This window comes from Scophthalmus maximus, chromosome 2, assembly GCF_022379125.1.
Source record: "Scophthalmus maximus strain ysfricsl-2021 chromosome 2, ASM2237912v1, whole genome shotgun sequence".
NCBI lineage: Eukaryota > Metazoa > Chordata > Actinopteri > Pleuronectiformes > Scophthalmidae > Scophthalmus > Scophthalmus maximus.
Genome location: NC_061516.1, coordinates 5571564 through 5856477, shown reverse-complemented (window position 1 = coordinate 5856477; position 284914 = coordinate 5571564). Strand labels below are relative to the sequence as shown.

At 43.2% G+C, this 284914-nt stretch overlaps 18 protein-coding genes and 2 long non-coding RNA genes across 44 annotated transcripts in view; 14 read left to right on the top strand and 6 right to left on the bottom strand.

Annotated features, from left to right (window-relative positions):
• Positions 1-3082, top strand: part of mvb12ba (multivesicular body subunit 12Ba) — an 11055-nt gene extending 7973 nt beyond the window's left edge. For both annotated transcript variants that reach the window (XM_035625331.2, XM_035625332.2), the window contains exon 10: positions 1-3082. This exon is cut by the window's left edge and continues 114 nt beyond it. The gene's annotated coding sequence lies outside the window, so the exon portion shown is untranslated.
• Positions 3083-4219: 1137 nt separating this feature from the next.
• LOC118300660 (oocyte zinc finger protein XlCOF6.1) lies at positions 4220-7573 on the top strand. The gene is made up of 3 exons (XM_047337749.1): positions 4220-4621; positions 4756-4989; positions 5203-7573. Exon 3 carries the CDS (start codon positions 5313-5315, stop codon positions 6651-6653), a length of 1341 nt encoding a protein of 446 aa, XP_047193705.1. The 5' UTR covers positions 4220-4621; positions 4756-4989; positions 5203-5312; the 3' UTR covers positions 6654-7573.
• LOC118300688 (LIM homeobox transcription factor 1-beta-like) lies at positions 7168-28004 on the top strand. The gene is made up of 10 exons (XM_035625326.2): positions 7168-7296; positions 9514-9564; positions 10528-10902; positions 11429-11612; positions 21285-21508; positions 21764-21933; positions 22960-23037; positions 24009-24078; positions 26212-26331; positions 27198-28004. Exons 3-10 carry the CDS (start codon positions 10575-10577, stop codon positions 27353-27355), a joined length of 1332 nt encoding a protein of 443 aa, XP_035481219.2. The 5' UTR covers positions 7168-7296; positions 9514-9564; positions 10528-10574; the 3' UTR covers positions 27356-28004.
• A 6288-nt stretch (positions 28005-34292) lies between these two features.
• LOC118300678 (nuclear receptor subfamily 5 group A member 2-like) lies at positions 34293-39980 on the top strand. The gene is made up of 7 exons (XM_035625311.2): positions 34293-34357; positions 34459-34569; positions 35710-35851; positions 36649-37268; positions 37454-37573; positions 38722-38860; positions 39560-39980. Exons 2-7 carry the CDS (start codon positions 34468-34470, stop codon positions 39808-39810), a joined length of 1374 nt encoding a protein of 457 aa, XP_035481204.2. The 5' UTR covers positions 34293-34357; positions 34459-34467; the 3' UTR covers positions 39811-39980.
• Positions 39981-41581: 1601 nt separating this feature from the next.
• Positions 41582-47886, top strand: psmb7 (proteasome 20S subunit beta 7). Its single transcript, XM_035625334.1, has 8 exons — positions 41582-41728; positions 42891-42984; positions 43891-43988; positions 44191-44331; positions 44466-44581; positions 45599-45657; positions 45735-45886; positions 47664-47886. The coding sequence occupies exons 1-8, from the start codon at positions 41667-41669 to the stop codon at positions 47773-47775; spliced, it is 834 nt and encodes a 277-aa protein (XP_035481227.1). The 5' UTR covers positions 41582-41666; the 3' UTR covers positions 47776-47886.
• A 2019-nt stretch (positions 47887-49905) lies between these two features.
• On the top strand, positions 49906-73360 carry dennd1a (DENN/MADD domain containing 1A). 3 transcript variants are annotated; one of them, XM_035625256.2, is made up of 23 exons: positions 49906-50083; positions 53638-53702; positions 54319-54362; positions 55702-55751; positions 56612-56731; positions 57578-57647; positions 57929-58009; positions 58612-58665; positions 59436-59546; positions 60348-60448; positions 62072-62117; positions 62320-62421; positions 62538-62663; positions 63234-63335; positions 63685-63772; positions 64403-64443; positions 65150-65221; positions 65321-65377; positions 66095-66247; positions 66963-67027; positions 69210-69347; positions 70545-70791; positions 71225-73360. In XM_035625256.2, exons 1-23 carry the CDS (start codon positions 50067-50069, stop codon positions 72293-72295), a joined length of 3021 nt encoding a protein of 1006 aa, XP_035481149.2. In that variant the 5' UTR covers positions 49906-50066; the 3' UTR covers positions 72296-73360. The 3 variants fall into 3 exon arrangements, with proteins under 3 accessions (XP_035481149.2, XP_035481148.2, XP_035481150.2); XM_035625255.2 differs by having other exon boundaries at positions 56609-56731; XM_035625257.2 differs by lacking the exon at positions 69210-69347 and having other exon boundaries at positions 49908-50083; positions 56609-56731.
• A 2531-nt stretch (positions 73361-75891) lies between these two features.
• On the bottom strand, positions 75892-96594 carry crb2a (crumbs cell polarity complex component 2a). The gene is made up of 13 exons (XM_035625239.2): positions 96048-96594; positions 86316-87008; positions 84815-85010; positions 84165-84304; positions 83479-83649; positions 83265-83378; positions 81272-82225; positions 80012-80586; positions 79765-79930; positions 78658-79528; positions 78421-78537; positions 78078-78204; positions 75892-77818 (listed from the first exon to the last, which is right to left on the bottom strand). The coding sequence occupies exons 1-13, from the start codon at positions 96112-96114 to the stop codon at positions 77597-77599; spliced, it is 4413 nt and encodes a 1470-aa protein (XP_035481132.2). The 5' UTR covers positions 96115-96594; the 3' UTR covers positions 75892-77596.
• Positions 96595-101796: 5202 nt separating this feature from the next.
• On the top strand, positions 101797-113663 carry fbxw2 (F-box and WD repeat domain containing 2). Of its 2 annotated transcripts, none has more exons than XM_035625313.2 (8): positions 101797-102353; positions 103553-103845; positions 105348-105570; positions 109537-109731; positions 110827-110960; positions 111063-111149; positions 111277-111446; positions 112099-113663. In XM_035625313.2, the coding sequence occupies exons 2-8, from the start codon at positions 103579-103581 to the stop codon at positions 112385-112387; spliced, it is 1365 nt and encodes a 454-aa protein (XP_035481206.1). In that variant the 5' UTR covers positions 101797-102353; positions 103553-103578; the 3' UTR covers positions 112388-113663. The 2 variants fall into 2 exon arrangements, with proteins under 2 accessions (XP_035481206.1, XP_035481207.1); XM_035625314.2 differs by lacking the exon at positions 101797-102353 and adding an exon at positions 102398-102750.
• Positions 113664-115846: 2183 nt separating this feature from the next.
• Positions 115847-138307, bottom strand: ralgps1 (Ral GEF with PH domain and SH3 binding motif 1). Of its 5 annotated transcripts, none has more exons than XM_047337620.1 (20): positions 137998-138304; positions 136493-136562; positions 135858-135962; positions 134364-134414; positions 132994-133077; positions 130651-130740; positions 129759-129851; positions 127234-127360; positions 126523-126660; positions 125796-125889; positions 125239-125306; positions 122693-122819; positions 121685-121836; positions 121492-121540; positions 120655-120735; positions 119872-119977; positions 119672-119764; positions 118273-118378; positions 118079-118170; positions 115847-117891 (listed from the first exon to the last, which is right to left on the bottom strand). In XM_047337620.1, the coding sequence occupies exons 1-20, from the start codon at positions 138147-138149 to the stop codon at positions 117862-117864; spliced, it is 1908 nt and encodes a 635-aa protein (XP_047193576.1). In that variant the 5' UTR covers positions 138150-138304; the 3' UTR covers positions 115847-117861. The 5 variants fall into 5 exon arrangements, with proteins under 5 accessions (XP_047193576.1, XP_035481170.1, XP_035481168.2 ...); XM_035625277.2 differs by adding an exon at positions 137047-137147 and having other exon boundaries at positions 118079-118378; positions 136493-136632; positions 137998-138131; XM_035625275.2 differs by having other exon boundaries at positions 118079-118378; positions 137998-138307.
• On the top strand, positions 138305-139087 carry LOC118300705. The gene is made up of 2 exons (XR_007032224.1): positions 138305-138433; positions 138889-139087. It is a non-coding gene; the product is annotated as an uncharacterized LOC118300705 (long non-coding RNA).
• Positions 139088-140902: 1815 nt separating this feature from the next.
• On the top strand, positions 140903-152482 carry derl2 (derlin 2). Its single transcript, XM_035625336.2, has 7 exons — positions 140903-141059; positions 146248-146313; positions 147072-147145; positions 148449-148542; positions 150708-150903; positions 150987-151077; positions 151395-152482. Exons 1-7 carry the CDS (start codon positions 140967-140969, stop codon positions 151498-151500), a joined length of 720 nt encoding a protein of 239 aa, XP_035481229.1. The 5' UTR covers positions 140903-140966; the 3' UTR covers positions 151501-152482.
• A 1360-nt stretch (positions 152483-153842) lies between these two features.
• LOC118300689 (SWI/SNF-related matrix-associated actin-dependent regulator of chromatin subfamily B member 1-like) lies at positions 153843-161022 on the top strand. Of its 2 annotated transcripts, none has more exons than XM_035625327.2 (9): positions 153843-154165; positions 155927-156038; positions 156147-156255; positions 156855-156992; positions 157446-157573; positions 157691-157857; positions 159203-159393; positions 159638-159769; positions 160428-161022. In XM_035625327.2, the coding sequence occupies exons 1-9, from the start codon at positions 154076-154078 to the stop codon at positions 160465-160467; spliced, it is 1107 nt and encodes a 368-aa protein (XP_035481220.1). In that variant the 5' UTR covers positions 153843-154075; the 3' UTR covers positions 160468-161022. The 2 variants fall into 2 exon arrangements, with proteins under 2 accessions (XP_035481220.1, XP_035481221.1); XM_035625328.2 differs by lacking the exon at positions 153843-154165 and adding an exon at positions 154264-154689.
• Positions 161023-164200: 3178 nt separating this feature from the next.
• Positions 164201-191317, top strand: scai (suppressor of cancer cell invasion). Of its 4 annotated transcripts, XR_004790128.2 has the most exons (18): positions 164201-164604; positions 167747-167871; positions 169280-169375; positions 169530-169616; positions 170621-170719; positions 171653-171749; positions 173918-174016; positions 174159-174314; positions 175519-175620; positions 176858-176959; positions 177632-177710; positions 178821-178920; positions 179761-179842; positions 180617-180731; positions 181881-182054; positions 182311-182411; positions 182573-182790; positions 183627-183749. XR_004790128.2 is itself a non-coding variant. In XM_035625291.2 (17 exons), the coding sequence occupies exons 2-17, from the start codon at positions 167765-167767 to the stop codon at positions 183771-183773; spliced, it is 1701 nt and encodes a 566-aa protein (XP_035481184.1). In that variant the 5' UTR covers positions 164201-164604; positions 167747-167764; the 3' UTR covers positions 183774-191317. The 4 variants fall into 4 exon arrangements, 3 of the variants coding, with proteins under 3 accessions (XP_035481184.1, XP_035481183.1, XP_035481185.1); XM_035625291.2 differs by lacking the exon at positions 182573-182790 and having other exon boundaries at positions 180617-180689; positions 183627-191317; XM_035625290.2 differs by lacking the exon at positions 182573-182790 and having other exon boundaries at positions 183627-191317.
• A 1352-nt stretch (positions 191318-192669) lies between these two features.
• Positions 192670-206737, bottom strand: aebp1a (AE binding protein 1a). Its single transcript, XM_035625254.2, has 20 exons — positions 206134-206737; positions 201706-201951; positions 201357-201416; positions 200469-200516; positions 199932-199991; positions 199751-199810; positions 198803-198880; positions 198445-198554; positions 198223-198362; positions 198019-198103; positions 197780-197924; positions 197287-197366; positions 197082-197205; positions 196646-196842; positions 195856-196029; positions 195639-195764; positions 195298-195544; positions 195057-195196; positions 193771-193870; positions 192670-193659 (listed from the first exon to the last, which is right to left on the bottom strand). The coding sequence occupies exons 1-20, from the start codon at positions 206381-206383 to the stop codon at positions 193082-193084; spliced, it is 3048 nt and encodes a 1015-aa protein (XP_035481147.2). The 5' UTR covers positions 206384-206737; the 3' UTR covers positions 192670-193081.
• On the top strand, positions 194161-211244 carry LOC124851030. 6 transcript variants are annotated; one of them, XR_007032223.1, is made up of 5 exons: positions 206793-208827; positions 208929-208995; positions 209102-209808; positions 210128-210302; positions 210539-211244. It is a non-coding gene; the product is annotated as an uncharacterized LOC124851030 (long non-coding RNA). The 6 variants fall into 6 exon arrangements; XR_007032222.1 differs by lacking the exon at positions 206793-208827 and adding an exon at positions 194161-194381 and having other exon boundaries at positions 208929-209808; XR_007032220.1 differs by lacking the exon at positions 206793-208827 and adding an exon at positions 205390-205991 and having other exon boundaries at positions 208929-209527.
• An 802-nt stretch (positions 211245-212046) lies between these two features.
• Positions 212047-212967, bottom strand: pnx (posterior neuron-specific homeobox). Its single transcript, XM_035625346.2, has 2 exons — positions 212750-212967; positions 212047-212645 (listed from the first exon to the last, which is right to left on the bottom strand). The coding sequence occupies exons 1-2, from the start codon at positions 212868-212870 to the stop codon at positions 212194-212196; spliced, it is 573 nt and encodes a 190-aa protein (XP_035481239.1). The 5' UTR covers positions 212871-212967; the 3' UTR covers positions 212047-212193.
• Positions 212968-216434: 3467 nt separating this feature from the next.
• Positions 216435-227394, top strand: ash2l (ash2 like, histone lysine methyltransferase complex subunit). Of its 2 annotated transcripts, XM_035625285.2 has the most exons (17): positions 216435-216552; positions 217627-217693; positions 217865-218010; positions 218122-218210; positions 218297-218391; positions 219073-219168; positions 219776-219871; positions 220041-220116; positions 221918-221935; positions 223302-223401; positions 224210-224427; positions 224519-224686; positions 225397-225590; positions 225676-225768; positions 225853-225951; positions 226034-226093; positions 226828-227394. In XM_035625285.2, exons 1-17 carry the CDS (start codon positions 216494-216496, stop codon positions 226933-226935), a joined length of 1782 nt encoding a protein of 593 aa, XP_035481178.1. In that variant the 5' UTR covers positions 216435-216493; the 3' UTR covers positions 226936-227394. The 2 variants fall into 2 exon arrangements, with proteins under 2 accessions (XP_035481178.1, XP_035481179.1); XM_035625286.2 differs by lacking the exon at positions 221918-221935.
• A 1454-nt stretch (positions 227395-228848) lies between these two features.
• On the bottom strand, positions 228849-240768 carry LOC118300670 (G protein-coupled receptor kinase 6). 2 transcript variants are annotated; one of them, XM_035625288.2, is made up of 16 exons: positions 240545-240768; positions 238780-238869; positions 238488-238600; positions 238120-238197; positions 237324-237421; positions 237137-237229; positions 236879-236942; positions 235345-235485; positions 232963-233153; positions 232844-232881; positions 232170-232259; positions 230661-230869; positions 230402-230539; positions 229889-230026; positions 229677-229808; positions 228849-229579 (listed from the first exon to the last, which is right to left on the bottom strand). In XM_035625288.2, the coding sequence occupies exons 1-16, from the start codon at positions 240594-240596 to the stop codon at positions 229487-229489; spliced, it is 1758 nt and encodes a 585-aa protein (XP_035481181.2). In that variant the 5' UTR covers positions 240597-240768; the 3' UTR covers positions 228849-229486. The 2 variants fall into 2 exon arrangements, with proteins under 2 accessions (XP_035481181.2, XP_035481182.2); XM_035625289.2 differs by having other exon boundaries at positions 228849-229576; positions 240545-240765.
• A 6799-nt stretch (positions 240769-247567) lies between these two features.
• Positions 247568-272987, top strand: scarb1 (scavenger receptor class B, member 1). 5 transcript variants are annotated; one of them, XM_035625303.2, is made up of 14 exons: positions 247569-247830; positions 252227-252387; positions 254040-254181; positions 254289-254492; positions 255144-255239; positions 255325-255440; positions 255523-255689; positions 257111-257229; positions 264469-264542; positions 264710-264761; positions 266052-266198; positions 269883-269930; positions 270992-271064; positions 272117-272987. In XM_035625303.2, exons 1-14 carry the CDS (start codon positions 247711-247713, stop codon positions 272122-272124), a joined length of 1527 nt encoding a protein of 508 aa, XP_035481196.2. In that variant the 5' UTR covers positions 247569-247710; the 3' UTR covers positions 272125-272987. The 5 variants fall into 5 exon arrangements, with proteins under 5 accessions (XP_035481198.1, XP_035481196.2, XP_035481202.1 ...); XM_035625304.2 differs by lacking the exon at positions 247569-247830 and adding an exon at positions 251103-251497; XM_035625308.2 differs by lacking the exons at positions 247569-247830; positions 269883-269930 and adding an exon at positions 251104-251497.
• Positions 272988-276065: 3078 nt separating this feature from the next.
• On the bottom strand, positions 276066-283297 carry LOC118300682 (substance-P receptor-like). Of its 2 annotated transcripts, none has more exons than XM_035625318.2 (7): positions 282738-283297; positions 281007-281182; positions 279976-280170; positions 278280-278430; positions 277866-278062; positions 277546-277642; positions 276066-277141 (listed from the first exon to the last, which is right to left on the bottom strand). In XM_035625318.2, the coding sequence occupies exons 1-7, from the start codon at positions 282951-282953 to the stop codon at positions 276959-276961; spliced, it is 1215 nt and encodes a 404-aa protein (XP_035481211.2). In that variant the 5' UTR covers positions 282954-283297; the 3' UTR covers positions 276066-276958. The 2 variants fall into 2 exon arrangements, with proteins under 2 accessions (XP_035481211.2, XP_035481212.2); XM_035625319.2 differs by lacking the exon at positions 282738-283297 and adding an exon at positions 281476-281540.
• Between the last annotated feature and the right edge of the window lie 1617 nt (positions 283298-284914).

The following is a 284914-nucleotide window of genomic DNA, read 5'->3' as shown; positions in this document are numbered from 1 at the left end:
CTCCAGACTCCAGCAGGAGAGACCTGCACAAAACTACTGACCTACCTTCAGCAAGAAGTGACACCCCACCTCTCCAAGACAACAGGAAGGAAAAGACAACCATCTGGGAGACATTTAGTTTTTTTTTGTGTTAGTTTTGAAATGAAAGGCAAAACAACGACAAGCAGAACACTGAGGGCTCAGTGGGCGCGGCTGAGACAACGACCCAACACTGATGGGATGGATTTTAAAATGGCCCTTTCGACTTTTTTCGCTGAAAGAAATTGAGAATTTCGCGAGTTTTAAAATACATTTTAAAACTCACATCAACATTCTCCGAAGAATTTTGATTTGATCCCCTGTGATAGACACACCCACAGCTCCACTGAGCAGAAGAGGACTCGTTGTTGTGGACGGACCTGTCGGGAGCGTGGAAGCAGCCGACCCGTCCTGCCGGCTGCTCGAGGAGGAGACTTGTCCCGGCTCGTGTGTCGGAAATAACAAAAGGAATCTTTCTGGGATTTTTTTTTTCAAGCTTGTACTGATCCTCTTTGTGGGTAATGATCTCATTGTTCTTCAGATGTTACTGTGACACTCTGTAAACCACGTCACCATCTCTGTGCACGAGAAGCAGTTTGGGCTGGAGACAGAACCACTGCTCCGCTCCTATGATTCTGGCAATTATAACTGGTGTTGTTGCTGAGCGCCGTTTGTCCACATCAGGGATGATTCGAAACAAACTAAAGCCTGACTTTGAATTAATATTATTATGAACATGAGATTCGAGTCGAACCCTGTTTTAGCTTTAACAAACTCTGAATCTTTTTCAAACAACAACTTCCGTCAACAGTTCCAGGTGTTACCAGGGTTCTGTGAACTCTGGATTCGTTCTGTGTAGCTGATGCTACGTTAACTTCTTTGTGTGTTTTATTTGGGGTTTAATGTCCGACGGACATGGATATGAGCAGTCGAAGCCTTCGCGATCAAAGCAGTGTTGAATGATTAATTTACTGGCATACAAACAAATACAGCTTCCATTAGTCACTCTGAACTAATTGGAACATAAATATTATATGATAAATCTTGACATATTTGTAACACAACGTGCGACACATTTCAGTCAGTAGCAGAAAAAGAATTCAGTTTTTAGGGTATTTTTTTACCGTATAGGAACCACCTTCACGGGTTTAATTCACTTTTCTAAGAATAGGATTTATCCAACAGTAAGATTTTTCTGTCCAAGTGTTCCTGACTGTAAATGATTCTTCTTCACAGATGAACAAATGTGAAGTGATCGAGTTCTGTTCTGTCGTTACACTGTTAAAGAACGACTCTGACTCGGCTCCTTTTCACTTTGCCCTTTTAAACAAACTTTCTCGTTCGTTGAACGAGTGGAAATGATTTTGTGAGTGTCTCTTTTTATTATTCATTTGATATGTGAAGACCACAAACCCCCTCGGAAGCACCAGGGTTCAGTTCTACTGGGACCGGTGCTGGTTCTGAACCCTGTGAACCAGACTGGGTTCTCACTCGCTCAGTTGGTGTTCTGCTCGCCCACAACAACGAGCTCTGTAGAACTTCAAGTCTCTTCAACTTGCATATGTTTTATCGATGCAAGTATTTTATTTTCACATCACATCAGCGATGAGTATGTGTGGAGGAGGCAGTTCGGGGCGACAGACAGTGATGTTTCAAATGATTGAAGATGAGTTTCTGGAACAGGTTCCAACTCAAAATCTCAAAGTTGTCCTGAACAATGTCAGTAACGGGCTGATTTTCAAATTAACCATTTTTAGTAAGCTATTAATGAAAACTAAAACTTTCCGGTGTTTCTATTTGCTTTGAAACAACAGTCGGTGAGTCAACACGTCCTCTGCAGATGTTTCAAAGGAAGAGATCCAGTTGCTGAAAAGTCATAATCATTTTCGTTTGTTGTTTTTGTGTTTGAATATGGACTTTTGGTTTCAGACATCACATCATCTATGATAAGCTAAACGTGACTGTTACATATGAGCATTAAAAGTCTTTCTTGACTGTGAACATCATTGATGAACAAAAGAGGCTTTCAAAACCCTCTCATGCATTAATTCAGATATTAATCTTAAACTAGATGTTTCAGTTTTCTGTGTAACCTTTCCTTTATGTTAATACGGTAGCATTTTTCTTTGTTCACTCCATTTGTTCATAAGAGGGATGTTTACAAGACAATACTGTTTTACTCTGCAATATTATCAAGTCATAACTGCATGGATTAACTCTTCTATATATTTTTGTTTGATTTATGTGTAAGTCAGTTCATTATTGTTTTTTGTTGTTTTCAGAAGTGTCGTCAGTTCCGACATGTTTGATGGAATGAAACGATAAACAGCTGCCTGGTCTGTGATATGTCATTTGTCAGCTGTGGTGTTCAGCTCCTGTCAGCCCTGCAGAAACATTTGATGTCTGACAAATATGCCTGCATTGACAACAAATCACAAATTTTGCTTTTTCATTATGCCTGTGAGTTTGCATGCAGTCAGTGTCAGTTTCAATAGGACAGTTATTTTTGTAGGGTATTGAACAAAAGTCAGATTTTGCCGCATAGATTTTATTCACTAAAGAATGAACAAAACAGCATCAGATGACTTAGTATTATAAAGAAGTTTTATTAAACTGTGATGAACGTATGTCTTGATGTAAAGTTGAATTTTATTTTGGTAAAGAGTAATGTATGTCACTCCGCTTCAAGCCTGAACATAGACGGACTTATGAGGCGGACCCTGATTTAGACGTTTGCAAGTTTAAGAAACACAAAACATTTAGTTTCACGCTAGAAGTCTGTTTTAACTTTCATCCACTGAAAGGTAAAAATGGATCACAATTTTTAACATTACAGTGATTGGGGAATGACATCTCGACTATGTAGGTAATCCTTACTACGATTCCAGTCGTCGCTAAATGGGTGAAATTCTGGATTTATAAATCTCAGGATTTAGTCGTAATGGAGTGAACACATCCCATCTGAACACGTATGTGAAACTGTTGAGTGTGACTTCAACTTAATGGATATCAGTTTCTCTCATGTCCATTGTGAATGATTGTCAATAAATCCACTTTGAAATAATATAAAAGAAGTTTTCCTCGGTACTCAACTAATCCAGTGACAGTTGCCTGTGCGTGAGTCATTATTTATCTTTTTAATCCATGTCATAGTGTCGAAATGTAGACAGGCAGGTGAACAAGAAAGACTCAAAGGAGAATAGGAGTACTGTTTGTTACTACAGCTATTTTCTTATTGGTCCCCAGACAGACGGCTGTATGTCGGCAGTGGCACGTTTCCATCCATCGGATTAGCAACAACTTTTTTGACACAGTGGAATTTCACACTGAGCTAATAAGAAAAGTATGACACAGCTCGGCTTGAATTAAAGGGAAATCCATTATGGATTTATTGTCAGTAACAAGGGATACAATGATAATGAGGGGGCGTGCCCCAAGCACAGTTCGACCACATGCCGGTTTTATTTGAGATCTGATCTATTTCTGGTGTCATTTCAAATAATGTCCACAAACCGTGTGTTCTTTCTAGTACCATTAATTCAATTCTTTATAAGACCCCATATCTGCTTGTCTTGATGCTTCCTCAGAGATGACCCTTCCATCTCGGTCACTGGCTCCACTGTCTTCAACTCGTTTTGAGCCTGTGTCTCTCACCCCCTAGTTATTGGTCGTATGAAACCTTCAGGTTGTCCTTCAGATGTTGTCCCCCCCTCACTTTTTAAAAGAAATCTGAAGCAGAGAGCCAAACTATTATAAGCAGCCGTCTTGCTTCAGGTCTTGTGCCGACAACCTTCAACTGCAATAGTACAACCTCTGCTCAAAAAACCCAATCTAGACGCCTCAGTCCCCTCCAACTTTCGACCAGTCTCCAAACTCCCGTAACTGGAGGTGAAGTTAAAGTATGATATGATACAGTTTGGTACTTTGCTCAGTGGACATGTCTCATATTGAACACGTGTATTTACAGAGGTGGATTGTAACTGAGACACACTCACACATCTCAGTAAATAAATAAAAAATATTAGCACTTTGTTGATTTGTCATTTATATTTTACTTTACGTTACTTGTTGTACTATAATTGTTTTTTTTTTAGGTTAATGGTGGAACTAACTCACTTAAAAAATAAAGGATTAGGTTTGACCTGTGGAAGGCAGCAATACGCTCAGCAGCGTCTAAACTGCCGGAATACTCGAAGAAGAAGAAGAAGAAGAAGAAGAAGAAGAAGAAGAAGAAGAAGAAGAAGAAGAAGAAGAAGAAGAAGAAGAAGAAGAAGAAGAAGAACTCACTTCCGCTGGCGGAACCTCCCGGTGTGACACCCGCCGGAAGTAAACAACGTTAGCTCTGCGGATCATGCTGCGGATGAGGAGCTAGCTGGAAGACGCTGGTGGTGTCGTGCGCTGGACAGATGTTTCAGCGGTGAAGAAGAAACGATGTCCTCAATTCATCGTTTGACAGAGTTCGTCGTCGAGCGACTAACTGCTGCTGCAGAACAAATATCCAGAGACTTTGAAACAAGTGTCGTCGAGTACCAGGAAGAGATCGTCCGTCAGCGCAGACTGCTGGACATCGTCTGGAAACCCGAGAGGAAGCTCCACAGGACCGGTGAGTACAAGCAGAACGGTCTGAGTGAAACCTAACACAGGATTTAAACTGGTCACGGTTTAGACAGTTTGTATTGATTCGTTCTCCATCGTCTCATTAGTGAGGATGTATCTTGTGTCCCCTTGTTCCTCCAGAGCTCCCATAGCAACATGTCTGTAAGGAGGAGGAGGTTCTCTCCGAGCAGCAGCCCTGTGACCAGGAGAGGAACTCCAGTCTGGACCAAGAGGAGCCAGAGCAACCACCACCTGCTGCTGAAGAAAAACCCAGAGTCACCGAGAATATTATCATTGAGTTCAATGAAGACATTGAGCATCAGCGCAGACTGCTGGATATCGTCTGGAAACCCGAGATAAAGCTCCACAGGACACGTGAGTACAAGCAGAATGGTCTGAATGAGACTCAATCCGTTAGTAACGCCTCTTGGAAATGGAAAAAAGAACTAAGAGGTCCCCGACTTATTTCGCATTTTATCATTAGTTTCAATTCTCTCAGAGTGCTGATAAAGGTTCTAAGTTGTACTGATGGCTGTTTTCTTTACCATTACATTAGTGATGATATCTTGTGTCCCTTTGTTCCTCCAGAGCTCCAACGGCAACATGTCTGTAAGGAGGAGGAGGTTCTCTCTGAGCAGCAGCTCCGTGACCAGGAGAGGAACTCCAGTCTGGACCAAGAGGAGCCAGAGCCTCCACAGATGAAAGACGAACAGGAGGAACCAGTCAGCAGTCAGGGAGAGCAGCTTGTACTGAATCAGGAGACTGATACCTTTGTGTTGACTCCTACTCATGAGGAAAGTGAGAACAGTGAACCAGAACCAAACGGTGACCAGCAGCTCCTCTCTCACTACTCTCCTGTAGCTGAGAGCCAGGATCAGAGAGGAAGTGAGCAGGTGGAGCCAGGATCAACTAGAAATGAAGAGACAAAGAGAAAGAAGAGACGTCACAATAACACAAGTCACAGTGACGATGTAGACAACTCTCCCCCAACAAAGAGTCACTGTAACAGTCACAAAAGTGAGAATCTGCATTCTTGCAAGAATTGTGGGAGAGGTTTTAGGTTCCGTAGTGGCTTAAAGGTCCACATGAGTAGTCACACAGGTGAGAAGCCATTTCCTTGTGAAACATGTGGGAAAGGTTTCACACGGCGTCATGACCTGAAAACTCACATGAGAGTCCACACAGGTGAGAGGCCGTATTTGTGCAAAACATGTGGTAAAGGTTTCAAACATAATTGTCATCTCTTTTTTCACGTGAGAGTCCACACAGGTGAGAAGCCATATCCTTGTGAAACATGTGGGAATTGTTTCAAACGGCTTTATGAGCTGAATCTTCACATGAGAGTCCACACAGGTGAGAAGCCGTATTTGTGCAAAACATGTGGGAAAAGTTTCAAAAATAGTAGCCATCTGTTTCTTCACATGAGAGTCCACACAGGTGAGAGGCCATATCCTTGTGAAACATGTGGGAAATGTTTCAAACAGCGTGATGAGCTGAATATTCACATGAGAAGTCACACAGGTGAGAAGCCGTATTTGTGCAAAACATGTGGGAAATTTTTCTGCCGGCCATCCTCCTTAAGATTGCACATGAGAACTCACACAGGTGAGAAGCCATATTCTTGTCAAACATGTGGGAAACGTTACAAACGGCGTGATGAGCTGAAAAGTCACATGAGAACTCACACAGCTGAGAAGCCGTATTCTTGTGAAACATGTGGGAGCCGTTTCAAACGGCGTACTGGACTGAATGCTCACATGAGAACTCACACCGGCGAGAAGCCGTATTCTTGTGAAGCATGTGGGAAATGTTTCAAACAGGGTTCTCACCTGAATGGTCACATGAGAACTCACACAGGCGAGAAGCCGTATTTGTGCAAAACATGCGGGAAATGTTTCAAACAGAGTACTGACCTGACTGTTCACATGAGAACTCACACAGGTGAGAAGCCGCATCCTTGTGAAACATGTGGGAAACGTTTCAAACGGCGCACTGACCTGAATGTTCACATGAGAGTCCACACAGGTGAGAAGCCGTAGTCCTGTGAAACATGTGGGAAATGTTTCAGTAAGGGATCAAACTTAAACACACGAGTACAGATTAAAAGTCGAACGTACTGTCGAATTTACTAAACATGTGGGAGAACTTTCACACTTTCGTGCTGAATGGACTTTGAACAGGAGAAGAGCCACACGGGTGAGAAACCACGTGAACACAGCGCCTGAGGGAAAAGATGCTCCGTTGTGTCTCGGTGAGGAAGTCGCGTGAGATCACAGACAGTGCAGTAACATACTGTATGTAAAATACGTGGGAGAGTTTCAGTTGTAGTGGTTCATGGACAAAACACAAGAACCCACAGTAGTGAAGAGCCACAAAAGCACAGCTGATGTGCTCAAAGTTCTTCTAAATTCACACAGTTTAAAAAAACAAAACAGTTTCCACAAGAGACATCATCAAGATGAAACTTGTGTGGAGAGGAGTTCACTTGGTTCATTTGACCGTGTGACTCATATTTCTGTTTGCTGCAGCATTTCTTCAAATGTAACATTCCAAATCTTCACAGGCTGTTAAATAACTATGTCTATATTCTCCACCTCAGTTATTTGAGTGGACTGTGAACTCTCTGTTGCTGAACCTGAGAAACTCCAGTCCTGTTGCGTCACTCATCTCTTCATCCTGCCTGTAAGTCTTTGCCTCCAACATGTCCTTTCATTTTTTATTCAAGGTTTTTCTTGATTCGGACTTTAGAGGGGACACAAGTTGTAGATGGTGGTTTTGTAAATCATTATTATGATAATGAATATATTTCTTTCAGTCCTGGTGATTGTTACCTTAACTGTGAGTGTCATTACTTTAACTGGGAGTGATGAATATTACAGTCGGTGTCTAAAGGAACGTGGAATGAAATGTTTTTCCTGATCTCACGTATTTGTTTTAACAATAAAGCTTCTTACAGTGATGACCTCTCTGACTCAGTGGTGTCCTCTGGTGGAGGTGGTAGATATGAATGAGATTCTGATCCTCACACAACAGTCACTTTTTTAACGTGTTGTTGTTGATCGACAGCACTGATGCAATTATTCAAGATCACCACGTCTGCTTGAGGGTTTGATAACGTCAACCACCCACGACTCCGTTTGGTTTAATCAATGTACAGTTTGAGGCAGAGACATTTTATAGATTCATAACCAGAGTTGGATTACATGAAATCAGGATTCAGTAGTTTAAGGAATCAGATTTCAAAAGGTAAGCAACTCTAATCAGGATATATTACATTTGAAGAAAAATGTTCATAAGATGAAAGATACAATGTATTGATGTGTGTCATTATAAAGGCTTTACTGATTTGAACTGGTTCTTTGCCTGTTTGGGAGTGTGTTGAAACAACACTCCGACCTTGAACCGAGTTCCGTGCCTCTTAACTATGACTCTCTCCAGAAGGGCTATAATTCAGCTTTTTACACTATACTTCTTTTACAGTGGAAAAAAAGGTGAAAAAATGGTCCCATTAATAATCATTATCTCATGAAATGAGCACACAAACAGCATGAATGAAGCTAAACTGGTTAGAATTGAATGGATACACAGACCACCTGTCGAGATATCACAACATCGAACTTGTGTCATTGAACTCATCTTGTTGGTTGCTTTCATTGGGCAGCAGTGTGCGACTACCCAGAAGGCTTAGTGTTGGTACCGTCACGACCGCCTCGTTTTCCACAAGCGATCAACAGCAGAGACAACATCACAAAAACATGTTTACAAGTGTGTCAGCTGCCGATCGTTTCCTCAAAAGAGAAAGAGAGGTTTTACAGCTTTTTTCTTCTTCTTTTCTTTTAAAAGCTGCTTGTTAAAGTGATAGAAATCAGGACGGCGATGTGTGTGGCACGTCTCTTCAAAGAGTCCTTCTTGTGTGGCGCATTACGCTTACAGACAGTGAGCGGGATCTGATCAAACAACTGTTAGGATTCTGCCCCCATGAGCTATGGGACTGTGTGTTGCTTTGTTTGCTTTTGTGATTGTGCTTGTGTCTAGGTTTTAGTTAAGTTACCTTTGTATTTCCTGTTTTATTTGTGTTTCTGTTTGTTCACTTTACTTTCCCCGTGTCTCCTCCCCCATGTGTCTCACCTGTGTTCAATTAGCCCCGCCCACCTCTATTTAGTCTCTGTGCTTCCCTTTTGTCCTTGTCAGTTCGTCTGTCATTTTCCCCCAACCCGCTCGTCACCTGTGTTTGCTACCTCTTCCATCTGAGTTCATCTGTTTCCATTCCCACACCTGTGGACACCCTTTTTGTTTTACTTTGGAGCTCTGTAAGTTTGTGTTCTTTCCGATTTAAAAAAATGTCTGCTTTAAAATTTCACCTCTGCATTTTGGGTCCAGTTCCTGCATCCGTCTTTACAACAACCTCTGTTCTGGAGCAGCAGCTGGAGATGAGCCCAGTGTGTTCACTCAGACGTGGGGTGAGGTGGAATTGTCAAAATGGCATAGGAAGTTTCCTAAATCTCGAAGTGACCCAGAAGTATTTCCTCAGCACCATGATAAGAGCTGTTCAGATTCTCTAAATGCATGGGAAAGGTGCTTCAATGCTTTCTTTCCTATCTCCTTTAGCATTGGAGATATGGACTGGAGCTTCCTATGTGAGAGTAAGGAGTTAGAGACGCCCCACAAGTCATGACGTTTTCCACTGAGGTCAAGGAATAGTGGATAGGAAGGAGAATTCCACCGCACCCGAGCTGCTCTGGTGCATTTCAACTGTTGACCAGAGGGGGGCAGTGTTGGACTTCACATCATCAAAATAAAGAATTGAATTTGAGTTTTATATGGATATAAGCACACACTACTTTATTAAAAATTGAACATCCCAGCTTGACCTCTACTCCACCCCTCTCTTTTTTTCAGGTTTTTCTGAAGATGATGACCTAAAACTCGTTACGACATCAACACTTTACTGTAAGTCCCGGGTATTTCTAAATCATTGAATTTTTCTTTTTTAATTTTGATTGCGGGACGCGTGTACAAGACAGAATATTCCGATTGACCGCATACACCTGAACATTTCATCACGTAGGACCTTCATTAAACATTCAATATCATTTGGAATTTTCCTTTTTGTTTCTTTTTATTTAGTTTTGTGTTTCTTTTCGTTTTTTAAAAACAACAACAGAGCATTCCCTGACAAAGAACCAAAGTGGAAGCATTTGAAATGAAGCAGGTTCGATTGCATTAGGAAAAATGAATTAGAAAAAAATTAAGAATAAACATTACAATGACCTCTATAGTGGTTTTCCGTTACATATCATTTCGTTGGCAATCAAAGAATTCAGTCAGTATCTCTGCCCCGTGCTATATCTCTCTTTAGGTACAACTCCTGACAAAAATATAGAAACAAATATATAATATGGGATCAAAAGAGATATTTAATAACATAATTTCTTTTTTTTTAACACCTATCCAAAACCGTTGAATTATTGTGCAATCCTAAAAGATATGTGTGTCTGGTCCCCAATGGTACCACAATATCTCCAACATGGTGCTAAGGTCATTTTACATGGAATAAGAAATAAGAAAATATCTGAGGTTTAATTTCCAATCGAACTCTTTCCACAATTGGCTATTAGGGCACAGGTCTTCCCACACATTATCGTCGACTACAATACTTAATTCCAATTCCCATTTTTCTTTGTTCACGGAATCTTAATTTCCAAATTCATGTTTCCCCCCAGTGAAATGAAAATGTTCAGTCATCTGTTCTGTACGATGTTCTCATCCTGACGTCGTCGTGTGACCCCCGTCGGGTTTGTGACCCTTTGAATCAATACATCTTCTTGAAAAATGAAGCCGCTGGTCTAAATGTGTCAGGGAAAATAATGGCATCGGGTGTTTCCTGGTTTTGAGTCAGTGTTTGATTTTCAGAGAGTCGAACTGTCCCCAGATATGGCCTCGCTGCGCGGAGGAGGAGGATGAGGAGGAGGAGGGGGATGAGGAGGAGGAGGGGGCTGGTCCGTCGCTGTGCCAGGACCCTTCTCGTTCCACACCTCTGGAGACACGTCGGCTCATCAACACGCGTCCAACTCCTCTGCGTCGTCTCCTTTGACCGGCCCTCGGCTGTGTCCGCCTCCCCGGGCCGTGCTGGGTCTCCGAGGTGGGAGAGGTCGCGGCCCACGGACCGGCCCCGTGCGCAGCCGCCAGAGAGGCGCGTGTCGGCCGCCGCGTGCGAGCAGATGCTGGGCGACATGAAGGTGGAGGAGGGTGTGCGGGCCGACGCAGGTTCCCTGGATCTTGTCCTCAGTGAGTTTCTCTCCCTTCTTCTCCTCAACTGCGCCCATGTTTATATATGTTTGAGTTCAATTGAATTTGATATTACGGCAGGTCTACTTTATTTTTCTATGACCCATCTACGCCTTTTTTGTTTCTACTTGTATTACTTGCTCTCTGTTTCCCCTCTGAGCCTCATTCTATCCTTTTAACTTTCAACTGCACGAGACATCATGTTTTCTCCAGCGTTAAAAATATTATAATGCTTCAATAGGCTGGACACTTCTGGCGGGGTAAAGTATTTTTTTTGCTGTACATGACCAAAAAAGGCGACCTGGTGCAAACCTGTGTTCATCAGTGTAAACGGAGGATTCACATCCCGTGCTCGGTTCTTCTTAGTGAGACGCAGTCCATGGAAACACAGTCAAACGAAATGAAATGAAACCCCTGGACTTTTCACCGCTTTGACGGTGTAGATTGTAATCTTCTTCTAGTTTGGCTGACCTGATCCTTTCAGGGGACCGTGCGGCCTCTCACCGCCTCTCCTCCTCTGCGGCAGGCGGGGCCTCGGAGCGGGCCGTGTGCGCGGGCTGCACGCGGATGATCTCGGACCGCTTCGTGATGCGCGTCGCCGACGCGTCGTGGCACGAGGGGTGCCTGCGGTGCGCCGCGTGCCAGCGGCCGCTCCGCGCCACCTGCTACTCCAGAGACACCAGACTGTTCTGCAGGAGCGACTACCACCAGTAAGACCCCCCCCCCCCCCCTCCACACCTTCTGCACTCTTCATGTCCACAGTATTCTGAAATAAAAATCATAATAATACTTATAAATGCACGGCGCGTGTCAAGTTGAGCAAAGCGATAATTTCCGTTGCCACGTCAACAGACGGTTGACGTGAGGTGCAGAAAACTGCACCAAATGAACGAACATCATGATTTGTCCTTAGTTGCTGCAGCTGGAGGTCAAAGTTCATGTGTCTGTGGGCTCTGTAGATATTTTGTCACTCTACTGTTTTGACGTCACCGTATGTATTATTGTTATTAACAGACAATACAAAACGTCAATTCAAAATGATTGTTTCAATTTAACTCATAAGTGTTTTCCTGCTAAAAATATAAAACGAATTTTAATAAATTAAGTCTTATTAAATACATTCTAATAAGGCTACTGATTTAATCATCACCTTTTAAAAATGTTAATTTTATTTTTATTTTATTGGTTTTATTAGTGAAATATGATTAAATCATCTGACAAGTTAAACAATGTTGCATTCACACATTATTTTCACATGAAAACTCATCGACCTTAATGTTTTGGCTTTGTTCTTAATTGACTGAAAGTAGATTTAAAATAAAATACGCATAATGGTGTAATAACTACACGTCTGAGTAGTGGAAATAAATAACTGTAATTACCTGTACATCATATTTTAGTGATTCAACAGCATCAACAAGAAAAGTCACAAAATCCTGCATTATTTCACAAGCAAACAGTTGGTGATGTGTATTAAAGGGGCAGTACGTGATGTTGGAGAGGGCTCTTAGTTTATTTCAGGGTTTTTTTCCTCAACCTATATACACAGTAGACTCAGTCTAGACTTTGATTAAACAATAAATAAAACATTTACATTAATGCTTTTCTAGCAATTAAAAACAAAACATAAACAAGCAACAACAACAACAACAACAACAACAAGACAGCAAAAGGTGTAGGATGAAGCCTTACGCCTACCCTTTTAATCCACCGTTTATCATTAATTAATTTGTCTGCTCTTTTAATTTATACAGAGCAATGAAGGAAAGTAACAAAAATAAATAAGTATATTATACATTATAGCCTTTTGTCCTCCCAAAATCCCAAATACATTTCATATGCACTCTGGTGATCATACTTCATTTTTATATTTGTAAATCATCTTGTTTTTAAATGTTTTTTTGTTTTTTAAATCTCTCGTGTGTTTTACACACTTTCATTTCTATTTCTAAGCCATTCCACAAATTTACTCCATAAAGTGACACGCATCTTTGCTCCGCACCAACATTTTTTTTGTATTCAATTTACAGAGCCGCTAACTGACCGCGAGGAAACATTCGCTGATTTTTACAAAAGAGTGTATTGGTTTAAAATCGTGAACTGCCCCTTTAAAGGGGTCTGTGTCAGGAATATGTCATAATATATACTAATTGATGCAAATCTTATGAAAATGAAGCAAACTGCTTGCAATTTTAGTTACAGATGATTTACATAATGGCACAGAGACTGTGATTTGCTATAAATCTATATTGCAGTGGTGGGGGTGCAGCCTGCAGCTGGGTGGTCTGTGGACAGTGTGCTGACAGATCTTCTCTGCTGCGTTTCTCTTTGAGCCCGTCTTTGTTCAATGCCACGGCCTCAGGGTTACTGCTGCATGCCGGCCTTTCGGCTCATCAACAATTGGAAACATGCATTTCCAAGTGACAAACTGCAGAAACATCCTGTCGTAATCTCAGCAAAATGTGCTAAAGATCTCGTCTATTTCAAACATCCACAAGTTTCCTTCATCGTCTCCATTGAACTGGCTCACTGTGCGTCCAGTACTTCATGTCATAAAATCACCCCTCTGCTTTAATTGTGCTGAACAGCTGATGGAATGTGTGTAGGAATCATAATTGTGAGCAGATTATGTTTTTATTAAATGATGAGGATGTGTTGTTAATTCAAAATGAATAATAATGTGTAAGTTGCAAACATGTTGATACTGAACACAACAGTGAAATTTTCACAGACGTGCTTGTGTCCCTCAAATATCTGATGCAGTATTTGTATTATTAGTAGAAGTGAACGCCCCCCAAAATGTCCATTTGTCCATATGTTCTGACTTCTGCAATCTGAATTTTTCCAAAACAGCTGGACATTGTAGTTTCTTACACATTTCGTTCAGGCAAGAGGAAACGCTGCGTTTGTCAGAAGCCGATTCGTGTGGTGGTGGAGGTAAAATAAACCATGACGTGTGTTCCTAGCAACGGAGGAGCATGTCAGCCAGTGCAAAGCAGAGTGGCTCAGCGATGTGTATTTGTACTGGCACAGAGCAAGAAGAAATATCAGGCTTTTGATACTTGCACAATGCTGGTTAGTAGGGAAGCACGATAATATCGGCGAAAAAAGTCCCATATATGGTGCATCCCTAGTAGGGACTGAAACTGCTTATATTTTTTGCACTCTTTGTGATTTTGTTTGCACATCTCATTGCAGTGTAGATTGAGCCCAGACCTAATTTTAAAGATTGTACCGTTACATGATGGCCTTCTGTTTTCAGTTCATTTAGATTTGAAGCTGTAGTCTGATAAGGACACGTCGTCCACTCATTTAGGCCCAATTTACTGAGAAAGTACGCTGTTATTTTATTTTGCTTTAATGGCTGTGAAGTTGTACAATGCACGTTTCCAATGTTCCTTGTGAACAGAAGTTATGTGGGTTGATTATTGTTATGATTGTCCCAGGGAGAAGCATCGTCCAAGTCCTTTTTTAAGTAGGATGTATTACTTGTTTTGTTAAAAAGCAATTGTCATAAATAAATATGGCATGATGTTTTACATTACAGATTTTTTTTTATTAATTTCTATTTGCACAAGAAATGAATATTTCTATAATTTTAAGCTTTGTATTTTTTGTCTGCATTTGCCATTGTGCCATTGAGAAGACTATGCATTAATAATGTGTTAATGCCACGACAGAAGAGACTTGATGATCCCTGCCATTAGTTGTGGGGTAAAAAATAATATATATTAAGTATTATATTTGTTATCGGCCGAATTAGCTGTAAAATATCGGCATATTGGATATTGGCAAAAAATCCAATATTGTGCATCTCTACTTGTTAGTCGGAAACATTCGTCGTTGGATTTGTTAATAAGTAGAACAACATAGAATATCAACAGAGTTGTTCTTTATGTCAAAGTCTTCACTCACAATGTAATGTGTGGAATCTTAAAATGACTGTTTCTTTGATTTGTGATCTCATTTCCTGTCTTGTTGCTGTCAATGCACCGTGTGTGTGTCAGCGTTCTCTGTGTTTCACTCTCTGCCTTGTACTGAGAGAAACATGCTGTCTTGCAGTATTGTCTCTGCTATATGCGTTTTAATTCCTCAACAATATAATGTATTTAGATGCATGTGCAGCATCTAATGGGGCCAAGCAAATAGTAGTATAAAGAAGCCTATATTTTAAAATGTGCAGTGGTTTGAATACAAATATGACTGATGAGTACAGTGCTGTATCAATGTGCAGTAATAAATAAGTAATTTTATATATATTATCCATAAGTGAGCAGTCTGCTCCTTGCTCCATGAAACAAAACACAACAGTCAGTCAGCAAAACATCCAAGGTCAGGTTCACACAGAGTTAATTGCAGGCCAGTTCAGAAGGGAGATAAAGGCGGAACATTTAAAAGTATATTCTCCGTTCACACAAACGATGGCCGCCATTATCTCCTTTCTAAACTGGCGTGCAATGAATTCTGGGACAGATTGGCCCAGAAGGGTCCACCTGTTGGATCCTTCGGCAATGGCTCAGGAGGTAGAGTCGTTTGCGACCCGATGGTCGATCCCAGCTTCCCCCAGTCGATGTGTCCTTGGGCACGACACTAAACTGCCTGTGGCGGCTCTTCTGGCAGTGTATGAATGTGAATGAACGGTGGAATCGGAAAAAAAACAACAACAACAACGTGAATAGCAGCGCTGTGTGAATGGGTGAATGTGACTGTCCTGTAAAGCGCTTTGAGTGGTCTATATGACTAGAAAAGGCGCTATATAAATACAGTCCATTTACCATTCATCGCCCAGCACTGGATGGACGCATCTGTCGGCCGCGTCTGAAGGGGCCAAGTCGTGACGCGGTGGCACAATCGGTCTGCAAATGTTCTACTGTGAACTTGCACAAGTTTAGATTAGATTATTTAGTTTAGATTGATGAGGGAAAATACTAAATTTCACACAAGGCTGCAACATAACACAATGTCAGCGGTCTAATATTTTCTGGATGCACTGGATTATGTTATTGGTATATGATTCAACTATTGCTCTGTCTAGTCCAGAGACATGGGCGATTCATAATATTTTTTCTGCTTGCAACAATAACGTTTTTTGTGAGCGCAGTAATTCTTAGACCCAGACACAGCTACACGCCGTCCCCCTTAGAGCAGGGGGCAAAGAAAAGAGGAGGGTGGTGAACAAAGACACCCCCCCCCCCCCCCCCCCCCCCCCCCCCCCAGGAGAACCTTCAGGCCCTGTTCTGTTTTGATGCCACAGCTGATTAACAACCGAGCTCAGCACAAGCAGAAAAAAAAAAATGCCTACTTGAAAATGTTTCAGATGAGGTTTCATCACCTCTCCAGACTCCACCATCTAACTACAATGATTTATGCCGGGGGTCCTCTGACCCTATAGCTTGACTCCAAAGAGAGGCAAACAAGAAACAGTCTGTGGACATGCACGGAGCTGTGGACGGAGCGTTTTCAGGTTACCGTCCACAGAGTCAGAAAACGTTTTAGGCTTGTCATCAGATATTGGATATGCTGCACGAGGCAATCACGTGATTATCTACTCCTTTGAAATTCTAGATAAAATAAAAATGAATAATAAACAATCAATGAATGATGTACGCATGTCTGGTGCCCGTATCACCATGTACAGCTGCTGTGTAATTTATTGTTTTTGTTGAATACAAAATGTAGCCCTAACATTGCTTCTTAAATATGGCTCGGGAGGGAGAGCAAGTTTTTTCGCTCATCTCCTGTTCTGGTGTTCAACCCCCATCTCAGTGTGAACATTTTTTTGGGGAGGGTGTTTCGGCCTGTTGGATCGATTACAGGAGGTTGAGGCAGCTGTCTATCATAGAAAGGAAAAGAACAGCAAAAAAGGAATAAAGGAAAAGGCTTCCCGCCGAATCAGTCAAGTACAGGGAGACGCAGGTAATAACGACAGGACCAAGGTATGGCATGTCAAAATCTGTACCAAAACTAACTAAACTTTAGAATGTGACACAAAAACATAAGCGTTGGTTTGGACCTGGAACGTTTTTGATCAACAAATTCAAGAACGAACAAATACATCGCACAGACGGCTCATTTGTTTTTCCACCGAAACATTTGAAGTTGCAGCACAATCTCCTCCTCACGCTTTACTAGAGTGTTTTTACGGTTCTTGTTTAGACCCCCGCCGCCCTCGGTTGGTGTCAGTTTCACACGGAAACGGTTCACGGTGACTTCAGACGCAAGTTTTTTTTTTAATTGACATAAACCAAAACCACATCTTTCTCTCGGCACAACGTTTCTGTTGTCTACACCGCAGACAGAAGTGTGAATTGGAAGCCTGGTCTGTGGTGCATCATTCGCTTCATAGACACAAGTCAGAACATATTCAGAAGGAATACTCTTAATCTGCACTTAATCCTTACTATTTAATACTTTTCATGAACCGGCCCCCATTACAAACTAATTGACTGGACCTGTTGTGAGGTGTCGACCTCACCATGTCAAGTGCCCTGAGATAACGTATGTTGTGCTTTGGCGCTATAGAAATATAATTGAATTGAATTGAATTATGACTCGGTTAACGTCTGTGATTATTTTATTTTATTTTCCCTTATCGTTTGTCCTTTACTGCATCTTTTTCTTCCACTGTTTTTACTTTTCATCCCTACCTGTTTTGTTTTTCCTTTGTCACGTTGGTAAAGCCCTTTTTACACCACAGCATTTTTTCTTTGGAGATTTTTGAATCTTCAGAGTTACATGTACAAAAATGAGTTTAAAAAATATGAGGCATTCAATTCAATTTGTATAGACCTAAACCACAATATACATTATCTCAAGGCTCTTTACATGGTGAGGTTCGAGACCTCACAATATTGCAGAGAAAAACCCCACAGTCGCACCGTGTGCATGACAATCTATACATTCTTCTACAATAAATATAATCTTTTTCCAATCACCTTCACTTCACCAAATACCTTACTTTTTTGTTTTACGAGGGGTACATTCGACAAGGTTTTATCATGAGCATGAAGTTAAAAGGTTAATAAGGGCAAGACCTTGAGTTATTATTTTGTGAAGAGCACGTTGAGATAGAGATTGGGGGAAAGACCGCTGCACACCTCCTCTTTTTCTCTGTGGAGACGCCAAACATTACGGCTTTATAATTGTCAAACCAATTTTCCCCAAACATCTTTAGACCTCAACATTTTTGATGGTTTCATCTTCACTGCAGCCAACGGGGCAGGTCTTAGTCGAGACAACGTTCCCTCAGGGTGAAAAGAAACCCCAGAAGCTGAATAAATTATTAATTTCCCTGTTTACGAAAAAAATGTAGAAGTGAGTCCCTATAGAATCCTGAGGTCTTATTTTGACTTCTTGAGCTTTGGCTGAGCAAACATCACATCCCTACTCTCTGAATCCTGCTTTTATGCCCCTCTGCCTCCTTCACAGCCATCTATTAATTACCCCTACTCATTAAAACTCCAACAAGCTGCCAGCACCAAGCCACCCTCCACTCACCCAGGAGGGTCCCCAACCCTCCTCTGGGTCACGTAGCTCAACGAGGAGACCGAGCAAACAAGACAACAGTGAAGGAACACACACAGTCTGTTCTTCTCGCTTCATCCTTTCTCTCCTCCTCTTATCTACTTTAATCCTGTTCCTCTTTATGCGTAGTAAGCCACGGGAGCTGAGTGGACGCATGGGGCACAGGGCCAGGGGGTGAAGGGGGCTCCTCCAAAGAGACTGGCCCTAGCAGTGGTGGTCCGGGTCCCCGCTGAAATGAGCCGCTGAGCAGTGTTGGAACAAAAGCCGCATTAAGCACGTTTCTTTTGTGTGTTTTAAAACAGAAGAACTACACTAAGTCTACAGCCTCATCAGGAACACTTTGGTAAAGTCCACAGCCACTAGCCGCTCTTTGAAGATGCAATGTTCACTATACCACACGTGTGTGAAACAAAAGCCAACAGTAGAATCCTAATTTTGTTGTTTTTAAATCTCAGTAAATCTGCCTCTAAGATTGTTAGATATCTTTAGTGTATAAGTGATATTTGACCAATGTGGATCTTAATCAAAGGTCATTTTAAATTTACATAGATAGTCGTCAGGAGTAGAGTTAGTTTTAGTCAGTTAGTTACCTGGAATGGGATTATAGAGGAAGGCTGACAGCCCTACTTTATATCACGCATTTCTAGTTTTATCAACCGCCGAATATCTCTCTATGGGGGCTAATCCAAATGTGGCTGTAGCTCCTAGATTGAACTGCATTCCGAGCAGGATACCTCTGAGAATATCCACATTCCAGACAATAGATTAAATATGTTGCCAGTTTCTTGGGCTGGGATGAATTTAACGGGCTCGGAGAGAATCTGATTAGATACTTCCTAGTGTGAGACTACCAGGAAGCATTCATGGAGGCTCAGAAAGTCTCCAGATGTGGTGACAGACCTCTGGCAATAGGGGAAGCATTGAAGAGCTGCATATTATTTGAACTGCTGTTCGAAAAGATTAAAAAAGGTACTCAATCCCTCAGATACATTGTTTAAAACCAAGTTTACAGATTGGCAGGCCAGGGAATGGATTATGGGTTTAGGTATTTATATATATGATATATGAATATACTGTCTATATACACCTACATGGTACTTGTTCGTTGTATTTTTTATTTTGAGCTACTTTTTTTTTGCCTTATTAGATGTCTATAAATAAAACAATAAAGATCAATAGACTTTCCTTGTTTTTCCAAAAGTCCAAATAAGAAATGAAAAACAACCAAAAGTAGATCAATCAAGCAATTTGTCAAAATGGACCAGACTCTGACCATATTGGTTCAGCATTTATTTCTTCATCTAAGAGCACCCACCTCCCCGTCTGAAGATCGCACACTGACTCATGAGGTGGTTGCGGGAAGTGGTTGGAAAATCGTCAGACGTCAGTTCTTTGGGCCCGTTTCAACATCAAAAAGCCTTTCACAGGGACAGGGAGCTTGAAAGGGTTCAAATTACTTCTGGCTCATTAATCTAGCGCGAACACATCCGGCTTCTTTTTGGTTTTCTGGTGTGAAGGTGAAGTTGCAGCATACAGTAATGACACACATGTACAGAACATGCAGTATGAAGTGTTGGTACCATCATGCCCCCCCCCCCCCCCCCCCCCCCCCCCCCCCCCCCAAACTCATGACTTCCTGCCAGTGCATTCTTCTCTCACATGCGTTTTTACAGCGTGTTTGCATTTTTTGTTAAGTTCTGTGTATTTACAATGTTTTTGTATATTTCTTGGGGATTGTGTGTATTTAGAGTGTGTTTGCATATTTGGTCGGGTTGTGCATTTTCGCAGTGTTTGTATATTTGGTTGTTTAGTATATATTTGCGGGGGTGTCGATTGTGTGTGTATTTACAGCGCGTTTGTCCTTGGGGTGTTCAGATGTTCTCAGACGTTGTTCCTGGAATTGGCTGGAGCCACTCTCCCAGTTTGGGGGTTCTATTCCCGGTCAGGGCGTGGCAAAATCTTGTGTGGGCCCTTAGGCAATGTCCTTAATGCTGCCTGCCTACCTCTGACATGAGTGAAACCGGAAATAAGAGTCAGACCGGCTCACACGTCGCCTGGGTCAACAAGGTCCACGTCAGGTGTTAGGTAAGGAGAGTAACCTGAGGAGAAGTGGGCTGCTGGAACAAGACATTCATGGACTATGATGGAGAATATGGAATTGATGGAATGCTACTATATATGCAATCCTAGTAAGAGGGGATATATGCAGAGGATATTTAAATATGGGTTGCACTAGGGTTTTCAAAAGTATCTATACGTCAATTCTTTCTTGATGCCACTTGTAAAAAATCTATACAATCTTCGTCAATTTCATTTTCGACCTTTTGACTTTTACTAGTATTGTATCGACGTTTGAAATGTTGGTACCGTGACAACCCTAGGTTGCACGGTGGTGTAGTGGTCAGCGCTGTCGCCTCACAGCAAAAAAAGGTTCTGGGTTTGCATCCCGGTTCGAAGCAACCAAGGCCTTTCTGTGTGGAGTTTGTATGTTCTCCCTGTGTATGCGTGGGTTCTTTCCAGGTTCTCCGACTTCCTCCAACAGTCCAAACACATGCAGATTGGCGTTAGGTTCATTGGAGACTATAAACTGTCCACAGGTGTGAATGTGAGAGTGAATGGTTGTTTGTCTCTATACGTTGGCGACCTGTCCAGGGTGAACCTTGCCTGTCACCCAATGTCAGCTGGCATTGGCTCCAGCCACCCCCACGGCACTTAGTGGATAAACCGCTACAGATATTGGATGGAAGGATGTGCATCAACTTATAATCAGATTTTTTAAATAATGGATAACATTACCACGTTGGCCTTTTCCCACATTCTGCATTGATAACAATCTTCTCTCGCCTGTGTGTCCGCAGGTTGTTCGCTACCAAGTGCAGCAGCTGTCTGCAGAAGATAGCGCCCTCAGAGTTTGTAATGCGAGCTCTGGAGAGGGTTTACCACCTCAGCTGCTTCTACTGCTGTGTCTGTGAGCGCCAGTTGTGCCAAGGGGACAAATTTGTTCTGAAAGAAGGTCAGCTGCTGTGCAAGAGCGACTATGAGCGGGAGAAGATCCTGCTCGGCACAGTCAGTCCGAACTCAGGTAACACTGGCGCTTCTGTTTTCCTGTAGGGGAACCCAGACTGTACCTGAGAGTAGGTACAGTCTGGGTTGTGTTGTTGTGTTGTTGTTTTAATGTACACATCTCTACGTTGAAGATTGCTCTCATCGGCCTCATTCCAGCGGAACGTTGCCCGCCTTCAATGCAACCAAGAGTGTTTCACATGCGATCCTACAAATGCTGAAGTCAACTTGAATCTGCAGTCTACTGTGTCTGTGTCTCTGCGTCTGATGACAGATAAGAGTGAGGATGAGGATGTGAAGTCAGAGAAATGTCCTGCAGCAGGCAACGGCAGCAACGACAGCAAAGACCCTCGTCGGCCCAAACGGCCACGCACCATCCTCAGCACCCAGCAGAGGAGGGCCTTCAAGGCCTCCTTTGAGGTCTCCTCAAAACCCTGCAGAAAGGTGAGGGTTAAGTAGATTGACATCTTTTACTCGTTAAGCCTAACTCATAATATTTTGCAGACATGCACATGGACAGCTGGACCACGGTTTTCATTACACTTCATTTTGGTCCTAGTTCACTTGGAGGATGTATGTGCAGCTAATGCCTTGATAGCTATAGTGGACACGTAGACACAACCAATTGGTACACACATGAATTCATTCAGTTTTTGAAAAAGGGAAATCGGACAGAGAACAGTAATGGTAAATAGAAGCATTTTATTATTAGTAAGAATGCACAAGAAACTCCATAACATGCAATATAAACAGTACATGGAGAAAAAAAGGAAAGCCTCATTCAGCCCCTAAGATATTGACTGTTTAGTGTTATGACTGATTTTTAGTTATGAATAAATCAAAGGAAGAAGAAACTTTATGCACCAATTTCCAAAACACACTGAAAATAAGTTTTTTGTTTGTTTGTTTTTTTTACCTGAGCTCTGCAATGTTTACCAAAGATTTCTTCTTTTACAAATTCCACGTACATTACTTTAGCATTTATTTAGCTGACACTTTTTAACCAAAGTGATTTACATGATACCATGATACCCACTCAGCTGTACCAGCAGAGTCGTGACAATTTTATGAATAATATGCATTTGAAAAAACATTATATAAAGCATGCATTGGCTGTCCTGAGACAACAGCCACTTTAAGGTTAGTTTTAAACCCTCATTCAGTTCTGGTGGAAACTTGGAGCTCAGTTTTCTTTGGGACTTGCGCCTAATGTAACCCCAACAGGTGTCTCACCATATATTTTGCCTGAATTCAAGCAAAACCAGACTGTGCTGGGACGGATTTATTACCAACTATTACAACTTGATTACAAAAGGAAACACAAGATGTTTCTCTCATGAGCTGTGCATAACTGTCTCAGCAGTGGGTGTGTGATCACGACTATCTGACATTTGGGAAATGCGCATCGCTCTGATACACATGTCAATGTCAGTGTGCAAAGTTGACTGATGAGTGCGCTGTGACGTGCAGGTGAGAGAGACCCTGGCCGCAGAGACGGGACTAAGTGTTCGTGTGGTCCAGGTCTGGTTCCAGAACCAGCGAGCAAAGGTCAGTACAGCAGTAGTTGTAAAAACTCATTCAGTATACATGGGTAATGTACTAATATGTGTGGGAGAGACCACATACAAAGACTACAAACACACTTATGTGTAAGGTGACTGGCAACTTTCAACTAAACAGGGGTTAAGTACCACAAGGAAATTATAATTTGTGAATGATGTGAATGCTTCCAGCTTAATGACGATTAAGATGACTTCCCTAATGCACTGCACTGTACTCCAGTGAAAATATACCAGGGGCCAGTTGCTTCAAAACACATTACAATGGACAGTCATGTGAGGGTTAGAGGCATAGTGACATTCACTATGGTCCCGCCAGTGTTTTTCACCCCATATCAGTTTATACATATCTCATCTTTAAAAAAAACTCGGGCCCATACACATTTTTTCCAGATCCAGTCATCAGCCATTTTCTGTATCTGCCGCGTTTTACTGAGCCGAGATTTCTGCATGGATTTACTCTGTGTACGATGGAAACCACTTGTCCTGTTCTTCTTCTGTGACTGGCGTGACTTAATGCAGGCCCATCTGTCCGTTCCTTCTAACCCTTTTCAGATTGTCTTCTTTCAAATGCCCCCGTCGTGGCAACTTTCTCTATTATGACAACAAACAAAGGAGTATTTCATTCTCTCCTATCCTCATTTTTTGTCTGTTTTTTTGGTTTATTAGTTTTTTTATTTGTTTTATTTGTCCTCTTCCATATTGTTAACATGTATATGGAAATTATTTTGTATGCATATTTTGTCACAATGGTCGCTTGATGAAAACTGCCTGCTGATCCTTAAACCCAAAGAATATGTTTCGGTTGTACTCAGTGTGGTGACAGTAAGTTATTTAAATGTTGTAAATGTATCATATGGAGGAAGTGGACCTGAGCAGTTTCACGTGCGTCTTTCTCGTCTTTCTCCCCGTCAACGCCGGTCAGCCGCCAAGTTGTTGACTGCGTTCATTCATTCACAGATGAAGAAGATAGCGCGCAGACAGCAGCAGCAACAGCAGGAGCTGCACAACGGCCAGAGGCGAGGCCAAGGTGAGGATTTATCATCCGCGTGTGAATTTGTTGTGCTGGTCAGCTGCATCCTCTGACGTTACAACAAGGAAAAGCCCCATTGATGTCCATCTGCAACATGCAATCTGTCTGTTATTACTGTAAAGGCCGTAATTACCGAAAGGTAGGGAACAATAAACAGAAGGGGGACCCTCCCACTTTTGTGAGCTGTAGCCCACAAAAGTGGCAGCCGGAGTCACATCTTTGCTGGTAAATACCAGTTTTTAGTTTTCCGACAGCAGGGCTATAAAGTGAGGGGGCCGCGATTCTCTCGGCAGCGCAGCTCATCGCGGCGAGCAGGCTTATTGCCACTGTGGTCTCACAGCTGATAGGAACAGTCAGTTTAGATAAGTGTCCCAGTGCTTTTGGCAATCACTGCCTCTTTCTGCTCAGGGACTTCCAGTGTGTCAATATTGGCGTAGCAGCCCGGTTTATTACAGTGGAAGCTACGGCTGTAAACCAAATGAACAAAGCAAACCAACACGAACGGAGGTAGGTTGATGTTAAAGTGACAAAAAGCCTCTCGGACGACTGGTGAGACGTCTTCAAGATCAAACAGTCACGCAGTTATGACAGTGCATTTGAATTCAATGCACCGCATGCTTTTACAAGGAAGCATTCGATGTAGCGCTTTTGTAGCAATATTTAATCAGTGAGAGCTCCCAGCAAAATCAGATTTCACTAAATGCCATTCGCCATAAGTAACAAAATTACAACAATAAAAATGTGTTATTGGTGACATTTATGCAAAGGAAGAGTCTATGTGCAGATGACACACAGAGAGTCATCTCTAAGTTCAGCTGTGAACGAACCAAAGACACACTGAAGACTCGGTCCTTCAATGCGTCCTGGGCCACATTGAGGCCCCGCCTACTCAGCTGTCGTCCTCTGACCCGCGACAGTTATAATCACTTAAAATGTATTTCACCGTAAAGCTTTACGAAGCACATCAAAGCACTTAGCTTAACTTAAAATGGACACATCTGCATAGTCAGTCTGGCCAAAAGAAACATCATTTTGTCTTTGTGAACAGAAATGGTGCACATAGTGCAGGGAATTGAGATCGGATCACAAGTGGTTACAGGAAACACGTGGAAACATTCAAGGTGTGAACTGACCAATAGCACTACAGATAGAGCGTGCCGAAGTGTCCTTGGGCAAGGCGCTGTAGAAGGGCTGTTTGACTGTGTGTTAGTGTAAATGAAACTGTAAAAGCGCTTAGGGTGGTTGATAAGCAGTAGTGGTCATAAATTCTCCTGGCACTCAATCGTTAGCCACGCCTACTTTTAATATTGTCATTTGTGTACATACTTATTATAGCAATCACATGGGATAATTTCTACATTAGAGAATAGACAGTACACCAACATACCAGAATGAACATCTGGTCAATCAGGGCCAAGCTGCTTCATCAACAACTTCTCTTCCAATTTTAAGTCAATTAAATTATGTATAAATTAAAAAGAAGAAATTCTTCAGTATTAGAAACAGCGGACGCTGCGTTGCTGCAGGTCACCATTTCTGCAGGAAGTCTAAATGTGCGCAACGCGGACTAAATGAAGAAAACAGTATAGAGCTGCAGAGTAGAGCAGGAGGGCAGAACTCATTCCTGCCACAATGAGCCTCCATCTGCGCTTATCACAGTTCCTATCTTTGACCATGAGGTGATAAGATAAATCTGCCAGACATCTGCCCCAATATTGCACCACGCACTTAATTGAGACTTTCAAACATCCCAAAATGTTGATAACTTACAATATATATGACAGATAGACGAGTTAATGGATATCATATGGATGGGGCGCACCTGTTGATAACACCAGAAAAGCACCATATAAATGAAAATGTCAAAAGCAACAGAACGTTCCAAAGATTAGAAAAACAGGGATCTTATCACTTCAATTTTATTTGCAAGCTCTAAATACTTGATACACTGATAAAAAATATTCACATTACTGCGAGACGTTAATAAGGAACGCTTAATAAAAAACGAAAAATGGCTAACCCAGAGACAATCGAGATGTGTCAAGACAATGCGTGCATGTCATACAGTATGTTGTGATTACCGCTGTTGAGTCAAACACTGCTCTCACTTGTTGCCTCTGATTTTCGAAGAGGTGACACCAGGTTGTGTGGGACGCCTGCTCAGCTCCTCCTCAGGGCCTCTACCTCCAGTCCAGCGGCAGCAGCACGTGGTTGCCACTGACCCCTTCCAGCAGGGCCCGAACCCCTACGGTACGTCTGTTCTGCGTCATCTGCCTTTCCCCCCACGTTAACGTGGACTGGAGATTTTGGCTCACAGTGCGTACAAGGATAGACTGTCTGCAGCCCTGCCTGGAAAACTTACTGCCATGCGGAGATGTAATTGGCCGTGGAAAAGTTCAAAATGATTATTTGTGTCTTCACCTCTATTACACAGTTATAAAAAAACTCATCTTTAGCTAGATTCAAATTGTGGAAAATGGATTTTCATATCATACCAAAAGTGATTGTGAAAATTGCCTGGGAAAACAATCAAAATACAAAAATGTAAATGTTGTTTAGGAAATGAATGCCATTTATCTGCGACTTGATGTAAACTGACTAAAATATACTGAGATTATGTCATGCATTTGTTGCATTTTGATAATTCCTTTTTTAATGAATCCTCAAATTCATACGAGCGCTACACTAAATCCCTTTAACGTTTTGAAAACCCAATACCCTTCACAGCTGGGCTTCAATATATCAACAGTGACTGAGACAAAGTTGAATTAATCTGCTTCTCTCTCTGGTGAAATGACACTTGCCCAGTGTTCTCACCCGTCTCTCACCAAAAGGGCTTAAATCCTCAAACACTCCTCCCACTTTTATTTCAGTTTTGATTGGCAGAGATGTTGACAAATGGATGGTAGATGATTAAAACTGGATAACTCATTGAGTTGTCATCATGTCGACCTGGTGAGCCCAATACAACTAGGTGATACCCTCACTGGCCTGACCCAGGATATTTCTGGGCTGCAACCTCAATTTCTCACCTTTAAATGTAGACACGTGGGTTTGTGTTGGTAGCTTCTTAGGTCTAAAATCTGACTTCTTCATGTCGCCTCCACTTTCACCAGGTACTGACTCCTTTGTGCACAACTTTGACAGTGACACCTCTCTGGCGAGTCCAAGCGATTGCTTCCTGACCGCTACAGATGTGGGCTTGTTGCAGGCTCGGGCGGGGAACCCCATCGACCGCCTGTACTCAATGCAGACTTCCTACTTTGCCTCGTGAGATGCTGGCGTTACCGTCAGTCCAACATCACCCACCGCGCCATCTTCCTCGAAGGTCGTCCCGCCAAATATCAATCAGTAGACTAGGGAAAATTACCGCAGGACAGCATCCACCTGATATACCTGACTGACTTCCACCTGCCAGGAAAGACCAAACTTGATACTGAAATGTGATTGGTCCACGTACCCTGCCACTGTTGTTCCAGGGATTTGAGCAGAGGATCTGGTCGTATGTTGGAGGGACATCTGTCAGCATTCGGACAAATATCACAGTGGAAGTGTTTGTGTCACGAAATCATTGGGGTGCACGCCTCTCAGTACGTCCGTCATAAATGTTGTAAGTTGCTTTTTTGTTTTTGTTTGTGAATATTGTTCTTCAGAAACATCCAGCTTTGCATGTTAAGATGGACAGACATTTATTTATTTCCCACCAATGTGCTGGTATGCAATAAATCATACAGTTCTATTTAAAAAGACAGTGATCTCTTTGTAATGTACAACACACACATCCTAATCCACTGATTACTTTGATTGTGATATTTATCATAGAAATTATGTTATTTTAATGAGTGTGTAAACTAGTATCAATTTACTATTTATTTTTTGAATTGATTTTATTTTCTAACTTAACAAATGTGTTTCAGATTAAAAGGATCCATTCTCTTGAATTCTTCTTGTCTTTTGTTGAACTGCACGAGAAACATTCGACGAGCAATGGCAGGAATATCCCACATCATCACATTTAAGACACTTATATCCGAAATACTGTAGCCTATATTTCAATGACAGACACTGGCAGCTCTGCAAAGTTATACTTAAACACTGCAGCACTTTGAGTTAAATGCTAATATCAAAATGCAAATGTAATCTCAATATACATCATCTGAGATAAACCAGTGTTGTCACCATACTTCACATGTCACATGTACACAAATCCTTTCACAAATGTGCGCATACATTAGTGGGCATCACACGATCCCTGACAAAATAAAAACATTTCTCTACTACTAAACTTTTAACCCTTTTCAACTCTTTGAGTGTCACCTCTAAACATCTCTGGTGCTCAAATCTCTACTTAACAGCAAAGCATTGTGGGTGGAATGTATATAGCCGGTGCATATGGCATGTACTGTGATTGGGTGTTCGAGATGGGATGTGAGCATGGTAAACAAATGGGTGAAATTTATTGACGGTTCACCCAGTCACTCATATGTGAGGAATTGTCATGGTTTTCTGTCACGTGTGGACCCTCTAACCTCTGTCTGATTATACTCTACAGGAGGGGTCAGGGGTCGGCTTTCTGTGATCCTTTGAAAGAAAAGACATGTATTCATAATAGTCAATCATAAAGCACATCAAAACCAAAATAAGAACTATGCAAATGATTGTTTTGCTCACCTATGGCAAGTGGTTAACTGTGCAAATGTCACTGTCAGGATGTGAACAAACAGCAAATCTTTATCTCCTTTTTTATTTACCACGAAAACATTCTTTTCAGATTTGTTCTTTTCTAGTAAAAGTCCATTGTTCGCTGAAGTTTTGCGGACTCACTAAGTGTTTGAGCACAAGAAATGTGAAATTTGTACAAAGCTGATTTGGTTGTTTAAATACACTTTGTAAACCAGGGAAATACTGTATTAAAGATCCAAGCTTCTAAATGTGTACACAAATGTGATATTGTGGAAAAAGTTTGAGAGGGTCTAAATACAAATGTGAGACTGACAGCCCTGCTGTTAATGACCAAAGTTATAGATGCACACGTGCCATTTACCTGTGACATAATGTGTGTGTATTTGTAATATCAACGAGTGGCTGCCGCCACCATTTTCTTCTTTGAATCCTGAGAGGTTTTGTATAAAAGATCTCTTTCTTGCCCTGTGTCCATGTCGTCAACAGTTAACTTATGTTAATATATCTCAAATTTAATTCCAATTTCCCTCGATTTTGGAGGTTGTACATGACAAATGCACATCCTATATGTAGGTCAACAAGCAGCACGTGTAGTTCACCTATCACTCAGGTTGATTTTCAGACTCACAGACAGAAACAATATTTACTCACCACGCAACCAGCCCCTTCCTCCTCTTTGAACGAGCTGTGAGTGAACATGAGTGGAATAATGCTATTTGTTACGCTCCGTCAAGCGGCTGGGTGAAAGACAAACAGCCGCCTCTTTGCTTAACAATTGATCATAAAAAAGTGATGCACACACAGAGCAGCACACAAAGACAGCTTATGGTTTGAGTTCCGTCAGGTAGAAGAGCGAGACAGATGTCCGTGGTTTTCTGCACAATGAAACCTGCCGCCCGACAACGTACTGGCCTCAATGTTACCGCAAACATCTCCCAGGTGAATCGGAGGCCAAAGTGACAAAAAACACTTACAGCACTCCTCACCGGGCTTTCAACAGATGCATAGTAATACTACTACTACAACAAATTGGAGTAATAATAATAATAAAAGGACTGCACTTATATAGCACTTTTCTAGTCTTATCGACCAATCAGTAAAGTGCTCAAACCGCGACCAACTGAGCACCCGTCAGGGGACACTTTATGGCGACCCACTGCTAATTCCATTTCATGTGTCCCGCAGCGCTGGAAATTCAGCCGTTTTCTGCAACCTAATGCTGCGTTCCATTATACCTCGGAATTAGGACCCCGGAAGTCGGGGTGGTGATTTTTTTCCCGACCTCCCGAGTTGCGGTGGAACCGGAACACAGTGAAACACGACATAGCAAACATGGAGACTCACACGGAGGTCGGGTCCACCTCAGGTTACTATATTTAACTCATTCAAAGACATTGGTTCCTTGTTGCAGGTGATTATACATATATGAACACAGTTATGGACAATATATTCAATTTCTGTGAATAAGTTCTTCTAAATATTACACACTGTAGCTTTAACAGATCAGTACATTCATCCACACACTCATTTGGTGTTATGTATCTTGCCCTAGGTGGGACAACATTTACTTGGTTTGTGTAATTGCCTTCTTTGCAGGTGCTGGAGGTGGGAATAGCAGAGGTTAGACACAAGAAAAAAACAATAAACTGTGAAAGCTGGAAAGTTTTGGTCTCCTACAGAAACTAAGACAATCTGGCGAATGGGAGGTGACCTACCAGGGGTAAATGGACTATGGACAATATTTATATTATATATATTGTTGTTGTACATGTTTTGTTTATGTTCCGTTTCTGAAGAGTATAGCAGAAAGCCAACATTTAGTTCTCGTTCTAGTTAAGGTTGAGTCTGAGACAGATGAAAAGCTGCCAGATGGCAGGTTAATGGTTTTCGGCCCGATTCTTTGAAACCAGGGCTGGCACTCACTACATTACTTGTCCCTTTTTCCTGAATTTAGAAGTAAAAGAAATACAGGTAATCCAGTTCTTTATGTCTTAAGACAGTCCTGAAGTTTGTCTACCTGATTAGTTTCAACTGGCTTTATGGATAAATACAGCTGGGTGTCATCTGCATAACAATGGATGTGGCTTTCTGATAATATTGGGATAATATAAGGGAAGAATATAAAAAGTGAAAAGTATTGGTCCCAGAACAGAACCTTGTGGAACTCCATGACTAACTTTTGCATGTGGAAGAGTTGTTGTTGTTCTTAACATTAACAAATTGAAATCTGTTTGATAAGTAGGATTTAAGCCAACCTAGTGCTGTTCCTTTAACCCCAATAATATGTTCTAGACTCAGTAATAGAATCCATAAGTCTCTCCTGTCATATGACCACTCTGAGCTCCGTGTTGTCTTTTCTAACATCACCTATTCTCCGCCTTTGCTCCTGTCAAAATGACTACAGCTGCTTGGTGGTGCTGTCACTTGAACGGAAACAGATTCCTCAGTCTGCGCCTCCCCCTGCGGTACAGTATTAGAAGCTGTGACTTCTCATACCAGAAATTTCCTACAAGAAAAGTCATACAACAGAAATCTTAGGAAAACAGAAGAAACTATCCTTTTCTTCAGTTTAGATTACCTACATTTGGCTGAACTGCATATGGTGATGCTGTTGGAAAGCACACACTTCCAAAGAAGATACTCCTGCACAATGTGAACCTAATATTTGAGTATAAGAAGCTGCATGAGGCCCCCGTGGCCAGGTTGTGGCCTGTAATTTGAGTTGTTTCCCTGACTTGAGTTAACGCTGATTTGTTTATGTTTCCTAAAGAGCTCCTTCTCTCCTTCTTCCGAGATCATTTGAAGCTAAGGGATTATTTTAGGTCTGAACTTGCACTGAAACTCAAGCTCCAGCTGCTTAACATTATTCATTCATAACAGCAGGCACCTGATGACATCAGCAGACCACGGGGAATAAAGCTCTACTGTAAACGTTAGAGATGGCTGACACCTGTCTGCAGCTTGCCACAGTGCTAAGCGTGTATATGAGAGGCTTGTCCTTCTGTGACCTGCTGCTTCAGGTGAGTCTGAAATATGTTTGTCACCAGCTGGCACTGTAATGCAGATTGGTGGTTTACACCATGTGAGGTGAAATTGAGTTTTTTTTTTTGATGTATTCCTAAGCAACCGGGTACACTGAGCACAAACGAATGCTGAAATATGAGAGCGTCCATGATACTTAGATCAGAGCCTACACGTAATTTAAAACAGATGTTACAGATATTACAGTATAGAGTTAAAATTGTACAGTTGTGGCACCAAGATGCGTTTCCCAAGAGTTGGTGGAGACAAAAAACGGAGTGAATATGTTTTTAGATTTAGTATAATGTATATTTCCACACAGGGGTGGACTGGTGAAAAAAATAAATATAGAGGAATTCACTCCAAAATAAATGTAGGATACATTTTCACTTCCCGTTCCCTCGTCCTGAAGTTGATGTTTTTCCATCGTTTATGGCTTCATCAGCTGTGTTTTATTCTTTCAATGCCTTACAAAGTTAGCACTGTCGCATCACATGTAGCAATGTAATTATGACAAATTACAACATGAGATAGAGTAGAATTAAAACTGGCAAAGCATTCCATCGTTGAGATTTCATGAACAGTTCTTGAGCGGCCCAATGAGGCCCGACAGGTGGATAAAGGCCTCATGATGTTCTGAGAGGGCGGTGTGGCAATCTTAAATAGAAAGCAACATTTACATTTTCATAACATTTTAATGTCCCTTTGTTGCAAGATTTATGAAAAAAAAATGTACTCAAAAGATGAACAAAACATAGAATCTAACCAGGGAGCCCAAAAGTTTCCATTCACCGGTAACTTTGATATTACAATGTATATGTGGCTTAGAAAATCACCGGGTCATGAAGTGAGCTCCGGAGACCTGTCCAATCAGAGCATGATCAAAAGGGTGTCCAGAGGAAATAATATAATAGGATCAGCATTGTTCACTTCAGCACATATTACAAATGTTTCAGACAAGACTAAATATAACCAAGAGTTTCCTTGGAGCCAACAAGTGTGGAGCCAGAGGTAGGAACATGGGATAATTTTAATCAACAGAGTACATCCTCTCTCGACGATGAATCTGCTCAAATTGTTAAATGATGAGAAACGTATTTTGTGTGGAACGCAAACATTTTTCATGTTTTGTTAAAATCGTCTCCAAGGCTCTTGCGTCCTGGTTGAGTTACAATAGTCTGTCACCTTGAGTGTCACAATGACTGATTTAAATGCATTTTTTTTTAAAAACCCTGGTTTATCCATTTACCACCACATGTTTCTATTTCTACCCATGTGACTCAAAAATGGGAAAAAGCGTTTGACAAACCAACATTTATGTTGTGGAGTAACAGTGCTCTCTGGTGGACAAATTACACAATAGTAGCACTAGTAATAAAATAGCTGAAGCATCTATAAAACAGAATGGAAACAGATATTAGAAATAAATTCAAAGTAAAGGACTCCAGGCACCCAACTAACTCTCGACAACCATGTCTTTCTAACTTGTTTGAATTAGTTTCAGATCCAGATGATAAGATAAACCGGGCAACCGTTTAATGGGAAAGAGTATTGTAAATGAAAAATGGACTATTTATATGGCGCTAGGGACCGTCCATGAATTATTGTTTGATTGACACAAAAGCAGTGGTTTGTCATGCTGACTCAAAAATATTAGTGAAGATTATGTGAAAAAAAATGTGACTAAACTGATTTCATGTAGCATATTTAATTTGAATTGCTTATGTGGTATTTTGATTTTTTTTTTTTACATAAATATAGAAATACAAAATAATTGCAGTTTTTCCAATAGCTTCCATGTCATGTGACCCAATGACTCCAAACCAGTATCAAACTGTATTACTTAACTGGACAACATCAACTATACTGTAATTAGAAACTGCAGATTGTTCAATATTAGTTTAATACTATTCTACACTTAGACATTATTATACCAATTTATACTCTTTTATACCCACCATTCATGTTTGTTCTGCAGGAACTGAACTATAGAAAGTATGGTCACTTTAAAAAATTTACAGTATGTGGAAAAACGCCTATAAATACAGTATATATATTACATTTTCTGGTATCTCAGTACTGACCGACAACTCAGAACATTGCACCTTGAAAAGGAGCCGATGTCATACACTATTTCTTGGCCTAATTGGAAAAAAACAACAACACAACAACATAAACTGACTGAATTCAACACTTATTGCAATATTTATATTTATGTTTACTCTCCATGTGCATTATTGCTAATGCTCTGTATATAGTATTTATATTTTATATGTCATATTTTGTGCATACCTATTGCTTTAAAAAAAAGAAAAGGAATATTCTGCTGTCCACTGCTGTAACGCCCAAATGTCCCCGTTGTGGGAGAAATGAAGGAATATCTCATCTTATCTTATCTTATCCTATCTCATCTTTGTGGAGGTCAGTCGCGCTCCCTGTCTGTAGCTCCAGACGGGCTCAGACCTCAGGACCACGGAGAGCGCCCCTCCCCTGAGGCTTGATGAGCCCACCCAGTGACGCTCCGATCACACTCAGCACCCAGGGAGGACGAGCAGCGGCCTGACGTCTACAGGTGTTCATTTTATAGTACACTGTATGCTGTATGTGTATGTGTGTGTTAAGTTTAGTTTCATTTTTGTCACTAGTCAAATGTCGCCTCCTTTTTTATTTCAGTTTTCCAAAATGGAATTCAGACATTTAGTGGATTTGGAGGAGCCTTGCCCAGTCTGTGGAGACAAAGTCTCTGGATACCACTACGGCCTGCTGACCTGCGAGAGCTGCAAGGTAAAGCTTTTGTTTTTGACCAGGTTTCCCCGAGAACTCTATCCATATCGCTGTTGTTGTTGTTGTTTATCCATATCTTTCTAACTGTAACATTTCAGATAGTTAAACCTCTGCTGGATTCGGCACAACTGAAGGTGCCTGCCGAGTAATCTGTTCCATATTATTTCCTCTAAGGTCATTTTAACATGATATTCATGTTATACAGTATTTACATATTATAAAATAATTTCATTGAAAATATATGAAATAAAAATAGGTACCGATTCGTAGATATCAAGAAATAATCGTTCAGTGTGGTTACTTATCCCACTGGTGTTTTTGTAAGCCAGTGAAATTCACAATTATTTGTGACTATAAATGGTCTAAATGACGAGTGAGGATGATGATCAGTCTTAATCCGTGACATTATGTACTTTTCTTCAGTTCAGACGGATTAACAGTTCAGAAGCAGCAGTCAAATCATCCAAAAAAAACTCTTTTCTGTTCTGTCAAATTTGTTAATAAAGAAAAATGTCAACAGCAGTGATAGCATATTTGCAGTGATACATATTAATATCTGATAATATATTACACATGTCCTTTTGCCTCAAATATGTGCTATATTTTAAATAGTTGTGGGCAGGATCCATACCACTACCAACACTTCTAATTTCAGTGGCCACTTGACACTTACACAAAAATGAATTCATCATATTTATTTTTAACGTATTGATTGAAAAAAATCTTAATTTCCAGCAGTGCTATATGTATCACATTTTCTTATCATAAGTACATGTTGAGAAAAAATAAATACCTAAGTTCATGTTTTGTATGATTTCAAAAATTGTTTAACCAAAATTTTACAAAAAATGTGGTTATTTTAAAATCACTAAAATTACATCGACATGTAATGTCACAAAAAATAAGAATGTACTGCGTGTGTAAACGTAAAATGTTAAAGCCTATAAAATACCTATGACCAGATAAAGAGGTGTTGGCTACTTTTGGACATGAGATATTATGCATGGACGTTTGCACAATAGGTATCTGGTGTTGGAGGTATCGCAAATGACAGGCAGCACTTGGCACAGGGTTGATCAGTTAAGAGCCAGTGTAGATTGTGACAGTAGAACTTCCTTTTTCTTCGTAAACACCTTGCAGGGGTTTTTCAAAAGAACAGTTCAAAACAACAAGAAGTACGTCTGTGCAGAAAACCAGGAGTGCAGAATTGATAAAACACACAGGAAACGGTGTCCGTTCTGCAGATTTCAAAAGTGTCTTCACGTTGGCATGCAACTGGAAGGTAAGGATGACACCTTTCATACATTTGTAGTAACTATGAAGCCAATGTGCCAGTTAGGCCTAGTGAAACTGAACTCCTGTGGTTTGAAAAGCCATGCATATAAATATAGCCTGGACTCTTGACACACCTCTCTCAACAAAAAGGTGTTTTCCACAGAACTGCTGCACTGGATGTTTTTTGTTGTTGTGCGAGAAGTTCCAAGGAGACCAGCATTTTCAGAAATACCCAAAGAAACCTGTCTGACAGTCATGTCAGATCAATTTTCTTCATTCTGAAGAACTGAAATTCTTGACCTCTATCTTCATGATTTATGCATTACACTGCTCCAATATGATTGGCTGATTGGATAATTGCATGAATAATCAAGCTGTAAAGCTATACCCTAATAATGTGCTCAGTGTGTGTACAGCATAGAGGTACAGCCTTCAGCCTTAATGCCATGCTCCCAAGCAGCAAAAATAATCAACACCTTTTAATAATTACCATCACTGCATACAACTTTACAATGTACGTACTTTTTTTTTGCATTTATTTGGGTCATAGTGTGATTGCTAAAACAATATAGTACACCCATATTTAACATTTGATTTCTAAGCAATTGAAAACATTACTGCACCTAGAATTGATCTAATAGTGATACTTAAACCAGTGTGTTTCCGCTAATACCAATAACAATGGTGTAAAATGCAGTACAGATCTAGAATATAAGGGGTTACTTGCCTAATAGGACAATGTGTACATACGTGACTGTGTCAATCGGCTTAAAGTCCTGCACTAAACAAATCACATTTTCTCAGCTGTTCGTGCAGATCGTATGCGAGGTGGCAGAAACAAGTTTGGCCCCATATACAAGCAAGATCGCGCCCTCAAGCAGCAGAGAAAGGCTTTGATAGAAGCTTGTGGATTCAGAAGAGAGAGCAGATCACCTCTGACCTTCTCCCACCCCCAAAGAGTCCCCACCTTCCAACCAGAATCTGTCCTTCACAGCACCCTGCTGCCCATTGCACAGACTGACTGCATCCGCTACCAACCTCCAGCACCATGTTCACATCTGCCCTTCCGCTCACCGAGTGCCACTCAGTACCAGTGCTTCTCCTCGAACGCAACATTCAAGTCAGAGCACACCTGTGCCAGTCCACCAGGCTCTGCTGTAGGAACTTACACCAACTCAGACAAGCTTTACTCAAGCTCCCCACATGATCCGAGGATGCCTCAGCTTGTGATGGAGTTCTTGCTCTGTGATCCAGATGAGCTACAACTCCAGAGTAAGATCAGCGCATGTCTTCGGCAGGAGATGAGTAGCTGGCGGAAACACAGGATCCCCAGCACTTTCACTCTGATGTGCCTCATGGCTGACCAGATGCTGTTCTCTGTTGTGGAGTGGGCTCGCACATCTATCTTCTTCAAACAAATTAAGGTAGGTCCTGCCAAGTGATTTTGGTTTTAAATGAATATATTTGTCTATCTCGGGGAATAAGGGTAGATGATACCCATTGGTGTAACGAATGTGACTAGTGTTCCCTGTCCCTGTTCTGTTCAAAGATATGATGAGCCTGAAGGAAGCTGTGTTTTAAACTGTATTTGCTCATTTTCTGCTCCGAGGTGAATGATCAGATGAAGTTACTGCACAGCTGCTGGGGTCAACTGTTGATCCTGGACATCATTTCCAGACAGGTCCTGTACGGCAAAGAGGGCAGTCTGCTCCTGGTCACTGGGCAGGAGGTGAGATTTACCATTTTTTTTGTCACATCTTATTTGTATATTCATAAAAAAAGAGGGGGGGGGGGGGGGGGGGTGGAGCAACAAAGGATGGGAGCCAAGTCGGGTTTCCAAGGCCATCATCTCCATCCAACAAACTCAACGACTGCAATGTTTTCCCCCACTTCTTCCCCGCTAGTATTTCTGTATCAATGTTTTCATCCAGCTCACCATAGACTTGAAATGCTTTTAAAAACGTCTTCTTACACATACGTATTAGTACTTCTGTACTTAGACACACACTGTTTGTCATTCAAATGATACTTTGAGTTGTCTGCATGCAACGTCAGTACAGAATCTATGAATTTTAGGTTCTATCCGATGTGCTGTCATAAAAAAAAACAACTGGTGATGTCCGGCAATCAGTGGTGGTAGAAATGATCTGAGGTCTCATTAATAAACGTGGCGTACGAGCAAAACGGGGCTGGAAACGTGGGTACGCCCCTTCAGCATTACGGTAAAGAGTTAAGTGTTTCACAACAGTTGAAGTTCTGTGTCTTCAACATTGATAGTCTATTTGTTTTCATCACCCTGTCTTGGGCAGCCTTGCGGATGCTTGGTCATCAGTACCCTGGCGTAGACGAATCATGTGTTGTCTGTTCAGCGATGTGAAAAATGTAATCAGAGTAGAGCGTATAGAGAGGAGATGTCTGTGATGATGATTCCACCATGTCTGTGAACGAGTGTTGCCGTTTTTGTGGGAGAAATGTGAAAATATCGGGTACTTTAAGTCAAACGCTCGTTCATCAGCGGCGGCCTCGGTTGTTTTCAGAAGTCGCGTCCGTCTGCGTCATGGTGTAAACCTCGCCCATTATCAGATAATCGACTGTGATTGGACGGGCAAGTTTTCTGCCGAGGGAAATCCCTTCCCAATGGAGGCGTCCCAGGCTAGGTCACCAGTACATGCTTCTGATGTTCAGCTGCAAGCCAAACGAACATGAGTTTCTTGCGAGGATCTTAGCTGGTTGTGGCCCAAGAACCATGTCCTGTTCTAAGTCCAAACATTAATTTTATTGTGTACTGAATGTATGACACTTTACTATGGAAGTCGTCCACTACAGAGCGACATTTTATGACTGTTCCTGATGTCAAAATGTGTATTTTTGGTCCAGGTGCAGTTGTCAGATATTGCCTCTCCTACTCTAGCCAGCCTGGTCCAGAGAGTACAAGAGCTGATTGAGAAGCTCCATATCCTCAAGGTGGACCGCCAAGAGTTTGCCTGCATCAAATTCCTCATCCTCTTTAACCCGGGTAAGTGACCTTTACAGCCACATTCAATTACATTACATACAAACGTTTCCAGGGCCACGGGAACCATTTCAGGAACTGCATCTGGTCCAAAGGAACCAGGGTCAAGTTATAGTTTCTCTGCCATTGTGCATGGCTTCTAAAAGTTCCTGCTCTGGGGGTAGTACCTTCCAATGGTCCAGTAACTATCAGGCAGAATTTACAGTGTTTGTGTACAGATCATTCACAAAGACTTCTGGCACCCAGTGTTTGGTAGCCACCAAGTTAAAGACAGAGCATGCAATTTCTTCTCTGATAATGTTCTAAAGAAGAAATGTATACAGTAAATGATACACTCATCAAATGGACACTCAGCTGATCATCTAGCTTCCACCCGTCTGCATGTTTCTTTTGCATAAAATCATGGCATCACTCAAACACAAGAGTCACATGATCTCAAACACTGCCATTGTTTTCCTTACAGTTCCTCGTGTCAGAATTACGTTTTGCAGTTCCATAATTCCCGGAACATGACCTACTAGAGAGCTCAAATGTGTGACTATCAAATGATAGATGTATGGAGTGTAAAGAAATGACTAATAACCACAGGTAGTGCCTGTAAAATTCTCAAATTCTTCACTCCATGATATGTCAAGTTTTGATGTTTTGCTCTGTGTATGGTATATGCATTGGTTGTTGTTTTCTTTTCCCATCACTGACCAGATGTGAAAGAACTTGAAGAACACCAGCTCATAGAGAGTGTGCAGGAGCAGGCTGAAAGAGCCCTGCTGGAATATACACTGTGCACCTCTTGTCAGTACCTTCAACGCTTTACCAATCTGCTCCTGTGTCTCTCTGAGTTACGATCGCTCAGCACCCTTGCTGAAGACTACCTGTACTGCAGACACCTGAGTGGTGAGGTGCCCTGCAACAACCTGCTCACTGAGATGCTCAATTCACATGTGACCATATAAAAGCCTTCATTTTCCTGTCCAATACAATGAGTTATCACTAGAAATAACACTTACAATATGACTTTTTGGAACGCTTTGAAAAATCATAGTTTTACTGTTAAGCACTGGTGGGCAGAGCTGTGTGTATTTTTCTGTATGTATGTACTGTATAGAATAAATGTGAGGTAGATTCCAAAATTATTCATTCAGTCTTTTTTCTGTTTTTCCTTATTTTTTTGGGAACATTACACTATTTTTTGTTGGGCATATATTTTAATATTTAATAGAAATAAATATATATTCCTGCTGTTTCTTCAATCAGACTTGGAGTCTGTTTGTGTGCCCACATGCTTCACAGCTGTCTACATTTCTCAAGACCTAGGGATCTAGTTTTTTGGATTCCTACCTGCACCACTGAAGAGAAACTGTCCGATCAGTTGGAGAAATGAAGCAATATCTGGCCACAAAACATAGGTTCTGATGGAGCTACTGTACCGGCCAGAGATGAAGAGGGTAATGATGCTGAGGTTGACTGGTCCACTTAAGATAACTTTAAATTTTCAAAAAACTACCTCTGGCTCTTGGCAAATCTTCATGATACACTCTTTAGGAACACACATGCTGTTATACATGAAGCTTGATATTTAATCCAAGACAATGTTATGGAGCATGAAGTCAGTGGATGATGGGAAAGCGGGCACACTTACAGTAGGTTATTGTTGGAGTACATTAAACCTTTGTTATCAGTCACTGAGATCCCACCGATTACACTTTCAACCACCTGTTTTGCCCACTCTTCTTTAATACGGGGCTTAATCAACATAATGCACCCTTCTTGTGGGGGTGCTCTATCTGATTCTGTCCACCTCACTGGAGCCCATTTCCGACCCGACCTTGACATCCAGCTGGCATCAAGCTGGCATCTGTCCTGTTCAAGGACAAAACATGGCAGCATGATTAAAAACAGTGTCACAGGAGCAGTTGGGACGAGGCAGAATCTGACTTTTACCAGTTTTACTTCGTGCTTCAATGACGTTAATCAATATGGTAGAATACAATTTTGTGTCCAAGATTATGCGTATGTAACTGGTTATTATGGTTATGTTACTGAATTCCACCAAATCGGTTATGTTTTTTGTCAGTTTACCTGCATCTCCACCTATGTGTGTTTTGACCAGGATGTGTGTGTGTGTGTGTGTGTGTGTGTGTGTGTAGTGCAGGTGGTCTGCGTGGACTGGATGGCAGACAGGATGTAATTGTAATATTTATATCTATTGTTTCAATAACTTGAACACACTTCAACACTTTTCAATATATTTTACAGTAAACTGGTTGACATGGGAACAGAACAGAATATGAATTAGTGCTGATGCTGATGCTCCATAGGGGCTGGACTAACGCTAATCAGTTACATTATCTATATGAAAAATGAATTACAAAACATTAAAAAATTGTATTAAATTTTTTTTAAATTGTATTTGTTGTTTGTCAGATAAAAGTGTGATGGAGTTGTTTTCCATTTGATAGACAAAAATGTTAATTTCTCTTAAATGTTCGTATGCTTATCTTAAATGTCCCTTACAGTTTTCAAAACATTATGAATGGAAAATTAGGATAACTTTCATTAGAGGTTTCCCCAAAAATGGCATCACAGAGTAAACAGGAGAACTCCAAAAGTTCAAAGATTGAAGTCCTGCTTTTAGGTATCCAGACAGGAAATCATAATAAAAGACATATATATCTTTATTCCTTTGGGTTGTAGCAGAGTATTATGAGACTGAAGGGGGCGGGCCATTGAAAACGAAGAAGAGAAAAGCGGAGTCGGAAGACGAAGAAGAGTAAGTACTTCCCGGAAGTAGAAATATTCCTCCTCCAAGATGGCGACAATGATCATGAAACAACCACCGACCGGCGGATTTAGTTTCGAAAACTGCAAAAGGTGAGTGGTTTTCAGTCGGTGAAAATCATATCAGAATGACAACACTGCTAAACTCAAAAGGATTCACCCTTTGTACTGTTGACAACGTGTTTCAATAACGTTTTCCTAGCGATGCTATCCCATGCTAACCTGGCTCCCGTACAATGACTCAGGCGTTTCTCTGCACTCATCACCGTTAGCATCCTGCGGAACCCTAAACTGTTCGCACAGGATAATCACTTGTTCCCACACGACACGTATATCTCGTGGGAACAAATCAATATGTGCACAGCAAAGGCGTCACTGACTTGTTCTTTTGAAAACCCACGCGTTGCTGTTGTGGCTCCCTATAGTTCCTTCTTCGTTTAAACAATGTCGACACGTTGATACGTTAACTGCTGAATCTGGACAGTTTGCCATGTTGGTGCTTGATCGTGACGATACATTTTATAGTTCTCGCTCAATTGAACGGTTATGTACAAGTTATGTATCTCTTGCGCACAATATAAGAAATACCACCTCTCATATATCGCTGTTTTTAACTTAGGAACAGTTATCACATTCAGTGTCTCACATGGAAACATTAACTCTTAATGGGAAACTGTCCTATGACCACTTCACCGCTGTTCACCTGAAAACGTGTCATGCAGCCCAGGTGGTTAAACTTTTAAATCTGCAAGTAATTCAATAGCAGTATGTTTCATGTGATTTGACTCTCACGGTCTGCCTGCAGACGGTTTTGTTTTGTTTGACATTGTAGCCTTGTACACAAGCTCGGTAGAGCTGCAACAGTTAATCGACCAGTTATCGACTACTAAATGAATCGGCAACTATTCTGATAATCGATTAATCTCTTCAAGTAGTTTTTATAGGGAAATAATGAATCAATTCTCTGATTTCAGCTTCTTAAATGTGAAAATGTTCTGGTTTCTTCGCTCCTCTGTGTCAGTCAGCTGAATATCTTTGGTGTGTGGACCAAACGAAACATCACCTTGGGGTTTTTGGGAAACGGTCGTCATTTTTCACCTTTTTATGAACCAAACAATTTATGGATTAATCGGGAAAATAATCGAACAGATTAATCAACGATGAAAACCATTGTTTCTTTCAGCCCTGGAGCTTGGTAGTTTGGTTTTAAAGTCATTCTGCTAAAACAAGTGCCTGTTTTATTTTTTACTTTCAGAAATGCAGTTGTGGAAGGTTCACTGAACAACTCGGGAGGCAGTTTACCCGCTGCTCGAAAAACAGGAACTACCATCTGTGGTGTTGTCTTCAAGGTCAGTGACAGAAACCCGACCACGTCAAATCATAGACACGTGTGTAAACATGAGGTGACGTAGGTACTAGAGACGCATCTTAGCCTCTTGTTGATTGGTGAAAGACGTTGGGCTAGCTAATATCAATTGTATTGCAAAGACTCATACTAGTCATTTTCATCCCATAAAATGTCAAAATATGTGCCATGGATACAGTTACAGATGTCAGCGTGTGGTTCCTTAATCACTGTATTTAGTCATATATGTTTATAGTTTTTGATATGTCCCCTCGTGTAAACTTCTCTCAGGTTTAAATCACTGCCTGCTCAAGGGCTCAGCTAAAAATGACCTGCTTGAATAAATATGTCACATTCACAGGTTATCATTATGACAATTACTGTGCTTTGTTCTTTTATTTGTTTCTAGATTAAAACATAAATAAAGACTAGCCAATTGCTGTCAATCCGGGATGAAATAATCGATGTTGTCTTTTGCTCATAATATGTTACAAGCTGTCTTTATATTTTATTTTCTGCATTGTCAACATTTAGACTTGTCAGAGCACAGTTGTTACAAAAATGTCCCATAAATTATGACGGCTTGAACAATACTACATCAAATTTATGTGATATGATGATCAGCAGTCAGACAACAAAGAAATGTTTTACTGTGTTGCAGTTAAACAAATATATTTCTCAAACTATTTTTTAGTGTTATATATATATTTTTTTATCTGAATAGTTATTTTCTGTATGTGGACGATAATCCCTTCTATGCAACTGGAGAATAAACCTCATCTGAACAGAAACAGGAACCAATCACGCGTCATCAGAGGGGCCAGTTGTTAGAAGTTTAGTTTTACTTAGTTGAGAAGCACTAAAGTGATGAACGTTTACAGAGTCACTGACGTCTTGTTTCCCCTCGAAGGACGGCGTAGTGTTGGGAGCTGACACCAGAGCCACTGAGGGCATGATCGTGGCAGACAAGAACTGCTCCAAGATCCACTACATCTCCCCCAACATCTAGTAAGTCACTGATACTCAGGCTTCAATACACTGCAGGTAGTCTGATTTACAGAGTGTGTTGTCTACATGGGCTCTAGTCCAATTGTCTAATCGTACAAAAACAATCTGAAAGAGAATATCTAGAGAAAATCTCTTGATTGCCAAGGTGATTCTTTTCCAGCTTCATGTGATGGAGTTGCTCTGTATTTGTGTTGTTGTCCAGCTGTTGCGGAGCAGGAACCGCTGCAGATACAGAGATGACCACTCAGATCATCTCCTCCAACCTGGAGCTGCACTCCCTCTCCACTGGCAGGTCGCCACGCGTGGCCACGGCCAACCGCATGCTCAAACAGATGCTCTTCAGGTTCGCCTCTCAATCTGCATTGGTGTATACCTTCTTTTGAAAATCAGTTGAGAAACTTTTGATAGATAAAATAACCATGTTTGCCATTTTTTAAACAAAATTCAGTCTCACTTTTTAAATGTGCTCCCCTCCAGGTATCAGGGCTATATCGGGGCGGCTCTGGTTCTTGGTGGAGTGGACTGTAATGGTCCTCACCTTTACAGCATCTACCCTCACGGCTCTACTGACAAGCTGCCCTACGTCACCATGGGTCAGTCTCCACACACTGTTCTGTACACTTCTTCTACTCTAGTTACATCTCAACGATTAACGATCAACTCATTAATTCTGAGCTGCATTTAGTTATGTAAGGTCATCTGTTACAAAAATGTAATTAAAATAAGTGCAGACACTGACCGGCCCCATCTTCAACCGTTTTGTCAAATTTGGTTAAAATTCCAAAAGTCAGTTTGTATTTAGTGGTTTGGTCCTTGCCGATCAATATCTCATGATTTATGGGCTGATAGAATTTTAAAAATTTGTAATCATTATTATGAGGATCTCATTAGTTATTGAATGGGGCACTGACTAACAACTAACTGGCACCAACTGAGTTTGAAAAATTTTAAAATCTCAATTTAAAAAAAACAACTAACAATTTCCCGATTACAGTCCGAGAAACCAAAAAATTGTTAATTCTACTCCTCACTGCTTCGAGTCAGAAATCATAATAAGATTAAACACTGCTTATAATATCGTCAAAGAACATCTACCATCTACATAATGTTGTTCCCAAACCATCCTCAGGAAAAAGCACCTTTATTACTGTTTACAGACATTTACATGATTAGTTCATGTTAATATATCTATATATGGGAACTTTCGAGAAAAGGTGCAACAGGTGTATTATTGTGGCGCCAGAAGGTAAAGTGAAAAAAGATACTGACTGTTCATTGCACACAGGTTTCAAATATCCAAATATAGATGAAGAATATTGCATAAGGTTTACATAGTTAATGACGTTCTCAGCAGCAGGTTGTCTATGGCACGCACACACACACACACACACACACACACACACACACACACACACACACACACACACACACACACACACACACACACACACACACACACACACACACACACACACACACACACACACACACACACACACACACGGAGAGAATACCATGTTTCTCAGATTCAGTACTATGAGTTGTTGACCATATGCTGCCCCAGAGGAGAACTGCTACTGACACATGGATTATGTCACTGTTGATTCAAGGTTCTGGGTCCCTGGCTGCTATGGCAGTATTTGAGGACCGCTACAAGCCCGACATGGAGGTGAGTCCACAGCTCACATGTGATGGATGGTAATATGACAGACAGTAAATGATTGTCTGTAATACTTGATGTTGCAGGAGGAAGCAGCCAAGCGGCTGGTTCGTGATGCCATCGCTGCAGGAATCTTCAACGACCTGGGCTCCGGGAGCAACATCGACCTGTGCGTCATCTCCAAGGGGAAGGTGGACTACATCCGGCCCCACGATGAGGCCAACAAGAAGGGCGTCAGGTGAGGACCGACCCGAGAGATCTGTGAAGCTGAAATGTGATTGATAACAGCATTATCATCTAAAGTTTAGTTTGAATAAGCAGGTATGGTAATTAGCTCTAGCCTCCAGTGTGATCTGCTTCCACAGCAAGAGAGACACTGGGCCCTCATGGAAGAACCGTCTGTACGAACAGATTTGTTCTTAAATCGTGCGTACAATGGTTCAGGAGACGTCTCGCTTTCACCAATTATTTCGAATTTTGAGTTTTCTTTCAAGTACTGACTGAGTTCACGGCTGGTCAGGGCTAAAAGTTATACCCCGTATATACCGTGATACAGTATACACCATAACGGTATATTCGTTTTTTTCTAAAAATGTCAATATAAATGCTTCTGAAAGGGTAAAACACTGGTATGGCAGCCATTACTGTACTCTTAACTGTATTTCACATAGTATGGCGGTATTTTGAGTACATTTATTGTGTAAGAATGCAATAATACAAAAAAATATAAAACCTTTTCTCAAGTAACATCTCTGTAAAACACTTTTTCAATTCAATTCAATTCAAGAAACTTTATTTGTCCCTGAGGGGCAATTCAAAGGCACATAGAGTAGTTGTCCAAACAAAATAGAAACAAGACAAAAACAACAACAACAGAGGCAAAAACTGTTCAAATTTAAATTAAAAACAAACAAACAACTGTACCAATAAATAGATGCCAGCATCAGTGCAAATTTTCTGTGCAGATAGCTACAATAAAAATATATAAAAATATAATGTGAGGTGCATTGAAGTAACCCTGAACAATGTCCATGTAATTGAAGTTCTACCGGCCTTTTTTTACCAGCTGCTCCACCTCTTTTAGCACTTTTAGTCATTTCTAAGTTTCCAAACAAACTGTGATTTCCAGAAGATTCGCAGGTGATTCTTCTTCTTCTTCCTGGTAGTGTGAGGGCTCCCTCTAGTTGTCAGCACGGTACAGTCAAAATCCAAACTGTCGGGAAAATTCATACTTTCTATACCGTTTATACAAATTACGACTGGTCCAGACGTAAATTAGTCTGATGTTAATCAGTCCAAGGTTTTTCTACTTATGGGTCGTTTTTTCAAATAGATCAATTTCAGCTCATTATGTTGACATTCTGTTTAACTCTGCAGTTCAAATTATAATATACTCCTACACTTATCCACGTACCTTCTAAATGCTGTTGCACAATAGCCAGGGGAGCTGAATAAAAACAAAATTAGCTCATGACAACGCTGGTCAAGGAGTATTGACCAGTTGTAGAATAACTTCTAGTTGTGGGTCCGGTTGGACGGCATCTGGGCCCGGACCACGGTCCCGTCTATTACTGACCTTTGGTGTAATGTGTTGCCTTTTATTGTCATTTTGTGACATTGATTATTCTAATTTGCTAGACTCGTTCACGCTCACTCTAATAAGTCCATCACGTTAACGCAGGTCATTTACACAGTTTTCTGTCGATGAATCCGACGTGGCCTGTTGGTGCGTAATCACCAACAGGTAATCATGCGAGTGATGCGTCTTGTTTGTTCTGTAAAGAGGTAATGAAGCCGTGCAGCTGTGAGTACAGATGGAAAGTGTTTGTTGGGGTGAAGCCTTCATTTACCACTAACCACCTGTTTAGTAAACTGGCCACTGGACTTGATTAGCTTGACTTTCCATAACTCGTGTGCGAGGCGCTGTATATGTGGAACCACCAACAAGATCTCTCTAACCACGCGTGGTTTGATTGAACGTCATCATTCCACGTGTCTTCTTTCCCCTTGTATAGAACTGGTGACTACAAATACACAAGAGGAACCACTGGTGTGCTGACGAAGGCCGTGAAGCCCCTGGACCTCGAGCTGCTGGTCGAGTCCGTGCAGACCATGGACACGTCCTAAAGGACTTGACAGTACAATTTGTCTGTTGATGTAATTCACTATTCCAGTTCCTAACACAAATGGCTTGCATTTCCATGAGCATACATGAATACATTAAAAGTGTTAAATTTCTCAGTGTCTTTAAATTTGTTGTCTGTTTTGAAAAAGGACCACTCTGTGTACAACCAGCAGGCTGACCACAAAGACCCCACCAACACTTCCTGTTGACATGAAAACAAAATGAGTGAAACAAGACTGTGCAACTCAGTGGCTACAATTATGAGATTCTATTATTATGAAGTCTGATCCTCACCTCCCCGTCCCCATGCCGATGTGTCCTTGGGCAAGACACTTAACCCTAAATTGTCTCTGGCGGCTCTTCAGACAGTGTGTGAATGTGACTTGTGCTGTGAGTGGTCAATAACACTATAACAGCTTTATATGTATACAGTCAATTACCATGCTTATTACAGTGTAATATGAATATTTTGGAACGTATCCCTCCGCAACATCTCATGGAAGGATTGGGGACACGGGAATTTCATTCTAGAAACACAACTCTGAAATTTATCCATTCAACTTCATGTGTTTGTGCTGCCGAACCCTCAATTTAATGTCAGTTAAACTTTAGAAAACTGCTTCACACAAAGAGCACAAGAAGACTGCGGACGCACATTGGAAAATGATCTTTTCAGGGTCAATACGACCTGTGAGCTGGACTACAGCAGGATCTGTTATGGAGGTAACTGACATCCATTCATCAAGTTCACACAGGGGTCACATTGACTAAAAAGCGCGCACAGTTCTCACCAGACTGAACAGACAGTTCAATTCGCTACAGCCGCAGTGTTGCAAACCTCTGGTATGTTCACTGTCTATTCAAACAAGCTCAGTAAATAACACTGAATTGCAATAATCATGAGTGGAAACTCTGCTGTACTGGGTCTGCAGGATCACTTCTATCTAACCCAGGGAAGGGTGACTTTTGTCCTCACCCGGTGCGGCCCCCCGGGGCTCCTCTCAGTAGACACCACGCCCCTCAGGTGACACCATGCCCCTCTCGGTTGACAGCACGCCCATCTCAGTTGACACCACGCCCTCTTAATTGACACCACGCCCATCTCAGTAGACACCACGCCCATCTCAGTAGACACCACGCCCCTCCCAGTTGGCACCACGCCCCTCAGGTGACAGCATGCCCCTCTCGGTTGACACCACGCCCCTCAGGTGAAACCATTCCCCTCTCAGTTGACACCACGCCCATCTCAGTTGACACCACGCCCTCTTCGTTGACAACACGCCCATCTCAGTTGACACCACGCCCATCTCAGTTGGCACCACGCCCCTGCCACAGAAGTCTGAAAATGAAAAAAATCTACCTGAAAGTGAAGAAAAGTGAAATTAAAAAACATAAATCTGCAACTGAAAAAAATAAAGACTTCAAATAGACAACTGATTCAAAAGAATTCCAGAATTGAATCAAAATAATATTTGATTTGAACAAACTTCTACAGTTTTATCATTTTAAAACACAGTTTTATTTTTCAAAGTTCAAGATAGAAACCTGAGAATTCAGTTTCAAATATTGTCTTTGAATTAAAACATTTGGCCCCAATTTCCAAAACCAATCAATACATTGTTGGTTCACAGGCCTGAATGGGGTTACAGTAGCATGGTCACAATCTGTCCCTCTGGTAGTGAGGAGGACATTTCTGTGCCCCTCCCTGATCTAACCTGTATAATAATGGCAATTAGGAAAAATGGACACTCATTTAAACTGTGAGAACAATGCTATTATACATCTACGTCAACGTAATGATGGAAAAGCAAGCTGGTTCTAAAAAAGGTGAGCAGTAGCACCACCGGCCCAGCAGGAGCAGGGTGGACTGCTGTTTCACACCGCCCCCCTACAACGGCGGTCTCACACCGCCCCCCCCCCCCCTGCAGCCGTCGGCAGCTCGCGGAGACGAATCAAGTCCCTCTCTGCAGTGGGGTCTGGAGCTGCGCCTCTCGTCACGTGACCCGCTCGTCGTCGGCGCTGTGCACCGTGGACGCTGTAGTCTCTCGCTCCGCGTCTCCTCGCGTCGAGCCCGTGGTCGAGCCGCTCACACGTCCGCCGCGGCGGAACTACATGTCCCAGAGTGCAGCGCGAGGCAGAGCGTGACCCGCGCGTGTGTGGACGGGTCCGCGCTGGTGATGTGCCGTTAGATGTGACAAGCTAGGAGCGGACGAAACATCTCGGGACGGACGCGTCTGCGCATCGGTATCCGCTGCTGCTGCTGCCGCCGGCGGCGGGGACACACGGAGGAGACATGGGGTCCCGCATCAAGTAAGACTGACACCGCCGAGCACCGGGCTGTTAGCGGCTGCCAGCCGCCTGCGGCGGTGTTAGCTGCGGGGAGGGAACGGTGCAGTGCAAGGCCCTGACTTGTTGCGACATCCGCTAAAGACGCTGGTGACACTCCGCTGTCCTGGCCAGAACACACTCCGCTGTCCGGGTCAGAACAGCGCTGTGTCCAACGTGTTCCACTCGGCTCCGAGCTCCGCTGGGCGGACACGAGCGGCCCAGTAGAGACGGGGCTCCGGTACCAGACAGTTAGGAAGTAAACATGGCTCCTGAAGTGCACAACAGAGCCGCACAGACAATGTGACCGGGTTGGGTGATGGAGAGTTGTGACGTGTGTGTGTGTGTGTGTGTGTGTGGATGGTCAAACATCATGCAGGGATGCAGATTTTAGCTCAGTTTACATCGATGTTATTTGTACGGCACAACATCACAACACACATCATCACGTGGCACCTTTTTGTTTTTTTAATTTAAGGTCAAGACTTAATTTATATATTAGAGAAACTCAACAGTTCTCAGCAAACGCAAACCAGATTATATTCTGTCTTAAGTCAACACCCCGGTTTCTCAGACCTGTAACTCCTCCAGTAACAGGGGGGTTCGTGCATGTGGACACCCTGACCGGGCTGAGCTCGGGTCAGGCGTCCGTACCCTCCCCCTTAGGATACAACTGCACATCTCAGTCCTCTGCGTTGTTCATATATTTCAATCAGTTGACTTATCAACGTCAAATGGACCGATAATCAATTCATCATTGACCTTTCCCCGGATGTTGGTGGAAGCATCCGGTGATCGAAAGGTTCCTGGTTCAATTCCCGTCCATGTTCAAGTGAAGTGACCTCAAGCAGGACACCGAGCCCTCGACTGACGCAGAGTCATGAGTTTGTGCGTGACACACATTGTGAAGTTGCTCTGACTGGTCGAATGCATTCCATTTAACATTTATCTGTAACCCAAGTGTCAACGCGAGGCCTGTTACCATAACTGCTATTTGTTGGACGATTTATGGTCCCAAAAATGATTGTGATGAACAATATCGTCATCATATTGGATCGTGTGAGCTTGCAGTATGGGCCTGTTGGTCCTCGTCTCCTTCTCCTTGTGTTCTGGTGGGTCGTCAGAGAACCACTGGCAGATGGTAGCACCACGGTCAGTGAGCTGTGCCTCCGATACAGAGAGGAGACGAGTTGACTTTCTTTCTTGCGTTAACAAACACGCATGTTAATGAATGTGATCGAGTCCATGTATCATAAGATCGGTGGATAACGTATTTATCGTGACTCAGCTTGCACATGGTTGGATTATAGATCAAAGATGTCCTCAGACTTCATGTCACAATGTGCAGTTGGCCCATGCCAGGGAGGGGCAGAGTTTCCACTTATGAGGTCATGTCTTGCGTATCGTTTCTGGGAATTTGGGCTTTTGACAGCCCGAACAATATTTTACATTCTGTAATTTTTACCTATTGTGGGGTTTGATTCTGATATTTTTCACACTGAACATGTTGAAATGTTACTGTTGAAATGAGTTCATGTAAGACTGGTGAAAGATTCGAAACGGCATAACACATTATTATACATTGATGTATTTACACACTTTCTATTTCAATTAACTTTGTCCACAGCATATTCATTAGACAGGGAAATGTGTTGTTTTTTGAAATTCAAATTCCTTCAATTCCTTCTTGTTTGACACAGTTAGATAGGACCCACTAGTATTTTATGAGGACAGCTAATAATGGGGCCGTTGTCTTTACTGCACCTTGTGTCTGAGCCGAGGTGCTGAGGGACAGCAGCAGGCCATGCACGTACAAAGACCTGGAACATAATGATATAATTATTTGTGAAATAATTACAGAAATAATTAGGGGTGTGACGAGACACTCGGCTCACGAGAACGAGACGATATTTGAACACCCTTTTTCAGAAAACTTCAGTGACGAAATATATGATTGGAATAAAAGTCTTTTATTTGACTGAAATTCGCAAAATGCAAAACAATGCAGGTGCATTTTGAAATGTTTTTACTTACTAACTTGTAATGAATGTTATTGTCACTTCAGTTCTTCTTTCTGATTATGAATCGTCATATGCAGTAAAAAACAGAACAATATTCAAGCACAGGAAAAGGTTTAGCCACAAACCCAACTGAATTTATGACTGCGTGAACTGTGCACGAGGTTCTAACTTCTAAATGAAGTGCATTCGTAGTAGAGGTTGTGGAAAATGCCCGCGTGACGGAATGTTGTACTTCCGTTCGGTGTGGAGGAGTTGCCGAGATTGTCTCTGGTTGTTGCCGTGGTTCTATCGGGCTTGACTGTGGAAGTTGAGGTGCAAAGGCGTTTGTCAGCATCGTCTGGCCTCTCAGCGTTCTCTACACAGGCGCGGAGAGCTGTAGTGGTTCTGTTCGTGTCTTTGCATAGTGTTCGTTTTAGCAGCAGTGTGTGGCAACATTTTCTTACAGTGCTGACCTATCATTCGCGTCTTGTCTGTCACTCTGTTGCCGTTTATTCTTTCCACCGGGAGCCCAACATGCTGCCACACAAACGGTTTAATCGGGGCGGGGGGCAAACAGACACCCACATCATTCTGGCTGCAGCTGGACACTCGTCCGTGAGACAGCTTTTCACCTCGACGAGAAATATCATATCTAAATTACAGTAGATGGTTTCAACTCTATGTCTCACTGACACCGTTCCGACCACAGGAGGACAAAAGGGCACAAAAACTGTCAACTGTGATTATTACGACACTCAACTCAGGAATATGATCTGGTTTAATATTTCAACTTTGCTTTATATTGTTTTCCTGTTTTGCTGAAAGTCTTAATGAAGGTGTTCAACGAATATAACAAGCTGTGCCTTAGAAGTTGCTTTTGTTCATTCCATCGATTATGGTCCAGTCGTTTCAAATGCCATTGAAAGAATGAAAAATAATGTAGGTAGAATAAAAACCGTGGAATGTGCTTGCTTTAAATTATTTTAGTGATATAGGCATTTAACCAACGGTACACAGAAAAGAATAATAATGATTCAGGAGCGGCGGTTAAAATGCATGTAGGGGAAACACTGATCATGTTATGTATTTTCTGATATTATCATGTTTACTGTGCTAAGGTTGTGTTTATGTTTGTTATTTTTCCTTTTTAAGTACCAGAATAAAAGTCTATATGATTTTAAATATTTATGATAGGTGATTGCAATGTTAGGCCTGATAGTGTATCTCATCAGGCCTGATGAGTAAATCCAAAACAAAAAGTCCACTACTCGCTGGAGGGTGGCAGCTGGATTATTTATATTTACTCATGCGAGTACCACGAGTAAACACGACCTGAACATCCGCCCGTGCTGTTGGACTCTGCCATCGGTGTGGCAGGAGAATCTCAATAGGTGGAGTTGGTTGTCCATTGACCCGAAGGTCGCTGGTTCAATCATAGCTTCCCCTAGTCTGCATGCCAATGCAAGTTTTGGACATTGTAAGAGATTAACCACACCTGATGTAGTGCAGCAAGCCTTCATTCTCTTTTCTCTCTTCCAGGGAGAGCCCCGAGTCGACCTTCGAAGTGTACCTGGAGGTCGCCCATCCAGGCACGCAAGGCTCAGGTAAGTTTGTGAAGCTGGAGGTTCAGCTAACCCTGGATTACATGTATTTGATGCTTTTCACTGGCCCTAGGAAACATCACTGTCCTTATGAGTAGGATTAGGGGCGCAACGGATCACAAATCTCACGGTTCGGATCATTTTTCGGATCAGCAAAAAAGAAAAAGGAGACAAATACAACATTGCTTTGCATTTATTACTTAATCAACTTCCGGAACATATAAAGCAGGGAACCATAGTGTCCATGCGCGGCCTCTGACTCATAGGCTTTCACAGAGTGGATCCAGGTGCTGATCAGGTTGGTCTGTCGACCAGCAGCTGGGGCTTTTTCCCTCTGCTGTTGATTCCAATGTCCTTTTGACCTTTGCTGGTGTGTGAAGCGTGTAAGTATTTGGACAGTGACTGCATTTTTTTGTAGGAATTAGAACACTACACCTGATTGTTTCCCGGACAGAGGCTCAATCAGGCTCTTTAATTAATGGTTAGAAGAACTGAATTAAGCTTTTCTTGAAACTGCCTGTCTAGATATTAGTTTTGACTCATTGTCCAAATAGAAAATGAATGTGATTAGTTAGGTCCTGATCACTCCTACATAAGCCTTTCTTGTCATTTCTAACAGGGCCTGAAGTGCAACGGCAGTTCCCTGAGGTCTACGCAGACCAGGTTTGAAACCCTCTTCACTGATCCATTGGTTTCTGTTCCATACACTTCATAGTCTCAGTCTGAACCTTATTAATTGATGCATGCACCACTGTTGTGAATAGTGTTTTCTTCATGTCAGAAATGGAAAACTTCAGTTTTGTAGCGCCAAAAAATTGCAACATTCTATTCTACATTGTCTCAAGGCACCTAGTTAAGACTTTCCAATATTGTAGAGAAAAAGCCTTTACACAAAGAAACTTTTCAATCAGTGTTTCCCCTACTGGACTTTGACCGCCGCTGCTGAATCGATAAACTGCGACGTGAATGCATTCTTCTATGATAAATTTCCGCTACTCCCAATTCTGAGCAGAGATCCGTGTTTCTCTCCGTGCCGGTCAGAGCCTGTGGGCGGTGCGAGTTCTCCAACCCTGCACAAAGAGATGTTCACCTGTTTATTAAAAGTTCGGTGGAGCTCGACTCAGTACACAGAACCATGAACGGGAGAACCAACTGTTGTAGTGAACGCACCGTTGACGCGGTGGACAACGTCTTTCCGTTGAGGAGTCCCAGCTGCCGCTGCTCCACAGCGCTGATGAGCTGTATATTCAAAATGGATCGATGCTGAAAGTAACGTGTGTCCAGATTCAACACTGCACTTTCCTGGTCCCTAAACAACACACAGGTCAAGTGCGAGGCTGATGAGATGAGCGATTCTCGTCGAGAAATGACTTACAGACAGACTTCTTTAATAATTACCAGCATTAGTAAGACGATGTGTCCAGCAGTGGAGAGTAGCCTCTCTGCTGCCCTTATATATTATATATGTGTCTGAAAATTAACTTAATTTCTTTGAAGAACACAAAACATATGCATGAAAATCATAATACAGACAGAATCATCTGATTGCAATATCCTAATGAAATAATCTGTTCATAATTTATATAAATTGCCACTATCTGCCAGTGTCAATTTCCAAATTTATGTGCATTTTTACAGTTAACTGTTCTGTGCTTTTGTTGTTTTTTATGCAAAGAATGATATTTTCAAAAGAAGCTACTTTTCCCCTATTTATGTAACAGTTTGTGGGCGGGGGTCAGTGTCAAAAAAAATCTGCATGCATGCTTCACGTCAGCGGCTACAACTCCATCCAAGGGGAAACACTGCCACTGGAACTAGACTCAGGGTGGTTGAGTGGAGGGTGGCAGGTGCTTTGAGTGGTCAATTAGACTAGAAAAGTGATATATAAATATAGAACATTTACCATCTGCTCTTTGTCACCACATGGATCACTTCCTCCACACCTGTACCATTATTATATACTGATGATCGTATATTCTAACTTCTTTCATCGGTGTCACAGGAAACTCTCCAGACTGTTCCCAAGTTCTGCTTCCCCTTCAGCATGAACAGGTACACACACAAACACACACACAAACACACACACGCACACACACACACACACACACACACACACACACACACACACGCACACGCACACACACACTACAGAACCAAAGTGGTGTGGGTTAGGTATCGGCCTCAGAGCACTTTGTTGTTTTCCAAATCAAAAACCTTCCTCTGCCAAGGTGGTGAGTTGATTATGAAGCAGCAATTCATGCACATACATTTCCTTTAGTTCTGTTCATATGTGTCAGTTCCATAAAGGAATACAGTATGTCTGGGTGACAACAGCCTCAAATGACATGTTTATATTAGGGTTGTCACAGTACCAAGGTTTCGACACAATACTAGTATTAAAAAAAACGTACTTTCGATACCACGGAAAAAGGAAAGAGGTCCTAGGGCCACAATTTCCCTCGGGATAAATAAAGTATCTACTATTTAGATTTTTTTTTTCTTCTTTATTGACATTACACATAATTTAGGTACAGAAAAAGTCAAATACTGATCGCATAGCAACATTGTTAATACTCTTCTTGAATGTTTTCCCTACCTTCAATGAATAACAATAATCTAATGAAATAATACTATTACTTTAACATTTAACACGTACATTTTCCTATATGATGAGGGACCTCTGTACCGTTTACAAATAGGGTTGTTGATTTATTCCAATTGTCGTGGATCTGTCGGTGTAGAACAAGGTCATGAACACAAAACAGACTTCACGGAGAAGAGCATGTTCTCATTTATATAAATATCATATACCGTTGGAGTGTGAGGAACACCTTCTCTGGGTGAAGAATGATTTTTTTATTTTCTCCCTCTATCTTTCTCTGTCTGCCCACTGAACCTCTCTCACCCAGCAGCCCAACAGTCAACCAGGTTGGACAGAACTTCACATTTGTGTTGACTGACATTGAAAGCAAACAGAGATTTGGATTCTGTCGACTGTCCTCAGGTGCACACACATGCTACTGCATTCTCAGGTGAGTGTGTGTGTGTGTGTGTGTGTGTGTGTGTGTGTGTGTGTGTGTGTGTGTGTGTGTGTGTGTGTGTGTGTGTGTGTGTGTGTGTGTGTGTGTGTGTGTGTGTGTGTGTGTGTGTGTGTGTGTGTGTGTGTGTGGTGTGTTTGTATTTGTCTTTGTCTTTGTCTTTCTACAGCTGTGAGGACAATGTTATGTGAAGATATTTTTGCTGGTCCTCACAATTTCAAAGGGATGTTTGAGGGTTAAGTGGTAAATGAACTATAATGGTATAGGGCATTTCTAGTCATATTGACCATCCAACGCGCTTCACAGCACAACTCACATTCACCAATTCACACACATTAATACAGCACTGCTATTTACCATGCTTTTTCTGTGACATTCATAAACTGTCAAGTCAACAATTTAGGGTTGCGTCTTGCCCAAGGACACATCGGCATGCAGACTAGGTGGACAACCGCCGACCTTTCAGGGAGAGGATGACTGACTACCTCTTCAGCCACAGCCGCCCGGGTTAGAGTTAGAATTAGGTTTAGGTTAGGGTTAAGGTTGGGGATAGTCAACTGCTGAAGGTGACCAACAACCTTCTCATGGCCTCAGTGTTGGACATGTCTCTATTCTCGTCCTGTTAGATCTTCATTTGATCTTCTATTCTTAAGGAAGATAGTCATGGAGTTCCACGAGGTTCTGTGCTGGAACCGATTCTTTTCACTCACCACACAAATAAGCTGCTCAGGTGTTCATTAAAAATGTCAAATTCAAAAGAATTGAACATGTGTGATTAGCCAAGTGTTGCAGTGTAATGCTCAGCGTTGTTAAAGTACAGAACACTTTTTCTTCTCTCAGCTACTTGCCCTGGTTTGAAGTCTTCTACAAGCTACTTAATATCCTGGCAGATTACACTATCAAAGGCCAGGTAAGTGATGACATTAACACAGTGGTATTCTGATTAGCTCCAGTATTGGTACTGATATAGTCATAACATTGAACACATTATACTAGCACTAAACGCTCTTCAAATGTATTTGTGTTGACACTGTAGTGTAATGAGTCACGCTGTTTTCTTTTTTCCTTGTGTCTTTGCAGTAATGTTTCTGTTCAGCTTGTCTCTGAAATGATCCATTTGATTTTGGAGTCATGTTTGTGTGTCATGAGAATGCAACAGTGTGTGGATTTTGGATCTACTTTATGTTTCAGGAAAGCCAATGGCAAGAGCTCCTGGTGTCACTACATGTGCTCCCCATACCTGAGCCAGGGGTCCCTGTTCATCTGGGTGTGGTGAGTGTGACATGGTTTAAATCATGTATTTCATTTGATTTTCCCAAAGACAAATCATTTTACTGATAAGAAACTATACTTATAATTATTATAAAAATTATGAATAATAAAACATTACTAATTGTGGAAAAGTGGTGGGATTAACTGAGTTATACTTCTTCCCAACCCTTTTCGAATATGTCAATTCATTGAATTAATGTTCATGGTTGGTTCTTTTTGTTTAAATAATTTTTGTATGTGTATTTTGTTTATTATTTTTTGTCTGCCTGCAATGGTACGGTAATTTTTGCTTTATTATTATTAATATTTATTGTATTTGTTTTCTGTTTTATTTATTTGCATATTCGAAATAAACATTTAAATCAATGCTTCTTTCTCACATCTATCAAAGCGTCCTTGGAAATGTACTTCCATAACTTAAAACATGAGTATCCCCAAAATATAAAAACTAATAATATCAGGAGTAAGAAAAACATTGATATTTTCTCTTGTGCTATCAATAATTTTTTTTACCTGGAAAGAATTGTGTTTTGTTAGAAAGTGACGAGTTTGAACGATGAGTTTGTGACCACACAGTTATAGTTGTATTCTGTTTTCTCCAGCATTCCTTCTTCACTGTGCCTGACACGAGGGAACTCCCCAGCATACCCGAGAACGTGAGTCTTAGTGTTTACCATAAAGTTGCCTACCTCAGGCGGCTCGGTGGTGCAGTGGTTAGCACAGTCAGTGCCTTTCTGTTCTCCCTGTGTCTTCCTGACATGCAGATTGGGGTTATGTTGATCTGAGACTCAAAAGTGAGTCTGGAGTGAGAGTGAATGGTTGTTTGTCTCTGGTTGTTGCCCTGTGATTGGTTGGAAACATGTCCAGGGTGAACCCTGCCTCCCGTGGTGGATGGATCCATGGAATTTCTTTGCAGCAGGAATAAAATTGCTTTTAACGGGTGGAACCATCGCCATGTTCTGTACTTGTGGGTTGGTCCACACCCATCATTTTAATATAAACTACACAGCTGTAGTTTCAGGACTGTATCTTCACAAACACACCCACACACACAAATGACGCCAAATGATCAATTTGTGGGAGATCAAATTACATTGTCGGTAAAGTAGATTTTGAAAAAAGCCCAATAAAAGCCCATTCCCACCGTGAAAATGTATTCATCCATGAAAATATCACATTCGATTAGTTATAACTAGAGTGACTTTTTTTTTAATTATGAAATACCAAGTTTTCATTATGGAACTGGTAAATGTGAAAAATGATTTTTTTTTGCCACAATTATGAGATAAGGGAACTCTAATTTCACCAGTCATAACATGATGCATCACTGTTAAACACTGTTCATACTGAATCATGGTTCGCTGGTCGTAACCTTCACAACTAACTGTTTTATTTGTTTTTCTCTTATTGTGTTTCACCCTTGCAGAGAAACCTTACTGAGTACTTTGTAGCAGTAGATGTCAATAACATGCTTCATCTGTATGCTAGTATGCTTTACGAACGCCGAGTCCTCATCTGCTGTAGCAAACTAAGCACTGTAAGTAGAGTCCGATTCCTGTTTCTTTTCTTTTTTACATCTCTCTCCATTTTGCTCTCTTAAAGCTACAGTGTGTAATATTTATAAGAACTTATTCACAGAAATTGAATAAATTGACCATAACTATGTGTTCATTATGTATAATCAACTGTGAATGAATTAAATATAGTTACATGAGGTGGACCCGACCTCCGTGTCAGTCTCCATGTTTGCCACGTCGTGTTGAATATGGTTGTTGAACTAAACGGTCCAGAATACGTCGCATTCACGTTTAATTTTCAGACACTGCCGGAAATGGAATCAGTGGTGCGCCATCATAAAGTGTCCCCTGTCGGGTGCTCAGTTGGTTGCGGTTTGCAACTTTACCACCAGATGCCGCCAGAAAAGTACAAAAATTACACACTGTGGCTTTAAATCTTTCTTTTTTTAATACTACATCTATTAAATGGCCCATAAATGGATTTATTCTGCAGATTAGTTCATTTTTAATCTCCTATTTACTGTCAGTGTTCTCTGTCTGTTAACTACACAGCTTCAGTGTAAGTTTGCTACAGAGCCCAGAAAGTGTCATGGAGACATGGAGAAATCCCCCACTTCATTTTTATGAATTCTGGGCTTGAATTATATTAACATTGCAGAAAATTTACTGTTGACTTTTTAACATGGTTTGAGTATTTCTTTCTCTCTCTTTCTCTAATTCTGACCATTTTATTTAAACTATTACCTGTTGAAATAACTGCTTACATAGAGCAGAGATGTAACATCACACATCGTGTCCTTGATCTCTGTCCTTGGCCTCAGTTAACAGCGTGTGTCCATGGGTCTGCGGCCATGCTATATCCAATGCACTGGCAACACGTTTACATACCTGTTCTGCCTCAACATCTCCTCGACTACTGCTGGTGAGTGCTGCTCATTATCTGTGTCAAACATAGTTTACTGTCAATACAGTACTTTACACTTACCATCGATAGGGGAAGAGCAGAATAGATTATTGATATTATGTAGAAAGAGATCGGGGATGCAATTAGTAGAACAAAGAACTGTAAGTCCCATCCGAATTTTATGAGATATTTAGACAGGAATTAAGCCCCTTATTGTTAACATTATTCAGATACACTATGAAGGAGGGGAAAACTCCCCAGTCTCAGGAAGAAGCCATCATCACCATAATCCCTAAAGAAGGCAAGGATAAAGAACTGTATAGTAGCTTCTGACCAATATCCATACTTAATGTTGATTATAAGATTTATACGTCAATAATTTCAATAAGATTTGAGACATTCATGCCCGATATTATAGACGAGGACCAGACTGGCTTTATTAGAAGAAGGCAGGCACAGGATAATATAAGGAAAACAATTCATATAGTGGAGGAAGTGCAAAAAAGGCGTTTGACAGTGTGAGTTGGACCTTTTTGTATAATGTCTGGAAGTTCGGCTTTACTGAAAACTCCATCAAATGTATAAAGTCATTGTACCATGAGCCAACAGCAAGAGCGATGATCAATTAAGTTAGAGAGGTCAACTAGACAGGGGTGTTGTCTATCCCCGACACTCTTTGATTTCTTTATCGAACCATTTGCTCAAACAATTAGGCAGAATCAGAACATCAAGGGGGTGAAGGCAGGAGGTTCAGGTTCTCTGGTCTGTTGACATTTTCACGTCGCTCCACAGAAGTGACATGATTCGTCTGCCTCCGTTGGTGACGCCTCTTGGAAATCGAAAATTAACCGAGAGGTCCCAGACTAATACGCATTTGCGTATCTCCCACAAACCTTTCCCCTCCCTGTGCCCAACCACAACCAAAACACTGGGATTTACCAACAGTGTACAATTTATTTATTATACGTGAAAACCAATAACGGAGCTTCAGAGTGAAACTCAGGCCAAAACGTCAATCAACATATTCAATCTTACTCAAAAAATGAAACTACCTAATCTTAGGGGAAAACAAACCATAGAAAAAGACAGCTTCTAAAACGAACTTCCAAACTACCCAAGTAACCCATAAAGCAAAACCAACTACTCTGACACACGCTGACACAGCGAAAAAACACACAATAATCAAAAAAAAAATTGGAGGCCGAGAACCATGACATAAGCCACTGCTGTCAGGTCTGTCTCTCAGAAGACGAAGATCTTCAGTTTTTGAATGGGAGGAAATGGGTTATGGAACCAATCCGGAACTGACAGCTCCCTACTGAAAGAACATGATTCTGCCCCTTGGGAGGAGACCTAGAGATGCAGTCAAAGATCGTCACCTGCGGACAGAGGATCCACTCAAACAGAAACAGACACACAATGTCACAACAGAAACAAACTAACGGCCAGGGCCGTAACACCCATCCAAAATTGAAATCCTGGCGCTGTGCCTGAGGAGCATTTAGCAGATTTAATATCAACCATGCAAATCGTAACACACTAAGTTGAACTTTGACATTGCCTAGAGAGTAAAAGTTCTATAAACCGTCTGTTGTGTTAGTCATGCATGTTGTAACAATGGCTTTGGCTCTGTTTTTTTAGTGCCCCAATGCCCTACCTCATCGGAGTACATTCCAGCCTGATGGAGGTAGGTGCCCAGAACTAGCTCATAGGAACCAGGTCATTCAAGATTCATTTAGCAGAATTTTGATGAGCTTTTTTTCCCCGTGCTTCCCCTGTTAGTGCTAGGTTTTAAATTGCATCTATTCACTTGTCTTTCAAGGACAATGACTCGTTTTCAGTTGAGTCTGTCAATAGGACTTTGTTGGATTTGTTCTCGCTTCTCATAGAAAGTTCGAGGGTTGGCTCTGGATGACGTGGTGGTCCTGAATGTTGACACAAACACCCTGGACTCCCCCTATAATGACCTGGAGAATCTGCCCAATGATGTGGTGAGGAACTACTGTACAATACACAATGCATTTGAAAATATTTTTTTTATTTTTCAATGTTGATGTAAGCATTCTCAGGTACTGTGTTCTAATCTCTATAAGATACTGTCCCACAGGTTTCATCTTTAAAGAGTCGTTTGAAGAAGGTTTCAACAACAACGGGGGACGGTGTGGCTCGAGCCTTCCTCAAAAGTCAGGCGGCGCTGTTCGGCAGCTACAGGAACGCTCTGCAGATTGACTTGGTTGGTATATTCTTCTATAATTCCAGGAATCTCTGTCTGAAGCCATTTTTGATTGGCTGAAATAAGGTGACATCAGTACAATGACCTCAGTTTTGGGGTTAAGACAGTCCTGAAGTTGATGATACCTGATTAGTATCATCTGGCTTTATAGATAACTACACTACTGGGTGTCATCTGCATAACAATGAAAATGTATGTCGTGCTTTCTGATAATTTAACCTAAAGGAAGCATATATAAAGTGAAAAGTATCGGTCCCAGCAGAGAACCTTGTGGAACTCCATGAATAACTTATGTATGAGTGGAAGAGTAGGCTCTTTAAGCAGAGGTTCAATTGCCGTAACCTTAAAAGACTGCGATACATAATAAAAATAAATTGATAAGATCTAATATGGTAGTATTGAGGCAAACCATCCTTAAACCGTCTAGTTTGAGTCGGCATATGCTTAAATATCAACAGCAACACTTTAACGAGGTCAAAGGCTATGGCTGTTGAGCGCTAAATCAAAAATGCTTCATGTGTTGGAGCTGTAGAACACTGAGACATCACGGTGTGATTTTTGTATTTTTAGGGAGAGCCAATAACATTTAATGAAGAAACCTTTGTGAATCATCGTTCCAGTGCCATGAGACAGTTCCTTCAGAATGCAATTCAACTGCAGCTCTTCAAACAGGTATGTTCACGGCTGGTGTCAATACTGCTGCTGACCTTACTTAATCTACCAGACTTGTGCAGTATTGCGAAAGATTGTATCTCACATCTTTTATTATTATTTATTTCATTTCTGAAGATGTGCACAACATTTATCCTTGACGATGTCAGTTGTAGTAAAAATATCCTCGTAGAACAGAAATTCACCACATAAAACTGGCTTGATACCAGACGCGCGTGCGCACACACACACACACACACACACACACACACACACACACACACACACACACACACACACACACACACACCTCTATTTTTATTTCAGCATCCGTCTTGCATCCTAATACACAATGTGGTTCTCCCTGCAGTTCATTGATGGTCGTCTGGACCTGTTGAACTCAGGAGAAGGTTTCAGTGACATCTTTGAGGAGGAGATCAACATGGGCGAATACGCAGGTGAGCTACACGTGGCGTGTCGGAGTGTTGACAAGCACATTCATATAGTGCTTCTATACACAGCACTTCATTGACACACTGACGCAATGAGGGGGTTCAGTGTCTTTCCCGAACCATCAACCTTCTGGTTATTGGATGACTCACTCCATCTCCTGAGGCACAGTCAGTTAATAGTCAATTCTCAAAGTTAGTAATACTGTTCTACATGTATGAGGTGATGTGACCCGTTACCATCACATCAGCTACAGGTATCAGATTAAAAAGGCCGTGTTTTGAAGCAAAGTTATGTAAAACTCCAAAGGTATATAAAAAATGGTGGATGCTTGTCAGAGTTCTGTAGAAGAAAGTCTGATTGACTTACAACTCTGTCAGTTCTTCACACCAAGCATTAGAAAAATAAAAGTGATCAAGTATTCACCAAAATGTTGGCAGAACATATCACAGAAGGCAGATTTTAGGCGACAGAAAGTTAAAAGAAGGAATGATGTCGGATCCTGTTGCTTACACACATCCAGTCACGACTGGGACTCACTCAGTGGAACACTTCTTAAACACGGCAATGGCTTTACATCAGAATCCAGTCTAGATTCCTCGACTTTCTCAGTTGATGCTGTTGACTTTCTCCCACAGGCAGTGACAAGACTTACCACCAGTGGCTGTTCACTGTAAAGGTGAGCGAGTGTGAAAGTTGTTACCTGCACAAACAGCAAGGCAAAGTTTTGGCATTTGTAATCTGGTTCTCGCCCTTTAACAGGGAATAAGGATGTTGGTGCATGTCGTTCAGAATATGTCTTTGATCCAGAAAATGTCAACTATGACTGGTCAGATTCCCACAAATGTTGCTGTGGATATATGTGTATGCTCCCCAGGAGATGATGAGCCTCTGACCTTAACCACAGCCACCAAGTCAAACAGTTTTTCAGTATTTTTTCATGCACAGCATATTTATTTATTCACCATGAGTCTGTAATGACAACTTCTTTACTTATTTTGTCCATCTTTGTCAGCGTCGTCACTTGTTGTAGAGGTCAAACCGTCAACCTGCATCTCTAATTCTGTTGATTTGAGATCAAAAAGGTCACTTTAATTAGCCGACTCATGACACTACCACCACCCACAGGCACAAAGAAGCATCTCATTAGACGTTGACTGCCTGCAACCATAAGCACGAACAACGAGAGCTGTATGAAATTGATTCTTTGGCGCAACTTGAGATAATCTTTTCTGGATCAATTAAGTTTTAGCTAGATGTTGTATCTCAATGCTCTTATACAGTGTTTAATAGTAGACTTTTCATCATACTCAGTAACACTATTTAATCCAGTACATGTCAGTAATGTCTCCAACATTAAATGATGTGTAAATATTTTCTTACAGAGAGGGGGTGGGGCAATTTTCAACACAGTGAAGACAAAGGCGAACCCAGCCATGAAGACTGCGTACAAGTTTGTAAGCACATCCCTGGTTTCTTTGAGAAGCTGAAAAACAAAAGAATTATAGAAATGAAAATGGCTTTGTGATCTGGCTTGGTTTATGTTTGGTTGACAGGCTAAGGACCATGCAAAAATGCGTATAAAGGAAGTGAAGAGCCGACTAAAGCAGAAGGTATGTAGCTCTGGATCCCTTTTTGTTGTTGTTGTAAACACTGTTACAATGGTGTGTCAGCATAGGTAACGATAGTTCTCCCTCCCAAAAAACACCTTTAACACCTGTAACACCAGTCTGATGCCGAGTTCACACTACTCGTTTAAAAGCCCGCTTTTCTGCTCGCCGACAAATCCTGGAAGAACACAACAACACTCTTCACACATTCTCTACCCGTTTCCGTGTTTCCGTGATGATGAGCGTAACCTTGAGCTGCTTTAATACGGAACCAAATATTAACACGTCAAGTTATTTCCCTCCGTCTACACAAACACAGAGCGTCCGCTCAAACTACTTCCTGTTTCTGACCTGTCAACATAATATCCTGAAATGTATTGAACAGTTTCTTTCTGACGTCCATCGTGAAAGTGACAAACACTTCCTGTTTTCACGTGTCTATCACATATTTTCCCGTGTCACTTCTGTGTTTTCGTGACAAATGTACTCTGGAGACATTTCTCCTGGTGGACGATCATGTAGAGTGTGACCCCCCATTGCCGATGAGTCACGTAGTGTGAACAGCGTTCTTCCGACTTTGTGTAGTGTGTCCAAGGCGTAACTTCCCTTACCTGAACCCCGCCCCCCAGCCACAGCGTGCAGCCTCCCTCTCTCCTCTTACAGTGTAATCACTCCTTCCACTGATATCAACCTCCACTTCCATGTGTCCCCCCTCTTCAGGAGCAGGCAGAAAATGGCTTCTCTACAGGAGGGCCAGCGGTCATCAGTGATGACAGCACAGCAGTTGTTACCTCCTCCACCAGTGCAGTCACGAGGGAGGGGCCACTGGGAACCTGGGAAGACCACAGGCCAATCACCATGCACTTTGGACAGGTTGGCAGAAATTAAGAGGAATGGGGAGGATGGGGCGAAAAAATAGATACACAAATATGTAATGTAATACCATGAAACGATTTCTGTACCATTTATACTTTCTATAACAACTGTGGATTAATTTTACCAGAAAACCCGAAACGTGATGATTCTCAGATCAACTTCTGGAGATTTAAGATGTGTGTTTGTTCAATAATTCCCCAGTGGATTTATGAACATCAAATATAGTAATATCCTCAGAAAAGTGCAGATAATGACTGTGGGTTCACAATTGACTGAGTAATTCTCAAATAAAGTCACATTTTTTTAGCAAACTACTACAGAGTGCTTAGAGATGAAACCCATTCTTAAAGGATAATTCCAGTTAATTTGAACCAGTCATATTCTGTGGCTGACTGCAATCACCACGAACAGCTTCATAGAAACGAGGACTTACGCAAAACAGCGTATTAGGGCAAGCAGCATGAACACTTGTCTCCCCGTCTGACGGGAAGTAAACGGTGAGGAGCAAGACTCTGCTGCTGACTCACTGTCCAGTGTTGGTCCGCGGGAAAACGTCATTTTTGAAAATATCCTTCAACCAAATGTTCTTTTCTTTTCCATAAATCTCTTAAAACGTTGTTACAGTGTTAACATTCCCATGGGTCTCTCTGGTGAGGAATGCTGTTCTTAAGTTCCCTGTCTCTTTATTCATATTATTGATTTGCCTCCACAGGTACGGCCACCGATGTTGTTGAAGAGACCAAACAGCAATGCGAGCTTGGAAACCAGTGTTGACCAGTAAGCCCATCACTGTCATGTCCCACTATCCATGGTGTAGTTAAGAAAACACATTCACATATATGTTACATATAGTGCTTTTATTCAAAGGCATACTTTAATAAGTAAATAATTAAACAGATGTCTTGATTTAAATGAGAAATATTGACAAATGAAAGAAGAGACCTTTCATGTAGGCGTGTCTCAGTAAACTGTTGGACGACCTCGTCATTGTACCTTGACATTTATTCTTCAAGTCTCCAGGGCTACACCCACAAGTTTTCATTTTTAAAATGAAAAACGATCTGTCCAGTGTTTTAGCTCTGGATCAAAAATAATCTCCATCCATTCTAACACAGCTGAAAACATACTGTATCACATGACCATCTCCATACACTGGTCATGCATGTGCCGTGAGCAGAGGGTCTACTCTGAATGCACAAAGTCCGAGGAGAACGATGAACAACGTTGCCGATAAATAAGAGCAGGGATTTCTTATCTTGGACCTAAGAATTGGAACCGTCACTAACAGCTAGTGTCAGCAGTACTGCGCCTTTACCACTGGTGGTTGAGTTTGGACTGATGAGACCCAATCAGGAAGTGAATTGCGGTTGCGTACGTCTTTCTTTCCAAAACTCGTGTCTGTCCGGACTGAAACTAAAAGGTGGCCAGCCGCGTTACCAAAGTTCTCTGTTGCAGAGGCTCAGTAACTCTGAAATCGTGCGGACACCTTATTAGGTATTTACGATGATGTTGGCGATGAACACAATCTCTAACCACCAGTCCAAAGTCCCCCTCAAGTTCTGGATTGAGAACCTGGGCTATGGTCATTTGTCAAATTTGCTTAGGAAGTTTCCTAAATCTTGGAGTGACCCAGAAGTATTTGATCATCACAATGATAAGAGCTGATCGGATTCTCTAAATGCATAAGAAAGAAGCTTCAATGCTTCCTTTCCTATCTCCTTTAGCATAAGGTACACTGGAGCTTTCTATGTGAGAGTAAGGAGATATAGACGCCCAACAATTCATTGCGGCAGCGATATTTAACGTGACGTGCCATGCACAAACGTAAACGATTCAATCTGAAGTAGAAAAAGAGTATGAATAATATCCAGAAGTGACGTCATCATGTCAGTTACTGTTACATATGAATCATAACATGTGATGTCACACGGTGGTAAAACACTGAAACATGCTGATGGAGCTGCTGAGGTTTTTGTAGTTCATCTTCAGAATTTTGTAGTTACAGCCACGACAGACGCATCAATAACATCCGCCGTCGCGTGATGATGTAGTTTAGTAAAACAAAGTGGATTAGGATTCTCTCAGCAGTGCTTTCGGCTTTTCCTAATTTCTATCAGTCGTCCTTTACACCTTTCCTTGACCTCATGGCGTTTTCTACTGAGGTCAAGGAATAGTAGATAGGAACGAGAATCCGACCGCACCCCTAGTACCTGTGAACGTCATAGCTTATGATTCATGTCATTTTCATACTCATCAAATCATTCAGTGACCACTCGTTCCCTGTTGATGGGGCCATTGTTCAGAAGAAAACATTTGTGTGCCTGCACTTTTCACTGTTAGATTCCTTTGAGGTGTTTTTGTACATTCATAACGTTGGTGTAAAATGTGAATGAAGTATATATTGTAGGCAAATAGTCTGTTGAAAACTGTATGCTGTCCAACATTTTACTTACACCATATCGTGTACATTTTCATAGAAAACCATCAGTTACTTAATTAAAGTGAGTAACCTTGATTTATTGAATGCTGATTCAGTATTGACTCTATTGTGATCCAAGTCTTTTTATTATTTCACAGACATCTTCCATACATTTTTTTGACTGTAGCTACTTCTGCACTCAGAAACATTTTATCCTGACATTCAACTTTTATACTTCTTCTTCTTCTTCTTTTCCTCAGTGTTGTTGACTTAGATTTTGTTCCCTGGCAATTTCCAACATTGCTCCATCTTTTAGCTATTGTCAGAAATGAATAAAAGATTAATCCCACAAAATATCTAATCTAAGTACATACTAATCCAAATATGTTGCATGTAAATAAATATAATACTTTTAAGATTACTAATCTCTAACCCTAATTTTCCTTCTGTTCTTTCTACTCTTCTGTTTATCTTCATGTATTTGACAACATGTGTTTAATGAGCTGTGACTTCCCGTTGTCTTCCCTCTCCTCACCGTAGCTCTGTCCGTCCTACCCGTCACTACACCGTCTTTCTCTCTGAAGATTCTTCCGGAGACGAGCTCCAGTACGACAGTGACTCCGTCTCTGGGTGTCCCGACAGCTTTCTCTTCTCCGTCCCTTTCGAGTGGACGCCGCTGTACGCATCTCACTCTTTGGCTTTGCACTGTTAACACTAATTAACAAGCTTTTCCCAAATAATCTCCTTTTTCTATCGAAATGTGTTTGTATGTATGTGCATGTGTTTTTTTTCCACTAACTATGTCTCAAACATATTTGGTTTTTATTAGGTTTTTGTAAGAAAAGCAGCACAAACTTTTCATCAATACAATCCCCAATGTCCGGTTCCTCGCGTCACTGGATTAGCTTGAAGTAGATGTGCCTAACAGGTTGTTTGAACTGTAACTGATTTTTCAATTGACTTTCATGAAAATTATCATTGCTTCTGGAAAAATTATATTTGAATCAAATCAGTATAATGTGTCACCACCAGGGTATAAAATGACAACCCATATTTCCCATATTGCTCACCCCTTCCCATCAGGTTTCAAGAGTAATGCCTTTTGTGTCCTTAGACAGTCCACACGATGAAGCACAACATATCAGCGTACAGTAGCATAGAACCTGTTCACACCATAGATGTTTATTATATCATCACAGTCAACCAAACCAATGCGTTTGGCTTGTGAAGCTACTGAAAAGTTGTTAATGTCATACCAGTGCTCCAGTACTGTGACTGCATCTCTTGCCTTTCTTTAACTACAGTGAAGACACTAAGCCCCTGCCTCAGTAGTTTCCCTTCCTGTGCCAACAACAACAACAGATGCCATGCGATGGCTTTGGTGTAGATCCTACGCATTATGTACCGGCCTTTACAAAACCTATTTATAAAAAGGAAATTTCTTAGCAAATGTCAGTTTACACAAGTAACCTGGCATTTGTTGGGCAACTTATTTTTTATCCACAGATTTGGTTTGGTAAATGACAAACTACAGAGACTATGTTTATCATAATGAAGAAATGATTGTCTCTAGTCTTATTGACCACTCAAAGTTCTTTACAGAACCAGTCACATTCACCCCTTCACACACTGTCAGAGGAGCTGCCAAAGGCAACTTAGGGTTAAGTGTCTTGTCCATGACACATCGGCGTATTGACAGCCGCCCTGCAGGGATATGCACTGTATGTTAATCATAGACCCAAAATAAATAGAAAGTTGAGGCGTCCAATTTTGCCAAAATGAGGTTCATCTTTATCACTGGTATTGGTCGTCTTTATGGTGATTTTTTTTCTGTTTATTGTGTGTGTAACCACAGTTTGAACACTGTCCCTGCAGGCCACAGCCGTACCACTCCCTGAAGGAGGCCGAGTTGATGGAAGGGGATGATCCTAATGTTGGGACAGAGAGCCACACTGCCCCTCCCAGCCCCGTCAACGAGAAGTTCTCCAACGTCAACTTGCTCGGTGACATCTTCGGCTGCCAGGACGAGCCCGACAGCCAACCAATGACCTTGGCTAAAAGCCTCGAGGACCTGAGGACTACCAGAGACCCTGGGGAGCTACAAGCCAAGTTTACCTACCAGGTCAGTGGTCCATGTGTTCTGTGGCAAGAAGTTGTCAACATTTCGTTATATTTTTTATTTCTGAAAAGAAATCGAGAGGTTTAAGATTGATACAATATCTGTTTTTGACTAGAGCCAAAGACCATGTCAACAAATGCCTTTATTTGATTGTCAACAGTGATGAGGCCACAGCTGGAATCAAACCATGAACCTTAAAGTCCCCCTCCACTCAAAAAAAGTGTTTTTCTTCTGTTTCTGTCCTCTTTCCCCTTTGATTCGGCATCTCTGTCTGGTGACATTGTCCCTTGACCAAAAGAACAAAGTATGTTTTAGAAATCTGAATGAATTCTGAACTCACTGTCTTAACTCTTTCATCAGCATTAGTAAATCCCTTATACACTTTTTTTTCCATCAAGTCGAGCCATTTGAGTCTGACTCATGTCGTGTGTTTCAGCGGATGGACCTGAGTGTTGGTGATCACTCCAGAACTTTTCCAGGACTCAAACTCTCCAACCCTTATAATAAGCTGTGGAGTAAAGGGCAGGATGAAACAGCCGTGCCCGTCTGTGCGCCTCCTACCTGTGACATGTGTCCATCTGTACAACTTCCGGCGCAGACAGAAGCCCACTCCCCAAACCCTGAATGCTCTGGCCTGGGTCTGGACCCTTTGGAGCTCTCCACCCCCGGCTACATCACCATTCCACGTCCCCACGGAAGAAAGACGCCTGAGCTTGGTTCTGTCCTCGCGCCCCCGGTGGCTCAGTCCCGCTCTAAAGCTGCGGTGACTGGTGAGGGAAGGACTACATCAGGGGGTCAAGAGTTCAGGCAAGCATTGAGCATGACCGCAGATGGAGAGCTGCTGAAGCCCACCAAGGTAGCTGAGGACATTACAGACCTTCTAAGCCTTCTTGACCCCCTGAACAGCTCAGCACAGACCAGTTCCACTTCACTAAATGATGGGGTGGATATTGGCATGTTGCCATCGTCCTGCAAACCAACCCCACCACACAGGTCCTACCCACAGGGCCTGCCTCCTTTCCCAGTGCATCCTCACATGTCACTTAACCCTTTCGCCAAATCTCTGCAACACACATCCCCTCAGATGCACTACTCACTGACTGTGAGGGGGAATCCCTTCAGTGCCGTCTGTGCGCCCCCACCAGGCTCCTTCCTACACACCGCCCACCAGCCACAGTCCTTCCCCGCACTGCCGGGCCTCTACAGACAGCATTCGCCAGGAGCTTCAACTCTGCCACGCAGCTTCGGACTGCTCCAGTCAGCCTTCCCTTCCCCGGACACCTCCCTGCCTCACTCCTCCGCCAGCAATCACGCCCTTTCGAGCCTCGCAGACTCCATGTCTTGTCCCGGCTCAGCTGTGAACATGCTGGCGAAGCCGCTGTGTGCAGAGGGAGACGCTCAGAAGACTCTGGACCCTTTCGGGGACCTGCTGACTATGGCGAAGCCAGCGACACCTCAGAAAAAGAAGGTGGAGGACCTTCGGCGGAGGTGGGAAACGTTTGACTAAAACCTTTTCATTCGGTGTTGAGGTGTCCTCTCTGTCACTACGTCACCTCCCTCACATTTTATCAGGACCTTCTTTTGCAGTTACTGACATGTTGGCTATAAAACACTCTGCTTACTCATCATAATAGATCCATCATAGTTAAACCTGACATGAAACACTGCTCAGGAATACAACTCCTAATGCTCTGTTCTAATATGAATGTTTTTTGTATGCATTCTGAATGAAAACTAGTAGATGAGAATATTCGCCGATCAGCCACAACAATATGGCCGCCTGCCTAATATTGTGTAGGGCTGTTACCATCGCGGCATAGACCCCTCATGACCCCTGAAGGTGGTGCTCTGTTATCTGGCACCAACACGTTAGCAGCAGGTCCTGAGGTGGGGTCTCCATGGATCGGACTGGTTCGTCCAGCACGTCCCACAGATGCTCGGTTGGCTTGAAATCCGGGGGATTTAGATGCCAAGTCGACACGTTGGACATGTTTGCTCAAACCGTTCCGGTAGGGAGGCAACTAATGCTTTTTTCATCATCGATTAATCTGTCGATTATTTTCTAGATTAATCCATTAGTCGTTTGGTCCATAACATGATGAAAATGTCGATCGTGTTTCCCAAAACTCCAAGGTGATGTTTTGTTTTGTCCACACACCAAAGATATTTAGTTTACTGTCACAGAGGAGCAAAGAAACCAGAACATATTCACATTTCAAGAAGCTGAAATCCCTGAAAAGTACTTGAACCTTTAATCGATTATCAAAAAAGTTGCTGATTAATTTAGTGATCAATGACTAATCGATTAACTGTTTCAGCTCTACATTCCGGTCTGCGGCTGCCTGACACATCCCCCCCACCGGTCAGTGATCACAGTGTTGTGGCTGATTTCAGGTTGTCACTTGAATAATCAGAAAACATTTGGTCATGGATTGGTGAATGTCAGAGATTGTAAATACAAGATTTATTATCATCAATAGCTGAAATGAGTTAGGAAACATGAACCGATGAACTCAAGCTCACGTCAAAGGTTGTGGTTGTGTGTGTGTGTGTGTGGGTGTGGGTGGGTGGGTGGGTGGGTGGTTGGGTGTGTGTGTGCGCCCTCAAGAGGCGTCATGAGCCGCTGAGTAAATCAATATGCTGCCTGCAGCTCTACTATGGAATAAGATTTCATTCATTTGATTTTTAAACATGAGATCATTATGTGTTGGTCACTGTTGATACCGTGGCAGTGGCCACAGGTATTTCAGTGTGTAGGCTCTAAGAACTGAAGAAATACTTTACTAGTGGGTCAGAGGACACGCCCCTACTCACCTGTGATGACATCACTCAGGACCAATATGAGAACCAGGTCTGGACAGGGTCTCTGTGGCGTTGCCTGTAACTGCAGGAGTCACAAGGGATCAACTGGAAACTGTAGACGCGACAGACGACAGTGATCATCAGATGTTGTTGTAACTTATTGGTGATAAAATGGGACCAAATGAATCGTCTCAGTCAGCTCATCGCCCCGCTGTGGCTGATAAAGTCGTCATCTCATACAGAACTCTCGGTCCTATATTGTTGAAACATAATTGCCATAATAACCCTCAGTAAACAGACGCATCACCAAGTCAACCTTCACTGAATCTACTGGAATCATGAATTGCTCTTGAATTTTGATGTACGATAAACACTGCTCCTGTCGGTTCCACTGTGACTTGTTCTACACTGTATTCACACGGCGTTCTCCGACACTCGTCCGTTGTGCTTATGAAAGTGCTAATGTGCAAATCATGTGATGTTTCATTAACTGCAACAGAAGGGCCCTGCCATGGAGGTAGGAACTGTCTTGTGACGAAAGGTCGTCAGCCCCGAAACACTTTGGTTCAGCTTTACCTGCGTAAGGATTTTGGATGTCTGGTGTCGCGTCATCTCCCTGCCCCGTTGCAACTTTGCTAACAAATTGTCAACACCTGTTTGCACATCACGTTCTCTCATGTCTTCTGTCTTGATGCCACTGACGCAAAGTGCTCAGTGTAGATTTGTGATTAATAACAGAGCACCTTATCTCCTGGGAGGATGTTTGTCACACTCACAACAGCAATCGCTTGTTATTACTAGTCTGCTGATGTCACCATGACACCGCGACACAACGCGCTGCACCTCACTCATCATTTACTCACCTCCGATGTTTTATTTGCTTTATGCACAGTGCTGTCGTTTTTTGTTTAGTTGTGTTTTTTGGCCTTCATCAACTGTGAAATGTCTTTGCCTCCCTCTGTTTTAAAAAAAAAAAAAGAAGAACCATGTTAAGAAAAACCTTCGAGCCTATAATAGATCACAAATTTCCTTAAAATGATTTTCAACATTTACGTCTAATTAAATTTGTGTGGACTTTAAAAACACTGTATTGTATAATGTGCTGTTTTCACGGAGCCTTCCATCTGTTCTTTACAGTTTATATCTGCTTCTGTTTGTTTGTTTTGCCATAATCCAGCCTCACTTTGTGTCTGATGATGGTTGATGAGTTGTGATGTCCATTGTACATAGATCAGAAATAAGGCTTCTTGTTACTTTGTCCTCAGTTTCTATTTCAGCTCTTCTGACTTCAGCAACAAGAATCTGTATTCTTCAGCCGTTACTGGTTCCCAGCTGATCTTTGGACGTCCATGTTTGGTGATGGCAGAACAGTCCAGTTGATCTTGTATGCGTGCACAGGTGACATTTATTCTAAGGCTGATACGAGTGATGACTTATTGCACTTGATTAAAAAAGAAATATTTCTCATAACATGACGGCCTCACTTGATTAACATTTGACAACTCACTGTGTGGGACACATTCGTTACCTTGTCACATTTTTATCCTGTATGACGACACCCGTCTGTGTGTTGGTGCAGAGCCAGGTGTGTTGTACAGGGTTCATATCCCCGTGACATTTGATATGAATATTCATGTTCCCTGCAGGAGGATCCCCGGCCTTTCCTCTTTGCCACAACAGATTGTTCAGTTCACTCGATTCAATGTTATTTGTATAGAACCGAATCACAACATGCATTATCTCAAGTCACTTTACATAGTGAAACACAGGAGTTCCCACAATGAGCAGCTCTGAGACTGTGGAGAGAAATAAATTTCTTAATTTGTGGGCGAAGCCTCTGCCTCAGCCGGTTGGTGAGAGGAGAGAGAGAGAGAGAGAACAGTTGCTTTAAGCTCATCCGGCTTTGTAGATAAATACAGCTGGGTATCATCTGCGTAACGGTGCTCATGCGAACATTCATGTCACTTTGCTTGTGTGAGTTTGGTCGCGTGAGTTAAAAAAGGTTTGTCCAGCTCAAAGGCCCAGGCCAATCTGAGGAGGGGCTGACCAGGGGAACTGAGGGCACCAAGGGGTTTCTGAGCCGTCCGTCAGTCTCTCTCTCCTCTCTGGGTCGTTTGGTTTAGTCGGACTATGGTTGAGATGTTGTTTTGGTTTTCTTACACTTGTACATGTTCATGCATCCATACACTACAGATACTACTGATAACTGACAGCACAATTCATTTAGTTGTCTCGAATTGATTAATGTGCAATCTGCATCGTTTTCCTTCGTGTCTCATTTTCCTCCCAGAGTCCAAACACATGCAGAGGCTGTAGGTGAATTATGGTTTGAGTTGATGTTTGAAGATATGACACCTCAGGACATTTCACTTTATTGCATGTTTATAATACATTATGAATGAAACAATGAAAACAATGTGCAGCCAAAGCCTAAGGTCTTCTTAAATGAGAACATATTTTTTTGTTGTTGACCTAATACTAATATTTCTAATTACATTTCATCTTAAGATTTTTTTGACCCTCTCAAACTTGAGGATAGGTCTTTGATTGCTTTTATTTAATCTGCTGCAATATTTCAACCTTTATATTCGAAAACCCGCTGTTCATACAGACATATGCATATCTACATAGGAAGTTTGTCTTTAATTTGCCTGGGTTTCATATCTTCTTCACTGACTGTGAACACATTTGAAGGTACAACTGTAGAGGCAGAGACAAACGTGATCAGATACTCCTTTGTGAGCGTGAACCGCAAACAGTAACACTCGAAGTACAGCAAAGGTCAAAACTCGGAATAAACATAAATATACAAACTGTTCAGAGCTGACTCAAAGAGAAATAGCCTGTGTAAAAAATGTGTTACAAGGAAAACTAGACTTTGATATGTCAGTAACGCAACAACTAACTGTTAAAGTACAAAAAGCAGTAATTTAAAAAAATATGCATTTGATTTATTTTTTCTGTATTTCTGAAAGGATTTTTCAAGTTTGCCAGTTTTACACAGGATGATTCTCTTGAAAAGGAGTCCTCTGTGCGCGCACACACACACACACACACACACACACACACACACACACACACACACAGACTGAACACACTTATCCTGTGTTCCAGTGTAGCCTAGAATACCCTGGTTGGCTGTTGTCTACATCTGTAATACTTTTTGTAATGCTCCTCTCTACTCTGTGTAAACTACAGTAGGTTTCTTTTAAGTCTGAGGATGTGAGAAGCAACCACAGACGAGAAGCACTCGTCTGTGGTTGCTCCAGAGATCCCAGGGTTTCATCCTCTCTCCCCTGCTGGACAAGTCCCAGATGTGTCAACGGGACAATCGGGTCACACCCAGGGAAATGACAAAACGACGTGACTGGTGGTCGACTTAGCTTCCACATATGACATCCCCCACCACAAGTAGGCAATTGAGTACAAAAAGAATGCATAAAGGCAACATCAGATCCTGTACGGGACAGGGAGCGCAGTTCGCTCACACATCGTCTAATTGATGTCAAGCAGTGAAACACTGCTCGCCTTGCTTGGCCTGGAAACACCCGACTTGTAAATAGTCAAGTTTCCACATTTCGACCCAGATTCGGTAAAAAAGACAGCAACGGAAGATGCAACTCCATGCACTTTTCCTCCGATTGCTGTCACATGGACATTAAGAGTTGGTTTCATGGAGACAAACATCTCGGTGCCATTGAACCACTGCAGAGGAAGATGAGGTGATTAAAAGAGCTCCGGCCGAAGCTCAAAGATAGAAAACATGATGGAAATGTGTCCTTTGAGGGTTCTAGTTCCAATGTTCCAACGTTCTAACAGTCTTTGTCAGAATTACGCACAATACTAGTAGAAAAGGAAATTGTACCAGACTTCTATTCTCTGAGCTTTGACTGGAGCAGTACATGTTCTCCACCGCTAGAGGGCGTTATCCCACAATGTTTGTCCTTAACACCAGGTATCCTCTGCTCGTATCACCTATAGCAACGCTGGTGTCTCAGCCTCGGTGTCAGATGAGTCGCTCCTCTGGTGGCACCTTGAGCATACTGTCCATCTCCAGCCGAGCTCCGGCCAGCTCCTGAGCACTCGGGCTGTAGGCGCCCTCCGACTGGCGCTTCTTCCTGGCTGTGAGCGCCATGAAGGTCAAGCTGATGGCGAGGATGAGCACAGAGAGGCAGAGGACCGGGATGGCCACCACCAGCCAGGGTATGCCCTCTCTACGAGCTTGTTTCTGCGAAGGCACAGGGAGGGGGCGCATAGTGATGAATATGTAAAAAAAAAAGGCGTTGTCATTATTGCATTGGTGGTTCCACGCATCCTAAATTCAAATTTTTGAGATGGATGTCAAAGTTTGCTGAGGTCTAATCGCCAAAATTGTCACGCATTTCCAAATGTCATTATTAAATAGAACAGAGAACATTCCAAACCTTTTTTTTTTTCTAATTTTGTGACCAGTATAATAATAAAGAAGAAAAATGTAATGGACGTACGTTAGTGTCACAGACCGGACCACTGTAGTCGGGCAAGCACTCGCACACAAACATGTTGAATCGGTCCAAACAGGAGCCACCGTTTCGACAGGGGTTGGACTCACACTCGTCGATCTCAGTTTCACAACTGCGAGACACAAAATATATGTCGTCACATATAAACAGATTCCATTTGTCTCAGAGATTCATGCTTCTACCGCGTTCGGAATGTCATTCGTCTGGCTCGTACAGATGTATATTCAGCGTGTCGCCATCACTCCGGGATTTTTCAGAACGCTGCAACTCATTTTCCACTCAACACAATGCTGTAAATATCCATCCATTCATTATCTATTCCTCTTACCTGGTGCCGGTAAAGCCTGGCATGCATGTACAGTTGGCTCCCCACAGCCCGTCACTGCAGATCCCATCGTTTTCACATTGGACATCTTTCCCACACTGTATGGGAGGATAGTCCCACCTGTTGGAACATGGATCAAACCTTGCTTAAATGGACGAGAACCAGAATTCTGCATTGTATCTGTGCACTGTGTACTAAAGCAGTCCAGACAAACAGACGGATGAATGAGTGAGTGCTCACTGGCAGAGGGGGCCACTGTATTCCTTGGGGCACACACAGGTGTACATGTTGGGTCCGTCCCGACACGTGCCGCCATGTTCACAGGCGTGATGTTCACACTCGTTGAGATCCTCTTCGCAGAGGGCGCCGGCAAATCCTTGGTGGCACCGGCACTCGAAACCAGCCAAGTAGTCCCGACAGGTTCCGTGGACACAGGGCCGAGACGCACAGTCGTCGGTGTCCGTCTCACACTGTTCTCCCTCCCAGCCAGGCTCACACACGCAGTCGAACTTATTGAAGAGGTCCTCACAGGTGGCTCCGTTTAGACAAGGACCTGGATCACAAACGGGGGAACTGGTACAACCTAAGTGAATCTTTGGTTTTCCAATGACGTGGAACTGGGTTTGCTGCGGTGCTTTGTAGTTATCCATAAAAGGAAGGTAGAATCCACCCACTCTCACGACACCCAGGCAGCCGGTGAAGCTCTCTGCGATGGCCAACACAGCCCCCTTCTCATTGAGGAAGTGCAGGCTTCCCGCACCCTCCGGAGAGCTGCTGGTGTCTGTGATCCCGTCCACGGTGATCAGCCACGGAGAGGCTTTGCGCGCCTTATCGGCCATTGAGATGTTGACGCGATGCCAGCCCCCGTCAGCCACTCGGCGAACTCCCCGGAAGGTCAGCGTCTCGAGACTGTTGCCGGTGTGGATCTCGACCTGCACTGAAGAGTCCAGGAGACCCACCATGAGCAGGTCGGAGCCCCACGAGGCCTTCAGGAGCACCGCGTTCTCTGAACGAGTCCGCAGCTCAATGTAGATGTTCGAGACCGGTTCAGCCAGGGATCCTCCGGCGCTGTACTGCACAGGATTGTTCTCAAACGTGGCATTGTACACACCTAGGATACAACATATTGACACTATTATTGCACTGCTCCAAATCATGAATGCAACATTGCGGAGTCGGAGTTGTTTTTTGCAGATGTACATGGTTACTAAGTTTAGTTTTCTTATTTGATCAATGTGCAACATTGTCCAGGTTGGTCCTTTTACAATTACATTTACACCAGTAAATACTTGGCCTTAGTGTGGCCCAAACGATATGCCAGTCTCAAAATGACGCAGGTGTTCTTACATTCGTATCCATCAGGGAGGTCCACGCAGTGGCCGCCGTTGACACAAGGATCACTGACACACCATACGCGTGTTTCGCACGTCTTCCCAGTGTATTCCGCCAGACAGGAACACGTGAAATCATTGAATGTGATGGTGCATTCACCTCCGTTCTGACAAGGATTCATCTGCAGGGGGGAAGCGTTGTGGTTTTATTAGGATCAGACGAGTAGAAAAGGAACAAGGCCGATTCGGGGATTATTTCTTACCTCGCAGGTGTCATCACTGATGCAGCCCTTCTTCACGTTTTGAGCATCGCTCGGTAAATACACGCTCTCCTCATCGGGGCCGTTCCAGGGATCCAAATCTAAATGCGCCGAGTCTATGCGAAGGTCCTGCAGGCAACCTTTGTAATGCCCCCCCCACCCGTCAGAGTCCACATCTCCCGGAAGCCCTCCTACATAGGCCTGATCTCCGCTGTTAACGTCCACTTCATGGATCTCTCCGATCCCATAGCGGAGGCCGGCGTGCTCAAAGATCACCCGCCTGTGTTGGACTTCCACGCGCAGCAGCTGCTTCTCACCAGTGGTCACAAACACTGGCGCCGTCAGTGGGGCACTGCTGGGCAGAGAGCTGACCAGAACCCTCCCCATCCCGAGGTAGATTGAGAAGTAGACGTCTCCCCCGTCCTCCTCCGTAGGTCTTCTGAGCTGGAACAGCAGCCCGTCCGGCTTCAATGACCTCAGGAAAAAGGACACGTTGAAGTTGCTCCCGAGGCTCTTACCCACATTGTAGGCACGGAAACTCACCGTGTCCTCATGGCTGTATGTCCATGAAGGGAATTCTGTCAGGGGAGAATCACATGAACATATAACATGTAGCGGTTTAGGTTTAGGTGTCATTACCGAGGACACTTGGCGGACTGGAGGAAGCTAATTTGTGCATGTATCTAACTACTGTAAGTACATGTTCTCAAGTACAGTCAGGAGGAATTCTGCTTAATTATTTTCATGTGATGATAATAAAATTCAGGGTAAATTGTAGCCCGGACTCCAGTGGGTCGATGAACTGGGGCCTACATGTAATCCAAAAAAGCCGAACAAAAGGAAAGAGCGGCAAAATCTAAAAATCTGGCCACAGAGCCCGAGAGACTCGGATTCCCGCAGCGACCTGCATCTCCCAACGAGGGGGGGCGCGCTCTCGGACACGGCCAAACTCTCATCTCTCATCAACAAAAGCATTTCACAGTGCAGAAAAGAAGCAAATATTAACAGCCCGGGTGCAGTACAACACTTGCAGACCATAGCCGGAGCAGATCGATACGTGTAACGACTGCAGAGCAACCTGACCTGGGAACAGAGCCCATTTTAGCATTTCACACCTTGAGACAAAGGCCAGATGTTATTGGGGGTTAATGTGTTCCGCAAAAGCACGTCGGAACTTCAATTAAGGAAATTCTGGAAGCTCACTTTCACCTGAAAGCGGTCCTGGACTCTGCCTGCTCGCTGAAATTTGCCCGCTGTGCTTACCTTCGGAGCAGCTCTCGCTGTGGAAGGGACGGTAGCACTCGCACTGGTAGCTGGTCCACAGGTCCACACAGCGTCCGTGTCCGTGGCAGGGGTCGGGCTCACACCAGTCACTCTTACTACAGCCGAGCTCGTGCCCCTGGTCCTGTGGAAGGGTGTGTGGTAGGATGGGCTTGGAGTCTACCATCAGGTCTTCCATACATCCAATGAAACCTGCGCCACTTGCTGAGCCCTCCAGAAGCTCTTGTGGCGCCCCGCCTACATAAACGTGAGTGAAGGCTTCCGAGGGCTGGAAGGGCAACTCATCCGTACCAGCATCCACAACTCTGCACCCGTCCCTGTCGCAGCCAGGGCCCTTCAGTATCAAAACCAGACCTCCACCGCCTACCAACACATGAGCATCTCGCCAGTCCCCATCACTCACCGAGCCAGGAAACGTTACGTCCAGTTCAGTCTCCTCAGAAAAAGCTCTCGCCCGAAGACCGCCGTTCACAATCTCCAGGAGGAAGTGGCTGTCCCCGTCCCCCCTGTAGATGAGCAACATGTTGGGTAGAGTGGTCCGGAAGCGCAGCTGAAGCCCAAAGCCTCTGTGAGCGCGGTGCTCGACCTCCCTTCGGGTCCTCTCCCCCAGAGGAACCTGGATGTGAATGAATCCCGGGCTGGAGAAGGAGAACGTCGTTCTGGTGGAGCACTGCTCGTCATAGAAGCCGTGAGGGCATACGCACTCGTGGCTGTGTTCCCCGCCGTCCAGCCGCGGACGACAGGCGGCTCCGTTCTGGCACTCGTGGTCCACGCAGCCGTGGAGCCTCACGCCGCAGTGATCTCCTCCCCAAGGAAGTTCCCCCGGCTCCGCCTCGGGACAGTGGCAGGTGTAGGACGCCCTGCCGTCTTCACACCGGCCCCCGTTCTGACACGGCTGGCTCTCGCACTCATCGACGTCCACTTCGCACAGCTCGCCTGTCAGGAGATAACACTGACACTTAGACACGTATATGTGACTTTGTTTGTTTTATAATACATGTACATCTTTTTATACTGTTAAAAAAAAAAACATGGAACAAACAGAACTAACAATGTGCCGTCCCATGAGTCTGTAAAGCAAATTCTTTCTGACCTTCCGCCTCCTGGATGGAGCATTTATTTTTAAAAGCTCAGTAATTTTCTAGAACAGATGGTCACTCTGCGTCTACATTACTCAGGAGGAAAGCGCATTTCTTTGGGAACATTTGTTATCAGTGGATCAATACACACGTGGTGAGTGAGTAGGACTTTCTTGTCACTTTACAGACATCACTTTTTCTCTAAGGAATAAAGTTCATTCCTGCGTGAGCGCCACACTTTGCAGTGTGTGTGTCTGTGTGTGAATGTAAATGTGGCCTGATACTTACATTGGTAAGATGTAAACAATACTTATATGAGCACATTCAAATTATATATTTTTTTTTATCACAAACATGTAAAATTATTTTCCCCTTCTCTTCTGTGTGTGTGTGTGTGTGTGTGTGTTCCGAGCTGTGAGAACTCATCCCATCACCAGGACCAGTGATCGGCCTGAGTCCTGGTCAAGTCAAGTCAAGTCTTCGCGTCAAGACTTTTGTGAACTTTGCCGAAAAACGTCCATTTCCCTGCTCCCAGAAACCGCAAAGCATGGATCAAGTTCTTTGTCACGTCCCCCTGCCCCCCTCTGCTCACGCCAAGCCCTTTGCAGACATATATATGGTGTTAAGTAAAATATTCATACCTTTCCATCAAACAGAGATATTCTAGATGACTTTTTAAATCTTTGGTAATTACATGGTTGGCACATTTGCAATCCCACCAAACACCACAATCGTTGTCTGATGCCCAATACCCTGGTCATTCTGATGGGAGCAGGAGTGTTCAGATGTTTCTTCATGTTGAGACAACACGCTCTGCCACTCGCACAACGACCACGTGCAGCGTTACAAAATGCAACAGATCATTTTGTCCGTTCATGACAGGCTGCGAGACTCACCCAAGAATCCAAGGCCGCAGGCGCAGGCGTAGCCGTTGATCTGATCCTCACAGGTGCCTCCATTCTGACAGGGCTCCGACTCGCACTCGTCGATGTTCACTGAGCAGTTCTCTCCTGTGCCGCGAAAAGCAAACCCAATCATTGTCACATTTTTACAGAATGAGCGCGAGGGGAGTAAATTTCAGCTCGCTGTTTCCTTTTAGTTCTCACTCACCCGCGAACCCGGGCTGACACTGACAAATGTATCCGGCTGCATCGGCAAAGCTCAGCTCCCACTCCATCTCCCAGTGAGACAGATCAGAGCGCTCAAAACACTCGCCGCCGCTCTCGCACGGCTGCTCGGCGCACTCGTCCACGTCCGTCTCACAGTTCGGCCCCTCATAACCTGGGGACAGCGACAACAACACAGCGCTTTCATTTGAACCGCTTGTCCTCCACGGAGCACAATGACACGCACGGAGGTCAAGGGGACGGCTCTGACCCCGCGTTTCACCCGCGACCTCGGTCTGCTCCCTGATTATCCTCCACGCCCGGGGCCAATCTCCTCACACACTCACTGCAAATAGTCCTGGTGACCCTTGACTAATCGCCAGGTTGTCAGCTAGACCACAACGGTAGCCACGCTCTCGGCCACTCGCAGTGTTCCTCATAGCATATATTTAGTTTACGTGCTCACTGCTGCCATGCTGCAGCCGCCGGCCGTTCACTCTTCGCCGGTTCACTTCGACTGCAAACTTACAACTTTAGGTTGGACGGCTGCGTGACGATCACTTTCTCGTCGTCAGTCCTGCATGCTGCCTATCACAATCTGTCCAAACCTAGAGCTAGAGATCATAGCCCTTGTTGCTTATTGTTGTATTGGGACAGAACTGTTTGTCGCGCAGGTTTGTAATTCCGTACCTGGCCAGCAGAGGCAGGTGTATCCTTTGACTCCCTCTAAACACGTGGCCCCGTGCTGGCAGGGATCGGAGGCACACTCTGGGATGTCCACTTCACAGTGGTCGCCATGGAAACCGGTATCACTGCAGTCACATTCATAGCTGTAACAGACAGAAGTGTGTGTGTGTGTGGGGGGGGGTTATCATCAACAATAATGAACAATGACTGAACAGTAACCCTTCATGTAACTCCGCCTGTTTCCTCAAAGTAGATGGAGTTGCTCTCGGCCTCAGAATTTATTCAGCGCGAACCAAGTGGCCGAACACTAGGGCTAACAGACAAGTGGCAGAAGATGTGGTGCTACGCAGTTTTGTCTGAATTTAGAAGTAAAACATTAATCGTGAGGTTTTGTCTACCTGATTAGTTTCATCAGTCTTTATAGATAAACACAGCTGGGTGTCATCTGCATAACAATCTGGATCTGGCTGGATTTACCAGCTGATCAAGAGTTTTTAATAACAATCAGGCGTTATGTTGATGGGCAGAAAATATAGATTTTCCAAAACTGGAAGTTGACTGTACATCTACCCTCCTGTCCTCTGTCGGCACAGACATGGTGTTCACTGCTGTGGCTCCGACACATAGCGAATTCCGCTTGAGGACGGGCCTACCTGTTCACCATGTCCCGACACACAGCCTCGTTCTGACAGGGAGCACTGGCGCACTCATCGACATCCACCTCGCAGTAGACGCCATCAAACCCCGGCTGACATTCACACGAGTACATGCCGATCAGGTCATGGCAGGTGGCTGCGTTGTGGCAGGGACTGGACTCACACTCGTCGATTTCAATTTCACAGTTGACTCCTGGTCAAGGACGGAAAAATCAGGATGAGAGGAAAGCATTTGGTGATAATATGAAAGCAATTACAATTTTGTAACAGAACAGACCAACCACATCTGACAATATCTTGAGATCAGCGTTTCCATATATCTGTGATGATAAAGGCATTTCTCTTTCATTTTCCAGACAAACCGGTGGCGTGTCAGGGGAACGCAGCAATGCTGTGACCCGACCGCTCACGGATAACAGCTCCTCTGACACAGAGCAGGCTCATGGAGGAGGAACGTCGTGTAAGACATCCAAGACGGGAGTGTTTTCCTCTCACTCTGCACAGACACTTTATCTGAGCTGCAGATAAGATACCTGACTGAAAATATCCCACTGGGCACTTAAAATGCTCCTCGTGCGCAGTTTATCAGGGACCAGCCAAACAACAACAGAAGATGGCGAAATGAGAAACCTCTCGAGGAACAAACACACACGGCGTCGAAAAGCAGAGAGTCCTTGTTTCAGTGCGATGATAACATAACATCCAATATCACGGATTTGAAGAGAAGCAAACACTTGCAGGAGCTGAGCTCTCTGCGTAATATTACTGTATCACTGCTTTACCTTGATTTTTGGTGTTTTTCACGTCGAGTGATGATTAATAGTAACGCATTATTATCATCATTACCATTATTACCACTACCAGTGCTGCTGTTATCATTGACAACATTATTACATCTATTAGTGTTATTATAATACTTATTTTTCATTATAACAAGCAGCCTGACAATACAACAGTAACACAACAGTTCCTTGTTTCTCTCTTCCCCCAGAATCCATCTAACCTCATATGCAATAAAATAATTTATTTTGTCCACTAACTTGTATCTCAAACTTCCAAGTTTGAGGTACAAGCGTTTTCTGATCATTTTTAGTTTCTTTTTTCCTTTTTCCTTTTTTCTTCTTCTCTTTTTCATCGTTTATTCCTTCAGTTGCGTGGCGGCCAAATTCATCGCAGCTTTCATGTGTTTTTCATAATCACGATCTCGATAGACAGATTCCCCGCGGCGACGGGCACTATCTAAAAAAATTCAAGAAATTAACTAATTAATTAAATTAAAGAAATGGCATGAACGCAACAGTAACACGTTTTTGTGTGATGATGATGTCAAGTGATGCAAGTTCCTTCTGGGAAAAGGGACAGAAAGAACGAATGATTTGGAAGAATTAATGACGTTAGGCAGTATGTCCCATTAATTGTCCTCCTTAGGCAATCAATAACAACATAAAACCTCTCCAATGTTTGTGTTTTGTACTGTTGCAGTGCGTGCGTGACGTACCCGCAAACCCTTCCAGGCATTCGCACTCGTAGTGGTCCTTCTCGTTGATACATGTGCCATTGTTCTCGCAGGGTCTTGAGGCGCACTCGTTGATGTCGATTTCACAGTTGAAGCCCTGGAAACCAGGCACACAGAAGCAGTGGAACTCTGCCACTCCATCCACACAGATGGCTCCATTTTGACAAGGCTCCGATAAACACTCATCCACATCTTCCTCACAAGTCTTCCCCTTGAAACCCGATGCACAGTGGCATACGAAGCCCTCTGCTCGCAATACACAAGTCCCATTGTTACTGCAGGGTTCGTCGACGCAGTCAGTTATATGAGTCCTGCAGTCTTGTCCTCCGAACCCGGCCGGACACCTGCAGAAGTATCCGTTGAGCTGGTCGACACACATGGAGCGGGGTTCGGAGCAGGGGTCGCTTTGACACTCGTCCACGTCGTGTGTGCAATTATCGCCTGTGAGTCCGTCCGGGCAGATGCAGTAGTACTCTGTGGTACCAGGGGTGGTGATACAGTCTTCACACTGTGCAAAGGAGCAGGCGTTATAGAGTTCATCACAGTCTTTGCCCATGTATCGCACCTCCTCCCTGGCACAGATGCAGGCGTAGTCGTCCATGGTGTCCACACAGGTTGCTCCATTCTGGCAAGGTGCAGACAAGCATTTGTCCGATGTGGCGGTGCAGAAGATTCCTGGAACAGAAAGTAAATGTTGCGCTGACGTCAATGAATGCATGGTAAGAACATCAGATACTTAGAAGTCATTCCCATCCTAGCCAGCCAGATGAATATGTTAGGCGGGTAGCAGGAATGTTCAAATCAGACTTATTAATCAACCCTCCGCCTAAATATAGTTTTACCTAATTTGAAAACTCTTAACTTTTTTAGACTTTGTATCTGAGTTGGTGCTGAGCGCAGGTAAAGGCATTCTAGTGGGTGATTTCAACATTCATGTGGCTGTTGCCAAGGACAGTCTTAGTTCTGCTTCTAATTCACTAATAGACTCAATTAGTTTTATCCAACACTCACTGTTTTAATCACACCCTCGACCTCGTGCGGACATACGGCATAGAAGTTGAAAATCTATTTCCAAAAAAACCCTCTGACAGACCATTTTTAAGCTACTTATGGATTCTCAATTATTAACTACACTGAATTTGCGTTACTGAAGTGTTATTACAGCAGTTGTCTAACAGAAAACTCTGTAAGTAACTTAATATCCCATTGTTATTTTCTCCACTGCCATGTGTCGATACAGTGCAGGATTATTATCAAAACCTTCACACAAATTGACTGTCTTGTTGGCGCTCACACCAAAGTAGAACCTTTTCAACTAGCCTGGGAAAAAAAACCTAATAAACCCTCTGAAATGCCAGAACCACATATTATTCTTCACCTATAGAGGAAAATAAAGACAAGCCCAGGTTCCTCTTCAGCACTGTAGCCAGGCTGACAGAGAGTATCTACTGAACAGTCTATTCCTCCAACTCTTAGTAGCCGTGATTTCATGAGCTTCTTTACTAATACAATTATAACCCTTAACCTTTTGCCACAAATAGCACAGACACACTGTCCAGTACAGTAGCCTCAGAACCAACTGTATCACCTAATTTATAGCTAGACTGCTTTTCCTCCATAGATCTGTCTGACTTGTTGCTTCATCCAAGACATCAACCTGTCTTTTACAGTAGATCCTATTCCATCAAGGTTGTTTAAGGATGTATTGCCTTTAATCAACAGTTCCATATTAGATCAGATCAATTTCATCTCTATGAACAGGCTACGTACCAAAGGCCTTTGAGGTGGCAGACCTCTGCTCAAAAAACTGACTCTCGCTGACGTTATGCTCGCTGTGGCATTGTGTATAATTGCACTCTTTTCTGGTTAAAAGATTTTGGTTGCAGCTTGAAATCCGGACTTAAATTTAAAATGCTAATCCTGAAGCTAGATAATTTGTGTTTGCATTCATGTTGCGGTATTTACTTTAGAGTGGCAGCTTTTGCATCGTGTTCTGTGCCACCATAGAAGGCCCTTCCTGGGGGAGCCGGACTGAGGAATGCATGTGCGGGCTTTGGATATAGAGACCAACGTATTTTTTTTGTCAGCTTGTGACTCTGGAACAGCTCGATCCACGGGGCTGGAGAGACACCTTGGCCTCTAATAGCTTATCCTCTTTCGGCTCTCGAGCTGATTTGGTGGATGCAATGCTAGCTCTTTGCAGGGAACTTTGAGAGACTGAGCTGCTCCTAAAGATGCTCCCACTCGGGTTGAGATCCTCCAGAGAATCTGATTTGTAATCCAACGTTGTTTGCTGAGCAGCAGACAGAATGTTGTCAGCTTCATGAAGTGACAACTGTGTTGAAATGACAGAATAAAAAGAGGGAGAGAGAGAGAGAGAGAGGAGGGTGGATCTTAGAGATAGCGGGAACTGTGCTTGTGGATTAAGAGGAATCCCCTCTGCACAGGGGCCACCCGGGGATCACTGTTTGGGCCCCTTCTCTTTGCAATGCACGCTACTTCCAGAGCGACTTCTGGGTATGCACCCGTCTACTGAAGCAAATTATTGATTACTTGCTCCAGTTCCAGTTTGCATGTGTCCCAAGGCAAAACACTGAAACCCAAATTGCCCCTGATGGCTGTGCTCTGTGTGTGAAAAGGATGTATGAATGATAGAAAAGCAATACAAATGGAAGTGCTGTATGAATGTGTGTGAATGGGTGAATGTGAGATGTAATGCAATGCTCTTTCAATTGGAAAAGACTATATACATACAGTCCATTTATTGATGTGATGCAAGCGAATTTGACACTACTACTTTCAAATTCTCCCACTGTACTGAAACGTCAGTGTTTTCCCTGAGTTGTAAGTCACTTTGGATAAAAGCATGTGCCAAATGAGCAAATATAAAGCAATGTAAAAACTATAAGTAAACTGATGAATCTCAATCACTGCCGAGGCTTCTGATGGAACGGTGGGAATTTAGCTTCAACCTTTCTTGTGTTAACAGTCCAGCCTGCAGGTGGTGGTGTAATGTTTTCTTGCCACCCTTTACATCAATCAATCATTTGTTGAATGCCACAGTCTACCTGGAACAAGGAATGATTTGGAACGATTTCCTTCCTGACTCAAAACCTGCAGGTGGCTTAGAGTCCTCTAAGACCATATGCTGCACACATAATAAGATTCTGGTTCATTCCAGGTCAGTCACCTGAGTAACCATTTGCTGCTGGGACACGGGGAAGGAGTGGGCCAACCCACTCATGAAAATATATTTTCAGTTGACAATATGCAGCTCTTTCTAGCAGCAACGAAACAAGTAGATGACCTGAAATGACCAATTGTCATTTAAATGGGTCAGCTCCTTTTAAACCCGTAACACTTATTCATTCTGACAATTCCTTTAATCTGCTCTCTTTTCCGTCTCCTTTAAAAAGACAGACTGTGTGACAGAAGTGTTATATCCTTATAAATGCAGCTAAACCTTCCCACATATGTCCGTGTTTGCGTGGCTTTAAATATAAATTCTTGCCTCAGGCCATTCCAGCTTCTCCTCCAATTCCAAATAAGTTGATTATAAATTGGAAAAACTAAAACTTTTCTATTGGCCAAGACATCTTTTGAATCACCAGCTTATCTTTGCTGTTTGATTTAGGGTTCCTGTGCAAATGCTGGACGACTGAAAGGTAAGCTTCACGTCACTTGCTCTTGTTGATATTCACATGTAGATGTGTTGAGGGTGGCGGGACTCTTATCATGTCTGACAATTTTGGATCAGATCAAACCATGTACCTTTGATTAGGAGCAACTTCCTGTTTCATGGTAAAGGATCGAAAGTCGCCACATCTTCACCGCGTCGTCACAGCAAGGGTCTCTGATGAAAAAACTCAAGCTTTTAGCAAATTCTGATCCCACAGCTCCCTGGATGACACACACCAAATTTTAAGTTGCTCATGTGAAATCTGTTCGGATGAGTTCGTTAAAACAACGCGTGAAAAATGGAGAGGAAAAAAACAGGCCAAAATGCTACGTTCAAATCAAAATGGCCGACTTCCGGTTGGATATGCCATATATCCCATTGGCCAGATGGAACTGGTTCATTAAACTCTGGACTTATAGGTTTCACAGACGGGGGACTTATTGATAATAAAATATTATTGCTATGGGATAACAGCTTAATTGAATTTGGTGACTATCATATACATTTATCTATATCTATATTCTTTCGTCATTTGTGTATGATATTTGTGAACAGAAGTGTCAATGTGGGCCTACTGTGGTGGGAAGGAAACTGTTGAAGCACAGTTGAAGTTTTCGTCAAGCAACAGATCTTTGAGGGTTAACCTCCAAAATTTGGTGTAAAAAGATCCAAACTGCAAATAACTTAAGGGGATGCTGGTAGGCAGAAGTGGGGGCATTTCGCGTCAGTGCCCTGGAAACATTGTCTCAAAATTAGCGGACATTTGACAAAGGTGCAGGCAGGACAGTGGTCTGGAGAATGGCCAGAGCAACATATGCAGACATTGACGTTCTCACGTATAGCCCCTCTGGAGAAGTTCAGGAAAATGTCCAGACTTCAGTGCATGTGTGAGAGCAGCGCATGTCAGTTCAGGATGTGGATGTGACCCCTTTAAGGGGGTGGGGTAGTTTAGGGAGGTTTCACAATACAACCTCTCCTCAACAGCCAATACCATGAGGTCTCTATGGAATCAGTCTGCATTCCTGTTATTAGGCCAATCGCAACTGTGCAAAAAAAACCCGTCCGTCACTCCGAGCCTCCCAGCCCCCCAACACTTTGATCACTGTCCCATTTGAACAAAGGGGAGAATATTAACGGTGAATGGAGTTATGGAGGGGATGAAGAGGGACAGAGGGAGAAAGAATATTAAGTAAGATAAATAGCGAGAAAGACTATCACTCTTATTTGTTACAAATGGTAGTCATCATCAATGGTCTTTTCATAAGAACAAGAGACAGACCAGTCAGAAGACTTTCACAATGTCAAACACCACTGAGGCCCTCCTGTCATCACAGGGTTCAGAATGTGTGAGTAAAGACACACTCATTTGAATTCCCAACTCAAGACAACATGGTCCAAACCACCGGGTTTAAAGGCCCTGATCATAGGACTTATGTACTGCTGTTTTCTCTGTAAATAATTTGAATGGCATATACTATATTTCTGTGCACAAATCAGCTCAAACACAAGAAGGAATGAAACATAATTTCAGCAATAAAAAACTCAGCTGGAAAAATTCTAGAGGACATAAAAAACACGTTTCAAACATTTATACACATTAGACCATGAACCCGACCATAATGATATAAACAAGCGCCTTCAAAATATGAGACCAAACTGAAGCTCTAGGTTCACTACAGAAGAATTCACAAAGCACTTGTGCTAATAAAAAGTAGGATAAAAGTTGATATGATAATTGGTAATGGTAATGTGTGTGTGTGTGTTTGTTCAGAAAAGGTTTGTCGGAGAAAGTGGAAGAAAGAACGGTCAAATGTTGCCGTTATTCGTGCGAATTACGCGAATAAGCACAAATGTTCAAGCGACCAAACTCATACGAGTAAAGCGACATATCTGATACTGTAAACATGGTCTCAGACCTGCCAGTTAAGGCCACGCAGCCCTACAGTCACGGACCAACACTGCCTTTTTGCAGCAGAAGGTTCTTGTCATTTCCAATTGTGGGGAAGTGCCTCCTCCCCTCGGTCTGAACTGTAGACACTAACTGTGTTTGAACCCTACAGATTACAGCGGTCTGCAGGAGCGTGTTAGCCACCTGTAGACCAGAAGAGAACCAGATGGCTGCGGGGTTTCCAGATTATGTTCAAGTCTTCTTGATCTAAGAGGAGACCAGACATGTTGATTGAGTGAGCAGGTGATTCTTTGCTTGCTTGATAAAACGTGCTGCGCGTTGGTGGAAAAACATGTGCGATACAAGTGTACTCAGGTCTTTAGTCCGACAATAAACTATACGATTCAAGTAATTAAAAATGATTCGTCTCTGTCTGCATTTCTATGCAGTCAGTCTGCACAAACGTCTGTCTTTGTAAGGCCCCTACTTGGTCTCAAAGCTACGCTTTCAGGTCCAGAATGTGAGTGTATCACAAAGTTTACATGCCAGATTTTATTGTTATGTCCATTAGAAAGCTCTGATCATCGTATTTTACTGTCAGCAAGTTTTTTCCCCCCTCAACTCTTGGTCAACTAAATTTGTCTTTGTACATCTTGATTGTTATTGTTTTCACAATTATAAAATAATAAAAACTATGTGTCCCGAGATGGGGCATTGCCGCTCCTCTACCAGGAGACAGTTCCATAGGGTGGGGGCTACCGCACTGAACGCCCTGTCAACACAGGTTCTCAGGCTGGTATGGGGAATGGCGAACAGACCCGTATCAGAGGAGCATAGGTTTGGGGTAGCCGTGTGGGGATGGAGGAGGTCAGACCGGTACTGGGAGGGCAGGGCATGGAGGGATTTGTAGGTGAGGAGGAGGATTTTGTACTTGATGTGGAACTTGCCGGGAAGCCAGTGAAGGTGGATGAGGGTGTGGCTGACGCGCTGCCAGAGCTTAGTTTAGGTGAGAACCCTGGCAGACGAGTTCTGCACATACCCCAGGTCCTTGCCGAGTAGCTGGTTGATGGAGAACGGCCTTCTGGGATGGTGTTGCTGGTTGCCAACGCGGGTGGAATAGTACTGCCCTTTGAGTGTCTTTGTAGGACCTAGTGTGGTCTTTAAAGGCGCTCACGACGGACAGTTAGGCGAGTTCTTTTATAGAGCCTATCAAGTTGGTGGCCTTCATGGTATGGAGCTCATTGGTGAACCAGGGAGCAGGGCAATTGGAGGGAGACAGTCCAAGAGTCGAGTCTGAGGTATAAGCCAGTGTTGTAGTGAGCTAGTCCACTGAAGTGTCAGGGGGAACCGATGTGCGGCAAGCAGGTTAGTCAGGTCTGGTAGACTGAACGACTCCATATTGCTGAGACTGATGGTGCATCTGATCAGTTGCCTGAGCAGAGGGACAGGAACTGTGAAATTATAATTTTCTCTGTAATTAAATCGAACTTCTCCGTAACTTTTTATTCTCTCTCTGTCACTACATGGCGCTTGAGTGTGCTCACCCTTTCCATCTTCTTTGACCCCCATCTCTTTATCCACCCTCCACTTCTACTCTTCATTCTACTTTCCCTCCCCCTCTTTCAGATGAGCAGGTTTGATGGCCTCCCTAACCTCAGAAGCCTTTCCATGTTGTAATCCCTCTGGCCTCTTTGGGCCAATCCCCTTGCTCCTCTAATCTCCTGGTGGCAGGATACCTGCACAGATTACAGATTCAAGCTTCAACCTTTAGAATGTGTCTACCCTGTCACCTACCCTGGGGTGGCTGTGGCTCAGGAGGTAGTATAAAACAAAACAAAAAATGTTCCACTTGCCCCAGGTGGGTAGTCCTATGGTTCCTCCTTCAAGCCCGGGTCTTACCAGAGGCCTGGGTGTTTGAGGGTTCTGCGCAGTATTGTAGCTGTTTCTAGGACTGCGCTCTTCTGGACACCGTCTGCCGGAGCCACTCCCCCAGTTTGGGGGTTACAGCCCGGAGTTCTTCAGTTGTCACCGGAACCACTGTTGTGTTCACTTTTCAGATCTTTTCTAACTCCTCTTTCAGCCCCTTGGTATTTTTTGGACTTGTTCCTTCTTCTTGATGTTGCTGTCCCTGGGGATTGATGATGATGATGATGAGGATTTCCATCTCTGCTTGAGATAACATGTGCCTGAGCTTTGCAATGTTTCTCAGTTGTAGAGAATAGGAATGTGCTGGGGTAGCTGTTATACATTAAAAGGGTTAATTCTGAGAGTGTGAGTGGAATGCGAGGCAGAGCCTTCAGCCACCAGGCTCCTGTCCTCTGGAACCAGGAGCCAGACGACTTCTCTAAAACCTTCCTCTTTGATAAAGATTATAGTTCGAGCTGCTCAGGTGTTTACTGAACCATTTCTTAGTGATGCTAAGAAATCATGCATCTCTCTCTCTATCTCTCTCTCTCTCTCTCTGTCTCTCTCTCTGACTCTCTCTCTCTCTGCCCCCATGTATTTGCATTACATGTCACTAACTCTGTTTTCTTTCCCCTCTAATAACATTATTATTAATAGGGCCCGAGCGCCGACCAATGAAAGAGCCTTGAGATAATGTATGTTGTGATTCAGCAATATACAAACAAAATTGTAAAAAGATAAAATTGAACTGAACCCAATTCAATTCTATTGCGCCTAAATCATGTTGTGGTTATCAGATATGGTATTTAGAACAAAGCTTGTATAAATATGACAAATGTTCCTAAGCTATTGCTGCTAATTTTTCTTTCATTTGTCATCCCTTTAAATCCAAAATTTAAACTAAAAGCAAACAAAAACAAAACAAACGCAGAAACATGCATTGCTAACAATCGCACACAGCCATGACCATCATGACCATTCACAGTAATCCACAGAATTCACACAAGGTTAATCCTGACTGTTCACCTGCTGTGATCTGCAGGAAACAAATCAGATTATGACAGCCACATGCCACATTCCCCGTCTGCATATCCACTATCGTCAAATGTGGGCAGGTCATTAGAGGTCCACAGCTCAGCTACCACCTAACCCCCAACATGGACACCACGTTCGACGCACTTGTCTTTTTTTCCCATCCAGGGCCCAGGTTGTGTAGTAAAGGCACGCACACGCCTACCTGACCAACCCACGGGGGTGTTGGAGTCAAAATGAGGTGTGGTCAGGTGGTCAAATGGACTGTGGCCACACAAAGCAGCAGCCGGAAATCAAACCAACCAATATCCAGATTAGTGGCCTTATCTCCTGAGCACAAAATCCCCCGTTATCATGATGGTAATATGCACCTACAGTGGTGGGTGCACAGCAGGTAGCCTATACACTGTGCGTGTGACTCACATGGTCTGCAAGCTTGAATTCACTTTCACAAGTCTACAAGCAGATCCTGCGGACCGGCGAATCCACCATCACAACATCAGTTCACCAGCGTACAAGCTCCCGTGACTTTTAAAGGGAATGGCAGATGACACTGATTGGTTTATTGTATGTTACATCCAAAGAGCAACCAAGAGTTATTAAAAGATAGTTATTAATTTATGTCTGTTGCAGAGACCTAAACTTAACAAAAGTGGATCTGGGCATGTCCTAAATGCACTTGATCCATGCGATTTGTTAAACTACAGCCCAAAGTCTGCCTGACATATTCCCACTCGCAATTATTTCATCTCAATTATTTCATCCCTTAATCTGTATTCTATTCAATCTAATCTTTTATTATTTCCTAAAAATGAAATGAAATGCTCAGTGTCTCTGAACCGACTGGATTACTTTTCTTTGTGTGTGAGTATAATGTTGAAGATTCCAAAACAACCCTTTCTCTTCCTTTGGACTATCTACGTAGTAAATGATAACATGACACAGCTCATACTGCATGTTGTGTTTTGTCAGTACGCATAGAATAAGGACATGTTAGGTACAACACTTGTTGTGCATGTAATCTGTGCATCAGCGTTAAACTATCACTTATTACAACAAGCAAGTTTATCGTCACGATTTGGAGCCTGACATTTCAGTGCTTTATTCTGATACACTGAGATGATCATTCAAAAAACGGAAAACTTCAAATATATCACAAAAACAAACACAACAACGTAAATTACAGAAGGGTTACTTCATTTCCACTCACCCCACTTGAACATCATCATGGTCAGCAGCACTGTCTTGAGGTTCAGATGAACTCTTCCCAGCTCCATGGTAACGCCACTGATTCAATATGGGACGACGGGATGTTGTGTTGAGAAGGAGAAAGGAGAGGTCCTACGGTTGTGGCATGCTGCTGAGTCGCTGTTGGCCTGTGCTCAGAGGCTGCACGCTACACACTGCCCATGCTTGGCTGGTGATGAGACTCAAACTCGCAGCCCTCCCTGCTCCGAGTGTAATCAGCCATAAGAGCCGAGAGGCAACAGCAAAACACGAGCTGGACTAACCCCCTGCCAATACTGACGCTCAATCTCCCAGCTGCTGTTCGAGTACAGTTACACTGGAGATTGTAGGTGAAGTGAAGAAGAAAGTTTATTAAATGACACATGCATAAGGTCCAAGTAGACGAATTGTTAAGGCTTCATCCCATCTCACTTCTTGATTCTTTGAATAGACTGAAGGGTTGTGTTTTCAGTGACAATAAATTCAGCGTTGGTCTAACCGATACTAACCCCACGCAGGACCCCCCCCCCCCCCAAAAAAAACAACAAAAAACCTATCCATAAAAATGGAATTACACCCCCATAACATGTCTTCAGGTGACAAGGAACACTGCGTTTCAACCTGAAATAAACCAATAACCAAGACAAACCTAAAGTAAGGGTCAAATAGAAAAACAAGAATAACCATAAACAAAGTTTTTGATAAGATAACGATAATGATGAGAAGAAATGCTGATTTTTAAGTGACATAGTTGAGTTGACAGTACATTTAACGTCAGCCTTGATTTCAGCAAGTTTACTATTGAGTGTTTATTTTTGTCTGACGATGATCAAACTATGGTGAAGAGAAGCTGAAGTGGTGTCAGACTGTTTCTGCTGCTGAGGCCGAGGAGAGAAGTTAATGTGGGATGAGGTCAATCACACTGAATTGTTCATTCATGATCATGAAAAATGTTTAACATATAGTATTTACTTTTTTGGTCACTATTAATCGTCGCACAGTCTCCTTGTGTTGTGTGTCCGAGCTGCATAGAATAAGAAATTAGAACACTGCCAGGGAATCAAATCATCTTAATTGATTCAAATGACGCTTTAATATTAGTCCATTTATTGTAGTGTGATAAACTCTCCCTCTGTTTATCAGAAACTGTTGTAAAACCAGAGTGGACACATGAGAAGCCTGGAACAGCAACATGATTCCGCTCATCGATAAATATCTGCTGCCCTTTATTTATTTGTCGCTTCACTCTGACCTCTTTAGTCTTGGTGTTATTGTGTTTAGATTTGGCCTTGTCATTATTACCAGTGTCTGAAGTATTATTCTGCAGTTACCTGATAAGTGGTGTGTGTATGTGTGTGTGTGCAGTCCAGTGGATCCAGGCCAGGTTTTAGTTCCCAGCTCATTAGTGCCTCAGCAGCTTTAGTGGCTCCTTTGTAGTGTGTGGAGCTTAGTAGTCCAACATCCATCACTTGGCCTGTTGGAGACCTGTTACTCCCTTCACTCCCTCCATCCCCCACCCCCCTCCCTAAACACCAGCTGCGCCTGACACACCACGGCCTTCCGCACAGATTTGCAGCCGTGGACTCGTGTCACACACAGTAACCGACACACGGCTGCACTGTAGACAGGAGTTCAGTCTGAAGATAATACCGGATGTGTATTATTACTGGACACAGAACTAGGTCACAATCCTGTAAATCCATCATTTGAAAGTTTATCAGATGCCAGTAGTCATCAACTATTTCCCCCCCCCAAAAAAGTCGCAGATTTATAGCGTTGATGTGACTAAATAATCTACCATGAATATACACTGAAATGTAAACTCCTGTACATTAATGGACTGCATTCATATAGTAAATATGGGGTCTGCAAACAACGATTATTGTCATGATTAATTAACAATTAATCAATTAGTTGTTTGGTCCATAAAATGTCATGAAAAATGTTGATCGTGTTTCCAAAACTACCAAGATGATGTTTTGTTTTGTCCCCACACCAAAGATATGCTCGCAGAGGAGCAAAGAAAACAGAAAATATTCACATTTAAGAAGCTGAAATCAGAGAATTTAGACTTGAGCCGATTAATCGATTATCAAAATAGTTGGCGATTAAATTAGTAGTCGATTACTAATCGATTCACTGTCGCAGCTCTAATAAATATATTGTGTAGTTGAATTCTGCTCGTCACTGAAGTGAGATGCAGCCAATTGCTTTCTGGGGTAACGTGTACAACCCTGGTTTCTGTAATCATCCTCTGTGGATCACGAATATCTACAGCTGCATACAGTATTGGACAAACAGACTAACCGCTGACACTGACTGCTTCTGTTAGATATGTACAGACGGAAACACAGCGTGGCACCTTCATCCCGTTATCACTGGTTTATCAACGGAGAACTTCCAGTCAAGTGACGCATCGTACCACAACTCCATGAAACACACCAACTCAAACTGATCCGGGCTGAGTCACCGCTGCGTTCCACAACATGCTCCTTCAGCATCCCCACACATTGTAATGTATAAATGCAAGCATGTGCTGAAATACAGCGTGACCCATTCTCCGCTCCACAGCGGGAATAGGCAGATCTGGTGCTCTGTCCTTGAGAGGTTCCTCCTCAATCAATAACAGATAACATGTCATAGAGAGGAGCGTAACAAAAATGTGACACATGCTGATAGTTGACTCCAGCTATTAGTCAGCCGCTGTGAGGTCATGATCTGTTTATCCCAGGTCAATCTGTTTTTGTTGCTGTCCGTGTTACAAACGAGTGTCTTGAACGCTGTGCGGCGCTGACCGGGATGTGCCGCTCTGTGCCATGTGCAGGACAGCAGACATGACTCACACCGCATCAGCGAAGATGGAAAACTTTATTTTGCTCTTCTGTCGTTTGAGAAAGCGGCGGTGCCACCTCGACTGTAACTACCGTTCAGTCGTGAATCGTGCATAACTGTCACCTATGTAAACTCCTGCACGGCATGTGATGGATAAGATGACGCACTTTAAATGTACTCACTGTACGTACATTAGGATAAATCCCTTGTTCTTATTCCACTCACTGTTTTGGCACATAAGGAGTCCAACACTGTCAGTTGTAGAAATTGTTTTTCAAATGTCAAATTTGCAGCTTGGTTGTGAAATGACAGCCAACTCTTTTCGCAGGAATGTCTCATAATATTCAGCATTTTGTTTCTATGTAGATATTAATTAACAGGCGGTTAATAAAATAATAGTGATTTAAAATATTTATGTTGATAAGGAAAAATCAAATTCCTGAAGCCAGCGATCCAACAGCCAATTTGTCCAGGAAATGCATGATTCATTGCAAAGTTGTTTGGGAATAAAGGGAATATACTTCGTATTAACAATCTAGTGGTGAGATGCACCAATTGTTGAGATTGCTTTGCCAGGTTCTAGTCACAGGATTTGCCAGAGCATTTACCCGCTTCACTAGGATTCCAGTATGAAGGGATTAGACTCGGACCAGAAACAAGATTCCTTGGGGAAACTAAATAAAAGACCACACAGGCTTCAGGAGAAGGGTTAGGGCAGTGGTATTGATACAGACTACTGTAAAATAAAACATGTAGCTTTAGTGGGCGCTTTTGGTAATCCAATCATATCGTGTCTTGATCTCAATCAGACAATCGCGTTGTTGCAGTCAAACTTTTAAATCTGTTGTCCTCTCTCTCGCCTTCAACTCCCATTTCAGTGATTTGCTGCGACCCCTCCTCCTCCCCAGTCACCTTCAGTCTCCATATCCAGTGCCCTGGATATCCACTAATCATCTCATTCAGACCCTCAGCATTCTCTGCATTCCATCAACCAGCACCAGTGTCTAGAACGTGTGTGTATGTGTGTGTGTGTGAGGGGGGGGGGGCGTGATGACAGAATGAGGGATATAAGCGTCAGTTAGTCTCATTTATATCACAACACTCGAGGTTCATCGGTCTGAAATTGGGGCAGACCCTGTTCGTGCTTTACGCCAGGTGTAACACACGGACCTAACTGTCTGTAACAAATGATCTGTGTTGCAATCTGGAGGTGTAGATCTTGAAAGATAGGATAAGATAAGAGAATATATACCTTTATTCATCCCACAATGGGGAAATGTGGTCGTTACAGCAGCAAAGTGGACAGGACATAGCAAAAATAGCAGAATATAGCAAGACATTTAAAGAAATTTGAAAAAAAGCAATAGGTATGTACAAAATATAACTAACATATAAAAATATAAATACTATATACAGAGCAGTAGCAATAGTTGCACATGGAGAATAAATATAAATATCGCACAGTTGATTATTGCACGTTTGTACCAGTGAATAATTTTTTACAGTGGTTGAGTCCTGCGTTTGTGTGTGTGTGTGTGTGTGGCAATTACGAGGCAGTTATGTTGTAATGGAGAGGTGGGTGAGCTCCGGGCCTCCAGGCCATATATGTCCTTTTGGCCAATTCATGAACACAAAAAAAAATTCTCATCACCACAGTCAGAGTCAACAAACCCACGTAGCTGTGGGCCGGTCATCACAGACAAGCATCACCCGACTGCCTCAAACGTAAAGTATTGGGGAATGTTGTGCTCGCCAATGTAAATGGACTAATTATTAAGACAAGCCAGCGTGCCAATTTTGCACACATGCAGCCAAATGCCCCTGAAGTGTTGACACCCTTCAGTGGAGTTTGGTGTCCAACAATCGGCTCCACCTTCACAGGGCCACGTTCTCATGGTACTCGAGAACGGTGTGCGGTGAGTGCAAATGTTCAGATGGAACATTTGTGAAGAAACCTAGAGAGTCGCAAGAACTGGACAAAGTAACATTGTTCCAAAGTGTCAGTTTGACATTAAGAACAGTCTCCGAGCAGATTGCTGATATGGTATGAGATATTGAAAAAAACGCAAGAAATTTCCAGTTATTTTCTCTGGAGACAGATGCAACGAATACAAACCTCTTTGTTTGTTGCATCGCTGTTGAACTTTGATATGAGGAAGGAAGTGTTGTCTTTGCATGGTACTTCTAAAGATGAAGATTTGTTTGAGAATCAGCTGTTTACTCTGTAAGTATCATCATCATCATCATCATCGTCATCGTCATTGTCGTCATCTGGCAGCACACACCTCGCTGAAGAGAAGCAGTTGCAGCCATCTCATTAGAGAGGTTAGTGTGGTGAAGTAAGTTGATAGAATAGAAGAGCAGACGGATCTTTATTGTCATTACACTTGGGTATAATGACATTTCGTATGGCTTCTCTCACACAGGAGAAGAAATAATCCTCTTTTTCCACCCAGTGCTACGCCTGTGTGTGTGTGTGTGTGTGTGTGTGTGTGTGTAAGTCTTTGAAATGTATTTGTATAGTGTTCAGTACTTTAATGTGGCCCACTAAGGAGGTTCCAGTGTTTCAGAGGCCCAGGGATCAACGCTTCAAGAAAGAAACCATGTCGAGCTCGTTCTGTGTTCGCCCTCTAGCGGTGACTATTCCTCAGCACAGAGCAGAGCCTGACTGACTGACTGTCAGGATTAAGGTGGTACCTATGGTGGTACCCGCGTGTCCGTCACCGTGTGAGTTCCACTGCACCACTGATATATATGTTACATATAATTATAACTCACGCCTAGCGGGCGCACACACACACACGCGCGCGCGCGCGCGCGCACACACCCACACAGAGCGGAACTGCTGCTCAGTGTCAAACAGGCACACATTTCACACGGTTCCACATTGTGCGCGACACCGGAAACTACTATGCCAACGCACCGAGAGTGTTCCTCTTCCACAGTGTTGTCTCACAGGCACATTCAACTCAGGGAAGACAACTATACTAGGGCCACTACAAATTTTAAAAAAAAACCAATTGAATTTGTGCTGGACTTACTCTCCCCCAGACGCACTCGGTTCACGCGTGTTGTTTTCGGGGACAGCGTTCGCAACACGCCGCCTCCTGTCAGACAGAGCCGCGGGCAGAAGTGTCCCACGGATAACGCCAGAGAGCGCTTCCACGATATTTTGGTTTTTCCGAGATGCTACAATCTGCTTTTGTTCAACCGAGCTGCCCCGCGTGAGCGCGTCTGTCCCGGGGACACGCGCGGACGACTGTTCCGCCGGAGGCAGCATGTGGTCTCACAGTCGACAGAACCAAGTCGTCGCGGCGGTGAGCCCACGTTAGCTCCAGAGCTACGAAGCTAAGTGACTTGGACGGTGCTTTCAACTTCCTGCAGACAGGTCACCGCAGCTAACTTCATGAACTATGTGAGGGGAAGTGCCGAGAAAGGAACTCCCTGCAACCCTCTGGTTGGTGCCCCCCACCCTCTCCCCTCCCCCCTTTTTAAAGTTTTTGTTTTGTACAGATTGTAGGGTTGTTGTTTATTTAATGGAATTGTGTTTCCTAGCCGAATGCCGTTCATTGATTCTCGGCACGTTAAACCAGTCGTCGCTAACTTGCGATGCGATCGATCGCTAGGTAGCTAACGGAGAGCGGACGCGGCGTGATGTCAAACCGCTTCGGCTCCGAATGAGGAACAGCGACACAGTGGACGTGGTCCCCGCCAGGCCGGTGTCACCTGGCTGTAGCCCGGCGAGCTGCCGGGAGGCGTCCGAGCGCTCAGCTGTTTGTGTTCACATGTGCAGCTGTGAACTGACGGACGGTGTCAACTTTGACTGTCGCAGTGACAGACGACGGCTGCGGTCTGTGCGTGTGGTCCATCATCCCTCATCCCTCATCCCTCATCCATCCCTCACTGTATCTATAGAGATGATGAATAGCATTGTTCTGCAACAGCACGTTCATCAGCTATCTGTGGCATTTGTGTCATCAAAACCATGTGTTTTAAGAAAGAAAAAAAACAGCAACAACATTTAATTTCATGTTACCAGCCAATGATTTGCAATTTTAACCGATAGATGATTTGGGACAGGAAGTGTATCAAAAAGTGCTGTCTTCTTTTTTTCTTGTCCTGAACAACATGTCTATGGACTACTCTTCTGGAAATTTGCAAATACGTTGAGTATAGACCGCATTACATTCAAATAAACAATATATATATATATATGACATATTACAAAATGTATCGGCCACTAATATTGCCTTATTAGTTTTGCTCTCAGTTAGTCATTTTCTTTAATTGGCAAATTCGCTAATCATGTCCTGTGTAATACTCATTGTTGCATTTTGGTGTTTTTGCGTTTCCTAGAACAAACAGAAATCTCAGCTATGTCCCGCACGCTGATGGAAGTGCAACTTTCTAACATTAGTAGCTGACACATTTTGTAATATATTTTCTCGTTTAATGTAATACAGTTTATACATAATGTATTTGCAATGGTCTATGGACCAATAGGACCAATAGTCCATAGACATGTTGTTCGGGGGGGGGAAGACACCACTTTTGGATACATTTCCTGCCCCAAAGTATTTATCAGATCCCTCCTGTGGCTGCTTGAGATACTAAAAGATAAGACTCAGAAGATGAGACCCATCGTTGTCCCTGTAGGTGTTGCAGGTTGCTCTCATGTACCCATGGAGAAGGCGGCCTTTGAGGGGTGGCTGGAGTCAGTCTCGGCCACTTTCCTTACTCTGAACGACCAGGAGCGCAACCAGTCTCTAGACCACCTCATATCCTTGAGCGGTGCCGCCCAGCTTCGCCATCTGTCCAATGGTCTGGAGACGCTGCTCAAGCGCGACTTCCTGCGCCTCCTTCCTCTGGAGCTGGCCTTCTACCTGCTCCACTGGCTGGACCCTCAGACCCTCCTCACCTGCTGCCTGGTCTGCAAGCAGTGGAACAAGGTAAATATCATCCAGCATCCAGATATCTGACAGTGTTATGGGGGTCCTTCTTTTTTTATATTTAATTGACACTGTGTTTTCCTTTCTTGGGTCAGTCCATGTCAATTATTCCACTCTCGGGCCGCACCGTCGTTGATATTAATGAAATTCATAATATGGTCACATGAGAGACCCATGTATCAGATATTGCATGTGCCTTTGATCGGTTCAGGCTCACAAAAATTTAAAATAGGTCACAGAGAAATGTTTCTCATCTCCTTTTAAAGGTCTTTTCCGGCTCCATATTTTAGCTGAGCCACATACTCAAAGAAATACAACACATGTGGAATGATAATTTTAGAATTGTTTACCGTATTTTTTTAATTTTTACTGACAGTGACAGCCTCTCTATTGTCTCACTGTCCGTATGCAGCACTGGGAGAAATCCTGCTGCTTTTATTGTCAATCATTTTTCTTGCCCTGGAAACTGGATATGGCTGGAAACAATATGGGCATTTTCATAAATACATTTGGACGTTAAAAGGCTCATTATTACGGCTCTGTATTTGTAATGTCGTGCAGTGTCATCAATGTAACGGATATCATTTTGGCACAGTCCTGTAACCATTTTGCGATGTGTAAATAAATAGTGACATTAATATCATAGATGTGCTATGACTACTGGACTAATGGCTTGAACTGACTGGTCGATTTGGAAAGTCTTTAGTAAGGGGCAGCCCCAGTGGTCACGTTACTTGAGTCTGCTATAAAGTGTGTTGATGAGCTCAGGTTGCAGTATAGTAGATAAGAAATGGGATAAGCGCAAAACAATCCCTTAGTGTCCCGCTTATCTCCTCTCGCTGTCTCTGTCCTAGGGATGGGTATCGTTTGAATTTTATCGATTCCAATTCTGCTCATCGACGCCCATTCTTATCGTAAATCTTTCCTGCCATTAGACTGTACAACACCTCACCTCTGTCTGACAGAGATACTCTGGACTCTGTTTAACACACATCCAGCACATTTTCACCTTCAGGTCATCTTCTCATGCACATAACTGGTAACTGATTACACACTTGCACAAATATTATGTACATTCTTTATATTTATAGTCCTCATACTTGTATAGTTCTGCAGTCCTTATATTTTTTTTACATTTGTATTGTGTGACAGATACCTGCAACTGTAACATCGGAATTTCCTAGTTTGGGATCAATAAAGTTCATCTATCTGTGAAATGTAAAGCGTCCTTGGGTCCCTTGAAAGGCGCTATATAAATCTAAGTTATTGTTATTATTATTATTATTATTATTATTATTATTATTATTCTTTTTATTATTATTATTGTTATTATTATTATTAAGTAGGTGAAACACTGAATGTATATAGCTTTTTATATATTTTTTCTATTTTTGCTTTTTTTGCTATATTTTATTATTCTACCTCTTTCCCCAATGCCTTTGACTCTTGCTGCTGCTGTAACAAGTGAATTTCCCCCTATCTTTGATTTAATGTCTTTGTAGGTGATAAACTCTTGTACAGAGATATGGCAGGGTGTGTGTCGGGAGCTGGGCTGGAGGATTGATGAGTCCATTCAGGATGCATCACACTGGAAGGGAGTCTACCTGAAGGCTAAACTGCGTATGGTGCAGCTGGAGGATCAGGAAGCCTTTGAGACATCATCCCTCATTGGCCACAGTGCTCGAGTATATGCCCTCTACTATAAGGACGGCCTCCTCTGCACAGGTGCACTTTAACTCTTGTTTGTTTTCAATGTGTGGCAAACTGATACAGCTTTTTGTGCAGTACTTTGCCTATAGACAAAATTGCCTCTGCTCTAAATGATCTGAAAATGAAACTGAATTTCTCAACCGTTTATATGATGCTTTGACCAATTCAGATTTAATTTGTGAACACACCCATAACAGTTAGATGGTTAATTGTAACTTTTCATCATCAACCCATGCAGTGTTCATTTCGTTTACGAAAACTATGATGAAAAATATTCGTCAACAACCTTTTTTCCATGACGAAGACGAGACGTTGACGAGCTTAAAATAGTTCTTCGATGATAAAAATTATGACGAAATGTATGATTTGTTTTCATTGACGAGACGAGACCGGATGCAAAATGTTCAGTTTTAGGATAAAATATATTTTCCCCCGGCGCATCTAGTCTAGTTTGACCATTTTCTGGATTTAGGAGGGCCTGAACCATTTCGCAGCACGGTAGGCGAGTACCAATGCCTTGAATCACCACAGAGTTCTCAATGGTGATGGAGAGGTCGTTGATGGGAGACACCTTCCCGGTGAGAAAGAGCGTCTCGGCCTTGTCCAGGTTGAGCTTCAGGTGGTCCGTCAACATCCACTGAGAAATGTCAGCCAGAAATGAAGAGATTTTTTGCTGCCAGCTGCATTTCAGATTAGGCTGGAGCCTAATGACCTGGTGTACAAAGAGAAGAGGATGGGGCCCAGAACAGAGCCCTGAGGGACCCCAGTGTTGAGGTTGCAGGGTTCAGACACAGATCCTCTCCAAGTAACCCTGGTAACTCTGTAAGTGCTGTCTTTGAGGTAGGATGCGAACAGGGAGATTGCTGAGCCTGAGGCTCCCAGTTCATGAAGGGCGGAGAGGAGGATCTGGTGGCTCACTCTGTCAAAAGCTGCTGAGAGGTAGAGCATGATGACAACAGAGGAGAGGGAGTGAAGTTCCTCTGTGACAGCTAGGAGGGCGGACTCATTTGAGTGCCCTGCCTTGAATCCAGACTTGTGGGGGTCAAGAAGGTTGTTCTGGTGCAGATATGCAAAAAGTTGAGTGAAGACAGTACGTTCTCGTGTTTTAGAAAGCAGTGGTGGAGAAAGAGAGAACGGTCTGTAGTTTTCACATCAGATGGGTTGAGTGTAGGTTTCTTTAAAAGAGGATTCACTCTTGCTGCTAAGAGTGTTGGGAAAGTAAACTGTTGTCAGAGATGTATTGACAAGGTGGGTGAGGAAAGGAAGGAGGTCAGGAGAAGTAGACTGAAGAAGGTGAGAGGGGGTAGGGTCAAGGGGCCAGGTGGTGAGACAGTGGGAAGTGACTAGGGATAGTACCTCACTGTGAGGGAAGATGTAATGACATTGTTAATAATAATCAAAGCTGGGAAATATTGGGTAACGGGCTCTATTGAGTAATTTGGGCACGACCATGCCCAAGGCCCCTGAAATATATATTTTTTCACCAGTTCTGATGCGTGTGCCTCAAACTAGCGATTTGTGTGCATATAATAATTATTCCTTTGAGTCCAATAGGTCCTCGCTTGTCAGTGCCTCAGGCCCTAATAATAGTAACGGATTTGGAACCTGCAGCTCTGGAGTTAGAGATTCCAGCACTAGGGGAGTGAGAAAACTAGCGTGGGTGCGTTAACTAGTGTGCAAAATTAACAGACATGTTTTCCGCAGGGACTACACTAGTTTCAATATCTACACTACCCGACATTAACTCGACGGAGGAGAGGTAGCTGGTCATGGCCACTGCCAGGCAGAGGAGCAGGCGTGTGACAGGGAGGGACAGAGTGAGCAGGATCAGCAGGAGAGTGTGGTGGAGGTGGTGAGCATGGAGTAGCTTCATGATGAACAGCAATTTGTGTATGGCTGTCTTTCATTCTGTCTCTCTTCTTATTTTGCTACTAAGGTTTTATATTTTTGCTGCAAGCATCGTATTTCCTTCGATGAGGTTCAGGGTTCCCTTGTCAAAGCTGCACAAAAAGGCTATGTGGTACACAACTGCCTGCTTATGTATTAGCCTACAGGAAAAAAAAATGTCATACCTGTTTATTTTCAGTCAGGTATGGTGGTAACTATTAAGATATATGGTATGATTACTGTTATTACTATCCATGGGTAGCTCTCCACTTACATTAAGCTGAGATTGTTTGGTGCTGCTGCTGATCATTGAGCTGCACCTTCACGGCAGGTAGGCACATGAACTGCCCAAACAAACAAGCACACCATTGATTTAATTGTCCAATAACTCCTCCCGGAACATTAATATAAAATAAGAAAGTGATCAAAGATGTAAACCTTGTTTGGTTACCTGTTTGGTTACCTTAGAAAACTAAATTAGTTTTATTTTAATTTTAAATCCTTACAAGGTTTATTTACATTTAAGACCAGATGCAGCATATTACGACTTATGCTGTCATTTTAAAAGCCGCAGACCTCTAACGGTTGTTATGTAAATGGCCGCTAGAGGTCAGCGGTGGACCTGGTTAGTCCGCCAAGTTTGTTATAAAATGAATGTGCTTATACTCGCTGATTCTCTGCCATGTCACTCTAACCATAACTATAACCGTTACCTTTAGAAGCTCATTAATCAATCATTGTTAAAGCAAATGAAGTCGCACAATGCTCTGAGGTGAAATGTATTTGTGGCAGTACCTCCTAGCACCGGTAGAGGTGCTATTTTAGGAACCGGTGATGCGTTGGGCAGTGCTTTCCGGTGCGAGACCGAGCAGTTGCCATACCAAACTGTGATGCAGTGGGTAAAGATGCTCTCAATGGTGCAGCGGTAAAAGTACCAGAATCAGGGGAGACAGGTGGACCTTCTTTAGTCTTCTCAGGAAGAAGAGGTGCTGGTGAGCTTTCTTCACCAGAAGAAGGGTTGAGGTGTTGAGGGACCAAGAGAGGTCCTCGGAGATGTGGGCACCCAGGAATTTGAAGCTGGCCACACGCTCAACCTTCGTCTCGTTGATACGGATGTGTGTGTGTGTGTGTGTGTGTGTGTGTGTGTGTGTGTGCTCCACCATTAGTCCTCATGTAATCCACAATGAGCTCCTTGGTCTTCTCGGTTTTGAGAGCCAGATTGTTGTTGGCCCACTACAGGCTTTAATGAACTCCTCCTAGGCAGTTAATCAGACCCACCTTGTACTTGGTCAACTTATAGACCTTACTGATGAAATGATATTCAAGGTTTTACTGTAAGTCGAACAGCGTGGCTGTGGGGACGCATGGTTCGCCATGAAACAGGAAGTTTTTTTGTCAAGGGGTTAGGAATGCTCCAACACGCAGGAAACTTACAATTACTTTGTAAAACTTTTCCAAAGCTCAGAAAAAGCCCAGAAAAGTCCTATTTATCTCAGTGACGTCACCGCCGAGGTATGAGCAGGTTATGCACGGTCATGTTTTATCTCTGGAACAAGGGTTCTTGCTCAGTTACAGTAAACATAGTAGGATCTTAAAAAAAACAAAACAAGAGAAAACTGAATAAATGACACAAACACGAGTCTTTGGCACTGATGACTGAAGTTCACCATCATCTGCTCGCACCACATTCATTTATTTAAATTTTCTCGTTCATCTCATTCATCTAAAAGTTCAGTAACGTGCAGTATTATTTAAATAAATAAACGTTCTTAAAATCCTTTATTATTATTTAACTTATTTCCACCACTTTGTATTTACATGTCACATACTGCATCAATAAAAATGATCGAAAGACAGAATTAAATCTTCTTGCCTCGTAATGGTTTGTTGTGGAGAGCATAGCATTCATGAACGCGCAGCGCAAGATCCAGAATGCCGTTCGCTCGTCCTCATAGCCCAGTGGAAGCCAGGAAACGATGTCACCTTTAAGGCTTTCAGATACAGCCCGGACTCAGGTTTGACTCGCATCAATGGGTCAGCCTGGATCAGGTATCATGGGGATGAGCAGAGCTGAGATGTGTTCTTGTTTTTCAGGATCCGATGACCTCTCTGCCAAATTATGGGACGTGCGCACTGGGCAGTGCATTTATGGAATTCAGACACACACCTGCGCCACAGTGAAGTTTGATGAGCAGAAGCTGGTGACTGGGTCCTTTGACAACACTATTGCATGCTGGGAGTGGAGCACGGGGGCTAAAATCCAACAGTTCCGTGGCCACACAGGAGCAGGTTGGTATCAATACACAGCAACTGGGTTCTTTTGTATTGCACATTTTATTCTGGGGATGCAGGGATTACATTTTTCAAAGGCTATGGCAGATTTAGGCCAATTTTTTTCTTTCAGTCTCCCCCCAATGCCAACACAGGTGTCAATTCTTCATTGAAATGATGAAGTGAAACAGTACTTATGGTCACGAGAAGAAAAAAATAGCCAGTGTGAATTGCAGGAACAGCAATCGGGTAGACCCATGTTCTCTTCTGTTTTTTTGGAGGAATGCATATCATTGCCAAAGTCTACATTCAAGACTCTTTTGTGAATGCAAATACAAAGAATTTATAACTACTTGCAAACCACTGGTACAAGTGTACGAGAGCCATACGGGTGCAATTGTGGCTGAGCTGTTACAGAAAGTAGCAGATGAAAGTAGCAAGTACTGTAGTGCTCCACCAATTTCTCTCTGAGGACCCTGTCAGCTGGTGGAGGAAGAATGAGGTGATGTTTCCTCTGACATCCAAGTTGGCAAAGAGATACTTTTGCATTCCAGGCACAAGTGTCTCTGCAGAAAGAAGCAGTGAAGCACACTTACGCCGGAGCGTGTTGACCAGCTCCTTTTCTTACACAAGAACTTACACATTCCAGCATCCAACAGCTAAGCACTTATGCACTGTTGCACTTTCACCATGCGACATCATGATTGTGGCCTGTTATTTGTTATTTTTGTAGATTGTTATGTTGTGTTTTGACATTGTTTATAGAAAGATTTTCAGTTTTTAATGGAGAGAGTACCAGCGTACCCTAAACAACACACAAGTAGGAGACTGATAAGATGAATGGTTCTTGAGATATGACAGACCGACTGACTCACTAACCAAATGAAATGAAATGGATGCTGTTGGGAGTCGTCCATACAGTAAATTCTACAGCTGTTCAAAGTTCACCTGCTTCATCTGCAAACAGAAAAATGTTTGTGTGTATGATGTAATGTTTGAATGAGTGATCCATCCGTAATTTCTCAACAGTAATTCACCAATATGTAAAAACCACATGAATGCATCTGATGCTGTGACCTTTTCTGATGCTATTCCCTTTTTGTGGCTGCTCAGTCTTCAGCGTGGACTACAACGATGAGCTGGATTTACTGGTCAGCGGATCTGCCGACTTCACCGTGAAGATCTGGGCTCTGTCCGCCGGGGCGTGTCTCAACACTCTGACTGGACACACCGAGTGGGTCACCAAGGTCGGTTCGCCCTTATGTGATTGAGATTTTAATTCATGGTGGAGGTTCAACCTCAACAATTTCTATTGAAATGTGAATCCTGTGTTGTCGTCTTCTCTGCAGGTGATGCTCCAGAAGAGTGAAGTAGAATCTATGATGCACAGTCCTGGTGACCACATACTCTTAAGTGCTGATAAATATGAAATTAAGGTGATGCTGGGGTTTTTTTTTTTTGGAAACTTAATAATTGTGTTTCTTGTTTTAGTGTTATTCTCATACATGAGCTGCTATATCCGAAGATGGGTAAGAGGGAGTGTGTGCTGTGTTTCCTCTGCAGGTCTGGCCTTTAGGGAGGGAAATCAACTGCAAGTGTCTGAAGACACTGTCGGTGTCGGAGAACCGCAGCATCAGCCTTCAGCCTCGCCTGCAGTTTGACGGACGCCACATCGTCTGCAGCTCGGACCTCGGAGTGTATCAGTGGGACTTTGCCAGTTTTAAGGTTCTCAGGTAAGAGCAAAACCACAAAACACAAATCACAGTTCACTTTGCTGCAAATACACAAAACCTAAGCAGATTCACCACATTCACCCAGCGGGCCAGTTTCCTCTGATGTCAAATGATGTCAAATGTGATCCCGGTCTCAGGTTGTATAAACGTAGGGAATCTGACAACCCGGGTGCGATCTGTCGGGGGGGACCCCTTCTGGTCTTCATATCCCCTCCTCAAAGTGATCAATGCTACTTCACCAATAGACCATATCAAATACTAAAGCGCTGTAACGTGAGCAGTCTGTAGTGCGATAGAACGATAAAATCAGAAATGGAACCAGCCACTGTCAGCGCTCTTCCCGCGGAAACGATCCCGGTTCCATCAGCCTTCATCACTGCACGGCCCCGTGACACCCTGCTGACAACCTTATGTCACTGCTTCCTAATCGATCAGCAACTGAGGACAATAACGTCATGATAAATGTTCTGTAATACTGTTGACGTTAAGAAGATACAGGCGAACAATTTTAGCAGGCGTGTAGTGCAGGAATTACAAAGACATCAAGGGGAGACATAGAGGGGAGAACTGAGGCCTTTGGGAATATCATCATTTCCCTCAGATGTATTATAAAATTCTGGGCTCCTAATCCTGCCTTTTTTTCCGCTGCCAGGGTGATCAAGACGCAGGACCCAGCCAACCTGTCCCTGCTCAGCTTCGGAGAGGTGTTTGCGCTCCTCTTTGACAACCACTTCCTGTACGTGATGGACCTGAGGACAGAGGCCATCTCGGGTCGCTGGCCCTTACCAGCCTACAGAAAATCCAAACGAGGGTCCAGCTTCCTGCCCGGCGTGACCTCCTGGCTGAACGGCCTCGACGGGGACAATGACTCTGGACTGGTCTTTGCCACCAGCATGCCCGATCATAGCATTCACTTAGTTCTGTGGAAGGAGAACGGATAGAAGCGAACAGGGACCCGGAACCACTGACTGCGAGGATATGAGCCGCCATCATGAATTCTCTGGACCATATTAACCTTAAAGAGCCAAGACAGGTCATGCATGGACCAACGCATTTAGTTTTTATCTGTTTCTTCCTCAGCAGAGTCACAGACACGACCGTTCACAGACTGAACAGATCCGTCAGCAACAAGTCGAAAACATCATCGGGTTTCCACGATAAACACGAGCCCATGCATTCTCCTGTGACGGAGTGTAATGTCAGTGTGAATGTTTTGGCAAATTTTGCTTTTCGATCACCTTAGCAGTGTACAGTGAGAATATTTGAAACCTAACTTTAACCGTTAGTCTCGTAATTGGCTGCCAACTTTGGGTCGAGTGTCGCTCCAGCCAGAACGAACCTGACGCCGAGCTGCTCCCCCGAGCGGATTCACACAGACACTGGTTCCCTTGAGGAAAAAGCAGCGTTGCCTTAAAACTAGTCGCTGTAAATAACACAGGTCGTCTCCTGTGATACGAGATTGTGACGTCAAGATCCTAGGTTTCTACGGACGATCCCAGAGGAAGCTGTAAACTCTCAAATGTTCAAAACGTTGTGAGCTTTCATGTGATTCGTCCGAGGGACGTCTGGTTCAAAGTATCTGCTGTGGACATGTGATGTGCCTTTCAGATCATTTGATGATACCACTCCTTGATATAACTGGCACATTGCAATAAGGTTATGGCAGCGTTGTCATTTTTACTTTGATGTTATATTTTCCATGTTTCTCGTGCCCTAACACTCAAAACGTCTGTGTAGTCGTAGAGCTAATCTGCCTGACTCGACTCGCTCAGTGAATAGCTTTTATGAATCATTGACTTTATTTTTCTAAAGGCCTTCAACACGTTGTACAGCAGGTGAAGTGACTTAACAAGTAGTTTGTTCTGTGCAAAAAGTCACATTTTAGACTTTGAATTTGAGTAGATTGGGGTTTTTTTCTGGCCATAACACAAGAGGATCTGTGAAACCACGCCTGCTTCTGTGTATCGTTGTTTTTTTTTAACTCATGTTACTCAGTTTTGTTCTCTGTTTCCACAGAAATAAAACTTCAATTCAGAACTTTCATTAACATCTGCTTTAAAACGTCCCCACATGCACCAAACCTGATCGACATATTAGTTCTCCTTGTGTTCAGACTGTAGCCCGTCCCTCACACGGATACTTTTACCCTGCAGATGTACGGACTGTTCTTAGTTTAGGGTTTTTCAAATCTTATTAAAACAGCACCAAAATACTGTATTCTGCTCTGTTGTCTGGCCATCGCACCACATTCTATCCTCGCAGCGGCACTCGGCTGAGATAGGACAATATGATTTGTTTATGACCGTGTGATAGATTGAAAGGGGTCAAGAGAAATGTGAGACTTGGTCGTTAATATTTAATCTCAAGTCTTCTGCCACAGAGCTCTTGGGTCACCTGCACCCATCTATAACTTGCTTCAACACCGTACCACCTAATGCCAGGATCTTCAACGGAGTCCACATTGAGTTCCTGGTGTTGTTTTGTGAACAGCAGCAGCTTGGGATGTGCAGTTTGACCCTTTGGGGTGTTCACTCAAAGATCAGCTGAGTATATTTGCGTTTCTGAAATTGGAGTTTTTTCTGCCTAACTGCGCTCTCTGTCTGTCGTTTCAGCGTTTCAGCTCGTCTCGGCTGACTGATTCCAAGCGGAGTTGTGATCAGGTTTGTCTAGTTTCTGAAACCGGCATATCCCTGCTTAACTGTGCCCTGTCTGTTGTTAGGTTTAACAATTTGTCCCTGTTGACTTAATCTAGGGAAAGTTCATTGTGGCTCTTGATCCATTCTAGAAGTTTGTCTTCACTGACTAAGGTGGAAAACTGTTGCAGTTCTCAGCTGTTTCTCAGTGGAGGTTGGTTCAACTGCTCTCCCACCATGCGGCTTGAATAGCTATTTCATTGTGGGGGGGGGGTCAGCAGCCCTGTAGCCACTTTGGCAATCAGCTTCAGCGGTCTTTCATGGGAGGACAAGTGGGAGCCAAGGATCTTTTGATTTTTACCTTTCTTCCATGTATCGTGTGTGTATTTTCCATTCCTGCGCACCACTCTTCTCGTACATACTTTAGACGACGTGCCTGTTCACAACAGCACCATAACCTCTCCAGTCTTATATCTCCCCCCCTCCCGGTCCACACAGACCCAGCACCTTGTCACAGGCGGCCTGTGGAGCTGCCGGTCAGTCTGCGACCCCGCAAGGCCGAGTTCATCTCTGGCTACGCATCCTCGCTGCAAAACACACCTTGCTGGAAGTCCAGGATGTGGTAGTCTGCAGCACCGGGGCCCCGCAGGGTACACCGCTTCACCCTGTACGCATCGGACTCCAGACGCAACACGGACAGCTGTCGCCTCCAGAAGTACTTCGATGACCAGGGAGGTCATCACCAACTTCGTCGACCGGTGATGAACTGAACCGCCTGCACGTCGATGCCGGTAAGACAAAGGCGTTGGCGACTGTGGAGGAGAAAAAAAACTCCCTTTCGCCAAGTGCTGCTCATTGTGGGAACTGTTGTGTTTCTCTGCGATATTGTGAGGTCTCCACCACACTATGTGAAGAGCCTTGAGATAATGTATGTTTTGATTTGCCGCAGTACAAACAATATTGGCAGAATACTGGCAGATTGGCGGTTGGATCCCAGCATCTGAAGTGTCCTTGGGCAACACACTTGACCATAAAATAGCCTCCGCGCAGTGTCTGAATGTGACAGATAAAGGGCGGTAAATAGTGGCATTGTATGAACGTGTTTTTTAATGGGAGAATGTAGCTTGTACTGTGTATAAATACAGTCCATTTACCATAATCTGCCATTGGTCAGGAATGCGTTGGCACTAATCTGCTCCTTAAATATACTTAGGATGAGAATTTGCAAAAAATTAGGTAATATAAATTTGTCAGCTCCCGTGTCGAACATAGTCGTTCCCCCTTCAATAACACTAATGATAACAATGTTAACAACAATGTTGACTTGTGGTGTATTTCTGCCACCATGGCAAACTATATCTGCTCAATTTCTTGTTTTCTTGCTTTAATGACTCTTTTTGCATTATGAAAATATTGGTTGGACTCTGGCCTTTGTACATTTAAATATATCTATGTGTGTGTGTGATTTTACTACAGTATACTACTAGCATGGCGAAAAACAAACTCCTTACTGCTCCCTGGTGGACAAACTATGTAAAGATTTTAAAATGACCCCAAACTCTGGTGACATTTCATTAATTTTGCTGATGCTTTATCCAAAGCGACTTGAAATAATTAGTTACATATCAATCAGTTAATGACATAGTATTCACATTTCTGCTGACCTGTTGAACAAGACTCCTTTCACTTGCCGTGTTCACAGTTGTCACCTTGGAGAACAATATTACAGATAAGAGGATGGTCAAACTGTCATAAAGCTGAAATATCTTTTAAATTCAATACATTTATTTTGGAGCAGGTTAATTTAAAAGAGCCCCTTTCGTAGGGTCCATCTGCTGGAGATCAGAGTTTAACTTCGGGTTTCCCGTCCTACGGAGCTGGTTCTCTTCTCCTCTTACCAGGATAAATCACCATGGTAACTAATGCTTCGAGATGAGATCAAAACCTGTCAACGGCCCAACTACTGGCCAATCAGATCACTAGAAAACCTGGTTCATCTTTCTACAGGATCCTGACTGGGACAAAAGGCTGTTCCACCCAGAGCCTCGAATGAACAGGGAGAGTTTATCACACAATAAATACATCACAGCGATCACAACTTCTTTTGAATTCAACAAAGATGATCTGATTGTGACAGAATTTCCGACATTGTTGATGCTTTATTGTACCAGTGCAGATCAGAACATGAGAAATAAAAATGTGTTTTATTAGAAAAATGACCACACACTTTTCAATATTCCCCAGGGTTATAAACAAACATTTCAGTCAGACTGAGCTCATCACACATTAACTACTTATCTCCGTTTTGACAACTGAAACAATGTGACGTGACTTCCCTTTTTTTTTTGTATCGTCATCACAAGTTCATGATTTCATCAGACAAAAAAGCAAAAAATACTCATACAACTAATTACAATTCTGTGCTTGTTTAAAGTATGTAAATCCCCAGCCTGACTTCAATTACTGGATTTGATTTCAAATCATCAATTCTAGTCATGTGATCATATTGTGTATATGTCACATGTCACTTTTGGCTGACCCTTCATCAGAATTTATTCACGGTTCTGATGAAGTTGCTCGTAGTTCGTGACTTTGCCACATCCATGTGTTGGGGCTCTTAGCAGGTCAAAAATAAAAATAAACCCGGAGTAAAGTTTGCCAGTTTAACAGCTCTGTAGTGCAGGTCGTCAGGACGACTCAGTGAAGCCAGATGTTGAAAAGTGAATCCAGGGTTTGTTGAAACCGTCATGGCACAGGCCGCTGGGCGGCTTCCTCATTTAATGAACAATTCATGACAAACCCTTACCGACGCAACTCATGGCTCTCAATGGGGGGGCCGTCCACTAATTGCAAAGTTAGTAGTTTGATTCCAGACTGTGTCCTTCTCTGAACCCCAGGTTGCCACTGAAGGCTGTGCCAGCAATGTGTGAATGAGATGCGCGCCACATATAGAAGCACTGTATAAGTGTGTGTGAATTTCAACTGTACTGTAAAAATGCGTTGAGTAGTCGATAAGACTAGAAAAGCACTTCATAAATGCAGCCCATTTACCGTACGACTGGTTCAAGTAGGACTCTAAATGATCTTTTGGGAACAGATTCAGTCCAGCTAGATGTCGGAGGAGGAAGGTGCTGCAGTGCTGATCCTTAATGATAATTACCAAAGTCTTTTAAACAGGGTCATGTTTCTCCTGCTCGCCACTCCACGTCTTTTCTGAAAGATTCTAGATCAACAGTTGGCATGTTTCTTCCTCTTCTTCCTCAACTTGACGTTGAAATGTAGACAACAGAAACGAATAGGTATCTGTGTTTCTCTCAGTCGTCGTGCAATAACAGCTCCATGAATTCACAAATGAAACAAGAGGGGCGTCTTTTTCATCTTTTCATTTGGAAAACCTGAACTCCATTTTAAGGCTGTATAACACTGCTCTGTAAACCGAAGATCAACGTCTTTTTTTTTGTCCACGTTTGTGCACCAATGTGTCTTTTCAGTAAAGCAGAAACCTGACATTGGCCAAACACCATGTGCTTGCTCACATGTTAACAGCAGTATAATAAATAACAGCATAGGGACAGAAACACAGGGACTGCCTCACCAGAGTTCTCCTGGGATTTTCCAGAATTGACATTTCACTTGGCCTATACAGTCACACATCCAGTGTCAAAGAGCTTCTCCAGATGCGTGTTTCCCATGTCAATGAATACCATTCATGTGTTGTCTTTACTTCTCAGACAAATGGCTTTGGCACAATAATGTCCCCACAGGGTAGGTAAGGTCTGCTCTCATTCAAATGACATGAGGTTTGCTGGTATCTGTTGAGAGAACAGAACAGATGCATAGAAAATATCAAAACATGTTAGAAACTATGAAGAAAATACACCAAACAACTCTTATTTGGCTATAAATTGATATATTTTCCCTCTCTGCGCTAGGTTGACCGGTGGAACGATGCAGGTTGGGCCTGTGATTTTCATCTGACCAAGCGTATGTTTAGCATACCTGAGGTCTACAGCTCCTACAAGCCTCCTCCAGGTTTTTGTGCCAGATGATGGCTGAGAACCGGGATCCTGTCTGGAACTTGTAAGCGTTGCCTGTGAAGTGACACAAAGGACTGTGAGACGACCTGAAAAGTAAATGAAAAGATGGAAAAAGACAACACAAGGAGCTCTGGTGGGCGGGGGTGTGACACCGACCTTTGTCTGGGTCATTGAGCTGGAAGATGTTCGGTCTGGACGGATCATCTGGCAGAACCACAATCCATCCAGTCACACACACCCTCTTACAGGGGTTGGATTTATACTGAGGCATAGACAGGATTACACATGGTCAGATTTAGGCCCACCCCATTTCTCATTTTTACCCCTACACCTTGAAACGGAGTCCACCTCTACGAATTGGGACACCCCTTCGAACGCGATACGTCATCACGTAGGCAGGCGCAACGTGTTTTTACCAGAGATTCAACTGGAATGACGGCGATATAAATTGTAAGGGCGCTGTTGCAGTTACTAGAGTGACATACTTAGAATATTCAAATAAACAATCACAGATGTTGTGCATGACAGGACAGGTGAATCACACTGAAAATTCCCCGTGGTCTTATAACGACTTAACAGCTCATCACGGTAGTTAATAACATTACGTGGTAATAATGAAACTTTTTTTGTGTGTGTGGTTTTTATGAAGAAAAAAAGCCATAATACATTGAAACGACGAACAAAGATTCTCAAAGAAATATGTCAAAGCCCTCCGTTTGGAGTGTGGGTCTTGAAAATCTCAGTTTGGAGGCACCTCTAGCCCTCGGCCTTAGCCCTCCCCCTCAATGCCAGAGTGAATTGAGACGCCCCTGCCCCTACATGTGAACGTGCAAAACAAAGGGATAGGGGCAAGGGGTGAAATGGGATTGAGCCTAAAATGGCCCCTGAACTGACTACCCGCCTGTTTGATGTGTTGTGCTGTCACAAGGTCATTGTTGCATAGAACACAATACATTGACTGTTTCTGTACACTAATAAGGCCCCAGGGTTGGACTGTTTGTGTATGAAATGTAATGTTTGACAGTGGGGCGACTGGTACTATGGGGTTCCACATACTTTGCCGTTCTAGTAAATAATATATTGGCTACATTGTTGGGTCACAATTCATTTCACCTAAGCTGAATTTTATAAGTCATCCCTGAAATACACAGTAAATAAGCATATTGTTTCATGGTCTTGTTTTAACATATTTAAAAATATTCAACATTAATTCTTTGAAGCATTAAAAAATAGGGAGGGGGGTCGAATGCCCCGCCAGTGAGTTTCCTGGCTTGGGGACTGTAGATGTCAGAAATGTTGGACAGAGAATGTTTTTTTGTTAACGGCAGAAAAGGTTTGTAAAGACTCACAACAAATACTATCATGTACCTATGCTTTAACTTTATTTCATCAGTTTTATGGTTTATCAGATGCCAAACCACTGCACAAAAGTTAATAATGAGACCAGGTTTCAGAATGCTAAGAAATGATAGAAAACTGAAACTGAATCTGTAGAAATCTTCTGTTCCCTTGACAAAATTCAAACAGTCTAGTTTTCTTTAAGCATCAAACTCACATGTTTCCTCTCAGAAGCCCTCAGTGACTTCGCACCATAGAAGGTCAGGGTTGATCCAGACAGAGCGATCCAAAATCTGGTCCACAAAGACAACTGCAACACAGAGAATCATAGAGATGCTGAAAATATCACACTATCTCTAATCAGATCAAGACGAACAAAACAGCTTTAAACCATTGTGAAATCAACGATGACCTCACCTTGGGTTTCCGCCCCTCCTTCACCAGTGTTTTCCTTCGCAGCGGTCCTTCAAGGGTCGCACCGCCCGCCTCGCTGCATCCATAACAGGAGTTCCCGGCAGAGGAGCTGGGTTTTGCAAGCAGGAGATTGACACACAAAACACCGTGAGCAACTGAAACTATGGCCTCAATCGACCAGAAGACGAGGGGTGGTGATAACGTGAGTAGCTTCATGACAGTTCGTAAAGATTTTGTAGAATGAATGCAATGTGACAACAGTGAAATGGGCTAATTAAAGTGTTTAAAACGTCTTATAAAGACAGTATATAAGAGGCCAACACTGATTGATTTATTTACAGAAGAGTATTAGGGCCAGGCATAAGTTTAAAAAAATGAGGAGGAAGATTTTTTTTAATCTTGCATTTCGAGAATTAAGTTGAAAATTGTGACCAGGAAGCACTTTTCAACAGCACCAAATGATGTGGCGCTCTGTCAACAGTTTTGGTCAAATTATCTACTTTAGATTTTATTTCAATTTAATTTGGTGAACTGACCCTTTAGAGACTGCGGGTACTACTACGTTACAAAATGCAGAAACTTAAAAGGGAAAGAAAGTTTCCTTTTTGGGCAACCAAACCAGCCCCACAAAATAATAGAATTTATGAAAGCAGAGCTGAAAATGACACGTGACTTTCAGCAGCATGCAGTGAGGATATGTGATGAATCCAACTTCTATTCCCCAATAAAGACACATTTATTCTTCTATGCAGTGATATTGACTCCTACCCTTCCACTCCACTGTACCTGTACAAATAGCTGCAGCGCCGGTGGGGGTTGCGAAGTGGGACCCTCCAGTTGGGGCCCAGTGTTGCATACATGCGGCCCCTGTTTGTCACACATTATTACAGTCAGTCTGATGAACTGATGGGATTGGTCAGATTCAGATAGTTGAAAGGATAAATTTGATCTTCAAAATGTTCATAGTGTCAACAAATCAATGTGCAAAGCCAAACCAATAGTGAATGTTTCATACTAACTAAGAACTTTTAAGGTATCAAAGCCTGATATGTTATTCCTCTGAGCCAAAGAGCTTCACTGTTTCCAGTAATGAGCCAGAGCACTGAGTGATATCATTTTTTTAATATTCAGCTATCCACTTTGCAGCTGTGACATCCGGATTTCCCCGTTGTGGGATGGAAAAAGAAATTTCTTTTATCTTAAAATACCACATTATTATTAATTCTTGCAAGTTTAAAGACTCTTTTTTGCTCTTGAGTGAATGTTGTGGTTTTAGACTCTTCATTAAGGGTGGAGAATGGCAAGCGCTAAACAGCAAAACATTTAAAAAATCTGAGGTAGAACATTAAAGCCAATTATGTATTATTTATCCTGCACAAAGAAATATATTGCCATATATTGAACTTTTGTTATATGGCTATATGTTGATTTCATGGAATTTGGGAACAGATAGAAAAAAAATACAACAGAACCATCCTCATTATTTAACAGAAACTTACCCTCGGTACCTAATCACTTTGTGGCTGAAGTTACTGGAACAAAAGTGTGAGGATGCATGCTCGTTTAAATGATTAAAATCCCTAAATATTAAATGATATGTTGTATGAGATAATTGGCTCTCACCTCTCCATCCCAGGTGACAGTTCCTCCCCAAAAGAGCTTTCACTGCTGCCTATAGGAAAAGTTCAACAAAGGCAGGTTTGTTCATTGGTCTCGTGAATTAAAAGAGTTAATTAGGCATCTGAAAATAACTGGATGAGCAGGTTAATCGTATTTGTCATGAACAGTTATAGTCCTTAACATAAAGTATATGTACCTAGTGACAGGCCGTTGGACACAGATGTGCTGTGTGGATGATTTCTGACGGGACTCTGAGACTCTAAGAAGCTGTCATCTAGCAGGTGTCGTGCTTTCTCTATAGGAAACGTGGCACTCCTGCTCTCGGACATGCCATACTGACACATCATACTGTGGACAAAAAAAATGAAACAAAAGACAACAATAACAACTATGACGTCACAATGCATTTCACATTCGTGGAATTTTTGCAACACAGGAGTTCACATTTGTCTGTGTCTGTAGTACTACTCGTGATTTCAACATCCAGACTCTTCTATTCTCCTCGGACTCATTCCTACATCCCCTCATCCTCTCATCCCGCTACCCTCCGATTCTTCTCATCATCATTCTCATATGCATTATGCTCAACAAACTGTAATATCCATAACTCGGAGGTGTGGTCCTTGTTAGTGAACCCTGAGTTGAATCAGAGTAGGTTAAACTCTTCGTAGTCCAGGCCTCTGCTGTCCTGTTTTAGTATTGATGGAATTTTTAGGCATCAAGTTTTAGAAATGGACAGTAAATAGACTCATTATATTGCAATTTTCTAGTCTTATCGACCTCTCAGTCTGTCTTACAGTACAAGTCACACTCACATGTATGCAGCGCTGCAAGGTAAGACACTTTATTTGACATATTCATACACTGGAAGAGCCTTGAGAGGCAATTCAGGGTTAGGTGTCTTGCCCAGGGACACTTCAGCATGCAGACGGGGGGGAGGCGGGGATCGGGCCGCCTACATTCTGGTTAGTGAACGAGCATCTCGGCCTCCTGAGCCACAGCATGACCACGGTCTTTAGTCTTTTTTTCTTGCAAGCAGTTTTATTCACTTTAACTTTTACTAGCACCTTTCACTGTGGTTCTACCTCCTGAGTCTTTCTTCATCTAAACATAGAATATCAACACATTGACAACTTTTGCAGATTAGGCTATTACATAGACGTTGATAGTTATTATTGGACATATGAATCAAATCCTGACTCACCTGTTTCCCAGACTATGGCTCTTCCTGTGGTGGGAGGAAGGAGGGGTGGGTATGCGAACCCCCACAGAGGCATCGGGGCAGGTAGGACGTCGGTTATACCTGAGAGAGGTAGATACCTCAGACAGACCTGAAACACAGAAAAACAGGTCATCTCAAGGTGGAGGTCAGTTTCTCCTACCAGTTGTGTGGTCGTGCTGAGGTCAAGGGTGGAATGAAACAAACACTCAGGAGGCTTCAGGAGTCTGACGTCATCTCAGGTCACACTCACACAAACCAGACCACTGATTCTGTAGGCCAACACCATTCGCACTGACACTACCACATACTATTGTTGTTAAGAATACTAAATTAGTTCTCTATGTTCTTCTGGGACATTTAGCAATCACGTGTTATTAAAGGAGCATCTGAAGGCTACATGTACACTACATAGTAATGGCAGCAACCCACTGTAGGTGATAATATACTTTGTCAATTAGGTTGATAAAACATTAGGTGAGGGTTGGTAGCTTTCCAGTGTGCGTTCTCTCTCTCGTGCTTCTTATTTATCTTTGTGACGGTAGATAAAACAAAACACCAATGGGTTCTGGCTACAACACTTCACTTTTCTAACCTCTCAAAACCAATGACGGATTAAGATTATTACTGATGGCTATTGTCCAAGGCAGCTGCAGCACTTCAGCAGGGTCGTGAGATCAGAGTCAAGTTGGTCAGATTAGAGTTGGCCGCCACTTCTGCAGTGCTGGATACCTTATTGTAATCACACGTTTTTATTAGCGGTCCAACGTTGCATAGCCCAGCAACAGCAGTGATGGTAACCCTAGTGTAGTCACTCACAGGCTATTCTAGTCAGGCCCAATTGTTCTTGTTCTCATTAACACAGTCTATGAGATCTAAAACCTAGTTGAAAAAAGCAGAAATTGTACATCTGTCCAATCGACTTACAATAACTGCATTCGACCATGAAGATACTACCCAAAAGTGCAAGAATCAAGAGACATAAACATTTATCAAATAGGCAAAAACAGTGCTCATTTGAGAATTTAGTTTTTTTCCTCTCCAGAGGAGGGCAGAGCTAAAAAGTGTTTTAGGGTTGGAGGAGGAAGAATGAATTTTAGATTCAAAGAAAGAGCTTTTAGCAGCAGATAAGGAGGCAGAGAAAGAGGAAAGAAGAGATTTGTAGGCAAGAAAATCCTCAGGGCACTTGGATTTGCACCATTGTCTTTCAGCTGCTCGCAGGTTCTGTGAGACCAGTGAGTCAGAACCAGGGAGCTGGACGGGATGGGCGAGCCCACCGAGAGGTTAGAGGGCAGAGGGAGTCCAGGGAAGAGGACAAGGTAGAGAGAACATTTACCAAAATAGGCAAACACAGCTTCAAGTAAAATGAAGATAACACAGCGTATAAAGTTTCATATATAGTAATACTATATATTTTTAAAAACTATAGGTTATTGCATTTATGAAACTATAGAACAACCAAAAGAAAACTTGACATTTTATTGCTGGCCTAGAACTTTTCAGGCCTATTTGAGTCTTTCGCTTACTTGGAAAATTAATCAAAGACTTTTTTGGGGGATTTATCCACTGTTAGCTTACTGGGGGTCCGAAACTCAAGATTAGCCACCTGCAGGCGGAAGGTAGAGGCGGCGTGTTGTAGTTATGACTACAATGTAGGATGTGACGCATATTTCTTTTGAAGACATATTAAAACACTTTATTTTAGTTCAGTGACACAGTATCACCCCTATCTCCAGAATAAGAGGTGTTCCCTTTGAAAAAAAATTCCATATATATATATATATATAGTTTTTTTTTTTTTCTCAAAGCTACAAGGAGCCACTGCAGAGGGGCTACTATAATTAATAGTATTAAGTAAGTAATCATCATGTGATCATTAAGTAAATTGCTTGATGTTGCTAAGTGGCTCCACTGTGCTAACAGGATCCAATTTTCATTGATTCAATCAGATTCTGCCTTGATCTCAATCAAACAATCATATCATTGCTGTAAAAAATTGAATCTGTTCTCCTCTCTGTTGCAGTAAGCCGCCTTTCAGTGATTCATTGCAACACTCTTTTCCAGTCACCTCCAGTCTCCATATCCACTGCCCAGTAGATCCACTAGTCATCTCATTCAGATCCTCGGCATTCTCTACATCCCATTGACCAGCACCGGTGTCTGGACCCCGAAAGGTTCCCTATACTACACAGGGGCCTCGGCCCCAGACATTACGAGGGGTCAGAGCGCCACGTAGACTCATCTGCATCACATCACTTCCTCCTTGTTGAGCATGGCAGTAAAAATTACCTGATTTATCAATAGAAGTCTCCTGATTAAAATGGGAGACGTGGAATGTTGCAGGAAATCAAATAAGCATTCCCGATTTATTTTCAATAGGTGTGTAACACCTGACACAACTTCTGAATAATGGATGAAGTGTTACTATACTAATGGAAAAGTGATTGTAAGAATGTGATCCCTGTCCCTGATTCTTCAAGAATTGTGATGAAACCACTCAATGAGTGTCACTGTACCTCACGTGTCCTCACCTGCCAAGTCTTCTTTAGAGGAGGCAACGCGAGGGGAACGGTTTCCAGGTTCAATCTTCAGTGACAATCTGCAACACAAATGGTTTCCGTCAGACACACCAGCTAATGCTGTTCTCTGATCAGCTGATAGTTCATACTGTCCTGACAGGAGTACAAACCCACTCACTAGCTGTGAAATTAGTCCAGCAGTTTGATTACAGACTTAGTGTAATGGTGATATATTACCTGGGGAGGACCACAACTCATCGAACACTGTGCATTCCTACAAATTCACCCCGTGTTTAAGTAAATGCTTCGTTATATTGGAGGTGCTTCCTCCCTTGCACGGAATATCTTTACTGCAGGTGTTGCACTTTGCTGTATCCAAACTTTTGAGTGTTTGTTGTGGTCAGTCATGGTCCAGTATGAAAAGTGTCTCGTCTTTTCACATGCATAGTTGACGTGATGCCAGGTCCGCGTAGCAGATCCCGGCAGACAAGTACAACTTTTATGGGCTATTTTATTTCCGACCCAACCCTACTGCCTCCACAGTGCCAGACAACTAAGATAAAACTTACTTGAAGTTGTCATCCTCTACAAACTTCTGCAATTCTTCTATGTAGCGAACTGACACCAGATACTTCTGGACATGTGGCAGCATCACAAGATGATCTGAAGGAAGACAGTTTGTAGGATGTTATTTACATTACATTCATGTAGCATATGCTTTAGTCCAAAGCGTTCTTACAATAACTGCATTCAAACATGAAGATATTTCCCAAAAAGTGCAAGAATCAAGAGACATAAACATTTATCAAACATTGAATATGTCAATAGATCTTAAGAACCGCCTTGCATTATTCCTATAGGGACGAGGTCTGATAAGTCTTCTCAATTTATTCTTTATTAGCAAAGAGCAATGTAAAACATACGGGTAGACGACAGACACATTACTATTTGTTTAAAAAAAATGTATATTGTTAGTTTTTTTCTATACAATTTACCTTAAATCATGATGAATCTATTATTCGCTTATCCACCCAGTCATGCTTCCCCACAATTACATCACACCCCTACAGCAGCTTCATGAATCTAGTGTTTTACTTGCAAGACTCTGGTTTAAATACCATTGTTCTTCATCAGTGTTGTGAAAATATATACTAATAAATTCATACAGATAGATAAATAAAAATGTTTTGCCCTATCATAGTTCAGTTATAATATCCTAGAGCAGCACAGAGCATCTCCTATTGTTACAATTAGCACGTATTTAGTACCCCGTTTATTCTGTTATTCGTTTCTTACCATAGTTACATGACATTTGCAGGTCGGAGATGACCCTCAGAAGGTTGTTCATTTGATTAGTCCTCTGTTCCGTCTCTATGATACTGTCTGACGCAGGATATGCCGAGTCGATGTAGATCATGTCCAACAAGTAGATCCCTGGATGAGACAACACAACACGTCACTTTGTGAAACCCACTGGATGTTTTTTAGTTTTCGGTCCCATTCTCAGTTAAAAACTCTACAGAATGTTGTGTGTGAAAATCCCAGGAGATCAGCACTCGGAAAAATACTCAAGCCCGCGTGACACCGACAATCATGCCACAACAGATTACATGTTTCAAGTGAAAATTAACTGAAGCCCCTGATCATGATGTGATACACTACACTGCTGCCAGGTGATTGGATACGTTCATGAATAAGGTGTACAGGTGTTCCTAACAGTGCTTGGTGAGGCACCTGAAGAGAGAAGTTGAGTTATTTCCAGCAAAGACTCTAAACCCTTTGCCACCTCTCCAATTCAAATGTATCATATCTCACAATTCATCATTACATTTCTGAATGGTTGAATGTGTATTGTGTGAGAGAAATGCTTCGTCATAATCTATACTAGCTGCTTAATTTTGAACAATTTGGAGCTCCCCTGTTTTGGCTTTTGGAAACCTAGAATCAGCAATGAAAGCACTAATTTTACAGATCTAAAGCACAGTATTTTGAAATAGATGGACTTACCAAGGTATGGAATACAGGGCACCATCTTCAGGGAGCGGATGTATTCTCTCATGTGGGTGTAGTTCTCTTCCTTGGACGTCAGATAGTTTAGCTTCTCGAATGTGGCCTTGTCTTTCCGATTGATTAGCTACAACAAATGAGTAGAAAAAAATGACAGAGACTTTAACCTGAGTGGAATTATGGGGTACTCAAAAATGTTATATCCGTACCTTGCCTGTGCCAGATGTGTTTTGGGTTTCAACAACCATAACTGCAATGTTGAAAATTAAAGACTGTTGGAACTAGATTATTATTTACAATTACATGTATTCAACAAGATATGTCAGGGGTTTGTCTGTTCCCACAATGAGCAGCACTTGGTGACTGTGGAGAAAAAAAAACTCCCTTTTAACAGGAAAACATTTCTACCAAACTCAGTTGTGGGCAGAACCTCTGCCGTGACTGGTTTGAGGGTAGAGGAGAGAAATGGGGGAGAGAAGAGAGAGTACAGTTTTATAACCGTTGATTTGTCAAGCTCTGTCAGACTGATTCTTATAATGACAATGATAATATTGACACTTATAGATACAATGACATTGTTAATAATAAGGTTGTAATGTAGTAATTGTGGTCCTTAATAATTACGGCTGATTGGTATATATAGCTGCTGATATTGACCTATATTAGTCCAGTTCTGCTAGAAATTTCTTCCTGTTAAAAGGGATTTCTTTTCTCTCCACAGTCGCCAAGTGCTTACTGATTGTGGGGACTGTTGTGTTTCTCTGTGATATTGTGAGGTCTCGACCCTTATATGTAAGGTGCCTTGAGCTAATGTATGTTGTGATAGGCCGTTAAACAAATAAAATTAATATTAATGTGCTTTTTGCAAGTCGATGCATGTTTTTGCATTTGATAAAGAAAGGATAATCAGGAGTGGTTCTTGGCTGGGCTTGCAGGAATGTCCATTACTGAATCAATTTCCAATCAGACTAATTGAACAACCCTCGACCTAAACAAAGTCTTTACTCATTTGAAAGCCTAACTCTTAGCCTCCCACCAATGCTGGAAATCTCAAAAAACAGTTCTTCTAGTTCTTATATATCGTCCACCTTTAAATCGGAGTTCGTGCTGAGCACAGGTTAAGTGATTATAGTGGGTGATTTCAACATTCATGTGGATGTTGCCAATGACGACAGTCTTAGTTCTGCTTCACTTATAGACTCAATTAGTTTCATCCAACATGTAAACGAACCCACTCACTGTTTCAATCACACCCTCAAGTCTTTTACTCAATGAGGCTGCTGTACTATCAACAATAATACATGGATCGTGATTGAAAAGAATCAGGCGTGTTTAGGATTTCTATCTCTGAGTGTGTGCAATTTTATGTGGCTTGAGAGGTATGTGCTCTACTGTATATGAACATATTAACTTGCGGATCTATGGGGATCGACTCGCTTTTGGAGCCAGCCTCAAGCGGCCATTCGGTGAAGTGCAGTTTTTTGCACTTCTGCATTGGCTTCATGTCTCACAATGGGGTTGAAGGCACTCTGCTGGACAAACTACATCATGACACCTTTTCCAAAGTGTTTAGCTGCATTGTTTATTGTATAAAAGAAACCTTTTCATATCAGCAAACATAAATGCTGATACCGATATGTCTGTGAAAGGCTCAATGCAGCCGATTTAATTTAATCGGGCAAACCAACAAATCGGTCGGGCTCTACATAATTCAATGTACAAACCTTAACAATGAATAAAGTCAGTGGTCCTGTCAAGCACTGGCACTGAAGCGGACCGATGCCAGTCAGGGCTATTAAAAATCTGAAAACCTAACAACAAAACCTTTACACAGTGGTCCCGCTCTAGACAGTCTGCGTTTCTCTTTCAGTGTCTAGTAGTCTTTTGTCACTTAATGATTATACATTAACACAAACAGAACACTGTGTTAGTATATCCAGAACGGAGAAGGGGGTTATGACTTAAGAGGGAAAGTGAATTTAAAACAACCAACAGTCCGAACTACTCTCGAAAGCATCATGAGCATCACAGTTTGCGGAGTTTCTCTTTGGAACGACCTCGATGAGGAAACCAAAATTGTGCAATAATATTAAAGTTTTCAAAAAGAGATACAAACGACTACTCATTGACGAGTATAAGATGGAGCAGCTCAATATTTAAATTGATTGTAGAGTGTAATGTGGAAAAATACAGGTTTTTTTGCAAGATTATACATTAAAGTTTTGAGAGAGACTTTATTTATTTATTTTAATAATATGTAATTTGAGGCTGTAAAGATCGTAGGGGAAGGACCAGATGAGCTTCTGCTTCTTTCTGTGCCTTCTCGAACCCAAATACTGTACGTACAAGATTTATGTTGACTGGAGATTTGTGTCATGGAAAATATTTTGTTTCTCTATTTTGTAATTGATATATTGTGATCGGTCAGAGATAAATAATGATCAAATCAGATTAAATAATTTTCCTTTGTAGAAATGTATTAATGATATTATACAATCAGCTGAGTCAGTAATCTGATGTCTTACCTCCCAGGTTTTGCTGAGTCTGAAGATGGGAGCGCTCTGCAGAGCGGACACAACCGACACAAGGGAATGAAGGTTGTTCAACTCCAACAGTTTCTGGGAACATACATGGATATAGTAAATGCTTACTTACAATACCACCACATGTTAATTCTCTATTGAGCTGACAGAGAGACCATCCCAGTTTGAAATGATTTTTGGTTAGTTGGTCAATAATTCATGGATCGTGATTGAAAAATAATTGATTCATATCTATGAGTGTGTGCAATTTGGTGTGGCTTGATTACATTTAAGCGGTCTGTTGGGCCTCGACAGAGGTATGTGCTCTACTCAGTGACATTCTAGTCTTTCCTCCTCTCTTCATCATTTGGATGGACCAGGGCATGTGAGTAGGGGAGGGTGGTTCAGGTTGTTTTTTTGATCTCGTCTTTTCCCCTCGTCTTTACCTTTTTATTTTCTCTCCCCGTCTCATCCTTTGGCATTTGCTCGGGCCTTAACACACTCCACTTCACACAGGTTAGATGGCTGATAACTATCGGAGTCAAGGAAGACCTAATTCTACAATATATGTGTGAGTGTTCAGTGACGTAAAACAAATCTGGACGCATACTCTATCACTAAAATAATTAAACGAATCTTGGGGACGAGGCATATCATGTGAAACTTGTACAGGTTTCATCAAGTATTTCAACACACTTTCCTCCTCTGAGGAGTCCATGTTGTCAGTGTTGGGATCAAGAGATCAGTGAGTAGGCAACATCAAGCTTCAAGTGTCATGGCAGAACAGCAAAGTCTGCTAGACAACAAATTGACTTGAGGTTTGGTGTTTAGTTATTTTGAACATACACAGACAGAGGGGCGAAAAACAACACCCTGCCTTAATCTTTGAACTCACCTTTGCTATTTTAACAAAATGGCTCAGTATTTCCGCACGGATCTTCAGCGTCTGGGCAGTTAAGATTTCCCGCACCAGCCAAAAGCTTACCTGAAAACACACACACACACACACACACACACACACACACACACACACACACACACACACACACACACACACACACACACACACACACACACACACACACACACACACACACACACACACACACACACACACACACACACACACACACACACACACACACACACACACACACACACACACACACACACACTAAGGAGGTGTCCATGTGAAGTGTCATTTTGTGTCTCGTGAGTGTTTGAAGTCTGACAAATGTCCTCACGTGATGTTACTTGAGTCAGAGTAGGCCAGTTAGGGGGTTCACACTATCAACACATCATAAAGTTGCCATGGTGAAGTTGTAGCAAACATGTTCTTACTGCCTCACCTGCCTATACGTCAATATCTTTTATCTCCATTTAGCTTTGTTCTTAGTCACCACTAACGTTCACTGTGGGTTTGTCTCCACTAGAGGACCCTTATTACAAATGTAATCTCAGACGTGACATTTTTAATTTTCACCTAATTTATATCTAGAATAGTTTTCCCCTATAGTCCTGTCTGAGCTGACTTCACTGGTCACTTCATCTAAGCCATCAACCTGTCTTTTAGATCCTATTCCACCAAGGCTGTTTAAAGATGTATTACCTTTAATTAACATTTCCATATTAGATCAACTTTTCTCTATTAACAGGCTTTGAAGGCTGCAGTAATTAGACCTCTATAAAGAAATAGCCAACTCTATAGACCCATATCAAACCTCCGCTTCATTTAAAAAAATCCTGAAAAAAATGATGTGTTATGTTATGTGACTATTTACACGGGAATAGTTTGCTTGAAGATTTTCATTCAGGGTTTAGAAAACAGCGTAGTACAGAAACAGCACTGCTGAAGGTTACCAACGACCTTCTCATGGCCTCAGACAGTGGACATGTTTCTATTCTCGGCCAGTTAGATCTTAGTGCTGCATTTGATACCATTGATCACAAGATTCTCTTACACAGACTACATTAGGATTAAAGGAACAGCACTAGAATGGTTTAAGTCTTAATTATCAGAAAGATTTCAGTTTGTTAACGTTAACAAGAACTCTTCCATTTATACGAAAGTTAGTCATCGACTTCCACAAGGTTCTGTGCTGGGACTGATGCTTTTTACTTTATTCCCTTAGGCAAAGTTATCATAAAGCACTCAGTCATTGTACTCGGCACTAAACACCTCAGAGAAACATTATCCGAGCATATAGTTCCATGGATGGTATAACTTTGGCCTCCAGCTCTACTGTGAGGAACATAGGACTTATTTTTGGACCAGTACATGTCACTGGTGTATCACTGCTTTGTAGTGTGTTCTCGTCCCGCGGCTCTCTTTTACCCCTTTCACACAAAAAGGACCGTATAGACCCACTGAAAATCGGCAATTGGCCACTTTCACACTGCAAGCAGACCAGGGTCTGAGGATTGCAGCAGATGTGGTGCGTCATGTTTTGACGTCATGACGTTGGTGATGTCACGAATGCGCCGGAAAACAGTGTAGTGATCCGTGGTAGTCATAGAGCGGTGCGCGCCATAACACAAAGAAGAAGAACAGTGTATGACAACAGAAGGCAGCCAGCATGGAAGCCAGTGAGATGCTGGTCAACGTTATCTTGTACTTTTGTCACTATTTCAAAGTATACAAACTCAGCACAGACTGAATGATTTTTGAGGGTGGATTGAACAAAGACGGATGGAATTTGTGGCTGTGATGGCAAAGAGTCGCAAAAGTTACAGACGGAGGAGACAAGCCTTCATTGCCTCCATCATCGCGCAAATTAGCGCGTTCCCGGGTGTGACATTCACATTAAAGCCCATAACTGTTCCTGGTCTAAAATTTTGGATTATGCCCTCAAAGGTGAAAACGGAATAGAGCCCAACAGCATCTACTACTGACCTTTTTTAGGTTATGATGAATCCACTGATGATTTTAAGGGACTGTACTGTTTGGTTGCCCGGATTCATGCCCATGATCACAAAGTCGAGGAAGAAGGGATGAAGATATTAGCTCACTAGAGCAGGTTTTAAACCAAAATATAGTTTACTCTGTTTTTTTAAATTGGAAGCATTTCACAATAACACAATCAGCAACATTTGTTTTATAATGTACAGTAACTGATTTACTTTTAGCATTCGAGTCACATCAAGCATAACTGAAGACTATTAATTGTTAAGTGTAATTATTTGAGATAGACATGATAAAATGGTCAAGTATTTGCTGTAAAAATCTTCTAAGACATACCTGGTTGAACCTACGTGTGAATGCGACCACATTGGGAGCCAAACTGTGCTTCTCTTTCCCATTCCATCCACAGCTGGCCAGCTCCTGGGAATCAGAAAATCACATTAACCAACCACTTCAGGACAGTAGCCTTAACTTCCCATCTGATGAAACCCATAACTTCGCCGGTGAACATTCAGGGTTTGGACAAATACCTGGGCAGTCCAATAATTTTAGAGCAGATTTTGACTGTGCTCTGCACGTGTTTTTTTTACCGTATTGGAGGCTGATGGATCGTAACCAACAGATAAAGGAGAATGTCAAGACACTGGATGAAAGAGTAGTAAAACATCATGATGATAGGCCTGCTGACCCCAAAGGAGTTGAGGTTCCTTAGAGATGTGGCAGCTAAATAAGGGTGAAAGGAGACAGCCCAGTGGAGAACCAGCTGAAGTGTAAAGTAGTATTATGTACAAATAAAATAGGTATTATTGACGAGCAGTCTCTGCGACCTGTTGGTAAGAAAGGCCATTATCCACAGGATTAGTCAGTCCTCTAGATGGAAACGAGTGGTGAGTTATTCAGCAAACATATGTGGCTGTAGATTAGGGGTGGGCAATATAGCCCCAAAATTAAATCACAATAATTCAAAGAAGGCAATTAATATATAATTGTATGAACTAAGGAAAATAGGATCAAAAAGGCCCCGAACTTTTTTCTCTCCCATTTATGTAGTTCAAAAGGGAGTAGAGTTTGATTTATTCATTTCTATAGAAAGATTACTTTTTTTAAGGTCCCGCTCCTTTTTCCTCTGATTTAAAAAGAGAGATTTGTTTGACCAAAGGAAAATGGCCCCTTTGTTTTCACTTACTTAAGGGTCATTGTAACTGCTGATAATATAATAATAATAATAACAATAATAATAATGTGAAATACCGTATACCGTGATAACTGGGATATTTGCTGAGACGGTTATCATACCGTGAAAATCGTGGCTGTACTATAAGTATTAGGACCAGAAGGGGACTGGAATTATTTCGTGGGAAGAAATAGATTGAGTGGTTTCCTCCAAAACACTCTTGACAATCACACAAAACACCAACCTGTTTACATCTACACTACCACAATTGTCTCAACTTTTTGGTAGACGTCAATAAAAAAATGATGTTGATCATCAAATTAAAGTAGTGTTAGTATTAAAATGTATTGCAATTATTTCTGTTGCCTGGTAAGCATAATCCCTCCAATAGTCATTTAAAGGGGTTAATACCACACCCAGATTTCAGGATTTCCTACAAGATGAAAACGTGATGTAGGAAAATATTCTAAAGTTAGAACTAAATATGCTTCTCAAAACTGGCCACTTAACAACAAAGGTCCTTCCTTCTTACCTCTGGCTGTATTGCTTTGAAGACTGGTGCATCCATCAGCGTAATTTGGCTCTGAAATAACAAGAAAGGGATAGATTAACCATTTTTTTTTATATAATATGCATTGTGGTCACACACCCCATATCTTGGGGTCACGCAGGAAAAAGGAAACCATTAAGAGGCTGCAAGGAAGTCAGCCACAGCCAGATACCTACACAGAGTAAGGCAGGTCCTGAAAAGTCAGCTGAATGGAAAGAACAAGGTCCAAGCCATCAACACATACGCCCTGCCAGTAATAAAACCCAGCTGGTATGACAACCTGGCCAAAGGAGGAGATAGAAGCACCTGATATCAAGACAAGAACGCTCCTCAGAATGGAGGGAGGGTCTCACCCAAAGTCCTGCACCATGAGACTATGCACTAATTGGAAGGGGGAAGGCATGGGACTAGTGAGCGTCACAGCCACAATCCAGGATGAAACAACAAAAATCCAGGAGTACATCAGGAAGATGGCCCCAAGTGATGGCATGCTAATTGAATACCTCAGACAGCAGAAACCCGAGGAGGAGGAGGAAGAACCATCAAGGAAGGACAAGCCCCTGCATAGCATGAACCAACGGCAGATAGAAGAAGTGGCTGATATCGAGAAATGGCTGGAAAAAGGCTGGTCTGAAAGACGGCACAGAGTCACTAAACATGGCAGCACACGAACAGGTGCTGAGCTCAGGATCGATAGAGACGCCCCTGAGACAGTTCAGCAAATAACAGCGGGTTGCTGTGTACATGGAACACCATAACCAAGTGGCTTGCATAGAGGAACGTCTGCACCGAGTATGGGCTGGAACAGAATCCGATATTTGGGAATAAAAAAATCCCCATACCGATATATTAGTCGATATACAGCCCCACTCTCGATATGAACTAGGGACTGGAATTGTTCTCTTGGAAGGCGGCTCATGAACAAAAAGATTTTGGACAAATGAAGCCATTAGGGAATTCCACAAGGATACGGAGTAACAAGCCAGTGGGGAAAGGTATAGCCAGGTAGGGGGGTCCAGGGGCCGGTTGCACCAACTGGTCTTACACCTGGTCTTGAGCTAAGTTGGTCATAAATTGACGTTCTAAGTTGGTACATTGTCTATTATATTATCACTCAAAGTCATATCAACAGATTATAGATTAACCTATTCCGACCGGCCTATCCCACATAACTCCACCCTCCATCAAATTCGTGGATATGTTGCTTTGTTTCATTTTTTATATTTATTTTACATGTGTTTGTTTTAACCATATTTGCCTGTTTTGACTGTATTTTTTGCTTGTTTTAACTGTAAGGTTTCATTGAGTGCTTTGAAAGACGCCCATAAATAAATTGAATTATTATTATGAGTTGATCATAAAAATTGTTGTAGGTTGTCGCCCCATTTGCAATATAATGGTGCGCTTGGGTTTTTCCAGGTACGATCTGAGCTGCTGTGTATTCTGGACAAATACTGACGTTTGAAACATACTCACGGCGAACTCTTCAGGTGTCACCTTCAGCACATCAAAGATGACGGCATCATAGCTCTTGGCATAGTCCACACAAGGTCCATCCAGAGAGTCAGAGCTGCTGCTCACCTGAGAGGCACAAACATGAAACTATCAACTTGAATCATGAAACTGTAAAGAATCTTAATAAAGATTAAAAGACAGACAGTAAGGTCAATAAGTGATTTGACAGTGACACAATTTTTGAAATGATGCGGTCAATATGTAACTGAAGGGAAGATTTTCAGCTTTAATTGAAGGGGCATAATCTGGCATAACATCGGTAGATAAACCTTTTGCTGTGTATGTTGGCCTCGACAAGATATACATAGTGATTGTAGTTTGCCCTACTTTTGACATCTTCGCTTACACCAACATATTTCCAAACTGCTGACATTGCTCTTCATGCCGCCTACTGTACCTGCTAAACTGTCTAGAGGACGCTTTGTTGCTGTAAAGTGGTGTCAGATGCAGTAGTATCAATAGTTTTATGATTACAATCAACTGAGGACAGTATTGGACCCCGATACCAGATACCTAGTATCAATGTAAACTCAATCTCGATCAAAACATTGTAATTAGATACAATAGCAATATACAGCAGCCGAGCTTGTCCTTACCTCCGAAGTAACTGAATTGATGCTGGTGCCATCAAAGAGCCCATTCTTGCGATACATCCTCACTGAAGGACTGGTGGGAAGCACAGGTCAGCGTGACTGAGGCCTTCAGCTGGAGGGCACACATAACCACTCATTCATGCCTGGAGACAGGAGACATGGTCGTTAACCTCTTCAACACCTTTTTTCAGTTTCTTTTCCTATCCACTATTCCTTGACATCAGTGGAAAACGTCATGAGGTCAAGGAAAGGTGTAAAGGAGAACTGATAGGACATGGGAAAAGCCAAAAGCGCTGCTCAGAGAATCCAACTCTAAAGTCTTTTTTACTAAACTACGTCATCATGCGACGGCGGACGTTGTTGATGCGTCTGTCGTGGTGAAACTAAACATTTCTGAAGATGAACTACAAAAACCTCAGCGGCCCCATCAGCATGTTTCAGTGTTTTACCACATTGTGACATCACAGGTTATGATTCATATGTAACAGTAACTAACAATGATGTGCGTCTCTTCTGGGTCATATTCATACTCTTCTTCTTCAGATTGAATCGCTTACATCCTTGCATGGAGCGTCACGTGAAATATCGCTGCCGCAATGAATTGTGGGGCGTCTATATCTCCTTTCCTCTCGCATAGGAAGCTCCAGTGTACCCTGTGCTAAAGGAGATGGGACAGGAAGCATTGAAGCACCTTGCATTTAGAGAATCCGAACAGCTCTTATCACGGCTGTCTGTGAAATACTTCCAGGTCACTTCAAGATTTAGGAAACTCCCTCAGCAAATTTGACAATTCGACCGTACCCAAGGTCTTTTTGGCAGTGAAATTAATGTTTTATGAAAAGATACGGGGTTCAGGTTTATGGGTTAAAGACACAACACAGACGGAATATCTGCTGCTAGGGGCCCTCTATTAAGGAGAGAATATTTTTTGCTATGAATGAATGAATAACTGCCAGAGGGAGATCACAACCGCTGCATCCTCTTTGGAGATAAATAAACAGCAGAGAACATCTGAACAACAACCTGAGACGCGTCTTGCGTGTCAATGGAGCCGGTCCTGTTGTCAAATTGTTATTTGCAGTTGGTGCAGCTCAAGGAGGGAGAGGGAGGGGGGAGAGAGACACAGGTCCACCGTGCAGCACGTTCAGTCCGCGGTGCCACATCGCGTCGAACACACACAGACGATTGCTGCACGCGAATTGTTGTCCCCCTCCGGAGTGGGCGGGGCTTAATTGTGCGCTGTCTCCCCCCCCCCCCCAAAAAAAATGCCGGAGCCCCTGCGTCACACAGATGTCTTTTAAACACGACATGCATCTGTGTGTGTGTGTGTGTGTGTGTGTGTGTGTGTGTGTGAGTGAGTGAGTGAGGACACATCGACTGCACACACACACAGGGTCCTTACACACGAAGCCCCTCACCCAGGCCTGCTGCTCCTGGTGTGTGTGTGTGTGTGTGTGTGTGTGTATGTGTGTGTTTCGGGACTGACGCTCCAGCAACACTGTACCAACCTTTGTATCGGGCAGAGTCCGCCGCTGCTGCTGCTGCTGCTGCTGCAGTGACGAAGAAGACGGTCGGAGTCGCGGCGGGTGATCAATTCCAGGAGGAGTTCCGCCAGCAGCTTCTTCGCGTCGCGGGGTCTCTCCTCGTCTGAGCCGAACATGAAGCCAGAGACGTGACGTTTGGTCTGCGAGCTCCGAACCCCGTGCGGGACACATGAGGCGACATCACTCCGGCGGAGCAGCGACGTGCCACATCGTCTCCAGTCGAACGGAGGAATGAAGAGGAATAAATATCGGAAGCAGGGGTGACAGGTACAGTCGGCGCACTCGCCCTGACGGCCAGGTGTCTCGCCTAATCATCTGCTGGGCTCCACCGTGAGCACCCGCCTCCGCTCACAGCTGGCCAATCAGGACGCGGCTTCATAACAGCGTCCTTCGGACGCAGGTGCGTCCGTGGTGGTGCCTTCGTGACTTGCCTGTATTCTCGTACATTACATGTTCCCCTCCTTATATTATATTATATTATATTATATTATATTATATTATATTATATTATATTATATTATATTATATTATATTATATTATATTGTATTATATTATATTATATTATATTATATTATATATCATATTAGATTCGATTCGATTCGATTATATAGTAAGTAGTAATGTGTTTTTTTGATACTTTTAACTTTGTTGCATATCATAGCACTGCAATTGGTTGTATGTGCCTTAGCTGCCACTGTTCAATGCCCAACTACATTAAACGGTTTTTGGTTCTGTTCTGTACATTCACTGTCTTGGTAGTATTAAGTAAATCTAAAACCACATTCAAATAAACAGTTGAATGTCTACAGAACACAAGCTTCTCATGCTATTTTTTTGTGTGTCTTTTTTATTAGGGAAGGACATGCCTGAAGGACTGCACTGTGCTGACCATGTTCTGTCTCCAAGAGCAAAGAAGAAAAATTGAACACTTGGCTGTTATCAGCACTTTGAATGTATTATCTCAAATCATTTGTACATTTGTAACCTTTAATATTGATAATTTCATGAATACCAAATTTGACTTAAAATCATTAAACTGTTGCTTGTGCAGTAGTTATCAGTTGTTCTTGATCTAGACTAAATAATACAGTTAGTAATGCAGTTAAAGTCCTTTTAATTGATAGTCAGATTTGAATGGGAAATCTCACATATTCAGTCAGCTATTAAGAAAAAAAAAGTGAAAATAGAAAAAAGAATACAATACACAGAAAACAATAGCGGACAATATTGATGTGTGTGAGTATAGTTAAAGTGATTAATGGGCGTGCAGTGCCATGTTTCTTGAATGTAGCTACTGTACCTGGGCTATTTTGTGTGCAATATGAACAGATATCTGAACAGAGTCCCTTTTTTAACTCTTGATGTCTGGTGAAGTGAATTATAAATTGTTTTTTCTTTTTGACACGATGTAGATGTAGATGCAAATTTGGGTCCAGAAGTCTGCATCAGTAAAGTGATGGAAAGATCTGCTTCCCCTTTTTATAGATATAGACTAATCATCCGGTATAGATGGTATGGATAGTGTTTTGTCAGATTGTGATATAATTTTGCATATTTTAGAGAGGAGCTCTTTTGCTGACGGGGTGTTTATTGACCCTGACTTTTGACTGTTTAAAGGAGGCACTCACTCAGCCCCCAGTTTTTGGCTATGCAGTCTTCACCCTCCCTCTTATTCTGTATTCAGATGGAAGCCATGACACAAGGGGCAGTGCTAGCACAGAAATTGACTGATCCCCACACATGTGAGCCATGCTTCTAGGTTGTGTGTCCAGGTGCCAAGAGGTCTGGTGGTGATATCATGAAGACACAGCAGATACAGGGTTGGGAATGGCAACCTGAGATGCCACTTCTTTTGGCCAGGCATGGAAAGGGAGGTACGGGGGTTTCAAGCTGCTCGTTGGGTGGGTTAATAAACACCATGCGAAACTGACCTTTGTTTCATGATCTAACTACAAAATGAAAGGTGTAGAGTCAGGCCAGAGAACGGCGGGAAAGAGAGAACCCTACATTGAAATGCCCTCGAGCCTAGCATTGCTCCGACCATTTAGACACAGAAACACAGGGACAAAGAAATAAATAAATGTAGAAATACAGAAATTAATTAATGTGGCAATAAATTAATTTAGAAATAAATTAATTAATGAAGAAATTAGATAAATGTAGGAATAGAAAAATGGCCTATTTCATGTCAAACCGTATTTATTTATTCATACATTTTTGAATTGAATTATTTATTTCTGCATTAATAATTATTAATAATTATGTCGTCTTTTTTGTCCTTCACAGTGGTACTGGGGGGTTGTTAAGCCCGAAAGCAGCAGGAAGCAAGGAAAGATCTGCGATAGCTTTCTTTTATAAAGGATGAAAGTGGTTAGGGCTGCAACTAACGATTATTTTCGTAATTCGTCGGATTAATCGATTAGTTGTTTGGTCCATAAAATGTCATAGAATGGTCAAAAATGTTGATCGTGTTTCCCAAAGCACCAAGATGATGTTTTGAGTTGTTCACACACCAAAGTTTACTCTCACAGAGCAGCAAAGAAACCAGATTATATTCACATTGAAGAAGCTGAAATCAGAGAATCTTACTCACCGATTAATAATCAATGAACTGTTGCAGCTCTAAGAGTGGTACATGCTTATGTATGTGTCAACGTTTAAAAATCCCACAACATTTATATGCAAAAGCCCCGTTTCCGTTTGAGGGTAGTTTGAACGATGTAATGATTTTGCACATTCTTTTCTTTTGCTTTTCAAATAAATAACAAATGATTGACATCTTGCGGCTCGAGCGACGTCCTGTCTTCCTTTTCCCTCCTGGCATGTTCGGTTTGTTTTGCGTTGTTCTCTCCCACCGCACTCGAACGCACCACGCCGCGCTGCGTGAGATGACGTGTCAACGAAGTGCCGGAAGTCCCCGGCCTCGTCCAAAATGGCCTACCAGACGCTGCAGCAGGAGTACCTGCAGATCCCCGTCGTGACCCGGGCATACACCACCGCGTGTGTCCTCACCACCGCCGCAGTGGTAAGGTCCCCCCCCCCGACGCCTCCCGCTGCGTCGGCCCCGGCCGCGGCCCGACAGCGAGCCGCGGCCGGGGCCGACGTCACGTCGTCGCGTCGCCGCTAGCTCGACGGTATCGCTCCGACGGCTGTGAGAGCGACGTGCGTCGCCTGGAGCTCACCCGGGACGTGGACGCGCCTCGTCAGCAGCCTCGGTTCCTCCAGCTGCGTTCGAGCTTCAGCGAACGAGAGAACACGCTGGGAGTACAGCGAGGTCACCTGTGGCCCCTGTGGTCCACTCCCTGTCGTTTGTGTTTTCACTCGCTTTGCTCTATTAACTCAGGGGTTTACTATACGCACTGCATGTGCAATGACGTAGCTGGAGGGGAGCAAGGCTCCTTACAAGTAGAGCTATTCGTTTATTCGTTGCTGTATATGTGATCGGCTCCCTTTTATTGATGGTTGGACACCTGGTTCGATCCCGTCATGTCCATTTTTTGTGTTGTAATGCACACACACACACACACACACACACACACACACACACACACACACGTTACGTATGGATTATGGTTTGCATCTGTCTGCTCGAACAGCGTGGGGAGAAGGTGCACGCCACAGTGTCAGATTGCCAGTAACGGTTGGCAGAATTCACGGTTCGGTTTCCATTGCGGTACAGCGGTGTCACGCTTTTCGGTACAGCAGAAAGAGTGGAGATGCCAGAGCGACGTCCTCGACTTTTCAATAACATAATAATGTACGATGTTTTTTTGGACTTTGAACAATGACCCGTCTTCTTTGCGGCATACGAAACCCCCCAAAAAGTGTTGTATTGTAGTAGTTATGATCAGATACAAACAATGAAACACGTGTTTATCAATGGAACTCCACTGGGAACTTTTAATCAAGTTTTTTTTTTTCAGTAGGATGACGAGAATGTCCACATTTTTGTGTGATCGGCACAGATCTGCTCGATGTGACGAGGCCTGCTTCGGACAGTTGGCCCTCTGTCCGGGCTTCTGTTTTATTGTGCAAAGCAGGAATCCGCCGCCGTCATTTGTTTGGCCCTGCTTGAATCCGTTGAACGGCTCCTAAACGCTGCGGGGACAGTTGCGTGGTTGAGCGCAGTGGCTCTGAGAACATTATATTTCACACAGTAGTTCAAGCTTTATTAAGGATTACAACGTGTCGTTGGGCTCGTAACGTGTGCCCAGCCGGAAGCCCCGTACCGAACGGTTCAATGCAGATACGTGTATCGTTACACCCCTTAAATTAACACAATTACTGTTATAAGTCCTGCCTCATGGGCGGCTGTGAACGGGCGGTAGAGATGTTCGTGCACCAATCGGAATGTCGGCGGTTCGATTCTGCTTCCCCAAGAAGTGGTTCGATTCTGCTTCCAGTGGTTCGATTCTGCTTCCAGTGGTTCGATTCTGCTTCCCCAAGAAGCAGAATCGAAACACGCAACCGCGAATTGCCTCTGACGGCTCTTCCAGCAGTGTGTGAATGGGACAGAGAAAGAGCGATGAAAAGCAGCGCTGTATGGCTGTATAATGTGAATGGATGAATTTGACTTATCATGCCCCTTCAAATAATTTATTTGGTACACAAATGTAGGGGGATAAATGGGTCATTCTAATGGACTCATTCATTTATTGTAGTATTTCAGCTGGTCGATGTTGAACGTTTTCGAGCTACTTTATGTGACCATCGCAGCATCATATCAGTTAGTTTAACAGTCTGCCCTGGTAGGAAAATTTATGGTAATACTGTACGTTTCCTTGTTACTGGCGTTGTTTCTTGTCATCTGACCGTGTTAGCACCACACACACATGCTGTGGAGCAAATTGCAGATAGAAGCAGGTCTGAAATCACATATCTCCATCCTCTGAGAGGTGCAGAAAACATTGGATTTCATTTCATTGTCATTTTCATTTTAGCAGGTGAAGACAGCAGAGCAATGAACAGCCATTGCCAGCTGTGGGCCTGACTCAGTTTCAAACTAGGGATGCACCGGAATGAAAACTGTCGGCCGAAACCAAAACTGAACAAAATGTAACACTTGACCGAAGGCCAAATACAGAATAACCAAACATGTTTTTTTAAACATAACAGTTTTTCATTAATTTTGCCAATTTTTTTAAACCACTGCATACATGAAAATTTTCAATTACAAAAGTACAATTTATTAATATTTATATAACACTGAACAGTTTTAAAATCCCAGCAGACATTATACCAGCAAAGCACAATATAACTTAAAATGAATAAATTAGAACAGAATAAAATTAAATACTATTTTACAGCCTCTAAAAGAGTGCAGCTGTTTCCGCCTCTTTGGTTAGAAGACGTTAGCGCTGCAGCTCCTCTCCCTGTGAGCTGCTCACATGAGGCGCGTAGAGAGAAGTTTCTGGATTAACACCCGCTCGTTTGTGGTGAATCAGATCAGAAGATACTTTGGCGTCAACATTTTCATGTTGTTGTGTGCACCGCATTCCACGCTGATCGCGTCATTAAAAACATTGTTCGGTAAAAATTCTTCGGCCTTTTCATTTATGCGGCACACTTTCGGTGACCGACGATTCGGTGCGTCCCTACTTTAAACTGTTTCACAGCAGGTTTCCTAAAAACATGCACTTTCTTTCCAGCTGCTGCAGTAAACACAAACTAAATCACATTACAAAACAAAAAATACTAAGCTTAATGTGTAGTCACTACACAGAAGAGGACAGAGGTTTGGACAAATCAGTGATTTGACCTTCCAATAAGTAATGTTTAAATGGTGCTAATGTTTAAAGTGTGTAACAGAAGTTGCTCTAATAAGACATGAAACCCTTTATTTGTCATACAAGGAAACTGTGTTGGTGACTCACAGAGACCACATTAGACATTTGAAAATTAAAATGTAAGTTAAAAATAGAAATTATAAATAAACACAACAATAAACAATAGCAGTGATTAAAGGCAAGTGTCGATGTTAAAGGGCAACGGTATAAGTGAGTGAACAAATAAATAACTAATGACAGCAGCAGGATTTAAGTCCATTTAAGTTTCATGAGGATCATTGGGACCTACATTTTGTAAATGGTAGCTCTTCTTTATTATTAGCCGTGTTAAATTTTATTTTCATTTCTGACTCCTCACCGCTTCCGAAGCAGCGAGGTGGAACTTATTTTCCCTTTCCTCAATCATCCTCCCACTAGCTGCAGCTTTGGGGTTGTCTTTGACTTGGACCAGCAGAAGTAGAGTTTACTTTCACTTTCACTGTAGGTTTCGACAGATTTCCATGTGTTACCGCTTTTACTTGCAAAACATTTATTAAAGAAGTGGTAACGTTGTATGAACAGGGATTTTTTATTTCTCAAACACCGGCAGAGACTCACTTCCTGCAACAAACCCGCTGGACTTGGGGGAGGGGGTGGTCAGTGAAAGTGCAGTAGCGATCATACAGAAGGACAGGAGGCCAGATACACAGTCACTCTTTACTGGACAGACGCATTCACTGACATCCCAGCGTCTCGTCCAAACACCCTCCCACTCCCCTCACTGACCGGCAGGGTCGCTACAGTACTAATACCACACTGTAAAAATCCTGTTTTCTACAATTAAAAGTAAATGCAACACCACAAGCATATAAGAAAATGTACTTGAAGTATTAAATGTTAAAGTGCTAGTATTATTTCATTAGATTATTGTTATTCATTGAAGATAGGGAAATATTCAAGAAGAGTATTAATAATGTTGATATGCGATCAGTATTTTACTTTTTCTGTACCTGGATTATGTGTTATGTCAATAAAGAAAAGAAAAAGAATCTTATTTGTGTCCCTAGGACCTTTTTTCTTTTTACCGTGGTATCGAATATCGTTTTTTTAAACTAGTATCTTATTGAAGGCTAGAAGTTTGGTACCGTAACAACCTCCACACGGAGCAGGTCTCTGAGAGTGAGCGCTGGCTCTGACACAAACACAGATCCCTCCTCAGGATTGGGAATACCGAAACTTCATCATAGACGAATACATTGTTTACGTTTATACCGTTAGCAGCACCGATAACGTCGGAGCTTATAAACACCATTCTTTCATTATTTAGTGCCGGGGCCCAGTTAATATCGGCTTTCGGTACCCATCCCTAGATAGGACTAATCTCTAATCTCCTCTTTAAATGTTTTTTATTTTGACCACAATATCCCAGCAGCGCCGATCAAATTTGCCTCCGGCATTTCAAGCTTTTCTGCTGGGCGGATACCGGTTTATTTTCCGTATGATATGCATTCTTCATATGTGGCGAAGAGCCCTCTGACGCTGTTTGAGGGAGGACCCTTTTCACTGCTGCACCGCTAAAATGCATGCTACAGCTCTTGAGCGGGAAACAATGATGGACAGGTCAGAAAAATACGTTTTAGAAAGTTTTACAGACCATGATGACGAAGAAATTATGCCAAAGAGAGGATTTCTGTTGTTTGGAGGATTTTGGTTTTTTAAAGGTCTGATCGGCACTGTAGTGTCTGTATGTTTAAATCAAGAGCAGGCGGTTTAAACTTGTTTAAAACGCATATATGCCTATAACTCATAATAATTCTGCCTTTTTATTTCATTTGCACTTTTGTTGCACTTTTTCCCCATCATTTCACGTTGTAACAGTGCATGGAGGCGTTGTTTATTACTGCACAATTTGTTTGTCAAACAAATAGTTGTTCCAAAATTTGGGTTGCGACTTCTCACCTCAGGAAAAACTTCACCAAAATCTGTCTATTTTGTCACTGAGGAAAAAGACAAGAGACAAAGCTACACAGAGCAACGTTTCAACCGACATGATCTAAATGTCCTTCTTGTAGATGGCCAAGCTTCACATTTCTCTTCCCGTGTGCTCCAAACATCTTTCTGTTGATTCTGCACAACAGCAGCACTCACTGCTTATGAAAATATAATACAAATGCTTTCAGAACATGAATAACAGATGCCTTGTATTTTCTTTTTGGACGACCAACACGCTCGCACGCACGCACGCACGCACACACACACACACACGCACACACACATTTAGAAGAAGATATTTAGAAGATGCCTCAATGAAGAAACAGACTTATCTCCATATCTTTTTTTTTATCCTTATTTGCTTTAGTTTGGTGTATGTTAATGTTTGGATCAACATCTTTATCATTACTGTCTATGTTAATCCTGTCTTTGTTCGGTCTTTGTCTTTTCTCACAGCAACTAGAGATCATCACACCATTTCAGCTTTACTTCAATCCGGATTTGATTCTAAGGAATTACCAAGTGAGTAACTACTCTCACTGTTGATCTGGATCATGAGTTGAGGGAACACAACATTTCATGACACATGGATCTGTGTTTGTGTCACACCCAGCGTTCACTCTCAGAGACCTGCTCCGTGTGGAGATATTCAACAAGTAATAATGAATAATAGTAATAATAACAGCAGCGATGAATGATAGTGGTAATTAGGGTTGTCATCACAATACCAAAATGTTGATGTGGATATTATACCAAGTTTAGAGGGATAGTTCAGTGATTTGGAGGTGGTTTGTATGAGGTACTCCAAACTCCGTTAAATGACATCGCTGATCACCATCTCCATGAGGTAACATATAAACTATGCATATAAACTCATACAACCCCACTTCAAAATCGATGAACTATCCCTTTAACATGATGTAACGCTCGACACCAAAACAATGATTGAACTTGATATAAAACTGTTCGATAACTATTTGATCAGAAACGGAATGTCCACAAGGGTTGATCATATTTTCGAATTCACGGTTTATCATCAGCCTTGTAATACTTTGGGATTGTTGAAGTCTCAGTGGGAAGGTCCTGGTTATTCTTTAGTTAAATTGTCAGTGTTTTTTTATATACATACAACAACTCCTTCACGTGGCCTGACTCACTTCAGTTTGTTGACAAACTGTAGATTATTCAGTATTTTGAATCAAAGACGAGCCTCTGGATGTTTGTGTGTGTCTGTTTTATCCTACTGAATCTTCTGTCTCTCTCTCTCTCTCATTTTCCAGGTATGGCGACTAATAACCAACTTCCTGTTTTTTGGTCCGGTTGGCTTCAATTTCCTGTTCAATATGATTTTTCTGTATCCTTCTCAGTATTAGCTTTAGTATGTGAAGTATTTCTTCTTCACAGGTGAATGTCATGTGTGCTTTTGAAGATGTACAAGATGTTGAAACTTGAACGATGGTCTCAATACGCAACATGAAATGCAGCACATATTGCACAATCTTTCAAAATGGGGCGGACGATCTGATATCTTATAATTTGGCATATGATCTGTTTTCAGAGGAATAACCCAGATCCTGGGGATGGTTCAGCATGGATACAGTAATGACTTATGAGACAAGACAGTCTTGTTTAGGGCTCAAACTAACTATTCTATTCTGTCGATTATTTTCTCGATGAATCGATTTGTTGTTTGATCCATAAAATGTCATAAAATGTCGATGAAATTTCCCAAACCCCCAAGATGATGTTTTGTTTTGTCCACACACCAAAGATATTCAGTTCACTGTCACAGAGGAGCAAAGAAACCAGAAAATATTCACATTTAAGAAGCTGAAATCAGAGAATTTTGAGTTTTTTTGTCATAAAAACTACTTGAACAGATTAATCGATTATCCAAATAGTTGGCGATTAATTCAGTTGCCGATTTCTAATCGATCAATCAATTAACTGTTGCAGCTCTAGTCTTTTTACAGAAAACTGAACGTTCCTTCATCACAACCAACAGATATTCATTTTGTAACGGAGAGAGTACCAGTGTATTTTACAGAGCGCTGCGTTGTGGGAACATTGAGTGTTTTTGAAGTCTTTCAGTTAATCAGCCATGAAAGTCTTTGTCTGGTCCAGTTTAACTTGCAGGAGAAAAGAGGAAATGAATTGCTGACGAGTAAAAACGAGCTCTGATCGTCTCCTGACATCTTCACTGCAGAAATGAACCAGAGATTTAATCTGGACTCGAAATTACTGGGGTCGCGCTACAGCTCCTTTTCCATTATTGTGGAGTAATGTAAACATATGTAGTAAACATATGGATACTTGCTGTATTCTACCTCTGTTGCATGCAGCATAACTATATGATCACTATCGTCACTGTGGAAGCTTAAGTGTTGCAGTGGTGACGCTGTTATTTATTACATTTTTTTTTTCTTCAGTCTTTTTCTGACATGAGTTGTGCACTTGTTTTGTGTGGATAGCCTGGATGGTGAGGAAACAAATGTGTGATTCAGATCGTGATTCTATCCCAAAAGATCGTCATATAATCGCCCGCTCCTACTTTCAAATCCGAATCTCAAACCGACAGTATGATACGGTTGAAGAAAATGAAAATGTGAGTGAGTGATTCCAGTGCTTGTGTCGATTTCCTTAATCTTCTGCTCCAGTTACAGATACTGTCGTATGCTAGAGGAGGGCTCGTTCAGGGGGAGAACAGCTGACTTTGTCTTCATGTTCCTGTTCGGTGGTCTTCTGATGACTGTATCCTTCCCATCGACGTGTCATTCAAAATCATTTTAATGTGCAGAGGATGAGGTCTAAATGAACAGTGAAATGACCAGCAGATCATCTAGTACCAACACTAACCTTAAACATTACAGCTTTGGGGTACACAAATAGTGTGTTTTGTGTTTGTGATGATATTATTATTATTATTAATATTATTATTATCATTATGGATCGGTAAAAGTCAAACTTACTGTACCTTTGAATTAGGAATTGGTAAAAAAAACGACAACACCAAAACTGTGGTGGAAATGGTGCTGTGGCGTTTTTCTGGTATTAACTATAACCGTAATGTTTAAAAAATAAATGACTGATTTTGTCTTCTCATAGTTTATCAGATATGACTATCAAAATTAATAAAATATGAATACACTCTGACAGAAACACAACATTCCTGAGTTTACAGAGACAAGTGATCTGTTGGGATAATATAGAACTATGAGCTCTGTGAGATATGATGGAGCCTGATTATTAAGGGCTTTGTAGGTGAGGAGCAGGATTTTGAATTCTATTCTGAATTTTACAGGAAGCCACTGACCTTTTCTAGTTCCTGTCAGAATTCGTGCTGCAGCCTTTTGGATTAACTGGAGGCTTTTCACAGACTTGTTGGGGAACTTCCTAACAGTAATGAATGACTGGACTCGTTTTTCAGCCTCCTTTTGAGATAGGATGATTCTAATGTTCTGTCCTGGAGACTTGCTTTATGTGCGAGTCAAAGGGTCAAAAGATAACTCCGAGGTTCCTCACAGTAGAGCAGATAAACTCATACCACAATATCACACCAGCACATTATCATTAGTTTGACCCTTTATCACCGTTCCTAAGCCCTGTTCCCCAAAGTACAACGGCCTGAGTGATTGTGAAAGTGAAGACGAGCCAAGGGCACTGACAGTGCTCCAGAAGTCCTCTGCACAGATGAGGACCCCGCCAGAAGGACGGGCCATCTCATCAGCCAGGCCTTTGTGGTGCTGTTGCAAGACAGCAGCCACTTTGAGTAAAACGCATATGATAGTGGAGCGCGTGAAACCGCGATTAAAAGACTGAGAACATGAGGAAAAAGACCAAAACTTTTGTAGGCACAACTCCAAACACTATGTCTGGTGAACACCAGGCACCGCAGATCACCTGGTTGATACCATCGCTCCGGTGAAGCATGGAGGGGACAGGATCACGGTATGGGGGGAGAGACTGGTCAGAACTAAGGGAAGGACAGAATGTCGTTGAAGAAAACCTGCACAAGACTGAGACTAAGGGCGACTGTTCACAACAGTGAAGGACACAGACAAGACCAGTCTCTGACTACCTGAGTGGTCCAGACAAAGCTCAGATTGATACCCCATGATCAGGGGTTCTCAACCTTTTCTACTTCAAGGCCCACCTATTCATACTTGCAACGGGACAGGGCCCAAAACCATATTTTAATGAAGTCAGGCTTGTATCTACGCACAAATTTAACATTTTTAAGTGAAATTGTACTTTTCCATCCTTCGCCACGCCACAACCCACCGCTCAGCTCGCTCAGTGCTAACTGTCGACAAACTGAGAATTGATGACGTCGTTTGATGAGGGTTTTATTTTTTAAAGATATTTTTGGGGGGCATTTTTTAAGCTTTTATTTGACAGGACAGTATTCAGCGTGAAGGGGGAGAGAGTGGTGGAAGCCGGGGTCGGACTCGAGCCTCCGGACATGTGGCGCCGCGATACCAAGTGAGCTAATAGAATTATTAATTTATCATTTTAATGATCTTTTTTTTTTAAACCTCATATAATTTGAGCATCCAATTACCGTCATATAATTAGATTAATCAACTTCATTGTTTCAAAGTGAACTTAGAGCTGAAAACATTTTGCAGTCCACTAGAGGGCGCTCACAGAGGAAGTCTGCCAGACAGCATCTGTCGAGAGACAGTCTACAGACATCCAGTCTGACAGAGTTTGAGAGGATCTGCCATGAAAAATTGCTTTCTTTTGAATAACTTCTGAATGCCATTATCATAAAATATCCCTCAGCCATCGCTTATATGTTAGAACCAATTGAACAGCTCTCGGTTTGGCACCAGCATGTTTTGGTCACAATCACCAGTTTGTCCCTGGTGAGAAATGTCAGCACACTTCATCTTATTTCTTTAACAAGGTTTCAGATATTTGGCACTTTTGTGAGCCTGGTGTTCCTGGGCCAAGCGTTCACCATAATGCTGGTTTACGTGTGGAGTCGACGGAACCCAAATGTTCGCATGAACTTCTTTGGCCTGTTGAATTTCCAGGCGCCCTTTCTTCCCTGGGTGCTAATGGGGTTCTCACTTCTGCTAGGCAACTCCATCATTGTGGACCTTTTAGGTAACCGTCACCTGCAGACGTTATTCAGCACTAAACAGTACGAATGGTGCATTGTGGGTCTTCATTTTCGCTTCTCTCTTCAGGTATTGCTGTGGGTCACGTGTACTTCTTCCTGGAGGATGTTTTCCCCAACCAGCCAGGTGGTGGCAGGTGGCTGAAGACCCCGTCTATCATGTAAGTCGACACGCTACAGTATTAAGGTGTAGGAACTTGATCATTTATGTGTTACATATTGTATTCTTAACCATTCTATGAACCAGGGATGGGGACATTAACCGATTCGTATCGGTGCAATTTTGGAAAGAATTCGGGATGCATCGGCTATTAAATGTTTTCATCGGCAAAATCCGAACTATTAGATGTTTTATCCAATTGTTTAGAACTACTACAATCAGGGCAAAAAGAAAAACGAGGTGTTCAGCTGACAACTGCCCCTTTCTCTGTATATGTTGAGAAATCATTCTCATTCTCCTCCTCTGTGTCTCCAACAGAAAAATGCTGTTTGACACCCCTGAGGAAGATGCCAACTACAACCCCCTTCCCGAGGAGCGCCCCGGGGGGTTTGCCTGGGGAGAAGGACAGCGTCTCGGAGGTTAGATGTGGTCCCAGATCCTCCCTGATCGTCAGGCCACCTCCAAGGACATTCCCCCCAGAGCGATAAAGGGAATGAACACAGCCTTTGCTTTTCGACATGTTTGTGTAGTTCTGGATGAAGAATGCCAAAACCACCACAGAGATGACGTCTGTTGTCTTTACATACGGGCTTAAATCATCAGAAACTCTTTTTGGTGCCAGATCGTTGCTCTAAGCCTTTTTCAAGAGAACGCAAGCTTTATGTGGAACTTAGGACAGAGAGCCTCTGGGCTCGGCTGATGTTTGTCTTCATCTCAGAAAAAAAAATCCTGATATACATAAACACCTGTCATGTGGAAGAGGGGAAAAAACAGTAAAATATTATCAAACTGAATTTGTTCAGATGGCAATTGGATTTTTTTTTTTCATTTCACTTTTTTTAAAGAATAAATGTAACAAATGATGCTTTGATTTCATCTCTTCTGACTGTCGTAGCTTTGCATGAAACCAAAGACTTCTCAGAAAATTAGATGGATTCATTCATACAAATGACATTATGATCTGCAGCTTAACTCTCATTTTATACAGATACAGATTTTTACTATTTTATTGGTCCAGCGTTTCCTCCACGTCCGGTTACGTTATGTTGTCAGAACTGGACCCCTTTTTCTATTTCACTGATACAAACAGGCTTCGGTCAGATACTGTATGGAGTCATGTAATACACAAACCACTTTTAAACAGTCCTGCATTTTGATGTGTGACAATACTTTCGGCTTATGTGATAGATTTTGCACATATTTAACTCATCTAAATCAACACAGTTTTATTATAACATGATTTTTCTTACTGACTCAGCAGCATTTGTAGAGGGGATTTAAAAAATGTGTTAGTTTTTTTTGTCTTGAGAGAGAATTAGAAAATGTATGGGTTATTGTGCCACATATTTCCTATAACGAATAAGAGTGAAAAGTGTTTTTTGGAAATAAAACAAATTCTCTGTGAATATTTCTGAGCAGTCTTAGATGAATAATGGAACTCACTCTTGTGAATGAGAATCATCCGACATGTAAAGCAGTCATTCGCTGTGGCCACTAGGTGGTGCTGTGACTGGATATTGTCATGTCCAGTTTCTCGAACTAAGGCCGCTTTGAACGAGAGTTTACGCGTTTTCAAGAAATTCAGTCAAGTTCATTTCCTTAGCTTGGTCAGAACCGCCTTAAGATCTTCCTCACGTTGAATATTGGGAGTCAAACAGTGTTGCCATGGCAGAATGGCAAATTTTGATAACTCTCAGTCTGACATTTTGATGATTTTCTTAAAAACACCCAAGACCCCTACAAAGGATATAATACTCTGACCACTCCCTTAATGTGAGCATACACCAAGAATAGCAGAGCACTACACAGCAAGCAATAACCCCCCCCCCCCCAAAAAAAACCCAAAAACCCCAACAACAAATCACAATGAAGTTCAATGTTCCCCCCACAAAGTTAAAATCCAGTTCCCCAACCTCAACCTCTGAATCACTTAATCAGGCACAGTCAATATTCACACTCTCTGTCCACAAGACGGCCAAAAGTACTGTACAATACGGTACCGCCACAGACTTTTGGAGGTTTAAGATCCCCCAACAGTCTATGAGAGGGAACCCCCCCGGTCCAGGTAGCAGCTCTGTTGTGTTCGCAGTGTTCACCAGGTTCCCCTCCGCTTCCTTAAAGACGAGCCGCGGATACCAGGGATGAACGGACTGGGCCGCGATGGGCGGGAGAGAGGAGGTGAGATGGAGAATTATAAGCTGGATCCAGGAATTTCTTTTCACTTACTCTAGCATTGCAAGATATAGTGCATTTTTTTTGTTGTCATTCAGAGAATATATATATATATATTATTTTCACCAATATCCCTGGGAATAATCCGGGAATCAGGTATATTTAGGGATTGAGGGGACAGATCTATGATCAATGATCAAAATAATATTTTGAGTTTTTGTAATCATGTAATTGTTTATTGTTCTTATTGTAGTTGATAACTTTGCAATGGGGACATGATCAAATAGAATACATTTATCAATGGTAAGGTTTGTAAAATACTAAATAATGTTTTAAATGTCTACTATCTCTGTTTAAGTAATAAATAAGTTGAGCCATTTGTAATGAATATTTGACTCATTTTAGTGTAAACAGGATTGAATTAATCATTGGGACAGGAAAAGTCCCCGCGTACCAGGAACCGCCCTTTTGCATCGACAGGGGGCGGTAATGAGCTTCGCACATTGTTCCTCTGCTGTGAAACGGAGGAAGAGGAATACCAATGCTGCGTTCAATGTTTATGGAAAAGCGTCAACTTCATGATACATCACGTATTCCACGTGTTAACTGAACACATTTCGTTTGACGGTGTCTTGGTTTTTAAGTTAGTTTAGGTTTCACGGACGTCTGGCAGCCCGCTGAGCTCACACACACACACACGCGCGCGCGCTCCGGGCTTGTTCTTTAAACGCCGAATTGGAGACCCCGTCTTCACCGTGAGCCCCCGAACGCCTCTGCAGAACAGGGGGCTGCTCGTCGGTTGTTAGCACGACGGCGACGACGTGAAGATGCAGTTGGCTCTCAGTAAAACCTTCGGGCAGAAGCCGGTTAAGTTCCAATTAGAACAAGATGGGGACTTCTACATGGTCGGGTCGGAGGTACGTGGCGCCCTGTGCACTCACCCGCGGCGCTGAGCTTTCACGCCGTTAGCCCCACGGGTCCACTAGCATGCTAGCGAGTCCCGGCGGTCCGGGGCTCCATAAACAAAGAGCCGCGTGAACGCGACGAGCGGGACAGACGTCGGCGAAGTCCGACCGACGAGCGGTCCGATGTGACGTCGTCTGCCGCTGTCCCGGGACCCGGACGAACACAGCGGCGGGTTCGGTCCCTTTTCATTCCGGCGTGTCTCGAGCAACGTGCACGAGAGGAGCTCGTCGAGCCGCGACACCCGATCGATTGGTCGTCGACTACGAGATGAACCGCCAACTGTTCCGACAATCGGGTTCTTTGTGGAAGAAAAAAAGAGAGTCATAATTCTCTGATTTCCTCGCTCCTCTGTTTTAATATATTTGGTGTGTGGACCGAACAAAACATCCTCTTGGACCAAACCACTAATCGATAATCGTTCGTGGCAGCCCAAACGAATTCACTCCTAAGTCCTGCATGAACAACAGTACCTGACGTATGTAAACATCATTACTATGACCGTCGTTAATCCTTACCAATAATAATTCTTACCCCTGCGGAAGTTGTGTTCCCCAACATATGATATCATATTCATAGTTATATAAAAACAAACACACTGTGACGTATACTAGCTCTCAGTTCACAGACATGACCTAAAGCGTCTAGAGATTGAAGACGAAGTCATGATCGTGTGATTGGAACGAGCATCACGACGTCACGATGACGTCACGATAATGTCATTGTGTGTGAGGAATCTGCGTGGATAGATACATAGATAGATGAATACTTTATTCATCCCAAGCTGGGAAGTTCTGTTGAGCAGCAGCACGTTTCACACAGCACACATCAAAAATATATACAATATTCATACAATAAATTTAAAATATATGAATTGCCAGAACAAATATAGAAATTAAGAATGATAAATTCACAGAATTTACATCAAGTATTGACAGTGGAACAAGGTCTATCTGTCAGCCAGAGGTGAGGTGTTATAAAGTCTTATGGCTTGTGGCGGGAAAGATTTCCTGTACCGGTCCTTGTGACAGAGAAGCTGAGTCAACCTATTGGAGAAGGAGCTGTCTGTCCAGTGTGAGGTGGAGAGGATGGTCCGGGTTATCCATGATGGACAACAGTTTGTTCACAGTCCTCCTCTCCACCACTGCTTCAAACGCGTCCATCTTGCAGCCTATTACGGAGCCAGCTTTCTTGATCAGCTTGTTCAGTCTGTTTGTGTCGCTGGCTCCGATGCTGCTCCCCCAGCAGACCACAGTGAAGAACAGTACGCTGGCAACAACAGACTGATAGAGCATCTCCAGCATCCTGCTGCACACATTAAAGGACCTCAGCTTCCTCAGGAAGTAGAGTCTGCTCGTCCCCTTCTTGCACACAGCCAGTCTGTTGGTTTTCCAGTTCAGTCCGTTGTCGATGTTGACTCCCAGGTACTTGTAGTCCTCCACTGTCTCCACCTCCTCCCCCAGAATGAAAAGGGGCTGTGAAGCTTCTTCCTGAAGTCATATCGGCCGATTCCGATGTGTCTGTGAAAGGCTAATATCGGCCATCAAAATGTTCTTAGCGAGATACAGTTCAGTGATAATTTAATGTTTTGTTGAATATGTGTGTGCGTTGATAAAGCAGAATGTTGTAGATCATTTTGACTTTTTCAACAGGTTTCAATTTAGTGGCCAGATAATGCTTTTGGATCGCTGAACGATTCACATTGTGCTTTGCAGGTTGGAAACTATTTGCGTATGTTCAGAGGCTCTCTGTATAAAAGATACCCGTCCCTGTGGAGGAGGCTCGCCTCGGTGGAGGAGAGGAAGAAGATTGTGGCATCGTCACATGGTGAGTGGCTTTGTTTTTCACTGGAGCTTGGCATGGTCAGTCTGTGAGGTGCACGGGTTGTATGACAATGTATGTCTCTGATTGAAACAATTTTTAATATTATTGTAGCCACTAGCGTTACTCTGCTGAAGGCATCAGAATGTGAAGAGATCTTTGAGGGTAATGACGAGAAATACAAGGCGGTGTCCATCACCACGGAGCCCCCAGCTTACCTCAGGTAATTTCTTATCTTCTTTGTGTACGAGAGCATCTGCAAACATATTGAAATGCAGATGTAAAGGATGGAAATGTGATTTTTCAGTTCTTCCCTTTTTAATGAATGAAAACAGTTCTTATTCTGTTTTAATCAAGTTGATAAGTAATGCATTTTGAATAAGGGAGCGGTGCTGAATATGTTCTAAATGCTCTGTAAATGTTACAACCAGGCTTTTGAATTAACAATTTGAATCACCAGCCAACTTGGCTAGTAGATTTTTAGAAGGAGCGGAGCTGTTAGCCAGCGGGGCATGGAAATAACTAGCAACTCTTTGGTTTCCAAACCTCACTCGCCGACACATTAGGAGGCGTGCTAGCAAGCGTAGTAATAGGCACTGAGTTTAGCGTGAATGCAAGCGTGTCTGTCACGTCAATGGCCCGATGGACTGCCACAATCACAAAACGCATTTTACCGTCCTCGGGAGGGAGAACTCAGCATAACACCTGCCCTCTCTCAAACTGTCAGCATTGGTCAATGTCACAGATGTGACAAAACCTATTGTGGTAGGTAAAAAAAACGTTATGTTCTCGTCAACGTTGTGTTCTTGTGTTTCTGTAAAGAGAGCAGAAAGCAAAGAGGAGCAGTCAGTGGGTCCCCACGCTGCCCAACAGCTCTCACCATCTTGACGCCGTGCCTTGCTCCACCACCATCAACCGAAACAGGATGGGCCGGGACAAGAAAAGGACTTTTCCCCTGTGGTGAGAAGGTTTGTTTTTACAAGTAAAACAAAAATTGCAATTGTATTGCACAGGCTCTTTATGCTGTGAATCTGCATCTGATATTGATTAGATGTAATGTATAGTGCAACATAACAGCGACGCTCCGAGTATATTGAATATGTATATATATGCTGTATATATATATGAATACAGCTGCACTCATCAATGCAGCCTTTAGATCCCTCCCCAGGAAACATAATACCCACATGATTCACTACACTAACAGTGTCGATGAAATGTCAAGGACAGCAAACAAATCCAATGTCCTCTTTTATAGCAAGTGTGAATGTTCTTGTGTCTAACATGAACAGTCAATAAACAGTGTTTATATATTTTTTTAAAAAGTTTGTAACGGTATGGAAAGGTACTGATTCACATCCATATAAGAGTGGCCTGTGTTTCATATATAGTCCAACTTTGTGTCTCACTCAGCTTCGACGACCATGACCCTGCAGTGATCCATGAGAATGCAGCCCAGGTAGAGGCTCTGGTTCCGATTCGTCTAGACATGGAGATAGACGGACAGAAACTCCGAGATGCCTTCACATGGAACATGAATGGTAAATATACATCAACGAGTTAGCCAACATCCAAACCACATGGAGCATTGTGTCCTATAGAGTTTTTTGCTGTTGTGTTTCCTATTTTGTCTAACCTTGCCGTCCCCACAACCCCAGAGAAACTGATGACCCCGGAGATGTTCGCAGAGATTTTGTGTGACGACCTGGACCTGAATCCTCTGGCCTTCGTCCCCGCCATCGCCTCTGCCATTCGTCAGCAAATTGAGTCTAACCCCACGGACGGCATGCTGGAGGAGCAGGCGGACCAGAGAGTTATCATCAAGGTGGGTGCTGAGCCAACAAAACAGCAATACCTCAGGCAGGGTTTCCAATCGGATTTGGAGAGACCATGGTGGGGTCAGGGGTCATGCTCACTCGGAAGAAAATTTTGTGTATTTCAAATTAAAATCCATTAATCTGGTGAACTTTGACAGCAATTTAGGAGGTGAGAAGAACTTGTATGCTCTTGTATCAATTGTGTGCATAACAAAAAAGGGGCTTCTTTTGAAAGTATAATTCTTTAACTTCAAAAACAATAACAGCACAGAACAATCAACTGTACCAGTAACAGAAATGGTGAGCTTGGTACCTGCAGGAATTTTCAGTGAAAGTATCAATTTGTGTAAAATTATGAACAGATTATTTCCTGAGGATATTTCAATGTATCAGAGGATTTTTCCTCGTATTTTTAAGACCATAATTCTGTCTTTATTATGATTTTAATTACATTTCCACTATTATACAGGGTTTTTTGTGTTCGTCAAAGAAGTTAATTTTCATATAAATAAATGTGTATATATATAATTATATAAGGGCAGCAGAGAGGCTTCTCTCCACTGCTGGACACATCATCTTACTAATCCTGCTAATTATCCAAGAAATTGATCTGTCTGTCTCAGTCAGTCATATCTGGAGAACCTTTCATCTTATCTGACACTTGACGTGTGTTGTTTAGGGCCCAAGAACGTGCAGTGTTGAATTTGGACACACTTTACTTTTAGTAATGATACACTTTGAATAAAAGAGGTGATCAGCGCTGTGAAACTCATCAACCTCGGATACGTTGTCAATACAATGGCGGCGCGTTCAGGGTTCTGAACCGGACTTTGATCAGCGTGGCGTCAGTCACCGCGGCTCAACTACTGCAGATCACTTTTTTTTACAGTTTCAAAAAAGAAAACTGCAACCAGCAACACCGCGGGCCCAACATACAGGATGAGAACCGCCACTAGACTCGCCATCGGGCCCAAAGTTGTGGAGGCTGGGCAGGAAGAGAGGGGGCAGCAGTAGTCCCCCCCGGCCAAGCTAGTCTAAAAGCATGAAGTTACCAGGAAAAAAATTCATGTTCAAGTGACCAAAGTCCAACAAAGTGGAGAAGTGGACAGAGCTAGATGAATTCAGATTTGGGCAACTTTATTTGATGTTTATCACATAATCACATCCTCAGTCACAGTAAATCTAAAGATATGTGTATCCGTGAGTTATTTGTCCGTAATGAAAGAATATCCTCCCTCTTTAGGAAGTGATGGGGTGTAGACAGATCAGGAGCCACTGTGATGTTAAACAAAGGGGATTAATCATTTATGGAAAAAAAACTTTTAATGTTGAACGTTATTCCGTATTCCTCAGCTGAACATCCACGTGGGGAACATCTCTCTAGTGGACCAGTTTGAGTGGGACATGTCGGAGAAGGAGAACTCCCCGGAGTCGTTTGCACTGAAGCTATGCTCTGAGCTGGGTCTGGGTGGAGAGTTTGTCACCACTATTGCCTACAGCATTCGAGGTCAGCTCAGCTGGCACCAGAGGACCTACGCCTTCAGGTAACTCCATCACTCACCTCAACAGTGATGTTGGAAGAATCACTGGGATTTTGTGGTCCCAACACACTGGTCATAGAATATATTAAAAAGGTTTGACTTAAAATAAATAACTGTGGGCCATTTTGTGTATATATATATATATAATGTATAAACTGTAGACTTACCCTAAACGTTTGTATCCTTTATTAGCTGCTGATATTTGGTTCTGATTCTTTTCTACCATGTCTGTCATTTGCCCCAAAAGTGAGAACCCACTCCCCACTATAGAGATTGCCATCCGCAACACAGGCGATGCAGACCAGTGGTGCCCCTTGCTAGAGACCCTCACAGATGCAGAAATGGAGAAGAAGATCCGAGACCAAGACAGGAACACAAGGTGAGACAGTGTGATACATATAGAAAGTCGGACACATTCAGTAAATGAAACATTTGCTACAATATTTTGCGACTGATGGCACAGAGGTCAAACGGTTATGATCCAACAACGCAGAGTTACCGTTCAACAAGGCACAGGTGAAGTGGCCACAAAATGCAGGTTTTCAAACCCCAACTCATTTCCAGAACAGCTGATCTGTTAGTTCAACAGAAATATAAACAAATGCAAACCATACAAAATATAATCAGATCAGAAAGACAAAGTCACCTCCAGGCCATGGGAAAGGACTTTTTGAAGCTGGTTTGCCCACATTTAAAATCCTGCATATATATACATAATATATATAATTTTGGTGTAAAACGTCTGTTGCCTTCCCAGGGTCTCATTGTCAACTCAGCACTCTAAGAGTCGGAAATTTGTGTGTCTAGAAATGAAAACCCAGATTTTCTCTCAACTTGGAGTGAACAGTCAGAATTTTCACTAAATTTCTGTAACACACAAGACCAAGACAATTATGCATGCTTGTTTATTTAGTCCATCTCATCAATCATAATCCAGATGCTCACATCATTCCTAAAGTTTTTGTAAGATTCTTGAAATTAGTGTGAATATTTGTACACGTGTATATGTAACGTGTATATGTCATTGTATTTTCCAGGCGTATGAGGAGACTGGCCAACACTGCTCCATCCTGGTAGAGAGAGGCATGAAGCTACAGCAGCTGACACTCTGGATTCTCTTGTAAATCTCCGTCAAGTAAACACACGAATGTCTGTTGATCATCTGGAAGTCTAAGAAGACAGACATGTTCAGTCTCCACGGGCGTCTCATCCGTGCATTCCTCTGCATACACAGTTTACAATCATCGTTCGTGTTACTGTTATACGCACCACACCAAGACAACGTTCACACTACGCAAAAATAATCACTTGGCATTACAACGATGAGCTTAATATATCTGTAAGAATGCTTATTGAAATGATGCCATTAGTTTTAAAGGTGACATATTATGCAAAAATCACTTTTTCAGTGTTTGTGCACATCAATGTGTGTATCTGTGGAGCCTGCCGGCCCCCAAACTGTGAAACAAGACCACCATGAGCTGACTTAACCCGACATGCTGAAGCTCTGAACCACTGGTTCAGATTTCTGTCGTGGGCTATGACATTTCCTACACGTTTTGAAAATCGGTTGACCAACCACAACAGACTGGGCCAGCTGGCCAATCAGAGCAGACCGGGGTTTATCAGGAGGTGGGGCTTTAAAGAAATCCAGGCGTTTTAGTCGGAGGGTAAAAAGAGGAGCTGCAGGAATGGGCAGTGTGAGAACACTGACGCCTTTTCTGAACATTAGAGCATGTAAACCTTTTCAAGTGGTCACACAAATTAAAAGTATGAACCTGAATATGAGCATAATATGTCACCTTTAAAAATTCTAAAGACTCCGTCATTTTCTTCTGTCTGCCATGGTGAACATCAACATGTAGTGCTGCACGACACAACTGGTGTTTTTTAGTTTTGTTCGTTTTTCTCTTTTAATGAAGCCGACAGTTACTTCAGAAATGGTCCGAACAGAAGTGATCAACTATTTTGATAAGCAACTCATCATTTGAGTTTCAATCCAAGCAAAAGTAATGAAGAGAGGGTCAGTGACAGATGAAACAATAAGATAAATAATTGTTAGTTGCAGGTATGCAGGGTAGATAAACTAAAATACTGTAATTTTAAGACCGTTGTTTGCTACGGAATCCTGTGGGCTTGCCTACAGGCCTATTGGTCGTTGCATGTCACTGCATTTGTTTGTGTCACTGCTGACAGAAATGTTCTAAACCAGTGATTCTCAAACTGGGGTCAAAAGATAATTTCTGGGGGTCGAAGGTTGAGGAGTATCGGCTAATCTAATCAAACTAAAATGATATACTTTAGACCGAGAGTAGTTTTCACATTAAGTTGTCTGTAGCAGTAATAAGATCTGCTGTTTGTGAGAGTCAAAGTGTGTGTGCACCAGCTGCCTGGCGGCTCAGGGGGAAAAGAAAAAAAGAAAAATCACAGGACACATCATTCCTCTGGTGGTTCGCGACTCAAAATGTTTGAGAATCTCTGGTCCTCACCCCTCAGTCGGTGAGCTGTGCCTCAGCATATGAGTTGATGGAGGCGAGGGAATGTTGACACTCACTCTCAGGTCAAATATGCATTTTAACACGACGGCTGTTGTTATCAAAGTCAACGAGAATGAACGGGTTGATCATGTAATCATGGTGACAGAACCAGTGTCCTTGTGGCTTGGGTATAGTGTTTTTTAAACTGACTTAGCAAAATGTACCAATAACTTTGTGAAGATGTTGAACATTCGGTTCACCTTGGAAACCAAAACAACAGAAAACGAGTCCCTGAAAGGTGCAGTAAACACAAAACGCTCTTCAGCCACTCAAGAGTGGGGAGAATTTTTTACGTATGGCATATTGGTTCAATATGTTGTTGTATTGTTTCCACCTCACTGGGTCTTTAAAAACATCTCTTCTTGCTCCGTCTGAAGAACGTGTTCTCTATGGACTCGCCAGGGAGACGTTTTTTTTCATCTGGAGTCCTGCATCATTGTAACCGGACTGGAGCCTCTACGTCTCTTTAAGTGATAGTTGTCATGATGCAAAACACTGTTGTTGCTTGTTTTGTAAAATTGCTCACATTTATATTGTGGACTCATTTTATATATCAAAAATACACAATAAAGAACATTTGTTGAGAGTGATTTGTGAATATTTTTTTCATTTCTCTCAATGAGAGGGTTAAGATAGGAGTCTGTTTAGGAGCCATCTTGCCCAGTATGAAAAACCTCCTCCTTTTCCTAGTTTATGGTCGTCCCCCTCGGTACAGCAAGTCTTCCACCGGGCCTCGCCTCCACCCCACAGTGGCCCCGGGACACAGTCATAAACGGGGACTCCATCATTTGGAAGGTGAGAATAAAATCCTCCACAACTCTCTTGTTTCCCTTGTGCTCTGGTTAACGAGGTCTCCCTGACATGTACTGGAAGCAAACCCCTCAGTGAACACACTTGTCTCCACGTGGGAACGAATGACTTTCCTCCACAACAGGAACGTTGTAAAGCGAGACTTCATCCGGCTCTTGTGTTTTAAAAGGGTCCAGTGTGAGGGCTTTCATCCCAGGACCTGTCCCTACCCTCGGCCGTGGGACAGGGCACTTCTCGAAACATCTTTGGGTTTTAAATGTCAATTCACTGATGTCCCGTTTATTTGATCCATAAAGAGAGATTCTCCAAAGTGACCGATATTGAACACGATGATGTTTTTTTTAAGTACTAATCTTTGAGCTGTCAAAACGTCAGAGCATTTGGAGTCTTAATAAAACCCTTTTTCCAGGTCAGAACAACACGAAGTTTACTGAGGTGACAACGGCGACACGTGCAGTTATTACAGATGGAATAAAATGAGCAACAGGCACGAACATGTATTTAACATGTAGGGATTCACACAATGAACATGTGTAAAATTGCATTTGAGCATAATATTATTCAATAGCAATGAATGCAAACTATTTTGATATGCAAGGCTTACTCAGTGCATTTTGTGCCAAAGCAACTATTAATGACTATAGTCATTTGTGAACAACTTACCCTAATGTTCATATAAATAGTCATATAGTTTGACAACGTGTAATATACCATTCCACGATTGTGCCAAAGCAATTGAGAAAAACTGCAATTTGCACATTAATATTCAGTGATACAGTACTGAGTGGCAGATTGAACTTGTGCTGAAAAGTATCCAAATAAACCAGCAGACAATGCAATTATTGTTAATTAACTAAACAATTTGACTAATTAATTGACATTTGAATTGCTTTTGCTTTGAAAAATTGCACGACAATCGAAAATCCAACTGCAAACAAAATCGACTGCCCATCGTAACATTGCGCGTGCATGAGCATGAACGTGACCCCTGACAGAGGCAGCGGGGAATTTCTTAAACCAGTTTTAGCTTGCCAGCCCGTTGACAAAATACAAAATGTATATAACATAACCCCCCCCAACACACACACACAAAAGTCAAGCTTTCTTCTGGGACATTTCAAGTGCTCTTGGGGGGCCCCCTGGTGGCCACGGGGGCCCAAGCAGCTGTTTAGTTCGCTACTTAATCCTACAGCAATGCAACATATTCTATAAAATCCTCGTATTAAGATCAATACATTTGATGTCTGATTAATCGATAACAGACATCCAGAGCCGAGCAACGTTGTCGTGTACGGTTTTGTGCATGAGGATTTATGACAAAGCGGTGATATTTCACATCGTACAAAACACTCCACCTCACAGAACATTTCTCCTCGTGATTCTGATCCACCCTCCTCACCGGTTGGTGGCGGTAATGCGCCGTTTCGTTTTTTTGCCAACCGCCATAAAACAAGAAGAAGAAGAAGAAGACGAAGAAGACGAAGGAGAAGAAGATTACGCGCTACAGTGTCGGAAAATCATTAGAAGAAGAATCTTTTTTTTATTCTATTTTTTTTATTTTTATGTTGACCCGGAAGTTGCCAGCCTGTTGTACCGGGGCGGAGGACCGGAGGAGCCCACCACCACGACCACCCAGCGCCGTTCGCAGAACAAGCAACCTTCATACAGAGAAGCGTTTGGGCTCCCGCAGACGAGACCCGTGGCCCCCCGCTGCCGAGGACCACCGCTCGGTCCACCGAGGACCACCGCTCGGTCACACTCAGTGAGATGCGAAGGAGGTCGCGCTCCGCCGACAGAGCTCGTCGAGGCTTGTGCACGGATTCGTGAGCAGCATCTCCGCGGCGGAGCCCCTGCTGATCGACGCGCGGTAAGGAGACACATTTCAGCCTCTGGCTGTCTCCGCTATGCACACGTCTGTCTCCAGTCAATGTGTGTGTGTGTGTGTGTGTGTGTGTGTGTGGCGGCGGCGGGGTGGTATCGATAATTACCGATATCGATATTTGGGAGTACAAGATTCCCGATACCGATACATCGGCCGATATATACATTTAAAAAAAAAAAAAAAAATCTGTCACTGATTCCTCAGGTGTCGTTGTCAAACCTTCATGACAAAGACGTGTGAAGGAGGCTTGATATTTTATATTAACCCTAAACTTCATCATAAATAACTATCAATTGAGAATACAGATACAAACCTGATACATAGAACTTAAAACTAACATTTGTTTAACCTAAAATGTAAAAACATAAATGCACATTTAAAGGCTCAAATCAGTTGGCCAATAATATCGGTCGGGCTCTTAAAAATATCGTCCGATGCCGAACTTGTCTGTGAAAGGCTGATATCGGCCGATATTGTCGGCCAACAGATATATCAGTCGGGCTCTAGTATGGACACTGACGACTCACATACAATTACAAAAATATCATTCTTTGCACGTGAGCCGGTGTTGTGGCCCAACTGATTTTTCTTATCTGATATTAGCCTTTCACAGACATATCGTTTGGGCTCCAGTTATTATTTAATATTAAATATTGTTTCTCAAACAATGCACCACTTATTACCATCCCCGACCGTGTCCTGGTGGTTCTCAGAATACTGTACTGAAGGCATGGACATCACTCACACCTCTTAATTTCCCATTGATTGCTCGTCAATACCGTGTCATTTAAGAGCTTTACACCAAACTAAGCGACCGAAAATACTATCATAACTTATCAGTCAAAAATGTATTGCAAGTAAAGGCGTTAGAAAGTTTATTTCCAGTGGCTTCAACCAATACTGCTTGTATTCTACTCGTCCTATGGCTGTAACCAGGGTTCCTATGCAGAATGGAAAAGTGTGGAATTTTTAGTAATTTCCAGTTCTGGAAAAAGGAAAAGGGGGTATGAAAAAATATTTGTGTAAACAGACGTGAATCCAAAGATTTTAGAAAACATAAGGATCCGTCTCAATCTCTCATTAGTCCTGTGAATCATTTCCCCACGGTCCGTGATAAACGTCGCTATAGCAACGCACTTTGTACCTGCCACTGTCACTACTGTATCTACAGAGTCGTGGTTCACATGTGACTGTGACAGGCTGAAGGAAAAGTAGTTCCTATCTACCGGATATTATTTAGATGATCCTGGTGGTAGTTAGTTACTTGGTACTGGTGTTTACCCAAAACTACTGAGTTTGATTATCAATCTTTTGATATGAGACTCAGTCCCAGAGCAGGTGACGTCGGATTTGGAAGTATCAATATTTCAATATCAACTCTCTGGAGAAACCGTGAGGTTCAAAATAATACCAGCAACACAGTCAGAATGTAATATGTTTACAGTTGGATTTAAAAATGATTTATTTACATAATAATATTAACTTATATAATCATTTTATACAAAATAACATATAATAATTATTTACATCATAATATTTACTTAATAAACATCTATTCTAGCTACTTGTACTCAGATGCCAAATATGGTCAGAAAAATGTACAGAGAAGGGAATTTGAGTCTGGAATTTGGAATTGGAAAAATGTACAGCAACCCTGTGTAATGTGGCGTGAGCCTCGAGAAAACAGTCTTGATAAATTCAGGTATTTCCTGAAATGAGCCGGAGGTAACCATAATCTATGAATATGTGATGGACACAAACGTATGAAAGAGTGGGCGTTGCTCACGGTGATTATCGGGCACTTTCGGTTTTAATACTTTTGATGTGGTGAGGTCAAATCCAGCTCCATGCGATTTTGCAAGAGTGATATTTACTTAAATGCATATTTTTCGTAGGTGGCTGTGAAATTGTGCAATCATGTTCGCCACAGTATGAGATGCGTCATGGAAACTGACATTAATATGTTTGTGAATGACTGAAGAAATCTGCAGCTGTTAAGTATTGAAACCGGTTAACGTAAAAATCAGTTGGGCCATAACACCGGCTAACGTGCAAAGAATGATATTTTTGTAATTGTATGTGGGTCGTCAGTGTCCATACTAGAGCCCGACTGATATATCTGTTGGCCCATAATATCGGCCGATATTAGCCTTTCACAGACATGTCAGTATCGGCCAAATTTTAAGAGCCCGACCGATATTATCGGCCAACAGATTTGAGCCTTTAAATGTGCATTTATGTTTTTACATTTTCTGTAAAAATGTTTTTTATGAGTTATATGTATTTGGTTTGTATTTGTATTCTCAATGTATAGTTATTTATGATAAAGTTTATGTTTAAACAAAAATATCAAGCCTCAATTACATGTCTTTGTCATAAAGGTTTGATAACGACATCTTAGGAATCATCGACAGATTTAAAAAAATTATATATCGTCCGATGTATCGGTATCGGGAATCTTGTACTCCCAAATATCGATATCGGAATTGGTCTCTTCTTCCTTAATGTGAATATTTTCTGGTTTCTTTGCTCCTCTATGATAGTAAACTAAATATCTTTGGTTTGTAGACTGAACAATCATCATCTTGGGGTTTGAGAAACACAATTGACATTTTTCACCAGTTTGTCATTTTACTAATCGATTAATCGAGAAGATATTTGACAGATTAGTCAACTGGTTGCACATTATTTGAATTAGGCCCTAGCTTGTGACCTGCCTGTGCTGCCTTGATCTTATTTCACATTCATCTCAGCAAACTGGAGGTTGCAGCCACGATCAGAATGAAATCTGGGACATTCCAGGTCAAGCTAAAAAAGGGAGACCATGTGACGTTTCTTATTTCTGCTCATTTAAGTAGGGCACCTCTAAGACACTCAGACATTGGAAACCAGCTCCGTCTTTGTAGTGGCACAGTATGGAAAGCAACATGTTAGACATCACTAGTATTTTTTACTTTTTGAAATGTATTTCTCATTATACAAGATGAACAAATTCGACGATCGAAACCAGTATAAATGGTACTTTGGTCTGGTTGCCTCAGGCTCCGAAATTAACCAACCATTATTTTTAGAACATTGTCACTTCTCCTCACAGTCTTTATATAGTGATGTTTTTGTTTATGATTAGGTGTGAAAAGTCAATGTCATGACTGGAGCCGAGACTGAGGAGGATATACCGTTAGGTGAGAGGAAGACCGTCACAGATTTCTGCTACCTTCTGGACAAGTCCAAACAACTCTTCAATGGGTTAAGGTCAGTTTTTACTTTCACTGTTTTCTGTCATCTGATGGGCTGCATTTTGTAAGCAAGCATTCGTTACCAGGGGCTACTTTTGGGAAATAATATACATGCAGTGCACATGAATTACAGTATATACAAAGAATCAAGGCCAGTATCCACAGGAAGTATGTTCAATTCAATTCAATTTTATTTGTATAACGGCAAATCACAACATATATTGTCTCAAGGCACCGGCGAGGCACCAGTGAGACCTTACAATATTATGATATTATTATTGTAATAACACTGGGATGACCTGGAATTGAAGCATGACCTTCTGTACAAAAGTCAGCGGTGCAACCCTCTGAGCCCTACCACCTATCCCAATATCACAGAGAGCGCATGGAGGGTTAGGGGTTAGGATTAGGGTTAGGGGTTAACCCTAATCCTAACCCCAAAAATTCCCTTTTTTTGGTCTGAGAGAAACCTCCAACAGAACCAGACACACAGAGAGAGAGATGCATGGTGGGAGTTCCCCCAGCAGTCTCGGCCTATAGCAGCAGAACTAAGAGATGGTTCAGGACTCACCTGAGCAGCTCGAACTATAATCTTCATCAGAGAGGAAGGTTTTAAGTCTAACCTTGAATGTAGAGAGGGGGTATGCCTCCCACTGGTGTTATCCACTGCTCATCATCTCTTAACTCTGCAATTTTCTTTAACTTCTGAAAATGAACAATTCATTAAAATGAACATTAATATTGAACTTGGTACCTGCAGGAATTCTGAGTAAAAGCAGCAATTTTTATATTTGTTTATTATGAACAGATTATTTCCTGAGGATATTGCAATTTATCAGGTGATTTTCCTCATATTTTTAAGACCATAATTCTGTCTGTGCTGTGATTTTCATTTCATTTCCACGACCATACACATGTATTGTGTTCTTCAAAGAAACAAAGTTAATTGTCCTTTATGTATAAGTGCCGCAGAGAGGCTTCTCTCCACTGCTGGACACACCTTCTTACTAATCCTGCTAATAATTCAAGAAATCTGCCTGTCAGTCATATCTCGAGAACTGTTCGTCTTATCAGCCTGACACTTGGCGTGTGTGGTTTAGGGCAGTGTTTGGAAATGCGTTCCGTTCCGTATTGACAACGTAAGATACAGCACGTTCAGGGTTCTGAACCGAACTTTAGATTAAACAGGTGAACAGCTGTTTGTGAGCTGCTCTGCTGAAGTAACGCTGCAAAAACACACAAATACGCGTCTAGTCGCGTCTTTGCATTGACTCTTTATGTAATCTATACTCAACACATTGTCACAGATAGCCGATCTATCTATCTAGTCATTATCCGGGCTGATATCAATGTATTCCTAGTTATGTGTGAAACTTTTTCTCCTTTCTCCCCTTCTCTGTTCTGTGTTGTGCTCTTAACTGCAGAGACCTTCCTCAGTATGGACACAAGCAGTGGCAGTCCTACTTTGGACGGACCTTCGACGTCTACACTAAACTATGGAAATTTCAGCAGCAGCACAGGTTTTTTTTCCCGTCTTGCCGTCACATATGATGCAAATGAATCTACATCCGTTGTCCGTCAAAGAGTCACTAACCAGATGTTCCGTCACACTGGTTGATTTATTTCTTGTTTTTAGGGCTCAGTGTTGTTGTTTTTATTTGTATTTATTGACAGGCAGGTTCTGGACAGTCGGTATGGCTTGAAGAGATGGCAGATTGGGGAAGTTGCATCCAAAATTGGACAGCTTTACTACCATTATTAGTAAGTCAAACTGTATTTCAATCACACACATCACTGTCTCACAGTGGTCTTTTTTTATAGTGGGATAAACAGATAAGGGGGGGAAAAAAACATCATAAAGTCCTGGCCCATAACACGAATCATGCTTTAACTTGTGGTCAAAATATATCATTTTATGGGATAAAAGAGCATATTTTCTTCCTTTGAAAAGCAAAAAATTAGATAGAGAGAGAGAACATTAACAGTCAGTTTACAAATCTTCCGTGAACAGCTAACTATTTACAATAAGGTTTTTAATGAATCAAAATTGATTTCTGCAAACCAAAACAACCCCTGATCCTCTACTTATTGTGAAAAATAAGACGTGTGCCAGATGAAGCAGGCTACAGCTGTTCTGTCAGATACAAGTATAATCAGATAAACAATATCCAATAACTTTGATTGGGATCGGCGCAAAAAAATTAATTGGATTAGGACCTCCCTACTCTGTAAGATTAAGATTTAGGGGTACACACAACACATTTTGGGAAACACTGAATGTCTTCCTTTAAATGCACTTTGTTGGGCATGTGTTACCAATGAAAGACAACATGTCTTTTTTGTGTGAGGGGTCTTCATTTGACCTTAATTTAATTTAGATTTTTCCATGTAATAATAATAATAATAATAATAATTTTATTTATACTGCACCTTTCAGAAGCCGCTTCACAAACTGCTTACAGAAACATAAAAATGATGCCGTCTATTAAAACCAGTGAGAAGTCTGTAGTCATGCCTCAATGCTTGTGACAGCCATGTTTGAGTTATTAGGTTTTCAGCTTCTTTTTTTGTCCGTGTGGACGTCCTGCAATATCTTGTGCTCTAAAATGTGTTCAAGGATGAACTGATTAGCTTTTGGATGACAGAAGTTAAAGGTATCAAATTTGGTGGACTTGGTGAAATTCAACTATGTTGTTTGAAATGTTCTCCACTGCAGACGTAGTAACACATTTTTTTCCTAATCTAATCTTATTTCCGATCGACAGCCTTCGTACCTCAGAAACAAGTTACCTGAATGAGGCCTTTTCCTTCTACTCTGCCATCCGACAGCGATCCTACTATTTTCAGGTTAATAAAGAGGACAGGTAAGTTTTTTTGGAAACTCACACAATGCTTGTTTATTGGAGTCATACGCTCTCGTTTTGGGTCTCAACATGGGATTTGTTGAAAAATCAGAATAATTTTTAATTTTAAATGAAATAAAACTTACTGTTTCACTGTAATTAGGAAGAAAAGTAAGATAAAGAGAGAACACACGAACAAACTTTTTTTTACAGTCACATGCACATAAATTCATGGATCTGGTAAAATTTATGACGGCCCAACTGGCAGATGTACAAAGCAAGAAATAATTTACTTCCTGGCAACATACAAAACATGTTCATGGACAGAGAGGGGGGTTATAACTTAAGAGGAAGACTTAATTTGAAAAAGCGCTGTGTGCGCACCACTCTTAAAAGTATGGGCATATCAGTTTGTGGGGTGATCTCGTAGAATGGACTGGATGAAGAATCACAGAACAAAAATATCGGACAGTTTAAAAAGTTGTACAAAGAAATTATTTTTGAGAGATAAAGGAATGAGGAAGGTGAATTTAAAGCACACTAATGGGGATATTGTTGGGCAATTGATTATTGATTATTATTAAAATTATTATTGTATAGTTTGAGGGTAGGACTGGATAAGCATGTTGCCTCTCCTACTCCTTTCCGGACAAAAAAATGTTTATTAAATTGTGAAAGGCTGTGATGTACACAGCAGGCATATATATATATGTATATATATATATACATATATATATATTTTGATTCACATGTTTTTATTATTTCAATTTTCTTTTTTAAATGTATTTCAATTCAATTCAAGATGACCAGTTGTAGCAGGGAAAAAAAGGAAAAAAACACCAACATGCTGACTGTTATCCTCAACTTCGTCATTATTGGCCTTGATGATCATGAAATGTACCTCTTGGTTTTGTTTGCTTAAAGAATTTCTTCTCTTCTCTTGTCTTTAATCAGACCAGAATTAGTTGTGAAGAAGCTTCGATATTACGCTCGCTACATCGTTGTCTGTTTACTGCTGAACAAGATGGACCTCGTCAAAGTTTTGGTTAAGGTATGGAAGCAACTTTTTCAACTACAGGATATTGTTCGAACAAAAAATGTACCCGTACAGTTCCTTGGAATCTCATGTTGTATTCATTGCATTCATTTCATTGTTTCACTACGTGATATGGACACTGCTTTATAGCAGTCGAGCTGAGCTCACAAAAAGAAGTACGAGAATGGGATTCCTGTAAGGAGGACAGGAAAAGACCATGAAAAAGAGCATCTTGGCTTACTAATCCTCAAGCAGCCATAACTCTTTGTCATCCAGAGAACCTCATGGAGGATGCACTCTCCCTGTGGCAGCCTTGTGCTTTAAGTTTTCATGGAATGTCCAGCTTGTCAGTAGCCATGACCACTTTCTTACAAAATTCCACATGAGCTAGAAAACGTTGCTGGGGACCAGCTGCTACCAACCCTGAATTTGGGCCTGAAAGGATGGATGGATGAATGGATGGATGGATGATATAGTTCCTGAGCCTCATCATTTCTGTTGTTGGCCACATCTAGCTGAACAGAAAGTGTTAACAAAGTGGAAATTTCACTGACTGCTGTCAATCTTAAGAATAGATCATCACAATGCGTTCTGCTAGACACATTTTTACAACTGCCCGTCCAGCACAGATGTCTATCTGTCTCTCGGCGACAGGTCGCAGGATTTATGTGATGACACAACAAGCGCAAAAATACTAAATTAGTGATCTTTTGTTATAATGTTTCAAAACAATCCAGGTCATTATTATCATCACTCTGTTTTAACACGGATCCCGGCACATTGCACCTGCATGTTACCATGTTCTTCTGCACATTTCTGGTAACTGATTGCATATTACATACAATTGGACTATTTATTCTTATATCTATATTCCTCATTCTTATATATTTTGCGATTCTTACTGTATTTCTTGGATTGTTTACATTTTGTTAGGTGCTGCTGTAACCACCGGAATTTCCCACTTTAAGATCAATAAAGTTCATTTATCTGTGCATCTGTCTGTCCGTCTGTCCGTCCGTCCGTCCAGCCGTCCGTCTGTCAGTCACGAAACTTGCTGTCGTGATATCCTGGAATTGAAAATTGATTACTGATATGTCCGTGGAGATTTTCACGTTCATAGTTATCATAGTTATCCATGAGGGTGTTGAATCAGGAGCAACTGGAAAAAACGACATCAGAGTCCAGTTGCTCCTGATTCGGCACCCTAGTGGATAATTAATAATATGTTAATAATATGCAAGTTATTATTTATGCACAGCTACTCTGAAGTTCTCCTTTTCCTAGTACAGGATGACCATTGGGATAGAGGAAAATGTTTCAGTATTCAGAAAACTGCCAACAGCTTTAGCCATGTTAATATGGCCATTATGGACACGGCAGCTCTGAAGTGTGTTCAGTTGTGTCCTCATGCCACCTTTGCACACGCTGTGCATGTCCATGCTAAGGCAAGGCTGCGAGCTGAGGCTAGGCAATGAAGAAAATGAGGAGTGAATGAATTACCCTCCTCTTCATCTGATGCAAACTCCCTCCATTTACATCTCCTCCTCAAACCATGTGTCCTGTGAAGGTCCAGGTCCAATTTTACCACTCTGCACCCACCCCACACCCAGAACACAGTTCTGTAAGGGAACCGAAATGTTCCTGGCAATTATGTTTAAATCAACACAGACCTGTGGATAAAAGACCTATAACTTAAATGAAACCAGTTCATTCACATCATTATACTGTCATTCACTGTAAAATGAACACAACTTGTGTTTGAGCAGGGCTTGCATGATCACTGGTCCGAGGTTATCAGCCATTTTGTGTAATGCATTGTCCGTTCTGTCTTGTTAATGTATCGCAAAGTGACACAAAGAGGACCAGTTTTTCAGTCTTTATTTGCCTGCGTGTGTCAAATTAGTATAAACATGTTTTTTACCCACTACATATAGTATTTACCCAGGGTACTCTCAGGTAGAATCAACAAAACAACGGTTATTGTAATGAATTTGTTTTGTTTTGTCCCTTAGTGAAATATTGAAACTGATATACAGAATACTGGGGCAAGTTGGCCTCCCTTGTGCAAATTTATAGAAGACATTTTTAAGTTTGACTTGCCCTAGTTGTGAGAAACATGGTCTTTGCATTTGTAAATTATATCTAACTGCGCCTGGAACGTTCCCCCTGTCTGCTACCTGCAGGAGTTATCTGAGGAAATCGAAGATTACACACAGCGCTTCAACACAGAGGATCAATTGGAGTGGAACCTGGTTCTACAGGAAGTGGCAGCTTTTGTAGAGGTAACCACCCGTTCAAACCTTGCACATGTATTGTCCCTCATCTCTTGACCGTTTCATTATCCAGCATGTGAAACAAAGTGTCATTTTCTGGACAGAATCTAGCTAACCCGGTGTCTCTCTCCCATGTGTTTGTGCAAAACAGGCCGATCCGGTGATGGTACTGAATGAAAACAATTCCGCCGTCGTCGTCATCAGCCATCGGCTGCAGGAAGGAAGTGTGCCTCCACTAGAACAAGGCATGGTGGTTGGCCAACTCATCCTTGCAGATGCACTAATCATCGGCAACTGTAACAACCAGGTTTTAACCCGCTAATTTGAATTCTAATCACAGTGTCCAACGCTTCTTACACATCAACACAATTGACCAGCCTTATTGAACAAAACTTGTTTAGCGCTAGCTCTCAAAAAAACAATATAAAAATCATTATTACAGCTCAGTTGTCTGGGTTTCATCTTTCATCAGACCCCAGACTAACTACTTATAAAATTAACTTTTTTGATCACCAGCCAACCTGGCTGGTAGATTTTTAAAGTTACCGGCCTTTCAGATTTTCCACAGAATTCTATTTACATGCATAATATGTATGTAATCTTATACATACAAATGTATGACACAATTTGTATTTGTTTCTTGGTCAAATACGAGCCGCTCACGACCCGACAGCCACGAGCTGCGTTACCAGATGAAGATTATACGTTCCCGAGTCAAACACACACAAAACCGCCCAAATTTCTTGCGGAAAACAGACCAATCTGGCAAAACGCTGATGTTGCATCGTTTCCGCAGCCGATTCAGACAGACGCATTGTTGTTTGCTCCATTCATCACCAGACAAATTGGCGAGTAACTTTGGAATTCAAAGCCCTGGTTGCCTGTAAATAAAATTGACTTGCACAAAAATGGCTGCAATACGTAAATTGTTAATGCAATATTTTAATATCTACACTTAAATCACATCTTCATTGTTTCATCTCAAATCTATTGTGGTTGTGTATAGAGGCAAAATCTCAAACAAAGTGTCACTGTCCAAATACTAATGCACGTGGATGTCTGTTTAAATTACTGTAAATAATTAACTTCTGCATCTCCATGGGTTTTCTGCTGTTTTATACTTATTTAATTCCTCTTTCTTAACTGCATGTTGAGAATTTTGACAAAGCGATTCTGATCATAGTACATTCTACATCTCCTGATTTAGGATTCTACTAGTTGTGGCAGTGCTCTCTGCTGGCTGCAACACCTCAAAAGTATTAAGATCAGGGGGTCGGTGGTTCGATTCGTAGCTTGTCCACTCTTGCAGCAGTGTGTGAATGAGATGCATGTCGGATAGACAAAGCACTAGATATAGAGGTTGGGTGTAAAACTGTGTGTGAATGGGTGAATATTAATTGTATTGTAAAGCACTTTGAGACTTGACCCGTGTCTCCTCAGTAAAAGTGCAATGTCTGAAATGTTTATGTCTTCCAGCCGTTGACGTAAGCGTTGTTTTCCTCTTCTTTTAGGTGAAGTTCAGTGAGTTAACCATAGATATGTTCCGCATGCTTCAAACCCTAGAGAGGGAACCTGTCAACCTGGCTACACAGACCCCCAAACAAGGAACAGTGGTGAGTTGTGAGTCATTGCATCCCACAAAGCAATCGTGAAAAGTAGTGTACAACCGATGGGACGAGGCTGCGCTTGTGTTTTAACAACGTTTCGCTTGTTAGGTATTGATCCGGAAAGTCTGAATCTGAACATCTGTCCAACTTCACCGCAGTAAAGTTATAATGGGGAAAATTTCACGAAATAACTTGAAACTTTATTGTTAGAACTTGAAACTCTCACGCTATAACGTGAAAAGTTTATTATTCTAACAATAAACGTTTTACGTAATAACGTGATACTGATAAATTATTATTTTCCTGCCTTTGCAGCAATACGCTTCCATACAGGACAAAGATCTGCAAAAAAGCTGTACAATTTAAACTCATGATTCTGTGATCCACAGCGTTCAAATGTACACAACGTTCCAGCAGCACTAACACGGAATCCCCCCCCGACACTATATCAGTGCAGACCGAGAAGAGCTTTCCACTGGATTGCAGTACAAGCAGATGGGCACAGTTCAATTAGAGGGCTGCAATCCATATTCCTCTGCCAAGTTTTGGTTAGAAACTGAAAAATTTCAGATTGAGGATATTAAGATAATATTCTGTGGAGCAAGCATTCAACAGCGGCATTCTGAGGGGCAAAGAACAGTTGATAACAACGGCCAAGTCCATTGGGTGCTGGTCAGTGATGATGATTGGAGGAGCTAACATCAATAATAGCACTCTATATAGCTGGAATGTAGTGGTTGGGATCTCTTATTCACCTGAGGTGTATGGAAGCAAGGGGATGAAGGACATTGTACTCTGTGTTTGGAGGTGGAGGCCATTTACTACGAAGACGTGACCATGTTTCCAGAACAAGCTGAAATTATCCATACAGAAAAATGTGGTTGGTGTCACAGACAGACGGGGAGCCGGTGTCGAGGCTCCGCAGGCGTGTGAAGCATCTCATGCCATGACCGTGAGAAGAATGTTTCCACAAAAGCAACAGTAAACAACCTGTGTCTCATAATTGACAGTAGCAATCAACTCTATTTCATCATGTTTGGGCCCATGACAGCAGCCTTGTAAAAAGTGCTGTATTTGTGAGCAGAGTGAGATGCATCATTCCCCACTGTTGGTCATTTTGGGTGACAAGCATGAGGATGAACATTTGCACACACTATCACCTGATAGAAAATGGGTTAGAGTTGACCCTGTTCTTCACAGACTTGAACTGAAGTACTAATAATCTAAATATATATTTCCACAGGAACCCATTGAGAAGCCAGCTAAACGAGAAAATCCTCACAAGTATTTGCTGTACAAGCCGACTTTCAGCCAGCTCTTCACTTTCTTGTCTGCCTCTTTTAAGGTCAGTATCTCTCAAATCACAGGCATTTTTGATACTATCACTTAAATTAATGGTTAATTGTTACACACGCAAGGCTGTCGAGATTAGTCGTGTATACAGCCCCACCGTCTAAAGTTCTACATGAATGGCTAAATAAAAACATTAATGATCTGAATGAATGCAAACAATATATATTATTTTTAGTACCAGTGTGACTATGGTAAGCGCTCTATGAATGTCTCCTGTTTTTTGGTACTAAAAAAATATATCTTCTTAAGGATCAAAACTTCAAATAAAACACCAGAAAGGGACAATATGGGGCATTTAATTCAATGAAAAGCCGCCCAAATTGCACACTCATAGATATCGGTAACCTTAAGATGCTTTTGATTTGATCAATGTGGGTCATAGAGAGTGGACTTGCAATGAGAGATAAGTAATGCCATGCTGGCAACAATGTTTTGTGTGTACATGCCACCACAGTTACTGTGCATTAACATTCTAGCGCACCTTTACATTGTAGAAAAACTGGCATGTAACAGTGAGTAAAGGTAACCAACGCCCCACCCCTCCATACCTTTACACCAGAAATCCTATTTTTGCTTTATCCCTGTATATGTATCACTTGTATCTAACACATGTCACAGTACTTTTTCAATATTATCATCTTTTTTTTATTACTCTAATTTCCAGGAATTGCCTGCCAACAGCGTTCTGCTAGTTTACCTATCAGCTACTGGAGTCTTTCCCACTGGGCCTTCAGATTACGAAGGTAAAATTACATTTACTGACCGCACATTTGTAATATTTTATGAAATTTTAGGAATAAGAACAAAACTCTAAATTGTTTCCAATGGAGCCTTTAAATGTGCATTTATGTTTTTACATTTTAGGTAAAATAAATGTTTTTTACTTTATTAAAGCTCTACTTATAGATAGATAGATAGATAGATAGATAGATAGATAGATAAATACTTTATTCATCCCAAGCTGGGAAATTCTGGTGTAGCAGCAGCACATGCTGCAACAGGCTGCCACCTAGCACGGCGCCAGATGGTGCCGTGCTAGCGCAATTGGTTTTATTTGTAATTTTTATTTGTTTTTTATGATAAAGTTTATGGTTAAACTAAAATAACAAGCCTCAATTACATTTCTTTCTCATAGAGGTTTTATAACGACATCTTAAAATCATACATACATGCATATATATATATATATCGCCCGAGGTAGCGGTATCGGGAATCTTGTACTCCCTAAAATACATATCATATTGGTCGGGCTCTAGTGTCCATTTCTGTCTTGCCTCTTAATCTAGGAATACACTGTATGATGTGGTTGTTAAGTGCCACCTCGCATTGAAACCCACCTGACTGCTCACACACTGTGTGTAAAGTGGGCCTGATCGTATTTTACCCCGGTTCATTTATCAGGGTCTCGATCTGTTTCAGATCGAGACTCTCGTACGGAGACTAGCCACAGTACAACCATTCACACCCAAACTTACAATCACAGCTACGGGCAATTCAATTATTTTTTTTTCCTTCAATTTTGACAGCTCTTGAACAAACAAATGGGGACCCACCTGTAAACTTATTTCTCCATCGTGCTACTTGTGTTCAATACCTCCCCTGGGTTCCTCTAAGACTCCTGGGATATTCAGCATGTGTTTGAATCAGGCTACAGGTGTCACTCGCTCGCTTGCATCTATTGCAGGTATCTCTGCTTCTTAACCAATTATCCAAAATCAACGGTGTATCTGGTTAATAGTTGTATCTGGTGTTGCAGAGAGTTGCAATGAAATGTATGGTCCACACAACACAGTTCATCATGTCCCTTCAAGTTAAGGGAATTTAGTTTCTCATCCTCTTAACGTTTGCTGCAGGACCATATGATTTTGGAGGAGTTCTCACAAACACAAACAGAGATGTGGTGAATGGAGAGACGATGCAGAAGAAGAATCAGGCCCAGAAAGAAATGCACTGGTGAGAAAACTACCTGCACATAGTTGATCAGTTGCATGATAAATGTATTAGAATTTTTTTCCTTCGTTTTTTTAAGTAAAGATTCAAATTGAGATAATGCAATTGAAGCTTTCATAGGTTACTGAAAGCATTGAAAGTGTATCCAAAAAACTCATCCCTTCCCACCTTGTGGAACCAATGTCTAACTCTTGCTTCTTGTGATAAATTACATCTAGCTGTTGTTTCTCACATTTGATTTGATTTGATTTATTACGCGCATGGAAAAAAAAAAACAACAATAAAAAATCGAAAAGCAACAAGGATACATTTAAGAGACATTAAGTGAAACAAAAAAAAAGGACATGCAAAGGAAACCCAGAAAACCCACAAGGGGCTTGGCACGTTGGATTCCCTACAATTATTCAACAATATACAACATGAACAGAAAAAAAAAAGAAAGGGACAATCGAATACGGAGAGAAAATTAAATGTGAAGAAAAAGAAAAGAGAAAGTCATCATAACAAGGCGAAAGAAGTATAAGCTATTGATACAGTAAAATATTTTTTCAAGAATTTTTTAAATGATAGTGGAGAAGGTTTCGAACCCCTGTAATTGGGGGGGATGGAGCTGGGCTGCTTTTCGGGTGGGATCATTGTGAAATTGATTATTAGGTGTAAGGGGATTACAAGAAAAGGAGGTAGTGTCTATGTTGTGTCCACTCTCTGTTCAAACTTAGCAAAATTCAACCCTTTGTACACAAACATCAACATGGGAAACAGCTGATTATAACCAACCGATCCATTAGCCTGTTATTATAGAAAATGTAGGTCCCTGATATCAACCTGTTTATGATATTGCAGCCTTCATCCAGGGGACTTATTCCCTTTCACCCGGAAGCCACTTTTTGTCATCGTGGATTCTTCAAACAGCACGGCCTACAAGGTATGTAAAAATGTTACAACAGACCCCAAAAAACCCAGACTGTAAATAATCGGACAGTTTGACATTTTTTGTTCTTCAGACTCTAAGCCACAGCACATTCAACTTGAAATGTTAAGCCTTGACGGGGCGATGCGTACCATTGGAGCACATTGTTTTCTCCCAAATTAGGCAATGCAAACTTTTTTATACTTTAATATTGATATTCAATATGCAAATATCATGTAAACCCTACCATATGATCATGAATTATTTTTTGGATCTATACAAGCTTCAGTTTGTGCCTATTGTCCTATAGTATGCAGAGATCTCAGAAAATGCATTTTCACGGATATTCCATCCCCTCCCTTTGAAAATGTGGCCACACGTTTTTCCAATTGTTGTCTCGCTCATTGAGTTTTGTTGCTCCTGTATACCTCTGGATTGATTCCGTTGCTTCCATCACCAGTGCAATCAATAATGAAATAAATGTTCCAGTTCCATTGGCAACCATAGATACTCGAGCCATAACCGAAGCACCATGAGCTGTGAAGCTTTTTTTCTTCTGTTGCATATATTTTTATTTCACCTACTATGCTATACTAAATCTACATTTAGTATTTGCTCACTTTCTGAATGCAGTATCAAATATTTCACTTCAAGTTGAATGTGCTGAAGCGCAGACCCTGAATGACAGTAGGTCAAACTGCCCAAATATTGTATATGATATAATCACAGTGTGAATGTGTGTTCTTGTAATTAACGTGACATTTTATGTCCTTCTGTTTGTCCCGATAGAATTTCACAAATCTGTTTGGCCAGCCTCTGGTGTGCCTACTATCACCTACAGTGTATCCCAAAAGTGTACAAGGTGTGTTACTGCAGAACAACACTTCATCGAAGAATACATCTGGTGATATTCTATATTCTATTTGTCTCATAGACAAAGTTCACGAAAAGACTAAAATGAACAATGTGTTAGTCCTTCCTCCAAGACCTGTCACATGAGTTTGGCTTGTGTCATGAATTTGACTTCAGACTAGACTTGATCAAAGCATTATATATTCCAACTCGACTTCGACTTTAACACCACCGATTTGTGATTTAGTTTGATTCAACCTTGGGGATGATTATGGCCCAATCCCATTACTCATTTTTACCCCTACCCCTTTCCCTCCCCCATTACAAGGGGAAGGGGTTGAAAATCTACCCCTACGAAATGGGACACCCCCTTCGAACGCGATACGTCGTCAGTAGTCGCCGATGGCTTTACGTAGGCAGACGCGGCGTGTTTTTAACGGAGATTCAACATGCCTGGAATGACGGCGACATCATTTTAAAGACGCTGTTGCAGTTACTATGGTGACATACCCAGAATATTCAAATAGCAAACAATTACAGTATGTTTGTCATGACAGGGCAGGTGAATCACACTGAAAATACCCCGTGGTCTTATAACTACGAAACAGCACATCACGGTAGTTAATAACATTACAAATGTGGTACTAATATAATGCAAAACGCTGCCTTGCGATTAGCGTTTTTGTTTTTTTTGCGACAAGCAATTTGTTTTGTGTGGCTTTTATGAAGAAAAGCGCCATAACACATTGAAGCGACTAACAAAGGTTGTCGTTATTATTAACGGAGAAAATACAAATTTGTGATTTTTCTCTGACATTTTCTCAGCCGACTTGCCAGTGATCCGCAAGGCATTCTGGGAAATATCTCACTGACCTCCGTTTGGAGTGGGGGCCTGGAAAATTTCCGTTTGGCAAGGGGTGAAATGGGATTGAGCCTTTATATCATAGGCGACGCTTCTGCCAGTTTATGAATGTGATCGAAAAAATATCGTAGTGGAGATCAGTAGAGTCGCCTCTACTCTGACTGCTGCAGCGCGTGGCACCGGTTGTCGAGCAGATCCGTTATTATTATTTTCTTACAAAACTCATTATAGCTAGTGATACGAAGTATTATAATAATATAATTATAATAATATGTTTTTCTGGAGGGAAAATGTATCAAATGTTTGAAACTCATACCACGTCTCTTCTCAACTGCTCAGATCAGTGTCAGCGCGGGAGTCTCTTCACTCTGTTCCTCTACAGTCCACTCTTGGCTTTCTCCTCTGTGTGTGGTTTGAACAGTGTGCGACGAGGACTGTGGGACAGGGCTCAAGAGTTCCTTTCCAAAGTCTACAATGACATTGGGCAGATGATAACTAGATCACGGACCATAGGTACAGTAGCTCATCTTCCACAGATTCTTTCATTTCTGCATGTACATTATTTGTATTTGCACGTTTGTTCTTGTCAAATATAGTATGAGTCATGGTAAAAAAAATTGATTGTTTTATCAGGGCAACAATGCCAGACCGAAGATATTCAGTTTACAATAATAATATTGGCATTCTTGCCCAATTTAATCACATGATCAATGAATCAGCTGCTCGGCTCAACACTGTTATTGTCTTTTCTTTAATATTGTCTGCACAGATCAAGCCTTTTTGCAATTCTTTGGTGATGAGTTCCTCCGACTGCTGCTGATCCGCTTTGTGTTCTGCTCAGCTGCACTGAGATTGCATAAACTGTTTCGGGTAAGTCACCGCTGCTGTCGTTGTCCTAACGAAGCTGTCGTGTGTATTCGATGCCCACAGTGCATCATATGGTGAAGGGCAGGATGGGAAATCTACGTTCTTAGGTAACACCCACCCCTTTCTAGTCTTGATTTAGGAAGTTTCTCCCACTGTTCTTGCAGGTCAGCCTGTCGCAGTTGACATTGGATGAGGGGCGGGGTTCACCCTGGACATGTTGCCAGACATCCAGAGTCAAACAACCATTCACAACGATTGGTCAATTTAGAGCCTCCAAAACAACCTGACCCCAATCTGCATGTCTTAGAACTGTGGTAGGAGACCCAGAGAAAACCCACGCAGAAACGGGGAGAGCATGCAAACTCCACACGAGTTCAAACCGGTATGCAAACCAAGAACCCCCTTGCTGTGAGGTGACCGTGCTAACCGTTGCACCACCGTGCCGCCTCCCCGTCCAATTTGCATTTCAATTTTATTAAATGTTCAATTCTTGGGAGAGACCATGTCGTTTCATTTTGGACGAAGGGTGGAAAAAGGTAGAATACTGATTTTGGAGATCTCTTCTTTGAGTTTACTGCGCACCAAAAGTTACTAAGAAGATGTAAGGATTAAAAGCAGCGGTCACCAACCTGTCGATCGCGGTCGTAGATCCGGAGCTAAAAAAAACAAAAATACATTGGAGGGTTCAAACCTCTTCCATCTGGACCTGGTTCAACAGTTACTGTGCGTTTCCTTGTGAATGAGAAAAAAGTTTTCTTTGTTTTCTAGTGATTTTATTTTTGTTATTCAAAAATAGGAAATGAAAATCAAACCATTTTTAAAATTTAGCTCATTCCGTTTTTTGACCATGACAAAAAACCTGTTCCTGAAAAGAAAACGACCAAACATGCACTGACTCGAACATTTCCTGACCAGCATCATTTGCTCAATTCCAAATCCATCATATATCTTTGTGTCGTGCTGAACACTGATTCATTCATAGGAACGGGCATTCCTTGTTTTTGCTTTTATGATGGGGTAAGCAGACGTGAAGGAGGTCCCAGATCCTGATGTCCGATTTTCACTTCTTTAATATCCAGTGTCTGATGCCAGAGCAGTGACGTTTGCTTCAATGGCAACCAGCAATGATAGAAAAGTCCCAGTTGCTGATGGTTTGCCTGTGTCGTGATGTTCAATGGTGTCAGAGGTGTTGACGATGATTTGATGTTTCGCTCGCAGGAGTCCCAGAGCTTCCCGGACTCGTACCCCGAGCTGCCCAAACAGGACACGGTGGAGAACAGCCTTCTGCAGAAGCATATATTGGAGCTGGCAACCATCCTGGACGTGCAGAGCCTTTTTTGGGATGATTCACTGGAAGTCTACTAATATCTTTGCGTAGGGGAAAATGGCATTTATGTACATACAGACTCAACTGCCAGAGCCCTCAAAGTTGCACCTCTTTTTTTTTTCTTTTTTTCTTTTTTTTTACAGGTAATGAATTCACTGTTTCAGCACATACAGGTTCATGTCTTGCGTTCAACTGTACACGTGTTGAAGCAAATGTTGTGCAGCATTAACATGCTCTAGCACTTAAGTCAGAGAGTTTCATATTGTGTAAATTCCCCATTTTTAAGTGTCGGCGACTTGCCTTGGAAATATAAACATCATTTAAAACATAAAAGAAAATGAATGAGATATTGCAAAAAAAAAAACAAAAACCTTTTCAAATCACCAGTCCCTGTCCAAAAGAAGGTATGATTCTGCAGCTAATTGCAGATAATAATATAACATTAATCTTTGTTTATCAGAACAGAGAATGGAAAAAAATCCTGGGGCCCCGTCCACATGCGAGCTCTGTCGCCGAGAGAACACAGTGCTGTTTAGAAAATGCTTGTGCATCACTTCATGTTCTGAATAAGTGCGACGTTCGGGACATTGTTCACACACACACCAGGTGAAACATTTCGCCCAAAAATGTGACGTCTAGTTTTAGATTTTTGTACTTGCGTAAGAGTGTTGTGCTGTACAACAGCTTTTCTCGTTGCAGACAGGGGTGCATGAGGGTGTGTTCCGTCGCTTCTTGTGGCACGGCGTCAGTTGTACAGATTTCATACTCCTCCTTTCTGCCGTTCACCAGCAATCCATACTGGCAGCCTTTTGCATTTGGAAAGTGGCATTTATTTTCAATATTTTCTCACGTCACGGTGCATAGTCTGCATGCAAAAAATGCAAACGGATGTATCATTTGTGTCCTTTTTCTATCCACAAAGAAGGGGCTCCCACCCATTTGAGAATATAAAACAGACTCACGATCTAACAACGGCACGTGGTTGGTTGAAAGTGGAGCCGATGCATGTGCTGCATGGGCCTGTGCGTTCTCTAATTTGAGACGACAGAAAGTGACCTAGTGAACATGTGGTCCGCACACCAACCCCTTTTTTTTCAGTGACAACATTCACCGTTGAATAAGTCACAGAAACGAGTCGCCTTCACGCTGACGGGACCGGCGTGTGACTTCCTGGCTCTTTTGCTCGAAGGGAATATGATTGCTTGCTTTCTAATACACAGGAAAAACAACACCGTCATCTTCTCGATCCGGAGCCATGGTGCCGTGCATGGTTTCACTTCACCCCACCATCCGTTGAGCCACTGTGTCAAGCTTACAGATGCTGCCTGACTTTTTTTCAGTAACTGGACCAACAACAAAAAAATGATACATTGTCTGTTTCAAAAGTGAGAAATGCTGCGCTGACAACAAGTGGCAAGAGAGAGGGTTACAACAACAAAGCTGGATGCTGAGTACAGAGTCGAAGTGTCCCAGCGATCGATCCCGGCGCTGCCATTGGAGGGGAAAGAGGGAGCGAGAGAGAGTGACAGCGGGGCAAAGAGCACACAGCTCACAGCTCTATAATGATCCAAGGTGCTAAACGACAAGTTAGAGATCTTTTATTTTTTATCGCGAGAAGTGTAAAAAAATAAATTGTGTGCATTATACACCTGGCGGGAGAGGTTAGACTAGGTAAGGTAGATCTAGGTAAATCGGAAACACTGTGGGCCTAGTCGGATGACGTGTGAACCCTTTGACGATTGTCGCCATTTGCACATGTAATTTTTTAATATGTCGCAGACACTCGTCCATTCTAAATAACACATTTTAATCTTGTTGATTAGTGGTCGGTGGAGGGGCGCCTGCTGTCTGTCTGTGTGGCGGGGGGGGGGAATCCAAATCCTTAGCAGCCACAATCTGTTCTTGAATGAAGAAACTCAAGCTTAAAGCACTTTCGGTACGAATTCGTCACTTGGTCACGGCCCTTTTCTGGCTGCGAGAACCCTTGAGAGCTTGAGATTGTTGGTCACTTTCTGTTGACTCAAGTTTTCACCGAGCCGTGAAGTGGGTCACAGGAAGCGTCGTCCTGTCCACACCAGTGAGGGGCAGCCGTTTTCCTACTAAGGGCTATTTCAATTTCTTTTTAAATGCCCTTCGAGAGTACTGAACTGCTGAACACCTCTCTATATCCCAATGGCTGGAGTCAGGTGGTAGTGATGATGATACTTCTCAGTCAGTCTTGAGCTGAGCTGATTCTTTGCAAGTTTTGAAAAGAACTGCTCACAACAGTAGCTTGTCGTTCACAGGGCGTACAGTGAGGAGAGGGAGGTTGTTGCACCTAGGCGTTGAGCTTGCGGTTTGCTTTGTGGCTCAGTGATAAGGCGTTGCAGGTTGCCAGCTGGTTCCACACAGTAAGATGGTTGAACAACGATGAACACATGTTCACTTCCTTTGGTTCACTAGTCGTAGTCATGTCCTGAAACACTCTCACCAAATGCCTGAAGGAGTTTTTTTTGCCAGAGCGGGGCTCCTGTTCTTGCAACGTAGGGCAATGCTTTCTCTCTCGTGTCGAACTCAGCGCCGAAGCAACTCGCAGCGACGTTTGGTCGGGCGTGCTCTGACGGCTCTGTGGTGCCAACACGTTCTTGACAGCCGCCGCGCTCGTCTGCAACGTCACGTAGCGGATACACGTGCGATTGTCTCGGCACTTGTTTCATTCATGTACCGTCTCTGTGTGTGAATACTGTATACTTGCCTGCCGGCAAAAAAAAAAGAAGGGGTTCTTGGTTCAAATCCAGGTTCGGACCAACCAACCATCCATGGCCTTTCTGTGTGGAGTTTGCATGTTCTACCTGTGTAAATGAGAGAGTGAACTGTCCGTTGGCCCTGTGATGGCCTGGCGACCTGTCCAGGGGGAACCCCGCCTCTGGCACATTGTCAGCCCAGCTTGGCTCCAGCCCCCGACCCTCCTAGATGATGGGTGGATGGATGGATACTGTTTCTGTTTGGGTTGTGCTCTGCAGTTGAAAACACTATCTCATTGGACTTTTAGCGGTCTGTTGTCAGACTGGTGCCAGAATCAAAGACCTCCTGCAATCGCACAACATAGTCATTTCTTTCGGAAGTCTTCAGAGCTAAAGTTCAGTTCAGAGCACCCAAAGAGAGATGGTTAGTGAATGACAAAGTATACTTGTGGACTTAGGTGTTCTTGAGAATAATGCTGAAGCCATAGCTGAATCCGTCGTGCGCAACGTACCTTTAGAGAAAAATAGTTCCCGGGATCTAACGATCTCTAAATTCTTCAGTTACCTCGTGCTTCAAAGAAAAAGGAAAACCAGGACAGACAAAAGGGGTCTGACCAGTTCTCATTAATAGTTACAGTACCCTTGTCCCCTCCATTTCGACCCACAAGCAGAGGGGCTTTAAGACACCAGTGTCCATCAGCAGATGTTCATCCGATACGATGACTATTGGCCAAATTGCCGGGAAAATTGCTGAGAACCACCTCAACAATGGGCTCAGGACTGCTGTGGGATTGAGTCCAAAAACACAAAACAGCCGCCTGCATGATCCCCTTAAATCTTTTTAATTGTAGCCGCGCCTCGGCTAAGGGGGTCTTAGAATGGCTAAAAGCTAAATTGTCACTATGTCATTCAGTCCAGCACTGCTAAGGATGTACTAGCCAGGCTGGACTGTTCCATGTGTTTTTAATTCTTGCTCTTCATCCTAACGTATCCCCAAAAAGGGAACCAGCTGAAGACGCACTGTTTATCACGACGGCGTATTAGGGCCAGTGTAGGAGCTGGGGGACGGGGGCGGGGGGGATGTTTCGAGAATTTCTGACGTTCAAGTCGCAAATTTACCATAAAATAAGTCTGGAAAAAATGTAGCTTTAATAGGCCTCTTTGTTTTATACAACTTGTCTGCAATCTATGAAATCTATGTTCAATTGTTTTGTGACCAAGAGTCGGGGGCTGGAGGGGCTCTTTTCACTGAATATGCGTGGTCCTGACGTCCAAATACTGGGCGAAGTTTAGAAAAGAACGAAGAGCGCGCCCGAGGTCTACGCTTGCAAGACTCGGGCCGAATTCCGAGATTAGTGGCAAACTAAGACAAACAGCCAGACGGCTCTTCGTTTGAACTTGCTCGCAACAATTCCGCTGTTTGCAGAGTAGCGCGCGAGGGGTGAACGAGAGACGGCATGTGGACGGCGCAATTGCTCCGACGTTTTCTCTCGTCGATCTGCGACTTCGTTCGAGTCAATTTCATCTCAGAGAACATCCGAGCTTGTATTCTCGTCAAATTTACGACTTTAATGTCAGAAATTCCGTCTTTTATGACCCTCCCCGGCTCTGTATTTTTTGTTGTTGTTGTTGTTGTTTGTTTATTAGGTGTTGCTGCAGTATTTATTTCTTGCACCAGTGACACAGACCATTGTCGGGATGCTGACACTGGAACCTCACAGTTCACTGCCCTCGACCAAAACAATGCAGCAATGCAGGAAGTAGCCAAGTCGGCTTTAAATGTCAAGTTTTACATGCATGATGGGAAGAGTGCTCTTTAGGTGTTTCAGTTTAATGACATAGCTGGAGTGTCATTAACGGATGCGTTTGTTCAGTATTTATATAAAAACGTCTATAAAATGTGTAGTGACTCATGAGGTTGAAATGTAGCAGGAGCGAAGTGTAAATGAGAGCAGAGTGTTCTTTGGACATTTTTTCACATTCCAACTTCCCCGAGGACCAGAAGAGCAGTAGAAGAAAAGCAGCCATTGTTTTCTTTCATTTAACTTTTACCTGGGGGAGCCGGTCTACATTTTTTCTTCTACTTTCATTGTAGTCGCAACCTCCACGTTGCCAGTGTTGATAGTTATGGCCATTAAGATATTGTAGGCTTGCACTTTATGAAGTTTAATATTGCTATGATCTTATTTGTCGTGCTTTATGGTGAAAAGAAAAAAAATCCTACCCATGTTATTGTTCCTCATGCTTGCCCTTTGGTTGACTGGTTAAAAAGCAGTTGTTTCAAAGGTTTTCTGAAACCTCTTCGTCCGTCACGGCTGTCACTTTTTTTGAACAGCTCTTGCCCGAAATGTGTCAAAGTGTTCCAAAAAGTATTAAGATGGCGGCAGTAACATGTTCATTTGTGTCAAAGGATTAGAAACCGCCCCGTTTCTTAGACAACTGCGCTCTAAAACATTTGGGGACGTTGGGGACTTCGATGCCAGTCATGATCTATTTCTTCCCGGAGGAATACCAACGCAACTTGGGACAGAAGATGAATCCCAGAGAAACGTTATTTTTTAATTGTTGAATATTGCATGTTGAAAAGTTTGTATGTTAAGTCTCCAAAAGTCACATTTACGTTATTGCATATTATTGTATGGTGTTTTTCCTAAACTCAGAATTTCGTGAAAAGAGCAAACAGTGAAGTGACACTGTACTTTCATCATAACTCTAACTAGAAAAAGGAAATAAAGGGGGTAGCATCCAGCCTCTCGAAGGACTGTTTGCTGTATCGATGTGTTCTGTGCTTTATATTCAAGACATTGCCACGATTACGACGACTTAATTTATGATGTAGCATCAGTGGGATCCTTTGTGCAGAGAGAGTGCCACTGGAGTTTGCTTGTGTCCCTCGCACACAAGAACGCTTCTTAAAAAAACAACCCCGCGTTGCATCAGTGTTGAGTGAATATTTGAGTTCAATTTCGTGTTTCAAGTTTTGCATGAACGACCTAGCAGCATGAAGAGCGTGGTGCATTAGCCTGAATTGAAAATGGAATTTCTGACTCCTCATAATTTGATGGGTGTGTCACAGTACGTATCACAGTGCCCCTTTGTCTCACGATCTTGGTGAATTTTGGCCACCCCACACTACTCATACAAGCCAGATAATAACTTAAATAATAAATTGTGTAATTGTGTTACGATAGCAACAAGAACTAATAATAATGTGAACAAAACAATATGTGGAATCAAGTTAATAACTTGACTTTGTTTTATCCAAGGGTTGGTGGCAAATGTAAAAATCATGTAGAGTTCAAACTATATGTATTAGATTATGAAATCTTATGGAAACCCCCACCCCCCAAAAAACCAACCAGACAACATGAGGCTTTACTTTATCTCCTCCACTGCCATCGCCTTTCCCTTTGACGACATAGTTTACAAACTACCGAGTGTTGAGCGATGTGATGAGTGATGAATTTGATGCAAACGAAAATGAGCCTCGTCGGATTAAAACCGCCACTGTGATTTAGACGTTGACGTTGCTGTTTTGGAGAATTTTGGGACATGAGCTACATCTTTCTGGGTTTGCCGTCTTTTTCTTGTTCCCGCGCAAAACGTTTTGAATTTTGGTCCTTTTAAAAAGGCTTATTGAATTCCAGCAGCTACAATGACATTTCCTAGAAGTGGAAATGTTTCAGTTAGGTAAAATGTATTCAGAACAAATATTCTGTTGCGGTGCCGCAGAACCAATGCTTTATTTTTTTTTTTTAAAGCTGCAACTGTGAGACAGTGCATCGAACAACAGAAACCCACACCGACTTGACAGTTAGAGGAGATGGCAACCGGGCGGTTGTGACGGCCAGTTGCAGGCGTAACAGAACCAGGGACCGGGAAGAAAACGAGGGTGGAAAGGGAAAGAGGGAGCAGGAACAGCGTTATATAGTGTGTTCAAGCACTGTCAGCCTGGTCGTTACAGTAATATTAATAACACAAAAGGTATAATATATTATCAGCACTCACCTGATATAAGCATATATTGGATTCCACCGGAGCACAGGAAATGAACTTGTTTTTATCATAGATGCACAAGCACAAAGGCCACCGCTGCACATAAGGGACCCACATCCATGGGGAACGCATGTCCACCACTGGGAGCACATAAGAAGTAACTGCCAACCGATCAACAGTGTTTCCTCCACGAGATATATATGCAGGGGTCAGTTTTACCTTTCTCCTTTTTTTTTTTATAGATGTCAAAGTGTCCAAAACAAGGGGGGGGGGGGTCCTCCTGTGTGACGTGTTATGTGCTTGTCGTGAATTTCCGTTGGTGTCAAACTAACGCCTCGGGCACACTACACGGTTCTTCGAAGATCTCCGTCAATACTAGACGACGCGCCGTCTTGTAAAATCGCGAGGCTTTGGGCCGCCGTGCCGTTCAACACTGTACTCTTTGTACTCCGTGCAAAGTACGTTTTTGTCACGGAAGCACATCACGCGAGAAGGGACACGGGAACGTATGCGATCCATAATATGGTATGGTCTGCCACTTTCACGGTGGCCGTCAGAAAGGAACTGCGTTTTGTTTTTTTCTCCAATTTACAGGAGCGCCGGAATTTGTTGGCGAGCGGTAAATCGGTCGTACAGTCGTGTAGTGTGAACTGGGCGTTAAATGTATTTTTCAATATTTTAAGTTTAAAAACAGAAAAGAAAAAGCACAGATTGTTATCTCTGTAAACATGCATGTTTGTTGATTTGAATAGAAAGTGCCAAAGACTGTTGGATGTCACTTTCCCATCTTAAAAAAAGGGGTTTTTTTGTGCGTGTTCGTTGCCAGATGGACCCAATAAATAAGAAAATCTGCCTCAATGAAAGGGCCGATAAGTGTCTTTATTGTGGGATTTTTTTTGCCATCATTTTGTCAAGCAAGGTAAAAAAAAAAAAAAAAACAACCCACAAAGTTTGGGAGTGGAATTGCATTGATTGATTATCTTTACATGTTCTGTTCTGTATGTCTTAGAAATATGCCAAAACAAGAATGTACAGATTTACCAACTGTTTAATACATTTTTGTATGGTGCCAGATACTTGATTAAACAGTTGTGTCCGACAACTTGACACTGGCTTTCTTCGTTAGTAGGATGGATTATATTGGATCATAGTGCTCGAGGCTCCCCAGTGGTATGGAACAGCATGAACAGTATGAACTACAACTCCGTAGTCTTCAATGAGAATGATGCAGCAATTAAATAGGGATTTCTATTAGGGCCAGAGCACCGACTGGTGTGAGGAGCCCATTGTTCTACAAGGACTTATTAGTACTAGATCTATAGGTTCTTTGGCTGTAACGGCCCCTTGCATCGGAGGTGCAAGATATGTCATTATTATTATTCCATAAACAGTTCCGTCTGGTAAATCTGAACAATATCTTCCACTCCATGACATGTGGTCTTTGCCACGTGTCAACGTCACATAATGAGGAAACGGGAAACAAGGTTAACCTGTTCGTGAGCTAAGCACGAAGAGAAAATGTCATTCCTTTAAGTGTGCGTTAAAGTCCCCATGTTTTGGTCTGGCGTGTTCCAGTCGCTCCCACCCGAGGAATGTTATATTGGAAGCACTGCGTGAGCAATTTAACAGCTTGGAGGCCACGGAGCTTCTAACTTTCCCGCCTTATTTGGAGGTTCTGCAGAGAGTCTGAGATCTGAACCGATGAACTCTCTGTTCTGCGAGCGCCGCTGAAACCTGTTCGCAGCCGGGGACCTTGTCCCAAAAAGACTGGCCGGTTATTCCTACCGGCTCAGTTGACTTTTTTGTTCCGATCCATGCTCCGTTCCACCGTCGCAGAACCCACTGTTCCCCAGGGATCCCACTGGGAGAACAAGGGGAACATGTAAACTAAGTCTGACCATAAATATTTCATATATATAACTCAATGATTCAATACTTTTATTGTGTTTTCAATTCTAACTATTAAAGATTTAAGAATATATATAATAATGTACATTATGTGGCACTCTCTTACCCTCATTTTTTCTATAAACCCAACCACCCCACCCCCCCAAAAATAAAGAATGTTACAATGTCTAATTCTAAGGAGAGAAATTATATGATTTATGATATTGGGGTGTATAAATACATTAACTTGACTCAATATCTCATTGCCATTGGTCTTTCAGGTAATAAAAACGGCTTCATTTGAACCACAAAATAATAGACAATAGTATTTTAGAAAATATCTGTAACTTTAATCAAATGCATTCAGAACTAGATCAAATCAGTTTCACTGAGGCCGGCGATCACACTTGACGAGCCATTAAAGAAACATACAATGTACATGGATCTCTTATGGAAAAGTACCGAATCATATCCTGTGTGTATTGAGACCAACACTAGCTCTTCTGAAACGGAAACCCAAAGAAACTTGTGTCCCGTAGTCTCTGCTCAACAGAGGCTTTCTCTTCCACATCAATTCTCGGAAAACAAAAGATTTTTTTGAAAAAAGGTTTGCCAGAGGAGTGAAAACCTTCTGACGACTAAATAACAGACGACCTGTGTGACTTGTACTTTTAAAGCTGTGGTTAAACTTAGTGACGTCGCGGCGTCATACAATGGTTAGTGAGGACTTTGTGCAGGGATCAGTCGATAGTGTATTCAAAGGGGTAGTCCTGCGTGGGCACTGAGTCAAAGTTGATGCTGTCGAACGGGTTCTCAGTCGACCAACTGTCCACAGGAAACCACGCTTCGTACCAGGAGGTTGTTCTCTCAGTTTCAGGTGGTGGAGTTGTCGTGGTTGTTGTCGTAGTAGTAGTAGTAGTAGTAGTAGGAGTAGTAGGAGTAGTAGGAGTGTTACTCGGACTGCCTCTTTGTCTCTGCAGACGCAGCCTGCGGAGACGCATGAGCCGGAGGCGCCTCAGTCGCTCTGCGTTCTGTAGGCTGGCGTGACTTTCGGTCGCTGGAGCGGTGCTGCCGACGGCCACGGCGCTGGCCGGGGTCGTTCTCGCCTTGGGGACCAGCCGGATGGGCCTCTTGCCGCTCAGCGCCATGATCTGCTTGATGCGGTCCCAGTTGGACTTTGCCAGGGTGAAGCTGCACGGAGTGGCTCCCGAGTCGTAGCCCACCATGCACAGTCTGGTCTGAGGGGTGTGGCCGTCGGCCTTGGCAGTGACCCTGAACTCCCCCGGATTCAGGAGCCGCCAGTAATCACCGCCTACGGCTACAATTACATTTGGGGAAGGTCAAGGGGTTAGGATCTCGTTTTTTTTCCATTCATGCAAAAAATGAAAACATACTAAACAAAGTATCTTTGTCTTTGTGCGCAACATACCAGTTCTGACATCGTGCCGTATTCCCTCCACAGATATGGTGGCGTTGGCCAGCGGGTTTCCCTCCACATCTCTTACCACTCCCTTTATTCCTCGGTTGACCTGCACAGGTAAACGGCACATTACACCTCAAATCCCGCAGACGTGTTCATTTCACTGAGAAAGGCTACAGACAACGACGCTGAGACACGATTTGCATAATTTGATGTGGCCGCAGTAGCATCTTAAACATTCCGTTGATGGGGTGATTTTAGACAAAGCTGTTGAAGATTGAAGCTCTCGGCCTGTTCCACCAGATGGTGCCAGAGTCGGTCATCTGTTATCTTTTGACGCCAGTCAGGGAATAAATGAAAAGCACCAGAGGGGCGATGCATTGAATTTACAAGTGAGCTACTATATATTTAGTATATGCAATTTTTGTATAGAGTTGAATAATGATACAAACATTATTTACACAGCACATGCTTGACGCTCCCTATATGGGTGCCCCTTCCGATGGAAAAGGGTGCCGTTATGAAGTGCCCTATATGCCGCCCCTACATGACAGTGCCCCGCAGGGTGCCCTTTCCAGCAGAGAAAATGGCATGCAGTGCTGTATACGGTACTCCTACAGGTGAGAAAAAACATGATGAAGTGCCCAATTCGGGGCTACTCTAATGGAGAAGTGCCCCTCAATGTGATGCAGTGCTGTAAAGGGGGTCCCCTCATGTGTGAGGATGTGGGGACGTTTCCTAACGGATGCCCCATCCAGTGGAGAAAATGTGATGTTGGGTGACATATAGGTCGAGGTGTCCCATACACTGACGAGCCAGTGGCGGCCCGCCGTAGTCTAATTTGTTGCGCCGCAGACTCGTAACAAACCGAAAAATTATATTTTCACACCTAGTCTATTTGTGTCTTGCAGAGCAGCTCTCAGTCTGTCACCAGATTGATTCCGAGTAAGAAGACTATTTCATCATGCTTGATGCATTATAGCTTTTTGCCCGTTGGTGGGGCCCCATGTCGTGTAGTAGGTGCCCTTTTTCTTTTTCTTCCTCCGCCCCTGCCCCTCAAACGGCCTGAGTCCGCCACTGCTCTCTCAGACATGACCGTCAGCAGCACCAGGAGGAATCTTGTTGGTTTTTTTTAACCATCCTCAGCAAGCTGGCAGAATTCAGCAAAGATACCACTTCCACTGCACTGGTTCGTGCGACAGCATTAAATCCATTCTGACCACACAAACTTGAAGTACGGAGATGGACACTTTTCGAACTCCCTCAGGCTCATACTCGTCCTGGCCCGTTCTCACTTGTTCAATGAAGGACAACAGACTCTCGCGGTTGCTCTCCCACTCCAGAGGCAGTTCACTCTCATGGGGGAACTTGTCACAGCCCAGGAAGACGGAGAGCTCGAAGCAGTTGGTGTGCAGGTAGCTGAAGTCATTCATACCTGTGGGAGAGGGGACGGAGAGCTTCAAGCGGGGGTTTGTCAGAGGGCAGAACGGTCAATGGACTGCAACCTTTAACACTACCCGCTGTGCCAACACTTACTGCCCACCACCGGTTTCCAGCTGGCTCGGTTGGTGATGCCCTGTCCCCCGGTGACATCGTCACCATGACAGGAGCCGCGGTAGGTCTCGGTCATGGTCAGGTGGCTGTGGGCATATGACATGGCTAACCACCGGAACATGGCGTCGTCTGGCGTCTCCCTCAGAGCGCCCTCGTTCTGCCGCTGAATACGGGCCCACGTCTCCTCGTTCATTTCACCGTTAGTCCTCCAGCGCCTGCCGTCGGTCGACTTAACGGGAAGACAGGGTCATTATGTCGGTGCGCGGCAATGCAGCAGCTGTGAGATTAAAGACATTATAGTTCTAATAGTATGAAGGCCTTACAGAAATTGGCGGGCGCTGCATGTCAAAGGGGTACACGACCATTTTCTCTCCTCCTTGCAAGTTAGCTCCCAGCACAAATGGGCTGCGCTCCATCCAGGAAATGATGGCTTTGGTCTCAACAGCAAGCTGTGAAAGCAGTGGAATGCTTGGACGTCAAAACCATTATTCAAGATTGAAATTGGATCAATTGCACCTTGACAACGGCAAACAAACCCACAGAGCCATTGAGGAAGTTCTCTGGGAGGGGGATGTGATGATTGGGCACTATGCGGGGGACCCAGCCTCGGTCCTCGGCGCCCCACAAGATGCTGTTGAGGTCCGGGAAGTTCTGGAAAATGTCGTAACCTTCTTCAGTCCAGTGGCCCAGTGCCCAGTTCCCCATCTCCGAACCCTGATTGCATAGAAGGGACAGGGGCTACATCAGGCCTCTCAGAACATTTGACCTTGAGCGTTGTAGCGTTAGAAACCAATTATGTGGAAACATTTGAGCGAGTGGTTTGACTTCCCTCTCACAAAAAGACTGAGCAGTGCCTTCTTTGCTTTTCACTGTGCTGTGTGTGTGTGTGTGTGTGTGTCAATGGGGTTTTAGGCAAACTTGTGGGTTATGAAAACAAAGATAAGATACTTACGATGTAAAGAAAGGTCAACCTTTCATTGTCCTAACAACAAGATTTATGGAAAATATCTTAAGCTTAACCTTAAAGTACAATGCCGCTGGTTTAGCCTCACGATGGAGGACACGCGTCCCATAATGCAACTCGGTTGTCATTAGACTGTCCCCCGTCTCTCAAACTCCCACCCTGACAAGCTTTATACTTCAGGCTGGCTGTCAAAAGTCTTAAAAAACTCAAACAGAAATCCTCCAGAGCCGGCTCTCACCAACCCACGGGGCAAGTACACCGAGGTTAATGTAAAACTTGGACGTGACAAACATGGAGGTTCAACTGTGACAGAGAAGTTAGTTATTCTACGCCGGCGACCAGGCGGTGACAGCCGGCGCGTCATACCATCTCGTAGGCCAGCTCGTAAGCGTCGGGGTTGAGAGAGGGCACCAGGTGTATTCTCACTCCGTCCACCAGGCGGCGCACTCTGGGGTTTTCGTCGTTGTACTCCTTGCACAGGAACTGCATCAGCAGGAGCAGGAGCTCTCGGCCCAGCGCCTCGTTACCGTGGAGACCGGCCGTGTAGCGAAACTCCGGTTCCCCTGGTGACGAATACAGCGGGACAATGAAAACATTATCGGCAACACGCAAGGTGACGTCATTGAATAGACATGTATTTGTTTGAGGGATTGAAGGGGCATGTGAAGGAGGGGCAGTAGAATGTATTAGTTACATATTTGAATTGCTCTCTGACGTCTACCTACGAGCTTTGTGCTTTTGGTTTGACGTCAGACGTGGTTTTACCTTACTACATTATCTACATTATCCGTCTGCCTTGTACCTGTCTCGTGCTCCCCTGGGTTGTCGGAGATCTCCATGGCGTACATCTTCAGGCCCTGGGAGCTTTTGCCAATGTTGTAAATCCTGGTGATGTTGGGACACTCTTCGTTTGTCACCTTCATCATCTGGAGGAGAAACCAGATCTGTAACATTGCCGTCCTATCAGGGCACCAGCTCTGGTATTCTTCAAAAACCCGATGTCGGACCTGTCTCATGTCCTTGTAGTTATGGTGTCTGAAGTCCAGGTCGTCTGACGCGTTCACTTCATTCTCACTGTGATAGCTGCCTAAAGGGAACGACACACTATTAGCAGATTAGACTTCCTGCTCTCGAGACAATGTCAGTGTCACGACGTTCTGCTGTGAAAGCTGCTGTTTACGGGAAACGGTGGAAACACGTGTGCACTTTATGTAACACCGTTTTGGAACACTGAGGTCGTGAGTGTCAGGTTGTGAAACAGACTTATCGCTCTGCCTCCGTCTTGGGTGAAAGCAGCTGTAAGTTTGACCACAGTTGGGTGGGTGACATACTCCCCCAAAAATGTGAAAACTCTGTGAGTCATCAAGCCAGTAGACCCCTCACAAAACCAGAACCGCACAGTGGTCGAGCCGGGAAAAACAATTCTTAACAACGGCAGTTTTCTCCTGAGGGGAGATTTTGCTCAGGTGTGCTGTGAGACTGTCCTCCTGTGATACTGACTGGGGAGTTGACAGGCCAGGACCTCTGCTCTGAGACACAGGCTGCCGTTCCAGCTCTGAGGCAGGATGCGGAGGTAACGCGCGACCACGGGCGTGAAGAGCTGGCTCATCACCGGCGTGTCCTTGTCCACATTTCCATAGAACAGCTGCGGGGGAGGATAAACATGCATGAAGCCGCAACAATTTCGAAACAGTAGCTGCGGTGTGCGGCCGGTGCTGCTTAGTGTGTCTTCCGCTCACCCATTCCGCGTAGCCGTCATGAAGTACCGTCCAGTCACGGCTGTCGTTACTGAAGGCCACAAAGTAGGAGGACACGAAATCCTCACTAGGAAGTAAATGACATGAATCCGTCAACGTTTCCATTCCACCAGGAAAATATAAAAATACAATATACGTATAGAAATACTCTATGAGGGTTAGGAAGATAGATGCATTTTGACTCACAGCTGCTCCGAGTTCCTTCCCTGAGTGATGACCCCGGTGAACTCCACCTCTCGGCGGGCGTCCACCTCAAACCAATGGCTGCTCTCCTCGGGCTCCGCGCACCACGCGCCGCCGAACAGGTCGTCCTCATTGTCGGAGCCCTGCAAGGAGACCGCCGGTCTGAGCTTCAGGCCCCCTTCCGGTGAATATTAGATGGGCGCGAGGCCCTGGTGCACAGCCTACCTGCATGTTGAGTCGTCCCCTCTGGGCCGTGAAGCCGTGGTGAGACTGAGAGGAGGCCAGCAGCTGGTCATCTTCCACCCGGTGAGACTCCAAGCCCAGGGGGGGACACTCTGAGAGGGCGAGCAAAACGCAGATTCACAAACATGGGATCCGTTCGACAGACGGCCAAGCGAGACTCTGATCGAAATCAACTCATCAATGATACTCATTATCTAAAAAACAACTCAGTCTTATTAAAAAAGGATTAACAGATGAAGAGATTTGTGTTTTTGACAAGGAGGTTCAAATTCACAATCCCTATTAATCTGTTAACCTTTTTCTGTGTTTATCATCAAGGTTTAAAAATAAATTCTCTTACTCTTTGGTTCAACAGGCACTGAAATCTGCTTCAGCCTCTCCTCTTCTTCCTCCTCCCACTTCTTCCTCAGTCGCTCAGCTTTCCAGCAACGTAATGGAGAAACAACGTGTCAATATACCTTTTCGCATGGGCCTCGTTCCGCCCACAACCACCGCACAAAAATACATTTCCATACGTGCTTCGTGCAGTGCTTCATACACTCAAGTGTTTCCGGTCAGCTAAGCCCGTCTGCTTTAATATCTGCATTTGATTTTAGCTCAAAATACCAAGACCGGAATGTTGACTCTGTAACCTCCCTCCCTGCCTCCTGATATCATCATGACTTCAGCCTGCTGGTATCTGAGCTTTATATAACAACCCACCTCCTCCATCCCTCTTTTCTGTTGTTATCTCATTCTCAGTAATGACGAACCACTGAAGATTGAGAAATGCTAGCGGGGATGGGCAGCCCGTCGCGGGACGCCGAACACTGTTGAGCTCTTGTGATAAATACTTCTGCTTAAGACATCCGCGGTTTCCGTCTTCCCGATTCGGCATCCACCCCATCCATTATTCCATTTCCACACCTGAGAACGGTGCCACGAGTCTTCATGGCGCCCAAAATACTTACGACTCGATAACCGCCAAACAGAAGTTAGTATGTACCTTCTGTATAATGAATCACACTGTGACCTTCATGGAAAGGTTGACCCTGGAGCGTGACCTCCTGATCCATAGCTCCATCGGTTGCTCAATGCATCAAAAGAGGCGGAAGCTACAATAAACTGTGTATTTACACTTGCGTCCAACTAAAAAGTGTATTTTGGGGAGAATGTTTTCTTCAGCAGATTGATACAGTTTTGGTTCTCAGGTGAGTACGTTTGGCTGTGAGACGGCGTGTTATGAGGGATCGAGACAGAATAGTGGCGCTCCATTAGGGATGAATAAATAAATCGATGAATAAGAGACCTTTTTCCGCCTTTTCCTTTCGAGCTCTCTCCTCCTCCTCTTCTTGTTTCTTGTCGGCCACTGCGGAGGAAGAATCACACACAGGAAACAACTCGCGTCAGGGATCGACCTGCAGCACGCGTGTGCAATTTTACAGCATAGAGCTAATTTGGCGAGGAGCAATCCCATTGGGAACACGTACGGTCGGCGTAATCGTATTCTTCATACCAGGGGCCGACAAATGGAACCGTGGTGGTTTCCTCTGAAACAGGAGAAAAAGCGGACGGTTACAGCTCAACATGTCTTCGTGACAGTGACTCCTCTAAGTGGTAACACACAAAAAACAGAAATAAAATGAGCAGATGGTTGAATAATTACAGATCTTGGATTAATCCTGGCATAATTTCACTAATCCGTCTCTCTACTTAGAAGAGGGACTAGTGGTTCCGGATCATCAATATCAAAACTGATATTGACACAAGCAGGTGAAGAGAGAGAAAAAAACAGCATGTCATGATTTATGAGGTGAATACACAATTAATAGGCTACTACTGAATTCAATTAGCCAAACACGAGGCGTTTCTTTCGACGATAATCTAAACACGACAGTTATGAAAAATAACCACTAATAGCCTAAATAGCAGGGATCCAAATAATGAAGCACTGCGCCCGGGATGGGAAAACGTTGGCACAACACAACACACTGTCACCGACTCAACCTCGTACGACGGAGGGATACCTGGTATGTACATGATGACCTCAGTAGTTGTGGTTGCTTTCTTGTCAACTGCATGAAAGAGACAAGTGTTAGTTCCATACCTTTACCTGTAAATCAAGGATTTAGATCAATGTTTTTTCACGCTGACCTACAGGGCCAGCACCAACTAGCCCCTAATAAAGTTGGTGAGCGTGTTTGGAATCAGCTTGAGGAACCTCCCCCCTTCGTGTACGACAATGAGATTTGTTCGGATGACCCCATGCGTGTAAGTTCCAGCTATAATGTGTCTGCTACTTACCCAGAAAGATTTTTTTTAAAGTTTGCTTTGTACGAAACCAACATTTAAATCAAACTTTCTTACAGTGTGTGCCTGTGACGCACTGAGCAGCAGTGTCAGGGCCGAAATTAGGATTCAATTCTGGGCTGTTCCCCTTTGGATTGTATGAGTGATTAGAAAGTAAGGAGCGCTGAGGTGAGTGTTGGGGCTAGAAGGTACAGAGCAACATCATCATTTATGTTGCCTGGTTGTTCGTCCACCTGTTGCATCTAATTCCTGTTCAGTTTCCTTCCCCATAGACTAAATTCTTACATCCCTCCCCCCAAACCCCCCTTTTCTATCTAGCTCTCTCTCAGGTCACCGCAGGAATCGGTAGTCTCCTCTCTACCGATCAATACCATTCATCCTCAACACTGATCTTTCCGTCCCTTCACCCCTTACCCCTTTGCTTCATATATTTTGTAATAATCTACCAATGTTCTAGCCCTGACCCCGTTTGAACATATATAATCGTTTTAGCTAACATCACCAAATAATAGGAAAATGTTTGTTTGATGAAAGAGCACTTTTTTCTGGCATACGTGACTGCAACTTTATTTGAAGGCCAGTTTGGTGACCCGTGACAGTCTTACCCAGGTCCGGCTCAACAGGCTCCTCCCATCCAGTGCTCTTTGGGGTCACAGGTCGAATCACTGGGAAGATGAAGGGACAGAGTTAAAGTGCAGGAACCCAACCAACCAACCATCCATCCCATCCGACCAAAGTGGACAGAGACCGGTGGTGTCAAAGTCACAATTCACTGCCAAAATATCATTAGGGTTAATGGTAAAGGGGTTATGTGTCTTTATGTGGAAGTTTATTGGAATTTCTTAAACATCCAAAAGTTTAACGATAAGGTTTGCAATATTTTTTTTCAAACAACAAATGTGCCTTTTCATCAATGTCAAGAAATCCTGCTGACGTCCTTCCTTGTGTACGTACATGTGTCCCAGCCCAGAGCAATCAGCAGCTTCTTCTCCTTCTCCTCCAGAGAAGGGCCCTTGCTGTGTGGCTGCACCGTGGTTGTTGCCTTTGGTTTCTTGGTGGGTTTGGGCGCCTTTGGCTTCTTTGTGGGTTTTGGTGGTCTGGGTTTCTTGGTGGGTTTGGGTGCCTTGGGCTTTCTGGTGGGCTTAGGGCCTCTCTGCTTCTTTGCTTTGGCTTCCTTCTCCGCAGCTTTCCTTGCTTTAGCTTCAGGGAAAAAGGGGTTAAAAGCAGAAAACATTCAGTTATTTGAAAACCTGTAATACTGCAATGAGTGTGCAAGCATGTGCACGCTTTTTCCAAACATTTTTATTGCATGGAGTTATGTGAACTTTTTATGGCCGCATGTTTCCCCGCACTCCCTCTTGACTGTTTATATTGTTTGTCAGAACGGAGGTATTTACTGCACACACACTGCAAATTAGAAGTGAAACTCGGACAGATAGACACTGCTGTAGCAGATAAAGTCAGCAGGACGCGGTTATGACGGACAAGTCAGCCAACTGGTCTGAGACCAAAACAAGGAAGCACTCAGAGCGAAGAGCTTTGCCAAGGACCAATATTCTCCCCAGATGGCTGCTTCTTCAACAACAACATCACGTGATCAACGTGACAGAGGCCAATTTGTCGGTGGAGTAAGGGGTCATGAGGTCAATTGAACGAGTACGGTTCGTACAGGGGAAATATGTTCTGCGAGAGATGAGAAGGTCGTCGTCATTCACATCTGTGTCAAGTACTGGGACGTGACTACCTTGGCTTAGCGTCAAAGGGGCCCGCGACCACGCTTTCGCTGCACCAGGGCCGATGTGCCAGGAAATGGTTCCAGCACATACACACGGCTCCCAAAATAATTGACAAGTCCATATTTTTTACATCTCTGTTCACGTGATTAAACAGACAAGATAGAATGTGTGACTCAAACATAGTTAGAGGTATTCATGGGTTTATTGGTGCATTTTGGGATAGACAGGAAATGAGGTCCCCTTTTACGTTAAAATCCCAATTTCACTTATAAAACGTTCACTTTTCGGCATTAAAACAACCAGACTTGTGTTGTACATGTCGCCCAGTTGTTTCCTGACACTATATTTTAAAACCTGGAGTAATCTGTGGATTCAATACAAGGGAAAGGTGCGTTTCATTTGTTCGCCTGTCAGCGGCGTCATAACCCTTTTGTGCATTGTCTGCCTAGAGGAGTCAAAATTGACTGCTGTGTGAATATGGTCGATGACGACAGCAACTCCCATGATGCCGCGCTGCTTTACTCCAGTCTCTTGTCGTTGTTTTGATTGGGATGCCGTAGAACAAGACATACTGCTCTGTGCGTTTAAATCTTGTACAATTTAAATGAGTACAGCTTAACCGGTACTACGTTTTTGCGACCAAGATCGATATTCAGCGTTTAAAAATTCAATAAAGATATACTGATTGCATTGGACATAAACGCACATCCTTTTTGGATGTTTGAGGTTTTTTACATTACAAAAAAAAAAAATCAAGCTGTCCATGCTCTCTGGTTGGAATACCGTGTAGCAGAGATAGTTTTGGTTTCATATTCTGCAATGTTTTGTTTCTTATACCTTAAATACATATACAATATCTGCATTCTAATATCAGTGACATATTGTTTAAGCCAGAGTGATGAACGAGGGATCAGATTCAAAACTGATTTATGAGGGAACTTAAAACAGGAAATGAAGTTTCCAAGTAACAATTCAAACAGATTAATCGGAACTTGTTCAGTTAACTCAAAATGAAACCCGCAGCAAATGTTATCGAAATCCAGAGTGAAGTTTTTAAGATCTGAAGGTCACGGACAATCAAAGGAACGGATGGGGGGCTGTGAACTGTTTCCAGACATGCAGAGGTGTTTCCTTACACCCTCGCAGTTGTCTGATGAGAAAAATTGGTGGTTTCACACGGAACTATGTAGAACATTACAGAGAGGAGATGTTTCCAGAGTCTGGTGCTTTTGATCCTCCCATGTTATACAACCCTCACTCCAACGCGGACACAGAGGGCTGCTTGTTTTCCTCGCCTGGACATATTGCCTGATGTTCCACTGGTACATGAACGCAACAATCCATCACGGCCCAATCCATTACTCGTCCTGCGTGTGCCACATGTACTACATGGCCACTTTTCATCCGTGTCAGTCACCTTTTCTTGGCGTTTTTCGATTTTTACATCTTACACTTAAACTACTTCACGCAACATGGGAGAGTGAAAGAAGGAGTTTTCACCGTCCCAGATCCAACCGCAGAGCAATTCCCAAATGTTTTTTTCTCCTATAGCTTGTTTTCCAGACATGAACTCCTGATGACATGCCTGGAAAAGATGGTTTGTACATTTTCCTGAACGTGCCTTTCACGTGTGAAGAGCAGAGCAGGAGATCGTCCACGTCAGACGCGTTCACACCAAAAGGGAACATTTCCGAAAACATCCAAGCGCTCGGCCTTGGTGGAGCGTGCGGGAGGCAGGACATGACATATAAATTGTGCAGCGGTAATCCTGAGATATTTGTATTGTTCCAGTTTCTCGTCAGTCGCGTGTAGAAGGCATCCGGGGGCATTCAGTGCACTTCCAGAGTTGAAGACCTGGACTTTGCCCTGGCTCATCTATCCTCAAAAACAAAGCAACGCAGAGTAGAAGACGGACTCGCTGAGCGCCTCCGCCAAGCAAACAGGTCCAAACATCAGCACCCTCCAAAAACAGAGTGATTCACCCATCACAGTGACCCACTTGGCTACGTCGAGGACCGAACAACCGCATGGACAACTGTAAGTTGGCTGCTGCATTATGACATTGGTATTGTGGCCCTGAGATGTGTCACTTGAGATGACAGAACGCAGGAATGCGGCTCAGGGTCACACATTTCTGTGTGACCTGACAGGTTCGAAAACTCAACCGACGCCTACGCAGTCAATGTGAGCCGGAGCGCTGGGTTCGTCTTGACTTGTGACACCGATTTCGCTCGCAGGGCCACCGCCATCGTCGTTTCTTTCATCAGGAAACAACCCAGGACAACCTTCGTCATGTGCGTATCATTGTTACCACGACGATGAAGGTGCTGCTGGTACAAACAACAAAACCACCCATATGGTCTCTCATGCTTTAAGAATGTGTTGGGATTTGTCAGGATTCAGCTGTATGCAAACTTTGAGTTTGGGGTTGGGACACCAAGACTAAGGACCCAAGACTTTTCCAACTGGGCCCCAGAACTGGTTAATACGGCCATGCATATAGTAAATCAATATCAAAGTACTTGAGCAAGATACCATTGTAAGCAGAAGATAACAGCGTGCAATGTATTGACACGCTGTGGAAATCTGTGCAGAAAAAGACAACGAGTGATGTCCACAGTCTCTGCAGCCCCTAAAGTTCACTTAGGGTTCTTCTTGAGGGTAAATGTAGAAATTGGACAGTACTTTGACAGTACTTTGACGGCCCCCCGTGAGGGGCATTTAGCACACACAGCAAAGCCTTCCCTGCATAAACAAAGCTTGACCGAGATGAAAAAGTGTTTGGTGTCTCAGGTTTTGTTAATTATGGCCTTTCATGCCGCGTAAATCAGCCACACATGAAAGGCTCTGGCTACTACGCCTGTGGTTTTTGCTTCGTGCAGTGGAAAGACAACATTCAGAACATCAGCGCGTAAATCCTGCCTGCTCCCTTGTGGAAAAAACGGTAGTGGAAATATTCCTGCCGTTGCTCAGGCTCTATGTGTTTTTCCCGGATGGAGAAATAATGACGGCACAGACGCCACTCTGGCGGTTGAAGTTCATTTTCCTGATCGCTGCGCCAGGCCACTCAAGGTTTAGCCGTTGTGTACACAGCGTGTGTCACCGGCAGAGGAAAGCGGGTCATGCAAGCAGCGGCCTGTCTGCCAAGAAACCGTCAGACCCCCGACCGGATCACTGCAAGTTTCTGCCCTGTCATCTCTGAATCACTGGGATCTTTTGAACAACATCCCCCGCCCCATTCCCCCAAGTCCCATTCTGCTTTTGTCAAATGGAGTCCACGAAGAAAAGAAAAACAGTTTTGTGATGAATGGAGGTAAACGAATTGTCTGACAGGAGGAAATCTCCGTATGGGCACATAGACACAAAGCTGGACACAATGCACTAGATAAGTGAAGGTCCTTTTTTTTCCAGTGCAAACCAAATGTCGACTGATTGGAGCCTTTCCCCAGTGTCTTGGCTGCCCACTGTGGTTGAAAGCTGAGAGAGGAGGAAAAGCCAAGAAAGGTAAAAAAAACCCCCATCTTATTCAAACTTGCACATTCATGCCCATAAACGCTCAAATTCAATGATGGGTCATCATCATCTGAACTGAAGACGTGGCGTCCGTCGATCAGACCAAAGATGGTTTGGAGAAGCTCCTACTTACCTGCCTCAATTTCCTCGGGGGTTTTCTTCTTCTTAGGCTTCGTCATCTCTGCCTGCACTGCCTCGGCGGGCCCATCTGACATTTCACCATCTCCTTCCTCCTCCTGTCTCCTGTGCTTGGCCAGTCCCCGGGTTTCTCTCGCCTGGACGTGGCCTCCGGAGAGTCGGCCCTCTTGAACCTCTTCCCCTGCACAGACCAGGGCGCAGCACAGGGTCACGCCGACCCAGATGACCAGCACCTCGGCCCTCATTTGTGCACTGAAAACACAAAGGCCAGCTGAGAAAGGAACGGAGCGGACGGTGCTCCAGGACGAGCCCTGAACCTCAAACTAGCGGTAAAAGTCACTGTGGATTCGCTACTATATCCAACATCTGAGCTGCAGCAGCAGAGCTTCAGCTGTCTCGGGTCTCAGGCGACATGAAAGGGACGCGCTCTGGAGAGGACAAAAGGATGAGCTGGTGGCTGTCTGGGGAGCTTCCTCCCCTCTGAAGGGTCTGCGTGGAAGAGGAAGAAAACGTTGAGGGCTGGAAGTTTTAAAGCAGCGCCCCGGCCGTGCTGCAGCAGAGGAAATGCATCCGTCTGGAGTGGATTTTCAGCTGCAGCAGCAGCAGCAGCAGCAGAGCTACACACCTCCCTGCCTCGTCCTGCTCCCTCCTCCTCTCCCGCATGCCCCTCGGTCACATCTCTCCCTCATGGCCCTTCACCCCCTTTTCCCCTCACCCATCCCTGAGCAGAGGGGAGGAGCGTCCGCCGCGTGAGACATTCCTCCACGGGAGGGAGCAAAGAAAGGGAAGAAAACTCAAGAAGCACTTTTTACTCCGCTTTGTTGGTGTCCACATGAGTGACTGGTGTTCAACCACAGCATAGCTCATGTGGATTCAGTTTTGGCTACGAAACATAACTTGGAAAGAGAAACACATTTGAAACCATAGCTGAGCCTCCACATTTCCTCTGATTACAAAAGAAAACATCAGGACCTGGGCTTAGCTCGTGGATCCTTCTTTTTTTTTGAAGAAAAAAGAGATGACTGCTGCTGTTCCTTAGTTCTGCTGTGCAAACATTCAGCAGTTTAAAGTGAGACTATGTCGAAACATCTAGCGTGTGGCCAGTTAATGATGATGTTGTCATTCAAAGTGGTATTCATTCATTTTGGGCCACAGTGGAAAAGGAACGGTAACATAAAACTTGGTGAAAGACATTTGTCCATCTGCACATCCAGTAGACACGGGGAGCGGAGTGGCCTTTGTGTCCAGCATTCACCCTCTTTTCTGTCTCTACCAACTCCTGAGACATCACCCGGAGGAGCTACATGTGTGAATATAAGTGTCCACATGGGCCGTCCCAGGCTGTGGTCAGTGTCTGGAGAAACATCATCCAAACGCAACGGATCAAAAACTAAGCGCTGAGAAAGACTCCTCAGGAGCTGCATATTTGCAAGCCCCTGGGTTTGTCACTAGGGGCCACCCCCTTTCGTATTACACATCCTCATTGAATCCAGTGTTTATATTGCAAGTAGATACGGCAACATGTCCAGATTGTCAGTGTCGACCTTTCGCACAGTGCAGACTCTCCGAATCTGGCCAAATCCCGAGTATGACCATAGACTTTAAATTCCAGTGTGTGTTCTGGACTTCATTCAGTCTTGCACACCCTGATGGGCCCGAGGAGCACGTATGAAGGCTTGAGACAATCTGATGTGGATTCGATGGCCTTGAGTGAAATGATGGAGTAAAGATGTACCTACTGTCGATGGAGAAATTGTATTATACAACAGCAGATTGGGATCTCCAGTGGGGTCACAAAGCATTACCTCAGTCAGAAAAAACTGTGCGCAGATGCATGTTGTGAAAGTCAACAGGGAGATGTTGTGTTCTGCCCCGGCCCTCTTGCCTTTAACAGGGTCTTAAAAAGTGTTCAGTTTGGTAAAAAACATCGAAATGAAACAGAAATATAGTTGAAAAAATAAATTCCTTCGGGTGCTGCCCGGGTCCTTCTGCTTATTGGTGATCCAATAAGCTGAGCGCTAACTTGGCCATTTGGTCATTATAGCCATTAAAACCAATGCCTACACCTTTCAGCCATGGAGGTCTCCTTCAGGGCAGATTGCTTGCCTTTGGGCTGTTTCACATGATCATTGTGGACAGGTAACTAGTGACATGATGAAGGTGAAGTCCATTCAGGTGGCTTCACATTAATCCTCAAAGCCTGACATTAAGATCTGCAGGATTTCATTTTCCAGGAATATCTGGATCAATTGTTGTGCGAGTGCATCAAGAAGCTGTGGAGATGTCGACTGACCAACAGACCGGCATTGGCGTCCAAAGAGACGTGCCTCTAGCTGCCGCAATAAGAGCATGTGTGGGACACAAACTGTGTCAAGAGGGAGTAGATTGTGCATTTGGATTACAAATATCAATTGGACATTGAATAAATACCCGCGTGAACCCGCTTCACCTCATTTTCAGAAACCTGTATCTCTTCCCAAGATGGAAGATTTCGGAGTTTAGCTTTGTGCCGTCTGGTCGTCTCTCACCAGTCTCTCGAACAACCGACGGCGACCTTCCGGTTTGTGGACAAACTCTCTGTCCCCCAGAAGGTCGGTGGTTCGATCCCTGGCCCCTCCAGTCCATGTGCCGAAGTGTCCTTGGGCAGGATGCCTAAATTGCTGATCCCCATTGCTGTGTGTGCGACTAGGTGAATGTAACTTGTAGCGTACCGTGCTTTGAGAAGGTCGATGAGACAACAAAAGTGCAATAAAAAACACAGTTCATTAATCGATATTTTTTACTTTGCAGTGGTGGAAGCGTTGAGCACTTTCGTTGGGATCTTCATTCTTGCAGCTGGATGTTACCTATCAGCCAGGTCAGTCGTGTTTTATTATGCACCATGCCAACAATCTTCTTTTGTTTCTATAAAAAAATGACTCATTCCCCTGCTCACGCTCTCAGTTTTGGCCTTGGTTTTTCAGAACTCTCTCTCTGTTTGTGTGTGTGTGTGTGTGTGTGTGTTTCCTCTATCCCCCATTTTGTCCAGTCTTCTACTTTTTTTCCCCCTCCATCTGTTTCCAATCCGATCTGCTTCACTCTAACCAGTCTGCCAGGTAACAGGATATTTAATCTTGTCGACTTTTATCTTCCCCCCCCCCCCTTTTTTTTATCAAACAAATTATTAAATCTAAATACTTCATTTATTCGTCTCTCCCAAAATGGATGAACAATGCGGAGTTCAAACCCCACAGACATCTGAGGATAATAGTATGTGCTCAATTGCATACAGATGTGCTCATGAGCGTGTTTGTGTGTGAGGGTGGGTGTATGTGAAGGACAAAGATTGAAGCTGAGGACAGACCTTTCATGTGTGTACGGGTCTTAAAGACTGTCTCAAAGATCAACGAGTGAGTTTCTTTTGGTCAAGCATATTGTGCAATAGATAAGTTATGATCCTCTGTTTTTCTGTGTATTAATTGATTCTTTTTGAAGTCGTGCTTAATTTTTGTTGTTTTAATACTCAGGCTGTCAAATTGACGTATCCTTCCTCTCTGGTCTGCTGTTTGATAGACTCTTTTTATTGCTCCCAAGTCGGATAACAAATCATACACATACAGTTCATTTTGGTTCTGTTGGCAACAGAGGATTTGTTTTGGGTGACATGTGCCTTATTTTACATTGGGTGAAGGTAAGGCAACTTATTTATCTATCACTTTTCACATACCAAGGCACCATATCAAAGTGCTTCACAGAACAATAAAAGAATACAGTATTGACTACCTGGTCAATAATTTTGAAGACACGTGTCACATACATATGGCTTCATCCAAAATCCTGTCGATTTATGTCTATATATATATATATATATATATACACTGAACAAAATTATAAACGCAACACTTTTGTTTTTGCCCCCATTTTTCACGAGCTGAACTCAAAGATCTAAGACTTTTTCTATGTACATAAAAGGCTTATTTCTCTCTTCATATCTTATCAATGTTTTATAGCTGATCCATAAAGCACCATGAGATTAACCATCGATGAAACCGCGAGTCCTTGCTGAGCGTGGAGCTTCAGAAAACACTCTGGACAGACCCTGTGGTGCAATTATTGAATTGGCGTTTCAAAAGTGCCGTGAGCAGCAGGGGTTCAAAGGTCAACGCTGTCACCAACAACAACAAGGTACGTCTGATTTTCAGTCCCTCGGTGTGCGGAGTTTGCACGTTTTCCCCACATGACAGCACCACCCACTGATAAGGTGACATTAATCTGTGATAAATGGTTTCATCGGTGGTTAATCTAATGGTGCTTTATGGATCAGCTATAGAACATTAATAAGATATGAAGTGTTTCCTTTTCTTTTTTTTACATTTACGTTATCAATGCCATTGTCCCTGAAAACTGTTCCTGCACCTCAGTCCTCCCGCCCTCAGGATGTGCTGGCCTCCTAAGATGACGGTGGGCCACCTGGTTCGAACCGCCCAGGGCCTTTCGGTGTGGGGTTTGCATGTTCTCCCCATTTCTGCGTGGGTTCTCTCCGGGTTCTCCGGCTTCCTCCAACGGACCAATCCAATGCAGTCTGGAATTGGGTAAATTAGAAACTCTAAATTGAACCATAGGTGTGAGTGTGATACGTTGGCGACCTGTCCAGGGTTGAACCCCGCCTCTCGCCCAATGTCTGAGATAGATGGATGACGGCTTAATTTCATTTGATGGGACATTGGAGATGAATGACGTGTGCTGGGGAGGAAGAAAGGTGTGAGTGTGCGAGAAAAGTGTGTTTAGTATAGAAAGGAGCCGCGTGAGTCTTGTATGTCTCCAAAGAGCAGAGCTCAGTGAATGTCGTGGGGGCAGAAGCCTTACGATTATTTTGAAGCTGTTATTTTAAGGAGAATAAACTAGTATTGCTTTAAAGGTTATACATGCAGTGTCCCCCCCCCTCAAGGGGACACAGGCAGTTTTCAAAGGTCGGAGACACTTTTGGCGGCACAAGTGAAATGAACAAACTGAAATGAACTTTTTTTTGTTTGTTTTGTTTTTGTTTTGCTCTTACTTCTGCTGGGGCCACTTGCCAGGGCATCAATGTAAATGAGAAGCTGTTCTCAATTGATCTTACCTGGTAAAATAAAGGTAAAAGAAAAAAGAAAAAAAAAATGTTTCAAATGTGTATATTTTTTCAATGTTTTCTGTTAAACTTTGTCAATTGATAACATTCGTGTGCAAATACACTCAATCATTTTCTGTAAATCTCAGATTTTTTTTAGTTTTAGGAGCATAAATGCTTAGGGAGTGTTTTTTTTCTCCACAGTCGCTGAGCAAGTGCTGCTCATTGTGGGAACGGTTGGATTTTCTCTGTAATATTGTGAAGTCTGGACCTCATATGATTTGGCGCTATACAAATAGAAAATGATGGATTGACTCCATGATAAATGCGTTAATACAGAATGAATTGTAAGATCAATGTTGCAGCCTGTCACTCAAATGTGACAGGGTGCAACATTGGATCTACAAATGCAAGTGAGTTGGAATTTTCATTTGGAACACTTGGGCTTTTTCCCCCCTTTTTCAAACCTTCTGTATCCACACTTTGTTTTCCAGTAGCTGCCTTCCCAGTGTGGTGTGCTGACCTCAGATCTTTTTTTGCCACTTTGAGTCGCCCAAGCTGTCATTCTGTGTGTCCTGTGTACACTATTGCTTCCAGTATTGAAGTGAAAAAACACTGACCAGGGTCATATAGTTTTAAATCACAATTCATCTTTGAGCACAGTGCTGTCATTACAAAGAATCTGAACATTGGCTAGGGGGAAATACTGGGAATTTGGAGTTTCACTATACAAAACTAAAATGTATTGTGTTTCCTCCAGCATTTTATCTTAAGTTATTGCATGAAACAAGGAACCAGTGAGACCAACTTAAATATAAACGTGTTTATCAAAATAACTTATAGTATAATTACAGTACAAAATATTTAACATTTCTTATTCAGCTCTCCTAATAGTGCCACTTTGTTTGGAGCTGCTCCGTGTCGGTCCGTCGTGCTCAGTCCCTCGGCACAGATTTACGCATCATGGAGCTACATGTAGTAGAGGCGGTGGGACCGCAGCGGCAGCGGCAGCGGCACAGGAAGCTGGAGCAGCGCGCGCTGCCGGCAGTGGAGCGGCCCGCAGCTCGGACAGGCGCAGACGGCGGCGTGCGCGGCGAAGGGCGACGCGAAGGCGCGCGCATCCTCCGGCTCACTCCCCCGCGGCCGCTCCTTCTTCCACTTGGTGCGTCTGTTCTGAAACCAGATCTTGACCTGCGTCTCGGAGAGGCGGAGGGCCGCGGCGACGGTGTGTCGCTCCAGCACGGACAGGTAGTGGCACCGGTGGAAGCTGCGCTCCAGGAGGTGCAGCTGCTCCAGGGAGAAGGCGGTGCGGACGCGTCGGTTCCTTTTGGCCTTTGACCCGTCAGACTCCTCCGGCCCGCAGCCTTCGCCTGCCGGGGGCCGCAGCTTCTCTCTGGGTTCATCTCGTTTCATAGACTCTCCTGAAATGAAACAATCCGTTAAGAAAAGGGAATTTATGAATTGGAAAAAAAAAAGGAAACGACTCTGTCCAGATTTTACATCCACACACAGGACCAATTCTCACCTTTAGCTGCAGCGTCATCAGAACGGAATAGTTTCCTGGTAAATTTTGTGGGGTCCAAAATATCCTCCACGGAAAACGGTGTTCTGTGCGCCAGCGGTAATTTGGCTGCGTCTGGCTGCATTTCAGCTGTGGACCGGTGAGGACGTGGTGTCGGTGCCCGTGCGCCTCCCCTCGGGGGTTTATATAGCCCGGAGTCTGCAGCCTGCGCACACGCCGCCCGATCGCCTGCACATTTACATTTCCTTCAGAACGTGGCCCCAAAATAAAGCAACGCGCCCTGTATTAACAATTATTGTGGCCCCTGTCTTTCATGCAAGACACGCTCCGGCCCCTCTTGGACCCCCGTGCCGGCACTTCGAAATGTAAATGTCCGCTCTCAGCTGGAGAGAGAGAAGGGGGGCGGCAGGTCTGTTATTTATTGCTGGGCATCTGGTTAAAATGTGCCCCTCCGTGTTCCTCATTGTGGTCTGGCTTGTCATTATTTGCAAATGTGAGATTTTACGCTGGTAGGACACGTGAACGCTGCTTGTGATGCTAATTGATGGACTCATCAAAGGGGAAAGTTGGTGCCTTTTACTTCTTTGCGTCCCGTTTGGCACAGTCTCCATTTGTCCCGCTGAGTGCACTGTCCCCACAAAGCGTTTATGTTTAATGAGAAGCCCACTGACAACTTTATGAGAGCTATTGACCATCTGATCTCTGCGGTATGCACTTTAAGCTGGTGGAGATGGGACATAAATCGGATTCATCAGTGGTAATGATTTTACGCATAAGCCTCCACCGGACTGTTTAATTTACGCATTGCTGAAACACTTAGCCTTGAATCTCTTATTGATGGAAATTCGTTTTTAATCAATTTTAAGTCATTTACAAAACAAAACTTTTTTCATTGGCACTGTTTTCGCCATCAGGATTTTCTGCCTGTTTCTGTTGAAGATAATTAATACGTGAATAGTTTCGGATTCGACCACTGTGGCTCTCATGTTCTTTACATTTTGAACAATCAATTATTAAGCATCATGGCGCCTCCACGCGTTCTTGGACATTTAGTTTGAGCTCTTATCCAGAGAACAACATTCAATATTGAATTTTGTTCTGTTATATCATCAGTAAAACTAAGAAAATCTATGAATTTAGTGTTTATTTGACTGGGCAGATTTTATGCAGGTGTTCAGAAAAACAACAACAAAACAAACAAACAAAAAACATTTTTCAGTAATATGGCTTCAATAAACGGCTGCAAAAACATGTTATGACACTGGAATAAGATCATATACCTCGAGAAGTCCAGGCCGAACTTGTAAAAGTCACACATCATATCATCAGATAAAATCCCAGTTTAATCTTTAAACAGTCGACGCTCTGCCTCCAGTGGCTTCATTAACCCTATAATAAAGATAAAAGTCCCGTCTTTAAATCCACATTATTGGATGCAGTTTCCTATTACACACAATCACCATTCCTCAGAAAGCGCGGGGGGGCTCCACAGGGGGTGGAGTTGGGGGGTAAATGATCCTATATGGAGGAAAGTCATAAAGGTGGCAGCTGCCCATGTGCTCCCAGCCCCAGACACCTACGGAGAAACGGGCATTGAAACGGCAAGAGAGGCCGGCCCATCAGGACAATTAGCAGATGTCACCAGTAGGCTTGACCCTCTCTGACCCTGGGCTTTGTTCAGCAGCGGGGGGGGAATGACATGAAGATGATGATGATGAGGAGGGATAAGTTGGAATGGAGGGGGAAAGTGAGACGGGGAATACTAGAGAGGAAGGAAGAATGTGTGAACATGCTCCGCAGCCTCCTGTCATGCACTTCAACAAACAACTGCCTGTTCCTGTTCCCATGTTCATATGGACATTGCTGGTAACTAATTGTACATACTAGCACTAATATCATGAATATTCTTTACATTCCTTATATCTATCTATCTATCTATCTATCCATCCATCCAACTTTCTATCTATCTGTCTGTCTATCTGTCTATCTATCTGTGCATTGACATCTAAGCAGCGTTTTCATTTCGTAGTTAGATGAGGTGGATATTCTTTACAGACCTTCACTCTAGTTTATCTCCAACAGTGCATCATATTTCATACGCTTCATATCGGTTTTGTGTGTTGCTACATGCCAGGCAGGGGCAAAGAGCTAGTTTTTCTCCCCGGTCCGGCTTTTCTTTCTCTTTTTCTGTTTCTCCAGGCGTTCACGGGTTGTGTGGCCTTCTCCTGAGCTGACCAATCATGGCTGCTCATTGGTTTTCCTCTGACTGAGCTGGCCTGTCATCATCTCTCTAAATCTTGAAGTATTTCATCAGCGGCTGCGATCAAATCCCAACATACATCGTCTCAAGGCACTTTACACTAACTATTAACTCATGTCCATCTAACTCTCAGTCTTGCCCTCTTTCTCTAACGTGAGCTACTCTAAAGTAGCCAAAATAAGTCATGTTTATCAATAATTTGCAAAACCAAAATATTTCAGGTGTTGACCTACTCTTATAGTAGTTTGTACAATACAGATCAAAATGGGACTCACTGTCCATGTCCGCCAAAACAAACTTTACACATGGCCGCACATGGACATGAGGTCATGAGAGGTCAAAAGACATGTTCAAGTAATGGAGACTTAAATGATTCAAAAGTTATGACTTTTAAAGATAAATAAATCACATATTTAATGTCGGAAATTGGCTTACCTAAGATGGTATAATTATCATGGTATAATAAACATCTTCAAAGATTACTTAGTTTCATGAATACACAGGAACACACTGTTCTGCAGCTCCAGAGGTAACAACCCAATATGTAAAAAAAATCATAACCTTCATATAGAACAAATCAAGTTTTTGTATTATCATCAGCAAAATGTGAAGAAAAAGTTAAAGTTTCATTAAGTCAGAATCTTTGTTTCCCAATCCTTCACCTATTCATAACTGCATCTCACACACACACACACACCCACGCACACACACACGCACACACACACACACACACACCATCCCAACATCACAGATGTGTCTCCATTGCAAGAGGAAAGGGGAGGAGAAAACACAGCTATTATCTCCCCAACAATGACTCGAAGGCATTTATTGCAGCACCCAGGGGTGTTCTTAGCATTCCCCGTGCTCTTTTGTCTGACGTCCTCTGGCACACTTTGCCTTTGTGTTCAACTCATCTTTACCAGTTCCGGAGTGGCCCCCACAAACGTCTGAATAACATTTGACTTTAGGAAAGTTGCGCGGGGTGGTCTCACGTCGTCACAAAGGTTTTCACAGTGTGTATTGCCCTTTGACTCTGTAGACGGCGAATGGAAAAGGTAAAAGTAAAGGACAACTTTGCACATCCAAAAGCCAATGATGAACATACTGGATCTGTAGATTAGTCTTTAACATTATCTATGTTTAGTTACTTTTCTAGTAAAGCATGCGGAGAAATGTGGACAGAGTGTGTGTTAGTGTGTGTATGTGTGTTATTTTATTTAACGCCAACTGGCTTGTACATACTAGTCATTTGATTTTGTTTTTTGTGTACGTACATTCAAGGCCATTAAAAACTGTGGTCAAATTTCCTTGTACACGCAAATATAATTATTTGGCCAATCTGATAAAAAATAAAAAAGCAAAATTGCAGTTCAAGTGTGAACCTGCGGTGTCGCTGCTGAGCGGAACCGCGACCGGAAGCTCTTGTCTCCGCCGCTTCCTGTCTCTCTCGCGTGTCTTTTTGTTTTTTGTTTTCATTGATTTGAAACATGGCGTCCGAGGGAGAGGCGGGTAACGCTGCTGCCACCGAACCGGAGAGCGGAGAGGGGTACGTCTCGTCCACGCAGCAGTGCTTTGCCGTCACAAATGTGTATAACAAGACTCTGGTTATTTTGTCAAAACCATAAACTGCCTGGACGCCGCTGTTCATTGGCTGTACGAGAGGCTAAAGGCACACGGGCTAGCATGCTAACCTTAGCGATGCACAGAGTCGCCGACTGAACCGTTCAACGTCAAAGGACAGTTCTTCAGCTCTTGTCCGCAGACAATGAACCGGACACGCCAGCGTCGTGTCTGTCGGCAGACGTAAACGGTTGAAGGCTTTGCCCGCGTTGACGACGCCCCTCCGATAAGCACACAAACCCCCTCACGACAGGTTCCATTTGAATCATGTCAGTTTTGGCCAACGCGCGGTGACGTCAGACGTACGCTGCGTTAAGGTTTGACTTTTCGTCTTGTTCAAAATGGGCAAAGAAAAACCAACTCCTTCAATCCGGTGACATATTATAAATGTGTAAGGGCCGCAGCTAACGATTCTTTTCATAATCGATTAATCTGTCAGTTGTTTGGTCCATAAAATGTCGATGTTGTTTCCCAAAACCCCAAAATTTTGTGTTGTTTTGTCCACACACCAAAGATATTGAGTTCACTGTCACAGAGGAGCGAAGAAACCAGAACATATTCACATTGAAGAAGCTGAAATGAGAGAATTTATACCTTTTCTCCATAAAAACTACTCGAACCGATTGATTCGAATATCAAAATATTTGGCGATTAATCGATCATCTGCAGCTCTATATTGTATATTAGCACAACAACTGGAGAAACTGCGGAGCACCTGTCTTTATCATTGATCGTGTCTGTTGTCCTCTCTGACAAACACAAAACTTACATCATACACAGAGCCGGCCCTGAGAAGAATTTGATTTGCCCTTTTTTGTGACATTGCCTCTATCTTTAACTTCATACTGCCTTTTCCATCAACTGTATGACCGAGTATGGCTGTATCGTGCCTATAGGGGGCCCTAAGCAGCCGCTTAGGGCCGGGCCTGGTTCTACAGAACTACTTGATGAAATGATGTGCATCTGTAAATAGCTGATGAGTCTTGCTGCTGACTTTCAGGGACGCTGCATTTGGAGAACTACCCGTCAGCATGGATACTGAATCTTCAAATGGCAAAGAGGGAATGGTAACATCATTTGACATTATTGCAATCATTGTGAAGATGTGTTTTTACTTTGTGCATTTTCTTTGCCACATCAGCGTCTGACACGACTTGTTCATTGACTGCAAAGTAGTCGATACCTGCCCTCCAAGTCAGAAGTGTAAGAATCCTGAACAAGCGGGGTGTTTGTTGCAGGAGGCGGCCGGCGACGGCTCGGAAGCCGCCGATGCTCTGACCGGATCGGGAGACGAGGAGAGCGGGAGGCAGCTGGGGGAGGTGGAGCTGCAGTGTGCCTTGTGCATGAAGTGGTTCACTGCAGACACGTTTGGCATTGACACTGCGTATGTATAGTGAATCTGTTATTAAGTCAATGGTCACTGGAATTACTGCAGCTGTGTATTTTTACAATGACAGTGTTCATGATGTCATCTCCTCCTCCTCCTCCTCTACAGGACCTGTCTTCCCTTTATGACCAACTATGTGTTTCACTGCAACGTGTGCCATCACAGCGGTAACACGTACTTCCTCAGGAAACAAGCAAGTAGGTGTTCTGTGTGTTGCAACCTACAATCGACAACCTAAAGTTTTTTCAGTCATTCACGAACCGATGTTGCTCTTTGTGTTCAGACCTGAAGGAGATGTGTCTCACGGCCTTGGCAAATCTCACGTGGAGATCCAGATCACAAGACGAGCACCCAAAGACCATGTTCTCCAAAGACAAGGTGGGCGCGATGCATTTCATAACTGTGCTGATATAATGTTATGGTGACTTGACTCTGTGAGATTTTATTCTTGGCTTATTCTTTCTTCTCAGCTGACTCTAGGGGAGGGTCTCTGTAAATGACTTGTGGGTTGTTGTGTTGAAGTGTTATTTAAAGAAAACTCATTAAACTCCAGTGGTACTAGTCTTGTTGGACGATTAACTGCGTATCTTTGGGTTTCGACTGTTGGCTGGATAAAACAAGACATTTCAATATTCTACCTGAGGTGAAGTGTGATAGATATTACACAATTTTATTGATCAAATTATTTTCTTTAAAAAAAAGGCATATTAATTAATAGTGAAAATAATTATTACTTACAGCCCCCGATTTTCAGATAATGTCACAAGGAGATGCCAGGTTTGTAAATAAAGCCATGCTGCAGGTCTGCTTGAGTGACAGGCGGTGAGAGCTTGACCCGCCCTCTGCACAGGACAGGCTCTGACCGACACAGACACAGATCTCTCCTCAGATTGCAAATTGCCAATAGTCTGATTTGTCCTTCCTGAAAGAGAGGGAGAGACAGTAGGTGGAACTGTACAGGTGTAAACATGTTTTTTTAACATGTGTTGTTGTTTACTGCATGAATACTTTTCATTAATGGAAATATTTTTTTGTGTTTCTTTTAATTCTTTGTTGCAGGATATCATACCATTCATTGACAAGTACTGGGAGTGCATGACCACTCGTCAGAGGCCGGGGAAGCTCACCTGGCCCAACAACATAGTGAAGACAATGGTAATGTTGTGGTGTAAACTGTAGCTCTCAGAGAATTCAGACGAACAGAAGTAAGGGAGGAGAAATGTTGTGGCCTCTCTTTGGGGCGTTGCACTTCCCAACTTTGGGCAAATTTTTGTGGTTGGATGAGGGTCAGAGGACATCTGCAGATAAATCCAAAACATGACATTAATACTGCTATGCTACTTAGTATAAGAGCCCGACCGACACTAGATATTTGGGGCCAATGCTGACATTACGGAGTCAAAATATTCCGATATTGATATATCGGCCGATATATGTATTGTTTTTTTAAATTGCATTGATCCCTACCTTAAAGTTATCAAACCCTTGTGACTAAAATGTAGAAGCGTCTTGTTATTTTACAGTTTAACCATAAACTTTATGATAAATAACTATAAATTAAAGAAAACAGAAATACAACAAATTATACACAGAGCTTGAATTAGGACATTAAACTCATATTTTTCTATGTAAAATATAAACTTAAAGAAAGTTTTTATATTGGCAAACATAAATACCATTACCGATATTTCTGCGAAATGCTTATATCGGCCGATATATCGGTCGGGCTCTACTTAGTACTTGTGTATGCTTTATTTTCCAGAGTAAAGAGCGAGATGTCTTTCTCGTGAAGGAACACCCTGACCCCGGCAGCAAAGACCCAGAGGAGGAATACCCCAAATTTGGCTTGTTGGACCAGGTATTTACCACCAAGCTGTTATATATATATACATGTGTGTGTGTGTGTGTGTGTGTGTATATATATATATATATATATAGCACAACATTGGGAGCTGGGGCTGTAGAAACCAAATGATATTTGTATACATGTCTAATATATAACTTCAAATGTTGTTTTTCTTTTGTAGGACCTGGGAACCATTGGACCCTCGTATGACACACAGAAACAGGCCACTGCTGCTCCCACAGCCGGTGGGCTCAACGGTAAGAAATTGACACAACAAAACTCTAAACTAGGTAGAAATAAAAATGTCTACTTGTCTCACAATCTGTTTCAACAAAGAGGAAGAACAGTGTCAGGAGCGCTCCCACACCTGTACTCTGGTACATTATTAGAGAATCTTTACAGAGGGTTCATGGAGAATTAAATGATTATGAATAGCATAAGTCAAGACTGCAAGTGGATGACATGAATACTGACAAATAGAAATGGGACAAAAAACAAATCTGTCAAATCAACTCCTTCTGGAATGAATATGAAAACATTGCTGCTACGTGAGTTTTGGAAACATCTCAGTCTGGTTGTTCAGTCTTTACCAGAGCCAGAAATCCTCCAAACAGGCGATAGGTTAGATAGTTTGATAGAACTGAAGGAAACAGGTCAGGTGTGGAAGCACCCTCGCATGAACAATGACAGAATAGAGTCCTCAACCTGAGGGGAAGGCTTCATCCACATGACCACGCTTTACCATCGCTTTCTGTGTTTACACTACTCCGGAGTTTTGGACCGGAGACAGGGAACCGTGGAAGTGCAGCTGCCCCAGTTAGTATAAACCGAAGTCTGGACGGGCAGAAGCTGAGACATTTGTAAATGCTGACGCAGTCACCTGCATTTGCTTCCTGATTGGTTTTTCAGTATCAGTCACGACTCAACTACCGACTGTGAATGCAGATTCTAGCTGGGGCTGGGCGATATGGAGCAAAAATCATGTCTCAAAAGTCAGTTCCAAGTCAAATGGACATGTGCCAAATGTCACACAGGCACTTTAAAAAACCAGCGGCACAATATCAACATCTACATGAAATTGAGACCAAAATAAACTACTGGCTTGTTAAATAACAATAAATAATATTCAATAAAAATGTTCCTTAAATGAAATATGCTCCTTTCTTGCATAACAGAATACACAGCACTGTTTCCCCTAGGATGGAGTTGTAGCAGGTGGTACTTTACCAGTTCTCTCATTGGTTCTTGTTTCCTTTTTAGTCGAAAAAATGAAACAAAATGAGAATAGAATGGAATGGACAAATGTTTCCTTTCTCGTACTGTACCCAGTACATTGTTGAACACTGAACAGAAGTATTTTGAACAAATAACTGCTATTATTACACAATGAATGAATTTCTTCAACACCATTAGCAGCACCGATAATGTCAGAGTATGTTGATACAACAGTCTTTCGGAATTTAGCCCTGGTGCCCGTCTAATACCGGGTTTCTGTTCCCACCCCTAGATAAAATGCAGCCCAATCTCCTCTCGTTAGAATAAATAAATAAATAATAATAATTCAGGAGCGGCGGTCAGAGAGGAAGAGAGGCGGGGCAAGGCAAAGTTGTGTGAAGGACAGACCGGGAAAGGTGGAATAGGCTAACTGGTGGAAAACTCAAACTCACGAAAGAAACTCAAAGCGTCATTTTAACGCCACATAAATCTATATACACGATATTATCTTATCCTAGATCCCGTTTGAAAATATATCGATATATTTTAAAAACTTTATATATCGCCCAGCCCTAAGCGTAGCTAACACTTCCTGTCAGAAACAGTTCCACCTCGTCATCGGTCCCCCGCTCTCACTTTTCACTGTCCTTGTTTGCATGATTTTCTGTAAACCAAGCAAACGGCCGTGGCGTCGTAAACACTCTGCGCGTGAACGGTCGTGTGATTGTGCACCGTCATGGACGGAGGTTGTTTCTGATATGAAGCTGAAGTGTGTCCGTACGGATGAAATCCGAGAGTTCGTCACGTGTGATGACCCCGGTGACTCTGTGCATTGTGTTCCAGGTGGATCCACTTTCTCAGGTGACTATGTGGTATTTTGACACCTGGAAGTGCTCGGTGTGTTTTTCTGTGTCTTGTAACCCTCTGGATGGAAGTTGGCCCTGAGGTTCCAATCAGACTTCAGCCCCTCCTCCCTCCTCCCTCCTACCTTCAACTCAAACCACAATTGAGCCAAACTGATCCTCAACAAGCATCTTGTGGGCAACTTCATCCATGTCCAGTTGTAACCTCCCTGTCTGCTCTCTGCGTCTGTTTGGTCCCCCTCCCCTCCCTTTGATCGGTGAACACATCTTCCTCGTCTCTTCCAGCTTGCTGCTAATGGGCCCTGAATCCCCTCTCTGAAATGACACTCTGTTCAACATACCCGTGCGAGCAGAGTGCCATTTTTGATTTTTGCCGTTGGCTTTCATCCAATGCTAATTAGCCTCATGTTCGTTCCTTTTCCATCCGTGCGTTCTGTGTCAAATATACACAATTCCATTCAAATTGAATCCCAGAGAGATGTAGGGTCCAAAATGAGGTTTTAAACCCAGTATAAATATTTCTGATCTAAAATAACTCCTGAGAATCACTTTATGTGCAGAAATGTGTTTAAGTTAGTCATCCTCCATGGGAGTTTTCTCACCGGATATATATCTACTTTGTTTTCCATCTCCTTTTCTTAACAATATCTATATGTCCAAATGAAATAAATGTAAAAGTTGTTTTGGTTCTTTAGCCAGTACTTTGTTAAGAGGTCTTTGTAACTGGCTGGGTACCGATTGATAATCTCTTGCCAGAAGGAGCTGAACTGGAATCGTTTTGAGACCATTCCCTCGTCGTTTATACACCCCATTTAATTCTACATATGACCAGTGTAACTCCTGGACGGAAGAGGAAGTAAACCGCAGCACCTGGTTTTACCCCCGAACAGTACAGCACTTTGGTGTTGAGGAGGGGTCATAAGAGGCTGATGGTGTTCGGAAGAAGACGCCATGCGAACTAATTTCTTGCCTTTTCGTGCCTGCTATCTCCCTGTGTACCGAACACCTATAACCCGCTTTCTGTGTGTGTGTGTGTGTGTGTGTGTGTGTGTGTGTGTGTGTGTGTGTGTGTGTGTGTGTGTGTGTGTGTGTGTGTGTGTGTGTGTGTGTGTGTGTGTGTGTGTGTGTGTGTGTGTGTGTGTGTGTGTGTGTGTGTGTGTGAGAGAGAGAGAGAGAGAGAGAGAGAGAGAGAGAGAGAGAGAGAGAGAGAGAGAGAGAGAGAGAGAGAGAGAGAGAGAGAGAGAGAGAGAGAGAGAGAGAGAGAGAGAGAGAGAGAGAGAGAGAGAGAGAGAGAGAGAGAGAGAGAGAGAGAGAGAGTGAGTGAGTGTCTGTTCAGCAGTGTAATGTGTGATGTGTTCTTGAAGGTGCTTTGGCCCCTGGTCCAGGAAAAGGAAGAGGAGCCAAGCGTAAGCAGCAGCAGCAACAGGAGGGCGCAGCTGCAGGGGCGACGAAGAGAGCCCGCAGGTAATGAGATCTGTCAGCACACACAACACACACGTCAGATATCGAGTCCAGGGTGTCACTGTTGTTCACAGACACCAGAACAGAGTGAAAATCATATTTCCGTTCACGAAAAATCCAAATTTTGTTGTTCCTAGCCAAACTCTATACAGATGTGTGTATCGTTTGAGAGGCATAGATGGGAGATTGAATCGACGAATCAACAAAAACAGATCATCAATATGTGTCAGTCAGTGTTGATAATGTGGTGGTGGCCACAAATAAATCGGTGTATTGAAACACTTAAAAAACAGATTATGTTCGGGTTAAGGCGACAACCGGTTTCTCAAGCGCCATGTAAACCCTGGTTAACAGGCCTAGGAAGAGCGCCACCTACTGTACTGGAGGCAGAGCTACTCCCGTCATTCTTTCCATGTTTCCCCGCTCATTACTCAGGATCAGTCTGTTCTGGTACTTTTAGTTTTCCTGGGATTTGCAGCCATCAACCTGTAAATTCTTAGCACAAACCCTCATTTTGTTCAGTTGAATCTTCTGGTGAAAATGTTTTGTTTAGCCCTTTGACAAGCGTCTTCACTCACAAACGACCAAAAGGTGAAGAGCTGAACGACCTGCTACAAGGTGAACAACGTCTATTTCAGTGATATGCGGGTCTTAAGTTCTTTGCACATTTAGAATCAGGAGATTTCACACAGCGCAGAATTTGTGACGGTCTTGTGAAATGTACACAGGACAACGTGTCCCACAGGTGGACTGTGACTAAATGAATGAAGATTCAAAACAATTGTGTATTTCTTCTCTCCCCTCGTCGCAGTGACCCTCTGTTCTCGGCCCAGCGGCTGCCGCCTCACGGTTACCCGCTGGAGCACCCCTTCAACAAAGACGGGTACCGATACATCCTGGCAGAACCAGACCCTCACGCACCGGACCCCGAGAAGCTTGAGCTGGACTGCTGGGCCGGCAAACCCATACCCGGTGATCTGTACCGGGCCTGTCTGTATGAGAGGGTGCTGCTGGCTTTACACGACAGAGGTGCTCACACGTCAAACACTCCATCTGTCCATGACAAGGTTCACTTGTTTCTGTGTCAGGGTCCGTGTTGATCTGTTTGTTGGTGTCCCAGCGCCCCAGCTGAAGATCTCCGACGACCGACTGACGGTGACGGGGGAGAAGGGCTACTCCATGGTGCGAGCCTCACACGGCGTACGGAAGGGATCCTGGTTCTTTGAGGTTTCTGTCGAGGAGATGCCGACAGAGACCGCAGCCAGGCTCGGCTGGTCTCAACCTCTCGGTCAGTTTGTCATTTATTCTCACGCGGACCTCAGAGAGTGGAAATCCGTAGGATTAAGTTTAAATTTTCTCAGCTGTAGATGTGATCAGAGATTCAACAGCTACAACACAGTGTATTTCACTGTATTTGTATCAACCACAGAGCTGCTGAGGAACTCTGTCATGAGAGCAGGCACCATGAATATTCTTATTAAAGGCTCCATCCACACTGAAACACTTTGTTTCAAAAAGAAAACGATGTCTGCCCAAATAAAAAAAATGCTCAGTGTTATATAAATATTTATGAATTGTACTTTTTGTAATTGATTTTTTCCCCCTAAAAAATCAAGACAAAAAGTATAATGCACATTGAGGCTATTTGATTTATGCAACGGTGAAAAAACTGGCAAAAGCAATGAAAAACGGTGAAAAAAAAACATGTTTAGTTATTCGGCCTTTGGCCAAGTGTTAAATTTTGATGGGTTTCCCCCTACAATCTTCATTCCGGTGCATCCCTATTGTGAACCTGCCCGTTAACTCTTGTTTCGAGGACAGAGAAATCTGTTTTGATCATAATGTTTGGTGTAAAAGCAGAACGTAGACGCTGTCTGAGATGCTTGTTATTCAGTTCTTCTGAAGGATAAAGACGGTTTTTCACCCTCTGAGTGAAGTTGTGTCGTTCGAGTACTGTTTGAAATATTAAAGCATTTGTTTCTGTTTTTGATATGGCAGGTAACCTGCAGGCGCCTCTGGGTTATGACAAGTTCAGCTACTCGTGGCGCAGCAAGAAGGGCACGCGCTTCCACCAGTCCTTAGGGAAGCACTACTCCTCCAGCTACGGGCAGGGAGACACCCTGGGCTTCTTCATAGAGCTGCCCGACGGCACGGAGACGTCCAAGGCTCTGCCGGATACCTACAAAGACAAGGTAACGCCCGACAGGTGAAGAGCACGTTGCCGATTGCACACGGCTCGTCTCTCTGACCTGGTGTCTGCATCTGCTCTGTTTTCAGGCGCTCATTAAGTTCAAGAGCTACCTTTACTTCGAGGAGAAGGACTACGTGGACAAAGCAGAGAAGAGCCTCAAGTCGATGAGCCCCAGCAGGGTGAGAACACCTCTCCAAAATGAACCGCAGTCAGGAATCGTGTCGGTGTAGGCTGCCGTTAACCCGGGGGCTCCTGTCTTTCAGATGATCTTCTATAAAAACGGAGTGAGCCAAGGAGTTGCCTTTGAAAACCTCTTTGAAGGCCTCTACTTTCCCGCCATCTCGCTCTACAAGGGCTGCACGGTCGGTACACTCGTCCACATTGGGGCCTCCCTGCCCTCTCTGTCGTCTGCTCAGTTAAAGTTCACCTCTCGTCTCTCCGCAGGTCTCAGTCAACTTCGGGCCACATTTCAAACACCCGCCGAAGGACGTCAAGTACCAGCCGGTGAGAGCTGCTCTTCCTTTTCCCCCCACTACGACCTCACAAACCTCAGGCCACGCCCACACAGCAAATCAAACAGAAAACAACCCACATGAGGAATTAAGCTGCGTATTTGAAATTATCTGTCCATACCATAGATTGTGTAAAAAGTCGACATGACAGGTCGCAGAAGGTGAAGCCGAATGATATTCACTTGATTGAATGATTCAATTAGTTTTTTGGTTCATAAAATTGTTAATTGTTAACACGTTGATAGTGTTTCCCAAACCTGTTTTGTTTTGTCCACACATCGAAGTTATTCACTGTTACAGAGGACCAAAGAAACCAGAACATATTCACATTGAAGAAGCTGAAATCAGAGAATTATGACTTAAACTATTAATCGATTATAAAAATAGTTGGCAAATTAATTAAATTATTGATTACTAATCGATTAACTGTTGTAGCTCTAGTTCTTATTTCATCATGATTGATGGCTGAGGCTGTGTGTTGGAGGGATCACTATGATCACCGCTGTGTCGACTGTAAAGGGCATCAAGAGCGCAAGATTGCGGCACACTTCCGTTCACAGCGGGTAGTTGAGTCGTAACCGACAAGAACCGTCAAGAAGCAAATATGTCGGTCTGCGCCCAACATTTACCCGAGATGTGCAGATGCCGGGCATCAACGTGTCAAAAGTGATCAAACTAAAAAAGTGCTTGTGTCGATGTTGCTGATGTTCTTGGTCGTCCCCTCAGATGAGCGACATGGGCTGGGGAGCTGTGATCGAGCACACGCTGGCCGACATGCTGTACCACGTGGAGACGGACGTGGACGGACGACGAAGCCCGCCGTGGGAGGGATGAGGGCCGGCGTCACTACACCATCTCTCCTCCTTCAGGCAGTCAAATGAAAAGCTCCGCACGCGGCGCCAAGCGTTTCGTTAACTTTGCGAACTCCGTCAGCTGACGCAACGTAACAGGAAGTTAAAACCTATTGAATTTGTCCCACACTGATTACACCAAGCTGTCGATGGATGGCCGCATATCATTTGTAAGTCTTCAGCCCTGGACTTCTAACAACTGAACCAGCTGATTTCTGTTGGTCTGCGTTGAAATATGAATATTTTGAAGTTGTCGAGACGGAACTGGACGTCAGTTATAACATATAGCTGCAGCCGAACAGAGCCACGTCGACATTCCCCCCCGTCGTTCTGTAGACGAGCCGTTGCTGCAGTCGTTAGTGAGATCCGTCTTTTTTTAATTTGTTTTACAATATGTCAGTTAGTTACTGTTTTATACTTCAATAAAAAGATACTGCGAGGACAGAGTGTCAGTCGTTAATGAGATTCCAAACAAATATCCATTGTGCATTTGAAATCAAAGATATTGTGCTTCATGACATTTTACTTCAACCTCCACACATGAATAACCAGTATGTAGAAATTAAAGAATATGATAAGATATAAGGGTATTTTTTTTAGTGCTTATTAATGTACATCAATCGTTTTATAATATGTTTTACAATATAATCCTTTAGTTCATATACCAGCGTCCACATGAGGAGAAGATTAAAATGTTGAATGTGGTTTCAATAGAGTCTGTTGAGCCTCAGTGGAGGTCGTACATGTACTGGTAATCTGTTGGATGTTACACGTCCGGTTTGACATTTAGTTGTTTTTTTATCTAGAAAATGAAAATAAGAATGAATGTAGACTCGAGGGCTGCAACTAACGCTCATTTTCATAATTGATTAATCTCTCGTTCGTTTCCCCTATCAATCGATACGTTGTTTGGTTCACAAAATGTCATAAAATGGTGAAAAATGTCAATCGCGTTTCCCAAAACCTCAAGATGATGTTTTGTTTTGTCCACACACCAAAGATATTCAGTTCACTGTCACAGGAGCAAAGAAACCAGAAAATATTGGCATTGAAGAAGCTGAAATCAGAGAATATTGGCAGAAAAAAACCAAACATGAAAAATACCTTAATCGATTATGAAAATCGATCTGAATGTTTTGTTTCGCCCTTCCAACAGACCGAGAAGTCTGTTTCAAGGAAGTTTAAATCAGATAAGTTTCAGCACTTTGTCAAATGTTTTCTATTTACACTCCCGTATGTCACAACCACTTCCTTGTCACCACCACAGACAGACGGGCTGTTTGTGGCCCTCAGACACTGGTATATGTAGACAAAAAGTTTGCCTCCTTCAATCAGCTGAAATCAAAAATGGAACCTCTCTAATTCCCTTTTTTCCCCCCCGCTATCTCCAAATTATGCACCTACGTTAAAGAATTTTCCAGCCATGTTCCCGCAGCTTCCTCCGGACTCCAAACATCATTCAGTTTAAAGTCATCCATAGACTCCATTGCTCAAAAGGCCAAATTACGAATCAAATCTATCCATCTATTTCTCCATTATGTGACAAGATGCAAAGGTGCAGATGGTTCTTTTGACACACATTTCATCTTCTGGCTCTGTCCTCATACACAAAGATATTGCTCTGACATATTTAAGTGGTTACCTGGGGTCTGTGGAAAAGATATTCCCACCTGATCCAGACTCGGCCCTTTTGAAAAGTGATATTGAGAAAAAATGATCCATGAACACATATTATTTTCTGTCGTGATATGATCCTGTGCTCTTTCCTTATACTCTTGCAATGCCTGACTATGTAACACCATGTAGATTGCACCGATAATATTATGTATCTATATTATGTATCTTTCTCTTTTTTGTTTTGTTCTGTTTTGTCTTGAATATATAAGGAAAGCCGGAGGTATTTCGTTTTTTTTATTGCAGAAATACATAGAACATGTGTGAGTATTTACAGTTGTGGTAACAGTAGATTTTTCCTTTTTCAAAATTGTTGTTTTGAGAAAGGCCTATAGGCAAGACCCCCGATGAAAGGTTTATGGCCTTTGTGTGGGTGAATTGGGAGCACTTGTAATCTTGTGGTTTCATTTGCAGGATTTCCCGTTTTTTAACAACAACAAAAAACAAATTGAAGTCATAAAAGGGGGATCTAAATATTTTGCAGCAGAAATGTGTCACTTTTTTACGTAGCTCCTTTTAACCTGGATGAAACGCTGGCAGGGAAACCGCTGCATCGAACATGGAGAAAACTTCCCGTTCCATCATATTTGTATCAAAATTCAGGCTACTGGGGAGAGCTGTATTTCAAACAAATACAAAATTACGTGTAAAACTATACATCAGGTGAAAAAAAAACAAAAGTGCTAATGTATTGCAGTTGTGAAAAACACAAACAGAGACGCGCATGCTATGCCGTGATTGAGAGGGAGGAGCGGGAGGAGCGGGAGGAGCGGGAGGAGCGGGAGGAGCGGGACGACTCCCTTTGCTGCTACAGTGGGCGGACGCTGGCCGCTCTCAGCGTCTCGGGCGCGTGGCGCCCCTCAGAGCGTGGTGCGCAGCAGTCCGGACTTCATGTAGGTTTCGCTGGGCAACAGTTTCTGTTTGCCATCTTCCGTTGCCGGGTCCGAGGTCTGCTGGCGGTGGAGAGAATGGGAAGAGGATGGTTTCCGCTTTCACATAAACACTGTTTCATCGTGGCAGGGTTCGAGGAGCAGCACGACGGCGCCTTACGTGTCTGTGGAAGATTCGGTCCATCAGGCTGCGCTTCGGGCTCCCGGGGTTCTGCGACCAGTCCAGGTCCGGGGACCGGGTCCCAGCGGGGCCAAAGATGTTCAGCTCCCTGAAACATCCCGTCTCTATCATCTGCGGGAGGCAACAGAAAGGATGGGTGAAGGACGCCGACGTTCACGGATCACATGACGAACCCTGCGAGGTGAACCCACCTCATTTTGCCAGGTTATAGGAACGCTGCCCGTGTTGAACTTGGAGTAGAAGCTGTTGTCCGTCTGGTTCAGAGTGACGCCCTTCACCGAAGAAAACTCCTCGATGTCCTGCACATCGCTGCAGTACACGTGTCTGGGCTGGAGCGGCGGGGAAAAAAAAAACTGTCACGACGTACAGTCGGCACAGCCAGTCTGGTTTCGGTTCATTGGTGCCAGAGTTAAAGAAAGAGCATCAAAGACAAAGCTAGTTATGTTGGAGGAGCTCGACGAGCAAAACATATTTCCCCCGGTTTGGACGCTCGTGCAAATTTTGGGGGAGGTCGGAGCACGTTGAGTGCTTCAATTAAGTGATTCATTTGCGGAATAATAATAATAATAATAATAATAATAATAATAATAATAACAATTCACCCAATTACAATAGGTCCTCGATCTGACTTTGTGAGTGGAGCTCGGGCCCTAGTAAAGCAAAAATAAGACAGTCGGACTTGGGTGAATCGCTGGGGTACTTGCGTCAGGTTTAAACGGAGGATTGACGAGGCCCGCCTCCAGCATCCTGAAGTTGATTTTCTGGAAGAAGGGATGTGACTGGACTTCTCCCCACTGTGAGCCGCGGCAGCCCAGCCTCTGCTTCGGGTCCTTGGTCAGCAGCTTCAGTACAGGAAGGGAAACGTGGTCATTTTCCGTGGCTCAACGAAAAAAAACAGACAGAGACAGAGCACTCGACGGAGTCCTGAGCCGCGAGGAGCTCTGGTGATTTCCGGGCACGCACCGACGTGCAGAGGTCCTTTGCCTCCTTGCTGAATTTGTCACTGTATTCCTCCCGCTGCGTCTGGATCTTCCGCTCCATCTCCGAGGCGCTGGGATGATCTCCCCGGGCCCTGAACGGCGGCTGCCCTGCGGTCATCTCGTAGATCAGACAGCCGAGGCCCCACCAGTCTGCGCTCATCCCGTAGTGCTCGTGGCCGATCACCTCAGGAGCTGAAACCCGCGTTCAGATCAGTGGTGGTTACGTGCGCTAGTGGACGCGGGAGTTGTTTGCAGGATTCAGTGTGGCGTGGGCATTTTAAAAGTCTACAGGTTTCCATCGCATCGCTCACCACCAGGCCCCAGAGGCGGACCTACACCGCCAGTGGGCCGGTCGGTCTACAAATGATTTGAGTCCTACCGTCGGTGCCTAAGTCTCCAGGAGACAGAGACCACAATCTCAGCTCATGTTTCACATCTTTGCTTATTCAGCACCGCAGGTGGCGTGAGGGAATCTGACCGGCGACGCAACGGGGTAACATTGTTCTGTTTTGCACCGTCGTCAAACTAATGGCCGGTGTCTCACCGCAGCTCAGCTCTCTAAAAAACGCCGCCTCGCTCCAAAAAAAGTCGGTAAACCTTTTGTCTGAGGGGTTGACAGACGACAGAAGAGTCCTGGACCCCAGGTCTGCTCTCGATACTTAATAACTCCACCGAGGGGCCAGCCAACCAGCGGGCATGAGGCCCCTGAATCCACGGCGATGGTTTCAGGAACACATTCCATTTATTCTTTCACCAAATTATATATATATATATATATATATATATATATATATATGCGTATATATAAATAAATTTTGAGGATTGATCTTAGACAAAAGTTATTTGATAAAAGCATGTATCAAAGGTCAACAACCGAGGATGACACGATACTTTCTCCTCCCTGTCTGCGAAGGCACCAGCAGTAAAACATGGTCAAACATAATAGATGCTCCACGCTACTGATGTTTTTTTTATGCAGCTCAACTTCACCGTCGGCGCTCAATCATTTCCTGCACATTTAGTTTTAACGAGGTTGGATAAGGGACAAAAAAGTTTGAGTGGCATGTGAGGTCTACTAAACACTAACATGTGGGACACAAGTTTCCCCTCCGGATGTCATTTTTTTGGACGAACTTTCACGGGAAGCGAGCAGAAGAGAGTGCAGTGAACGCGTGTGGAAACGGGACACTCCTGTCTCCTCATTGGTCTGTTCAGCCATGATGGCTTTTCATTCGCTGCAGATTATTTTTGTCCTGGTTTCTTCAAAGGAAGTTTGAGTGACATTTACATCACATGAAAGGGATTTCCCAAAATTTTGGGGGAATTTGTGGTTCATTTGGGGAGGGGATGGTGGAATTGTACTAAGTGCGGAACCAGCGAGCATCACCGCCTGACACCGCTGTCGTCCTGGCTCTTGTTCACGCATCAGCTCAGTGGAATCCCACTCGTGCTCCTCTGGCTGGACTCCCAACAATGCGACTTCCATACGTACCCATGTAGCCCAGCGTGCCCACCCTGCCGCGCACCAGACTCCCCTCCGACAGCCTCACGGCCAGGCCCAGGTCGGAGATGCGGATGTGTCCTTTAGGGGGAAAAAGAGAGAGGAATCCACTGAATGGGTTCCGTAGTCGAGAGTGTTGCGTTCCTGACGCACTTTCCCTTTTTTGCCACGTCAATCGGTGTGCGAAGCAAGGAGTGTGTGTGTGTGTGTGTGTGTGTGTGGGTCGCTGGTTCTTGGCACCAACACAAACAGTAAGTCCCGGGACTTTTTCTGAGTATGTAAACACTGTGGCATGTGATTTAAAGGTGGTTTCACAGGTGCAGAGGTTTCTTAAAAATAGACACACCGCACCCGGTTCACCCGGGCTTTCACTTCCTCGACCCGCCTTTGTCAGTTCTCGTGTCAAAATACCATCACCTGTTTCCTCCTCGGCGGACCCGTCGGCAGCACTAATCTGGTTGGCCGAGCGATCGTCTGGCAAGAACTTCAACTGCTATCATTCAAGTCATTCAGTCTAATTTCAGGGTTAAACATAGCCACATCAGAAGGTGTCATCTTGTTCCGTCTGCACAGCGTGGAATGTGATCTGTTCAAGGTTCGCACAGGGCCCCAGGCATTTTTTTGTGTGGAACAAACAAAGGGTGTTAACCGCGGGCTGCACATACCGTTGTCATCCAGCAGAATGTTTTCTGGTTTCAGATCCCTGTAACATGAAGCGGAACCGTTGGACTCCAGAACGTGCAAGACGCGGCATGATGCGTCACCAATGTGGGCAGCCACTGACCTATATAATATTGACGTCTGGTGAAGGTGAATTAAACCGCAGCAGACCTCTGCAGCGTAGAAGCACACTCTGTCTCTCTCCAGGCCGGGCGCGCCGATGTTAGAGATGTGAAACCTCAAGTCCCCGCCGCTCATCATGGTCAGCACCATACAGAGGGAGTGCTTGGTCTCGTACGCGTACGCCAGGCTCACCTGAGTGGAGGGCGAGAAAGTGAGTGTGAAGCGTGGCTCAGTGGAAAAACCTTTTTTTTTAAAAAGCTTGCGCAGTCCCACAGCCTCGGGCTGTTGAGGCTTGATAAGAGACACGACAAAAAACATTTACATTTGCATTTGCACGTGTGAAGCAACTGAGGACAAAGCAGCTTTTCTCTATACCCACCCGTTTTTCAGTGAAGCAAAACCATGTGGTGTGACAAACAGGCGTGACCCGTTGCCCAGGCGTTGCCTTTTTATATTGATGGTTTAGAACATTAAAATTGCTCTGAGTGTCTCACTTTTGGTTTCGCCTGTCGGGATTCACGAGAGAAGTTCAGCTTGGGACCAAGACGGAGCTCGACCAAAGTGATGGGGAGGGCCGGAGCGTGGAGAGACAAACCAACAGAGCAGCAGGAGGAGACGATAGTCCAACGGTCATGGATTTTTTGGGGGCGACGCCGATACAGATTTTTGCCAGTAAATAATAGCCGATATGATATATCGACGGATATATAGAAATCTATCGGTAAATAAGTCGCTTGTTATGAAACCCTTATGACAAAGCAATGTCAATTAGATTTGCTATTTTAAACCTTATTATACAAAAGAAAATATATTATATATAAAAGGAAAAAAACAAATTCAACCAAATTTTCAGCACATAAGGACCAAAGGACACACACACACACACACACGACACATGCAAGTTCTAATACTGAACATCCTGGTGCAGTCATGTGACAATGTGTTTGAATTCGTGTTACCATGACAACATTTCACATGTCACAATTTTAGCTCATGTTGAAAGGCTTGTTTTGGACACTGAAGATAAGTTTCAACCTATTTCAGCTGTTCTAGTGCTTTAAAAAGCTTTTGTGGGATACATTTGAGAATATCTGGTACTTTTAGTCAAATGCTCGTTCATCAGCGGCAGCCATCTTGGTTGTCTACAAAGTCTCTTTTTTCGTCATGGTATAAACCCCGCCCATTATCAGATAATCGGTTGTGATCTTGCATAAATTGATATAAAACCAAGAAAATATCGTTGTGACAGATGTCCACTAGATATGAACAGAAAAACCAATAGGTAACCAGTAGGCTATTTGTCACAATAAGAAAAATGTTAATGAGCTCCTCAATTCATTTAGCTCATTCAATAATTGAATTCTGAATGATTAAATAATAATCATTCAGAATAAATATATTCTCTGTTGTTCACTTCAAAGGACATTTAAACTAATGTTAAAGCCCCAGTGTGTAATTTTGGTTTCTTTTCTGGCGGCTAGGGTGGTAAGGTTGCAAACTGCAACCAACTGAGCACCCGGCAATTCCACTTCACTGAAGCGTCTGAAAATTCCACTCTGAAGCAATTCTAAGTATATAAATTCAATTCAATGTATATGAAAATATATAGATTTCACCCATTTATGTTGACATTATTCTCTTTAATTCAGCAATTCGAATTAAAACCTAAGTCATGTATTCATGTACCTGTTAAGCAGAGTTGCCGGCTTGATATGTCAGTTGTTGATTGTCGCCATGCAAACTATTTTCAGATCATTTACCTCACGTTCACTCAAACTAGCTCATGACACCTCTAGTCAACCCTGCATATTGTATAATATTGCACTGAACGAAGGTGCACGTCATCGATCGCCTCGCTGTGGTGAGTGATTTTATTTTCAAAGCCATTTTCACATCGATGCATTTCATCTTCGTGACAGTGCGACTCACGGGTGACTCAGCATTAAAAGCTCTGATTCAGTCCTCCTGCTGACGCTGCTAAAATATAAACTGTCATTTCTGAATCCAGGACTTAAACCCCCAATCTCATAAACGTATTTTCTTTACTCTCTAATGCCGTTTGGGTGAAAGAACTCTTCCTGACACTGGGGCAGGAAGCGAAGCCTTACAGGCTGTGGTATTTTGGGGGGCGTGGATTATGCTTATTTGCCATCCTCATAAAGGTGCTCAGCTGTTGAACACATCTTCAGGTAAATACCAGGAAACAAGATCTTAACTCTTGTCTTGTATCTTTCTTTTCGATCTTAAGCCCAAATGTCTTTGGGGTGCGTCACAAACAAAGGAATTGTCCTTGACCTTGCAAACTTATTTTGAGCTGAACGGTATGTTAAGTATCACTGGACTCGTCACCAAACCGCCCGGACACAAGTGCTGGGAGGCTCACCACGAATCGACTGTCCAACCCTTCCAGTAACTGTTTCTCGTTGAGGGCCATGGCCTCTCCCTGCCGCTTCTTCACGTGGGTTTTCTCCAGCTTCTTGCAGGCGTACATCATTCCCGTGGCCCGCACCTGACAGGCCCACACCTGGGGGAGGAGACGCAGTGGGGTCAGATCTCAGGCGCCGTGACCTTGTGGCAGGTTTTGTTTTGCCGAAGACTGTCTGTGACGACGACGTTGAAGAGAGAATCGTGCCGTTTTGATAGTGACCGATCCTGACGCCACATCGCACTGGGCACACAGAGCAACACACACAGCGTTGTACATCAGTTGTTTAAAAAAAAAGTTTACTGTCGCATATTTACTGAAAAAAATGGTTAACGAATGAATAAGATAAATTATACATTTTTTTAAATGAAATAAATTTAGAAGGAATTTTCATGAAATGACACGTAATGGTTCCATGAAGGAATGTACGGTCAAAGGGATAGTTCGGTGATTTTGAAGTGGCCTTGTATGAGTTACTTATGCATAGTTAATAAGTTACCGTATGGAGATGGTGATAAGCGATGTCTTTTAACGGAGTTTGGAGGAGAAGGGGACCACCGCAAAAACGTCTTTTTTGCCACATTTTTTAAAAAGTTGCCTTAATAAAAATATATATATCCGTTCAATTGTACGCCAAAGGATGTATTTTTTTCAAATGGACGTTTAAGTTTGGACTCTTTTGGAGTGACATGCTGATTCTCTGCACCGGCGCGAAGTTGCCGCAGTGACACATGGCGGAAATACGCTTGAAAAAAAAGGGCAAACTTAAACGGCTGTCTGGCGGCAAACTGAAGCAGTGAAAAAAAAAATACATCCTTTAGCGTACAATTATGAAAGTATACTGCTCTACTACAAAGTCAACAGGCCTCTCTTGTGATTGGTCGACCCTTTTCGAAATGCGATTCAGAGATGACACGCCCCCTTTGCCCAGAGGCTTCCTGACCAGCTGTTGCTGTGTGTTGCATTTAATCTCGTGTTCAAATAGTGGTGGGTTGCAGTCACACCTGTACTGTTACAGTATGTGGTCAGGAACCATCAGATTGTCATCGGATCGCCCCAAAACGCCCGAACATTTGAATGCAGGCGCACATGTTGTAACACATTGTAAACAGAGCGTACATAGTGAAAAAAAAAAAAAAGTTAGACCTGTTAGTCATGTTTGTCAGGCTCTGGCACCTCGACTGAATTTAGTTTTTGTCAATTTGTCTTTTTTTTCGGGGGGGGGGGGGGCACGACGACGACAACTTTCTCCTGAAGAAACAGTTGCAATAAAAACTGTTGAGAGGTGGGAATTCTGGTGGCAAGTATCAGGCCAGGGGTCTCGGCCAATTCTTCTCAGTGGGTTCCCGCTTCTATCATTTTTTCGAAACTGAACTGTTCACAACCTTTGTCCTTTTCCATCCGATGACGTAATGACGCGCATGCGGCCCTCGTGTCGAATCCCCGACGGGCGCCGGGTCTCGTGGTCAAGGTGATGGGACTGTGGTCTTACCTCTCCGAACCCTCCCTTCCCCAGGAGCCGGTACTGTCGGAACCTCTGCTTGCTGATCGGCTTCCTGGAAGAAAACAGACGTGGCCTTTTTTGTCAGAGTCAACAGTAATTGCCGTGGAGTTTAATTGAGCGCAAGCAGATAAACCAGCTCCACGACCAACCACTGTGTCGGGTGTTGCTGCGCGTCAGAGCACACACACACACACACACACACACACACACACACACACACACACACACACACACACACACACTGACCTCTCCAACGTCTTCCACTGTAGAAAGCGGTCGAAGAACATGCTCTCCTGGTACTGCACGAAGGGCTCCCCGCTGAGGTGCTGGTGTAGCTCTCTAATCCACGAAATGCACAGGTTAGTCATTTGTCCCGTGGGGGAAAAAAGAAGAAGGAGACGCTGTGTCACACGTGGAGATGGGGTGGACTCACTCCCTGCAGTCGCGGAACACGTCTCCACAGGGGTCCAGCTCCAGACTCTGGGAGCAGCTCTGCTCGTGCCTCGGCCCCGTGGGGACACACTGACCCGACTGAGGACACATGGGGAACGTAGTCACTGTCCAGGTTATTGACACTGTGGTGTCTAGGATACTTTAGTGCAGCGCACATTGAAACTTCGGTGCTGCAATATACAGGTTGTTGATACGTTTGTACACTATTATCCAGGTTATTGTTACTGTGGTGCGTCAATATAGAGGTTATGATACATTCGTACTCAATTGATATATACTTTGTTACTTTTATATTTAAGGTTTTCATACTTTTGTACACTATTACTCTGGTAATTGTTACTTTGGTGCGTCAATATAAAGGTTATCGATACTCTGATACATTCATATTCAATTGATATATACTCTCTTACTTTTATATTTAAGGTATTCATACTTTTGTACTCTATTGCTCAGTTTATTGTTACTTTGGTGCGTCAATATAAAGGTTATTGATACTCTGATACATTCACATTCAATTTATATATACTTTGTTACTTTTATATTTAGGGTATTTATACTTTTGTACAGTATTACTCAGGTTATTGATACTTTTGGTTCATATCAAGGTTATTGATCATTAGGAACATTAATATCTAGGTTATTGATACATTGGTACATCACTTTCCAGATTGTTGATACTTTGATATATATATGCAGTATATATATATAGATAGAAAAAAATATAGATATAGATATAGATATAGATGGAAAATCATTCCACAAAATGTGTTTCCGACCTGACTCATGAGGAATCTCTGAATGATGCTGATGCCAAACTCTCTCCTCTCTATGTCTGACTTCTCCTCGAACGTGTCCTGAAGAGAAACAAAGAAGAAAACAAATGTAATTATGTTTCTTCTTACAAACACGTCTCTCCAGTACAAATCAGTTTTGCGCCACATGAGAACCTCCGTCATGCTGCCTGTACAATATTTTTTTATAAAATGTTTCCTTCTACTACTTCCTCCCGGCGTTTACTGTACCGTGACTTTCATTTAGAGTTTTAATGAATGGGTCTACAAAATATGCCTTCAGAGCGGTAGGTCGCTCTGTATAAATCATATAAGTACTATTTTCATAAAAGCCTCCAGAGTTGAACGTGTACCAGAGCATCCAGGAAAGACATGTAGTTCTGCAGATCAGGACGACTTCGACAGAAGAGCTGAAACAGTTTCTTGCCGATGGGCTGCTTCATACACAGACTGTAGTAGTCTCGCTCTGACAGAGGAAAGAAAACATCACGCAACAAACAGATCATGTCAATCATGTAATGATGAAAAAACTAAACTAAACAGATCATGTAAATCTTGTTATGATAAAAAAAACTAAATTAAACTACACATATCATGTAAATTATGCAATGATAAAAAAAGAGGAAAATGCACTTGCGCACAAACCAATGTTCATGGCGAGGTCCGTACACTGACTGATGTGAGGGAAACGAAGCATCTCCTTCCACTTCCAGCTTCTGCCTTTACTCCCTCCACCTGCAGGCAGACAGACAGGCAGAAAGACAGACAGGCAGACAAACAGACAGGCAGGCAGAAAGACAGACAGGCAGACAAACAGACAGGCAGACAAACAGACAGGCAGGCAGAAAGACAGAAAGGCAGAAAGACAGACAGGCAGACAAACAGACAGACAGGCACACAGACAAACAGACAGACAGGCAGAAAGAAAGAGAGACAGGCAGACAAACAGACAGACAGAAAGACAGACAGGCAGACCGGCAGGCAAGCAGATAGACAGGCAGACAGACAGATAGACAGATAGACAGACAGGCAGGCAGGCAGGCAGACAGGCAGACAGACAGGCACACGGACAAACAGACAGACAGGCAGAAAGAAAGAGAGACAGGCAGACAAACAGACAGACAGAAAGACCGGCAGGCAAGCAGATAGACAGGCAGGCAGGCAGGCAGACAGACAGATAGACAGATAGACAGACAGGCAGGCAGGCAGGCAGACAGGCAGTCACACAGATAGACAGGCAGGCAGGCAGACAGGCAGACAGGCAGTCACACAGACAGATAGACAGGCAAGCAGGCAAACAGACAGACAGGCAGGCAGGCAGACAGGCAGGCAGACGGGCAGGCAAGCAGTCAGACACACAGACAGGCATACAGAAAGACAGACAGACAGGCAGACAGGCAGGCACACAGACAGACAGACAGACAGAAAGACACACACACACACACAGAGAGAGACACAGACAGACAGACAGGCAGACAGACACACAGACAGACACACAGATAGACACACAGAGAGACAGACACACAGACAGACAGACAGACACACACACAGAGAGACATGCAGGCAGACAGACAGACAGACAGACAGACAGACAGACAGACAGACAGACAGACAGGCAGACAGACAGGCACACAGACAGACAGACAGGCACACAGACAGACAGACAGACAGACAGACAGACAGACAGACACACAGACAGACAGGCAGACAGACAGACAGATCAGTCAAAATAAAATATATTTTGTGACGTAAACAATATTACCGTAGTGATGACTGACACATCTTCTTCTATGTGTGTCATTAACTGGCAGGCGTACATGCGTGTGCCTGGCCCTTCAGGTTTCAGACAATAGCATGCTCCACTACAGTGGATGGACTATTAATAGCTCTGGGAACAGGTAAGCAGAGCCTGTGGGACCACATTACACTGCAACTCACTTTCATCCTCAAGCAGCCGCGCTGCTGCTTTCGGAAGATTACACCTACGTTTCACTGGCACTCGACGGTAGTGGCACATTTCACTCACATGAGAAATGAGATTTGTTTCCCAGGTCCTGTCTGACTGACTGACTGCTCTCTGATTCAGTTTTTAATTCAAAAGTGTTCAGTACTCGATGTCAGTGTTCACCGAGGATAAACAAGACTGAACCCAAAGATGTGGAGGGAAAAAAAGTGGTGGACTAATCTGCGACCGGTTTCATCATCCCTCATCCCTGAGCCCCGACTGTCCTCAGATCACCCAAGCAAAAACTCCCCGTGCTCCACACGGGGGTTATGTCACGACTGTGAGCAGCTGTCATCCTTTGACATCCTGTCACATGTCGTCTTGTCACGTTGGCTTCTTTCGAAAAAACGAAGAAATGACATTTTACAAACATAGAACATAATGAAAATCAAAGTCACTACTTACCTTCCCGGGCTCGGACAAGAGCGCTGTTTGCCACCATGCTTTCAATCTCCATGGACGAGTGTGTGTCTGTTTGGGCCTATTTGACCCCGACACAAGCACTGGCTCCAGTAAAATCAGAGCTCCTCCGCAGGACGGCAGCGGCGCAGTGGGACGAGTTGTTTGGCTGCTGTCGGACCTGCGAGAGTCCCCGTGACTCGCTGATGAATGGAGGATGCAGGTGTACAACTCTGTTTGCACGACAGCGTACGCAGAGCACAGGACACACCCTCGTGACGGAGGCGGGACAAGCACCTGGCACCTGTGCAACAAGTTCCCAGCGGTGTGGGGTCATACCGCCCAACGTGTGGTCCAACAGATTCTTTTCACGTGTGTGCAGCGAGAAAAACAAAAAGAAACCTGCGCTCATAACTGAACAGATTGAACTGGGGCGAGGGCCGTCCTAATCACTGTCACCGAACAAGCAGACAGAAAGATTAGTAAACCTTTTATCTCAGTTGCTCCCATGAAATATTTAGCTTGGGCCCCACAACACCTGATCACGTGTGGTGTGAAAATGTAGTTACAAATTTCTCATTTTCTTATTTAATTTTCTCAACACAGTTGATTTAACATCTCCACACCAGTGACAGCCGCAGCCAGTGGCAGGTCAGGTTGTCTTGCCTGTCCCGTTGAAAGCAATATCTCTGGAACGCCTCCAGGGAATTTCCCTTCAAATTTGGCCCAAACTTTGTGGTCAAAGGTCAAGATGACTGTGTGCTAAAAAAAAAAACAACAACCATGTTTTTAGCCTTGTGAACACAATAACTCAGGGAATGCATCTTCAAACTTGGCACAAGTCGGTGACTCAGATGTTAGTAGGGGAAAAGTGATTGTTTAAAAAAACCCAGATATGAGTGGACTGGTTATTAGCCATTGGTGATTTCCAGAGCTGCATTGATTATCGGTTTGACAGAAAAGTGTATATATTTTTAAAACGACTTTAGTCAAAAAATAATTTCTAATTTCTGAAAGAGAAACCAGGAAATGATGTTGTATTTTTGTAGGTGTCAAATATGATGACAGTGAGTTTCCCATCCCTCCAATGGGCCTCCAGTCATATCTTAAACGTTGAGTTATAGTTATAACTTAAATGGTGGTTATATAGAATCTTCTCATTGTCACACACGTGAGTTTGGAGATTGCATTGTGTGTATGTGTGTATTATGTGTGCCTGACACACACACACACACACACAAACACGCACACACGCACGCACACGCACACACACACACACACACACACACACACACACAGAGGCATAGATATGGGATCCGTTTGTTATCTCACCAAGACATTTTTTGTTTAATACATCAAATGTGTGTCCGTCCCGTGTAAATAGCCTCAGAGTAGCTGCTTCCCACCCTAACCCTAAAAATCTTAACATGCACAGACTTTAATTTCTCATGCAGATTCATCGTACAGATTAAGGACAGTTGATTTACGACGGCGAACTTCTGAAATATTTTCAGACGCCCCTTCTCATCGACCCAGATGTGAGCCCCGTACAGACACAACTGCCACTGTTTTCAAGCCCCTGTGAGGAAACTCGAGGCCTTAATCGAGGCCCAGCATCAGTTGGACATGGCTCCCAAATCTGTCTGAGAACTTCCATTTACACAGACAGACAGCCAGTGTTTTGGGAGTTTTTTTTTATCTGGCATTTGATAAGGACAGAATCAACCATCTGATCTGCTATTTGGTTACTGCTGGCATTTCACTTCTCCCACATGAAATGAGCACTGTGTCATCAAGGCTTCCCGTCTGCCACACACCTCGCGCTCGTACGTCTCTGCCATCCAGACAAGTTGCAGGAAATATGGTGTGATCCCCCCGCCCGCTTCTGCCTGTGAGTCAAATGGTTAAATGATGTCCAGAGGAGTGATTTTGCAGAGCAGAGAAGTTGACCTTCGAACCTTTTGGATATTGAAATGTCATCACAAATCGTCATTTTATCCTATCGCTGTGAAATTGTGTCAAAATGAGTGTGTGCTCCCTTCCCTTGGCTGTGTAGGGTTCGAGTGCACAGTGACCTTTGACTGCAAAAAAATCCAATCAGCTCATCCTGAGGGCGAGTGAACATTTGTGCAAAGTTCAATAAAATTCTATTCTTGAATGTCACTGAGATGTGACATTCAAGAATAAGGGACGGACGAGCAGGAATCAAACAATGTGTTGACAAATCTTTGCGGTAGTGAATCAAACTGAAATGTGAGTTAGTATAATCGGTAGGTGGAGACAAGCGTTCTAATGGAGGTCTGTTATGTCAGTGTAATGTATGGAGCTCCCCCCCCCCCCCCCAATTACTGCAGTTTGGAATAGTTACTGATCATCGGCACAGAATCTTCGTATCTTAAAAAAAAAACATTTTAAATGAGCTGACATCTTGAACGTGCAGTTGACAAACGGGTGTGATTCACCGAAAAGGACCCAAAAGGTCAGAGGTCGAGCTTGAATGCGCTTATTATTAAATGCTGCTTTGTTGAGCCAACCGAGCCCTTGTCCCTCTGCTGTCAAGTGACCTTCTCATTCATTCTTCACCAGGGTTCTCTACCTGTGCGTCAAAGATTCTCCTCACAACAACCTCTCACTCAAAGTTGTCATAAAAAGAAAAAAGACACAAGGGTCAGCCCTGACACCTGGTGGACAGACGATGCCTCTGCAGTTGGTATTTTCCAGCGGTGGGGCCTCACGCCTCAGGAAGGGATCGGTCTGAACACACATGAATGTGAACAGACACACACACAGTTGTTGAGTTTCTGTCTATATCTTCACACACGCCATTTGTTATATTATATATCATCTGATGCATGTATTGTGCCTGGGATTTGCCGTGGCGGATCGAGGATGTTGGGATGATAACTGAGGAGTCGGGAAATATGGGGCCAAGGCTTTTTTTTCTTCTTCCAATTTCTCTTTTTCAAAGATGAGATATTTTTTAAAAGTGTTACGGGATGAAGAAAAAAAAGGTGGGCCGGTGATGAATTTTACAAGGCTTTGCCTAGCACTCGCGCCAGAACATCACAAAGGCACATCACTGAGCTGGTCGCCGTGTTTCCATCAATGTAGCTGGAAGAACGTTTTATCTTATACTTATTTAACTCTGGACATTTTGCTAGTCCGCTTGAGGGGGATTTTAGACAGATGAGATGATGTTAGGCTACATTAGGGTACTACAGTACGACGGAGACCCTCCTCATGATGTCCCGTCTGCCTGCCAGTCAAGACCGACGCAGTGCAAAATAGCTTCAGGGGGGAACAGCATGGGGAGCGCGTCCCGCAGTGAAATACCGTAACAAATGACGAAAGAGAGCTCAACTCTTCAGGCTGTTTGAGTTTACTAGTAGATGCTATGCTATGTTTCGCAAGGAAAAGAAAGAAGGACAGAAAAGGCTGGTAAAAAGTTAACACTTTTAAATGTTTTTGGTTTTTTTGCTGCTGTGCTTGTTATGTCCTGGTTGGTGTGAACCCTCAGATTGGCCCTGTGACCCTTGGTGGTGGTCATGTCCCCCAGGTTCGGGACAGGTATTGTAGATAACAGACTGTTTGGATGCCGGTGTTCAATGTCGTGATAAATGTACAGTGATAGTTGTACTTGTTATTATGATTCATTATTACATCTTCACACAACACTGATGAAAGCCTCTTTTGGTTTGGTTTAGTTTCCCATCCCTACCTATGTCTCATCACATGCTTACAATTCATTCTTTTTTAAAACGCTATCAAAGTTTGATGTGTTTCCAGTGGATATGAAAGTTGATGATGAAAAGAAAAAAAACAGGAACATTAAAACTGGGGTTAAAACACCATTGCATAACCGACAGGACGGGAAGCCTTGATCACGTCCAAGTGCTCATTTCACGTGGGAGAATTGAAATGCCAGCGGTAACCAATAACAGATCGGCTGTTTGATCCTGTCCTCAACAAATGCCAGATTTAAAAAAACACATCGCTGCTGTTCTGTTTGTGTAAATGAGAGATCTTTTGGGAGCCGTGTCCAACCGATGATTGGCCTCGTTTAAAGGCCTTGCGTTGCCTCGCAGGGCTTGAAAACAGTGGCAGTCGTGTCTGCACGGGGCCTCACATCAGAGTCAATCGGATTTTGAACCTGTGAAGTGATGTTCACAAATATTTCTCAAGTCAGGGTCACAACAAAAAATATGGTTCTGACAAACACATTGTACTTTTTCTCGGGTGTCCCTGTGTCCCACGGGACTGAAGACACGACCGAGCGAGTAGGTGGCAATGATGAAACCTTAAACACTGGGTGTCGACCGCCATTATACCAAAAGAAGAAGGGGGAGAACATGGGGCCTTTCTAAACCAGTGCTCCGGCAGAGACAGTAAATACAACAAAGTCTTTTCCATTGACGCAGCACAATATCGGAAATTATCATCAAGCGAAAATGAAGATGGCAACACGACACGTCATCAGTCCAGGAGATGGAAGCCAGACCACTGCCTGTCTTGTGTCTTCTGGAGAGATGGTCACACGGTCACAAACAGGATTCACTTTCATTCTAAATATTACTTTCACATACTGTATGTGAAAAACCTCTGCTTGTGTGCGAGTCGCTGAGTCAAAAAATATCACCGCAGCTGCAGACGATTCATGGAGAGCAAAGAGGAAAACAAAAGTCCTGATACGCAAATCAGGAGTCAGTTCTTAAGACCTCTCCCATCCTTGCTTTATTTTTTTTGGGGGGGGGGAGAAATATTGAGCCTCAAGCAGTTATTGAAATGAAACCATGTGAGACGTGTGGAAGGGAAAGTTTGCTGAAACTAACAACAACTAGATACAGATTTTTATACTGTTACAAATAGAACAATGTACAATATCTGCCTTTGAATTATGGTAGTATAGTACAGTTAATGTGCTCACTTATTACACATTGTACTCCTGGTACATAGCTGTTGAGCCCTTGATGGCTGACAACTCAGTGTTAAAGATGAACATAATCTTTTAGTACGTTTGACACATGCATCACATTGGAAAACACATGACATTGAGGGGAAGCTTATGGACGCTTCAGGCCGAACGGTTGTCATACTTCTGTTTTATTAATTGCCACCGTCAGCGTTCAGGAAGGAAAGCATGTGAGGAAAACGTACCTCAGTCTGTGGCAACGCAGGAGCACAAGTCGTGCATTAAAAGCCTAAAACTGATCTGAGGACGAGGAATTTCACAGCGCAAGTCAGATGAGGGGCTGTGGTCGGCCGCGGCTCTGTGCCCTCGTATCCCTCTAATATGTCTGAAGCGATCATGTGCATGTTCTGTAAGAGAGGAGCTCTTCATCCGCCAAATTCACCAAATCCATGGATAAAGATGTGCGAGGTATTAAACATCATCAGTGGTTAACGGTTTCTGTCCTGGAGCGAGGTCGGGGGCCACATCCGTGAGCGGCGTTTGATGGGAATGTTCCCCCGGTTTCTTCATCTCACAGAGACAGCTTTATAACGGGACCAGGAAAGCATTCGGCACGGGGACTTTCAGAGGGTTTAACTACGTGACAACATGCCACAGTTCAACGTGATCGATGGCTCAAGGAACAACCCTGGACAGATGGAGCGACTCCAAAGAGGAGCCGTGGCTCCGTCGGTCCAGACTGGAGTACATCCACACTCGTTGGACGGATTGCCATGAAATCTTGTACTCACATTCATGGTGTCCAGTTAATGCATCGTAAGCAACTGTGGTGATCCCCTGACTTTTCCTCTGGGGGAAGATCACTACAAACACCATCAGTTGGGGGGGGGGGGGGGGGGGGGGGGGGGGGGGGGGGCGTATGATAAAAGTGAGTTTTGAGAAGACATTTAACGGGAGAGGGGGCCGGGGGACGGGACCTCCAACCTTTTTAAGGGGGGTCAGGATCCTACGATCCCTTCGTAGGGACCTGCCAGAGGAGCCGGAGCAGTGTTCAGGCTCACGTGGAGCGAGAAGATCACAGATGTAGACGCGAGGAGCCGCAATATTAAGCGTCGTCCCGTTTACCATCTGCTGTTTTCTAATCATTAGGCATCCAGAGCGCTCGCTGCTCGACTCCTGCACAGTGTTGTTGCAGCTGTTATTATCACTTCACTATTTTGATCATCATTTTGACATCCAGTCTGACATAGTGCTTAAATACAACAGTTACATAACTGCTCCGGCCCCACTAACACCCCCCCCCCCCCCCCCCCCCCCCCCCCCCCCCCCCCCCCCCCCCCCCCCCCCCCCCCCCCCCCCCCCCCCCCCCCCCCTCTTTTTTTTTACACACACCTCTCCTCTCACCCCAACCAGTTGAGGTAGATCCAGATGTTTTCACCTCTGTTTCTCTGTCAGCAGGATGATGCAAAAAAAACTCTATATAATAATATTAATAATGCATGAATATTGATGACAGAAATATAGCATATAGGGGACTGATATCCAAACACAGATCCTCCTCTAATCTATTTGATTGTAGTTGTGAGGGGACCGTTGGGCCTTGGACGTATGAACTTTGCTGATTTTGGTCGGTCGGTTGGTTGGTTGGTCGGTCGGTTGGTCGGTCGGATGGTCGGTCGGTTGGTTGGTCGGTCGGTCGGTTGGTCGGTCGGTTGGTTGGTCGGTTGGTCGGTCGGTCGGTCGGTTGGTTGGTCGGTCGGTTGGTCGGTCGGTTGGATGGTTGTCAGCAGGATCACACAACACCTCCAGATTTCCACTAGACTTGGTGGAAGGACGGGACATGGGCCACGAAAGAACCCATTACAATTCGGCACTGATCTGGACAAAGGGGGCGTATTCGGGAACGTTTGTCACTTTCTCTAAATTGCGAACCGCTGGTGACCAAATGTTCTGTTTTTTTTAATGAAATAAACCATGAAATGACGAATGCAGCTGTCATCTGACTGGAGTGTGACTTTTGCGTGAATGTGCATGGATTCGGAACAAGACAATTGACAAGAGGTGCGCACCCCGCCCCTCTCGGACGGGCGGGGTGCGCACAGTCTAAATAGCGCCGGCGCGCCGGACTGCAGCTTCCCCTCGACCCATCGCGCGTCGACAACGGTCGGAAAGCTCAGATAGGACCTGAGAGGCAGCCGGGCACTTCATTCTCTTCTCATCCTCTCGTGTCAATCCTCGTTTGGTTTGGTTTTTTTTTGCAACCATGCGCGTCAACAAATCCAAAGTGGCTGTTGGATTCATAGTGACGGGCGTTCTGACGGTGCTGTTCGGGGCAGTTCTTCTCTTTGTGGGACCGGCCGTGATGAAGGACCAGATCATTAAAGTAAGTCACACCATCATCTGATTCTAAGAGTATTCAAGTATTTTTCTCTCGCTTCATAATAAGGTCTGTAAATCTCCATGCGTGTGCACACAGGACACACTCAAATACCAAGGTCGGCTGCAACAGTATATTTCTGTGATATTATTGCTATTGCAAGAATGGCATATAAGGCAGCTATAAACGGTCACACAGTCTAATGTTCAGGTGTACACAGGTGTCTCTCAGTGGGACAGTGGACATTGGGATCCACAGTGTATATGTGAGCCAATTAAAGGATTGGGTACATTTGCACTCTCCCTTGACGCGCGGAGCATCACACTTCTCCAGCTGGCTCTCCCGGTCCCCTCCTGCTGCAGCCCAATAGAAGTTCCATCCCAAACACTAAACATTTTTTTCCACGTGACAAAAAAAAAAATCTAAACTCAAAAATGACGGGGGTTGTTCATGCAAACAGATTCTACAGATCATTCCCAATTTGCGCGTTTATTGGACATGCGGCGCGTCACATTCCCCCAGCGTGAGGAGTTTAAAAAAAACTGTGCGCGTGTATCAGTGTGTTTCCTCTGCAGCACATGCATACGAGAGCCCAAGTTTCGGCCCGCGTCGGACTTATTTGCATAATTGCATCCAACCTGTTGCACACACACAGCTGGACGCAGCTGGGGAGTTGGAGGGTGCGGTTTTGACGCAGGTGTCCCCATGCGCACTCATGCTGCAGGCAAAAGTGCCCGGGGGTTTCGTGGGTGTGTGTGTGTGTGTGTGTGTTGGGGTGGGGTGGGAGGATGTTTTGAACCATTAACTAAGAGAATAGAAAGGAGACAAGACATCAGTGTTCAGCATGTTAACATGTAGAAGTGTAAAAACACAGGCTGCCTGAAGTCACGCAGGTTTCTTATCAGAACTAAAACATTTTGAATAACTGGATTGTCTTTTGAACTGTATTTTTTGTGTGTTAGGGTTAGGGTTAGTGTTTGTGTTAAGGTATCACTCTACTTTGCAGATATTACACAGAAACATGGACAAGGTTTATGAAATGCAAACCATTTTGCAACTCACATTCACACACATTTTTTTGTTGGGGGCCACTCGTCCCGCTCCGGGTGTCTATGAGGTGTATTATTCAGTTCCACCACAGAGAAATTTAATATGATAGAGAAATGAAATCAACAATTTCAGACAAAGTCTGGACAATGAATTAAACATTGAGGCTCTGAACCTTGTCGCCCCCCCCCCTCACATCTGGTGACCCTTTGGCATGAGACCCGACCTTATGCGGGTCAAACCAGCTTCCCTGCAGCGTCAATCACAATGTCGTGCATTTACATGAGATATACTGTATATCTAGATTGAGATCAGGCTTTTTGTTAGAGCTCATTTGGATTCCTTCAATGCAGCGTTTACACGTCTGAACCGCCATTGAGCCAAGTGATCACTTGGCTCAATGGCGTTAGAGGTGCAGCTGCCAGCCTTTCAACCAAATCACCAGATTTGCTCACCAGCCCATCGCTGAAGTTCTCACATGATGCCCTGTCGGTCAAGGCCTGAGGTCGACCTGGGCAACTGAGACTGAGAAACGTCAGTCGTCCTTATAATTCATGCGTCAAATCTCTCTTTTTTTCCAGATGTCTTGTTTTTTATTCATGCTTCTTTGTGAAGCACTCCCAAATAAAGTTATTATTGTTATTATTATACATTAATGGTGGTGGGAAGTAATAAAGTACATTTCTTCAAGGACTGTACTTGAGGACCATTGTACTTTTCTTGAGTATTTCCAACTTCTGTTACTTGTACTACCTAGTGTCAGAAGCAGATGTTGTTCTCAGTGACATTATTTAACAGCTCTAGTCACAAGTTTTAGTTTTAGAATTTAGAGAAATGAAACAAATGATGAATGAAAAAATACATTTTGATCAGGTGAGGTGAGACCTTTACTAGTCTGCTCTCCAGCGGTGTATCAACTCATCAAAAATGATGTATACAATGCATCCATCATTATTATTTTGGCCTGTTATGTTATCATTGTCACCGTCATCTGTTTTATAAAAATGTTTTGGTGATTAAATAAAATCAAATTAGAAATGGAGTATTTTATGGGGCCAGTATTGTAGCAATATTATTTGTGTGCGTGTGTGGAGATTTCTCTGCATCTCAATCTGCGTGTGCGTGATCAGATTTATGTGTCCGTAAACGAATCTGCAAATGTGTATAGCTGGGAGATAAATCTGTAAACGCATACAGATATTAAAGGGGCAGTTAGCGATTTTGGAGAACTTCCCGATGACCAGTCCGGCCCTGGGGGAGACTGACGCGTAAACCTGACTGCTGTCTGGAAACCAAATTGCCCTCCGGGGATAATAAATATACCTTGAACCTTGAACCTTGACCACGAGGCCAACCCCCCCCCGAGTCCTAGCAAACACCCGCCACTGGCAGATCGCAAACAAGTTTAAGGTGCATATACTGGACTGTGTAACATTTACCCTAACATTAGCAAAGTGACGAGGAACGCAAACTGGCTAGCAAAACATCAACACCCGTTTTTTTTAGTGCTGCTGAAAAGTGCTTCCGGGTCACAATTTTCAACCTTATACTCAAAGTAGTTTTTCAACTTTAATCTCCACACTTCAACTTTATTCTAGACATTTCGAATTTATTCTCGTAGTATTTCAACTTTAGTCTTGACATTTAGACTTTATTGTCAGAGGGGGGGGGGGGGGGGGGGGGGGGGGGGGGGGGGCTGGAGCCAATCCCAGCTAACATTGGGCGAGAGGCGGGGTTCACCCTGGACAGGTCGCCAGCCTATCGCAGCGCCACATACAGAGACGGACAACCATTCACTCTCACATTCACAACTACGGTCAATTTAGAGTCTCCAATTAACCAAACCCCATTCTGCATGTCTTTGGACTGTGGGAGGAAGCCCGAGAACCTGGAGAGAACCCACACGGGGAAGACAAACATGCAAACTCCACACAGAAAGGCCCTGGTTGAACCCAGAACCTTCTTGCTGTGAGGCGAAAGTGCTGACCACTACACCACCGTGCAGCCCTTTATTCTCGACATTTCGACTTTATTCTGGAAACGCGAGATAAACAAAAAAAAAAGGTCTTCCTCCTCTCATTTCTTCTCTCGTGCCTGGCCCTTATACTCTCCCCTACATACGTTGGGCGAGGCGTCTGGAAACTTCCTCCACTGGGTGAGAGTCGGCGCGTGCAGGACGAGCGGGCACTACAATTCCCAGAATCCCGTGCGCCGCGGCGCGGAGGCGTGGCCCGGGAATAAAGTCGCTGTGTGTATATATAGGAGGGACGACAGCGGCGGCAGGTAAACACAGTTGTCGACCTGAGAGCGGACTGTCACTCGCGCGGCTGCACACTCACCGGGAACCACAGCGTTTGATGCCGAGAACTTCGCGGGGGCCACTCGCAGCGAGTCCGCCCCGTCCGCCCGCCCCCCCGCACCAGCCCGCGGACGTAAACAAGCCCCGCCGGCCGGGACGCCGCGACTGTGCACACGCGAGGGGAAGAGACACGAGACCCGGGCGACCATGGCCGTGGACAAGTCTCGAGTGGCCGTCGGCTTCATGGTGGCCGGGGTCCTGACCGTGGCGTTCGGGGTCGTCCTGACGTTCGTGGGTCCGATGATCATCGACGACCAGATCGTCAAGGTGAGCGGCGGGCGGCCGGCGGCGGGGACCCGTGCGCAGAGGCGGGGGTCTCTCGCCCGCAAGTGTCGGAGGGCTTCGAGGCTACGGGAGAAGAAATACATGAAGGAAACAATAATGATAATATTTATAATGGGCGTGCCTGTCCATCAACATTTGGACAATGACAGTTCCAATTGAACAGGAAGATTTCATCACAGCCATTGTTGTGCACAGTCCCCCCCCCATTCTCAGAAGTGAAATCATTGTAGATAGAAGGTTGAGCTGCAACAGTTAATCGATTAGTAATCGATAACTAAATTAATCGCCAACTATTTTGATAATCGATTAACCGCTTCAAGTAGTAGTCCAAATTCTCTGATTGCAGCTTCGTCAATGTGAATATTTTTATTACTAGTACCCAATGAAAAAGAAAGCATCATCTTGAGGTGTTGGGGAAGCATGATTGACATTGACTATCTTCTGAACATGCACATGGCAAGATAATGCAATCCATGATGAGAGTTACAACTCACACATGCCATTGCTGCCAACACTCTGCCAGTGGGAATATAGTTGAACTGCCGACTTTTGTACTTAATGGTAATATGTATTCAGGCATGTCCGTTCATTCACACTGAATTATTGTAGAGTTGCAACGATCAGTCAGTCAATAGCTTTGATACTTTGATTTATTTGTTGTTAAGCGACTTTCTATTTGAACAACTTTTTTCTTCTCCCCTCTCATGTCAGAACACGGTGATCGACCCACAGAATGATCTGTCCTACACCATGTGGAAGGACATCCCTGTGCCCTTCTTCATGTCCGTCTACTTCTTCAACGTCCTCAACCCCAAGGAGGTCCTGAAAGGGGAGAAGCCCATGGTGGAGCAGCGGGGACCTTACGTGTACAGGTACGCAGTTTACCCACACACACACACACACACACACACACACACACACACACACACACACACACACACACACACACACACACACACACACATACAAACACATTCTCCTCTTTCTGTTTTGTACTTTCCTATCAGTAAACTTTGTCCCGCAACCTGCAGAGGTGTCGCAAGATGCATTCACAGGTCATCTCCTCTTCTTGGGCCATGTTGTCAAATAGGACTGTTCTTTCCAACACACTTAAAAGGCTCTTATCAAACTCTGTACAATCTGTTCTCAAACCATTGTCCCGTTATTGACTGGTCAGATGCTTCTGCCTCGGTAAAGGGACGCTGTGTCTTTGTTTCTGATTGGCTGAGGTTCTTTCCAACACACTTAAAAGGCTCTTATCAAACTCTGTACAATCTGTTCTCAAACCATTGTCCCGTTATTGACTGGTCAGATGCTTCTGCCTCGGTAAAGGGACGCTGTGTCTTTGTTTCTGATTGGCTGAGGTTCTGGAACACTATGTACCCCCTTACAGTATGTGGGTCACTCTGAACGCATGCAGTTAAACCTTCTGCCAAGAGAGGGGTTCAGCCTAAACATTACTGCGTAACTGTACCATGTCGGCACACAAATGGGGAAGTGGAGGGGGTTTAGTTTTTTTCACTCAGTGTTGAAACTACCAACTGGATGAAAAGCACTCGTCACTCTGTCCAGTCGTTGTCACCGTACTGCTGCAGAGCAGTTTTGAACCAAGTTCATTTGCAATGTTTCAAGGAAAAACAAACTTTAAATGATTCCCCGCGAGGCCAAAAAGTCCTGCAGAGTCCGATCAAATCAGATGATGTCTGTGAAAGGTTCATATCGGCTGATACATCATCGGCCTAATTTGATTGTAAAGGGGCGCGCCACAGATTATCACATTGAATTCCAACTCAATCCTTCCTTCTTTTGCCTCGGAGACTTCAAATTGTTAACCAAAGGAGTTTGTTACACAGAGGAGGATGGCGAGTCTTGTAGTGTGAACTGACGGCTGATGGAAATAATAATGTTTTAAGAAAAGTGAGCAGACTAAGACATATGTGTTCACATTTCTTGGGAGAAGTGCAAGACCAAATTTGCTTTATTTCCAATTAAACTTTGAAGTGTCGCATCAATCATTCTCTAGGTCTGTATATATTTATATTCTTGGGTGGAGCAACTGTGACAAAACCAAATATCTCCATAGGATCAATAAAATAATTCTGATTCTGAATAACTGTTACATCACTATTATTATTATTATCACTACAACAACTTGTACTAAAACCCATGAGACACTTCAGGTTTGTTCTTCTCCGTTCTGGACTCGGTCTTCACACAACCGTGATTTATTAAATTATAAATCATTTCCTGATTCCATCTATACGAAGCATTTGAGGATCCCATGTCACAGCTGTGAGACTTCACTTTGAGTCCCCCCTCCGAGCTTTATGAAGTGGTTTCTGCATCCTGTCCTGCACTAGGCACTAACAGTGTGTCGAAGTCAAATGCTTCGCTCCTCTGTTGTTCTTATCTGCCGTTATCCTCTTTATCACTTTATCACATCATTAGGCTCCTTTGTACTCTGAACCGCAGCTGTTGCTCTCAAGTCTGCACTGTACGTTCACGTTTCGCTTTCCTCTCTCAGAAAACGCTGTCAGAAGGACAACATCACGTTTCATCCCAACGACACGGTGTCGTACAGGGAGTACAGGAAGTTCTTCTTCGAGCCATCCATGTCCGCGGGCAATGAGTCCGACGTCGTCACGATACCGAACATGTTGGTGCTGGTAGGCCCTGGTTTTTCCCCCATTCGGGCAAAATACCCATCTTCCACTTAACGGAAACCTCTGCAGTCTGTCTGCTAATCCTGCCCCGCCTTTCTTTTTTTTTTCAGGGTGCGGCAGTGATGATGGAAAAACTGCCGTACGCAGTTCGCCTGATGATCAGTGCCACCTTCAAGACCTTCAAGGAGGGTCCCTTTCTCACCAAGACCGTCGGGGAATTGATGTGGGGTTATGACAGCGGACTGGTCGATTTCCTCAACAAGTACCTGCCGGGCATGCTGCCCTCGTCCGGGAAGTTTGGCCTTTTTGCTGAAGTGAGTGTTTAGACTGGTTTATTAGAAACGCGATCGACATGTTATGACATTTTATGGACCAAACAACTAATCGATTAATTGAAAAAATAATCAACAGATTAATCGATTATGAAATAGTCGTTAGTTGCAGCCCTAAAATACACTTTTGTAAAATTTCTGCCAATGAATCCTCACGATCCGCCGCTCTTTGTGTGTTTGCTGAAAAAACATCCCGTATGAGAAACCAGGTCAGTTGTTCTCCCCGAATGACACAACACTGTTCCAGCCAATCAGCAACAAGGGATGTTCTGCTGTAGGAGGAACATTTGCACATGAAGCGGCTAATTCTGCACAGGAAAATAACAGGGTGGACATGGAAGGGGAGGAGAATGACACGGCCGTGAGCAGAGCCGATTCCAGTCTGCAGACCTTTGGATGCTTGATTTATTTACCCACGCTAAGGAAGTTAATCTGATCGGTTTGATTGGTCTGTTTGTCTGGTTGTTAGCTGGATTACTCCAAATAGTTATCCGTGAAAATTTCATCAAAGAGGTCTCGGCCGTGGTAACCGGGGATCACATTTTGGCAGGGTCAGTTTTGAGTGAAACTGATCCCAGTCAGAGATCAATGAACCCATGCAGATAAAGTGCGGCGTTGACGTTTGTGTTCCAGTTCAACAACTCCAACACCGGCCTGTTCACCATCTTCACCGGGAAGGACGACATCAAGAACGTCCACAGGGTCGACTCCTGGAACGGCCTGACGGAGGTGAGAGACGCCGACGCCGCACCCGCAGGTTTTTGTTCCGCACGTGTTTCTTCACTGCCCATCCAACTGTCCTCTCCGTTCACAGCTGAGCAACTGGGGGACTCGGCAGTGCAACATGATCAATGGAACGGCCGGGCAGATGTGGCCTCCGTTCATGACAAAAGAGAGCACGTTGCCCTTCTACAGCCCTGACGCCTGCAGGTGAGTCATTCTCCTTTCAGCTCTCCCTCGCAGCTCCTTCCGCAAACTTACAACGCGGTTTTCCATATTATTTTTTTTTCAGATCTATGGAGCTGGTTTACCAGCGTCCCGGCGTGATGAAGGGTATCCCTCTGTATCGGTACGTTGCGCCCAAGACCCTGTTTGCCAATGGGACGGATTACGCCCCCAATGAAGGCTTCTGCCCCTGCAGACAGTCCGGCCTACTGAACGTCAGCAGCTGTCGCCACAGTGAGTATTCATGACACAAACACACACGACTGAATTTATGTCCAAAAAATAAACCGTCTTTATCCTCATGTTGGTCAGGACACGGGTGAGTCTGGTAGTGTGATTAATCAATCGGTTGTTCAGTCTGTAAAAATGTCAGACAACGGTCGTCGCAATTTCATATTCCTTCGTTTAGCTGACCAGCTGTTCAAAAGGTTTTTGGATTTAAAATCAGAGAACAAAGAAAAACAGCAACATTTCGTTAGCTGGAATCAGAATTTTTTTTTGCACCTTGAATGACTGAAGTGAATCACATTGCCATTTTTTAAATATAATTGCTGGGGATGGGCTGGATAATTTATTGTTACTTTTAGCCTCTCACAAATGTTCTACTGTTTGGATATCACATCTTCAAATCAGACTGTTATGTGTTGGGATTTTAGACTCTGATCTTAATTTCCAGAAGCCCATATGAAATATCTCATCTATCAAAAGTCAAATGCTTCTTGTCTCAGCTAGACTCTGACCAGTTGCTAACAGTATATATATCCAGTACAATAGAAGACTGTAACACATTTTTTGTTGGATTAATAAATCAGGTATTAAATAAACTTTTCTTGTCCAAAAAAAACTGCCGCCAGAGTTTTAACTCTAACCAAAAAATTGGAGCACACCACTCCTATCTAAATTTCTACTATACTGGCTCCCAGTAGAAGAAATATTGGTTTGAATATATAATATGACCCAGCTCTTTCCTAAATTACTGACATGCTCAGTGAACACACATCAGTTGGACCCCTCAGGTCACCAGGAATAGTTCTCATCACTATACCCCGAATAATCTCTCAAACTCAAGCTTTTGATTATTGATGAATAAATGAATAACTATGCTAACTATTTTTAATAACTATACTGACTTGTATGTCCTCCATTTTTACTATAATGTTTGATGTCATTTATTTTTTTGATTTTTATCTCATTAGTATTCTATTTATTTATTCTGTTTTATATTTATATTATTTTCTCAATGATGAAGTTTAGTTTTATGTTTTCATACAAATATCTTCTTATTTTATATATTTTCATCTAATATGTTCGGGCATGTCATGCATTTGTTGTGTTTTTTTATTTTTTTATTAAAGTGCATTGAGTCTATGCTTATTTTGTGAAATGTGTTATATGAATAAACTCAACTTGACACCTATATGCTAAAAAACTTCTGAACAACTCCTTCTGAGGTGCTTCTACTTAACCTGGATTCAAACAACCTCTGCTTCAGAAACCCCTTGGTTTGAGACTTTGAGAACGACGTGAGCAACCAGTAGAAGCTCGTCAGTATCTGGTCGGGGTTCAGTATTAACACCGACTCCTGGTTGGCTGTTTGTTCGTCTTCATTGTTGTTCAGATGATTTAACTGTCTCGTTCTGTGTCCGTCTCAACAGACTCCCCGGTCTTCATCTCTCACCCTCACTTCTTCAACGCGGATCCTGTGCTCCTGGACTACGTGCAGGGCCTCCATCCCACTGAAGAGGAGCATGGCCTCTTCATAGACATCCACCCGGTGAGTGCACGCACGCACGCAGGCACACACACACACACAGATATTAAGTGACTGTACTGAAATAGTAGCAGAATATGAAGGTGAGGTGAACACATCTGACTGGTTCGATCGGCTACTGCAAAACACCGGCCTGAAGAGGACTGTTGGCCTCCACCCTCACCTTCCTCACCCATGACTCTTCTTGGCTTTAAAAGAAAGAAAGAAAATTACGTCTGTTAAAGCCAATAATTGAAAAAAAGTTATCGATCATTTCACTGCGTCTTTAATGCGCCACACATTGAGATTTGAGCAGCTGTGCTATTACCTAAAGGCAGATACTGTTGTACAACGAGTTGCATTGTTCAGGATATCACAGGTAAAATAGACAAACAAACAGGTGACATCGATTGTTTTAGTGGGGCTGTTGTCAGCCTCGTCGTCCTTGAGGTCATCTTCTCCGGAGGAAGACTGATTACAAATCACGACTTACATAAACCCTTGTGTCGTCACGGTCGAGCGGGAGGTTTTACCTTTTCGTAAACACCGATGGAGCGTAGGTGAAAGGTTGGATCCTTCTTTTACAAATACATATTCATAATTAACTTTTAAATAGTTTAAATACGTGTATAAAGACATGTCTCAACACAGGACCACTAAAACTGACGTTGATCCACGCTCAGTGTGCAGTTTATTAGGAACACGAAAATCAAAGGCAGTCTATTTACAACAGTCCTAAATCCGTCTTTATGAAGGTTATGGTTATGGTTATTTTTGATTTAGAGACGTGTTGATTCAAATTTGTTTATTTTAATTAATATTGCAGTTAAACTAAAAATTATCGCTTTCACGACGGACTGCTGTATGTAGGTGAGAGGCCTTTGAGTGAATGTTTAAAATAATCTATGATCTGAGTCTATAATGTCCTGCACCCGTTATCTGTCCGACCAGATTAGATAATGACAATCGTGCATCGTAATTTATGACATTGAGAAGCCTGATTGTTAAACGGGTCTATATCATCGTTATCCCTGAGTCTCCTCAGTTAAAAGTCTGTTTTTTTGGCTCGTCTCTCGACCACGGGCGGATTCTTTGCACTCATGCGACAAGTGTTATCGTCTTGCAGTCTTCCAGTCATCAGTGAATCTAAAGGGATAATAACTCTCGCTGTGTTTGCCGGTGCTGAGCTGAGCTGCTGATAGTGTGGGGTCAACTGAGAAGAGGAGCTTTGACCTCACCGTTCATTTGCTTCACGCTGAAGTCACACCCTGCTGAGAAAACATACTCGGAGATAACCGGTTTTTATTGGCGCACAATGACACAGTAAAAGTGCACTTAAGATAATTTCGTTGCCGTTTCAATAAACTAAAAACACCGGGCACTGATGACTGACATCTCGTCATAAACCACTGTAACGTGCGATGTGATAAGGTAATTGGAAATTGGGCTATTTCCCCATAATGAGCGTTGTTTGTGAGACAAGGGTTATCAGAAACTTGAGTCATGCTTACATTTGATGCACACTTTGATCCGATTCAGGGGTGCTGATAATATCTAGTAATCTAATCTTTAAATGTCTCACCCTACCAAACATTATAGTCTGCTGCAGCTTTACTGGGCTGCTAGTCTTTTGTTCCAACTTCTGGGAACTATCGCGATCAGGTTCCGTGATCCGCCATTGCTGTATAAGAAATGTTACCATCGCAGCCGACTCTGTCTTTACATGGCTCATGCCGCTACCCAGAGGCTGCTGTAGCCGTGGTAACAACGATGTCAGTTCTGCCGTACCCATTTTGAGCCAAACTGGCGCGTGTTTGTGTGGCGGAATTATGGTTGTGAGCATGTACTGGAGTTCATGGTGTGGTTAACTGGTGTTTTAAGTAGAGCCTTGTTAGGAAACTCTTGGTAGGAAGTCTTTTTGGTCAGGTTCATGTAGAATCGGCGACTGTTTAGTGTGGCCTGACCTGTTCTGTGTCTGTATCTCTGGTTGTCCAAGAAAGGGAATATGCCTGAGACATTCGAGGTTTCACTTGTGGGCTCAGAATTCATTCTTAGACTAAGTTTATTGAGATAGATGTTGACACTTAAAGCCCCCCCAAAAAAGCCGCAGATGCAACCAAGGTGTTTGGGGCCCTTTGGGTGTAGAGTTTTCTGTCGGAGATCAGTACTTTGGCATAAAAAGTGCCCAAAGAAATAAATAAATAAATAAATATATATATATATATATATATATATATATATATATAGTAGGTTTTTGTCCGGTGCACAGCGATCAGCAACTTTGTCCGTCAGACAGTCAGCGGATGCAATGGATAGTTTGAGGCCCAATAAATTCTGAACCATGTTCGTCAGAGGTGACTGCATTGGTTTAAAAATGTTCCGGCCAGCAGAGAGTTGCCACTGATCTGCTGTGGTCTTTGAGGGAGATCGCTCATCTGTCGGTTGCGTTGATATGTGGTGTTACATTTTTTTTTGCGCTTGAACATAAGTGTCAGTCACACGTCAGCAAGTTTGCATCTTTGCTGCTGCTGCGTTCCTACACGTCCTCCGCTCCCCATCTTCACTTTTTCATCACAGCCACATGCTCTGAATCTGCTTCATGGACAAAGTCCTTCACAAAGCAGATCACTGAACATCACATTTAAAGCGTACATGACATAGTCTCCATGTTACAAAACAAATACAAAAGTCAATGATCATGGCTGAGTCATGGTTCGACTGAAGACTGACTGAATATGAACTTTAAGACCTAAACTCTTACATCTGTTGCTCGCAACAGGCCTTCATCCAAACATGGGCCAACTACTGGAAACTTGGTAAAGTCGCTGAACTCCAAGTAAAGCAACCATGCACAGGGACACATTTTTTATGGGTATCAGATTTATAAAAATTAGGCCAACGTTTTTGTTCGCAGCTTGGGATGTTGGCATTTTTTTTAAGAAAACCAAACAATGAGTTTATTCTTCGCAGCTGGCTCCAATCGATCACATCACTGGAACCGGTCAGTGGTTTCGTAAGGACTCAGTGTTTGGCTGCGGAGACAAAGAGCTTCGAAGGGAGGAAATACATTTGACACAAAGTGCATCTCCTGCCTGAAGCACACAGCCACCATCTCAAAAACAAAACAGCCCTGGTAGTTTCATGATTTATGGCAATTACTGAAAAAATGAATGAAGCAGAAAAATGCATTACACAAAAATACAATTGTAATGAGCAATGATGCTTGTGCAGAGACTTCTGCAATGTCACGATTGGTAATATTTTGCAGAATTCTAAAATGATTTACTATCAAAACTGACCAAACACTGAAGTTCGAACAGAGCTCGTACCAAACCTCATCAAACTGGAAATCCTGGATCAGGAAAAGAGACTCAACATCTTTTTCTATTTATTATTATTTTTTTAAACTGAAGTGTCTGTGTAACGCCCAGAGCTCGGAGCAGATCACTCGGTGATAAGAGCTAGTCCTCAAATCCTATTGAGGATATTCAACATTCGACTCTCATTACTTCTATGATCAGCTCCTCGTCCTTGTGGGGGCCTCAAGCAAAGGACAGAGGTCAAGCGCCCGGGTGTGTATTTTGTGTAACATCTTCCGGCAGAGAGTGTGATACATACATACTTCCTATCGTCTTTTCCTATCTACTATTCCTTGACCTCAGTGGAAAAGGTCATGAGGTCAAGGCAAGGTGGACTGATAGGACTTACGAAAACCCTATAGCGCTGCTGAGAGACTGTCACTAAACTAAGTCATCATGTTACGTTGGATGTTGTTGCCGTGCGTCTGCCGTTGTGAAACTACAAAAACCTCAGCGGCTCCATCAGCATGTTTCAGTGTTTTACCACTGTGTGACATCAGATGTTATGATTCATATGTAACAGTAACTTACATGATGAAAGCGTGCGTCTCTTCTGGGTCATATTCATACTCGTATTCTACTCTTCACTTTATTTTTCTGTTGTTCTAACTCTGTAACTTCTAATTTTCTAACTTTTTTAACTTGATATCTATGTGGCTACGACAAAAATCGATTTATTTTTTACAAAAGCTACCTCAGTGGTGCTCAGTATTTTCCAGCGCTGTGTCACAAATCTGGATATGTATCTCGATATATTGTGGTTGTAGAGAAGCTGTGGCTCAGGAGGTAGACTGCGTTGTCCGCTCATCGCAGTGCCGGCGGTTTGTTTCCCTCAACAAAGTGTCCTTTGGCAACACAATGAACGTGATTCAGCTCCCAATGGGAACGCCATGGCAGCTCCATCAGTGTGTGTGTGAGTGTGTGTGTGTGCGGGTCAGTTAATGGGAGGCAAATTATAAAGGGCTCAGGGACATTTCATTTCCTGCAGGTTCAGGTGGTAAATGGTGGATTTCCGACTCTGACGTGAGCGTGAGTTGACCGACCATCAGAGTCCAGGATGTGTGTGCAGTCAAACGGCCAAATCCCTGAAGAAACATTAAGACATGAAAGGGCTGGAAGGGAGCAGTTACAAAAGGTGTCCATGACATGTACACAGTGTGCTTTTATGTTGTTTCATAAGACCTGTGATTTACACTTATTACATTTCTTTTAACTCAATAATAATCATAATCATGAGACACAACGTAGGGAAGATCAACTGATGAGCCATCCACTGCTGAAAAAGTATTTTGGTAGCCAGGAGGCAATCTGAGAGAAGGCAGAACATTCGTTGAGTCCAGATCTGAGAAAGCACAACGCAGCTACGGAAAACACACCCTGGTAATCAATGACTTCAGTTCGCTGGGCGCGAGCTGAAAATCTGGACTGGTCTGCGTCCCAATTTGTTCTGCCAGAAAATCACAAAATCTCAAAATCAACAGAAAAAGCCTGGAAGCCCACTGTTATGTAATTTCCATGGCCTTGGACAAACCTCCTTTTGGATTTAAACAGCATGTGCTTCTCTAAAAAGCAGATTTTTTTTTTCATGTATGTTTATTTGTTGCCTGCCGGCCTCTGTGGATTGTTTCTACCCCATGTATCTGCAGAATGACATCATTTGGATTAAAAAGGCCTGATAAGTTCACGTTGAATTACCAGATACCATCACCCTTTGCTGTCAGTCGCCTCTGGCTGCCACTAACATCAGGAAAGACTCTGTTATCACCCACCCCATAAAATATGGATTAAGTTTAATTAAAGTGGACATATTATGCAAAAATCACTCTTTCAGTGTTTGTGCACATAAATGTGTGTATCTGTGGAGCCTGCTGGTTTACAAACTGTGAACGAAGACCACCCTGTTGTTTGTTTATGAGCTGACTAAACCCTGCAGCCTGAAGCTCTGAACAACTGGTTCAGATTTCTGTCCCACTGCGACGTCACAGTCGGACTCTTTTGGGGGTAGTCACGCCTGCAATCTGAGAATCTCCACGTCTCTGGTGAAGGGGCGTGACATTTCCTACACATTTTGAAATCGGTTGACCAATCACAGCAGACTGAGCCGACTGGCCAATCAGAGCCGACTGGGGTTTATCTGGAGGCGGGGCTAAAATAAATCCAGGCGATTTAGACAGAGGGTGAAAAGAGGAGCGGCGGCAATGGGCAGTGTGATAACACCGACACCTTTTCTGAACATTGGAGCATGTAAACCTTTTCAAGTGGTCACACACACATTAAATTATGAACCTGAATATGAGCAGAATGTCACCTTTAACATATTGGTCCAACATGGGTCTTTGGCTGAAGGGCTAGGGTCTGGCTCACAGTAGTTATCTACTCGAACCATCTCGCCGTTAGCTACATTTTGCTTTGGTTCAGAGGGAGGCGTTTCCTGTGAGTGGCTGGAGGAAGGGTCACGATCACCCAGATGTCTTGAACAGAAACAGGTGAAGAAGACAGAGATAGACCAACTGACCATATAAAAGTGTGTGTCACCCATGTACAGAAGCGTAGCCTTATACTATACGAGAACTAAAGACCTAATGTTACTGAAAGAATACCTAAAGAAGGCGACATTCTTTGAGCCATAACAAGGTTTTCTTGTCCTCCACTGAACCGTCAGTGGCCCGTCTCACAGCCATCGTTTTTGTTTTCCTGAGATCCGGCCCTTTTTGCAGGAACAGTTTCCTCCTCTGCCCCAGCCTCCCTCCGGACTCCAAAGATTCATATCCTTTTGAATCTTGATCAAAGACGTCTCCCCTCAGTGATTTATAATTGAATTTAGTCTCTAAATCCTGATGTCTCTGCCAATCCCAATCCCAAAAGAATAAGAGAGGAGGAAGAATAAGAGAGGAAGGGGACTGTCTGATGACAAAGGGGAAAATCTTGTTAACTCCTCCTCGAGTGATGTGATGCAAGATCCTCCACTGAGCTTATCACACAAATTCTAGATTGGCCACGCACGCACACACACAAACAAACAAACAAACAAACAAACAAATAAACAAACATTTATGGACAATGGGAAATGTACAATTATGGACAATGTACAATCACTACTCGCCTAACCATCCGTTAAAATTCTATCTGCACTATTATGCTCAGTCCACAGAGACATTTTATTTATATACTTCTATTTATATAATTTTATACATATTCTTTTTTCTTCCTGTTCTTTTAAAGTGACGTATGTTTGCTATGCAAATGCATAGCACCAGTGAAAAGTTTTTAAAATTTCGTTGTACAGTTTAACATGTGCTATGACAATAAAAGGCTTCTATTCTATTCTATCTATTCTATTTCCAGAAATAAATGATGCCCGATATGGATGTATACAATCGCCTTCCAATCTGATCCACAAACTGTGGTCTTCCCCAAGTGGAACAGCCTTTTGTCAGGAAGATTTCAAACAGATTGATATAATATATTCCCCACTCCTGTAGTTTGCCAGCCCCTGACAGTTGTATTTCGAATACCAGCAGAGGACAACCTTGCCATGAAGATTGGTTTCGCCTTCTACACTCCATGACACTGTTGGCCGGACACCTTGTTCTTCTCAAATGGAAGACCTCGCTTGTAAATGGGATGAGGCTGTTGTTGTTAAGTCACCTATGAAGCACGTTCGCGGAGTCGAGCACCCGCCAACCCCTTAGCCGATTGATATTCCTTCCCTTCCATCAAAAGATAGGATCCCTCACGCTCAAGGATTTCCTGCTTTTGTCTACTCTGTCTGGTTACATCGGGACAATGTTGGCTGGAGATTCAAACAATCCAATTCTCTTGTGGAGGTGAAATTGACGTTACTTTCAGATGTGGACAATTTTTATTCCCCTTGTGAGATTTGTACTTTTTTTCTTCTTCCCAGCAAACCGGTGTCCCCCTCAATGTGGCCATCCGTCTGCAGCTCAACCTCTACATGAAGCAGGTGTCAGGAATTACGTAAGGCAGCTATTCCCTAAACGATTATCATGCCCTAAACGATTGTCACCTATTGTGTTCAAATCTTTTCATCGTCCCATATGAAAGGCCTGTGGATGTTTCCTGCTTTTCTTGCCGCTCGCTGTGCGACCTTGGGGTTTTGACGTTTGGGATTCTTGTCCTTGCAGAGAAACTGGCAAGATGTCTGAGGTGGTGATGCCCATGATCTGGTTTGAGGAGGTGAGTTGTAACATGTCCGAGAGCCGGCGTTTGTTTTGTACACATGATTGGCTTCATTAGAGAAAGTGTTTCTTTTTTTTTTAAGGCAGTTTTAATTTAAATTTTCTGAACAGAACAATAAGGCACACAGTGTTATATAGCAAAGTGGTCATAGCAGTTATTGCAATTATAACAATCTGTCAGACTATCACCACCCCCCAGATGCTTGTTCATGTCCTTTGACATGCCGAGTTCGGACGAGGGCCTTTTGCGGAGATACGCGCTCTCAGAGAGCCCCTCTGGTTGCTCGTATACTATGATTTTTAGTTCCGATCGTATCGTGCCTCTCTGAAATGCAGCCTCTTCACACGTGTTCTAATGAATCAAAGAGCTTCGCGACAATGTACCTGTTCATCGCTGATCTTTTAAACCCTCGCACAGTGAGATCAAATTTGCCTAATGCTTTCAGACAGTAACTTATTCTTCTTGAAACAATCAGCAGTGGTCTCTCCCTGAAGTATTAAATAAACAGCATTCAGAACTATGTATCATAAGAATGACCTAATTGTATTTTTGTTTAATATGATGAATTATTGTTTAAGGGGGTCGTCATCAGTAAATAACTGTGAATGTAAAGTTTATCAACCACAAAAAAAATTTTTTTACACTGCTTACTGCTGCTTAGCTCTATGATAATACATCATAATGTATTAGTTGAAAGTATTTTCAATTGATAATGTGAGTTAGTTGAAGTTGAGAAGTACAGTGAGCTACCGTGATATTGTTGTGCTGGAAATCATATCATATAACATGAAACCACAATTTGGGCAAAACTGTAACAAGAGATACATTGCAACATTTTGAGGGTTATCAAAGAGAGTAAATAGACAAAACTACATTTACTATTGAAAATAATATCTTTGCAAGTATTTGTACTAGGGAACATCTACAGCTTATATTGATCAGAAAACGACTCTCTATCATATGATGTGATATGATTAGTGAAGTCAAAGAATGACATCATGCATAGTTTAAAAATGTATATATATTTTTTCATATAGTGTAGTGATGCATTAACTTTTACAACCAGTAAGAAAAGAGACACGATCTACAGTTTATATAGATTAACCATCATCATCATCATCATCATCACGACATCATTGCATTTGTAAAATGACATTATTACAATATCCAAAAATTACGTATTGCCTGATTGGTGTATATATAGCCAGTGAATCTCTGTCTATTTCTGATGTACTGAAACATTCCATCATAGTCTTCTGATGTATGTATTTTGCCCCCCCCCCCCAGAGTGGCTACATCGACGGGCCCATCCTCAACACGTTCCACACAAACCTGGTCGTCCTGCCGGCGGTGATGGAGTTCATGCAGTACGGCTTCATAGTGCTCGGCCTGGCATCGATAATAATCGCGACCCTGGTGCATCATAAAATTCGGGTAAAGCTGGCACACGGCTCCATCTGACATCATCGCGTTGCACTTGTTTTCACTGCATGCAGCATGTTGCACAGTTCCACATGTTTTCCCGTAAACCCAACCTGTTCAGACTGTAATTAATAATTTTTAAAAAAGGTATCCATATTATACATGAAGGGTCTTCACTGTGACCGTCAAACGCGACGGCCGCCCATCCAACAAGGTATCACAGTTCGTTTTCATAACGACTTTTATCTTTATGGTGTAGCACCTCTAAAATCAGCATTTACAGTTCGCAAAGGACAAATAAAAAAAAAAACAACTTTAAAATCATAGACAAGTGGAATGGCACAGAAAACACCCTGAACCGACCAGTCATGTTCTGGTTAAAGCTACAATGTGTAATGTTTAGAATAACTTATTCACAGAAATTGAATATATTGTCCATAACTATGTGTTCTTATATGTATAATCAACTCTAAATGAGTTAAATATAGTGAGATGAGGTGGACCTCCGTGTTGAATACGGTTGTTGAACTAAACGGTCCAGAATACGTTGCGTTGGCATTGAATTTTCAGACGCTACCGGAAATCTGGATCAGCGGTGCGCCAGCATAAAGTGCCCCCTGTCGGTCGCTCAGTTGGTTGCAGTTTGCCAGTTTACCACCAGACGCTGCCAGAAGATTACAAAAATGAACCAATATTATATACAATTTATAATAATCCAGACGAGGTTAGATACGAGCACGAATCACAGCAGGCCTCGCTGCTTCTGTCCTCTTGTCTGTTGTCGTTGTATGATTAATCAATTACTGGTTTCGTCTATAAAAGGATTCAAAAAATTGGATTTCTTATTATTCTTTTAAAGGCAACGTGTCTTCAAATTGCTGGGTCTAAACTTTGGATTTACATTTCTCCCGGCTGCATCACAAATGGTGTAGGACTTGCATGTGGAACGACCAACAGGCATAAACTGCGAGCTCACATGATTCAGTATCAAAAAATTGCTCTTAAAATGACGATAATAATGTTTATCGTGATCATTTCTGGGACAATATATCGTGCAACAAAAATGAGTTATCGTGACAGGCCTATATATACGTATTTATATATATGTACTGTATATCAGCTTTGGTGCTAATCACGGCTGCCCTCTGGTTTGGAGACACTCAGGGCATTTTGAGTGAGTCAGCGAAAGTCTGTATCAAAATGTCTGACCACCGTTGAACCTCTGGACTCTCGCATATAGATTCATCTCTCGAGATATGTTTTTATGAGGCTTCAGCTGTGTACACAGGAGCTCAAAGTGCCACACTGACATAAGATCTGCAGCAGCACTGCAGTTTTTATGTATTTATGAACTCGACACTGTGTTAAAAGTTTGAATGAGGAATTTGACCTACAGTATCTCACAAAAGTGAGTACACCCCTCACATTTTTGTAAATATTTTAATATATCTTTTCATGGGACAACACTGAAGAAATGACACTTTGCTACAATGTAAAGTAGTCGGTGTACAGCTTGTATAACAGTGTAAATTTACTGTCCCCTCAAAAAAACTTAACACACAGCCATTAATGTCTAAACCGCTGGCAACAAAAGTGAACCTAAGTGAAAATGTCGAAAATGGGCCCAAAGTGTCAATATTTTGTGTGGCCACCATTATTTTTCAGCACTGCCTTAACTCTCTTGGGCATGGAGTTCACTAGAGCTTCACAGGTTGCCACTGGAATCCTCTTCCACTCCTCCATGACGACATCACGGAGCTGGTGGATGTTAGAGACCTTGCGCTCCACCACCTTCCGTTTGAGGATGCACCACAGATGCTCAATAGGATTTAGGTCTGGAGACATGCTTGACCAGTCAATCACCTTTATGGTGATGGACCACTGCTTCTTTAGCAAGGCAGTGGTCGTCTTGGAGGTGTGTTTGGAGTCCTTATCATGTTGGAATACTGCCCTACGGCTCAGTTTCCGAAGGGAGGGGATCATGCTCTGCTTCAGTATGTCACAGTACATGTTGGCATTCATGGTTCCCTCAATGAACTGTAGCCCCCCAGTGCCTGCAGCACTCGTGCAGCCCCAGACCATGACACTCCCACCACCATGCTTGACTGTAGGCAAGACACACTTGTCTTTGTACTGCTCACCTGGTTGCCGCCAAACACGCTTGACACCATCTGAACCAAATAAGTTTATCTTGGTCCCATCGGACCACAGGACATGGTTCCAGTAATCCATGTCCTTAGTCTGCTTGTCTTCAGCAAACTGTTTGCGGGGGCTTTCTTGTGCATCATCTTTAGAAGAGGCTTCCTTCTGGGATGACAGCCATGCAGACCAATTTAATGCAGTGTGCGGCGTATGGTCTGAGCACTGACAGGCTGACCCTCCACCCTTTCAACCTCTGCAGCAATGCTGGCAGCACTCATACGTCTATTGTCCAAAGACAACCCCTGGATATGACGCTGAGCACGTGAACTCAACTTCTTTGGTCGACCATGGCGAGGCCTGTTCTGAGTGTTCTTCTTTATGTACTGCAACAATTCTTTTTTTCAGATCCTCAGAGAGTTCTTTGCCATGAGGTGCCATGTTGAACTTCCAGTGACCAGTATGAGAGAGTGTGAGAGCGATAACACCAAATTTAACACGCCTGCTCCCCATTCACACCTGGGACCTTGTAACAATAAGGATTCACCTGACACCGGGGAGGGAAAATGGCTAATTGGGCCCAATTTGGACATTTTCACTTAGGGGTGTACTCCAGCGATTTAGACATTAATGGCTGTGTGTTGAGTTATTTTGAGGGGAGAGTAAAGTTACACTGTTATACAAGCTGCACACTGACTACTTTACATTGTAGCAAAGTGTCATTTCTTCAGTGTTGTCCCATGAAAAGATATAATGAAATATTTTCAAAAATGTGAGGGGTGTACATAGATACTGTGAGATACTGTAAATCCTTTTTTAATATATTGTCAATTGAATAATATTTTCCACACGTGTCAATACCTCAAATAAATATAGATTTGTTTGTTCTTTTCACACTGTGCACATTACTCTCAGTATTGTCTAATATACATTTGAGTGCATTATTGTCAATATTGTATAATAAAGGAGTAATAATAATAAACTCGAAAATTCATATATATTTACATTTAATATTTGCATAAAATATGTATTTCATGTCCTTTATGAGCTACAATGTGTGTTTTCAAGTAAAAAAATGACAGGTCCTCCAGGCCTTAATGTCTTTAAGAGGATCCTGAAGTTTTTCTACGTGATAAGTTTCATCTGGCTTTATAGATAAATACAGCTGGGTGTCATCTGCATATTGTTTTGCGTGTGCGATGCATCAAAAAAAAAAGCCAATACGTGAATTTCCAAATATGTCTTTTTCTTCAAAGTAATCAAAAGTAATGCCTGTGTGTGTGTTTGTGTGTGTGTGTGTGTATGTCTGTGTGTGTGTTATGAAACGCTTGATGTTTTGCAATAATGCCATAAAGCGACCAGTGGAAGTTAATGAGTTCGTTCAGCCAGTGCTCTGATGACATCACGCGCAGTGTTTATTTTTATGGTCCGTTATATCAGCAGCAGACAGTCGAGGCCAAGAGGTTAACATATATTGAGAAAAAATTTAACCATGGTTTTAGTGATGAACACTTGGAATATTAGAATATGATGATTTCTGATGTTCTGTGTTTGCAGAGTTCTAGAAAGAGTTGGATGAGCTCCCCAGTGGTGGAGAACCCCGGGGTCGGTAAAAACTCCCAAAGCAGTTCGGTTTCAATCAACTTCATCCAAATGACCGGGCCAACTTTTGATCTCTGTCTGATTTCATACTGTGCTTATAGACTTGATATTCACAATATTTCACTTGATTCTTTTTTTTTTTCCGATGAGACTTTGCTGCAAGAATATTTCCTTTATTTTCTTCTAAATGGACGGAGCTGGCGTTTCTTTGGTTTCAGCAAATAATGTTATTATGATATATGATATTTACGGAAGCGCTGAAGTGCCACAGTGGAATTGAAAATATCTCAGGTGTTTCTCGCTATTGCGGCATATTTTTCTCCTCATAACGAAAGAGTTTCTTTTTTAATTCCACTGTGGCAGTTCAGCGCTTCTGTTGATATTTGTTCAAGTGAAGGTTATGAATTACAGTTGAACAACAGCTGAGGAAAGATCTTTGTCGTCCTCTCTGCATCTCCTCACCTGGCAGCAAATTTGGAAATTGATTTTATGCTTCAGTCCATTTTTAATGCCAAGATCCGCCGGTTTCACCAACTCAAATTTGAATATTGAACTGAATATGCTGTTGTTTAGAGAATAGCGATTGATTTAATAAAAAAAACATTTGTAGGGCCGTATTGATTAATCAATGAAAAATAACCGGGTTTGAATAAAAAAAAAACCTTTGCGATGCTGCAGAAATCCGGGACGTGTTGATCCTCGGTGTCGCTCGGTCAATTTCAGTCTTCAAAAGATGCTTCTGTATTCCCTGCCTCGTGATTTCTGAGGCATGATAATCTGTCCATCAAACCCAACGCCTCCGCGTTTAATTGCATATGATCGCTTGAACAAATTAACCAACTGCACGTCCTCGTGATTAACTGCACGGTCAAACGAATCACCAGCACAAATGACGACCTGCATGAATCTGCACAATCCGCCGTTTAAAGTGAGACCCGGTTGCTGCTGGTGTCTCCCGCCTCGCACCTTGAATGGCGCCGGCCGCTGATTTATCTCTGTGTTTTTTCTGATTGGCTGATGTGTAAAGCTGTCTGCCGTTATATTTTTTTATTTTATTTTCTTAGACCTCTGACAAAGAGCCCGCAAAAGGCTCCCATGACCACGAAACACAGGAGAAATATAACATGAATAATTCAGGTGGGTGCACGCACACATTCATTCACGCTTCCTCTTTGTGAGAAGACCACAGGAAAATGAATTGGAACTTTTTCCACAATATGCGTAGATAAAAAATATATATATATATATTTTGTTAATACCCCCCCCCCCCCCCCCATCAGGAACTGCACTGGTCTCTTGACATAGACTCTGAGGAACACTTGTAACTTTCATCAGTGCCCTCTACATTTATTACATTTTATCTGCACCCCATATCCTTTATATTGCACATTTTCAATTTATTCTATTTATTTAGTTTCCTGTATATTACATATACTGTACAGTATTTCCTTTTTCTATTGCACATTTTCAATTTCTTTAGCTTTTCTATCCCGTGTGGTTTTGCCTTACTCTTACTTTTGCACTATTTAGAATTCATTTATTGTATATATTACATATCTTATTTTCTGTTTTGTTTTTTTGGTTTGTACTATTGGACCGTGGGTCAGAGACAAACGGTTTTTCAATTCTTCTGTATGTCTGGAACAATACTGCAGGACTTGACAATAAAGTTGTCTTGACTTGACTTGATATATATATATATATATATATATATATATATATATATATATTTATATTTGAAATGCGGACGTGTTGTGGTGGTCCGAGTGACAAGACATTAAAATGATGTCCGTCACGAAAATGTGAATGATGCACTTTCATGTCATGTTTAATTGAAATAGTTCATGGCTTAAAACTCATGTCGCTCATGTTTTGAATAATAGCCGTGTTCGTGAGGTGAACTCCCAGACAGAAAAAATGTTTTGTGTACAACGACAGTGACAAAGTGCAAATGTATGAACCATTAGACTAAGTGTTCAATCTGTAATATCTTGTTTGCGGCCAATCATGGAAGGTATCTTCTAATAACAATATTTCGACTTTACAAAATCTCATTAGCTTTTAGTTGACCTTGGAATGAGCAAGCAAACATAAACGTGCCTTGTGTTTCATCGTGTCCGGTTCGCGTGGTTACGCCGTGATCTTCTGAACACGTCATAATGTTGTCTTTCTTTCTGGTCCCGACGCAGAGAAATAAACGTGAAGGGGGCGCCGCACTGGATGCAACCACAGGCACTTCAACCGACGAGAGAGACCCTCTACTACAAGACGAAATGGACTGACGTACACACACACACACACACACACACACACACACACACACACACACACACACACACACACAAAGAAAACGCACAAACTCAGAGATGATGTTCTGGACCTGCTGGCGGCCGACATCATTCTAGTATGTTGAACTGAAACACTGTCACGAGGGCGCACTGCTCATTATACCCCAATGAGACGCGCGCCCATATTGTAACTTCACTGTCTAGTCGATGAAACCCCCTCAGCCGAAGACTCGCGCGCACTGCGTTCAGTGCGTTTGTATCGAGGCTGCTGGGGGGGTTGAGACTGTTTGTCTTTTTCGGGCGGAGCGGGCGAAGACGCGGCCTGTCTCTGAAAAGAACCCAAAACACAGAACTAAAAAGAAAAAGAAACAAAAATTATTATTAATTTGGCCGTTAACGTGTCGTGAACGCGCTCCGGCTCCGCATTTGTGTTTGGCAATCATCTTTGATCCGACACATTTCATAGTTCCATTGCTTCATCGGGAGCAATAGTAGATAGTTTTTTTTTTTCATTTTAAAGAAATGTTTCTGTGTTAACAAGGGGAACGAACAGGCCGCGTCCGTCTAACGTCTGCAGTGTGCAGGATGAGACACTCCTCGGACCATCAGGACACACACACTCCCCCCAATTGTATACTACTGTCTTCTGTAAAGGTGTGAATGTATTTCTTGCAACTGATGTGAATGAAGCCCATTGGTGGGTGGGATATACGTCATAAGTGAATGAGAAATGCGGAGGTTAATAAAAGTGCCTTTTTTTCTGGAAAACAAATCGAATAATATGCGTGTGTGTGATGATGCAGAGCTGATAGAGAAAAGTCACCAGCACCAGAAAGTGCATTTTGAAATGCTTCCACCCGCTTGACGTCTCTCTGCTCCCATCAATGCATCCAAAACAGATTGATTTGTCTCTGGAGTCGGGAATATCACATTCACGCGTCGCAACGAAACGGAAAACACAAAACGCACCGGGCTTGTTTCAAAGCTCCTATGCAAACACCTGACGCGGGAAAGATTTCCTCCCGACGACTCTTCCACGGAAGGGAATCGATGAGTCCGGAAAGTTAGAGCCAATGCAGAAGTGCCCCCGAAGCCTGTATTCTCTCAGATGACCAGCAGAGGCCACTGGAAGTCCAATGCTAAGGAAGTCTATGAGAAAGCGACTGGATTTATAGCACTGGATTTATAGCGTCAGTAAACCCTAACCCTATTTTTATAATAGTTAAAATGTATAGTTACAATAATAAATAAAAAAATAAGGATAAGTAAGTAAGAAAAAAGAGTATTTAATAACTAAGGTAACAAAATCCAGACTTAAATAACTGCCACTGTCCTGTAGGTCTTCTGCCGTCAGATACAAGGGAGTTTCCTCGGCCCGTTTGTCACAGTTAACTTGGAGGATCTATTGAGGGATATATAATAAAAACAGACATGGCATTTATTAAAGATAATATTGTCCTCCAGAATATCTGAGAGTTGTCAAGACCACGGGCAGATACGGGCCAATAGGCCCCCCCACAGAGTTTTTTTTTTGTGGATGTATTGTGTTTATTCATAACCGTTTTGGTGTAGAAATATAAACGGTAATGTACACCCAGAGTTCTGTATAGGCCTCAGTGTCCAGACAGGTTTTTTTATGAAGGAATACAAATACTGTATAACTACATTTGAAAAGCACTTTTCCCAGATAGATATAAAAACACTCATAGAGTCTAACTCTGCTCAATTCAAACTATTATTCCACACACCGTGACAGAGGAGCAACAAAGCACATTCACTTGAGAAGTCCTCCTGCCCCAGTGTGGTGAATACAGTTGGCTCTGTCGCCGCCAAGTGGCCAAGAAAAGAATGTCATCCAGGTTTAAATGACCCTAGAGTTGTAGTTTTATGGATAAACGTCCTGTTTTGTAATAAACGTCTGAGCTGAAGTGCTCATGTTATCTACTTTAGGCGGGTTTGTGAGTATGCATGTGACTATTCAGTCGCCGAGGTCACCGTTATCCACGACGGGCTGAAACCATGGGCACCTGAGGACAGGTCTGAACAACTGTCCCTGGAGGGTTGTGGAGTCACCTGAGGCCAAGTGAGGCCGGTTGTTAAATCTCCTGAGAAGGGATGACGGCTGCTGTCGTGGACGTCGTCGTCGTCCTCCTCCTCCTCCTCCCCCGTTGAGGGATGGTTTCTCTCCTCCCGAGGTCGTGCGGCCTCCTCCAGAGGTCGTCAAGCTGAGCAGAGGAGCCGGCCGGCCCTCCTGTGTTGAGGCTTTTTTAATCTTTACAAGTGTTTTTGTATTTTGTGGAACCATATTATTTTTTTAACACACGTGTGACATCACATGAATGTGGTTGAGTAAAAACTAAAAAAGTAGCAACAAATATTACAGTCAAGTAGGAGCACTTCAAAATTGTAATTGCAAAAAAAACAACAATAAAACCCCACGTGTATCAGTCGAGAGATTCTTCTTCTTCACAGCCTTCATTGCAACCGATGACGTCGGTTTCATACCTTCGACCAACCTCCAGCTCTTCTCAATGGAATCAAGGTTCTGAATAGCTTCAGTGATTAGTCGCTCATCTGAGAATGTTTCAGAAGTTTTAGTTTTAGAATGACATGACTGGAGTGCTCCAGCATTATTGCGAGCAGGGCGCTGATGATGTCGCGTCAAGCTTCCCTCCCCTTTGTTCCCTCCCACCAATCCACGTCACTGACCTTGTGCCGAGGGTCCAGGGTCGCGGCCCTGGATCACGGTGGCAGCTGGTTGGTAGTTATTACCGGAACATCCCAGTTTGGGGATCAATAAAGTGCATCCATCTTTCTATTTTGATTTACAACTAGATTCTTCGATAAACTGTGTCCGCCTCCTTTTACAACTATTATTAATGGCCATAACTCATTACTATTTCTTTTTTTTGCACGAGTGCTTTAATCTTGTTTTTGTTGGTGTTAATTTGCTGATGCGCTCTGTTACATGAGACAGGGGTCCCTCACTTGTCGCTGTCCCTGAGATTTTTTTTTTTCTCCATTTGTGTCTTTCACACTTTTTTAAAAAAGCACGGTCTGCGATGACATGTGAGAGAGAGCCTCTCCACTGTCAACACTGACAACGGGTTTCCACTCCTGATGTTGATCCCGAGCCGGTTCACAGGCCGAACGCAACAATTTGACACGGCGGCATGTGTCTTTTGTTTAATCAATGTCGTCATCATCAGTGATACAAAAGCCTGGATTAAAACAGACAAATCGAAGGACCCGCCTAATTCAATTCCCACCGGTGCACAAATGTTAAATCATAAAGCCGCCGATAAGTGAGAGCGCAATAAACACATTTGAGATTTTCTTTTCTTTCCTTGGCGTGGAGATCAGGACCCCCTATGGCGAGTGAACGCGAGGTGTTTACATCTCACGTGGGTCTGTTGTACTACTCTTTAAAATCAGACTAAAACTCGATCAAGACCCAAAGTCCATTTCCATGATTTAGACTCATGAACACCCCCCCCCCACATCACACAGACACACACACACTGAAGGACCACTAAAATGAACTATTTTTCCTCGTGCAATAACATAGCATTGATATATAATGACAATAAAGCTACTTTGACTTGATTGTGTACTGGGTGATGCCAAAGTGCAGGTGGACTCCAGTCAATGCTGAGCCTGAATGCATTCTGTGTTTAAACCCCCCCCCCCCTAAAAATGTATATTATGTATTCATCCATTCTATTATATTAGAGCTTTTGGGGGTAACATCTCATTTTCAGCATGCCCAGGAGGGGGGGCTAGATGAGCATAAACTGTGCAAAACACTCCACGCTAATCAACAAAGTCGCGTCACGTCGACACGTCGTCGTTGAAGTAAATAGCACTAACCAATTTTTATGTAACATCACATACAGCACGCATGGATTAAATTGTGGATTCAAACTGAACCAATACACGACAAGTTGTCCTCGTGCCACACGAGGTCACAACAGTTGATCCTCCTCCACGTAACGAGCAGGAGCAGGTCGACGGGTCGAACGGTTTGAGGCCTTTCCTTTGACGGGCGTTGAGCAGCTGATGTCTCTGAGGCTGAAAGGGCGTCACTGCTCCCAGGTGACGTGACCCCCCCCCCCCCCCCCCCCCCTTAGCCTGTAAAGAGAGCACGCAGGTGGTGGGATTGCCGCGGCGAAGCCCCTCGTGATTTCCCGTCCTTTTTTTTGCTCGTCCACCACTTTGTCCATCCTTCCGCATGCCTCTCCCCGCCTCGTCCCCTATATTTAGCCGACCTGTGACCCGCTGCTGCCGACTGAACCCTGCTCCACACACACACATTGTCAAAACAAGGGGCTAATCCCTTCCAACAGGTGCTAGATCTCCACGCACACGCTCTGACGCTGCCCGTCCTATTTCCACACAACACAAGACACGCCGTCACGAACTCTACTTGATGTGACACTGTTGCCAAGGGAAGCCCAGGGTCGCGCTTTCCAAAGGCGGCCCGAGAATGCTGGGGGGTGATGAAATGAACGGGTGTGAGGTGTACTGCAGTGGCTGCTGCTTCCATCGGGCCTCCGAGGTTCACGTCTGGGGTGTTGACCGTCTCGTGACGCCCACTGGGTGTTAATGCACTTGGCAAGGAGGCCAGAAGGAAATATCTCGGCTGGATAATGGACTTGATCAAGTGCAGATCTCCTCTCCGTCGCTTACAACGCCAGGTTTGAGCCACATTCGGGTACTTTGTTTCCACACCGCCGCAGCACGTCACTCTTGACGGTGGCTGCACGGCTCGGGGGGGGGGGGGCCGTTGGATGTGACCTCCAAGTGTGGCGGGTTGCGAGGGCCACACGAGGGCAGCTCCGCCCGATTGCGCTCCGCTGCTGGAGGAGGACGGACGGCAGCGGCAGAAGCGACAGTCTCCATCCGACTTGCTCGGCATGTGCTCACCTGAAGAGAGAGATGGTACGTTACAAACCGGAAAACCGGTGTTTTCAACAGAGAAACAGGGATGTGTTGTATTATACGGACGAGAATAAAGTCGAAATGTGGTTCATATTTTCAATCATCGTGTTAGCATCAGGTACATTACAATGTGATCCCACGGTCTCTGATAACAGCGGGACAGTCGAGTGTGTGGTGAGAGGACTGATGGCTGCCGAGGTTGTCTGGTGACTGTTTTGGGATATGAACAATGCTACCTGCATTTCTACACTTTTTTATTTTTTACATTTTTTTAAATTAGTTTTTACACCCACCCACCCACCCACCCACCCACACCCACACCCACACACACACACACACACACACACACACACACACACACACACACACACACACACACACACACACACCTGTGTGTGCAGGTAACGTGGTGATTTGAGCTCCAGCTCTTCCTTGACAGCAGTGGGGGCGCAGCAGCAAAACGCCTGCTGGAAACCTGCTCTGAACCTGCCGAGAGGAGGACAGCGGATATTTCGCAACGGGATGGATTCAACGGTCGGACAGGATTACGGACACAGATACAGATTACCTATCACATGGGCAGATCAACCCGCGACAGAGAATCCTAAATGGTTGAATGCACTTATTGGAAAATGTCCGAGCAGACGGACACGAGGGGCCCCCCATTGGACAGGACACTATTACGGTGAGAGCAGGCTAGACGTCCCACCTGCTGTTGAGGCAGTAGTAGATGATTGGGTTGTACATGGTGGAGCTCATGGCCAGCCACAACACGGCCAGGTACACCTGCTGCATGTAGCGCTGCTCGAACAGGTCTGGGAAGAACTGGTGCAGGAGGAAGTAGACGTGATAGGGCAGCCAGCAGACGGCGAACGTACACACCACCACGATCATCATCTTCACCACCTGCCCCGGGGACAGCACAGGGTAGAAACAGTGGGTTCAGACTAATCTGTCGGATCTTTTTGTTTTTGGTGTGGGGATTAAAAAGCCATTAAATTACATGATAGTGTCGAGTGACAGCGCATGGCCCGGAGGGCCGGGGACATGGCAGGAGTAGTATTTGTACTGTGTGTGTGTGTGTGTGTGTGTGTGTGCGTGTGTGTGTGCGTGTCCGCGTCACCTTGCGTTTGGCAATGAGCTGCTCTTTGTAATGATCAGAGGAGTCACCGGGAATCGCACTTGCCCAGAGGGTGACACCCACGCTTGTGTACGCGCAGCCCATAATGCAAAGGGGCAGGAAGTAGATGAGCAGTGTCACACACACATAGTATCTGCAGAGAGGGAACGAGACATGGCACCTGATTATTTTTGAGCGTCAGCATTTCAGAACAAATTAAAGACACTTCAAATTTTCCGGAGAGTTAGGAAGGTGTGCTCGCAGTCAGGGATGATCGTGAGATATTCATTTGGGAGGAACATTTATCGGATGCCCGTCACTCTCTTGGCTCCGCAGATTCACAGTTCCAGAGCGAACGAATCGGATAAGAGCACCATCCCCTGGGGGAGATTCATCACCCGAATAGGGACATCTTCAGCTACAGGGTCCATTTTGAGTGAACCCCTCGAGGGAATGATTAGACTGTAAATTGTTGGCATTGTGGCGATGACACGACACGACGCTGAAGCACTGGTCGGCCCACGGTCCAGGTGTTCCAGGAGCTTCGGGATCTGTGTTTTCTCTGGAGCAGAGGAGCTCCCTTTTCCGCGGACTTCGGGACTTTCAACCTGACGGAGCTTTGACCTACACACCACAAAACTTCCACACCAGAACAAAAGGGATGAACTGAAAAAGCCCAATATGTCTCCTTTCACATTTGAGCGGCCCGAAGAGGAGCAGGAAAATACTGCGAAGCTGAACGGCTGCTGCAACCGAACTGTCCGTTCATTTACTTGAGTGTTACTTGGTGTTATACTGAATACTGATGGAGAACAACTGGATGGTCACAGTGATCACCAGCCTTACACCACAGTCACCAAATCAGTTTGATATTTCACCCTGATAATGAGTATCACAACCAGACCTGAATTCCATGGTGCATGTACACATTTGACCACAAATGTATAAACTCGGCTTGACCTAAGTCTTTCGAAAACACTGACCCCAGGCATCGGACGCTTTGGTCATGGATGTGCTTCGTGTTTTGTCCTTGACAAACTCTACATTGCTTTCTATCCTTGGATCCCCATCTCACTGCAACCGAATTGGTTCTGACTTGTGGTTCTGGCTCTAAAGTGTGCTCAACACAAAACAACTACAGGCTTCAAGACCCCTTTCTCTGCCAAAAAAAGAAAGAATATTTAATTTTTAATATATCGTTTATCTTAGCCGTTTTATTTACTAAAAAAAAATATACTTGCACCTTCGAGAGGTTGATGCATATCAGTCTCACGTCTGTGTGTTACAGGGACCAAGCTGGAGTCGGGATGTGGTTATCTTTGTGAAGCATAAAGACACACACTCTTTGCCGTGTTCCCCAAGACTACAAGTACGCTAAAAAACGTAGACGCTGAGTAAAAGTTGGACGGCACGTCTCCACTTTTTCTCCAACTGTACAAAAAGGAAGCCCAAAAACATCTCGGATAGCAGCGTTGCCTTCTCTCACTTGCGTGGCGTGGAGCCGTGGCAAGCGGGGGTCCCACCGATTCACACACAGGCTCGACCAATCGTGAGTCGGTCTCAGCTGTCAATCATAACCTGATCAATACGTTTTGGCCCTAATGCCGGGAGCCCTCATCAAGTCTCCATCTTTATACAAGTCTATTAGGACACTCTCGATGCAGCAGGGAAATTGAACCCCGTGTTGTGCATTACTCACATCTTCTTGAAGTCCAGAGTGGTGTACTCCGGCCAGTCTATGTAGCAGACGGTGCGCCCGGGCAGCAGGGCGGTGGACGAGTAGTGGTACTGGGGGAAGGCGAGAAGCAGAGCCAGCATCCACATCACGCCGATCACCACGCGGGTCTGTGTAGAAGACAACCTCTGCCCCAGGGGGTGGATGATAGCCATGTATCTGAACACAACCGCAAAAACCAGAAAGGGCTTTGTCGCAGTAGCATCGCATTTGAAAAATAATATTGAGTGATTAAAAAACATTCTCTCCCGTAGGAAATGTTTCAGTGCTTATTTGCAATTATTAGCACGCTAACCACGCTGAACTAAAATGGCACACAGTAGTCGTGTTTCCATCCATATACCACAAATTTGAATTTTCACGATCAAAAGATCTCAAATCAAAACTCAAACATAAGATTTTTTTTTTTCCTGCACCAGAAGTTTGAAAGATGCGATTCCGACGCCGAATCGTTTTTCCTTTCATGTTTTAATGTTTCACTGCCGATTTTTCACCTCTCAAGCGTAAAAACTTTTTTCTGTAATATTTCAAGATTTATTCATTTGAAATTTTGCAGAGTTTTCGCCTAATTTACATGCGAATTAAACATGCAAATAAAAACATCTGCTGAACACGACATAGCTGCATTGTGCGCACATTAGCACGCTGAGGCTAGTGTTCATCTCCAAGCTCTGCATCGCTTCAGAACTTCAGTCTTGTTTTCTTTTCTTTTTTTTCCTCTTTATAGTCTTTTATGCAACTTTTCAGTGAGTGTCATCTACTGTATATTGCACCAGTGGATCTCCTACACAGTCTTGAGGTACTCTCTCATTTTGAGGTAAGGTCTCTGGGCTGCTCTTTGAATTTGGCTCTTCTGTGTTTTGATCTTGGTTATTGGTAATATTGTTATAATTGTAATAATTGCTATGACCACTTCGCTATACAACACCGAGCCTTATTGTTCTATTTCGAAAAATATGAATACAAATATGAAAAACACACACAAACACACACACCTGTCCAGAGCGATGGCCGTCATGGAGTAAATGCTGGCAAATATGGCCGCGATGGGGAAGAAGTTGTGGAAGCGGCAGTAGACCAAACCAAAGTACCACTCGTTGTGAACGGCGTAGGCGAAATTGATCACCGTGTTGAACGCAGACATGGCGGCCTCAGCGAGGGCCAGGTTCACCTGCAGCGGAGTTACAGAACGACCGTGTCACACTCGTCACCGTACACACAGAGATATCGAGTTCCAGCCAGTAAACCAGGAAATATAATCAGGTTATGAGAACAGAGAAAAAAAGCCTCCACTGCAGAAATGTTTCGGGGGGGGGGGCCATAACTGAATTTCAGGAATTCTATTATGCCGTTGTAGTATATTTTTTGGAGTTTGGGATTTGAGGTTTGGAGAGTTGATTGTTGTTTATTTAAGTCTGCTTTTTGTTACCTTAGTTCTCATATACTCGTACTTTTCCTTCTTACCAGTGATTTCATGGCCCTGGCCCCCCCTTGACTGCGCCACTGCTCATAACTGAAATAAATAATACAATAACATGAACACCTCCTTGTTATTCACGCTACAGGGTCATCAATCTGACATACTTGGACCCCCGAACAAACAACAACCGGAAACATCTGATTTGTTGGGGGAATGCAACACCTGGCGGGGGGGGGGGACAGAAGTCCTCCTGGCATAAATCAGCCCTCTCCCTCAGAGCTGCATGAATGGAGAGGTGAAGGGTCTTCTGATCCATGCTCATCAGGAAACACAAAGCTCACCAGGCGGCCAAACCCTTGAGCCTTTTCTGCGAAGACGAGGCACTAAGCTCTCCGAGCGGATGAAAAATGCATTCCGGCTGCAACCGTTCGTCGATCGATCAAGTGGATGATGGGCAGAAAATGAATCATCATTTATTATTTTTTTCAAACAGGATCATCCATGACTTAAATTAAAGATCTTAAATTAGCATTTTCCACTTTTTTTCTGATACAATGAATCAAATAAAAATAATATCTAAAGAAATAACTAAATAATCAAGACAATAACACTATATTTGTTACGGTACCCCCCTGTAGCCCTGTCACTGAGCAGCCAGTGGGTTTGATTCTAAATTAGATACAATCAATATGAAAGACTGAGAAGTGCTTCCACTTTCAATTCATCTGGATTTCCAGGGTTTTTATCCTGCAATGATTTCATACTGCAGAGCTGCAATCATCCAAATATAATTTATTCATATATCATATATTTATTTCACTATCACTACTGTCACCCTATTAGATTTAGAGGCCAACTGTTGATTGGTCATTTAAATATTTACGTTTCCAAAAAGAGGTCCATTTTGTTGTTGTTGGTTTTTTTTTTTTTTTTTTTTTTTACAGTTTTAGCCAATGATTGCATTAATTCATAATTTAGCACATACAGATCGTGTTGCAAATTGAATCGGTCCGACAGATACGGTTTGCCATCAGCTATAATTAATAAGCCGTGGATGCATCTGACAGTACTCCAGGAGGATCTTCTTTTCATAAATATAGAAACTTGCCTTGACGCAGCAGTTGGCTTTTAATCGGGCCCCCGTGTTAGGGGAGGGGGGGGCAACATTAAAGGCCCTTCTTCATCTCCAAAAGACAACACAGATCACATCTTTCTTAAAGTTTAACCAGGAACAGCCACCATTTAAAATGAGCCCGGATCTATCCTCACTTGAGTGTGTATGGTGGACATGCGTAACGTCGTTTACCAGAAAGTAATTGGTGACGGTCCTCATGCGCTTGTGCGCCAGAATGATCCAGACGACAACCACGTTGCCGACCACGGACACGGCCACCATGCCGCAGTAGGCGACAGCCCACAGTGTGATCTGCCACACCGGCTGCACGAACTGGTTGAAGCCGTCGCTGCAGTTCGCGGGGACGGCCGTCTCGTTGCAGTCGCTGGCGTTGCCGACGGGGTCCATCTTCCGGGCACCGGGCGGGTTTCGTCGGCGAGTTGGATGTTAAAAATAGAGCGCGTATCCAGTCACCAGATTCCTCTCCGCGGGGAGACGCGAGCAGCCGTCCGTTGACGCGTGTGGGGGAGAAGAAAAAAAAAAGGAGCAGTTCGCGCGTTTCGCGTCAGGACTCGTCTTTACGCACCGCGAGGACAGCGCGCCGCGCCGCGGACCACATCACTGGACCAAATACGCACGACGCTGCTCGCCAGATATCGACGTCCTCCGGGCTGCGCGCGCCCCCTTCCCTCCCTCCCTGCCAATATGCACTGTCAAAGACCCCTCCCTGCCAATATGCACTGTCAAAGACCACCCTCACACTCGACGACTCCACTTCCCCGTGAACACACCGGAACGACCCCCTTCGCCACGTGTCTGGTCCAAGTGGAAATCTCTTCGTACGAGCCCGTGAAATGCAACACAACCCATCAGGACCTCAGCCGGATTAGTCCTTACTTCTCTCTGATGATATTGGCTTATATAATGCGCTGGGTTTCAATGTCTAAAATAGATAAACAGAAACATGAACAAATAATACATGATTTACAAGGACTGGTTCTGTATTCGTCCATGGTGCACAAACAGACACAGCGGCTAGACGAATATGAAATGTGCACCGTGTTCCCATAACTTAGATCAGCTTTAACTTCTCACCCTCCACGGCAAGTGAAACTTTAGTTCCATGATGTGCCGATCAAGACAGAGAGCTCTGGGAATGGTCTTCATGCGTTTGGGGCCTGGGTATGATCTGGAGGCCGTAGTTGGTCATAATCACCGTACCGGTGGGATTGTATGCATCAGAGGGTTAAATTCTGCATTTATGAAGTGCTTTGGAGGCATTGATATAACAAAAAAACATATTGCAATATTATTTATTGGCCATATCGCCCAGGCCTAGTTTCTAGTCAGCATGTGGTCACTGATTTCACCGACCTGATCGACCTTTTTTTCTTCTTTTTTTCTTCTTTTTTTCTGGCGGCCATTTTAAAAATAGGAGGTAAACACAGGTGTTAATCATCACCCTAATCAAGGCTCTGTACTAATCAGAACTTCCACTGATCTGATTAGTAACACCTGTGTTTACCTGACATTTGGCGTCAAAATGGCTGCCATTCAAAAAAAAGAGAAAAAAGAAAAGCGTCTCTATTGTCATCAGCACATTTAATCAGCTGTAGCTTGATGGGAAAAAAATAATCACTTAAAATGGGCTTTAAATGTGTAGTTGAGGGCTGTGTTGCTGTGCTACAAAAACTGAGGCAAAGATGATTTTCCTGGCTCCCCAAAAAAATCAGCGATGCTGAATTTTTCCTTGGGCAAGACAAGTCGCCAGTGACGGCTGCGCTGGCAGCGTGTGAATGATGTGCGATAGGAAAAGCGCTGTGTGGGTGAATGTGACAAATGGAGACCAAATGACGACTGCTGGACTGCGAGGTTGGACAATGCCACCTGGGGGTTAGATTCGAGTTCCCCACAGATGCAAATAAAAAAAATTGAGACATGGATTCTGACTTTAGTCAAGCACTTTATTACACTAGTTTTAAATAAAGGTGTAGGAAAGAAACATGTTAATGCCAACTCACCATGGATGCCAGACAAAGTCGTTAAACTTGGTCATGTAATAACACTCCCGACAGATATGGGGTTGCCTGAGTGCTACCGGGATACCCGGAAACAAAACCCCACATACAGTGCATACAGTACACCAACCCAACAAGTCCGACAAGGGAAACTAGTAAGACAAAGACAAACAAAAACCTGGCCCATTCAAACACTAGCTGGGTATAATATACATTCATTTACAAAAGCGTTGCACAATAGCATTGGAAAAACAACTCTGCCTATGACAACCCTAAAATTAATTTAAGAATTAGAATATAAATTAATACATGCAGAGCTTACTAAATAAGAGTTTACTTACTACCTGAAAT

Coding starts and splice junctions, on each gene's coding strand:
- LOC118300660 (XM_047337749.1), top strand. CDS start 5,313: ATGAAAGACGAACAGGAGGAACCAGTCAGCAGTCAGGGAGAGCAGCTT.
- LOC118300688 (XM_035625326.2), top strand. CDS start 10,575: ATGAGGAGGAGGAGGGGGATGAGGAGGAGGAGGGGGCTGGTCCGTCGC. Junction 10,903..11,428: donor TTCCCTGGATCTTGTCCTCA/GTGAGTTTCTCT, acceptor CCTCTGCGGCAG/GCGGGGCCTCGGAGCGGGCC. Junction 21,509..21,763: donor CACAGTCAGTCCGAACTCAG/GTAACACTGGCG, acceptor GTCTGATGACAG/ATAAGAGTGAGGATGAGGAT.
- LOC118300678 (XM_035625311.2), top strand. CDS start 34,468: ATGGAATTCAGACATTTAGTGGATTTGGAGGAGCCTTGCCCAGTCTGT. Junction 35,852..36,648: donor CGTTGGCATGCAACTGGAAG/GTAAGGATGACA, acceptor ACATTTTCTCAG/CTGTTCGTGCAGATCGTATG. Junction 37,574..38,721: donor TCCTGGTCACTGGGCAGGAG/GTGAGATTTACC, acceptor TTTTTGGTCCAG/GTGCAGTTGTCAGATATTGC.
- psmb7 (XM_035625334.1), top strand. CDS start 41,667: ATGGCGACAATGATCATGAAACAACCACCGACCGGCGGATTTAGTTTC. Junction 44,332..44,465: donor CTCAAACAGATGCTCTTCAG/GTTCGCCTCTCA, acceptor GCTCCCCTCCAG/GTATCAGGGCTATATCGGGG. Junction 44,582..45,598: donor GCTGCCCTACGTCACCATGG/GTCAGTCTCCAC, acceptor TGTTGATTCAAG/GTTCTGGGTCCCTGGCTGCT.
- dennd1a (XM_035625255.2), top strand. Junction 63,336..63,684: donor AACTGCAGCTCTTCAAACAG/GTATGTTCACGG, acceptor TTCTCCCTGCAG/TTCATTGATGGTCGTCTGGA. Junction 67,028..69,209: donor TTGGAAACCAGTGTTGACCA/GTAAGCCCATCA, acceptor TCCTCACCGTAG/CTCTGTCCGTCCTACCCGTC.
- crb2a (XM_035625239.2), bottom strand. CDS start 96,114: ATGGAGCTGGGAAGAGTTCATCTGAACCTCAAGACAGTGCTGCTGACC. Junction 85,011..86,315: donor ATGCCTGGAAGGGTTTGCGG/GTACGTCACGCA, acceptor GTCCTTGACCAG/GAGTCAACTGTGAAATTGAA. Junction 78,205..78,420: donor CCAGGCTTTACCGGCACCAG/GTAAGAGGAATA, acceptor TGTGTCTCGCAG/TTGTGAAACTGAGATCGACG.
- fbxw2 (XM_035625313.2), top strand. CDS start 103,579: ATGGAGAAGGCGGCCTTTGAGGGGTGGCTGGAGTCAGTCTCGGCCACT. Junction 105,571..109,536: donor GGACGGCCTCCTCTGCACAG/GTGCACTTTAAC, acceptor CTTGTTTTTCAG/GATCCGATGACCTCTCTGCC. Junction 109,732..110,826: donor CCGTGGCCACACAGGAGCAG/GTTGGTATCAAT, acceptor GTGGCTGCTCAG/TCTTCAGCGTGGACTACAAC.
- ralgps1 (XM_035625275.2), bottom strand. CDS start 138,149: ATGTTCGGCTCAGACGAGGAGAGACCCCGCGACGCGAAGAAGCTGCTG. Junction 121,541..121,684: donor GTCCAACGGCCTGTCACTAG/GTACATATACTT, acceptor CTTTTCCTATAG/GCAGCAGTGAAAGCTCTTTT. Junction 120,736..121,491: donor CTGTCACCTGGGATGGAGAG/GTGAGAGCCAAT, acceptor TGTGACAAACAG/GGGCCGCATGTATGCAACAC.
- derl2 (XM_035625336.2), top strand. CDS start 140,967: ATGGCCTACCAGACGCTGCAGCAGGAGTACCTGCAGATCCCCGTCGTG. Junction 146,314..147,071: donor TGATTCTAAGGAATTACCAA/GTGAGTAACTAC, acceptor CTCATTTTCCAG/GTATGGCGACTAATAACCAA. Junction 147,146..148,448: donor CTGTTCAATATGATTTTTCT/GTATCCTTCTCA, acceptor CTTCTGCTCCAG/TTACAGATACTGTCGTATGC.
- LOC118300689 (XM_035625327.2), top strand. CDS start 154,076: ATGCAGTTGGCTCTCAGTAAAACCTTCGGGCAGAAGCCGGTTAAGTTC. Junction 157,574..157,690: donor CTTCACATGGAACATGAATG/GTAAATATACAT, acceptor CCACAACCCCAG/AGAAACTGATGACCCCGGAG. Junction 157,858..159,202: donor ACCAGAGAGTTATCATCAAG/GTGGGTGCTGAG, acceptor CGTATTCCTCAG/CTGAACATCCACGTGGGGAA.
- scai (XM_035625290.2), top strand. CDS start 167,765: ATGACTGGAGCCGAGACTGAGGAGGATATACCGTTAGGTGAGAGGAAG. Junction 169,617..170,620: donor CAGCTTTACTACCATTATTA/GTAAGTCAAACT, acceptor TCCGATCGACAG/CCTTCGTACCTCAGAAACAA. Junction 180,732..181,880: donor TTCATCGAAGAATACATCTG/GTGATATTCTAT, acceptor TCAACTGCTCAG/ATCAGTGTCAGCGCGGGAGT.
- aebp1a (XM_035625254.2), bottom strand. CDS start 206,383: ATGAGGGCCGAGGTGCTGGTCATCTGGGTCGGCGTGACCCTGTGCTGC. Junction 197,925..198,018: donor ATGACGGCTACGCGGAATGG/GTGAGCGGAAGA, acceptor CCTCCCCCGCAG/CTGTTCTATGGAAATGTGGA. Junction 196,030..196,645: donor ACGAGCTGGCCTACGAGATG/GTATGACGCGCC, acceptor CTATGCAATCAG/GGTTCGGAGATGGGGAACTG.
- pnx (XM_035625346.2), bottom strand. CDS start 212,870: ATGCAGCCAGACGCAGCCAAATTACCGCTGGCGCACAGAACACCGTTT. Junction 212,646..212,749: donor TGATGACGCTGCAGCTAAAG/GTGAGAATTGGT, acceptor GTTTCATTTCAG/GAGAGTCTATGAAACGAGAT.
- ash2l (XM_035625285.2), top strand. CDS start 216,494: ATGGCGTCCGAGGGAGAGGCGGGTAACGCTGCTGCCACCGAACCGGAG. Junction 223,402..224,209: donor GCGACGAAGAGAGCCCGCAG/GTAATGAGATCT, acceptor CCCTCGTCGCAG/TGACCCTCTGTTCTCGGCCC. Junction 225,952..226,033: donor CGCTCTACAAGGGCTGCACG/GTCGGTACACTC, acceptor GTCTCTCCGCAG/GTCTCAGTCAACTTCGGGCC.
- LOC118300670 (XM_035625288.2), bottom strand. CDS start 240,596: ATGGAGATTGAAAGCATGGTGGCAAACAGCGCTCTTGTCCGAGCCCGG. Junction 232,260..232,843: donor CATTCTGCTGGATGACAACG/GTATGTGCAGCC, acceptor TTCCCCCTAAAG/GACACATCCGCATCTCCGAC. Junction 229,580..229,676: donor ACCGAATCTTCCACAGACAC/GTAAGGCGCCGT, acceptor CTCCACCGCCAG/CAGACCTCGGACCCGGCAAC.
- scarb1 (XM_035625303.2), top strand. CDS start 247,711: ATGCGCGTCAACAAATCCAAAGTGGCTGTTGGATTCATAGTGACGGGC. Junction 247,831..252,226: donor TGAAGGACCAGATCATTAAA/GTAAGTCACACC, acceptor CTCTCATGTCAG/AACACGGTGATCGACCCACA. Junction 269,931..270,991: donor CAGTGGTGGAGAACCCCGGG/GTCGGTAAAAAC, acceptor TTATTTTCTTAG/ACCTCTGACAAAGAGCCCGC.
- LOC118300682 (XM_035625318.2), bottom strand. CDS start 282,953: ATGGACCCCGTCGGCAACGCCAGCGACTGCAACGAGACGGCCGTCCCC. Junction 277,643..277,865: donor TACTACTGCCTCAACAGCAG/GTGGGACGTCTA, acceptor TCCTCTCGGCAG/GTTCAGAGCAGGTTTCCAGC. Junction 277,142..277,545: donor CACGTTACCTGCACACACAG/GTGTGTGTGTGT, acceptor CTCTCTCTTCAG/GTGAGCACATGCCGAGCAAG.